Source organism: Pinus tabuliformis, chromosome 5_1 (assembly GCF_031772625.1).
Source record: "Pinus tabuliformis cultivar Carrire ecotype Pingquan chromosome 5_1, CPIR1, whole genome shotgun sequence".
NCBI classification, from domain to species: Eukaryota; Viridiplantae; Streptophyta; class Pinopsida; order Pinales; family Pinaceae; genus Pinus; species Pinus tabuliformis.
Window position 1 is genome coordinate 957639657 of NC_142305.1, and position 288358 is coordinate 957928014.

Genomic DNA, 288358 nt, shown 5'->3' on the forward strand with positions numbered 1-288358 from the left:
TAGCCAAAAGTGTACTTATGGACATAGTTGTTGTTGATATCCCTCCCAAATATGGCATGCTTCTTTCCCATTCATGGGGAGCCAAACTCCAAGGAACCTTACAGATGGATATGTCCTATGCAACAATCCTTGTCTTTGGTCAGAACATAAGACTCTATAGAGAGAAACTTATGAAATTCATGGTCACCACTCAGGATAGGCCTAACAATTATCCTATATATTCTGTTCATTTTGATTTGGACTCATTTATTTTGTACAATGATGTAAGTACACAAGAACAAGTTCCTAATCATAATATTTCTCTTTGTCTCAATGCCGATGGTCAAACATTAATCAGTGAGCAGGATAATTCAGATGAAGTTTTATGGAATTTGAGTTTTGATGGATCAATGAGTAAAGAAGGAGTTGGTGCTGGTGTATGGGTTTCTAATTCATATACTCATCACTCAGAAGGTCACTCCTACAAATTGAATTTCTAGTGTTCTAATAATGTTGCAGAGTACGAAGCCTTAATCTTAGGTTTACAACTTTTGAAGAAACTTGGTGCTAAACGGATTGCCATTCATGGAGATTCTGAGTTGGTGATAAAACAAATCAAAGGAGAATACTCTGCAAAACATCCTAGGATGAGAGCATATAGAAATGTTGTGTTAGACTTTCTAGATTCTTTTACTGAATATAGTTTTTCTATGGTTTCAAGAGATCAAAACATACTTCCTGATGGTCTTGCTACTTTGACAAGTACTTGTAAATTACCATTTCGTCCTACTCATCCATATACTGTCAAAGTGAAAAATAGACCTACTGTACCTGATAACATTAGATACTGGCAGGTTTTTGGAGATGATGCTTAGATTGAAAACTTTTTGCAGTCTAAAGATGAATTTGAAGATGCTAATATAGATATAGAATTTGATGTAGAAGATGCTTTACATACTAGTGTGAATAAATTAGAATTGCATGAAATAGATGAAGAAAAGCAAGAAACATATATTTTACAACTGAAAGACAATATCCTACCTAGAGGGCTTGTTCCATTAGAAGATTTATTTGATTTCAATGATGTAGCTAAGAAGCCCAAAATTGAACCCACTAGAGCTGGTGTTGAGGAACATAATATTGGGACTGAACTTCAACCCAAAATGATCAAACTATCCAAATCCTTACCCCCGACTGAAAAGTTGAAGTACATTAAATTGTTCAAAGAATTCATTGATGTTTTTGCCTGGAGTTATGAGGACCTAAAATCCTATGACACTAGTATCATACAACACAAAATTCCCTTGAAAGAAGATCATAAACCCTTTAAACAAAAATTAAGGAGGATTAATCCAATGCTTATGCCTCTGGTTGAAAAAGAGGTAAAAAGAATGTATGATGAAAAAATCATAGTACCTCTAAGATATTCCAAATGGGTATCCAATTTGGTTCCCACTTGGAAAAAGACTGGTGAAATTAGGCTCTGCATTGATTTCTGGAATTTAAATAAAGCCTCTCTAAAAGACAATTACCCTTTGCCCAAGATGGACCACATCCTACAAAAGGTGGTTGGATCCAGTAGGATTTCCTTGTTGGATGGATTTTCTGGTTATAACCAGGTCTTAGTACACCCAAATGATCAAGAGAAAACAACGTTTACTACAAATTGGGGCACTTTCTTGTATGTAAAAATTCCTTTTGGTCTAATGAATGCTGGGGCAACCTTTTAGAGAGCCATGGATTTTACTTTTTCTGATGAAATGGGTCATTTCATAGTTATATATCTGGATGACATCACTGTTTTTTCGAAAACAGATGAGGAACACTTAAATCACCTAAGAAGAGTTTTTGAAAAATGTTGGAAATTTGGCATTTCCCTCAACCCCAAGAAAACATTATTAGGTTTGCAAGAAGGAAAACTGTTTGGACACATAATTTCGAAATAAGGAATCAAGATGGATCTGAGCAAAATCGAAGCTATACTTGAAATTAATCCCCCAAGGAATATAAAAGAAGTTCAATCTTTTATTGGACAGATAAATTTTCTAAGGAGATTCATTTCGAATTTAGTTGAGATTTTAAAGAATATAACCAACATGCTAAAGAAAGATACTGAGGTGAAATGGAACATGGAAGCTAGACAATCATTTAATAATGTAAAGCAGGCTTTAACTCAGGCACCTGTGTTAATTAGTCCAGATTTTACTAAAGATTTCCTAATTTTTTCATTTGCTTCTGAGCACACCATTGCTACAGTTCTCCTACAAAAGAACAATGAGGGCCATGAACAACCTATTGCTTTCTTCAGCAAAGCTTTGAGAGATGCAGCATTGAAATATGACATTATGGAAAAACAAGATTTTGCCCTGGTAAAGGCCATAAAAGATTTTAGAGTGTATATTCTTCATTCACACATCATTTCTTTTGTTCCAAGTGCAGTAGTTAAATATATACTAACTCAAAATGATCCTGATGGGAAAAGGGGTAAGTGGATTATTGTTATACTAGAATATGATATCAAAATCCGACCCACTAAACTCATCAAAGGTAAATGGTAGCAAAATTAATGGCAAAATCTAACTTACATGCTTTAAATATAAAAATTTTGGCAATATTTAATGAACTAGATGAGCTGGAGAATCCATTGGTAATAGAAGATTTTTCTACCTCTCCCTGGTATGCAGACATTATTTATGTCCTACATAATTTTCAATATCCTCTTGGTTTAACTAAAACAAAGGCTAGATTTATCAAACTTAAAGTTGTTAAGTTTTGTATTTTGAATGAAAATTTGTATTGGAAAGATGCTAGTGGTGTTTTACTAAACTGTTTGTTGAAAAATGAAGCAGATAAAGTCATGCAAAAGTTCCATGAAGGGGATTGTGGTGGACACCTATATTGGAAGACAACTGTAAATAAGATTATGAGGGTAAGTTTTTATTGGCCCACCCTATTTTCTGATATCCAAAAGAAAGTTAATTCATGCCATAAATGCCAAATATTCAAAGGTAAGAAGAAACTCTTGCCTTTACCCTTGAGACCTATATCTGCTAAAACCCCTTTCCAACAATGAGGCCTTGACTTCATAGGAGAAATCCACCCGATCTCATCTGCCGAACACAAGTGGATTCTGACAACCACTGGTTACTTTACAAAATGGATAGAAGCCATACCTACTAGAAAAGCTTATGATGCAGTGATCATAAAATTCCTGGAGAAAAATATCCTTGCTAGATTTGGTTTCCCTAGGAAAATTATTACTAACAATGTTGTAGATTTTAGGTAAAAAAGGATGGTATATTTTTGCAACAAATATCAGATAACATTGGGACATTCTACAACCTATTACCCTCAGGGAAATGGACTGGAAGAATCTTCCAATAAAATCTTAGTTAACATTATTAAAAATTTGTTGCAGGATAATAAAAAATCATGGCACAACAAGCTGGTTAATGCATTGTGGGTAGACATGCTTACTACCAAAAAGTCAATAGGCATGTCTCCATATCAACTAGTTTATGGGATAGATGTTGTTTTTCCAACTTCATTGGGAATCCCTGTTTTAAAGATGATGCAAGAATTGGAGGTGGAACCAAATGATTTACAGAGGAGAATAAACCAGACCATTCATTTGCATTAGACAAGAGAAGCAGTTCATAATAGAACTCAGTTGATCCAAGATAGCATCAAGAAGACATTTGACTGAAGGACTAAAGCTGATGACTTTTAGATCGGCCATCATGTTCTGAAATGGGATTCTAGAAGGGAAGAAAAAGGAAATCATGGTAAGTTCGACAACTTGTGGATGGGACCTTACATTATTGATTCTTACTAAGGTAACAGTGCATTTTTTCTGAAGAACACAGATGGAACAAAATTACTTGGAGGACCTGTCAATGGTAGGATGCTAAAGCATTATGTTTTTCAGGACTAAGAAAGTGTTTTTATCACACCCATTATAGATACCATTTACCTTTGTACTATCATGAGTGGGTAGCTTATGTCTGAAAGTTGAAGCCCGTGGAGAAGGCCCTGAGCTTTGAGGCATTTTTCCACCATAACTACAAAAAACAGAAAAAATCAGATGCAGCCAATACTGAAGATGAGGATTCAAGGCTACTAGTCTACGATGTTCTTGACACTTCACCAGGAAGTGCCATCCCCAGCTGGAGCCACTGTTAGGGTCCTATAATTTATAGGATCAAATGATCATTGAATAATTGCTTTCAGTATTTCAGATTGTAAATAATATTGCTTTCTGCAAATGATTTCCAAAAAAGATAGAAAAATGAAAATAAAAAATGAAAAGAGGGTATAAATACAAAAAATAGAAAAATAGAAAAAAAGGAAAAAGAAAAGAAATGATAAATGAACCCCACAAAAAAATGAATAAATGTGAAAGTGATGCTAGCTTAAGTGCCACTACTAGCCTTTTGGATTTGTAAAGAATAAATTCATGAAATTGTGTGCAGCTTGTTTAAAATGCCACAATCCCTTTTTGCTTGAGACATACAATTTAATAATGTTCAAGCTGGTTTCAATTTATGTTAATTAGATTAGAGTGAATAAATTAGCCAAATAGTGTAATCTTGGCTAAGATTAGATAGGTAGAATAGGTGAATAAAGTTAATCCAACAGTTTAATCTAGATTACTGTAGTTGAGTAGATTAGTTTAGTGTTTGAAATAAATATTCTTAATCTCTTTAGAATGAAAAAATTGAAAGGGTTTTCACGTTTAAATGCACCCTCATTTTCTTTAAAAATGCATTAGAATAGGAAAATAAAGGTTTTGATGTAATAGTCTAAAGTGGTTCATTGACCAAAGTATTGGACTTTGGTATATTATGCATGCGCCTAAAATAATGTTGCGAGGCCCACCAGTGTTAAACCTCCCCCCATTTCGTGATCCCTGATCATCCCCTACACTAATCTGATGGCCCATGAACGTTTTCGGACCCCCCCCGCAGTGATAATGTTTAATGGCAGGGGGGGTCCAAAAAGCAGTTTCCCACCCCCCTACATGTCAACACCGTGGGATTTCAAATCCCCCCCTTCACTTACTAAATACCGCCTACCCCCCCCCCCCCCCCCCCCCCCCCACAAAAGTTGTATTGCCTCTTGCCACAATATTCCTTCTCGCCAACTGTTGCCTCCACGTCCTGTCTCTGCCACCATTCCTGTCACACCATGTGGCCCTACTCCCATCACTCATGTTAACGGTCCCATGCCATTTGTCCACCAATCCTCCACTGCCACATATGCGACTGTTGCACCAGTCACTAAATTTCTTTCCCTTCGCTCGCACCATTATAGAAATTAATGCTAGATTAAGACCGTTAAGCCAACGGTTAAGCCCAGTCCATGCCTTATAAAAATTGAATTTTCATTTGCGATTACACCTTTCCTTCCTCGCTTAATGAATATTGCTCCCGCCCTTGTCTACTCTGATTTCACAATAGCATTCCCATTGCTTGTCTCTGATCATTTTACAAAGGTACTACCACTGGATTCCCTTGAATTATTGAAACTTACTGCAAATTATTTTTGATACAACCATCCATTTTCATTCTTCTACTACAATGGCACCCAAAGTCGCCCCTGTAGTGAATCCTATGCTCACTCTCCCTGTCGAATTAGACCACATTCCACTCACTGACAAAGATTACAAAATTACCAAAACACAGTGTGAATTCAACCTCTTCGAATTATGTTGCTGGTTTCGGGATAATTTCCTTGATCAATCCAATGAAATAAACCTTTGGAAATCTAGACTTCCTCTGTTTGTTTTCCCCCAATCCTACCATTTTCCCGAATTCTTTTTAAAATTCCAAGCCTCTTACCTTTCAAGTAGGAGGGCTATTATTTCCCCAAATGGTGAAATTCTCTTCACCATTACAACTGATAGCATAAATCAAATGTTGCAGGTCCCCCACAATGATTCCCTCACCCCTTTTTCCCTTGAATCTCTCAGAGAAATTTATCAGAAATTAATCTTCCCTTAGAGAGCTACAATTTTTAAAATTTTCCTCCTCGAAGACTCTCAACTCCCTAAGAAAAACCCCACATATCCCTCTTCTATGTTACCTTAAAGGACCAGACATATTATCTCTGTGTTGTCGTCCATTCTTGGTTACTATTCAAATGAATGGGTAGATGAGCCTATTCCAGGCTTTCTATCCACCTTTTCTTCAAAAGAAGGACCATCAGTCACATTAGACTATGGCCACTTCTTAGCAAATGTAATTCATGAGAAATTCCTTTAGTTTCTAACTGAAGGAATGTTTAGATAAAGTTCAATTTTCATGTACCTATTTATGTTATTTCAAACAGATAATTTTCCATTCGTAGTGCAGAAGCTTGATCAACAAGGAGAGCTGCAGTTAGTTTTCTTCTGGACTTCCTTAATCATAAGACAATCACAGGAATTCAGCTTCTCATACTTCATAGATCAGTTTGTGTATCCAACAACATGTTTACTAAGTGGCCGCTAGGTTCCAAGGATTAGCGAAGACAATCATAAGATTTTACATCTCAGTGAACAACTGAAAACAGGGGACTGGTACCTTTACCAGTCATTCACAGAAATTAGAGTGTATGGTTCAGAGCTGCCACCATACAAACTGCCTAGGTATCTTCCCATGAGAATATTTTCCTTGGAGTACATTAGGCAAATAATTCATTCTGACAACATCCATTTCATGGCAACCAAGAAGAAATCTCAGTTCTGGATCAAAACACAGATAGGACCTTTCATATGCAACAATAGAGTAGCAGGAGAGGAAGCATACCTCTTGCTGAAACAAATGAATTTCCCTCTCAGTTTCACTTGGTCTTATGACCTCTTTGGGGTAATTTCCAAGTTAAGAGTGGAACAAAAAGCTACACCCTATGTGCATACACAGAGGCCAGGCATAGAGAAGTATATGAACCAGCACACTTGGGTGGAGAATGCATTACAGGAGGTCGAGGAGCAGTTACTTTCTAGGACAGCTTCAGAGACTCCCATACCCATATAAAAGACAGATAAGAGACGAAGAGAGGATTATTCTCCATAATTTACAAAAAGTATCAACCAAAGAATTCAAAATATACACAAAGAAGATTAAAATAGGCTCTAAAATAGACTTCCCATCACTGGAGGACACACCAGGCACTATTGTACTCTCAGGTTTGCAGACTTTTAAGTTGGATAGTGGTACCACAGAGTCCCCATCATCCTTGGCTACTAAAGAGATTCCAACTACTATACCTCAGACACCATAATCATCCACAAAGTAGAGGCAACTGGATATTTTTCAGAGATATAAGGAGATTAAGTAGAGGAATGAAGCCATTCATGATAATATATCTTCTCAATTCAGGAAGCAATCTTCCTCCATCCAACACAGGCTCATCTCAACATATGATACAGAGAAGGGAAGGATGCATATGGCATTCTTGTAGGCCCAGGTCCCTCAACCAAAGTCAGCAACAAATTTCAAACAAACTACTTTTGAATTTGAGGCAAAGGATGTCCATCCTTTAGATCAAATAGATATGCATAGGCAGGCTGGAGAAATGGTATACTCTACTTTCACATAGACTGCTATCACTACTTCTAAACTACATCTTACTTTGAATAATGTGCAGTCTCAGCTTAAATTGGAGAAAGTGTCCTCACTTGCCAAAGATACCAGAATCAAATACTTGGAGGAAATGGTGATCAAAGCAGGCTTTGATCCAGACAATTCAAAATCCATGGAGGAGATAATCAGAAAGAAAAATTCTGACATAGCATCCTTAAAGAATAAATTGAAGTTGCCAGCAACAAAATACCCCCAGGCCAAGGAACTTGGAGAGACAGAGCTACAAAAGGAAGAGATGCTGAAACTTCTAGTGGAACAAAGTGCACAGATCAAAGAAATGGAAGTAGAAATGGACAAGCTGATAAAAGAAAAGGAATAGAGTTCACAACTTGCAGTAGTTCCTCTTGATGCAGTTCCCATTGCATCTCTACTTCAAATAGGTGTCCCTATAGCAACCATGACAGTAGGAGAATCATCTTCTATCATGCTCCCCACATCAGTTGTAGATGACTCAGTTAAGTTCGTTGAATCAGGGTGAAGAGATAAAGAAGCTAAGGTAGGAGGTGAAGGTTTTACAGGAACAGAGTACAAGGTTTGAAAATTCCTTCATGACAGAAACACAGAAGTCCCAAACATTGTCCCAAAGATTGTAGAAGATGGAAAAAGACTGTGCCATGGGAAATACATTGGCATAGGTAAAGGAGAATATCTGGAAAAGGATCAATGAAGACATGGAGGACATTTGGCCTTCAATCCAAATTATTTTTGAGCAATAAGAGCTGATTGAATGGTCCAATGAAGCCATCGAGCAGGTTAGAAAGCAACTGGGAGATAAACCAAATGAAGCCACTGAGCTTATCAAATTTCTCAACTCCAAGAACAATCAGGAATTGGAAGAGTTGGAAATTGAAGACAAAACTGAAACGATTTTGGAAGTCAGGAAAGTGTTGACTAAAAGGAATCTTATGAGACAGCTTGAAGAGAAGGGTCAAATTATGAAACTTGTTAGTAATTAATGACAAGCTCAGCATGTGGTTGGATTACAGTGAGAAAATTATGACCAAGGCAAGAGACAGTTCAAAGGTTACAGCTGGAAGATTCAGTATGACAGGAAAGGAATTCCTAGAAGCATTTTCATACGATCTCGACATTCAATATGCAATTCCAAATCTATTCATCACTCAACCAATGTTTTCCAAATATATTGAAGTCTACAAAGTGTACAAAAATTTAATGAAGGTGAATACGCCAAGTGAAAAACTTTGGGATAAATTTTGTGAGTTACTCGAGTAAAAGGTAGTTTTGGGGGCACAACTCAGCGTTACAGCACATGCAGAATTTTAGCGCCAAATGTCCAGTTAGTCCACCAATTCAGTGCCACCAGCTTAGACAATTCGAATTTCCTTGATATCATTGTAATAAGTTAGATTGATTCAATTTTATTATTTTTAGATACATCCTAGTTATTATGATAGGAAATTTTTTGTAAATTAATTATAAATACTTCATCTTCAAAAGTATTAAGGGTTGGTTTTTGTATGAAGAACACTATTGTATATTGCTGAAGCATCAACAGATTTTCCAAGTAATACAAAAATCTCTTTCATAGGATTCTTGTGTCAAGTTGTTGGTGAAGTGCATCTATCGTCATCTGTGTTTATATTTCTCTGTTTATAGCACATAGTTTTTTTCAAATTTGAATTCTTCAATAGAAAAGTAAAGGGAAGAATTTTTTTAAATCTACACTCTGCACCTGGCTACAAATAGTTTCAATGTTTTATTTTGATCTTTAAATACAGAATTCAGGTAACAATGCTCTATATTTAAAGTGAACCTTAATCTGTTCTTCCTTCTCAATGTCATAAACTAAAAGAATCCATTCAGTTTGGCTACCCTGCCCTATGAGATCTATCTGTAAATACCTATTTTATGTAATAGAATCCATAGCCCAATGGTAATCTAGTTATCAACCAACCATTCAAATACAAATCAAACCTTAAACTTCATAACTAGCCTAATATTCAATCCAACAAAGTTAAATCTTATAGAGAGAGCCCTCTCTGAAGCTGGAAAGGCTAGATCCCAACTTCCAAAGTTGGTTTGTGGTTACCTTTGTGATTTTATTCTACAACCTCATAAAATTATAGAGTGCTAACAGGGTCTAAAACAAGTCATTACTACTCGTACCATAAAGGTTATATGCTTCTCCAATTCTAATGAGAAACATTCACATTGGAAATTTGAGGATGACATAATTCTCATGGGTGTTTCAACTACCCAAGAAGCATTATCCTTTTGAAAAGTCTTGGATGATTTCACAACATCCTTGGGAATGGACATAAATTCACAAAAGTTTGATATCTCCTTCTCTAATACCCCCCCTACTATTAAATTTCATCTCACTAATCTGTTGGTATTCAAGAAAGGCACCTTTCCCATTGGCTATATAGGAGCCCCTTTAGCTCCCAATTCTCTAAGTATCAAAATTTGGCCTATCCTCATTCAAACGTTTACCAACAAATTGGGTAGTTGTATTTTCAATTCAATTAAGATGTTTGGCAGAGCTATCCTCCTTAAATCTATCCTGGATTCCTTACCCATTTATCTTCGCTTTTCCCTTGCAACACCCCTGTTAACACCATAAAATTGTAGACATATTTGTACAATCCAAAAGACGCCAAAAATCATCTAGCAAAATGAAAAAGTGAAGGTTTTCTAGATGAAGACATTATAAATATCAAAAAATTTCATTTCTCCTAAGTTCCTAAGTTCTTTGATAGTCGCGCTACGTGCGGTATTTTCTTCGAAATTCCCGTGGTCTAATGAATGGATGACTCAACAATGTGGGACCACTTCCCACACTTGGAAGATGATTCCCTGATAGGATTTAAGTCAAGGAAAACCAAATTCGAGTCACCCTGAAGATATGTAGCCCTCAATGGAATCATCTTGTCCTAATCATAAGTCATTATCATGAGAGGGAAGATGGATTCAAAAAATTCTATATAAACAGGACATGGGAGAACCAAAACATGAGACAATGTTATGTTGGCAAAATTGTTATCAGAGAAAACATTTATTTCATTGTTGAAGTAGAAAAAGTAGAGCACCATTGTGTTGGGAGAATTGCTTCTTAACAATCCATCACTCTAGTGTGGCTAGGATTTCACCGTTGAGAGAGCCTTGATACTTCTTGTATAAAGAGGAGAATCTTGCAAAGAGAGTGAAGAAAAGAACCTCCTTACTGAGGATTTTTGAGCACCATTTCTCAAAGAATTCTCTTCAAGTGTTTAGCATTCTACTATTTGTATTCATTTCCTACCACCAACAATCAATAAAGGGAGCCATTTTCCATAATTATGTTGACTTGTTTGCTTCATTAAGCATTATTTGTGTGTTCATCTCTTTGTTTTAGTTTATGTTTGTGTATGTATTGTCTCCACCATTTGCAATACTTTGTTTCTTCATGCTTGTCCACTGACAACAACCAAACTGCTTGTTTTTCTTTGCAAGGAACAACCTACTGCTAAGAAGGTGTCTTTTGGTACACCATTGCTACAAAAACACTACAACAAGATTGACAACTCCACTAGTTTCTTTTCTTTAATCTAAATGGTTTTGTTTGTAGGATCTTCTCTCTGCATGATCAACATAAAAGGCGTTCAACATCTCTCTGGAAATTTTCTAGGACCTTTTGGACATGTTTTTTGCCGAGAATCTTGCTAGTTCACAGTTTCCTATCGACCGCATAGCTTTTTCATAGATAGACGCACAACTGCATCTATGCATAATTAATCCTGTGTGGTTTCCAAAAAGCTAATTGGCGACCTTTAGTGAATTGCTGACCTTTAGTGAATTGCCTTCACCTCTGTAATTTTTTTCCAATGAGTTTAGATTACTTAATTTCTCTACTAATCACAATTAGTTGGGTAATTAGATAATTTTATTTTTATTTCTATTTTCTATTTTTTTATTTTCAATTCTCATATAGCTTAATTAGGGGGAAAAGTAAGTGGCCAAATTCCGCACATATTTTTCAATCTATTTTTCTAGTTTTTGAAAATTACATAGCCTAATTAGTAAAGGAGTAAGTCGCCTATCATCCACAAATCTTGTTACTAGCCAAAGCATTTTTTCATTTAATTAGTTTGGGACCTATTAGTGCCTAAAACTACCTCAGGCTGAAGAAAGGCAGGTCTAGGGTAACATCAAACCACGCTTAACCTGGTAGCTAGCCCTACCAGGTCGGGAGAGGGTTCTCTCCTTGTCAATCTCAAAAGAATATAGCAAATTAGGCTTGAGATAGCTGAAAGTAAATGCTAATTTTAGGTTAGGTATATTTTCTCAGAGGATTTTGATTGATTTTAATGGTTGGTTGCTGGATCAAATGAGGAAGGCAGCTTTGGGTCCGGGAAATCAACTCAGATTTGTAGAGGATTTTGTGGGGCAAGGTAGGTAAGTGTTCTAGCACTTTGAAATGAATGTGATGGTGAATCTAAAGACTGGTGAGGAGTTGGAGAGGGCATGCAAGGTTCATGAGTCCTCTTCAAACAACAGAAAACATTAAAAACTAAATGTATCCTCTAGGCAGAGCACTGAATATCAATGGATTCTACCTAATTATCTTGATTCATTTAGTTATGAAGAAAGAAATAGATGCTGGAACATATACACATAAGAGAAACTAAATTACAGAAGAGAAAACAATGCCAAGACACATTACCACAAGAATCCCACAAAATGCTGCAAAACCCTAGTTCATTTCCTTGCCAAACTGTAGAAGTGATTTACAATAGTGCTCAGTCCAACCTTGACAAATGCCTAAGAAAGTACAAGATATAGGCATAAAACCACCTATGCTAGTCATCAGGGGTTGAATCCATGAGTCAAGGAACTATTTCAACAACATCTAAACTAGGAACTACAAAATAGGCAATGGAACAACTTGCCTCTAAAATTATGGCAATTGATTCATTCATCCTCTAAGCAATTCTAACTGATGTATCTACCCCCTCAAGTCATTTTTCATCATATTTACATTATAGTACATCATATCACATCATATTACATCATATCACATCATATCACATCATATTACACCATTAATTTACCAAAGAGAGAATAAAAAGTCAACTGACAGCTAAACTGGGTGAAATTCGGAACAAACAGGCAAAACTGGCAAAATTTCTCCTACGCACAGCGCCACTGATCCTATGCATAACACCTTTTCCAGACCACTTTTGGAAGGCGTCCCGAAGTCCAAATCAGGTTCAGAATATCTCGTTGGAAAGCTTGGTGAGTCTATTTTCTGTAACAACTTGAATTTTTGGATTTGGAGTTCATTTTCCCCTCAAAAAATGGAATCTCCCAAGACTTCTTCCTGTGTGGTAAAAAAGTGGCAGAGAGGGCACTTTTTGAGTGTTTTTTGCCCTTTTGGAGACCTAGAACTTGTCCAAAAATCTCAGCCATTCCTGAGCATGCATATTTTTTTATTTTGATTCCAAAAATGTAAACCTTTTGCAAATGGATGCCTCCAACAAAAGCGTAGTGGCACCTGTTGGAAAAGCCTGTGTTGAAAATTTCTATGCACAATGCTACTGATTCTATGCGCAAATCCATTTTCAAATCAAGTTTTGGAGGCCTTCCCAGTGTCCAAATTGGGTGTAGGATAGTGTGTTGGAAAGCGTATTGATTCTAATTTCTATAACATCTTGAAGTTTCCAATTTGGAGGTCATTTTTCATGTCAAAAGTCAAATCTCCCAAGACTGGTCAAAATGTGCAAAACGAGGCTGCCTAAATGCAGAGTGCTGTTGCAATCAACTTTTGAAGGTCTTACTCAACTCCAAATTGAGCTCATGATAGCTCATTGGAAATATCTGTGTGTCTAGTTATCATTTGACACATCAAGCAAGTCATTTGGCCAACCAAGATAGGAGAAATCTTGATTTTCCCAAGGCCACTCTAGAAGTACATCAATTCTCCTGAGGCAACTGTATTTTTGACATTTCTCTAAAACCATGACACCTGTGTAAAAATTGAAGGATTTTTTTATTCATTTGCCTATTTTGGACAAAAACCTCTCTCACTTTTTCCAAATTCATTTTTTCTTGCTCAAAAACATCATTTGAGTAAAACCTATCGCGATGTGTGGAACAGGGGATTTGTCGAAATGAAGTGAAATGAAGGGGATAAGGGGCTTCTAAATTCTTGAGAAAACTTTTGAAAGTAGGGAGGGATGTTAGGAAGTAAGGGAAAGTGGAATTTCAAATATTGAGACAGGGGAAGGGGTCCAAAAGGGAAAAACACAGGCTTATCCTAGAAAATTGTCAAATTGTAGCAAGAAACTAGGGTTTGTGGGAAGATGAGGAATTTGAGGGATATCAGTGATGGGAGGTGTTTAATAAGGTACATTAAGGATAGGGAAAGGTTTATGAGCATCAGGATGCAATATTTGTTGATGATTTGACCATACAAGAGAAATTACCTTCAAAACCCTAAGAGAGGGAAATGAGTCTTACCCAAGTACAACTGAAGCACAAACAAGGTGTAAAATGACCCATGGGAACCTAAAATGATGATGAAAACTCTCTGAATGATGGTACACTTAGCTGGATGGTGACATGGACCAACACTTGGACAACTTTGAAAGGAGTGAAAACAAATCCTAGACCTAATACCTGGTGAACAAATTTTATTTGAAGACTCACTAAAATGACAAAATTTGAGTTTGACACATTAAAATAATTTTGTAAGAGCATGTTTGATCACTGGAGGAAGGCTTCAAAGACTGACACTAACATTGGCTCCAATGGAGATGGTAGCTCCTTGGAGGTTCCAAGAACCACATATCTTTGGGAGAGTAGACCTGTGCCTTATCTATTGGGCAATAGAGTCAAAAGCTCAAATTGAAATTACATGACTGAATACTGATGACTCAAAAACACCAACTGGCTGAAACTGACTCAATACTAAACCACAATTAAAAAACTGGACAATATGCTCAAAATGGAGCTTATTCAATAAAGCCTAATCTAACTGTTCCACTCATCGCCTGATCAAGTGAAGTGAAACAACCAATGAAACCAAGTAAGCATTCTGGCTACTGTTTGCATTATCCACAAGTTCTTGCTTATGAACAACAAGAGAGAACTACTGAAAGGAAACTCCCATGAAAACTTGTAAACAGATCCGTTGAATGATATGGATTCTCTATCTGACTCCAAAAATACTACATAAGGATCGTGAAATTCATGCACACTAGGACTTAGCTCATTTAATGGATTACTTTTCTTCTCCTCATAACATGAATGCAAACTTTCATCTAAGCACTGTGATGAGACTCTTGCTGAAACTGACAAAGAAACTAGCTACTGGATCAAGTTTGTATCAATACTTGTTTCAATCTCACAATTAGCTAGTGGAGAAGGACTTTTACTATAGATATCATCCAAAACATTAGCTATTGGATCACGAAAAACTTGAAAAGACTGTTGCAACCCATTTTCTATTGGTTCTAATGAGATTGCATGATTTTCTACAGACTGCTCATTTGAAGACATACTATGCAATTTTCCCTTCAAAAACTGAAATGATTCAAAACAAAATGGTACGGAATCATCTTGCATCATTTGATCATATGGTCCAGCTTCCAAATCTTCATTTGCAACTTGAAAATCAATGACATTTGGGGGCTATAAATCTAGATATGAGAAGTCTTGAACAAGGATTTTATTGACCTCAAGATGGTCCAGATCAAAACTTATCGGCGGTTGATTTCTGATTGTACAAAAGTTGTCTCTGATGAACTGAAACAAAACAAAACAAAAAGGCAAAGATCCTTCACTTACTTCAAAATTTGTTGCACTTTCCTCCTCACTGCCATAGCTAATATGTATCGGCTGATCACTGTACTCGAACTGTTGAAAGTGAACTTCCTCCTTCCACAAACTAGCTGCTAGTGTGCCTATAAGACTAACTTCTCTTTGGAGAACATAATCATCATCATACTGATCAAACTGAGGAAAATCATCAGTATAAAACACATCATCAAGCATACATGTCAGATCAACAGATCTCTCTTCTCCAAGATGATCTATAAAGCAATCGTTATTAGGTCTATGACAACTGGGATAAGAAACAAAATGTTTTGGATTAGCAACTTGTTCTCTTCAATCAGCGAGCCATGATCTTGAAAATCATACTTATTCCTTATGGTGATCTTTTGCATCATCTCTTCCACTGCACTTACCAAAATGTCGAGATTTACCTCTAAAGATGTCGATTCCTCTCGGTCTATGTTCTTCATCTCGTCTTCCTTCAACTTTGCCCTTTTGATCAGCAAATTAGCCTCTACATCTACTGCATTGTTCTGCATCTCTTCAAGTGTTGCAAGGTTTCTTTCTCTCAGCTAAAACTCCATTTCTGGATCAAAGGCATCCGGGTAGTGTAAGAGAGCAGATCTAGGAGGAGGTATTATATTAACTGGCATCGAAAAATAGACTTGGTTAAACCTGAAAAAAAAGCTATTGTACTATCTCCCCTGGCAATCTTTTCAGCTGGTTATACTCTTCTATAATCAAGAAAGGGTTTTTTCTGACCACCCACTTGTCGAGGAAAACTTTGACGAACTGCTGGAAATCTAAGATGCTCGCATCAGGCAGGGTTTTGAACCAACTCTTGACTTTGCCTTGCAAAGAAATAACAAAAAGCCTAATACTGACATCCTCTTCATCAACTTCAAAAAGGTTGATAAAGGACTCAAAATTTAATACATGTCTCTCATCAGTGATGTTGTCGCATTCACCATCAAATCTTAGTAGATATAGGTAATAATTTTTAGGGAAAGCATGGAATATAGGAGGTAAAATCAAAGGCTTATATCGATTTGGAATTTTACAAGGTATAGGAATATGTACAGAAGGTGTAGAATCAGTCTTGGTCTACTCAAGCTCATCAGTTTGAACATGGTCATCACAAGCTTTAGAAAAAGGGTCTTGATCAAGCTCAGAGACATGCAAATCTTTGGTATTCACAATCTTCAAAGATAAGGAATCAAATGCAGGCCGAGGATCTCTTCTCAAATACAATATACTTTGAAAAGCCTTCTTGACATTCTCGGGAAAAGAGAAGAAATAATTTATAACAAAGAACATAATGTCTTGGATGAAATTCCAACTTGAATACCTGATCTTTCCATATTTTCCTTTCATGTTTCTACTAGTCGGGTTCATCCTCCAGTGGAGTCCTTGGATCTGATGTCGAAATTGATTTGGAGTCACCGGGTGAATGATTTCAGCATTGCTGTGTCTGATCGTTGTTCACCATCAACAATCAGATCTGAACTTGATTACATTTTGCAAAGGAACAAAAACTACATTCCCCACTATGGTCACCACTATGTTAGTGCCTAAAACTACCTCAAGCTGAAGAAAGGCAGGTCTAGGGTAACATCAAACCACGCTTAATCTGGTAGCTAGCCCTACCAGGTTGGGAGAGGGCTCTCTCCTTGTTAATCTCAAAAGAATATAGCAACTTAGGCTTGAGATGACTGAAAGTAAATGCTAATTTTAGGCTTGGTATATTTGCTCGGAGGATTTTGATTGATTTTAATGGTTGGTTGCTAGATCAAATGAGGAAGGTGGCTTTGGGTCCAGGAAATCAACTCAGTTTTGCAGAGGATTCTGTGGGGCGAGGTAGGAAAGTGTTTTATAACTTTGAAATGAATGTGATGGTGAATCTAAAGACTGGTGAGGAGTTGGAGAGGGCATGCAAGGTTCATGAGTCCTCTTCAAACAGCAAAAAACATTAAAAACTAAATGTATCCTTTAGGTAGAGCATTGAATATCAATGGATTCTACCTAATTCTCTTGATTCATTTAGTTATGAAGAAAGAAATAGATGTTGGAACATATACACATAAGAGAAACTAAATTACAAAAGAGAAAACAATGCCAAGACACATTACCACAAGAATCCCACAAAATGCTGCAAAACCCTGGTTCATTTCCTTGCCAAATTGCAGAAGTGATTTACAATAGTGCTCAATGCATCCACAAGAGTCCAACCTTGACAAATGACTAAGAAAGTACAAGATATAGGCATCAAACCACCTATGCTAGCCATCAGGGGTCGAATCCATGAGTCAAGGAGCTGTTTCAACAACATCTAAACTAGGAACTACAAAATAGGCAGTGGAACAACTTGCCTCTAAAATTATGGAAACTAATTCATTCATCCTCCAAGCAATTCTAACTGATGTATCTACCCCCTCAAGTCATTTTTCATCATATTTACATCATATTACATCATATCACATCATATTACATCATTAATTTACCAAAGAGAGAAGAAAAAGTCAACTGACAGCTAAACTAGGCGAAATTCTGAACAAACAGGCAAAACTGGCAAAATTTCTCCTATGCGTAGTACGACTGATCCTATGCATAATGATTTTTCAAGGCCACTTTTGGAAGGCTTCCCGAAGTCCAAATCAGGTGTAGGATAGCTTGTTGGAAATCTTAGTGAGTCTACTTTCTGGAACAACTTGAATTTTTGGATTTGGAGTTCATTTTCCTCTCCAAAAATGGAATCTCCCAAGACTGCTTCCTATGTGGAAAAAAAGTGGCAGAGAGGACACTTTTTGAGTGTTTTTTGCCCTTTTGGAGACCCAGAACATGTCCAAAAATCTCAGCCATTGTTGAGAATGCATATTTTTTGATGCTGATTCCAAAAATTCAAACCTTTTTGCAAATGGATGCGCCCAAAAAAAGCATAGTGCCTGTGGCACTACGCACCTGTTGGAAAATCCTGTAATGAAAATTTCTATGCTCAGCGCCACTGATTCTATGCGCAGCACCATCTTTAGATCATGTTTTGGAGGCCTTATCGGTGTCAAAATTGGGTTCAGGATAGCTCGTTGGAAATATTATTGAGTATACTTTCCAGAACATCTTTAATTTTCCAATTTGGAGGTCATTTTCCTTGTCAAAAGTCAAATCTCCCAAGACTGGTCAAAATGTAAAAAATGAGGCTTCTTAAATGCAGAGTGTTATTGCAGTCAACTTATGAAGGTCTTCCTCAACTCCAAATTGAGCTCATGATATCTCATTGGAAATATATTTGTGTCTAGGTATCATTTAATGTATCAATAAAGTCATTTGGCCAACCAAGCTAGGAGAAATCTTGATTTTCCCAAGGCCACGCCAGAAGTACATAAATTCTCCTGAGGCAACTGTATTTTTGACATTTCTCTAAAACCATGATACCTGTGTAAAAAGTGAAGGAGGTTTTTCTGCCTTGGCATGTTATGGACGAAAACCTCTCTCATGTTTTACAAATTCATTTTTTCTTGCTCATAAACATCATTTGAGTAAAACCTATCTCGATGTGTGGAACAGGGGATTTGTCGAAATGAAGTGAAATGAAGGGGATAAGGGGATTCTAAATTCTTGAGAAAATTTTTGAAAGTAGGGAGGGATGTTATGAAGTAAGGGAAAGTGGAATTTCAAATATTGAGTGAGGGGAAGGGGTCCAAAAGGGAAAAACACAAGCTTAGCCTAGAAAATTGTCAAATTGTAGCAAGAAACTAGGGTTTGTGGGAAAATGAGGAATTTGAGGGATATCAGTGATGGGAAGTGTTTAATAAGGTACATTAAGGATAGGAGAAGGTGTATGAGCATCAGGATGCAAGCTTTGTTGATGATTTGACCATACAAGAGAAATTACCTTCAAAACCCTAGGAGAGGGAAATGAGTAATACCCAAGTACAACTGAAGCATGAACAAGGTGTAAAATGACCCATGGGAACCTGAAATGTTGATAAAAACTCTATGAATGATGGTACACTTAGCTGAATGGTGACATGGACCGACGTTTGGACAACTTTGAAAGGAGTGAAAACAAATCCTAGACCTAATACCTAGTGACCAAATTTTATTTGAAGACTCACTGAAATGACAAAATTTGACTTTGACACCTTAAAATCATTTTGTAAGAGAATGTTTGATCACTGCAGGAAGGCTTCAAAGACTGGCACTAACAATACCAAGACCAAGTTTCATTATAGAAAGAAAGTAATATATGCTTCCCTTGCGTCGTTTAGACGAACCTGGGTTAGCATATGAAATCTTTCTTAACACACTTGTGTTTTCCATCTCCCTTTAGTCACACATAGTGTAATAGGAGAAAGAGTAAGTGACCCATTATCCGTAAATAATTTCTTTTTCATGCAAGGAATAATTGAAATCTAGTGTAATTAGGAGGATATTGTAACGGATCACCATATATTCACATATTCTCACACTTTTCATGCTCACTTGATCACTTGCATACAATTACACTTCACACACTAAGCTTCTATAAGAATTTTATTAGAGGGCATCCAGTTTTAGGGTATTTTGATACTTATTTTATTTTAGCTTACATATCACATCCTAAAGAAAAGCAAGACCCTTAAAAAACAACCATAACCTGAACCAACTAAATTCCCCACAAGGGCCACCAAAGAATTTATAGTTCAAGTTAGGACCATTGAGGGTAGGCATCCCATAAGACGCCATGGTCATGTTACACCTTTGAGACATAGCAGTTGACTTTTTAGGGATATTAAAATCCTTCAATCATGCCATGGAAAAGAAAATCAAATCATGGCAAAAACCCGATTCAGAGAGGGTTCGGATTAGGTCTAGTGCGTGTGGTACTATTTGGGGCTACCCGACCCGTCTAGTGCTCGGTACTGGTAACTGACTACCAAGAAGCTAAATACTTGAATTATCATGTGGGACGAAGGTACTTTAGTGGCCAAAATATATGGCATCCATCCCTATAGGTGGAGGTGGGGAAGCACCAAAACCTCATCCATAACTTGGTTGATTATTCGGTTGTTGGAAGGCATCTCTAGTTCTTTCGAGACATTTCCCCAGTACCCATTAGAGGATATGTTTGAAAGGCCCAATTACTTTGAGAGTGGAAAGGATGAATATGTCTTCATAGGATCTTTTATCATATGCAAAAATAAACGAAAACCATTTTTTGTTTGATTGATCACATAGTCTAAAGTTAAAGGGAAAGTAATCATTTTATTTTTACTTTGTTTTATGTATGTGATATATTTTCTTTGAGAATCATCTCCTTCCCTCAATCACAAAAAGTAGCACACACTCTACTCGACACCATAGGGGACCCCACAACTCCTCGTCGATCTAGACATTTTCTAAACCTTCCTCCATTACCAGGAGGAGTGTCAGGTCTCTCGCCATTTAGGCATAGAAGACACCAATCAGCTACCGTTATAGGATCTTCCTTTATCAGTGAAACTTTGCTTGGAACTCCTCCTCATCAAAGTACCCCATACACTACCCCTCAGGGGAGCCCCCACAAATCCCCTCCAGGGAGTCCATGCGGCACTCACCAAGGTAACCACCCTCATCAGGGAACCCCCATTCATATAGTTGTCCAAAATCATTTCGCAATGGCGAAAAACTCACAAGTCCCATTCTTAGCTTCTTTAAGCCTTCCAAATTTGAGTACTATAACAAATGACTCGATTGTGCATGACCATAATTGGACAACCCTGCCCACCAAGCTCCCTTCAGACATTCAAAATTAATTTGAAGGGAAGTAGGGATAAGACCCAGGAAACCATGTCATGACTTTTCACTTGTGGTGTTCATTTAATAGTATCACGGGTGATACCGTTCAATTATGACTGTTTCAACACATCTTGATTGGGCCAGAAATGAAATGGTATATTGACCAACCTTTTGCGTCACATGGAAGCTTTAGTTCCCTAGCTACAACATTCCTCACATTCTTCCATCTCTCAGTTTTTCATAACTCAAGCTGGGAACTTCTCACCCACTTCAAACAAACACCTGCTACACACATATCGGATCATATCCATGAATGGAAGAAACGTTGTAGCTTGTGTAAAGCATAGTTTGAAGACAAAGTCCTCCTCGACCTATTTTTGAGATCCCTCACATCGGAAATTTCAAAAGATGTGGAAAATTCATCCCCACATAATGAGGAAGAGGCCATTAACGAAGCTCAACAATTATAGCTTCTATACACTTGGTTTGGATATTCCTACCATGTGCTTCTCGCTGCCCCATGCTTGTATACTTATCAAGAGATGCTAGGCGCATCTAATGCTTCTGATGGGTTGATTGGGACCATAGCCTAAAATCACCCCGACAACAATTTCGAGTACCCTGGATATGGCTATAGTGGCCAACCATTTTCCACAACACCATATCACCACACATCATATTACCCTGGACAACCTATGCCTATGTAGAATCCTGCTATGCAAGTTAACCAATACCAACCCACGCAGGGTGGCCAATACCTTCCCACGCAAGGTGGCCCATACCCCCCTAGGAATGTGGAACCAATTCCTCCTTCCTAGAACTCATACGCTAGTCAGGGATAAGGGAACCAATATTTCTCTTTCCATGCATGTCAATATAATAACTCATCAACACAAGCTAATGCAGAGGTTAATCTAGCACAACATTCTCTCACTCAACATCATCAAGCAGAGGAACACTTGAACTCAGCTAACCCACCTAATGTTACTAAGAAAAAACCAAAGAGAAATCCAAATGAAGAACCTGACCAAGGGGACAATCAACAACAACCTCTGCTAGCACCAATTGGGGGAAACCCTTTTCGGAATCCAAACCAAGGATCGACCAATAACCAACCAAAAAGGAAAAACAAGAATATGAGTATACAAACTAATAACACTTGTGACATTTGTGGTGAGTATGGTCATTACACCCATCACTGTCCTCAACTCCTTGAGTTTAAAAGAATGAAAGACAGTGTAGGGAAAGGGGGAAAACAAATAAACTACAGTGATGTAGCATCTCTTCCCCCACTAGGGAGTGGTAAACACCCAATAATAACACCCCAAAAAACTTTCAGGAGGAAGTTCCCAAAGTGCCTCATACCACGACATCTACATGGTAGGACAATATGTTCTCCTGCAGACATGCAACCGAGAGTACGAAACTCCACCAGAAACCAATCCTTCCACCTCGACTACTGCAACACCTACAACACCTTTAAAAATCCTTCGATACGCCATGGAGCCCATCCAAAATATGGTTAAAGGTCCTTTATGATGAGCAGGATAGAACTAAAAGGTTGCTCACATCTACAGAGTAGTTGATGAATTAGCCCAAACACCTTCAGCTATGTCAACATTGGAAGTTTTGAAATCATGCCCAACCCAATAGAAATCCTTAATTTCTGCATTAGGAGCAATCAATCCTGTCAATTCTCACCTAATGGTCTTTGACTTAGATAAAGCTACCCCATGTCTACCATCAGTCGTCGCTTTTCAAATCTCAGTCTCAGTCCAGAATATCACCATCCATCATTTCATAGTCAACGAAGGGGCATCCACATGTATAATGTCCAAATCAATTTGGAAGAAACTTGGATCCCCCAAACTCAAACCTTCTGACATCACTCTCAGAGCATATGATGGGCTCCCTTGAGTTCCCGTAGGCCTATACCAAGGCATTCTAGTACAACTAGACAATAAAATTGTGCTAATAGACATTGAAGTATTGGATGCAAAGTTGGATTACAATATCATGTTGGGCCAAAGTTATATGTACGAAATGTTAGCAGTATCATATTCTGTATTTAGGATAATGATGTTCCCCCATGATGGGAGAATTATTACAATAGACCAACTCACATATTATGAGAAGAAGACATTAACTGCACCTGATGGTGTGCTACCTTTCGTCGCATCTTCTCCCAAATTGGTCACCACATACACTGAATTCAGCCCCAGCTAATTTAAGCCATCAACACTCCTAGGGACATTCCCAGGAGACCCACCTGTGATAGAGGATATTTCTCTAGCCACAAGAGCACTGGTGTGCATGATGAGTTCATCAAACACCCCTCAAGATCAAGAACTAGTTTCGGATACCAACAACAATGTTGTTCCTGATCCTACTTTCTTACCATATGCTATCACCCAAACACCCTTCTTATTCCCCCCACCTGGTTTTGTCTCACACCAAGTCAGAACAACACTCTTGTTTCCCAATATGGCTATGGAGATACCGGTCTAGTATCTATCCCCTCAAGCCATGTCATCGAGCTCAATTATCATTGCAACAAGCATCATATCTATACCTCCTCACGATAACACCCCCCAATAAGAAGTTCCTGCACTGACACCAATCAGTGCTAGAAAAAGTGATAAGCAAGAATGAAGGAAGGTGGAAGCTTCAAACACTCCCTCCTCTAGGGTATCTCCACCTTGTGCTTTGTGTGAAGTAGCTGGGAACCCTGCCAATATGTTCCTTGAGTTAGATGAGCTCAAAGCTCCTATGCATGCCCCAAAAGTGCCAGCGAACCCTCCTCTTCCTACTAGATAAAAGAGCACATCCATGCATTATAAGGCATTGTGCACCAACCATGCATGTGCCACATTCCTGGAATATGAGCAATACACTCATCATTGCCCCGAAATCCCTTGATATCGAGATGTATTAGGTGCACTCACCCAAATCAATATCCCATTACTACTAGTAGATGATGGGTCTAAAACCATTTTTTATGTCATGAGGGAAGAATCTTCTTGCTCCTATCCCTCTTCTGGTCCCTCAACCTCCCGCCATGCTTAGAGGAAACTAGAATCAGTGACACCCCAACATACCTCCACGTGTGCTTTATGCGATGAACCAGATCATTTGATAAACCAATGTCCCAAATTATGAGCATTCAACTGATTGTATCCAGTTACCCACATTGCCCAAAGAAACAGACCTAGGCACATATTTCATACTTGCCATATTTGTGCAAGAAATCATCATGTGTGACACTACCCCCATCTTCCTCAATTTCACTCTATGATGGGATTCATGCAGTGATTCATCATTGAGAATTCTGATTTAGTTAGATCAGATATAATGAATCATCAGATCACACCACACCATAAGGGAATGAAGCATCTAGGTCCATCTTATGTGTGTTTGAGGAAAAAATGTTGTCAACAGTTCAACCCGGCCCCCATTAGCAAATCTCCTCTCACTATCATCGGTCTAGATTGGGAAAAAATACCAAATGATCTCAAGCCACCTGGACAAAAATATCACCCCTCACATGTGCCCTATGCAATAGACCCAACCATGTAGTAAATAAATATCGAGAATTTGGAAAGATAAGAGACACATTTGTCTTATTAGTGCACATCCCACAAATCCATCTCTCAAACCAGGAGAGACTCACACGCTGTTATTTTCACATCTTCTCTCAAGCACATCATATGCAGAATTGTCAGTACCTTCCATGTTTTAGAGCAACAAGAGAAACATTAAGAACAACCCACACTAGGAAGTCGCCTCATGCTAATATTAAGATCCAAAGGTTGTCAGCTCCTAGGATCACCCCACCTCATTACATCAATCAAGCATCATTATCTCACACTATGGATGATATTTACACTCACACCATTTTTAGTGTTAGTACTAGTCCTGTGTGCAGTATTTGCACCAGTACCTCTCATAGTGTCGAGACATGTCATATGTTACAAACATTTTGACAGCTTAGGATTCAATGTCAAACTCCTCATGAGGAAGAAAATTTTTTCCCTTGGACACCACCTAGGGTAAAAGAACTTCCTCCCACTCATTGTCAACCCACCATTACGGAAATTCTACCACCACCTAATTTTGATGACACACAACATCACATATTATTTATTTCCTCATTCGTAGGAACCATGATTCATGTTGTCTTCTCATCATTTTTTGGTGTCAAGACTGCTAAACCCACCACACTGGTGGTACCTTCATCGATGGTGCAACCCCATCCTATCTGCACAATGTCAACTTCGCTAGGTTCTATGACATCAACCACTGAATCTTATTCTTGCTTGTCGACCAACACAGCTAGGTTTGAACCCAAACCTCAAGGCCGGACACAACCTAATTCAACACTAGATAATATTTTCATTTAGTTGAATATATTACAGAATCCATGAAGGAACTTGAATGTCTATTGGATGCCATGCACCATCGCTTGTACTTTCTACCTGGAAAAACATTTGTACCTATTGACACACCTGTTAGTACTCTATAATTCCTCCAGGCTGAGGAGAGAAACCTAGAGGTAACCAAAAACCTCTTTTGGTTGAATGACTGGTCTTCTTCAACCTGAGGGGCCCCCTCACTCGAAAATGTAAAATTTGAAGACTTTAAAGCACAATTCATACAGAGACCAGGTCTAGAAAAGGGAATTTGAATGTATTGGGTTGAAGTGCCAATGGTATACTAGGTGATAACACGTGATCAATTGTCCTTTTATTCATTTACTTATGCAAGTAAAACTGACATCTTCTACAAGGGATTTTAGGCATGACTTTGGACACAATGATAGGTTGTAGTATAGAGGAGAAAAACTGAAAAAACAAATTCTTTCTCTGCAATAAAACAATGTTGTTTATACATGAGAAAGAAAGGCTAGACAAAAGAGATAACATGCATGAGTATATAGCATTTCATTTGCAACTGAAACATGAAAACAGTTGAATAGAGCAGCTTAACTGAATTCTAAATCAACTGAGATCATAATACTCATAAAACACAAAGAGACAATAGAATAACTAAGCAATAAACAAAGATAATTCCAGATATCATACCATAAGAATCCTTGCAAAGTGTAATCGATAACCCTCAAGTCATAAGTATTGTACCATGAATTGATCACAATCACATAAATTCTGAAAAACTAAAACTAAAACAATGTTGAACAATCAACAACTTGTTCTGCCTTCATTAATCAAAATATATAATTCATACATAGGAGATCACTATGTCTAAATTCAATGCATTTTCAATTCAACAGGGTATCGATCACAAAACTAAAAAGAGGACATTGTTTTTTTCAAAATACTTTTCCTCAAATGCATAAAATATAAAAGTGTTTTTGTCTCCTAAAAACAATTTTTTTTCTAAATAATAAACCAAGATATCTTCAAACAATATCATCATGAAGTGAAATAGGAAAAAGAACAAAGTTTCTTTTTGAGTGTGCAAAAGGTTGCATAGCATCCAAAATTTTAGCTTTTTGAAATGGAACATGGTGATCTGCTGAGGAGATGATTTGACTACCACATATACTCCATGTCAGCCTCTTGAAAACCTGACAGGTGTCTTTGTTCCAGCATGTGTGTGATGGTGTGGGCATGGCATGCGTAGCAGTTGCACAATGGATTTTCTACAGGCCATATCTCCCAAACAGAAACATCTATGTAAAAAATGAAGGAGGTTATTTTAAATTATAGTTTTTTTAATAAAAAAACTCTATCTGTATCTCTGAATTCTTCCCCAGCTTCCCAGAAAACACTCTACAAAATCATGACTAAAACAAATTATTTGTGTAGTCTGAAAAATAGGCTTTGAAGATGCAATAAAATATCCTAATCCGTGACACCTATGAAAAAGATAGAAGAGTTTATTTCTATATGTCCTATCCTTGAGAAAAATATCTTTTAGTTTCCAAAAACCCTCTTTCATGTGGTCGCAAACCGTTCTAAAAAATGGTGACTAAAACAGAGTGTTTTTGTGCAGCCCGAAAAATAAGTTTTTAATATGCAATCACATCTCCCAATTTGTGAAACTTGTGCAAAATATGGAAGAGGTTATTTTTCTTTAGTTTGTTCTTGAGAAAAAAATCTTTCCTTTTGTCTAAATTCGGCTCCATTTGGTCATAAACCGTTTTGCAACAATTGTGACCAAAATAGTCAATTTCAAAAGAAATTACATTGAACAAAACTGAGAAGATGGGTGTGCTTGATATAATGGTGTACAATCCTTTCTCTATTTGAAAATATGCAAGGCTTTCACATACACTGAGAACAATGGACAACCAAAATCCATTAGGATGCATGCCTTCCCAATTCATTTGACGAAACAGTTTCAGTGCCTCCTCACCCGATTGTTTCTGTGTGTTATCTCCAAAAAACAATATTAAATCGTGTCCATGCTACGATTTGAAATGATGACCATTAGGGAATAGGGAGGATGGAGACTTAGGGTAAAATGTGATGTCTAAATAGGGAACAAATCAAAACTTTAATGACTATACTGCTTTTACATCACTCCTTTAACTGTAGACACCATGATCAAGTAGACATTCTATCAACACTCAATATCATGACTCAACAACTTGTTATAACAACTTTCAATGCTCAAACACCCCTTCCCATGGCTGACTTTAATGATCAAGGTGATGACCAAACTCATAATGACTCTCCAGATAGGACAAGGTCAAACTTATAATAGTGATAATGTTTATGAATTTGACCCCCTACAAGACAACAAAATAATAGTTCGAATACCTTCGACTAATAAATTAACCTAATCTAACATTGGCTCCATTGGGGATAGAAGCCTCCCTGTGAGTTGCCACGAATGAAACCACAGACCAAAAGACTATCCATTGGGCAACAGACATAATGTGTAAAACTGATATACAGACTACCAAACTGGAAAACTTTACTGACTGGACTGATTGAAAATAACTATTGACTGACAAACTGTTACACCAGACAATCCCTCTTGCAGACAAGAGCGATCTCCCTAGATCCTAAATGGAAACTAGAAACAATCATGACAAATGAACTGACTCTTTCCCTAAGTTGAATTTAATCGAATTACAAGTAGTCTAACTGATAGATAGACCTCTTACCGGTTTCATGAAATGCCTGATGAAGATCCCTAGTTGTGACTTGATGCAGCTCTTCAATGCTTAGTAGAACCTGCAAACATAAACCATAAAAAGGATCAAAAGCACATGTGATATAGTAATTCAAACAACTTAGCCTAATGATCAAGGAAATTAGGGATTGAACTTGCCTTAATGAACATAATAACCAATTGCAAACTATTCATCATTCATAAAAGACAAAATCAATGGGAGAAAGTGCTCATTTGTATTAATCAGAAGATAAGAGGAGCCTTACAACCTTCGCCTTGATGCCATGAGGTCCCTCCCAAATGCCTTCAATCTCCTCCTTAGATAACAAGCTCTCTAATCTCAAACTAGTAGCATAAGTTTGTATTCTCTGAATTCTGACCTCCTTCATCCCTCAACCCTCTAGTCCTTTTATAGATCAAAGAGGGGGAAGTTTCAAATCCCTAAGAAGAAGATGAACCTCCTTTAGTGAAGGATTAGGTTACCATGAGAAAAGGGATGGAGATGCATCTTATGAGGGTTATAGTTTGAATAGTCATCACCTAGAAGCTTTCAGTTGGGAAATATTCGACCAACTAGGTTTCTAGAATGTACTTTTTATTTTTACTTTCTAGAATTCACCTGTGCAGGTTTATAGTTACAGACAGAGCGCAACTCTGTGTTGTTCTCAGAGTAAATTTCAGTGCATGCGTGGGAAACACTAGAGAAATTGGTGCAGGTGGAACTTAACAAGGTGTGAGAGCTATTTGACCCAAATTTCTCATGGACTTTAACATATTTTGAGTTGTTGGACTTCTAAGGGAGATAGTTTCAACATGTTCACGGATGGTAATAATATCCATAAACTGATCAAGTGTCATGGCAACAAATTGATGTGTAACAGATTTCCCCCTAAAGTGTGAAGTCTGAAAAATAAGTTTAAAATATTGAAGCACTTTATCATTCCAAGGATCAGATCAGAGGCAATGGTCGGAAACCTGCAAGGAACATTCAAGGGAACATAATGCAAAATATATATCAAAAATCATCTTTGAGGTAGGCATTCCCATACTAAGTAAAACGAACTCAATGAAAAAGCATGGAAAAACTAAGATCATATAGATGGTAGACACAACATGGAAACAACCATCTGTCTACATAATCATGAATATAAAATCTCCTCGCAACCTGGATTGATGAAACTAGATCCAGGGTCTTGATCTCCATCTCTCGATCCATAGTACGATTCTAAGCATGCGAGTGAATGTATTAAAGTCGAACATGGCAAAAACCACTTGATTAGCAGTCAATGACGTGAACCATTAACAAGCACGAGAGAAACCACGAATAATGACAATGGTTCTCAAGGTACTCCCAGTAGAATCTATGAAGTGCACATATGTGATGTGAAATTGAACACTCATAGAATCATTCGGTCGAAGGCCAATGATGAGAACCTATCATCAAAATAAAAAAACCTACCATTAAGGCATGCAGGCTTCAAGGTACTGAAGGTTTCTAAATCAGCTTCCTAGATGATGAGTTGAAGTCGATAGGAAGTGATTTGTCATAGGAAAGCCTACGACACAAAACATGATATCAAGTTTTGAAAATAATTGCAAGGACTGACTCAAGGATGGCCGATGCAAATGAAGGCAAAGATTTTGCAAAAGGATTTGAACCAAGGTTGAACTTCTCTTGAACACATAATGACACTATAATGATTTGGCAGCATTTGACTCAATGATAATACCCAAAACCATGAAGACTTTCAATGAGGTTTGATTAACTATAAGGCAAATGGATTTCCCAACCCAGACATGAATGTGACAGAGTGTCGTGTTCAAGAGCAACATGCTACCTTTTAACTGATGATGTAAAATTGACACCTTCGCCAATTTCCCTCGCACCATTACTGGAAATTACCTCTTTGTTTTTTACAAGCTTGAGGAGGATAAAATATGCTTGGATTGTAAGCTCATACTTCAGATGAGTCCATAGAAGTATTTTTAACAAACCCTAAGAAGGAATGGTTCGATCTCGTCATGCTTAACGAGTCCTATATTGTTTAATTTTAACAAGTCTAGTAAAGGTATAACTCGATGTCATTTTATTTTAAGAGATTTGAAAAAGACACAAAAAATAAAACTCATTTAGCTCTTTAACCATAAAATTTTAACGAGCCCGGAGAAAGTAAAGCTCAACGTTTTTCATTTTTAGAGAGTTAGAAGAAAAACATAAGTAGACTCCATCAGGTTCTTTTTCATTAGTTTATTCTCTCATGTCCAAAAAAGGATAAAATAATAAAAGAGGGAACTTTATTTACCATGTTTGATCAACGTGTACCTTTTTCATAAACAGTTCTGGCTCAGTCCTTAAAAGGGGTAAAATTATACTGAGTGGACGGTTGTTCATTTACTTTTACAAGTTTGAACAAGAAAGTACTCGGAAATCTTTTCATTTTTTGAAAAAGTCTGAAAAGGGCTTAAAAGAATACTTCATGATTTTTCACTTTTTGTAATTTTTTATTGAGCATAAAAAGCGATAAAAGTATGTTGAAATGTCAAAAATGATTTTTCTTGACTCCGTAAACAATCTTGCACACTGAAACTCAATAACCCGCCATAACTGCTCAAACAAATGTTTTCCGTCTTAAAAAGATTCAAAATATGAAAATAATATTTTTTGAGCTTAAAAAACTTATAAAAGAGGGAAAAGGTAATTTATTTTTACCATTTGTATTTTCACTAGTTCAGAGTAGAGAGAGGGGTGTTTACCATAAAACTTCCAGGACTGATTCTGCGCCAACTGGTGGATGAAATTACGCTCTGTTTCCTTCAGGTAGAAGATATTTCCATAACTTAGTTTTCTATTCATTTATTTTTTCAATTTAGGCTTTCATTTGGTTTTTGGGACAAAATGTTTTCCAAAAATGCGCTCTCGGCTTTGCGCGGGTTTTTCTCAATCGGTCCCATGCAGGCTGATAAAATTTTCCATACGAAATTCTCAGCCTACACGGAATTCCACTGGAAATTTCCACGCAGCTACACTGTATCCATAAAAGGGTGATTGCAAAGGCATCATGGGATATTTTTAAAACAAGATTTGGGGCCTAAAAAACATGAAATGAGTTTCAAGAAAGACTCTAATTGCTTTAAAATGGTCATTTCAGGTCATTTTTCTTGCTCAAAAATGGAATGGAGGGAGAGAGAGCATGAAGCCAATGATGTGGCTGCTTTGGCAGATTCGACCACTTTGCAGGCTCTCAGGAATTGTGACCTCTTGAAATACTGGCTAATCCCTGGGATGAAAGCCTAGGTAGATTTGATGACATGGTTGGTGAGGACCTAGAATGTCTAGGAATAGTGTTTCATGATTGTTGATTATTGCCTCACCATTGATGCCAATGACATATTTTCTGACTGGGTTATCTCATTGGGGAGCTAATATTTCACTTTTTGGATCGAGAGTAGGGGGAGACACTACTGATGGATACTTATGGTGCTTTTGCAGGGGTGCACCACCCAAAGATGGACAGATTGACATTCAGTCCATCGAACTTTTACCCTTGAGGACCATTGCTTTCACTGTTTGCAAACTGTGTGGCAGTGCTGCCCTCCATCTAGCCACCCGGGCACAAATGTAGACTCCGTGGAAAGCTGGGAATCCACGGTATACAACTAGTGCGAGAAATTAGTGGTAAATATGAAGGGCCAACTGACTACGTGCAAGAATGGTAAACTGAAAAATTTATGTTATGGTGTCATTATAGCTGTTTTTTCCCTAGAAAGGGTTCCTATTCTTTGGCCACAATAGATTCATGTAGACGAGGGGGATTCAAGGGATCCATGCTTGATGAGGTGGTTTCCATTGATGGCACACCATGGTAGTCACAGTCCTGTAGTGAGGTATACGACATATTTTTTTGACTGGTTGAATGAGAATATTTTTCGGATTGAGGACTTTCCGTATATCGGGATAGATTACAGAGGTGACCCTAATATCCCACTTCCAATTGGGGCTCAGTGGGGTGATATAGGTAATATTTTCTCATTTTTGCATATTTTCGAAGTTATTGAATTTTTAAGTGTTTTTGTCTTCAAAGGCTAATTGTCTGAAATGTATGTGCAGATGTGGGTCTAACCCAACTAGCTAGGATGAGACGGTACGATAGACGGGACGAGCATCCTATAGTTGCTACGACAGTGAACTGAGAGGTGGATGACATCCTGACAAAGTTGGAGCACAAAATTGAGAGATTGGCTGCCAACATCCCAGAGACTAGAGTTGATGACATTCCACACACCTATCAGAGGCATGTAGTTGGGATTCCTGGGCCACTCATATGTTTGTAGTGTCAAGTTTCTCATGCTATCGCATGTTATCATGAGCATCACCATGCCTAGTTGTTCTAGTTTATAGGACCATTTTTGACCTTTTGAAGTTAGCACTATTCAGAAAATAAAAGGCCACGAGTCTTATTTCCTCAGATGACATGTTTGTAGACACACCCAAACTCCTCTTTTAATGAAAAATCTGTTACTTTTATCTATGTTTATCTCGATCAATGAATGAATGAATATTGTTTTTAATTTACAAATGTTGCAAATGTCTATTTAACACATGATTTGCCAATGCATCTATCAATGTGTTTAAATATCTCGGAATGTGTTGATATTCAATATAATCAAATCATCTTTCCAAGAGATGGACTCGTAAAAACATCCTTAACATGGTTGGACTCCTAACTGAATAGACACCATTTAAATGTAATACTACGAGCTGCGAATCTAACCTAATGATCAAATGTTGGATACCAAATGTGATGGCATCAGCCAATAGCTCAATGACTGCACTATATTCTACTATATTGTTCGTTGTTTGACCGAGACATATCCTGTGAATAGAAACTAGCTTGTTACTGGGTGAATAGATAACCCAGGCTGCGGAAGATAAATTCTGAGTACTATGACTAGCACCATCAGCAAAGCCAATGTAAGTCAGAGAAAATGTTGACATCTACAAATCAAGTGTAAAAATGAGATAAGCAAAAGAAGTAGTAAAAAACACTAATCTACCACACATACTTGAAAATGGTAAATAATGTACAAATCTTCACCAAAACTTTTATGCAAAATATTTATTTAGGTAAGGACCATTTCTGGGCTTTCCCAAAGGAAAACCATTGTAATCAATCATCTCATAGGCACCTTTAGCTAATACACATTTTATGATGTAAGGGCCATGCCACATGGGATCGAATTTCCCTGCACCTAGCTTGTCATGAGCTTGATCATATACCAAGACTAGGTCACCTTCTGAATATGTACAAGGATTAATGTTTTGATCGTATTGGGCTTTGACACATTTTTGGTGAGCTTTGCTAGCCAATACAACATTACGACGATTTTCATCTAGATGGGCTAAGTGTACAAAGCATTCTTCATCTGCAGAGGTAGTAGGTAATAATTCAATAGCTAATTTAAGAGATGGAATTTCACATTCAATAGGTAATATGACTTCCAAACCATAAACGAGTTGAAAATGGGTAAAACCTCTCGATCTTTTTACAGTAGTGCGGTAAACCCACAATGTTGAAAAGAGCATAGAGTTCTAGTTTCCTTTAAGGATACCAACTATCCATTTAATCATATCGGTTAAAGATTTATTGACAACTTTGACCTGACCATTAGCTTGTGGATAATACAGAGTAGAGCTATCATGGTAGAGGCCAAGTTGCACGAATAGTTTGACCATCATAATGTTGCAAAATGACTACCATGGTCTGTGACAATACATTGTAGTATGCCGAATTGAGCAATCACATGATTGAAAATGAAAATAGTTCTAGTTTCGTTGTCGTCTCTATATGTAGGCATCACCTTGGCCCATTTTGTAAAGTAATCGACTGCAAGGATGATATATCCATGCCCCCCCCCCCCCCCCCCCCCGACCGAGTGAGGGTTACAAGTGACGAAGTCAATGCCCATTTAGCAAAAGGACCGACAACTATGATTAGGTGAATAGGGGCGGGAGGTGCTCACATTTTGCGATCATAAATTTGGCAATTATGGCATTTTTGGACTATAGTGATGCAGTCTTTAAACATTGACGGCCAAAAATAGCCAGCACGTAATATATTTTTGGCAGTAGCATACCCAGACATGTGACCACCACATGCTCCAGAGTGGCAGTCATTCAAAGTTTTTTTCGCCTTCTTCAAGAGTTAAAGAACATCGGAATACAGGATTGACATCACGAAGATAAAGAGTGTCGCCAATAATGTTGTATTGTTGGGATTGGTATTAGATTCACCAACGATTAGTTTTGGATAACTCAGGCCTAAAAGTTTATGTTTGGAGATATATAATGATGTCTCCATACCACAGATCAAACACACTAATAAGAAAGAGAGATTCGTTAGCAAAAGAATCTTCTGCTACAGTTTCTATATTAGTATGGGGGAAGTCACACAATAATTTGGTGAAAACCAAGGATTTCTTTGATTTGGATTTTTCAAATTCCAGATCAAACTCTTGTAAAATGACTATCCAATTCGAGTATTTTCCCCCAAGAAGTTGCTTCATGAGAATATAACTCATAGGGTTGCAATTTGAGATGACAGTCATTTCTTGGAGAAGTATATAGTGACGGAATCATTGAACAACTACCAAGGCTAGCTTCTCCATATGTGCGTATTTAATATCAGTTTTAGTGAGGCTCCTACTCAAATAGTAAATCACATGTTCGCTGCTAGAATCATCCTCTTGGACGAAAACCATGCTAATGGTGGCATCAGATGCAACTGAGTACAAAAAGTAGTCTTGATGATAATCAGGTGGATGCAATAAAGGCACATTAGTTAGTGCATGCTTTAATGCATCAAAATATTTATCAGCAAGCTCATCCTAGAAAAATGGAATACCCTTTTTCAATAGTCGAGTAAAACCCTGTGTTAGTTCAACATAATTGTGGATGAATCTATGCAAAAATTTTTCTTTCCCTTGCAAACTTTGGAGTTGAGTTAGGCTAGAAGGAGCAGGAAAATTCAAAATTGCCTCTACCTTGAGAGGATCGACATGAATTCCTTCCTTTGAAACGATGAAACCTAGAAGGCGATTGGATTGCACACAAAAAACACATTTGTGTGGATTCAAGTGAATATTGTAATGCCTACACCTAATGAAAATCACTTTTAATTGAATTGGGTGATCCTGTCATTTCATGGAATGAGCGGGAGGTCATCTAAATACGATTGAACAATATACTTGACATCATGGAATGCATAAGACATTTATCGTTGAAAAGTGGCGCCAACATTTTTTAGGCCAAATGGGAGTTTCCAATAAGAAAAAGTCTACCATGGGCATATAAATGTGGTTTTATATTGATCGGCATGGAGTATGTTTATATGATTGTAGCTAGAAAATGTTTATATGATTGTAGCTAGAAAATCCATCGATAAAGGAAAAAATTTCATTTCTGGCACAGTTGTTGACAATTTGGTCGATATACGGAGTTGGATAATTGTCCTTGGGACAAGATTTATTGATATCTCAGTAATAAAGACAAAATCGAATGGTTCCTTTCTTTTTATTAACGAGCACAATATTTGATACCCAATTGATTAAAGGATTAGGGTAAATAAATCCCGCTTTCAGCAATTTCTCAACCTCAGTTTTCATATCAGCAGCTTTTCACGGATGTATAGGATGTAATCATTGTATAACTAGATTAGCATCCGAATAGGTTTTTATTTCATGTACAATAATGCTAGGGTCGATTCCTAGCATCTCTTTGTATGACTAGGCAAAAATTTTACAGAAATCCTAAAATAGGGTGTTGTAAGTTTCAATCTCTTCTAACGAACAAGAGGCTCCTATATGAGTATTTTTAATTATTCTAGTTTTCATTGAGATATCGATAGGTACTTTTGCTGATATGTTCCCTAAATTTTGTTTAGAACTGGAAGAAAGGGTATATATTATATTTTGAGGATCGCTAAGGATCCCACATGAAAATAATGATGAAAAATTATTCTCAATTTTATCAAAAGATGGTAAGAAAGTTGAATGATGATGAGTATCATCCCATGGAATTTCATCCAAGGTCATAACCTCCATAATCCCTTCATCAGTTAAAAAATATTTGCTAAAAGGATCATGCATAGAGATTGGTTCCAAGAGTGACAAATGAGAATATTCATTTGATCATCATCAGATGTTAATGGGTTTGAAAAATGGCCTCATAGGCTAACTCAAAAGGACTACGAGGAATTTCATCACCCTATAAGATCATTTCTGATTCTACAGAACTTTCCATGGATATCCCATTTCGAAAGTACTTGATGTAATCATGTTGATCTGTGCTTCATTATGAAGAAGAACGGGTGGAGGGAATGTGAAAGTTCCCATCAAAGATGAGTCTTTGAGCAAGCCAACACCAACTTCTTCATATGGAGTGGTGGATTTTCCAACAAATGTGATACTGTTGGTAGAATTGGGGTTAGAGGTATAATAGGATAATTGATCTACTTTCACAATTCTTCCTTTGTGAAGAAACATAATCATCCTAAAATATGACGAGACTGTTGCCGCCATGACATAAGTCTAGATCCAGCCAAGCAAAAGGTTGTAATCAAGTTTATCATCAATAACCTCAATGTCTATTGCAACTTTTTTTCCTTCTAACTCGACTAGAAAATCATTTAAAAGTCCATACAAATGAAAATCTCTTCCATCGAAGGCTTTCAAAGTCGTGGGAGATTGATTGATTGTTGGAGAACCTAAAGCTTTCCAACAGGAAATGGACATAAGACATGTCGATGCTCCTTTTTCAATCACTTTTCAAAACACTTGTTGAGTTTTGACATGAACTGGTATCTAAAAATTCAGATGGTGTGGGAGACGCGGGACATGATTCTCAAGATCAAAAACAATCAAATGGGAGTCTTGAGGATCTACAACTCCTATCACTGATAATAATAATTTCCTTTGCACTAGACAAGTTTGCAGCACTTCAAGGGAAAACATGGTTGAATGTGACATAGCCAGATCTTCAATGATGATATAATTTTGTGCAGACCTCGCATGAGGATTAAAGGTTGACTTACGAAGCATACCCTTAGGAGGCAGACAAATTACCATATCAGGATTTGTTTTTTCAATGTGTAATGGTTCATAAGAAGGAGGAGTAGATGCAGAAGATTCACCAGATGAACTGGAGTCATCTCTATTTTCAACAGGAATCTTTGATGCATAATTGTTGGATCTTGTTTCTGCCATAACTTTGGAAGACATCATCATGATATCTGTCGATCGGGATGAGGAGGATTGGTCCTGAGAGACCGCCTTACTGTCTTGAGGAAAGGATACTTCAAAACAATGATGTGGGAAAATTTTCAATGAATTTGGAAACTTCGGCCCGATGAGGGCACTCCTTAGAATAATGATCATCCTAAAAAATCAAGCAAGAATATTGAGGTTTCCTCTTTTCATCAGATGGTTTGTTCTTGGATGATTTCTCCGTAGAGCGGTTGTCTTGTTTAGTTTTTCCTTTCCCCTTTTTCTTATTTCCTTGATGACTTACCTTTTTCCATTAGATGAATCTACGGTGTTGATTTCAGAAGTAATTCTGGGAGAAGGATCTTCGTAAGGCGAATCAAATAGAGCTGAAACTTGAGCACTCTTATAATTTTTCTTTTTGTTCTTAGTCTTTTGGCTCAGAGAACCAATCATGCCATCTGCGGCATGTGATCTTGGAAGAGGTGGATTATTTGGAGTAGATCGAGGTAAATATGGTACCTTTTCATAGAAAGTACCAGACTGAGTATAAACAAGATCAAGATATTGAGTGCGAGAAATTACTCGCTCTTCAGTTACAACACCCCCTTTGGCCACATCTTCAGTTATTACTGGTAAAAGTGATTTTATAAACCATTCAGCCAGAATCTAGTTTGGAATGTAAACTTTAACTAGGCGACGTCTTCATCTCCATTCATGAATGTGATCTGAGATATGGGTAGACGTTGTTTGCTTTAAAGAAGCCAAAATTTCAATTCCATTGTCATAAAATGGGTAACTGAAAATGGGTCAAAAAGGTTGTAGCAAGGGCATTGAATGTGTTGAAAGAAGCGTGTGGTAATTCTACATACCATTTGGTTGCCGAACCGATTAGGGTTCGTTGGAAAAGTCTTAATCTAATAGAATCATCATTTAACGAGTTGGACGTGCACCAAAGATGGTAGGTCATGACATGGTTGGACAGACCTTCACTCGACTTACCTTCGAATTTAGGAATGTCATCAGGCAACTTAGTAGCAATAGCCAACCAATAGGGTAAATAAATAAGTGGATCATTAGTTAACCGAGAGAGGTCAGGAAAATCCAAAGTTGTAATGAAAGACAACTGGTAATTGGGGTCTTGTGATGGATATTGATAACCTTGAGGGGTGAGTCTCATACTAGGAGGAGGATATCCAAGATATCCTGGGATACCTGAGTAGTTGGAATCTGCATTCCTCCTGGGTATCAAGGATGAGCCATACCGTCTTGCGGTTGAATAGGTTGTTGAAGCGTATGACCTGGGTAGGGTTGATTCTGGAAGGTGAGATTTTGACCCTTTTAACCTTGAAAAAAATTCTCTTGAAAGGGTTGGCTTTGCAAGGGTTGACCTTGGAGAAATTGAGTTTGAAAAGGTGTAGCTTGAACAAACTTACTCTGGGGTATACTTTGGAAAGATAGGCCTCAAAAAGGTACTGGCATATATGGAACACTAGGATGAATGAGAGGTAATTGAAGTGCTGATGGATTCGTAGGAATGGATTGAACACCAGATGCCTAAGGTAAATATTGAACAAGAGGTTGCATAGTAACCTCTGACATAAGAAGGATAGTTATTTGCGATACTCGTGGAATTGGCATTCTAGGTGAACTTGAACCTGGGTTATGAACAAACGTTTCCATAGCGAAATTCCCTATAGTTTGATGGGTACTTTGGGTGGACTGCTGAAGCAATTGCTGGGTAGGTGTCGATGAGGTATCTGGATGGTTGGTTGAACTTGAGAAGACATACCTTCAAAAGGCAGTTGCTGCATAGGTTGTTCAAGAGGTTGGCCAGGTTGATACAAAGGCACTTGAGAAGCAATAGGAATTGACTATTGAGAAGGGTTCCAGATTGTATTCAATCCAGGGTAAGGCATTCCATAGGCGGATTGAGGCATAACAGGTTGACCAAAACTGGTTTGAGGCATTTGAGCATAGTTAAAGTAGTTTTCGGCGGGGGGTTGCCCCCCAGCTATAGGGTAAGGTCCACCAAAAGGCTGTCCTCCAGGTGGAGGATATGATGGTTTCCCCCTAGGCGGATAATAACCACCTATTGGGTTAGCTTGTGGATTACCAACATTACTAGAAATCATATTAATGGCTTGTTCAGATGCCAAACCTTCATTGGTAGGGTTAATTACACCAGTTGACATGTTTGAAGATGAGTTCGAGGAAGAATCTCTTGAATAAGCTCCTGCGAGAGAGTGATATCCAGGTGGTAAAAAACCACCATACAATGTGGACTCCAGAGAAGTGGAATACATGGATGTATTTGTCACGACACTTCTAGGAATCATTGTGGACCAGTCAAAACCGGGCACGGTAGAATAAGGAGTCATGTAACACGGAATCCATTGCCATAAAAAGTTCAAGGGTGTAAAATATCAAGGGTCAGGGTGAAGAAGTAAAAACAAAACTTCTGAGATATCTATAGGTTCACTGGTAGAAACTAGAGGAAGACTACCAGTAATGATAAATTTCACACATGGTGAAAGTGGAGGATTGAGAATATGTGTTGTAGCAGGTGTATGAATTTCAAGCTCAAAGATATCAGACTCAGGTTCATCAATATCTGGTTCGAAACAGGGTTTCTATCTGAAGATTCTCCGGTATTTGATTCAATTTGAATGATTTCAGTAATTTGTAAATTAGTTGCTGCTGAGTGTGATGTTAAATTCTGAGTTTTATTAAATTCACTTTCTATTACTTCAATGCTTGAAATAGTAGATGTTATAGGTTGATTAAATTCATTTCCTCTTACATCAGAATCTATAATAGTAGAAGTTTCAGTTTCTGCTGCAGTTCAAGTTTCAAATGATTTAGATTTTTCTGTTTTAATCTTCTCTAACTGACTCAATGTATACTTAGGGGGGTCCACGAGTATCCTATGTGATTGTCTTGGTAGTTCCACCACAATGATTTTTTTTTTTTATTAATCACACAATATCTAAATTACACCTAAAGTCTCTAAAAAGTAAAAAAACAACACAGAAAGTAACACGCGCTAAAAATCTAGGAGTTCAAACCACACAAACTTACTCTTCACAGAGATCAATATATACTAGTTGGTGATGAAATCCAACATCAAAGAGATCAAGGTGAAATTTTTATAGAAGATGAGTATTTGGACTAGTTACCCTGACAACCTACTTAATGAAACGGTTTGGTGTAAGTAACTCTGCTATAAACCATCCCGAGCAAAGATTACCCTCCAGAGAGTCCAAGTGAGTCTAGCCAACTATATTCCAGGTATAACAGGACCTTCCCTTTGCTGTCACCTTAGGTAGAGCCTAGGATCATAGTCACTATGTTCACCAAATACAATAATTTTACTTGGGGGGACAGTCGTAGATCAGGCATACATGCAAGGGCAGAGCAACAAGCTCAATCCCCTTGAACTCTCCTCCACATGATCAATTGGAGGTTTACTTTCAAGTGACCCCAAGTACCTTTTAGCACCATTGTAATACGTGTAAATCACTGTGTCTAAGCCAATGAAGTGGGTTGGATCACTTCACCAAATTCGACACAAACTCGTGCTTAACTCATGTATAAGAAGACAACTCCCTATTTGGTAAGGAGAGAGAAAGGGAAAAATAATGAAATAAGAACTGGAGCTAGGGTTGGAGTTGGAGCTAGGGTTTTGACTAAGGGTACCATGGCAGGGTGTACAGGGGGGAGTGCTGCTTCTTCCTACAGTCAGGCAGTCACAGAGGGAAGTAAGGACGCAGGAAAGAAGCATTTCAAAAAACCTCTGGAGAAGATTTCAGAAGCACAAAGCAAGGGGAAATTTGGAAAAAACGAACATCAGGATCAGGAAAGGAATCAACAGGAAACAAGTAAAGAGAAGGAGAATGGAGGTAGTAGTGAAAGACCGGCTTCCATAAGGACAAATGGGGTCTGCAAACCCAAGTCAAGCATTATTCCCTGGGTCATATTGAGCGATCCAGCGATACAAGCACATAGGGATCATATGACGGAACATGCAATCATATGCAAGTTCATGGGGTTATGGCCGATGGAGAGGGCGTTACACATCTGGATAAGGAGCCATTGGAAGCCAAAGGGAGAAATACATTTACATCTGGGTTCTAAGGGCTTCTTCACAGTAGTGTTCACAAGCCTAGAGGACAAAGACAGAGTGTTCGAAGGGGGGCCTTATTTCTATGCTGCGGCAGGACTCTACATGCGGCCATGGATGATGAACTTTGTCCCGGAACGTGAAACATTCACATCAGTACCGGTTTGGATCAGACTATACTCCCTTCCTCTGGATTATTGGCTACCAGAATCTTTGAAAACCATAGGCAACAAGCTGGGGCATTTTCTAAAGATCTCAGAGGCAACTCTAAAAGGAAAATATACCTCCTTTGCCCGAATATGTGTGGAAATGGATCTATCTGGAGCCCTTCTGGAAGCAATAATTTTAGAAGTATATGATGAAGAATGGGTGTAGACTGTGGACTATGAGCACATACCATTTAGGTGCCGCAAATGTCATGAACATGGGCATCTATTTAGAGACTGCCCCACAATCAATATGGAAGGTAACCAGAAAACTATTGTGGATAGAGATCACGAGGGTTTCACCAAGGTTGGGAGCAAAGGGAAAGGGGGGAAATTTCCACACAAGAAGATAAATTAGGATAGATATACAAGACACAACATCTTCAAGATCCTGGAGGAAGAAGAGGGGAACAAGGAAACAACCCAGGACTTGGATAACATAACAAAGGAGCAGGATAAGGTAGCTGACATGGAGGATATCACAGTAGACAACCAATAAAAGGATGATATACCAAGCTTGATGGAGATCAGTAGGGACCAGGACATGAACCCAAGTGAAGCGGGAACAGAGGACCATGAACTACAGGAGATTCTAGATAGGGAAAATCTAGACCTAGAGAAATTTCTGGAACAAGGAAAGAACATAGGAGTGGACTCCCTGCCAAAAGAGGAGTATGACAGAGTACAACAACTTTTTCTATGGAGGTCACAAGCAAAGAGAGCTGGAGTCAAAAGAAATCATGAAATCCAAGAGCCAAGTGGGGTTAAGATGATGGAGAATTCACAGGCACAATCCCCAAAGAACTCAGGTAGGAAAAGAGGAAGAAAAAGATAGAATGAGTTGTTGAACGAATGTGGAAAACTATTGATCAACTCAGGTAAGATGAAAGATCTTACCAGTTATTCCCTTACTAACCTTTCTTAATGAAGCTCACAACCTGGAAGAGTAGAGGAATAGGGAATAGAAGGAAAAAAAGAATCTAAGTAACAGAATGAAAGAAGAAAAAGTAGACATGGTTTTTATTTAGGAGACAAAATATTCGATGGATAAGATAAGAAATATTCATAATAAGTGGTTAATCAAGTATGAGTATTTAGAGGTTAAGGCAAATAACTCAGCGGGGGAGGATTCTCACATTGTGGGATCCATAGAAATTTGGAATCCTGGACGCTGAAGCATCCAGGAACTATCTTTCCTTGATATGTCAACCTGTAGGGGATAAGGAGATATACATGATTAAAAATGTTTATGGACCTCAAAAGAAAGCAGACAAACTCAAGCTTCTCACCTCCCTGGAGGATCTAAGAGCAAGACATCCCATTTTTCCCTAGATCGTTGCAGGAGATTTCAATATGATAAGATCTCTTTCAGAGAAAAAAGGAGGCACTAGACAGCTAGGCAGAGACTCCATGGCCTTCCAGAACTTCATTATGAACATGGGACTAGTGGACACTGAAACAATTAATGGAACCTTCACTTGGAACAACAAAAGGGGAGGGGCTTCTCAAGTTGCTTCCAAACTTGATAGATTTATTATTTCAGAGGACCTCCTTCTCACAGGACCCGCCATGACAGCCTCCATTCTGCCCTTTGGAGGATCGGATCACTGGCTTGTACAACTGGAAGCCACCTTTATGGGCACACCGAGAAACATACCTTTCAGGTTTGAAAATGCCTAGCTCTCACACCCTAAATTCACTAGTAACATTGATAAATGGTGGAGAGAGGAGTTGAACATTCAGGGCACAAAAATGTTCATGCTCCAGCAGAAACTTAAACATATCAAATCCCATCTTAAATCTTGGAACATAAAGGAATTTCGAGATATCTTCAAAGCCAAAAGAGAAACTAAGCAGAAGCTCCAAGAGATCAATCAGATTAATATTACAGATGGCTTCACCGAAGAGCGACAAAAACTAACTGACTCTTTGTAGGAAGAATGGGAGGATCGATGCTTACAAGAGGATTCTGGAGGCAAAAATCAAGGATATAATGGATTAGAGAGGGAGAAAGAAACACAAAATTCTTCCATAAATCCACTATGGCTCACAGGGCACACAACAGAATCATAAAGATCAAAGATTCTCAAGGTATTGAGCTTGTATCTCACAATGATATGGAATCGGTCCTTGTGCATCACTTCTGCAATATTGAAAAGGAGCCATTGGAGGACAGATCTAGGTTCATTGACCATTTCACTCAGTATATCCCTTAGCTGGTTACCAGAGAGGACAACCACAATCTGAACAGGCCAGTATCGGAAGAGGAGGTTAGTGAAGTGATTAATGAAATGCATAATGGAAAAGCATCAGACTCGGATGGATTCAATGTAGATTTCTTCAAAGCCTGTTGGGAAACTATTAAACATGATATCCTCGAGGTTGTGGAAGACTCAAGAAGATCCAAAAAGGTACTGAAGGCTCTGAATGCATCCTTCATAGCTCTTATCCCAAATCAGGAAAATGCCATCACTCCGGTTGGTTTTCGACCCACAACCTTATGTAATGTGGTGTATAAAATTATTTCCAAAGTAATAGCCAATAGATTGAAGCCCCTTCTACCCTCTCTCATCTTGGAGGAGCAAACAGGCTATGTGGAGGGAAGATAAATCCCTGAAAACATCATCCAAGCTCATGAGGTGGTACACTATCTCAAAAGAAACAAACAAGCTAGTATGATCATTCAGTTGGACCTAGCGAAAGCCTATTACAAACTAAGCTGGCCTTACATAAGAGCAATTCTAAAAGCCTACAACTTTGACCAAAATTGGATAAGCTGGGTTATGGCTTTAGTTACCACGACCAGCTTTTCCATACTGCTTAATGGAGCTACATCAAGGACCTTCACACCCTCCAGAGGGCTCAGACAAGGAGATTTGCTCTCACCATTCCTCTTCATCCTCATGATGGAAGGGCTAGGTAAAGCAATCAAAATTGCAAATGCTGAAGGACGAATACAGGCTATCACACTCACCGTGGATGGAGAGGTAAACACTCATCAACAATTTGTGGATGATATAATGTTGCAGGGCATACCCACAGTTAGGGAAGCCAGAGCAATCAAAAACATCTTAAATGACTTTGCTATGGCAGTAGGCACAGAGGTAAGCCTGAACAAGTCCAATTTTTTTTTCTTTAACACTAATATTGCTATTTAGAGAAACATTACCAGAATTCTTGGATTTCAAAGGGAACAACTACCTTCCAAGTATCTTGGCATTCCTCTTACTAGCAAACCTCTAAGCAAGAAAGTGTGGGAGCCAATATTAAATAAACTTCAAGACAAGGTCAAAAAATGGACTAGCAGGTCACTAAATTTGGTAGGGCGCCTCGTGCTCTCACAGGTGGTCTTGCAAGCCATTCCCGTTTACATGTTTTCAACTCTTCCTACTCCTCAAGGTATTAAGCAGCAGACAAGAAGCATACAAAGGGACTTTCTGTGGGGCAGAGGGGAAGAGAAAAAGAAGTGGGCTTTAGTAGCCTGGGACAAGCTCTGCAAGTCCAAGAGCCATGGTGGCTTGGAGCTTCATGATCCTGAGACCCTCAGTAGAGTTTCGGGAGCCAAGCTTTGGTGGAGATGGATTAAGGAACCGAATGCCCCCTGGGCTAAGCTTTGGAAACAAAATTATGCCAAGTATTGGTAGGAGAAGGATCACAATAGAATGTCAGGGCAAATCAAAGGCTCCCACATTTGGAACCTTGCCTGGGATAACAAAAGTATTGTTTAGCAACATTGTTTTTGGGAAATCTGAGTAGGGGACCTTGCTCAATTTTGGGAGGACAACTGGCAACAGAAACCCAACATTTATAGGGATGAACTTGCAGCTCTCAAAAGTGACACAGATAGCAAAGGTATGGTTTTGGTAAAAGATTTCTTGGATCAGGGAAGGAATAATGGAAAGTGGAGGAAGTGGAAGGATCTCGGATACAGTGTTGAAAGCCCACTGAAGACCAAGGTAGACGCTCTCTCCCAGGATATAGAGCATAGAAGGATTCTTGTTTCCTCCTCACCAGACCAATTAAGATGGGAAAGAACACTAAAGGTAACTTTAACCTCAAAGAGGATAAACAGGAAGTCATAGGTTTCAACTTTGTGAATCTTGATCAAGTCTGGAAGAAACTTTGGTAAAGCCCACATTGGATGAAAATAAATTTATTCATCTAGCTATTGCATCAAAGGAATATCTTAACTTGGGATAATCTCCTTAAGAAAGGGTTCATTGGTCCTTCCAAATGTTACCTATGTGGCGCACATGAGGAGATGATTGAACACCTTCTCAACCTATGTCCTTTCACTTCAAAGGTGTGGAACTGGGTGGCCTCTATTTTTAGACAAACTGATAGGGATAGTCTCAACATATCCAACACTCTAAAGAACTGGAGGAAGAACTTCTCAGGGAATGAGATTGTTAATAAAGCTTGGATTATGGTTCTAGGCTTTGTCATCTAGAATGTTTGGAAAGAGTGCAACAGTCGGATCTTCAAAAACAAAACAAGCATGCCCCAATACATAATTGATCAAATTCTAAGGCAGCTCAAAGACATAGTAAGAAGCTTGTTGAGGACCCTTCCAAAAGATCCTCCTTTGCCCCAAGAGGAGAGAATTATACTTCACTTGGGTTTCCAGTCCATCAGTCCTATGGGAATAATAAAGGAAGTGAGCCTAATAAATAAAGGTGTTAACATTTGGAATCCCCCTCCTTATGGTTTCTTAAAGGTTAATACTGATGGATCATCTAAGGGCAACCCAGGATTAGCGGGCTTTGGGGGTGCTATAAGAGATGATCAGGGGAAAATACAGAAAATATTTCATGGCCACTTGTGGAAGGCCACTAATAACATGGCGGAGCTCATGGCATTAGAACAATGCTTGGAAATCCTAGTGGATTCAAATTCAAACAATGTTATAATTGAAGTGGATTCGGAATTGATTATCAGAGCGGCTAAGAAAATATGCAATGGAACCTCTCCAGATAAAGTCTCAAAGCACTGGAAGCTTCTGCAGGTTTTTCACTGCATCCACTCTCACCTGCGAACCCTTAAAACTGTTAGATTTTTTCATGTGAAAAGCAAAGCTAACATATTAGTGGATCGGTTGGTGAACGAAGGAGTCACCAATAGGGACAAGGATTCTAGGTATGCCTAGGATTTGTTACCTCTAGGAAAATTGTGGGAGGACTATCTCTGTCAGGCAACCCAGGATATGGAACTATGGACTAACAGGACGGATCGAAGGGACTCAGAAGACCGGCGGGAGGATGGAGAACCCTATACAGTCTAACCCTCTTTGGTTTGGCAGTTTTCCAAAGTTTGGAGTACTTTTGATTGAATGATGAAAGGATTGACCCGGATAGCACCACAGGTTGGGGTGTCCATTTTCATATTGCTTAGTTGGTGTTTGACAGAGAATCTAGGTGGACTAGAGTGGCTCAAGAACTGCCCACTGGATGGAATTGAAGGACTTCACATGGCGAAAGGACGTGTTTGTCTTTTCCATGAAACAACCATTTAAAAACCACAAGTGGTATATCGAGCGGGGTTCGAATGGTTTCTGGTTTTTTAGAGATTGGCTCTGATTCCACTCTTCGTGCGACATGTTGCGGAGCGAGGTGAGAGAAAACCGCCCTCATCCGGTGGTTAACTCCTGCGCTTCTCATCCTCCCGATATTCATGAAGACCATTGGATCTCAGTCAGTTAATCAACGAAGGCGATTTGTTTGTGATAGTTGGTCAAACCCGAAAAAAATATTAGAGTGATATGCTTTTAATTTTCGTTGAGCCCGTTTGACATTTTTAAGTGTGGTTTGTGGTGGGACCTCTTGTGGACCCTCGGCGGGTCTTATGTGGCCTTTTGTGGCCCCCAGTTTGATGGACTCATCCTCCAAGGAATTCTAGGTTCATTTGGTGCACGACAACACTACTAGATGGCCTTGTGCCTTAATTGTTTGGCGGTTTCTCCCCAGTTTTCCTATTTAGGTTTCTCTTGGTTTTGGGTGAATGGTTCAGTTCTGCCTGCCCTGCTGACTGTTGAACTCTCACAGAGCGGGTGCGGCTTCATGTAAATTATGTATATTTGGCTAGCTTAATAGAAGGTCCTACTCTTACTTGATCAAAACTCATGTATAAGAAGAGCTTCCCAGAGAAAAACGAAAATACTTGGATTTTCTCTCCCTAACTAAATATTCTATTGTTTGTTTGTAGCTTTGGAAAGTTTACTTCCTTCCCTATTCCAAAGCCCTACACTTAAGCTAATGTAGGTGAAAAGAGCCCTAAAAAATATAAAATTCTAAGTGAATTTTAATTAGTGTTGTATTATTAAGTTGTTCTTTTACTCAATGGGTAATGGAGGTGAAACTTATGATGTTGTGACGACTTGAAATCTTAATGCACTCTAAAATGCAAAAGCAACTTTCAATTTTCGATGAAATTCTATTTAGAGAAAAGAAAGAGTTTTCTTTGATTTTTGAGAAATAAAATGCAACAACTCACAACTTTTCAACTTTTCTCAAAACAACCAATTTCACTATTTTGTAATGAAAAATGTAGCCAACAAACTAATTTCCAGATTTCCCTAATTATCAAAATAAACTAACAAACTCTTTTCTTCTAATCACTTGAAACTTTCAAGCACACAAAAATCAATCAAGAAGATGGAGACAAGACATATTCTCCTATGAATGTTTTGATTTGATGATAATAACAGTGCAATCATGAAAATTTTTCCAAGATGAAAGCAACAACTTCTTTTATCAAGAAAAAATAACTATGATTCTTTCACAAAAGCACAAGGTCTTTAGAAACCCTAACTTGTAATTCAAAGTAATTTTGACTACAAATAAACAATTTTTAAAGCTTAACTAGTGTATTTGATAGAACAAAATAAGAATATCAATGACAAAAAGACATTCAAACTTGTTTTGATCAATCAACAAATCAACCAATCAAAACCCTAAAATATTCTTCCAAAAAGACCTAATATTCAAAATATCATCAACAAAGCAATCAATTGAGTTTAGGAAAGACAACACACAGCAGAAAAAAATATAATAGCATTTTCAGAAAGACAAATTCAGGTTTGGGTTGAAGTTATAATGAAATTTTCAAAAATTTTCAAGGATTGCACGGGTTTCTAGTAGACAACAATGTGCATGTGCTTAGTTGCTACGGAAAAAATGATGCAGATCTGCGCTCTGTGTACAAATAGAAATGACGTAGGGAAGAAAACTTAAATAAAAAATAAAAAACTTGAAAATCAACCAATTAGATCTAAAAGGCCATTAATTTATGAAGACTCGGGACTAGATAAATCAGAAAAATCAGAAAGCGAGGCTAAGGAAAAAGACAAGAACAGAGATGTTCCCCAATATGGTCGCTAGTTTGTTACACTGAACAATCAATCTTGCAGACAAGAGTGATATCCTAGATCCTAAATGGAAACTAGAAACAATCATGACAAATGAACTGACCCTTTCCCTAAGTTGAATTTAATCGACTTACAAGTTGTTTAACTGATAGATAGACCTCTTACTAGTTTCACAAAATCCCTGATGAATATCCCTAGTTGTGACTTGATGTAGCTCTTCAATTATTAGTAGAACCTACAAACATAAACAATAAAAAGGACCAAAAGAACATGTGATATGGTAATTCAAACAAATTAGCCTACTTATCAAGGAAATTAGGGATTGAGCTTGCCTTAATGAACATAATAAACAGTTGCAAACTATTCATCATTCACAAAAGAAAAAATCAATGGGAGAAAGTGATCATTTGTATTAATGAGAAGATAAGAGGATCCTTACAACCTTCGCCTTGATGACGTGAGTCCCCTCCCAAATTCCTTCAATCCCCTCCTTCGATAACAAGCTCTCCAATCTCAAACTAGCAACATAAGTTTGTATTCTTTGAATTGTGACCTCCTTCATCCCTCAACCCTCTAGTCCTTTTATAGATCAAATAAGGGGAAGTTTCAAATCCCTAAGAAGAATATGAACCTCATTTAGTCAAGGATTAGGTTACCATGAGAAAAGGGATGGAGATGCATATTATGAGGGTTATAGTTCAAATAGTCATCACTCAAAAGCTTCCAGTTGGGAAATATTCGACCAACTAGGTTTCTAGAATGTACTTTTTATTTTTACTTTCTAGAATTCACCTGTGCGGGTTTAAACTACACACAGAGCATAGCCTTGTGCTGTTATCAGAGTAAATTTCAACGCATGTGTGGGAAACACTAGATAAATTGGTGCAGTTGGAACTTAACAAGGTGTGAGAGCTACTTGACCCAAATTTCTCATGGAGTTTAACATATTTTGAGTTGTTGGACTTCTAAGGGATATAGTTTCAACATGTTCATGGATGGTAATAATATCCATAAATTGATCAAGTGTCATGGAGAAAAATTGATGCATAACAAAACTCTTACTAGACAAACTAACTTATTTATGGAAATAGCAAGTCAAGATTTTATGGTCTTCACCTCAGGCTTTAAATCTCAACTCTGACTCCCCACACTTGAAATTATGAAAAATGGTACCAAACTGCAAAAAGAAAATGTTGGAACATGGCACACTACTGATAAAGATGCTCAAACCATTGAGCTTATTTACGTACATACTAATCTACCCTAACAAATAAGAACCAAATGCTTGATTCAAGCAATGTAAAACCTCCAATATAACCAATCAAAAATCTGATCCGATACTTGGGCTCCTTGATTGTGCTTAAGTGGACCATTTATTGGAAACTCAAAATAAAAATTGAATCCATGCTCCATAGAAAATACAAATATTTCTTTAACTGATAACTGCAACAAACTTACCATTGAATCTTGAAAATCATGAAAAATCACCTCCTTTGATGAATGCATCAAAACAACAAAAGGATCTTGGAGATCATGAAGTCCTTCATTTGGTTGATCCTTCTCAAATTGGAATGCAACAATTTGTTCTTTCTTCTCACCCAGATGAGAGACAAGGCTTGTATGTTATTTCAAATCTTCAGATGAGACAGTCGCATCAGCAATAATGTCCACATCCATGGGGTCTTCAATAACCTACTTTTCATGATTTTCTTCATTGGTTGTAAGCTGAGACAAGGAATGACATGAAGAATAATTTCTTCCTTCACCTGAACATTATAGCAACTATCCTCTACCATTTCCTCCTGTTGTTGGAAATGATTCTCATACTCTTGATCATGAGAAGACGGACAAGACTGCTGTAAATTATCATCAAACTCAGAGGATGGAACATGACTGTCATAATTAAAATCCTGCTGGGTTTCATTTTCATCCAAGAGAGAGGCTACCATTTCTTCTTGGTGATGAAAGGGATTGTCATGAAGGGCCTCTAAAATTTCCTCATCCATGAACTCATCATCTTCATAACAACTCTCCAAATATTCAATGAAACTCACAAAATTTTCACAACAGTTTTGAATCAACAATAAAGATGGATAAGATTCTTTAAAATTTTCAAAGAATACTGCATGAAAATCCATTAAACAATATAAACTAGCAGCTGGCAATTTTTCATACCATAACCTTGCTTTTCCTTCTACAGTGGCCATGAACATCTTTATGAGACAATCTTTAGGAAATTGAACCCTCAACTTGCGTACATGCATGCGAAATTTAATGAGATGTAGAGAAGCAAAACTCACAAAAATTTCACAACAGTTTTGAATCAACAATAAAGATGGATAAGATTCTTTAAAATTTTCAAAGAATACTGCATGAAAATCCTTTAAACAATATAAACTAGCAGCTGGAAATTTTTCATACCATAACCTTGCTTTTCCTTCTAGAGTGGCCATGAACATCTTCATGAGACAATCTTCAGGAAATTGAACCCTCAACTTGCGTACATGCATGTGAAATTTAATGATATGTAGAGAAGCATCCTCTCCATCCTCATCTTTGAATATTGGGAGATAACTTGACCAATAGACATGAGGCATTGGATTTGGAAAGCCAGGAATATGAGATCTATATATAGGATCATATCTAGCATTTTTTCTTGCAATTTAACCCATCTTGATTCTTAGATCCTGTTGCCAGTGGAGTCACCATGAAATTTCAATCTGCTAGATCCTTTGAACTCAGAGTCGGCAGGTGAATTATTCCACTTATCTGCGCCTATTTTTTGTTCACCGTCAACAACCAGATCTCGAACTTTGACAATATTTCTGGGAGAATATGAAATTGTTCGCTCCCTAGCAACGATGCCAATATGTTAGCATTCTGTAATTCCTCCAGGATAAGGAGAGGAATTCAGAGGTAACCACAAACCTATTTTGGTTGAATGACTGGTCTTCTTCAACCTGAGGAGGCTCCCTCACTCGAAATGTAAAATTTGAAGACTTTAAAACACAATTCATATAGAGACCAAGTTTGGAAGAGGGAATTTGAGCATATTGGGTTGAAGTGCCAATGGTATTGTCACGCGGAAAGAGTCGTTAGTGCGGACACAACCGACCTTCCTAGAAAGCCTAAGACTCTCTAATGACAAACAAGACAAATAAGAGCAATCCTTCCCTAAATATGCTTTTACAATATGAGAAATTAAGTGTTTAGATCCTACCTGTAATCCAACGTTGTTGTAGTAGTCCAGCTTCGTTGATCCAGATGAGCTCCTCCTTCCCTTCGAAACCTGCATTCACCAACAATCAAACGATTAAATAGCACCTGAATATCACATAAAATAAAACATATTTAACATATAGACCAAGGAGTATATGAAACAACTCATTAATAACAAATTGTTGAGAAGAATGGACTAATTTGTATTAAAAGGTAACAAAAGGAACCATTACAACCTGAGCCTTGGTGTTGTGCAAGCTCCTCCCAGGGTCCACAAGAGTTCTCCCTTACTCTGATCAGCTCACCCACCTCCCAATGGAAACAAGTAAAGATGGTAATCTCTCCTCACAAGCTTCTACAAGGACATCCTAATTCCAGCAGCATCTACCCTTAGGAATGTTCAGCTTTCAACCTCTCCTCCCTTTGGCCCAGTGCCTGTATTTATAGTGCTCTAGAGGAAGTTATTCAGGTCCACCATCAATGGGATAAGTCCCTCTTTGGATGGGATAGCTCCCCTATTGATGGGATAAGTTCCTCTTTGGTAGGGGTACATGAACCATCTGGAGGCGCTCCATACACGTCAAAAATACTTCTAGAAGACTCTAGAAATGATCACAAGTAACTTTTATGGAGTGAAACTTGCGCCTTTTGACCTTTACAGGAGTACGCACCCATCCCTTTACATACAGAGCGTACAAGTACGCAGGTATTGTGAACTTGGGTTGCGTACCCGCAGGTGAGGCTAAGAGAAACTGCGTACCAAAGATAATTGACTTTTAAATGACTTTTCTCTCTTTTTTGAAGTTTGACATGGAAAGCAGAGGCATGAGACTTGCCAAGGAGGATAGTATGACAGTGGATGGAGCCATACTAACTGCAAATAGTCATGGTGACATTTTTTAGTGTAACAGGTATACTAGGTGATAACACGTGATCATTTGTCCTTTTATTAATTTAAATATGCAAGTATAACCGACATCTTCTACAAGGGCTTTTAGGCATGACTTTGGATACAATGACAGGTTGTAGTATAGAGGAGAAAAACTGAAAAGAAAAAAAATAAGAAAAAAATAAAATTTCTTACTCTACAATAAAACAATGTTGTTTATACATGATAAAGAAAGGCTAGATAGAAAAGATAACATGCATGAGTATATAGCATTTCATTTGTAACTGAAACATGAAAACAGTTGAATAGAGAAACTTAACCGAATTCCAAATCAACTGAGATCATAATGCTCATAAAACACAAAGATACAATAGAATAACTGAGAAATAAACAAAGATAATTCCAGACATCATACCATAAGAATCCTTGAAAAGTGTAATCGATAACCATCAAGTCATAAGTATTGTTCCATGAATTGGTCACAATCACATAAAATCCGAAAAAATGAAACCAAAACAATGTTGAACCATAAAAAACCTATTCCGACTTCATTAATCAAAATATATAATTCATACATAGGAGATCATTGTGTCTAAATTCAATGCATATTCGATCCAACAGGGGATCGATCTCAAAACTGAAAAGAGGAAACTGTTGTTTTCAAAATACTTTTCCTCAAAAGCATAAAACATAAAAGTGTTTTTGTCTCCTAAAAACAAACTTTTTTCTAAATAATAAACCAAGATATCTCCGAACAAGATCATCATGAAGTGAAATAGGAAAAAGCACAAAGCTGCTTTCTGAGTGTGCGAAGGGTTCTTCTGTAACAAAGGATGACAAATTGGTTCATTCTTCTCTCTTTTCCCCCACCATTTCTGGCAAGTACCTCTTTATTTTTTACAAGCTTGAGGAGGATAACATATGCTTGATTATAAGCTCATCCTTCGGATGAGTCCAACTTAGTTTAGATTCGGACCCTAAGAAGGAGTGGTCTGTTCCTGTTTGTAATCGAACAGGTCCTTTGCTGTGAAATTTTAACGAGTCCAGTATAGGAGAAACTCGGCGTTTTTCATTTTTAGAGAGTCTGAAAAAACTAAAGAAGACTCCAAGGTGAACTTTTTCGTAAATTTGTGTCTCCCAAGCCCGAAAAAGTATAAAATAATACCTGAGAGAACCGCTTGATCTTGCGACCAAGGAGTACTTTCATGATTAGTGTCTCTGACCTGAAAAGTAAAAAGCGATCAAGGACACGTCGTTTTATTTCCGTATCGAGTTTGAAACGACAAAAACCCGGCAATCTTTTCCTGTTTTTACGGTCAGAAAAGAGCTATAAGGGGACCGTCTTTTAATTCCGTTTTAACGAGTGTAAAAGAAACGCTCGGCAATATTTTCATATTTTAGGAGTCAGAAAAGAGCTTAAAAGATGACTCTGATGTTTTGGTTCGTGAAAAATGATGATTTTACTCTAAAGTCCTTTTGTCCTGCACAAAAACGACACATTACTCATACCTGTTTAAGATGGGTAAAAATACATTGAAAAATGTCCTTTCATGGTGAAAAATAAACAAACTTAGCATTCATTCATCCAAAAAACCTATAAAAAGACTTTTTACCATGTCATTTTTACCATTTTACTGTTGAGGTTGAGAAAAGGGCTTTTGACAAGAAAACTTCCCGTGGACTTTGCGGAGAATCCGACCGTCAGAATCGAGCGCCGTCTCTTTCAGGTATTTCACAACATCCTCCTCTTCAATTTCATCCGTTTAGAATTTCATTTCAAGTTTTAGTTTGATTTTTTAGGGGGTTTAGGGTTTTAAAATATGTTTCTCGGGGTACGCAGGTGCCCTATGGGCGACCTGCGTACCCCGACTTTTTCGTATATAGGAAAAAGGTCGGGGTACGCAACCTGCCTTCAGGACAGCTGCGTACCACCGCTCTGTCTTCTGAACGCGGGGTGCGTACCCCATGAAACACAGATTTTGAAACCCCAAACTCCAATTTCAACCAACCAAATTTTATTTAATGAATTCTAACTATTGTTTTTTGGTGTGTAGGTCACTCACCATGCTGGATTGGCGTGAAAGAGAGCACGAAGATGTTGATTTGGCCGCAATAGGTCATCAACCTTCTATTGATGCATTAAAGGCGTGCGGTCTCTATAAATACTGGGCCATACCTGGCATGAGGGCCCAGGTGCCATTCTTAGAGTGGTTGGTTGAAAGGTGGAATATTCAGGATCAATGTTTTTACATCGGAGGAAACCAGCTCGAGATAGAGTCCTCCGACATATACTTTCTCACTGGCTTGCCTAACAGGGGCGAGCAACTCTCTCTATTCGGGACTAGGCCGGGTGGCCAATCCCTTGCTAGTCTCCGGCTAGAGTGGTGCAACAATCAAAACCAGGAGAAGGGGATAGAAATCAAATATATATCCCGACCTGAACTCATGGTAATTTCCTTTACAGTTACCAGACTTTGCGGCGCTACCGCTTTGCACATAGCCACTGGATCCCAAATGCGGATGGCTATAGATTGCTTCCAAGGCACCATTTTCAACTGGTGCGATGCTGTGTTGTCCAATATGAAGGGCCAACTAACCAGGGCAAAGAGAGGACAACTGAAGACCTTTGGATATGGGCCTTTAGTTGTGAGCTTTGCCCTAGAGAGAGTTCCAATGCTGATCCCCCAGCATCTTATAGTTCCAGTTGGGGCTCCTCGGGAGCCTAAGTTGACGAGATGGGTCGCGCTAATGGCCCGACATCCTGACGAGGGAGCAGCAGTTGTTCGATTTCCTGATGGTTACTTTCACTGGCTAGAGGGCCAGGTCTTTGCGATTCAGGATTTTCCGTATGCTGGAATGGATTTTCGCAATGATCCGGACATGGTTCTTCCACAGGGAGAACAATGGGACGACAGATGTATTTCATTCTTCACAAGTTTTTAAATTATGTATTTTTTTTGTTTTTTATATATCGCCTCAAAACTGACAGCACAAATTTTCAAAATGCAGATGTAGGTCCACGGCGTCCGGCCAACCTCCGGGCTTTTGAGAGGAGAGTACCAGCTGTACCAGCGCCAGCCCCACAGGATGCGGCCGCAGAGACCTTAGCCGAGCTGGAACAGGATCTAGAGCATCTGACGGCGGATATACCAGAGACCACTATAGATGACATTCCTATCCGACTTCAGCGTTACGTGGTCGCAGTCCCAGGACCTTTCAGGAGGTTCCTGTGTAGGGTAGCGCGGGCAGTGTGTTGTAGGGAAAAGTATCCGATTCGGATGACCCTATCCCACTCTAAGGGTGATAGTACCTCAGCAACAACTGTAAAGAAAACTACTTAAGGTTTACTTCTTTATGAAAGCAAGAGAGAATGAAGAGATGCACTAACCGTTGTCTTGCGCTTAATGTCGAATCCAAACTCTTCTCTTTGCTTGCTTGCTCCCAGCTCCTTGCTCTTTTGCTGGCCCAGCTACAATGAGATCCTGCAAAATAACAAAGAAGGAAACTACAAGAAGCATGCAATCATAACTGATTCAAGGATTAGCATAAATCAAATATACAATTATCACAATACATCATTGAAACAAGTGCATATAGAAGAACCTCAATAGCTTTTATTAATGGAAGAAGTAAAGTTCTGAGAGTGTTACAACCATTGAAGGCCCCAATCCAGCAACACCTCCCAGCAGAAAGAATTTCTCCTCTTCACCTCCTTCAAGCAATCACCCAATAGTTCTATAGTGAAACCAACAGCATATCATTACTTTGCACAAAATTCCAGCCTCCTGAGCTCATAGGAGAGAGCTCAATATATAGATGAATTGAGAAAGGATGAGTCAGCTTGCAACTGATGTGTAGCTGCCTTGTGTCCTCTCTCTCTTCAGTTGATCTTCAGTTCTTGAGTCCACTTGGAGAACCTTGCTTCCACTTGGAGAAACAGAGCCTCTGACTCATCACAAGGCGAAATCCCTGATCCAAGTGTCATTTTTGGAAGATTCCAGAGCAATGACTCAGTGTGCCACTTGTCCCATCTCGCTCAGCGCAGGTGGCCTTTGTTCTACCTGCTTTGCAACGCAGGTACACCATGGAGGAGTTGAGTTTCAGCGCAGAAGCCTAGTGGAGCACCTGCTTTGATTTCAGGATTGCTTGTTTTTGAGTGTTTTCAGGTGGAGAACTGATCTGAGAGCTTGTTGGTTTGCTGACCTTGTTCCTCTAGGGGTAGGAACATCATGTTTAGGGACTTTGGATCCCTTGGATTATTGACAATTCATGCCTGATGCTGCAAGGCACAAAATTGTCTATAACAGATGCCCCCTAAAGTATGAGGTCGTTTATCGGGTGAAATGCTTTATTAGGAGGATCCGAAGTTCATTCAATCTGTTGAGAAGTGTCCTGTAATAAGATACAATACAATACATTATTTTTTCATACTTTTTCATGATCTAGCTGAGGCGGGCATTCCCATGCTCAGCTTTATAAATTCATTTTGGTACATAGAACAGACGATCGTCTGATGGTAGACTGATAATTCTCTGCTGAAATTATCATCCTTTGAGAAGGATGATCATCTGCTGCAATGATGTACACATCAAATGTCTTTATATCCTGAATATATATCGCAGCCCGGATGGATGAAACTAGATCCGGGGTCTTCAATCTCTTCCGATCTTCACTCGATGTACAAGTCGATCTATGTGAGAATTTCTTGAAGTCGAACATGGAAAGACATCGCTTGATTACCGGTCAATGATGTAAACCGTTAACAAGCGCGAGAGGAATCACCGATAAGGATGATGACCCTCAAGGTACAACAGTACAATTCACATGGTGGGAATAAAGGACTTGGCGTCGACCACCATGCAAAATCCTCTGGTCGAAGGTCATTGATGTATACCTGTTGCCGGAAGTGAGAAACTTGCCATTGAGGCATGCAAGCTTCAAAGTACTGAAGGGGTTGTTCCTAGATCAACTCCTTGGATAATGAGCTGATGTCGACAAGGAGCGATCCGTCAAAGGAGGGCCTTAATGAATCCCACATCATTGACACGGAACGGAGCTAGTGATTGTGATGAGGTGAAAACAAACTGTGATGTATGATTCAGGGTGGCGGTCATGAAATGGATGAAGGACAATGTATGGCAGTGGATGGGACACGGTTGACTCTTTGCAGAACAACATCTCTTGAACATATAACGACACTGATGTGATGGATTGGTAGCATTACCCCAAATGTGGATGGTGTGGCGAGGACCATGGTGATGAGACTGGTGAATGAAACAACCCAACCCGATGTGATACGGAGGACAAAGTGTCATGTTCAAGAGCGACTTGCTACCATTAAAGCTGTGAGGTTCTCCCAATTTTTCCCCAGTCATTGCTGACCAGTACCTATTTATTTTTATCAAGCTTGAGGAGGATAACATATGCTTGTTCTATAACCTGCCCTTCGGGCAAGCCCATCGCTATGTTTTAACGAGCCTAGCAATAGGGAAACTCGTTCTTGTCTAAAGACAAGTTTGTCGCTATTTAATGAATTTAACGAGTCTAACGACAAGGATAACTCGGTCCTTTTCATTTTTAGAGAGTCTGAAAAGGTACATAAAGTCAACTCCTGAATTCCTTTTTCGTCACCTAATCCCTTAAGTCCGAAAAAGTATAAAACAATACAGAAGGGATGAATTTTCGATTGCTTTAACGAGCCGAACAAAACAAGTGCTCGATCTTTTTGTGCAATAATCCCTCAGGTCCAAAAAGATTAAAATCTAGAGGAGGGATAGCTCTTCCGGTCGTTTAACGAGCTGGAAGGCCAAAACTTGGCAAACTTTTCATATTTTACGAGTCAGGAGAAAAGAGCTCAAAGAAGACTCGTCTTTTGAGGAACGAGTGATAAACAGGGATAGCAGCAGATTCCAGGTACAGGTTGGAATATTCCAATCACGGCAGTGTCACAAGGATGGCTAAGTGAAATCACTCTTCGCAGCTGTTCCTCAAAATGGGTAAACAAACATATGGAGATGAACGATTGGCCAAATGAACGGATGGAGGTGAGACTGCAAGAACACGACCAAGGGTTTTTAATATGGCTGTCAAAGGTTACATTTACCAAGGTTATTTACCAGTTCATTTTTTCTGGGTGAGCTTGAACTCTAGGGGAAGATTGCTCACAACTTATGTTTATTTTTAAACGAGCATGAACTATGTGCGAAAACTGCTCGGATCTTGCGTTTATTTTTTAACGAGCATGAACTGTGTGCTAAAACTGCTCGAATCTTGCGTTTATTTTTTAACGAGCATGAACTGTGTGCTAAAACTGCTCGAATATACCAGTCATAATACAAGGAACACCTCAGGTGAGGTATTCTTATTTAAGGAGCTATACCTCACTAGCTACTCCAATTTGGCAAGTTTTAACTTTTGCCCCACATCCTTTCTTTATGCAAGCTGGAAACGGCTAATCCTACGAGTTTAACGGGTTAGACCTACAGGTTTAAAGGGAGGACCTAAAAATTTAAAAAAATAACTAGTCGTCCCATGCTTACATTCTAAAAGGTTCGCATGCCCCCAGGTATAAAGTATAATTTCGAGGCACTGCCTCTTTCTTATTATCCGAAAAATGGTTTTATTTGCTGCCGCAAACTGAACTCTCTTTTCGGCGATGTCTATCATTAGGTTGCTAAGGATGGTGACTACTTGTTGCAGCAATTTCATCTCTTTCTTTGGAGGCTGCCCCTACTTATCCTTCAAAACATATGTTTTAATGGGTGAGGCTTGCCTTCAAAGATGGTGGCTACTTGCTGCCACAAATGGATCTCCTTCCTCAGGAGAGCCTACTTACCTAGACAAGGGGAGCGAGAAGCTGATTATCTCACTCACATAACTTTGACAAAAGAATCTTATTCTAGAACAACCCTCTCTTCCTTCCTTCGGACGGGGTACGGACTAGTCATATTCTTCTGTGGAAATCAACTTTATACCCAAGGTTTCCTCTGCCCAAGGCAGGCCAGGGTGCATGCCCCCTGGGTCCCAGTTACATCTTTCCGAATCACTCGCATTCATCGGGAAGTAGAACCGGGGGTGGAGGCATTCCTTGAGTGAATAAACCGTTAAGGGATGGTATTTGACTATTTGCGATGCGTGATCCTGGAAATGAAAGTTGGTCTACGAGCTTGACCATCCTTCCTTCGTGCGGAAAACACATAACTCTGAAGAGTGAGGACACTATTGCCTCCATGCAATATATATAGTCTCGTCCAAGGAGTAAGTTATACACCAAGGGTCCTTGGATGACCATGACGTTCATATGAACTGTCTTCCCCTTCAATGTAACGGGAACATTGGGGAGAATCCCTAACGGGCGACTGGTTCCTTTATCAAAACCTGATAGATTTCTCATCTCAGGTAAAAGCGCCGGGGAACCCAGTGCTTTCCAAGAAATAGAGGAAAGGATACTCACAGAAGCCCCTTCATCAATGATAGTTCCAGCCATCACCATTCTATAGATTTGGACGATGATTCTGAATGGGATACTGGCTGGTAACCGGGGTCTGCCTAGTTGATTCCAATCAAAGGACACAACCAGGTTGCTTGGTGGTGGGACCGAATACATGGCCGGATACGACCCTGACGATGTTCCTTCCTGCGATAAAGGAATGGGCGTGTTGCCCTAATTCTCATCAGAGTCTGTGTTGATGAAAAGAATCTGGATGGTGTCATCCTTATTCTCTTCAGTGAGGGTGTCATTCGAAGATGAATCTTCAACGACGGTGTCATTTGAGGATGAAACCTCTGAAGGAAGAACCGGGTCAACTGCCGTTTCGACCTTTAGACTTTCGTCTGGTCTGGATTCAGTAGGTTCATTCTCAATGACGGACACTTCAGCTGAACACTTGAGCGGGCCCGCTGGATTTTCAACTATCGAGGGATTAGGCACGAGTTTTTGGTATCCAGGAGGAAGTCGTAACGGTGATACCGGACGATCTTTCAAAACTCTCTTCGCCTCATCTAAGAATGGACATCGGTGGATGGCGTGATCGCCTTCACACAACATACAGGGTGATCTTGGTCTCCCTTTTCGTCCTTCACTCTCGCTAGTTGATGGACTGCAATCAACATGACTACCAGAGGTTGATGCTACCGGATTGTGCAACCTGGGGGACCAGTCCCTTAGTATCCGGGGAATACAAGGACAATCCCGATGGAAGTGGGTCCCTTTGCAAATGACACATGGCGATTTAGGCCCGGTCGGTGCAGTGTGTGGATTTTTGTCAGATGTCTTTTGCTTGCCCCCAGTCGCCTTTGCCATAGGCCCCTTCTGCTTCTTTTCTCTCTTCTTCTTTTCCTTCTTCTCCATGGGAGGCTGACTTTTGCCAGCTCTACCCTGCGAAGATGAAGGATCAGAGGAAGAATTGTAAGAGGTGGAAGGCTGGTGGGTAGCTCGAGACTGGTCTGACTGTTGATTCGACTGCTCAGAATTAGTGGCGATTTGAACTACATTAGTTGAAAAGAGCCATACAGGTAGGCCAATTGTCAATCCTGGAAGTGACAATGTGGCCATATGAGGCGCACCAACATCTCCCCAAGAGGAGAAGGGATTGGGACTTCCACCAAGGTGACTTCCTTGGTTGGTGGGCTCCATACTTTTCAACTGAAAGATCAACGTGGGAATAACAGGTGATTATGTTCCGATTAAAATAGATTTTATTAACGACGCTTTAGACACAACTTTGCTTTTTCATGTTTTAAGAGTCGAGAAAAAGCTAAAGATGAATCTAGTCTCCTTCGATGTTTTAACGAGCCCGAAGTGACAAATGCTCGGATGGACTTTTTCAGTTATAGAGTTTGAAAAAGGCCAAAAGAAACTACTCTGGAGTTCTAGGCAGAGGGTATGCCAAACTTTTCGCGAAACCACAGAATACGTTTTACGGTACGGGTGGTCGATCTTCGTGAATGCTGTGTTCACTGCATCGCGATCAGTAGGGCGGCCGACACGGCTTCCTATGGATAAAGGCTTTGTTCATATAGGGGTCTCCCAATATATACGCGACGGTACGTGGGAGCACAAGTCCGTATTAGTGCCACCGACTCTCAGGAGGAATCACCCACCTTCGTAGAGATCGACAGTCACTACGTTTAACGACGCCGGAACACGTCTCTACCTAGACCTCTATGTGTTTGCGTTATGTTTCAAAGCGTTGTTATGTAAATTGGATTTATTTTAATGTTGATCTTGCTTAGCAGTTTGCCTTTAAGGATCACCACGAGATGTATATGACAAATTCCTGATGCAGTCTAAGATGAGAAGCAAACTTTTCAATCTTTCAACTTTGAAAATCTTAACTACTGAGGGAGAAGAAAGGCAAATCTTTTCACACAGATCATAGAGCACACACTAATGCAAAATTTCCTAAATCGTCATGCAAGCAGTCAAATGCAAAATGCACAATGCATGTATTTTCTTTTCCCTTTCTTAATGTTGATGTATTACAAAAAGAAAGTTGTTATATAACTTTGATTTCGATTTAAAGCGAAAACAAACAAGCTTGTCCAAAATCAAAAGACACCTTAAGATTTACTTGTTTAATCACTGGAAATACATGAAATCAAACCATAATGACGAAAGTAAAAAGACTAATCAGCTATGGACAGCAAACAAGCTAACTCTTTAGACCAGCAAAATGCCTAACACAGGTTCAGATCTAAGAGGCCAAAGCAAGACTAGTTTACTTTCGTTATGGGAAATTGTAAATGATGTAAGAAATACAAAAGAACAAGTACAATTTCGTTATATAACAGAGGCGGAATGATGGCAAGTAAGGTTGGTTTCAGAACAGGTACAAGACTGGTAACTGGCTGCAAAATCTATAGTGAAAACAGGCAAGAAAAAGGGAGGAAACCCCAAATGCACAAGGCAAATTTGGGCCAACGCAGGTGATGCACAGCCAGTCTGGCTCTCAGCGCAGGTAGCCCCTTCGGGACCTGCGTTGCAAAGCAGGTAGCCTGTGTACTACCTGCTTTGGAAAACGAAAGTTTCGTTTTCACAGTTTCCGGGTCACAATTTTCTCAAAAATTCACAGTTTTTGCTCAAATCAGAAGCTATCAGTCAAGCACACACTAAGGGATGACAAGGAAGATGAAAAGCTATCACTAAGAGCTTACAAGGATCCTTGTAGATCAGCTCTTCAAATCATGAACATGCTCAGAAATGAGCTAGAGTAGCTGCCCTCTACTTCGCTTTTGATATAGTCAAAAGCTTTTCGATTTGGTACTCTTTTGTTCAGGAAATGAATAGCAAAATACTACAAACAATCAAATAGATACGATCCCCAGCGGAGTCGCCAGTTTGTTGTAGGGAAAAGTATCCGATTCGGATGACCCTATCCCACTCTAAGGGTGATAGTACCTCAGCAACAACTGTAAAGAAAACTACTTAAGGTTTACTTCTTTATGAAAGCAAGAGAGAATGAAGAGATGCACTAACCGTTGTCTTGCGCTTAATGTCGAATCCAAACTCTTCTCTTTGCTTGCTTGCTCCCAGCTCCTTGCTCTTTTGCTGGCCCAGCTACAATGAGATCCTGCAAAATAACAAAGAAGGAAACTACAAGAAGCATGCAATCATAACTGATTCAAGGATTAGCATAAATCAAATATACAATTATCACAATACATCATTGAAACAAGTGCATATAGAAGAACCTCAATAGCTTTTATTAATGGAAGAAGTAAAGTTCTGAGAGTGTTACAACCATTGAAGGCCCCAATCCAGCAACACCTCCCAGCAGAAAGAATTTCTCCTCTTCACCTCCTTCAAGCAATCACCCAATAGTTCTATAGTGAAACCAACAGCATATCATTACTTTGCACAAAATTCCAGCCTCCTGAGCTCATAGGAGAGAGCTCAATATATAGATGAATTGAGAAAGGATGAGTCAGCTTGCAACTGATGTGTAGCTGCCTTGTGTCCTCTCTCTCTTCAGTTGATCTTCAGTTCTTGAGTCCACTTGGAGAACCTTGCTTCCACTTGGAGAAACAGAGCCTCTGACTCATCACAAGGCGAAATCCCTGATCCAAGTGTCATTTTTGGAAGATTCCAGAGCAATGACTCAGTGTGCCACTTGTCCCATCTCGCTCAGCGCAGGTGGCCTTTGTTCTACCTGCTTTGCAACGCAGGTACACCATGGAGGAGTTGAGTTTCAGCGCAGAAGCCTAGTGGAGCACCTGCTTTGATTTCAGGATTGCTTGTTTTTGAGTGTTTTCAGGTGGAGAACTGATCTAAGAGCTTGTTGGTTTGCTGACCTTGTTCCTCTAGGGGTAGGAACATCATGTTTAGGGACTTTGGATCCCTTGGATTATTGACAATTCATGCCTGATGCTGCAAGGCACAAAATTGTCTATAACACAGTGGTCTCGTATAGAGAGCACCACCAGTGATTGGCTAGTCACTTTTGTAGACACATATGATCATAAGGTGTTTTTCAACCTATGATCGAAGACGGTGTATATTTTTGACACACTCCTATCTATATATATCATTATTACCGGCTTATTTTGTTAAACATGTGTGATGAAATGTTTATAAATTTACATTTATGATTGTTACAAATGTCTATTTAACATTCGAGACGCCATTGCATCTGCTAATGTATTTAAAGACCTTGGAATATGCTGATATTCAATGTAATCAAATTCACGTTCCAAGAGACGCACCCTCAAAAATAATCTTAATAACACTGGATTTCTAATGGCATAGACTCTATTAAGCTGTAATACAACGAGTTCAGAATCTAACCTCACTATCAAACTCCGAATCCCAAATGAAATAGATTCAGATAATAACTCAATCACTGCACTGTATTCTGCAATGTTGTTTGTTGTTTGACCGAGGCTCACCCTATGCATAGAAACTAACTTGTCAGAGGGCGAATAGATAACCCAAGCTGCGAAAGAGATATTCCATGTACTACGACAAGCACCATCAACAAATCCAATGTACTTTTGGAGAGGCGTCGACATCTGCAATATCAAGAGTAAAACCAAGATAAGCCAGAATAACGACAAAAACACACTCTTTAAACTAAGCACACAGCCTAAACTAAGCAAACATACCAGTTAAAAAGAAAATTAAACTAACTAGGACCAACTAAATCTCCATACCCACCATTTAAGCATAATACCTCTTTAGGTAAAGTCCATTTCTGGGCTTACCCAAAGAGTCCCCATCAAAATCTACCAGCTCATAGGCCCCTTTTGCCAGCTTTCGCTTGACAATGTAGGGCCCATGCCACATGGGAACAAATTTTCCAGCACCTAATTTATCGTGAGCTTGATCATATAATAGCACTAGGTCTCCTTCCGAAAAATTACGAGGGGTCACGTTACAGTCATACTGAGCTTTCATCCTTTTTGCGTGAGTCTCGATTGCCAAAGCAGCGTCACGTCGAGTCTCATCTAATTTAGCTAAGTATAACAGATGCTTCTCCTCTTCGGAAGTAGCTGGGAGTAATTCGATAGCCATTTGAAGTGATGGGATTTCGCATTCAATGGGCAACACTGCTTCCAAACCATAAACTAGTTGGAAAGGAGTGAACCCTGTTGATGTTTTTACTGAGGTTCGATACGCCCAAAGCGCTGAGAATAACATGTTGTGCCAATTCGACCGATGAATACCAATGATTCGTCGGATCATGATAACGAGAACTTTGTTGATGGATTCAACGAAACCGTTTGCTTGAGGATAATAAGGAGTAGAACTATCATGGCGTAAACCAAGCTGGCTTGTAAGTTCTGTCATCATAATGTTTCGAAAATGGTGCCCATGGTCAGTGATTATCGCTTGTGGGACACCAAACCTAGCAATAATATGATTGAATACGAAAATCGCTGCTGTTTTGCCGCTTGCCTCGAATGTAGGCATCGCCTCGTCCCATTTAGTAAAATAATCAACCGCAAGGACGATATACGCATGCCCCCCAGCCGAGTGAGGGTTACAAGTAATAAAATCGATACCCCATTTAGCAAAAGGACCAACGGCAATTATAGGGTGGAGAGGAGCACCCTCAGGTAAAAACGAAGATCTATGATGAAGATCTTCCCATGGTAGATCATCTACACTTAGGATTTCGCGAAGTTGTTCGTCAGATGACACAACTTCGGGAAACGTTATCCGTTCTGAGGTTGATGTGAAAAATGATTCCTCATGGACCACATTCATTTGGTCGAATTGGGTTGAACTAGAGTCGGAAAAAGACTGCACGGCCTCATAAGCAATTTCATATGGACTCAAAGGCATTGCATTACCGAAGGAGTCTATTTCAGATTCAGATGGGACAATCCAAGGATCATCGTAAATAATAGTGTCTGAAGTAATCATATGAATGGATGCGAATGAAGAGTCTGCATTGATGGAAGGAAAGGGAAAAGTTCCCAGTAAACCAGAATCTTTAACCAATCCTACACCAACATCCCTGTAAGGGATAGTCTTTTTACCGACATGCTGGATACTCTCTGAAGAGGCTGGGTCGGATAAAAGTAAGCCAACTGGTCTATCGTCACGATCTTACCATTATGTGGAAATTTTATAACTCTGAAGACCGATGACACAACCGCTGTCATAGTGTAAGACCAACTGTGACCCAAAAGAAGGTTGTAGTCTAGAGGGGCATCAACCACCTCTACATCCAGACTAACGGTTTTTCCTTCAACCCCTATAGGCAAATCCTGTAGAATGCCAAACGGATGGAACCCACGGCCATCAAAGGCCTTAAGAATCGTCGGGGATTGGTTCAGTGAAGGAGAACCAAGCAATCTCCAACACTGAATCGACATAATACACGTAGAAGCTCCTTCATCAATTACAGTCCGATGAATAAGCCTGTTTTTGACTATCACTGGAATCTGGAAAGCCATTTGATGAGGGAGACGCGGTGTACTATTTTCTAGATCAAAGATTATCAGGTTCGGGTCCTGAATATCAACAACTCCTATAGCCGACAAGAGTAATTTTCGTTGTGCTGGGGATGATTGCAGCACTTCCAAAGCCGACATTGCTGAGGGTGAAACAGCTAAATCCTCAACAATGTTATAATTCTGAGCTGCTCTCGCATGTGGATTGAAAGCAGACTTTCGAAGTATACCCTTGGCAGGCGGTTTAATTATCAAGTCCGGGTTAGGTTTCTCGATCTGCAGTGGATCGGAACCGGGAGCTGAGGTTGATGGATTAGAATGAGAAGATTCTGCTTCTTTGCCATCAACAGGATTCTTACTACCATAATCTTGCGATCGAGTCGCAATCCGTACATGAGACATCATCAATATGGGCTCTTCACTGGCACTCGAGGAAGAACCTATCATTTTACTCTCCTGCTTTGGAAATGGATCTTTCAAAATAGCAGGAGTTGGGGAACCTTTAACGATTTTCACAACCTCTGCCCGATGAGGGCAATCTCTTGTGAAATGATCTTCTTCACAAATTAAACAAGGATAGCGAGGTTTGCGCTTTTCGTCGTTAGATTCCGACTTCTCTTTTTTCTCCTTTGGAGCCTTGTCTGCTTTATCCTTCTTCTTTCCTTTCTTCTTACCACCGTTTTTTTATTTAGCCGTAGATGACTCTACAGCATGAATATCGGCAGTAATTTCAGGAGAAGATTCTCCTGTCGGGGAGTCCGGTAAGGTTATTATCGGAGAAGAATTCTTTGAGGATTTCTTCTTACTTTTAGTATTCACCGTACTAATCATGCCATCAGCAGCATGAGACCCCGAAGGAGCAGCAACAATTTGATTTGACTTAGGAAGATCTGGGATCTTCTCGTGCAACATACCCGACTGAGTGTAAACTAAGTCAAGGTATTGGGCTTGAGCAATGACTTTCTCCTCAGTAACTACTCCGGCCTTAGCTACATCTTCAGTAATCTTCGGTAATAATGATTTTACAAACCATTCAGCTAAGATTTGGTCCGGAATAAAAACTTTCACTAAATGTCTTCGACGTCTCCATTCATGAATATGATCAGAAATATAAGTGGAGGTCGACTGTTTTAATGAAGTTAATAGCTTCGTGTCGTTATCGTATCTGACCGGCAACTGAAAATGAGTTAGGAACGAGGTAGCTAACTGGCTAAAATTGTAAAAAGAGGCCCGTGGTAACTCAATGTACCACTTGGCCGCGAGACCAATGAGCGTACGCTGGAAAAGACGTAAGCGGATCGAATCATCCGAGATAGAATTTGAAGCACACCAGAGGTGGTAAGTCATCACGTGATTGGACGGATCCTCTCCAGACTTACCTTCGAACTTGGGTATATCACTGGGCAACTTATTTGGCATTGGCGGCCAGAACGGAAGATATTGAATTGGATCGTTTGTTAGGCGCGTCAAGTCTGGTAAATCCAAAGTTGCGATAAACGGTAACTGCCGGTTAGGATCTCTAAAACTCTGGGTCACAAGACCAGTCCCAGGAGGAGGATATCCAGGATAACTAGGAACAGGAATCGCATTAGGGATATTATATCCTCCTGGAAAACCAGGATTAACCGGACCGTACTGGGGTTGTTGAGGTTGTTGATAAGTGTACCCAGGATACGGTTGATACTGGTAAACCGGTTGTTGGACAGCAGGACCGAATTGGTACAGTCCCTGGTACTGTTGGTGGGTAAATTGAGGTTGAGTTGTTACAACAGTACTTAAACCAGGCTGCCCTACAGGCATCTGGACCGTGGTTTGAATCGTAGATCCGGACAACGGTAAAGATGTCTGAGGAGTGGTTGCAGAGACAGTAGAAACCGAAGCTGTCGATACTCCAGAAGTAAGTGCGGTAGATGTTGCGGTAGTTGCAGCAGCCGTTTGAGATGGAGTACTAGGTGCAATTGGCGGCTGAGTAACTACCGAAGTTACAGAAGTTTGAACATTTGACTGGACAGGCTGCGGTTGCTGGGGTGGACCAGAAACTACGGGTTGTCTAGTTTGAGGTACCAACTGTATACTTGGCTGCAACACCTGTTGACCTTGTGATGGATCCCACACTATCATTCTGGGGTATTGACCCGTAACAGGTTGAGGATACTGAGATCCATAACCGGATTGAGGATAGGATTGATAACTGAAAGGCATAGTTCCCATACCTTGAACATATGACTGACTTTGAGGTGGTTGATAACTTTGACTCAAGTATTGACCTTGAGGTTGATAACCTTGGGGTAAATACTGATACTGGGGTTGACCTTGACCTTGAGGTTGATACCCTTGAGGTTGATACCCTTGGGGTTGATACCCTTGAGGTAAATATTGATACTGAGGTTGACCCTGGGGTACATATTGAGGCTGGGGTTGACCTTGAGGCATGTATTGTACCACGGGTACATACTGACCTTGAAGCTGCCCCCCAAACACAATTTGTGTACCTTGAGGTTTCCCCCCAGGCGGTAATTGACCACCTTGAGGTTGAGAAACGGGAACTGAACCTGACATCATGTAAATGTCCCCTACACCCAACGGTTTGTTACCATTGTTTCCAGCTAATAACCCATGATCAATGGGTTGAGGAGATGCCCCCACAAAGGTACCAGAAAGTGATTGATACCCAGTGGGAACAGAAGGACCGCCATGCAAGAAAGATTCAGGAGATTGAGTAAACACGGACGACTGACCAGACATATTTACAGGAGTATAAATACCTCCAGGTGGAAAAGGAGTACGAGGTGGAGAAAAACCTACCCCTGAGTTGTCTAAATAATTGGTTAACGAAAGGTACCAAGTAGTACTTCTAGGAGGACTGTAAAAGATAGATTCACGCTCCCTGAGATCAATAGTAGGTTGATCTTCAAGGGTAGATACGCCTAATTCTTCCTCTGGAGCAAGTTCTTCAATAGCTATCAAACCAGTAGGAAGATTTTCGGTGATGACTCTTTCTACCCTAGGTGAATCTGGTACACTAGAAGTTGGAGTAACAGGTTCAGATATTTCAGGTTCTTCGCCTATATCACTAGTAGATGAAAAACTACCAGCAAGCTCATAAACTTCAACTGCTTCAGGATTATAACCTGTCTCTAGACTTTGGTATTCTTGATGGACTACCAACGAAGACTCTCCTTCTTCTGGTGAACCTACTCTACTGCCGCTAGGAGGAGTTACAAGGACCTTTAAACCTTCATAATGACTTGGGACCTCTTGAGGAGATTCACCCCGAAGTCTACGGGATCTTCTCAACAATTCGGCCACAGAAACAACCTCAGGAGACTTGCCCTGAAGTCTACGGGACTGTCTCGATAATTCCGCCACAGTTAAAAACTTTTAACTACTACACACGCAAACAAAGTAAAATCTCAAAGCAAACCACCTAAAGTCTCTAAAGAACCAAACAAATTTGAATCATACGCCTAAAGAATCTAGGGCGTCAAACCAAGCACAAACAGTAGCCTTCCAGACCGAAAACGCTAGTTGGAGATGAAACCCAACATCGCTGGATTCAGTACAGAAGTGGCGGGTGGAACAGTTACCCCGGCAACCTGCTTAATGAATAGACCGGCACAAGTTCCTCCACTTTAACCGTCTCGAGTGAGGTGAACCCTCCGGAAAATCCAAGTGAGTCTAGCCGACGTCTGCTCCAGGTACAGTGGGATCTTCCCTCCACCGTCACCTCGGTAGAATCCTAAAGATAATGGTCACTAAGGTTACCAACTGCAACAAATTCACCTGGGGGAACAGTCTACACTCCGACAGCACGCAAGGGCAGAGTATCAAGCTCAATCCCCTTGCTGATTCCTTGACAATAATCCAAGGTTTACCGACAAGTGACCCCTGGCTCCTCGACAATGGTTAATCCGAGGTTTACCGTTTGTAATACGTGTGTGTCTGGCGTCGTTCCCAACGAGGGAGGATTGATCCCCTCACTGGTTCGGACACGAGCTCGTGCTTCTCCTTTAAGAGGAGCTTTCCCAGAGTACAAATGAGACAATTGGATTTATTCTATCACAAGATAAGCTACTTGTTTGGTTTTGTTGTCTTGGAGAGTTAATTACTCTCCTACTCCAAGACACTAGCCTGATCTAAATTGGTGTTTCAGAGCCCTATTAAATAAAAGTTACTACGTTGATTTTACTTTAAGCGTTAATTTTATGGTTTTTCTTAAAGACAAAAGGTAGTGGAGATGAAACTGGTGGTGTGTAGACTCGACTCGCAACCACTACAAAGATGCACCTAAGATGATTTACACTACTTTTCCTTTTCAATGAATCTCCTAACTAAGAGAGTTGGAAAATGCAAATTTTATAGAAAACAAATTTCTTAGTAAAGACAATCAAAGAAACAATTCTCTTTATCTTTTCAAAACACACAACTCATGACCACTAATTACTCTACAAAATTTCCTTTTTCTCCCAAAAGTCTACAAATGCTGCCAAAGCAAACTTTTTCCAAAAGAATTTTTGTGTTTTTTCTATGTTAATAAAGCATATAAAACTATTTTATCAAATCGAATTTAACAAATCTAATACAATCAAATCAAATTCATTCAAAAGAAAATCAAAAGCAAATTTACCTAAAAGTAAAAATAATGAGGACAAAAGCCTACAAGGATGATTCCCGGATGTTTTACTTAGTCAAAATACAACTAGGGATCAGTTCATGCAGAATCATAAACTAACCAAAAAACAAAATCGAAATCTTTTTGTTCTTTTTTCTCAAGAATGGAATTCAAGGCTTTAACAAACAAACTTTTCGAGATTCGCAAAGAGAAGACACAAAGGTAGGTCTCTCACTAGGGTGACTTCTATGACAGGCCCGACTCCTAAGAGGACTGATCAAAACTAGGGAGATCCAAAGTTTGACAACCCCTAACGCCAAAGTCACTACAGGACCAGTTAAAAATCAAACCCTAAGGCAAAATCCCTATGAATTCCACCAAAACCCTCGACACTAACGGGACAAGTTTAGGTGAAGATATTTGACAGTAAACTGATGGATCTGGGCAGTAAAACAAAGTAAAAGAAAAATCTAAAGAGCAAACAAACAAAAATTGAAATTTTCTCAAAATTGACAGGGGTACGCAGGTCATCTGTTTACACAGGCGCGGGTACGCACTGTGCACAAAGACGCAGTGCGTACAAGTACGCACTGTGTTAAACCCAGAGACTGCGTACTACTGGCAAGGCTAAGAAAAATAAAAAACTAAATTGACTCTAAGCTAACCCACCCAAATACACAGCTAGACAACCAAAAATCAAAAAAGAAGCAATTTTTCTCAGATCAAAATATCAAATCAAAAAGAACTCAAACACATTCATGGATTCCCCAGCGGAGTCGCCATTTTGTCACGCGGAAAGAGTCGTCAGTGCGGACACAACCGACCTTCCTAGAAAGCCTAAGACTCTCTAATGACAAACAAGACAAATAAGAGCAATCCTTCCCTAAATATGCTTTTACAATATGAGAAATCAAGTGTTTAGATCCTACCTGTAATCCAACGCTGTTGTAGTAGTCCAGCTTCGTTGATCCGGATGAGCTCCTCCTTCCCTTCGAAACCTGCATTCACCAACAATCAAACGATTAAATAGCACCTGAATATCACATAAAATAAAACACATTTAACATATAGACCAAGGAGTATATGAAACAACTCATTAATAACAAATTGTTGAGAAGAATGGACTAATTTGTATTAAAAGGTAACAAAAGGAACCATTACAAACTGAGCCTTGGTGTTGTGCAAGCTCCTCCCAGGGTCCACAAGAGTTCTCCCTTACTCGGATCAGCTCACCCACCTCCCAATGGAAACAAGTAAAGATGGTAATCTCTCCTCACAAGCTTCTACAAGGAAGTCCTAATTCCAGCAGCATCTACCCTTAAGAATGTTCAGCTTTCAACCTCTCCTCCCTTTGGCCCAATGCCTGTATTTATAGTGCTCTAGAGGAAGTTATTCATGTCCACCATCAATGGGATAAGTCCCTCTTTGGATGGGATAGCTCCCCTATTGATGGGATAAGTTCCTCTTTGGTAGGGGTACATGAACCATCTGGAGGCGCTTCATACACGTCAAACATACTTCTAGAAGACTCTAGAAATGACCACAAGTAACTTTTTTGGAGTGAAACTTGCGCCTTTTGACCTTTACAGGAGTACGCACCCATCCCTTTACATACAGAGCGTACAAGTACGCAGGTATTGTGAACTTGGGTTGCGTACCCGCAGGTGAGGCTAAGAGAAACTGCGTACCAGAGATAATTGACTTTTAAATGACTTTTCTCTCTTTTTTGAAGTTTGACATGGAAAGCAAAGGCATGAGACTTGCCAAGGAGGATAGTATGACAGTGGATGGAGCCATACTAACTGCAAATAGTCATGGTGACATTTTTTAGTGTAACAGGTATACTAGGTGATAACACGTGATAATTTGTCCTTTTATTAATTTAAATATGCAAGTATAACCGACATCTTCTACAAGGGCTTTTAGGCATGACTTTGGATACAATGACAGGTTGTAGTATAGAGGAGAAAAACTGAAAAGAAAAAAATAAGAAAAAAATAAAATTTCTTACTCTACAATAAAACAATGTTGTTTATACATGATAAAGAAAGGCTAGATAGAAAAGATAACATGCATGAGTGTATAGTATTTCATTTTTAACTGAAACATGAAAACAGTTGAATAGAGAAACTTAACCGAATTCCAAATCAACTGAGATCATAATACTCATAAAACACAAAGATACAATAGAATAACTGAGAAATAAACAAAGATAATTCCAGACATCATACCATAAGAATCCTTGAAAAGTGTAATCGATAACCATCAAGTCATAAGTATTGTTCCATGAATTGGTCACAATCACATAAATTCCGAAAAAATGAAACCAAAACAATGCTGAACCATAAAAAACCTATTCTGACTTCATTAATCAAAATATATAATTTATACGTAGGAGATCATTGTATCTAAATTCAATGCATATTCGATCCAACAGGGGATCGATCTCAAAATTGAAAAGAGGAAATTTTTGTTTTCAAAATACTTTTCCTTAAAATAATAAAACATAAAAGTGTTTTTGTCTCCTAAAAATAAACTTTTTTCTAAATAATAAACCAAGATATCTCCGAACAAGATCAACATGAAGAGAAATAGGAAAAAGCACAAAGATGCTTTCTGAGTGTGCAAAGGGTTGCACATCATCCAAAACTTTGAGATTTTGGAAATGGCATGTGGTGAGATACTGAGGAGATGAGTTGGCTGCCACATATACTCCATTTCCATCTCTTTAAGACTTGGCAGGTGTCTTCGTTCCTGTATGTGTGTGATGGTATGGGCATGGCCTGTGCAGCGGTTGCACAACGGATTTTCTATGGGCCATATCTACCAAAAAGAAACATATGTGTAAAAAATGAAGGAGTTTATTGTATATGATAGCTTTTTGAAGATAAACCTCTCATTTTCTATGAATTCTTCCCGTCTTCCCAAAAAACGCTCTGCAAAACCATGAATACAACAAAGTATTTGTGTAGTCCAAACAATAGGCTTTGAAGATGCAATAAAATCTCCTAATCAGTGACACCTATGTAAAATATGGATGAATTTAATGTTATTTTCCTTGTCCTTGAGAAAAACCTCTTTCAATTTCCAAAAAATCTCCTTCGTGTGGTCAGAAACAGTTCTGCAAAATGGTGACTAAAACATAGTGCTTTTGTGTACTCCGAAAAATAGGTTTTTAAGATGCAATAAAATCTCCTAGTCCGTGACACCTGTGAAAATTGTAGAAATTTTGAATAATATCACACTTATTCAATGAAGATTATCCCGATTATACACTATTGTGGAAAACATGCATAATACATAACCTCCTCTACGTTGATCATCAATTTACAGAAGCAGAAACAATAACATGTGCACATAGAAGCATCAATCACACATATCAACACAGTGTTTTCTCGGGGAAAGCATCTCGCTAAAAACCCCAACTATCTGTATATTATATTGATTGAGAACATGTAACAAACATAGTACAATACTCCTCACAAGTACTCAGTACTATCTCCACCTATTACACACAATACAGCTCAGATCTGATCTCCAAATCTCCTCCGCTGCTTGCCTGCCTCCACTGCACAATACCTACCGAGAATGAATCAGAATGGCTGATCCAAACTCCTATTTACCTTGTGAAAATCACCCACACTGTAAATCACGTGAGCACAAGCTATATTTCACTTGGTATTGGCCCACTCTTGAGGACCCGCTGCCTCATTCGGAGCTAGAATGGGACATGTCGTAGCCATTGCCATCACGAGGCACTGAAGAGTCGGTCATCATACCCTATCACGTGCCATCACTGTCTCCACCATAGCTTCTCCCAGTGCAACCCACCCCTCCTTGGGTATCCCCCTCATCAAAGTGTTTGCTTGATCCCAGGCATCCACATAATCCCTCACATGCTTGTCTAAAGTCGTTGATCGTGCCTCTACTACCTTGGAACACTCTTGTAGTCTCGTCATCTCCTCATAGGTGGAGGAGTTGGTCCCCTCTCCAGAGGGACCACCAATCTAGAGCTTACAACACTGATTGGTCTCTTAGATCTTGCTCGCTCCCTAGTGTCCCTCCATCGTTACGGTACAGAAAGCACGCCTGCCACACCCATGCATCACTGATCATTTCCTATTAGGTAGGCCAATAGTTGACCATGAGGCCCCACATATACAAGAAAACATACATGGTAGTAGGATCCCACAAAAATATGCATTATAAATATACAGTAAAGAAGCGCAAACATGAAGAAATCACAAATCATAAACCTGTTGGCCCCCAAGCATCACCGGGAGGAAGCCCCATATATGGATCATGCGTGAAGTGCACTCTGTGATATAGGTACTCAAGAAAAATTTGAGGGTTAGACATTAACAAACCCTCCACCTGGTTGTTCAAATAATTATCCACAACACTGCCACCAGCCTGTGGCATCACTAGTGCCCATCGTCGCACCCGCGAGTCCTTAGTAAGACCTGGTGGTGCCACTAGAAAAGGTCGTATCATCACGACCTGCCCATACATAAAATTTCATAGGATGCTGGCATAATAGAAGTTTTGAGCCCTTGTTAGCTAAACCTCAATCAACTAGGATACCATCCCCCAATATACGAAACCGACCTAGTCGAAAAATTTCAATACTACAATCTTGGGCCTCGATACCCGGTGAGGGGACACCGACCCTGCCAGACACACAATCATCACCAGTGCTACTTTCTAGGTGGGATACCTGATAGAAAGAACACGGATGCAACCCTCATAATAAGGTTTATGACCATAGTGGCCCTCTACCTCCACCCAACTATGAATATCCACATGCCCAACCAGCAAGGGATGTTGTAATGCCTCCCCACGAGGCACTACTCCGATCACAAAATAGATATCTACCGAAGCAGTAATCAGTAGATCAATCCATATGACGATGAATATCTTGTGATCCACATCCCAACATCAAACCAGGAAGCATAGGAACACATCATGTGGCCTCAAGATGGGGTTCTCAAGGAACTTCAACAACTCCTAATGGGCCAATGTCCTACTCACATCAACATCTACTATGAAAAGTACACGAAGTGACTTGAAATCCTACTCTTACCGTAGCATCCCCATCCTACCATCAAGGATGTCAAAATTCAAAAAATAAGCCTCATAGGCTGCGAAAATTAATTATAACTCAACCACGCATTTTTCCCATGACAGACGTGCAAGGCACACATCTGTTACTCAAACAAAAGTGCATCTCACGTGTCTGTGAGCTCAAAAATTGTGGCTTTTGGACTTCTAGTCGCACTGCTAGTTTTTTTTTTAGCCCATTACCCATGGACTCGATGTGTGTATCCATGAAATACACGTGGCTACTACACGATTTAAGCTTAGTCGCATGTGTGGTCGATTGTTTCCACCCTAAAAAAGGTCGGACAAGGCACCCATGTACGAACTACCTAACCTAGTCTACCAAAATGACAAAGGTAGGGTTATGAGTTCTAACCTGTCTCTCCCCACACACTTCCTAGGTGCACAAGCTAACCGCAACGACAAGAAACAAATCCAGGAACAACTCTGGCCTCCCAATATAGCAAGTATAAATGAGGTGGCATAGGGCCCACTTTTCCCTATATATCACCCTTTTTGACATTTTCCATAGCCCAATACAGGAGCTCATGACCTTCGTTTCCATAATCATGAGAGACATAAGGATTAGGACCACATCATCTTCATCATGGTACCCTCCATTCCATTTCAACCCCAAACTCATTTTTTGGGCCCACTGCACACTCAGAACTTTACTTCAGGTGCGCCTTCTCCTATTTTTTTATTCATCTTGCTTAACCCATTTTTAGCTTACATATGTTTTTATCAAGATGTTTTCACTTGGGGTATTGGTCATTGAAGTCACAGGTACGTCAACAACTTCTCACCAGAATCAGCACCCTAGTGGTCATCGACAGGGCATGTATCATTCATCACTCAACATGATATTATTCCAACCAGGATTTTCATATCCTAACATCATTTCTCTGAAATGAACCATAGGGTCCATCATCTCGACCACATCTACCACCAGCTTCCCTTGCACATGGAAAATGCCCATGTCGGTCGATAGAGACTCCCCACTCATGGACTACCTCATGTTATAGACCCCTACATTTTATTTGGAATCCATGACCATATACTCCGTTACGAGAGCAACCTCACTTGCATATCTTGAATATTAGCCTCATTCACCTTTTCTTCACTTGCTACTAACCCACCCTACTCCCAGGCCACCTCACTCATTTGTGACCAATAAAGACAAACACTCTTCCATGTTCTACATTGGTCCCATCATTCCTCCATACAGAATAAGCTATTTTACATCACTTCATCCACCTCATCAACCCAACACCAAGACCAACCAATGGGGCCCCTACCCTTCAAAAATACACCTCCATCATCATGGATGTCACTGTTTTCATGGGGCACCTGTCTCTATGTATGTACATCCCAAACCACCTTTACATTATTTTGGCAAGTGTAGAAAATTATTTTAGGAAAATTCTTCCCACCCATATTTTCATTCCTTGTACCAAGCGGCAGTCCCTAGCCGCCCTTGGTCAGAGATCGCATATGATCCACATTCATTCACCCTCTTCACGTTAGTTAGAACATAATCACACCTACCCGAAATGTCCTACTAACTCTAGGGCCACTAGCCTAAGAACATTTTTTTTCACTATCACCACTCACATTATAGCTCTGGCCTCGGGCAAGTTTTCCATATTCGTTCATATCATCATATTTCATTATCATGCATCATTGACCCACCCTATTACAATTTGTTTCACTACACATCTTGATTTCCCAAATCAACATGTTGGGCTATTGATGCCTCATTCCTGTTGATTTCAACACCCATCTTCCAAGACCGAGGTAGTACCTTGGATGCCCCCCACCTTTTAGGGACAACCTTGGGTGGCATAATGGGAATCTTGATTTCCCATTGATTTCATCAGTCCCCCTGACATTTGACACCAACATAAGCTTTGATGTCAGGGTGATATGATATTTCATAACCATTGCAGTTCTCTCACTTATTCAAAGATCCACGCATCACTTAGCACCTCATTTATAAGTTCTTACATCTTGATGCGTGGGAGGTACCCATATTCAAATACCCATGCATTCATAAGAACCTCACTCCAGTAGTGCTTCACCTTTTCTTGATGCATGGGGGCACCTAACTCCATCTATGTGTCAGAAACGCCCTTGAGGGCATTAGCAGTTATCATCATGATTTATCAACATGTAATCCATTTCAACGCTAAATTGATAGGAATATTTCATGTATGATTGTAATAAATTGTCATTGGTCATCATAACGAGCATGGGACATGCCCGCCTTGTATAAGCACTTTTTTCAAGAGAATGGTTATCTTTTATCCTTAGTTAAGGTTGTTTCTTTTCTCACCTCTGAAACAATTTATTCTCTCTATGTAGAAATTCATCAATATCTTAGTCACAAAAGAAAACATGATGTATTTTGGCTATATGCTTTCTCCTAACCTCACACATCAGGGGGAAACTGTTAACACCAGAAAATTGTACACATATTTGTACAATCCAAAAGATGCCCAAAATTGTCCAACAAAATGCACAAGTGAAGATTTTCCATCTAAAAACATTGTAAAGATCAAAAAAATTAATTTATCCTAAGGTCCAAAGTATATGGAATGTTAGAATTGATGTACGCACAAATTTTTCATCGATATCCACACTACGCCCGATATCTTCTTCGAAAGCAGTATGGTCGAAGGAATGGTTGACTCAGCAATTTGGGACCACTTCCCACACTTGGAAGATGATTCCCTAATGGGATTCCAGTCAAGGACAACCAAATTCAAGTCACCCTGAAGATATGCAGCCCTCAATGGAATCATATTGTCCTACTCATAAGCCATTATCATGAGAGGGAAGATGGATTCAAAATATTCTTTATAAACAAGCCATGGGAGAAAAAAAAACATGAGACAATGTTATGCTGGCCAAATTTCTATCAGAGAAAATCTTCATTTCATTGTTGAAGTAGAAAAAGTAGAGCACCATTGTGTTGGAAAAATTTCTTCTTAGCAATCCATCACTCTAGTGTGGACAAGATTTCACCATTGAGAGAGTCTTGATACTTCTTGGATAGAGAGGAGAAGCTTGCAAAGAGAGTGAAGAAAAGAACCTCCTTGCTAAGGATTTTTTAGCACCATTTCTCAAAGAATTCTCTTCAAGTGTTTAACATTCTACTATTTGTATTCATTTCCTACCACCAACAGTCAATAAAGGGAGCCATTTTCCATAATTGTGTTGACTTGTTTGCTTCATTAAGCATTAATAATGTGTTAATCACTTTGTTTTAGTTTATTTTTGTGTGTGTATTATCTCTACCATTTGCAATACTTTGTTTTTTCATGCTTGTCCACTAACAACAACCAAACTACTTGTTTTTCTTTTCAAGAAAAAACCTTCTTCTAAGAAGGTGTCTTTTGGTACACCATTGCTACAAAAACACCCCTAATCATCCTTCATTAAATATAATTCCATTAGAAAACTTTCTTATGGGGAGGAGCGAAAAAGAAAAGAAATGGGCACTAGCTTCTTTGGAGAAATTATGTCTCCCCAAAAGCTCAGAAGGATTATGCCTCTTGGATCCAAAAACTTTGAACACCATATTAAGAGCCAAACATTGGCAACGTTGGCTACAAGAATGTTAGGGCTTATGGAAGAAAAGATGGACTAGTAAATGCAACAACCACATTCCTAATAAAAAAAACATCCACACAACTATCTTTCCAATGGGCTCATCTATTTATAATTTGGCTTGTAAAAGAAAACATTTAGTATAAGAGCATTGTTTTTGGGAAGTGTTGTCGCGATGATAATGACCCTCCAAAAAATTTTCCTAAGTCAATTTTGGAGCCTACATGAACCGTCATTTCAAGCCCCTTAGTGTCGTCACATTTTTTGTTTTTTTATTCTTATGTTTTCTCCTAGTGTCGCATCCTCCTAATTCAATGTTTCCTAAGTGTTGTCACCTAACCCTTAGAAGTGCTTGTGTTATCTAGCCCATGGTTAGGTGGACTTATGACTTTTCTTGACTTAGAAACTAGCCTTTTTACCATGCACACACTCAAAAATCACTCAAAAATGCACAAAAGAAAACAAAATCAAGAAAAGTGCTCTTTAAGGAAAAAGCACACTTCTAGTTGACGAAGACATGCTCTTGTGTTGAGCGCACTCCTTCGGGTCGAAGAAGTGTGCCCTCCTTGAGTGCACTCCTTCATGCTAAGAAAGTGTGCCCTCCTTGAGCACATTCCTTCATTTCGAATACATGCTCCCTTCTTGAATGCATGCATGAGCCTTCTTGTTGCATGTGGGTGCACTCCTAGAAAATAGGAGCCCACATAACTTCCCTTAACTAACTCATTCACTACTTGAAAAGTGGAAATCATGCATGAAACTGATTTGCATGTAATTTCTTTTAAATCAACCTAGCTAATCATTCATTTTCATAATCATTCTCATCTAGGTTGGGTGCACAATTTTGGATCAAGAAACTCATGATTTCTATATCATTCTCACTTTCCTTGCTGGAGTTTATTTTTTTTCAGCTTATTTACTGGCATGTTTGTTCAATCTTATTTCTACAAGTGTTAATTTGTTGTTGCATGTTGAAACTATGTACATTCCTCAACTTTTCATATTCTCACCATGATTGTGACAACATCCATAAAATATTGTAGATCCTTCTTCTTCTCATTTTCATCATGAAACCTTGATGTTATATTTCTTCTTGAGCCATCCTTAAGCAGAGTGTACTTCTAGTACCTGAAGCCCGATCAGCTCTAAAAACTACACTTAGAATAAACTAGTCTTCCTTTTGAGTGCACTCCTTCACCATGAAGAATTGTGCCCTCGCTGAGCGCATGAGTGCACCTCAAAGGCTTGAGTAAGTTCCCTTCATTCCTGTGGCATGTGCCAGTGTTCCCTCTTTACCCTTGAGTGCATGAGCACACCCTAAATGCTTGAAGGCATGAACACTTGTCCCTTCATCCCTTTAGAGTGCACCAGTGTGCACTCTCTCTCTCCTTGAGCACATGAGCGTACCATGAAGGCCTAAAGGCTCAAAGACTCTTCCTTCATCCCTTCAGAGTGTGATAGTGTTCCCTTGATGGTTTTCCTTCCCTTGTTGGACTGCATGAGTGCATTGCAAAACCCTGAATGACCCTATACCTTCTTTTGTGCTTTGAAAGTGCACCCTCCTTGTTTGCATACCTATTTTCTTATGCATGAAAGTGATTATGTGTTGTCGTTCATAGATTTACATTCTCAATTACATTTAATGGCTCTTTGAATGTGATTTTTTGAAGATATTGTTGCATAGTTTGTTTCATAAAGCTAATATTTTCATCATGAGTGTGTTGCCACAAACAACTGTTCGCGCTACAAGTATTTTCACCCTTCCATCATTTGTTGGAGCCATGCCTCCTTCTACTAGTAAATTGGCCTCCAAATAAGTCTCAGAAGCAATCACCGAGGAAGAAGTTGAAGTTACAAAGCCAACCATTCCCATTTATGAAGACACATAATGCTTCATCAATAAGTCTATAAAGGTCACATGAAGTGACATAAATACACATTCATGCATAAAAGTTTTCCTAACAACTTGGAGGACTTGGAAGTTTACATCAATATTAAGTGGTCCATGATGTATATGATCGCATGCAGATTCCCGGTCATCCCATGTGTGGAAGTGATTTTGTGGATCATTACACATATGGATGACTATCATCTCATGCTTCGTAGTGAAAGCAGAGGTCAAATCACCACCTATTACAGAGAAGACATGCTTTGCGGATTCCCCCTTCTTATTCCAAAACTTTTCAGGGTCCACCTCATGGTATCCAAGTTGAAAGAGATAAATTGAAAAAATATGGTCGTCCTTTATTGGGATGTACTATCAAACCAAAATTGGGTCTATCAGCCAAAAACTATGGTAGAGCAGTTTACGAATGTCTCCGTGGTGGACTCGATTTTACTAAGGATGATGAGAACGTAAATTCCCAACCATTCATGTGACTTACTACAATATGCTTATGCCCACAGAATATGCAAATGATTACTGTTACATTAGACGGGCCAACCTAGACACAAGTGACATCATCAAATCTTCGTGTCGAGATCCTGCTAAGTTTTATCACTGCCCATCTACACTTTATCTGAAAAAAATTCTCAAAGATGTGTATCAGTATCTCAATGCCATGTTCTATCAGTTGCATGGGTGGAAGAAAGTTGAGGTGTTTAAGTAAAACTAGATATATGTGCTCAATATGGTGGTAACCCATGGTAAAGCTTTAAATTAGGCATGTATATTGTCATTTGAGTTGCAGCGTCATGTGGGGTAGGAAAAAGCATCTTTGAGGGCGAATTAGGGCCTTGAATTCTATATGTCTACGTTTCTATTGGATGGAATCTATGCACATTATGCATTCCTAGGAATGTATTGGAACAAGACCCCACAAGACAAGTTCCTAGTTTACTTTCACTGCAAAGTGTTGTCAGAATCAAGCTTCAAAGGCACATATGACAAATTGGATGAGCAATTCTTTGTAGTTATTTTTCATATGATATTTGAGATCGATCCTCCTTGCATGACTGATTAGGTGAACAAATCACTACAGGATATCACAAACTAGTTTGCAGCACCTGAGGGTACATACATCAGATGTTTTGGTTGTCATATATCCCCTCATCTCATGTCATGATATGTGACCAATAAGGTGGTCATGCAAGAAGTAGAAAATTAGTTGGACAAGGGATTATCAGGAGTTCTTCATAGGAGGAAGAAATCCCCTTGGCCCACCTTCCCTTTGAGGATCGGACTATATGAGTTGAAGAGCCACAAGATAGTAGTGGAAGAAATACAAGAGTTGGATCACTTTCACTTCGTAACTAAATACTTTCATGGATATGATCCCAAGAGAGTGTGTAGGAAACATTGTGAAAGGATTAATTTCAATTTGGGGTATTCATCAATGTCCACAACAGAATACGAGGAGGTGAAGAACTAATATAATGTAGTTATAAAGACACATCCATCAATGGAGACCTGTTCACCCCAATATCCACAAACTCAAGACATGTAGGTGTAGGAGGTAGAATAGATAACCCCTCAAGCAAGGAAAGTAGCTCCTAAAAAGAGGACTAGGTATGATTCGACAAGTGAGAGTAGCAGGAAATGGAAATTTGTTCCTTTCAACACTGGAGCTATCCAATAATAACAAGAGAGGGGAGAAGCATAAGAAGAGGAGAATAGGAATCACAACGAATTGCTTAAGAAGTGGTGAGAAGAAGAAGAATAAAGGAGAAGAATATAAGAGTAACAACAAATGTAATCCTAGGAGGAAGTAGAAACACAAAGACTGGAAGAAGAACACTTGAATCAAGATATAGAAGAGGAAGAATTAGAGGTGAAAGATACCATCCAACCCATGGATGATGAACCATGTTCTCTAGAAGAACCTCCTCTCATCAATGGTCATCTCCCATTTGGAGAAATAGGAATCACACCACCACTGATAAACAGAATCATGGACATGTGCAGTATCAAGTTTGATCAAATTAAGAAGAGGATCGTGTAGCAGAGGCATAGATACTTCCCTAATGATCCTCATAATCCAGTCTTGTTTTCTATAGAAAAGGTGATAACTGCTGATACTAGAAGGAATCCCAGGGAAATCATGGTGGAAAATGTTACTTTTGCCTTTGCAACATGGGAAAACTCTGAATATTGTTTGAATGAGAATGGTAGATTAAGGAAAGAACTTGTTGTAGTGAAGCAATAGGCGGAACATCTTGCGGTGGTGAATAAACGGTTATATTCACAGAGCTTTAACACCGCAGAATGGCAATCAACCATGCAAGAAGAATTGGGGCCAATGGAAGACACCATGTAACTGTTATATGATGAGATGATACTTCTAAAACAAGTGGTGGCTACTCTTGTTGGAATTTAGAAGAAAACACAAGAAGGGGTAAAACTCCCGAAAGTAGCAAACATAACAGTTGATTATCTTTAAGATTGGGTTGCCAAGTATCTGGATGCCAACATTTGGAAAGAAAAGACAATATTTTCATAGAGATAGACAAAGTTCAGTTGCGACTCCACCATCATAACTATATGTGTCTTGGGGAATATTCGATTAGTACTATTTCAACTTATAATCGACTACATAATGGTTTCGAGTCTCTAGCACATAAACATGGGATGCCTTCAATAGGAATAGTTGAAGAAATCAGAGCCAGAGAAATCAACTTCCAAGAGATCATGCAATACATTGAAAAAATCAAGCGAGCAACAGAACATGAAGGCTTGGAGATCACCAAAGACGTTATTCTATTATACCCCATCACACCAGTTAAGGCTCATATGAAACTTTCATGGAAATGGAATAATGTACAATCAAGCTCCAATTCCATATTGATGGAGGAAATGCAGGTGAAGATGCATTATGTAGGGGACTTGCCAGTTCAGGTCAAAGCCATCTCAACATAGTTCAGAGCATAGAACACATATATTACAAATGAGATCCAGGAGGATGTGAATGATTTTTCAATTTAATGAGACTTTGTCCGATTATCAATTTTGTTTTACATAGCCACCATATCATATGTAATTTGTCTTTTGTAATAAATGGTATGCAATGAATTCCAAGAGACACGTGTGGAATGTGAATAGCCACATATGGAATGTAATAAGTCATGTATAGAATATGAAAAGTCACAAGAGTTGAAGAGTCATGAGGAAGCTCAAAGGTTATTTTCATTTGTTATAAATATCTCCTCATAACTCAAGCTAAAGGCTTGGATTCTGGGATTCTTGCCTTGGCTTCCCTTGTAGTGCATAGGAGATAGATCATTCTTTAGATAAGAAAGTTGTGGCTTCATGTTCCGCTACTGGATATAGTGTTTCATTTATGTAACAGTGTAATTGGGACCTTTCACTCTTAATCAAAATCTCTACGAGTCGATATTTAGTCATACATGTATCGTAAATATAGCAAGACTATTCTTGTTATGTTTATGATATATGTTTCTTTAGGTACATACTAAGTTAATGAACTAATATGTTACTTAGCTATGGTTATTATTGCATAGGTGTTGTTATGCTTTCATGATTTTTTTTTTTTTATAATGTGGACTAATCTGCAGGTAATCAACAAGCCTTTCTCTTCCTCCCCAGGTCCCCCTTTAGGATAGTACTACTACTTTTCTAGCTGGAGGATCATTTTCCTTTTACCAGTTGTGGATGTTCCCTCATGCATCATACATTGGGTGCCTCACAAAGCTTACATACTTTCTACCCCAAAGAGGTGTTTCATTCACTTGTGTGTGTTTGTAACCAAGTCATATCTTTGAAACCTTTCCAACGGTGGTCAAACCGTATAGTCGAATGGACGCTTACACCAAATGGTGTGAGGTCTCATTGGGACTTCAAATTGGGGAGATCCCCTTACATGTTGGCTGCATCCAAAAACATCAACAGAAAAAGAAGGATGGAAATTTTTTTCTCTTTTGGGATGATTCTTGGCTTCAATTTCCCAATATCTTCCCAAAAACATCTTCAGTATATACACTATTCTATGCAATCTTAGGTGAAAATTATTGTGTCTGAATACTAGGAAAATGTCTCCCCAGAGACCAATTATCATCGATGGAAATATCCCTCCTCCTCGAACATCCCCTTATCATCCCAATTGGTCATCCTTAGATTGGAAAGTTTAAGACTTTGAGGTGCCTGATGAGCCCCAGAAATGGGTAATTATATGGGCTCATTCAACCTCGTAATTCGACTTAATACACCATTCTCATTAGTTTATTTCATGTTTTTGATTATATTTATGCTAATAGATTGAATTGGATTAGTCATTATGCCAACAAGTCTAATGTGTGCTTTATGCAGTCTTTTTGGTCAATTTGGAGACAAAATCAAAGGTTTAAATGAGCACTTGGCAGCCAAATTCGTGGAAGAACAAGGGAGAGGATTTTTAGGAAGGTGTCCCCTTCATTTATGAGACCTTGCCTTGAATTCTCCATTAAAAAACTCGGAGCACAAGGGGCAGCCAAGCAAGTCAAGTAGGACTGCTGTTAACTGCAAGTTTTGGAAACTGAGTCCCTAAAGTTTAGGAGGATTGTTGGGGTCCTCAATTTGTATAAATAAGAAGGCTTAGGGCCCCATTTCAGTTATCCAGTTTGTAGTTTGATTTTGGGAGGAGTTATTCAGATGTTAGTTAGATTTTAGTCAGTAGGTTAGCTCTGCATTTCAGCACATTTTCAAGCTTTTTCTTGTGGACAGTTTTTGGGATGTAACTATTCTTTTGATCAATAAAGATGAATCCAGCTTTGCACCAGCTCTAATCTTCCTTAGGAGGCTATAGCTCTTGGGGTTGGGCCCAACTCAAGTGCCCGATACCTCCTTTGTGTACTTTGATGTGTCTTTGTTGCATTCTTAGAATAAAATCTGTTATTTAGGTTAAAATCTTGTTTTGTTATTTAGGTTGCTTTTGATGATTGAAATTGCTTGTTATGTTCACGTTGATTTGATAGGTTGGTAGCAGAAAAGATCTTCGAAAAAGGCCATCAAGCAACCCTTTATCTCACCTCTCCCTCCTCGGGACCATGAGCTGAGACCAAGGTGTCCTTGCTCCCATAAAAACACCGTTCTTGCTTCTTCATGCAATTGCTAGTGTTAGATTTTTAGTTAGAAAAGTTGATACCAGTTGTACTTACATGTTTAGAGCCTTTTATTGCTTAGCTTTCATAGTTATCTTACATGATTTGCTACCAATAAACCTCTGTTCATCATGCTTATGGTTTCTAGGTCAAATTATGTCAAAATAGCTAGATCTTTGGTTTTCTTAATCTTTGTTGATTAGTTTTGGAAAATAATGTGCAGAACACCTGTGATGCCTTCCTACCTACCTTCCCCCCATTAGACAACCTGATCCAACCCCCTAACTCAGATTCTTCCCTTTCATTTGCCACCCATTTTCCAATTTGACCTAATTCCCATATATTTGTGCAACCTTGCTCCCTCCATCCTTGAACCAAATCCGATCACCTTAACCACTCCTCATCCTCATTCACCAAGTCCTAGACCTCCTCACACCCTTATCTCACCTCCATACCCACTTCTTCACCTTTTTTCCTTCATCATCCCTTCAAAATTCCCTTTCGGAACATCCTGTAGAAGCTACAATACATCTTGTAGAACCCCTGCAGACTTCCTGTAGAAGATCACGAAAGTGGTTTCTTGATATCCAAACACTGTGAAACTCTTTGGAAAGGTGCTAGGGACCCCTTAGGCCCTCTTTTCACCTTCCCAACCTCCTGCAAGCACCTACTCCATTTCCTTTCGCCAATCAACCTCTACAGTCAAAAACAGTTAAAGCACATGCATAATAATTCTAACAACTTACTCAAAAATGCAGAAAGATGTTTTTTTCTAGATTTTATTGTAGAAGTAGCTTAGTCACATGCATTTTACCTTTCTAAAAGTTAATGACATCCATTTCCACCGCTTTCATCTCTTTTCTTGCACCAGTAGGGTTAGTCAGTAAAACTAGGGTTTGCTAGGGTTTGCATTTCCTTTCAGCGTTCTGTTGCTTTTTGAAAGTAGATTAGCCTCATTCGAGTTAGCTTTCATCCATCATATTTAAAAGCTTCTTCTAAGAGCTCATAGAAGTTGGCTTAAGCTCCTAGCGGACTTGTGCCAGCTGATCCAGTGACAGCCTGCGACAAGAGCTAGTACTTGTGCATATAGCACCATCGCTTCCAATTTTGTTACGAACAACTGGGTTGATAGAATTAAATAAGGGAGCCCCAGGAGTTGCAACATTATTAATGGAATACTAGAGCTTACCATATTTTTGGCGCTATTGCCGGGGAAGCGTCAGAGTACTGGTGATTGCTGCTTTTCTTCTATTTTCTACTACAACCTTCTACTAAGTAGTTTATTTCAGCAAGCGTAAAGTAGATTGTTTCATTCCCATTCTGCAATTTCATTTCCACAAAAGTAGATTAGCATTTCCTGCTTTCATAGATTAGCATTTCGATTCCGCAATTTCAATTCTGCAAGCGTAGCCTAGCATTTTATTCTTGCAATTTCATTTCAGCAAAATAGATTAGTCCTTTCCTGCTTTCATTTCAATTCCACATTTTCATTTCAGCAAGATAGTTATTTGCAGTCCAATCTATTTTAGTTTTGCAAGTACAAGCAGAGAAAAAAAAAAAAATTAACGAAAAAGATTTCATTTCATGCCTTGTAGGAGTAGAAATAAGTTAGAAAAATGTTTGCACAACACCCCCCACTGCTTCACACAACCAACCTTCTCTCTTCTTCTATGGCTGTGATTAAGAAGAACCCTTAGGTGGATAGCAAGACATATTTGAAGAACCTCTAGGGGAGAAGAAGAGGAAAACATTCCTCTAGAGCAAATGGCTAAAAATAGAAATGTTGGGAGCAGTACTTTTTCTTCCAACTCATCCATTGAAGGTGAAATTGGAAACATGTGGGAAGATTGCAAGAGCGAGATAAGGCAGATGGTTGCATTGCATATCAAAAGAAGACATGAGGAAGCAGAGAGGGCTTTGGCCATCTTTTGTTCTAGGTGCACTAGAAAGCATCCTAGGAATGAATGTCCATTGCAGTCTATAGAAGTGTGTTTTGTCTGTGAAGAAGACCATCCTACGAATCAATGCCCCTCCTTGCCCGAAATTAAAGCTGCATATCAGAGGCAAAAGGAGCCACTGGACCACTCTATTATATGAACCAAAGGAGGCCACATGGACCCATACCTTACCGGCAAGGAATGCAAGGGACATCCCAGACCTATTACAACCACTATCAAGCCACTTCCATACCTTCTTGGGGTCCCCCTGCTCATCCTTCCTGGTCCACACCCCCTCCTTGGTCGTATCCATCTCAATACCATGCTCCTCCAGTTGCTCATTCATTTCACTCTTATGTTCAGCCACAGCCTCAGTGGAATGCACCTCATCAGGGGTGGAGGCCCCAATACAACTCTCCTCCCGCTCCTTTGCCTCCACCACCTACCCAACCACAACCCCATCCACATCCATCTCAAATATACACCCCCACTCAACTACCCGTACCACCATTTCCAAACCCGCACATTGGAGTAGCTCAACCCAATTACAATGCTGAGGCACAACATTTCCAAACAACTCCTTTTGAGCTCAATGATATTCACCATAGCTCAGGAAGAGTATTGCAAGAAAAAGATTATATTGAGAGCATTGAAGAACCACATCTAGTAGAAGAATATGCAAAAGAGAAGATCAAAGAACCATGGGCTACACTTGATGAAGAGAAGGCATCAAAATCTAAGATCGAGAGAGTTCCCTCATGGTTACCATCAAATCCTCCATGTAGTCAAGAGAAAAATCAACAAAAAGAGGAAGATGTGAAGGTCATGATCGAAGGTGACATGAAGCATGATCCAGATCAGCAAAAGGACCAAGGATATCAGAGCTATATTGAGATATGGTTCCAGATGGTCACTAAATTGCAGTAGTACTCTCTTCCTCAACTATGTTTGATCCCTTCAAAGTCAGATCATTTGGTCTGTGAAAACTGGATACCTGTCAAAGAATGCATTTCAAGCCTCCACATCATTTTGTCTCTAATCTCGATGTGCACATGGCTCCATTGGAAGTATTCTTATACTTGAAAATTATTTTGTTTTTTCAAGTAGGGTAGGGTAGAAAAAAGAAAAAAGAAAAAAATGAAAAATAAGAGGAAAATAAAAATCTAAGGTGAAAAACTCCTCTGAGGTGCCTCAAATTGGCTCATTGATTGAAAACCTCCATGAGGCGGTCAATGGGTTGGGAAAAAAGAGAAAAGAAAAAATAATAAGATCCCTGGGTGAAAACCTCCCTTGGAGGGGCCCAGGGTAGGCAATTAGGGTGAAAACCTCCATGAGGCACCCTAGTTGTTTTCAAAAAAAAAGAGAAAAAGAAAGAAGAAAAGAGAAAAATAAAAATAAACCTAATTTCCATTGAATAATTGCAGGTTGCAGCAAGGACATTGCAGGTTAGGAGGATCGCTCAAAACAAAGACAGAGGAAGTTCTGTGCCTTCTACAAGAAGTTCTGTGTCTTCTACAGGAAGTTTTGTGTCTTCTACAGGAAGCCTACAAACAAGCCAAAATTGATCTCCGAAGAGGACCCGAAGGCTGGGAATATGTCCATGAGGCCTGCACACATCCATGTTTCCATCCCTCACCCTTCTCCATTATTTTTTCCATCTCATTGTGCTTCTTTCCTAAAAACTATGTGTTCTACAAGAAGTTCCTGTAGAAATTACAGGAAGCTAGAAATGGATTTTAAAAGGCAGTTTGGCGAACATGATAGCTTCATAAAGGGTTCATAAATCCTCCTGTAATCTTCAAACTCCTCCTCCATCATTTCCATGCCTGCATCACAGCCCAAGCTCATTTTTTCTTACTATGCAAACCGCCTGCAGAATGCTTTGAAGCAAAAATACATAGAACATAAATTTGTTTTTTCCCTCACATGAAAACCGTGCATCCATTTACAAAACCGTTTTACGGGGAGTTGTATAGGGATGATGGAAACATGCCCGAGCAATTTCAGCCAATTCTGGTGCACGGTTTCCAAGAAATCAGCCTCCATCACCTTCAGCCATTTTTGCATTTTCTCCATATCCGTGCATCCGTTTCAAAACTTGTTTCATGGGGAGATGCATATAGGTGATAGTAACCTACCCAAGCAGTTTCAACTGATTCCGATGCCTGGTTTTCGAGAAATTGACCCCTGTAATCTTCAGCCATTTTCAGTTTTTCTCGATATCCGTGCATCCATTGACCACAATTTTGCTATGGGAGGTGCATAAAAATGATAGAAGCATGCTCGGAAAGTTTTAGGTCAATCCAATCTATCGTTTGGGAGCAATGGAGAAAACAAGTTGTTGTCTTGTAAAAATTCAGCGTCAACAGCATGAGGGTGCAAATGTGAACGTTGAAGTAGGCTCCTGCAGCGTAGGTCCAGCCAGAGGATACCTACACCAGGAAATGAGCCATATATCAGCAAACAGACTAGCATGCATCCATAGAATATGAGCATGCAGCAGCAAAAAGGACTAGGCCATTCGACTTCCAGGTACGTGACTAAACCCATTCCTCTGTTGCATGAATGTAATTTAAGAACTACGTGAACAATGAGATGGTTGGGATTAAACAAGATCGGTGGCCAGCTAACTGGCCACCCTCGTCCAGTTCAGATAGTGCCTTGTCCAGTTCTCTAGCGCTCAGCCAGAAATCATGCAGCATACGTGTATAGTCAACTCACGTGAAATTTAAAAAAATAGGTAGTGTTGGCTGTTTGAACTCCAGTGCAACTGATGACAAGTGATTAACAAGAAGAGAACATACAGTTCATAACAGCACTGCAGTCTGCATGGGGCCAATGCACATCCGGCCACCTCATCTTCTCACACGAATCACGTTGCAGTTAAATGATGCTTAGCTGAAACTCTCACCACTCTTTGTTCACTGCACCTTCACTACATTCACAACTAAAGCACGCGTCCACCACTTCTAGATTAGCTAACCAGTGGTCCTTTGCAAGATTCCTGCCTAATTTTTCGAAGATTTCCGCTGTTTTTTAAAGATCTCCCACCTATCGGCCTCTACAGGAAGCGCAATTTCGTTCTATAGGAAACAATAGCCTTCTACAGGAAGGCTTCTACAGGAAAGGCAGAAACATCCGTGCAGAAAGGAAACCCAGGATTTTCAGCGAATTTCAAGCTCAAAATGAGGTAGACTTAGGAAAACTTCTTTGTGCATGATTCGTTTGTGCAAGGTGGTGAATTAAACATGGCATGAGATTGGAAAATCAGTGAAAAATCTACCTGTGAATTGGAAATAAAACGTTTACCTATGTGTTGCATTGAGTTTCTCAGTTGTGTCTGCATCAAGATTCTCCTCCGCATTTCTTGTCTTTAAAATTCTCCTGTAGAGAAGATATGCAACTGTGGGGGCCAACCTATGTATGGAAAAGTTTGAACTTGCATGTCTGTATGTGTCCTAAGAAGAAAAATTGAGCTCTATACTCTGTCCGTAGAAACACAATTCTTCCTTTCATAAATGGACAACCGAATTATGGGCAGAGAGGGCTAAAAAAGTCCACCTGAAGGATTTCACAGCCAAAGCAGACACACAGAAACAAAAGGGAAAGAAACAACCTAAAATAGCAGCACCACAGACAGAAATAGTTGACACAGGGATTTCTACAGGAAGCATGGAAACAGAATAGCAAGAAGAGAAATCACTTGAGATATTGGCCAGGGAGGAAGCAGCTACACTTGCTGCCTTAAGCACACCTCCAAAACAAAAAGGGAAGCAAAAGAGGCAAACCTCCATGTAATTTAAAGCAAGGAGGAGCACACGGATCAAAGTGGGCAGACCCCAGCCACAGTCAAAGGAGCCAATTATCATTGAGGACACCACAGCTAAACAAAAGGAGTCTCCTTCAAAGATAACCATCACCTATGAACGAGGAAGCCAAAAAATTTCACTAGAGAGAGAGAATTAAGATGATGGACTCAAAGATAGTTCTATAGGAAGCTGAGAATTCTCTACAGGAAACTCAAAAGGGTAGACATAACATAGATTTCTGAAGATCAGCAACTACAGGAAGGTTCCCTCATAGGTTAGGAAATAATAGAGGAACAACAACCAACGGAAGATACACAACCTGATGTTGAAATGAGGATAAAGTTGCAGCAAGAGAGGGAGTCTCAGGTAGTAGTTGAATTACTATTGCTGAAACAACAATTGCAGGAGAGAGAAGCCCAGATGGCTTGCATGGCCAGCTAGGCAATAGAAGCCCTGAAATGAAGACAACCAGCTCAATCCTATGCATTGTATCTTAAATACCAAGAAGCCCTCCATACATTCACACTCCCTAGTTGGGAAGTCGTCGGGGACATGACAACAGAAAGTGACATAAAAGCCCTCACCTATGATATCAGTCCTTCTGACAGTGAGGAAGAAAAGCAAAAAGGGGGAGAAGATGAAGCAACTAATGACTCAGCAAGACAAGAAAAGGAAAGGGAGAAACTAAAATAGAAGAGGAAAATGATGAAGAGACAGAACAGGAAAAGCACAAGAATTCAAACAAGCAGACTAGGAGGAACAGTGGAAGGACATGGACAAGAAGGTAGGATTTTATGGCACACATGAGTAGACCACATCAGAAGCTTGGGATGATAAGGAGGCCACCAGGGCCATCAAAGATAAAGAGATAGATTAGTTTCTCAGAGGATGAGCAACACTTTCAGTAGGGGGGTGATGATGAGCCCCAGAAATGGGTAATTATATGGGCTCATTTAGCCTCGTAATTCGACTTAATCCACCATTCTCATTAGTTTATTGCATGTTTTTTATTATATTTATGCTAATAGAGTGAATTGGGTTAGTCATTATGCCAACAAGTCTAATGTGTGCTTTATGCAGTCTTTTTGGTCAATTTGGAGACAAAATCAAAGGTTTAAATGAGCACTTGGCAGCCAAATTCGTGGAAGAACAAGGGAGAGGATTTGTAGGAAGGTGTCCCCTTCATTTACGAGTCCTTACCTAGAATTCTCCATCAAAAAACTCGGAGCATAAGGGGCAGCCAAGCAAGTCAAGTAGGACTCCCATTAACTGCAAGTTTGGGCAGCCGAGTCCCTAAAGTTTAGGAGGGTTGTTGGCGTCGTCAATTTGTATAAATAAGAAGTCTTAGGGCCTCATTTCAGTTAGCCAGTTTGCAGTTCGATTTTAGGAGGAGTTAGTCAGATGTTACTTAGAGTTTAGTCAGTAGGTTAGCTCTGCATTTCAACACATTTTCAAGCTTTTTCTTGTGGACAGCTTTTGGGATGTAACTATTCTTTTGATCAATAAAGATGAATCTAGCTTTGCACCAACTCTAATCTTCCTTAGGAGGCTGTAGCTCTTGGGGTTGGGCCCAACTCAAGTGCCCAGTACCTCCTTTGTGTACTTTGATGTGTCTTTGCTGCATTCTTAGAATAAAATCTGTTATTTAGGTTAAAATCTTGTTTTGTTATTTAGGTTGCTTTTGATGATTGAAATAGCTTTTCATGTTCAGGTTGATTTGATAGGTTGGTAGCAGAAAAGATCTTCGAAAAAGGCCATCAAGCAACCCTTGATCTCACCTCTCCCTCCTCGGGACCATGAGCTGAGACCAAGGTGTCCTTGCTGCCATAAAAACACTGTTCTTGCTTCTTCATGCAATTGCTAGTGTTAGATTTTTAGTTAGGAAAGTTGATACCAGTTGTACTTGCATGTTTAGAATCTGTTCTTGCTTAGCTTTCATAGTTATCTTACATGATTTGCTGCCAATAAACTTCTGTTCATCATGCTTATGGTTTCTAGGTCAAATTAGGTCAAAATAGCTAGATCTTTGGTTTTCTTAATCTTTGTTGATTAGTTTTGGAAAATAATGTGCAGAACACCTGTGATGCCTTCCTGCCTACCTTCCCCCCATCAGAAAACCTACTCCAACCCCCTAACTCAGATTCCTCCCTTTCATTTGCCACCCCTTTTCCAATTTGACCTAATTCCCATATCTTTGTGCAACCTTGCTCCCTCCATCCTTGAACCAAATCCAATCGCCTTAACCACTCCTCATCCTCATTCACCAAGTCCTAGACCTCCTCACACCCTTATCTCACCTCCATACCCACTTCTTCACCTTTTTTCCTCCATCAGCCCTTCAAAATTCCCTTTTGGAACATCCTGTAGAAACTACAGTACATCCTGTAAAACCCCTGCAGACTTCTTGTAGAAGATCACGAAAGCAGTTTTTTGACATCCAAACACTGTGAAACTCTCTGGAAGGGTGCTAGGGGCCCCTTAGGCCCTCTTTTCACCTTCCCAGCCTCCTGTAAGCACCTACTCCATTTCCTTTTGCCAATCAACCTTTGCACAGTAAAAAAAAGTTAAAGCACATGCATAATAATTCTGACAACTTACTCAAAAATGTAGAAAGATATTTTTTTCCAGATTTTATTGTAGAAGTAGCTTAGTCACATGCATTTTACCTTTCTAAAATTCAATGGCATCCATTTCCACCGCTTTCATCTCTTTTCTTGCACCAGTAGGGTTAGTCAGTAAAACTAGGGTTTGCTAGGGTTTGCATTTCCTTTCAACTTTCCATTGCTTTTTGCAAGTAGATCAGCCTCCTTCGAGTTAGCTTTCATCCATCATATTTAAAAGCTTCTTCTAAGAGCTCATAGAAGTTGGCTTAAGCTCCTAGCGGACTTGTGCCAGTTGATCCAGTGACAGCCTGCGGCAAGAGCTAGTACTTGTGCATATAACACCGTCGCTTGCAAGTTTGTTACGAATAACCGGGTTGATAAAATTAAAGAAGGGAGCCCCAGGAGTTGCAGCATTATTGCTGCAATAATGGAGCTCACCAGTGCCTATTATTGTTGCTCTCAATCTTCCCTCACCCCTTGCCCAACTCTTGTCCCATTATCCATTATCCAAGAGACATTATCCATTTTTATTTTGGTTACATTGGGCATAATAGTAATGATGTAGTGGAACTCAAATATCTTGAAATAAGGCTGAGAATTTCCCTAACCCTTAATTTCTCTCAGCTAATCCTGGAAGGTGACTCTCATATTGTTATTTACCTAATTACTAATCTCTTTTATGGATCATCCTCTCTCCAAAGTTCCAAAAGCTAGAGACTTGAAAGCTCCTTGAATCTCATCAAACAACTCCTTCCTTGAATCTCTGTTGCCATTTCCTTACATATCTGTAGATTGGCTAATCGATTCATAGATCGATTAGCCAATGAAATTTTTGCTTCACTCTCTATGTTCAACCATTCTTCTTGGTATTCTTTCCCCACTTCCTCATTAAAATATGAATGCCAGGAAGTGTTAGCTCAAGATATCACTAGCCTAATGCAAGTGGCAAGCAATGAAATAAATGGAGCTAAGCTATAGTTATGTTTTCCTTTACTCCCATGCTTAGTTTAATTTTATTTTTAGCACATACTTTTCCGCTCAACAAGGTTGTTATTTTTTTCCTCTTGTTGTTGGTCTTTCCCTGAGTTGGAAAAAAATGGTTTTGGCCTCTATTTTTCTTGGATTCTCCTCTAATTTTGGAAGTTCTTGACTCTCTACTTTACTCGCTCTAGTTTGGTTTCCATGGTGGCGTGCCATAGATAATATTTTTTCTAAATTTGTCTAAGTATTCTATACTACAATAAAAGGACAACTTACAGAAAAAAACAAGATTACAAACAAATATTATATAAAGATCCTATTTTTAGGGATTAGTTTGATCACTGAGAAGGAGAGGGGAAAAGGTGTAAAGGAAAAATGGAGAGAGTGAGAATTTCCAGGGTTTTCTTGGCCTCTCTTTAGGAAGCCACCTGTGCTTATGATCAATAGACCATGGTCACTCCCACCAACAAGGAGCTAAGGCCTAGGGAGGGTGATTCTGTGAGGGAAACGTGGAGGGATGGATTTCTTTTTCTATGAAGGGTTGAGAAAATGGTTTATAAACCTAAGGTTGAACTCAAATTTGTAGATAAAAAAAATATGGTGCCCTTCATGCATGGGTATGGTGGGACTCGAAGCTTTCCCATAGAATAAATACCACCTCTTCAACATGTTCCAATCCTAGATCTGCTTACCCTCATTAGATCTAGGGAGATCCAGGTAGCAAATTTGTGTATTACCCTCTCTGACCTCTGGTTCTTCCTCGTAGGTGTCAAGATGGGGGCATGTTTTACTTTGTGGGGGCTACCGGAATGGTTTTCTTCTTGCTTCCAATTTTTTAACCACATTCTAACAACAATGGTTCATATCTAGACACTACCATCGCTCTTGACATTGTGAATTATATCAAGGACATTCATTTTGACCTTTCTTAGACAAAATATCTTAGAATGTAAAATCGGATCTGGAGGAGGTTTATCAGATTTTGTTAAAACCTAAACAATAAATCAACCATATTTGAGGTATGGGGCTCGTATCTTGTGGAAAACTTGAAGAATACCATACATATTAACATGTATATACCAGTTTATTTACAAAGTATGATTTTTGAGGGGAAATTGTTGTAAGATTCCATCCAACTAAAAGTTTATGGCATTAAAAGGAGCTCCACCATAATATTAAATATGAGGTTGAGGGTTGGATCTTCAGGAATCAAAAACCCCAATGGACCATCCTCATTCAAGGAAGTAATGAAAGGTAAGGTTTCAATTCCCACTAATCAAATTCAAAATATGACAAGGCCTTACGTAGTCAAACAACTAGAAAAGGAACTAGCAATGGGTGTTAACCCTCCACAGGTAAAATAAATTATTGTTGGTCTATAATCTATAACATTAATATGTAGATTTAATGGCCTTTGGCTAAGAATTGAAGATTTACATCAATAGGTATATTATTCTTGGACACCAAATTACGAACATTTTTATGTTCCAAGAACTTCTTCATAGTTAAATTTAATACACAAAAAGACAAGGAACAAGTTCTAAATGATGGACCATGGTTTTGGGGTAGATCCAGGCTCTTTATTGCCCCATGGTTCCTAGAATTTTATGCCACTAAAATGGTGGTCACTACAAGTTCGATATGGGTGAGGTTACCAAATATCCTTCTCCCTTTTTGGCACCATCAAGTCCTAGAGTATATTAGGAATACTACACCAGAATCATATCACTTCATTATAGGAATGGATGAGGGCGATGCTTGGTATTTCCCCTCTTCCCTGCCTAGCGCCAAAATAGTGCCAACATGGTCATTATAGTGGCAGCCACTTCGTTGTTGGAACTAGGGGATGGCGATGTCTAGCATCACTCCTTTGCATTGTTGGGTGCAAAAAAGGCACTAGAATGAACATTGTAATGATAGTGTCACACCCCAAAATGGTTTCCACAAGTTAATGCATGTCGTGACCTCTGCGCATGTGACACCAATGTGCTTTCTCAATAGTGGCACAACCAACTTGTGAGTACAAACTTGGACTATGCCTACACTTTTTACTTATTATGTGTTTAGTTAATTCTTGTAGCAGAATTACAAGTAACCAAATTCAAAAGTACCATATGACATTAACATATAGTCATATAAAGTTCATCTTAAATCATTACCCCCATAAACTATGCATCAACACATTCATGTAAACAACATATCGGGGGTGGAGGGTCGCAACCTCCAGTGCTTATATTTATCTTCAAACTATAAATTCAATATGCATATATTTGTTACATCAACATAAGGGAGGGCTCTGGTCATATCTTGGGTGAAGCTGACCTGACATACCCACTAGTCAGGTGGAAAATTTGACCCACGGACCTGCAATCGAACCTGCAACTTCTTAGACTTGTACCTTTGGACCTATACTAAGATTTGCACCTCATACCTACTCCCAAGTCACTCAGACTAGTGGCACTTCTTCTCGGTTTTGCAATGAATCTTGTCCCCCTTAAAGTTTCCTCATTCAACCTTATGCTACACGGGTACGAAGGACTCCCCTTTATGTGACCTTGGTTCTTCACCCTTGGTCGAGTGATTCCCTTTCCCTCTCATTCTTTGTTATTTTTCTCATCTTGTTCTTTATCATTTCTCATCGTTGTTATTCTCTCTCATCCAACTTATCATCTATATATACACTAGCTAGGTGAAGGGTCACAAAAGGTCGCAATGCTTTAGCTACTCAATCAAACCTTCAGATATCATGAATTGTCATATACTTGATTTATGCAGTCCCGTTATGCCTATGGCCATTCACTCTTCGCCTCAACCAACTTGTTCTCTGGTTGCTCTTGGCTCTATCGTCATTCATGTAGTCCCATTTTTCTGTGTTATGTCATGTGGGCACATCCACTCTTGGGTGTGATTGTTCATCTTGTCTCAACTTTCTTCAGTCCACCATGAGGCGCACTTGACCTATTGATACTCAAACTCATCATGTTGATTCCTAACTCCTCTTTATGGTGCCCAACTCGCATAATGTGTGAGTTGCTTCAACTATGGTGGAAACCCAAAAATGTCCCTTAAATGTTGCATATCATCACATTTCATGTGATGGGTGATCCACTGTGCTCTCCATCTCGATGTCATTCGAGGTGTGCATGGAAACTCATCCTTGAGGGCCTACAAAGTGGGGTCAATTCCTCATTGGAATAGGGGGAGGGTGATGCCTCGCATCAGGGAAAATTTTAAGAACCACCATAAATTGATATGTATAATAAATGGGCTAATCCCCATGATACATAGGAAAAATGGGAGGCGATTTTATCAATAATATAATATGTATATATAATTTTTTTGGCGAATCTCTCACCATATTATATTATCTTGTAAGATCTTGGCAAATCTTTTACTGAATAATAAAACATTGTGAAGTCTTGGCAAATGTTTTGTTAAAGTATGAAACCATATATGATAATAAGAAAAAATATTCATTAAACTGTAATATATTAACATACATGTTTGGAAAAAAGAAACATAATTTTCTCTTCCTAGAAACAATGTTCCAAGTTTCAGTGGCCATGTTTGTCAAGGTTCTTACAATACACTCTCTCATATCCTTCTATTAGTTTTGATAATATTCCACAACAAATTTCTTGTAGGTGTTGATATTGACAAGGAGTTCTGTCAAGGTAGGAGAGATTAATCTTTTCTCTACAATTTTTGTCAAGCTACTACTTTTTTCAAGTTATCAAATTTATTTCTTATTCCATAGACTCCAACTACGAGATAAAAAAAAAACACATCAAGTTTGTTTAGCCCAACATGCCAACAAGTAGCAAGCCCCAACTATATTATATAAGAAAGTATTAGGTATCTCAAAGGCTTGAAGGGGATCTAATAAAAAGAAGTGACCATTGTGAGAATCCTTCCAATCAATATATGAATATATAAATGTAGATTTATTATTATTTTAATTGGAAATCTTCAATTAAATAATAAAATTTAATTACGTCTCTCCCAATCTAAATTTCTTATTAGCATAATTCACTACCCTCATAGGTCTCGCATTTTTTAACAACGTTGTAACATGTAGATTAATTTCCTTTTTGGTGAACAATCTCCACCTTTTAGGAAAATATGGTGCAGTGGCTCCAACCCCTACAGATCATTAGGACAAACTAAGAATAGCACAAAAGATGAAAGGTTGTACAAACCAACTTATTTTTCAAACAACTAATCCAACATCAGTACGCAAACTTTTTCATGAAGATATCATATTGAGAATGTTTGAAAAATGGTGAGAAATCTTCTGTGAGGGTGATGCGGAAAGAGTGATAAGGTTTCATTTTTTTGAATTTTTTTTGTTAAATCAGAAAAAGTTAAAAACCAATGTTAATAGAGATATTGGTATTTTTTACTAAATTTTGTGAAGTGACTAAATTTAGCTTTAACCATTCACCTTAATATGTTTTTACAATATAATTTCCTAAGTCTATTTAATATCTTCATTATCATAAAAACCAACCTATATCCATCTTAACTCCACATCTACCACTCTTAAGGGGATGAAATCTATTTATCCCTCTAAGCACTTGGTAGACCCAGAATTAAGATGGATCTAAGATGATAGAATTTCCCCTTTAAATAGTCTATGCTCACATGAATACCATGGTATTACCATGGGTCAATACCATGGGTTATCATAAACGTGGAGCTTAAAAATTACTATTAGTAATTTATAAAAATTAATAAAATTAATAATTGATTTTTATTTTAAACAAATTAAAATGTTTAACATACATTAAATTACAACATCCATTTTTACTCTTGATCCACCAAGCCCCGAGAGGGATCAAATATTTTTTCACTCTATGCTAGTTTGCATATCACGATATTTGATCCCTCTCGACGGTTAGTAGATCCAGAGTAAAGATGGATCTATCCTGGTTTAATTCCCCCATTTAAATAGACTACATTCCACGTGAATACCATGGGTCAATACCATGTGCCATTGGCTAATAATGTTTTTTTGCATGGTATTAATAATAATCTAGCCCATGGTATTTGGCCCATAGTATTTTGCCCATAGGTTTCACCTAAATACAACGCACTTTTTGAGTCCATACCTCTCGTTTATTTATATTTTTATTAATTTACCATACCTATTTTACAAATATGGTATTTGGCCCATAGGATTCACTTAAATAAAACCTCTTTTTTGAGCCTTCATAAATAGAAAGAGGGTTATGGACTAAATATAAAAAGTGGTTTTATTTATTTACTATACATCTAGTTTATTTATGTTTTTATTTATTTACCATACCTCCACTTTATTTATATTTTTATTTGTTTGCACCCTTGCGTGTATATAAGGTGACTTATGGAGTAAATATAAAAAATGTTTAATTTATTTACCACACCTCTCATTTATTTATATTTTTATTAATTTACCATACCTCTTTTATAAATATGGTATTTGGCCCATAAGATTCACTTAAATAAAACCTAATCTTGAAAATTAGGGCGAATGAAAGGCTATAACTCCTAATTTCAAGGGCTAAATTTACCTTTTTTACCCTCTCCCTTAAAATAAGGTGGGCTATTTGAGGCGATTTGTAAAAATGTACTATGATACAAAATATTCGCCCACTAAAAATTTAAAACCCCTTAATTTCGCCTAAGGGCGAAAATTCGCCCCTAAAATTTTCCATGCCTGACATCACCCCTCCACCTTGTCAGTGCTATATATATATATATATATATATATATATATATATATATATATAGATATAGATATATATATATATATATATAGATATATATATATATATATATATATATATATATATATATATATATATATATATATATATATTTATTTATTTATTTATTATTATCGATTTTTTTAGCATATTTATTTTTTACATTTCAGAAGAAAAATAATAATAATAATAATAATAATAATAATAATAAACAAATCTATTATTATTATTATTGTGTAAGTTAATGATCCTTCTATTAATAAAAAATAGCAAATTACAAGATGATAATTTCCTCTAACGTCATTTTCTTCCATTGGGGAAAAAAAACCAATGGAAAAATTTGAGGATTTTAGTAAACAAAATAGATGAAGTTTAAATAATTACATATACAGTTTTCTATACTTGTTCAAATACTAAGCATTTCTAGCTCATAAGATAGTTTATAAAATAGCTAAAATGTTAGATAAAACTAGAAAACACTAACACAATTGGAAGTGTTGGTTTCATTGTAGAGAGTGAGACAACCATGTATCTAGAAACTTCTAATCATCAGGAACATGTTAAGAAGAACTAAACACTTCAATTGGATCCATTGGAGTTCCTAGTGATGTTGGGCCTTTCCGACAAGTGGTGATGACTTCTATGCAGGCTAGAAAAATTATCATGTCCTAATGTTCTGCTTGGAGATCAACTAACTTGAAAAGAATCTTTCGTTTTCCCGCATTCCTCTCAACAAGTAATTTACCCATAATATATTTCTTATACAAATACAACTTAATGGTGTATAAGTGTTGATTCTCTTGACTCCTAGTATGTATGGTGTTTGAAAACCAATCAACCACAGAATCCACAACTTTAGCACTAGTGAATTCGACTTTATCAATACAGACTTTAGTTGTTTCTTGCTATATTTCCTCCCGGACTTCATGAGGGATATGAAATTGAAAATGATGAGCAACAAAGTAGGTGTGAAGGTGAGTTCTAGTGTTACCTTCCACCCTAATCAGGGAGAATCTTCGGCTTCAATCTCAATGTATCAACATTGTGGAGGGTGTCAGCACTCTATAATTTTTGTGCCATTTATGATTAAATTCAATAATTTGTAGAATTCTGGCATTTTTTTTTGTTTGAAGTGCATTAGCCTATATCAATCACATCATCTTTATTTTTGGGAAATTCTTTGTAAAAGAGGCAAGTGACACAGTAACACAACAAAGTTGTTGCGCTACTGTCAAAGCATTAAAATGTGTGGAGGATCATGGTTTTTGTGATATTTCTTATGTAGCAAGGCTCAAGGAGGTTTTTAAAGCTATCAACATCATCTATCAATTGTTTTTCTTGGTCATAGACCCCAACATCTAGTCAAACATATGAAGGTGGAAATTTGTTGCGCTTTTGTTGTAGGTGGTGGTTTTCAAGGATGCTGATGGACATATGTTATCCTATAGGTATTTGATGTTTTAAAAGTTGTATTTCACATTTTTCACACATTCAGAAGTCTGGTAGGTGATCATAAGCATGCAAATTAGGAACTCGTTGCATATTTGCTGAAGAAGGAAGAAGCGCAATGAATGCATTGTGCTTCCACATAATCAACAATTTGATCTTTCACTTTGACTCCCCACCCCTTGAAATCAGTTTATATGATTATGAAAAGTGTCCTTAAGTTTCTTGCAGGTTGATAATTCAAGAACTTATCATATAATATGAAAAGGAATCTCACTGTGTTTTCGCTGTAAGGGATTCGCTGCGTTTTTTAATGTCTTAGCAGTTAACTTCAAAATTGGTTTCTCACCAATTGGAGATGAATATTGAAAAACAAAAAGAGGTTTTTGTCAAAAAAATTATAAATAAAAAAAAACTTCCTTCAGTTTTGTAACAACTGTCATATATTGGGAGATTCAAATAAATATTTACAACCTATTTTGCATATTTCATCATTTCTTGTTTTAGTCATGATCCTTGCGCGCAGATTCTAAGGAGCTGGAGAAGAATTTTTGAAAACTAAGAGAGGTTTCTCTCAAGAAAAATCACATCTACAAAATCTCCCTTTAGATTTTTAATAGTTATCATGATTTGAGATATATGATCTAATCTTTGACCCCTATTTTCCAAAAATTCGATCCCTATTTCTTAGCAAGAAGTTTCTAAATCTAGTGTAACTGAATCGTTTTGGGGATATTAGTTCGTAAAGGAAGGAACTAACTATTTTTTATCTATATATGATGTATTTTTTACTAAGCAAATGATTTGTCAGGGTTTGATAGAGAATACATTGAGCATTGTACATTGTCATTAAATGTTTTAGTGAATGATGAAGGATGAAGTCTATTTTTTCAGGGATTCATGCATCAATTTCTGATGGTGATGTTTCCTCGTGTATGTGAGTTTTTCTATTGTTACAATCATGCTTCAAATGTTATGCCTTCATGTTTAATTAAGCAAAATTTGTTTCAGAATTCACTTTTTAAGTGCTCTGTTACGACTTATTGAACAATTTAGTGTTTTTCTTCCATTGAAATATCTAGAATTCATCCTCAACTAGATGCTTTAAATGTTGTCAAGTCCACTATTCCTTTGCTTAACTATCTACAACAAAATTTTCCAAAGACACCATAATAATTTCCTACCTTTCCCTTGTCTAACGATTCCTCCTTTTCTCATCATACCACTGAAAATCATTATCTCAATATGACTCCATGCCCAATGGATTTTCCCTCTTCCCTACCATAAAACTGTTAAAACGTATTCCTCTTTGATTTTAATACCTAGCCTAGGACCTAAGATAACTAGTCATCTAAGTCACTGAAGATTCATATAGAAATATCCCTCTCTGAAGCTGGAAGGGATAGATACCAATTTTAAAGTGGTTTGTGGTTACCTTTGGGCTCCTCTCCTCAACCTGAAGGAATTACGAAGTGCTAACATAGTGGTGTCGTTGTTGGGGAGCGAAAGTTTCCATCTTCCCTGTGAATTAACCGTCAAGTTTCAAATCTGATTACTGATGGTTAACATTGATCATACACAAGAAGGTTGTTCATTATTCACCAAGAAACTCCATTGACAATGAGCTCTAGAATTCCAAGTACCCCTCGCAACTCCACTAGTTAAATATGAATTCTCAATCCAGAAGGTATGCTCCCATGAATTGAGATCACATTATAGGTTTTCCAAATCACATGCCTCATGTAGATGGGAAAACCTATCTGCCTAGATTTGAATATGGAAAATAAGATAATGTTGCTCTTGATTTGGTAAAATTTCACATGCATGTATGTTGGGTATCGGATCCCGTCATAGCGGATTTTTGGGGCTTGTAGCCCGAATTTTGGTCAAATGTAATGTAAGACCTTGCAAAATGTGGGCACGGAGCGTGAGAGTCTACGGTTGTCTACCCTAAAATATTGTAATTTAAGATAGAGTGTGTCGGCCTACCTATGGTCCACGGACCATGGGAATGTATAAATAGAGCGAGGCTCTAAGGGTAGAAGTTGGTTGAGTCTTGTTCTGAGGTGATATGGTTTTGAGATAAGGAGTTTGTTCTGAGTCTGTAAGTCTAAGTCTTGGGTTGTAGGAATAGGAAGAGGCTCTGCAGCTATGTGCGTAGAGTCCTAGTAAGAGTTCACAACTGTGTGCGCAGGGCAGAGTTGGGATTGTAACGGAACAGAAGTTAATAAAAGCTAAGTTGATTCTAAAATATTGTGCATCTATTCGCAGATCTGTATGTTTATGCTTATGTTATATGTGTATGCATCTCTTTATAGTTTATGATTACGTGCACTTGTTATGAATATTGAATGATTGATAAGAATATTGGACCCACAAAACTAAGTTAAGATCTATAATAATAACCCAGTAAGGATAAAGGATCTATAGCATGCCTCTTCGCGTTCTTTATAGAGCTACGCGAAGGTCAGACATCTGCGCGAAGTAGTGCAGGATCGGTTTGTGAACTCCCCAGACTTCATTAAGACATTCCTAGGGTGTGGAAACCTGGTTCCAGCACCTTCCCATACTACCTCAGGTGATACCTCAGTCTGCGCACCGCAGACTGTTTCCAAAAGGGTTGGTAGTTTCAGGATTTGTTTGGTTAAAACACTATTGAACCTGGTTCAGGCCCCAACAAACCAACAAATGGTTCCGTTGCCCAGACTGGGATTTGCCTAAGGGATGTTTGATGTCAGAACACTGGAACCCTATGAAGAAGGAAATTGAAGATTGGTTGGATCAGAAGCTTCACGAGTTCGTAACACAGGAAAACAGAACTCCAAATATATTCGAAAAGAGTTAGTTGGATCGCTACGTATATATGGAAATCCATGAGATCTTCTTCACGTCCTTCTCTTTAGAACTGTATGATTGGATTTTGAGGTTAGCCAACAGCTAGGGAAGGTATAAGCTCGATCAACCGATAGTGTGGACTCCAGAGTTAGTACGCAGACTAGAGGCATTAGAAGATAAGATTGCATGGAACATGGACCATTGGCTTGACCGGATAATGGGGGGGTTATCACTCAGTTCGCGATAGACACAACTGTGAGCTATAACGAAGCAGAATGACATTTTCTCAAGGGACCACGAGGTAGGTACATCAAATCCCTGAATACCTGGATTAAGATGTTGTTATGTGAAAAGCGGGTTATGTGAATACATTAATGATTGGAACGACGTGGAGTGGAAAGATCTACAAAGGGATTGAAGGGTTAGGAAACAATCCTTTAATTTCACCTCTGCGAGCAAGCGAGGAAGAGTGTGCTCAAGTTTCTCCGAGAAGTGTGGTCAGTTTGATAAGGCAGCGCATTCCGCAGTTATCACCTCCACTTATGCCTTCACCCACTTCACCTACTTCACCTGCATCTTCACCCACCCTGCCCCCACATTTTATCATGGCCAGTGTGATCAAGCTACCCATATTCAGAGGAGTAGGGACTGAGGATCCGAATCAGTTCTGGTTCGTGGTAAGAGTAGTGTGGGAAGCACAAGGGGTCACGGATGACAACATTAAGAAGGCCACATTAGTGAGCGCGCTGCAGGATCACATGCTAACATGGTATATCAAGCACTCGAATGATCACCCAAATGCAGGAATAGCAGAGATCCAGAATGTGCTAAACAGAGAATTTAGCCACCCGAAATCAGAGACACAGTTAATCATCGGATTTAAAGAGATTGCGATGCTTCCAGGTGAGACCCCCTAAGATCTGGATCAGAGACTGAAGAGTACGATCCGTGAGGCTAATATGATGCTAACATATGCGCAATACCACACGTGGTTTGTGGCATCTTTGACACCACACCTGAGGACGACGTTGTCATAGCAGAAGATTTCAACCTAGGCTGAAGCACAAGAAATGGCAATGAGGTTGCATGAAACACCGAGATAGGATCCTAGATTGGGAGTCCAATAGATACATGCGCAACTGCAAAACCTATGCTTAGAGATGCAAAGTTTGAAGTAGGATAGGGCGCCATGACCAGAGGCGCACGAAGAAGTGTGGTGCATAAAATGTAAAGGCCAGGGCCACGATAAGGATCACTATCCAATATTCGCGAACTATTTGGCAGGAGGGGGACCAATGTCGTTGAGACCAGAGGCACAAGCAGGGCCAAGTGCGGCACCTGTGCTCTGGTGTGCGATCTGTCAAGTGGGAGGAAATCACACGATGAACAACTGTCATTTGCTGCAGAAGTATATGCAAACTCCCCAACAGTTGTTTTGCAATTTTTGTAGATCGGTGGGCCACAACGAGTGTACTTGTCGTAGCTACGAGTTAATGATGGAGCAGACCCCAGCATATAGAATGCAGATAGAAATGCGAGGCCTTGACCCAGCCGCAGGGATGGCGCGCGTTGGATTTCAAGGGCAAGGTCGAGGATGAGGAGGAATGGGGCCAGGAAGGGGCCGCGGATAGTTAATCTGTTACATTTTCGGAGGAATAGGGCACTACACTCACGATTGTACCAACCCAATGAGAATATCTTGTTCGTACTGTGAGCAATTTGATCATGAAATGGTAGATTGTCCTACGCTGATCACACAGATGTGTGAGAAAGGGGTACTACAGCCTACTCCGATACAAAATATCCAAATGATGAGGTTTGAACCATGTGAAGAAGACCCCAACGTAAACATGGTACTCAAAAGTGGCGCGAACATGGGGGAAGACAAGGGGAAGCAGCCCGAGGAAGATACATGGGTTCACAAGGCTCCTACAACGAAACCTGAGTTTGACATGGAACGCGCAAAGGAGACATTTATGGAAGCTAAGAAAAGCTTTGTGAAGGCCTCTACTCCAGGTAGTAAGGATCAACTAGAGACAGGGATGGATCCTTCTATGCTAACTACCTTTTTAGAGACATGCATCAAGCTACTGCACGACAATAAGGTAGTTAAAGGACTAGAAGAGTTGATAACTAGGTGTGCAAGGTCAAGGGAACCACGCGTAGTTCGAAAACTAGGAAATCATGCATCACGCGCGGGGAGGGAAATGAGATTGACGACACAGATTGGTGAATATGAAATGGATCAGGTAATTCTAGACCTGGGTTTGGACGCAAATGTGTGACCAAAGAAGACATGGGAATGCATGGGTAGGCCCATATTGCAGTGGTCCCCTATTCAATTACAGATGGTGAACCAACAAAAGATCTTGCCCATGGGCAGGTTCTAAGGGATAACAGTTGATATCAAAGGCGTGAGCACACAAACGAACTTTGAAGTGATAGAGATTGTTGATGACAGCAATCCTTGTCCCGCGTTGCTAGGAATATACTGGGCCACTGATATGAATGGAGTGTTGAAAAGTGGGCAACAAGAAATGCTAAATTTAGAATGTGTTAAAAATAGAATGTCTAAAAATAGCATGTCTAAAAATAGCAGTTTGGCCAATGAGGTCATTGGCCACCTTGGGTGAGAGGTGAAACTGCTAAAAATAGAAAGTTCTAAAAATAGCATTTCTGGGTCCCTTCCTATTTATAGTAGTCCCTGGTCTATCTATAGGAAGTAAAATCGAATTTGGTCTTAATAGCAGTTTAAAATATTGACTGATTAATCTCCATGAATTAATTAGTTGGAAAAATTAAACTTGAAATCTTTGTGAGAACATGCAAATTAGTTGTCCCACTGATTGAGGAATTTATCCTTTATTCTCTCCACTGATTGAGGAATTAAGTATGAGTTCTATAATGAGAGAATCAGTTGACTTAGTTATAACTAGTTAAGTCCAGTTAGATTATTTTAACAAGTTGTTAAAATAATGAAATATAGTTTGTTAATGCTTACATGCATGTGACAACTATTATTTTAGATAGCCGAGGATTCATTCATGGATAACTGTTGCATGTCAGTTCTGTCAGAGACCTAGTTGAGATCAGATGAGGGCCAGTGTACTATCATATGCTTGGATCTTCCCATGGAATATTCCTTGCATGCAGGAGGAACTAGTGTCCTCAAGGATTGCGTAGTTGGACCTATGGTTGACGGCAGGTATGATTGGGACCAATTCACATATGTTTTGTAATTGGACCCCAATCAAAATTGCGCAAGGAAATAGGGGATTGGTGGACTTGAAGCCTACATATTGAGGCATAGTGAGTCTATGATTATCATATTTTGATTGCAGAGAGTACAGGATAGTGCTTGAGCTAATATTTTTTGTAACAAGAAGAGGATTTCCACTTGATTGATAATATAGTGTTGGGGGTTTTATGCTAGTGCTTTGCCCAATGATATATCTGTGTTATGTGTGATTATTTCTCTTGATCAGTTATATGTGTTTATGGTTGATGTTTCTCATGAAATTGATTTTGCTTCTGCTTAATGTTTTGTAGAAGTAGATCATGTGTTTTGCTTTAGTACATTGCATTACCAGTTTGATCTACAGGTGAAATTTCTACATGGTATCAGAGCTAACTGATTTGTAGAAAAAATTCTACATGTTATCAGAGCATAGTTAATAAAGCAAGGAACAATATACAAGAAAGAGAAATAAAGTTGAAGTTTATTATTCGGGATATAGATATCTAGTTCTCATCACAGTTCAGATTTCATCCAGATAGCCTTCATTGGGTTGTGGCTTGAGTATGCCCTTGATGGCAACTCAAACTACATAGCTTGGAAGGATCGCATGGAGGTAGTATCGGAAGATAATGGCATTAAGGACTTCATTGATCAAGATGTCCCTAAGCCTACTGATGCTACTCAGGTTGTAGACTAGAAGAAGAACGTGGCTAGAGCTAGGAGAATCATCCTAGAGGGAGTTCGAGATCACATAGTCTCGAGCCTCCATGCGAAGGAGACTCTATTTGTAATGTGGAAAACATTGAAAGATTTATATTAGAATAGTAGTGATCAGAGGAAGCTGGCATTGAAGGACAAGCTTCAAAGATCAAGTGTGAGAAGGACGATACGATCACTACATTCCTGAACAAGCTCACCAACTGTAGATATGAGCTTGAAAGCGTAGGGGTCACTACTGTGGATGATGATATGGTGATTCTAGCATTCCTTGGCCTTCCTAAGAGCTAGCATAGCTACTAGGACTCAGTGAATGGAAGGGACAAACTGGCAGATTGGGAATGACTGTGTTCGGATTTGATGCAGGAGGAGATTAGACAGATCATCAGAGATGGAGCTTCTTCATCAAAGAATGATGATGAAGAGAACTTGGCTTTAGCATCTAAAGCTAAGAAAGGGAAAGGGAAGGCATCCCAATCCAAGTCTTCTCAAGGAGGGAAGAAGTTTGACAAGTCGAAGGTGAGATGCTTTCATTGTCATGAGTTGGGTCACTATGCTACTAGTTGCCCAAAGAGGAAGAAGTCCAAGAAAGGTTCCTCCAAGGAATCTGATGGTGATGCTCTAGCTTCACAATTTGAGATGGATTTCTCACTTATTACATGCATGGTTTCATCCAGCATGGGATGTGTTTGGTACTTGGATAGTGGAGCTTCTTTCCACATGTCAGGTGACAAGACTATTTTCAGCACTTTGGAGGAGAAGGATCTCTAGATACGGATCGAGATGGGTGATGACAGAAAGTACCATGTCTCAGGTGAAGGTACGGTTGTGTTTCAGAGGGAGCATGGTTCTCCCCTCTCTCTTTCTAATGTTATGTATGTACCAAGGCTGAAAAAGAATCTTGTGTCCATTGCTTTGCTTGAGGATAAAGGCTATGATGTAGTATTTATTTTGGGAAAGGTTTTCCTAAGGCATATAGGCACTGGACAGACCAAATAGATAGGGATTCGAGTGAACAATCTTTATAAGTTACAGGTAGAAGACTGTGCTACTTTGCATTCCAAAGCAGAGTTGATGCATGGCCAAGATATTGACGAGCTATGGCATAGGAGACTGGGCCATTTGCATCATGGGGCCTTGAAGATCATGCATAAAATTTCTACCAGATTACCCAAGTGCAAGCTGGAGCAAGTGAGCACATGCAAAGGTTGCACTTTGGGTAAGTATGAAAAATCTTCTTTTCATGATCAGGATGGTAGAACAGGAGTAGTTCTAGAGTGAGTTCATTTAGATGTATGCAGGCGCTTCTCTATAGCCTCCATTGGAAAGCAAAGGTATTATGTTATTTTTGTTGATGATTTTTCTTGTAGATGTTGGATCTACTTCATGCAAAAGAAGGATCAAACCTTCTTGAAGTTTTGTGAGTTCAAATCTTTGGCAGAGAAAGAATCAAGGATGAAAGTAAAAGACTTGTGAAGTGATAACAGTGGAGAGTATATTTCCCAATAGCTTAAGGACTTATGTGCTTCAGAAGGAATTAAATGGGAACTCACAGCACCTCATAACCCACAACAGAATGGGGTAGCTGAAAGGAAGAACAGATCTATTGTGGGTGTAACTCAATCAATGTTGCATGACCAAGGCCTACCACTTCATCTATGGGTTGAGGCATGCAATACAGTAGTATATCTTCAGAACAGAAGTCCTCATTCTATTTTGGGGATGAAGACACCTATGGAGGCTTTTTTGGGGAAGAGACCAGATGTGAGTCACTTCCGCATATTTGGATCACCAGTCTTTTGTCATGTGACCAAAGATGCTCAGAAGAAGCTAGACCCAACAGCTAAGTTGGGAATACTTGTGGGGTACATGGATACACCTCACAACTATTGTGTGTTTCTGCCTGCCAGTCAGAGGACCGTAGTGCGCAGGGATCTGAAGTTCGATGAGCAGCGATCCATGTGAGTATCACTTGAGAGGGAGCTCAAGTTACATGGTGATGGTGAGGAACTATTAGCTCCTAAGGAGGAGGAGCCTCCTGATGATGTGGAGCAGCCACATGCAGAGATTCCAGTTGTGGAGATCACCACTACTAGAGAGTCTTCCAGAGAGGGGTGGAAACACTCTCGGGAAGCTGACAGATTGATGTAGGATGTGAGAGAGAATGTGGGGCAGCCATCCTCTCAGCGCAAACAGAGGAGATCTCCTGATAGATACACTAGCTACATGGCCCTGGTTGGAGAATTTGTAGCGATCGAGACTTCTTCTTTTGAGGAGGCAGTGCAGAAGCCAGTTTGGGTTGATGCGATGGTAGAGGAGTATGATTCTATCATGCGGAACAATGTATGGGATGTTGTTCCTAGACCGAGGGACAAGTCAGTGGTTACTTCCCGATGGCTTTACAAAGTAAAGCAGGCAGCTGCTAGTAGTATTGAGAAACACAAGGTAAGGTTTGTTGCCCGTGGTTTCTCACAAGTTGATGGGATTGACTATGATGAGACCTTTGCTCCTGTTGTAAGGTACTCATTGATTAGATCGTTTCTAGCACTATTAGCACAGATGGGTTGGAAGATCCATCAGATGGATGTGAAGACAACATTCCTCAATGGGGAGATTGAGGAAGAGGTATACATAGAGCAGCCAGAGGGATTTGAGACCTTCGATCATGAGTCACATGTGTGTCGGCTCAAGCGAGCATTGTATGGGCTGAAGCAAGCACCCCGTGCTTGGTATACTTGGATAGAAAGTTATTTCACCGCATTGGGCTTCACCAAGAGTGAAGCAGATGCGAACCTCTACCACATCATTGTAGATGGTAAGCTATTGATTATTGTACTTTATGTCGATGATCTAATTTTGACAGGTGATGATCAGTTGATCAAGTCTTGCAAGAAGGATCTTGCAAGAGAGTTCGAGATGAAGGACATGGGCCTCATGCACTACTTTCTGGGCATGGAGGTGTGGCAGAGAGCTGGGGAAGTATTTGTGTCTCAAGGAAAGTATGCCAATGAGATACTCAGGTGCTTCCACATGGAGATGTGCAAGCCCATGGAGACTTCTCTAGCAGGTAACTGGAGGAAGGAGGATGCTACTTCTGGTGAGGTAGTAGCTGCTACTGTTAGATGATGGATCCTACAGTGATATATTGTGATAATTAGAGTTGCATTAAACTCTTTGAGAAACTAGTGTTTCATGACAGTTCCAAGAATATAGATATCTTCTATCATCATCTACAGGATTGTGTGGTCAAGAGGATCATGATGTTGCAGTACATTTCGGCTGAGGAATAGGATGCAGATATTTTGACGAAGGCATTGTCAAAAGGCAAGTTTGAGTTCCACAGAGATAGGATCGAGGTTGTTGATAATCCCTTTCTTGTTGAGAGGGAGTGTTGATAAGTGGGCAACAAGAAATGCTAAATTTAGAATGTGCTAAAAATAGAATGTCTAAAAATAGCATGTATAAAAATAGTAGTTTGGCCAGTGAGGTCATTGGCCACCTTGGGTGAGAGGTGAAACTGCTAAAATTAGAAATTTCTAAAATAGCATTTCTGGGTCCCTTCCTATTTATAACTGTCCCTGGTCTATCTATAGAAAGTAAAACTGAATTTGGTCTTAATAGTAGTTTAAATTATTAACTAATTAATATCCATGAGTTAATTAGTTGGAAAAATTAAACTTGAAGTCTTTGTGAGAACATGCAAATTAGTTGTCCCACTGATTGAGGAATTTATCCTTTATTCTCTCCACTGATTGAGGAATTAAGTATGAGTTCTATAATGAGAGAATTAGTTGACTTAGTTCTAACTAGTTAAGTCCAGTTAGATTATTTTAACAAGTTGTTAAAATAATAAAATATAGTTTGTTAATGCTTGCATGCATGTGAAAACTATTATTTTAGATAACTGAAGATTCACTCATGGATAACTGTTGCATGTCAGTTTTGTCAGAGACCCAGTTGAGATCAGATGAGGGACAATGTACTATCAGATGCTTGGATCTTCCCATGGAATATTCCTTGCATGCATGAGGAACTAATGTCTTCAAGGATTGCGTAGTTGGACCTATGGTTGACAACAGGTATGATTGGGACCAATTCACATATGTTTTGTAATTGGACCCCAATCAAAATTGCGCAAGGAAATAGGGGATTGGTGGACTTGAGGCCTACATATTGAGGCATAGTGAGTTTATGATTATTATCTTTTGATTTCAGAGAGTACAGGATAGCTCTTGAGCTAATATTTTTTGTAACCAAAAGAGGATTTCCACATGATTGATAATATAGTGTTGGGGGCTTTATGCTGGTGCTTTCCCCAGTGATATATCTGTGTTATGTGTGATTATTTCTCTTGATCAGTTATATGTGTTTATGGTTGATGTTGCTCATGAAATCGATTTTGCTTCTGCTTAATTTTTTGTAGAAGTGGATCATGTGTTTTGCTTTAGTACATTGCATTACTAGTTTGATCTATAGGTGAAATTTCTACATGGTATCAGAGCTAGCTTATTTGTAGAAAAAATTCTACATGGAGTCATCAATCTAAAGAAGTAGAAGATGATATTCGAGAAAAAGTCCCTACCCGTAGTAGTTCCGCTAGATCCGGTCGAAGGTGCACGCTACACCAAACCTTTGCGCGACGATGACAATGACGACGAGCTGGATTACATTTACCAGATAACAACGCAAGACCAAGATTGGGTGAACCCGACTGTAGATGGGAGAATCTCATGGGAGTGTGACAGTTCTTGTACTTCAGAATCAGATGAAGAGATAGAACACTAGTAAAACTGGTTGCATGAAGTGACAACGGTCAATTGCAACATGATGATTAAATCACTGTGATGTGTGATGACCAAGGCAAGGGAACTACCAACATATGATGGGGTAACAAGAGTAGAGGAATTCTTAGACAAATTTGAAAGTACAGTACTGAACCAGTAATAGTACGGTGCGCTAGGATGGGCGTTGCGTGCAAAACCCGCATGGTGGTGGAATATACACTAGAAGATTATTGGAACATGGCACAGATGTAGAAGATAGATGCGCTTACAATTTAGAAGTGCCCAGCAATGAACGCGAGCCAGGCAGCCAGAATGAAGCAGTTTGCGCGCCCATGCTATGCAAACACCTCCCAGACTAAGGATCAGAAATTAGAACCCGATGCGGTAGCAGGAAAGGCGACACACTCCACAAATATTTCGCGACAAAGCATTCAAAAACCTATGCAAGGTCATGAATAGAGTCTACCAAGCGAGACGAGTTGAGTGGGACTTGCACGTGCCAACGGTCCGATGGGCCTATGGGGCAATGTGCAGGAAACTAAGTGCGAAAATGGTTCCGAAGATGATGAGCAGAGTTAAGGAGATAGCTTTGGGAAAGAATCCTCATGCAACCACTCCTACAATTGCGACAGCTCGCAGGGACCAGGGCGAAGAAATTATGTAGCCGCGCGAGGATGAACATATGCAGATTCAAGAAGCCATTCAACGAGGGAACCTTGAGCTTCACGAACTCGAAGAAGATCGAGTACGACTGAAGTAGGAGAGCATATTAATGGACGAGGATCTCAGAAAGTTGGAAACAAAAATCTCGTAAGCATTATGCATTGATAGAAGGGCAAGGCCATGTATGGGCAACCCTACCACCACACTAGAAGATTGTCACCAAGAGTTTTTGGCTACACTACCATGGCTGCGACCACACCTTATCAGACAAAGTCACTAAGGAAGTGCACCATATAAGGAAGAATGTGAGGCATTGACGGGTACGAGGGTAACTAAGGGAGGCCCGTGGACCGGATTGAAAGGTGACTTGAAGCCTCGCACCAGTAGTGCGACCACCTGACTATCCATAGGAAGCATAATCTCAACACTCCAAGCAGTTGAAAGAGAGCATGGGACTATAAAAGAGTCTGTAGGAGAGTTGTGCGGCACAAAAGTTGCTCGTAGAATTAGTATGATGCACAGGTCGCATTCATGCACAAGGGACTGCGCTGTCACGCAGACAGGCTGGAAAGTGACCATTGGTGTTGATGTTCATGACAATATGGCCAATTTAAGACAATGAGGAGTGGATGGCGGGCAATTAAGACACAAATTCAAAACTAGATTTGGGACTATTTGCCACCAACCTTGCATTAATGAGCTGAATCTGGGGGGGATGGTCAAATTTGAATTCAGAAGGGCCTATAAATCACAGGTGGCCCTCCACTGAAAAACCCTTGGCATTTTGCGAAGTCAGTTGTTCCGTTATCAAGCGGGCATGAACCTGATGAGTTTGGATGTTGTAAGAGCAAGTTCGTGGTTTGAAACATTATCAAAAGACACACAGGATTCCCTGATCAGAATAATGTCAACAACCAAGGAAGCTGCACAGAGTTCCACACCACCCGTAGGGGATGCACCAGAAAACCCTAAATCACCTCGGATGCCAAGGCCCAAGAAGAACCCATAGGTAGCAGGATTGGTCTGTATGTCTCCACGAAACCCGCAGTTCGGAAAACTATCGATGGAAGAAAAGGGAAAAACGGTTAATATTGAGAGCAATGATGAGGAGGAGGATCCTCAGACCTTTGTAGAAGAGATGGAACTAGAGGAAGAGATGGAATAAGACATCCAGCCAGCACACGCCACAACTAAGCTGCCAAAGTATGTCCCTCCATGGAAAAGGAGGGTAAAGGTACCTAAGAATTTGGATGCTGTTAAAAGCACACTCAAAACCCCGTTCCTCCCCGAGGGGGTTCTGTTTGAAGGTTTGACTGTGGGCCGCATACCCACTATGAAGTTTGAAGACTAGGACCTCGCGGATAGCGAGAATTTCCCTCATTTGGAAACTAGCTAGCTAATGGAACAGAGCATGAAGGGGGCAGTTACAACACTGCAACCACGGACATGGCTGTGCGGGGTGGAGGAGGTCGGGCTACACCACCTCCTACCGATTCCACACTTTCATCGGGCCCCAATCACGATATTTGTCATCAGGAAACTACTTTGTGTGGTGCACGATGGGTACTTGTGGCTAGAGGAGCCCATTCCCATCATGGCAGAGCTCATTCATAGGATTTATCGGCTTCCCTGTATGGGAAGGGACCCCACGGAAATAGCTGGCACAAGTGGAGACTTGGCGATTGTAGAGGCCATGAAAAAGAAATATAAGTTGGAGAAAAAGTAGAGGGGGTACGTTATTACTAGTATTCAGAACAAAGGGGTCCGCATCACTACCCAGTTGTTGGCAGGAAAGGTGATGAGAAAATGTTGGGGCAATGAGGTACCAACAACGGTCATCGCACTGGCCGAGCAATGCGTAGAAGGGGTACGGTTCAATTGGGTGCAATTCCTCTGCGACGAGTTCCTAACAAACTGTAGGGAGGCCCAAGAGCAGGGTAAGACCTTCCACTACACGTGGTTGCTCTTATCCATCCTGTTGGTTACAGGTGAATTTCCTAAGGATAGTCAGTTTCCTCCCCTTGACCAGGACTAGCCAGAGGCAGAAAAATACGTGTCGCTATGGGTGATGAAGGATGCCACACGAATCTGAGCAACCAAGATCTTCTGGGTACTTATGGAGGCAAGCATACGACTGTGAATCAACAAACGGCTGCTCCTATTCGCCTCGATATACAACAGTGTGAAGAGCTTTGCAGACTTTAAAGAGGATATGCACCATGTGTATATCAGGATACGAAAGGATCCATGGCAGAAGTGGACCACACTCCCCTTCATTGCAATATATGACGTTTTCATGGTGCTTGACACATGCCACGAGAATGGCATGCACCAGATTTGGTGGTGTGCGATGAGACAAAGATTCAAAGACAAAAGGCTACCACTAAGCTGCTAGCACAACAGAAGTGGAATGAATAGCTAGCTGAAGAAGTACAGGCATCCCGGGAGGCAACGAAGGCCATTGCAGAAAAGGTAGCAGTAGGAGGGGCCACTACGACATAGGAAGAAAAAGGTCCGAACTTGACCACAGGGTAGGGGACAGATGATACGCTGGAAGGTGCAGACCCAAGCATCACCTCTACACAATTAAAATGGCCGAGCGGAATGGAACGAACACGACCCAGGAAGAAGACCAGGGCTTCCAAGTTGGATGGGGAGCCTATTACACTGACTAAGGGTGACCTATACGACATCGGTGACATAGTTCACGAAGTCACTAGGGAGGCTCTCCAGGAAGCAATGATGGAGCAGCAGAATGTGTTGGGGGCACTCAGAGAGCAGCTTCAAGAACTTCAGGTGAGGCCTCCACAACAGGGAACTATAGCCACCTACGGGGCTATGGGTACTTCAACAATTGAGCAATTGCTGTAGGCCAAGATGGAAAATACCATCACGCTGCCGGAAGGAGCACTAACAACGAATAACATGGAGGAAAGAGCCACGGTAGGTCGACTCAAGGGACTTGGCCTAAACATGGCTACCCTTCTGCGAGAGATATTATACCAGCTGCACGATGGAGCGATGACAGAGCTCCATGCTAGGGAGGGACATGCAATACAAATGCTCAGTGAATAGTGAATCAACATCGAGTAGCTAAGCCTCCAACGCGATGAAGCTGTAGCACAGACTCAGCAATTGGAGCAAATCATTGAGGAAGAATGTTGCCACGTCCCAAGCTAGAGATTGTAGTAGACTTACCAGTAGGTATACGGATCCTCAAATTGGCTAGTGGATTTCGTGAGGAAAAGGAGGAAACAACGAGGATCCAATTGGACCTCAACTTGTAGATCACGGAGCTGAGGCTGAAAGCACAACCATCTACACCACTGGAGATCAAAGAGCAGTGGCATCACACCATTCAATCAGGGTTGGAAGCAATAGAGTGTGCCATACAGGATTGCATAGGCTTGTTATATCAGTCACTTGTCACCCTCACTTCACTGCAGGAAGACCCAACGTTACAGTGGTTAGAGATAGAAGCGAGGGAGTTGCAGCAGGCGGTCGCATAGACGGTCACCCTTACTCAACGATTGGCCAAGTTGAGGGAGGCCTAGGCTCTCAAGGCACAGGTGGATGTCGCGCGTCAGAAAGAAGTAGTGCTGAAAGAACGCATCCAGCCTTGGCTTGAGGAAGCATTCATGGTGACCGGCAAGATCAAGGGAAAGCTAGTACAGATGCAGGGCGTATATGCACTCAGGCAAGGAATTGCACCTGACAGTGAAGCATCAGTGATACGTGCACAACAGGTACAGTGGACAGGGGAAGAATGTGCGATGAACATAAGTGAAGTGCAGAGGTTGCTGGATGAACTTCGCATGAAGATCATCGCACTAGCTGAGTGACTCGGGACAAGTCATGATGATTGTGTTGGTTGCTTGTTGGGCAGTGGATCCCCCCATAGTAGATTTTTGGGGTTTGTAGCCCGAATTTTGGTCAAATGTAATGTAAGACCCAAAAAAATGTGGGTGCGGAGTGCGAGAGTCTAGGGTTATCCGACCTAAAATATTGTAATTTAATATAGAGTGTGTCGACCTACCCATGGTCTACGGACCATGGGAATGTATAAATAGAGCGAGGCTCTAAGGGTAGAAGTCAGTTTTTGGTTGAGTCTTGTTATGAGGTGATATAGTTTTGGGATATGGAGTTCGCTCTGAGTCTATAAGTCCGAGTCTTGGGTTGTAGGAATAGGAAGAGGCTCTGCAATTGTGTGCGTAGAAGCCTGGTAAGAGTCCGCAGCTGTGTGTGCAAACCCCTGTAGCTGAGTGCGCAAGGAAGAGTTGGGATTGTAATAGAATAGAAGTTAATAAAAGCTAAGTTGACTCTGAAATATTGTGCATCTATTTGTAGATTTGTAAGTTTATACTTATGTTATATGTGTATGCATATATTTACAGTTTATGATTATGCACACTTGTTATGAATATTGAATGATTGATAAGAATATTGGACCCACAAAATTAAGTTAATATCTATAATAATAACCCAGTAAGGATAAAGGATCTATACCGCTCCTCTTCGCACTCTTTACAAAGCTATGCGAAGGTCAGACATCTGTGCGGAGCAGTGCAGGATCGGTTTGCAAACTCCCCAGACTTTATCAAGACATCCCTAGCGTGCGGAAACCTGGTTCCAGCACCCTCCCATACTACCTTGGGTGAGACCTCAATCTGCGCACTGTGGACTGTTGCCGAAAGGGCTGGTAGTTTCGAGATTTGTTTGGCTAAAACACTGCTGAACCTGGTTTAGGCCCCAACAAGCCAAAAATGTACACAAGCTAAGGGTTCAATTTCATGAGGACTGCTTGATGAAGATGTTTATGGTATCCTTGGAGGGAAATGCACAATCATGGTATGAAAGCTTGCCAAATGGTTGCTTGTATTCTCTTAGAGATTTTCATATTGTATTTTATGAGAGATATAAAGAATGTCATCCTTCCTTGTTGTTGGTCAAAGACTGTTGCACACATTTTGAAAAATTTATTGAGCATTTGGAAAGTTTTTATGAATATGATCAATTTATGGATGATGAGATTATAGAAGCCTTTCATGAGAATCATTTTCAACATCAGGAGGAAATAGTAAAGGACAATTTCCATGATATTCAGGTGGATTTCCAAAAGGCAATAGTTTCTCCAAGGGCTGAAAATGAAGTAGATCAACATCCTAATGAAGACAATCATGATTCATTCACTAAGTTCAATAATAATGTACAACAGGTTTGTTCTCTTGAGCTTGATGAACATATTCAACAGTTTTCAAATGACCAAGAAAGGGAGGAGGATAGTAGATCAATTTGTTCTTCATGCCATTCATTTTCTCAATTTTTGTCTCATGAAGAAACTTATGAAAATCATATTTATGAAATTTCATGCATAAAAAATTTAGGAAGTGAAATCATTCATGGTGATAACTACCTAGAGTTGCAAGAAAATAATGAAGAGAATGTTGCTTTATACCCTTGGATGGTGTAGAATATATTCATGATTTTACATCTCTTGAATTGACATATCCAAAAAAAATTAAATCCAAGATGACACTCTTGTTGATATACATGAATGGTCATTTGTAGACATTTTTGTTATTCAAGATGTGGTTTCCTCAATTGAATATTTGCAAGAACACACAAACCTTGTCTCTAATCTAGATGATAGGAAAGAACAAATTGTTGCATTTCCATTTGAGAAGGATTGACCGAATGAAAGACTTCATGATACAAAACAATCAAAAATTATAAAGTCTGGATGTTCTTTTCTTTTTACTGACCAAAGAAAGGTAGTCATTCATGATCTCCAAGACCCTTTTGCCAATTTGTTGCAGTCATCAAGGAAGATGGATTTTCTTGTATTTATGAATTATGGTTATCAATTTCAGTTGAATTTTGAGTTGTCAATTGTAAAAATATTATTTCTACTTGAAAAAAATGAAAGCAAAGTCCATTCATCAAGCCATTTTATTTCATGGTTACACTGGTTTTTTGACTTCACTTGATAAAGTAGCTTGTGGATTAGTTAGAGTGAGTAGGTGTGTGAATAATCTCAACACTTTGAGCATCTTTTTTAGCAGTGTACCAGTTTCCAGCAGTTTGTTTTGGTAGATTGGTATTACTTTTCAACATTCATTTTCAATTTGAAGTGTGAGTTGTGATTTTTAGTTTGTATGGTGGTTTTGGTTTTAGAGTAGGAATTAGGTTGTAGAATGTAGTCTCTAGGTTGGGAACAACCTAATGATTCAACATTGGTCTTTGGGCTCGTTGTTGCCTCGCAAGGAGTACGCCATCCCTAGTAGGAGCCAATGTTAGAACTCTATAATTTTCATGCCATTTATGATTGAATTCAGCCATTTTGTAGAATTTTGACATTTATTTTTGTTTGAAGTGCATTAGCCTATATCAATCACATCCTCTTGATTTTTGGGAATTTTTTTGTAAAAGAGGCAAGTGACACAGTAACGCAACAAAGTTGTTGCGCTGCTATCAAAACATTAAAATTTGATGGAGGAGCATGGTTTTGGTGCTATTTCTTATGTATAGAGGCTCGAGGATGTTTTTAAGGATATCGACATCATCTATCAACTATTTTCTTGGTCAAATACCTGAACATCCAGTCAAACATATGCAGGTTGAAATTCATTGCACTTTTGCTATAGGTGGTGTTTTTCAAGGATGATGATGAAGAAATGTTATATATATGATATTTTACAAGTTTTCTTTCACATGTGTGACACATTAAGAAGTCTGATAGGTGATCAGAAGCATGAAAATCATGAACTCGCTACATTTTTGCTGAAGAAGGAAGAAGCGTGGTGAATATGATGCGCTTCTACATAGTCAATAGTTTGACCTTTCTATTCGACTCCCCACTTATTGAAATTAGTTTATATGATTATAAAAATTTTCCTTAAGTGTCTTGTAGGTTCATCATTCAAGCATTGATCATATAATATGAAAAGGAAGCTCGTTGCATTTTGGTTGCAGGGGATTTGCTGTGTTTTTTTACTGTTTTAGCAGTTAACTTCAAAATCGGTTTCTCACCAAATGGAGATCAATCTTGAAAAAAAATACAATTTTTGAAAAATGAGGTAAATAACAAAATCCTCCTTCATTTTTGTAACAAGTGTCATATGTTGGGAGATTCAAATGAATCTTTACAGCCTACTTTTCATATTTTGACATTTCTTATTTTAGTCATGATCCTTATGCACAGATTCTGAGGAGATGGAGAAGAATTTTTGAAAAATAAGTGTTGTTTCTCTCAAGAACAAGCTCATCTACAAAAATTTCCTTCAGTTTTGTAACATATGTCTTGATTTGAGAGATATGATCTAATCTTTGACCCCTATTTTCCAAAAATTTGGTCCTTATTTCCTAGCAGGCAATTTCTAAATCTAACATAACTGAATCTTTTTGGGGAATTCAGTTACTAAAGGAGGGAACTAATTTTTATTTATTTTTAACTATATATGATATATTTTTTACTAATAAAATGGTTGGTCAGGGTTTTATATAGAACACATTGAGCATTGTACATTTTCATTAAAAAGTTTTAGAGAATGATGAAGTATGAAGTCTACTTGTTCAGGGATTCATGTGTTAATTTATGATGGTGATGTTTTCTCTTATGTATGTGATTTTTTGTCTTGATACAATCATGTTTGAAATGTTATGTCTCCATGTTTACTTAACCATAATTTGTTTCAGAATTCACTTTTTAAGTGCTCTGTTATGGCTTATTGAACAATTTAACATTTTTCTTCCATTGAGATATCTAGAATGCATCCTCAACTAGATGCTTTAGATGTTGTCAATTCCACTATTCCTCTACTCACCTCTCTACAATGAAATTTTCCAAATACACCATAAGGATTTCCTACCTTTCACCTTTCTAAGGATTCCTCATTTTCTCATCATATCATTGAAAATCATTAGCTCAATATGACTCCATGCTCAATGGATTTTCCCTCTTCCCTACCATCAAATTGTTAAAACATATTCCTCTTTGATCTTAATACCTAGCCCAAAAAATAAGAAAACCAGAGAGAGAGAGACCCCTATCTGAATCTTCATATAGAGAGAGACCTCTCTGAATATTCATCTAATTGATAAGATTCATATAGAGAGAGAGCCCTCTCTGAAGCTGGAAGGGATATATTCCAGTTTTAAAGTGGTTTATGGTTACCTTTGGGTTCCTCTCATCAGCCTGGAGGAATTAGGAAGTGATAAGAGAGGGAATAAAGAGACACATATCAAAGAAAGAAAAGAGTGAGGGTGTAGCGAATACCCAAGGGGGAGAGTGACTAAACAAGTAGGTAGCGCAGAGACCAATCGATGAGGAGAGACTTTGAGGGGAGAGAAAGACCTAGAGGAGGAAGAAAATCTTAAAGACAACCACAAAAACTTGAGTCACAAAATATGAATTAGATAATTATAATTTCTTTCATCCATCTTGATTCTTTTAGCCTAGAAAAACTGGAGGAATTAGCTCATGGGACCATTTTTACCAACGAAACCCAATATGGAAAACTGGGGTTTGAAACCTTTTGGGAGTAGTTTAAGTAATTAAAAAATAATTTTTTGGGAGATAAAACATATCTATGTAGATGATACAACTTTTTTATTCTATTATACACACAAAGACCTTTCCAATGACACAAAATTACCTCAATCAAAGTATGTATGCAAAATTTATGCCAATCAGAAGTTGACCTTCCTATTTTTACCACCATAATTTGAGAAGATACCACATCAAACCTTATTATTCATGGAAATTGGGTTATCCATGTGATAATGATGAATAAGACTCTAGAAAATTCCATATTATAACTCTAGTTAAGGATTGAAGGATTCAAAATTAACCACTAATAGGTTACTGTGTTGTGTTATAATACACCCACTAGGAGGAAAAGGGGTTTCATTCAATTCAAGTGCATTTTGTTCCATAGATGAGTAGAGTAGCCATAAGTCGATATGGGGGAGAGAAAACATAGAGGATTTTTGCATTGTAGTATCCCATGGGCCACATAAGACACTTATTTGTAATTGTGTCCATTTTTCATTTAGAGAAAGAGAGCATAGTGGCCTCACCTTCTAGCTGGGTTTTCTCTCGAAAGGGTTTCCATACTTATATCTTGTGTTAATTTGTGGTTTAAGAGTTTTATTTCATTTTTCTTTATTTTTTGCATAATGATAATTTTTGTGCATACAAAATAAACAATACAAAAAATATAAGGAGAAATTAACCCTCATAATGCAAATTTTAGATTTTATAATATATTTTATCAAATTTGTTATGAGAAATTGTCCAGTGGTATATCAATAGTAGTTTATAGATCATATTTGTATGGGAGGAGATTTCTCTAGGTATATTGAGGGGAGTTTCAAGGGATCAAAATCAATTATGCCAGAATTCACAAAACCCCAAGCATGTCCGACGAATTTGTGAATAACTCTCATGATGCCATAAAGTAGAGGTTTGTGTGGCTCAAAGCTTAGGTGACATAATATAAAATGAAATGTAAGCCTCCTCATGGTGGCCCTGACTAATAAGCTTAGGATATTTGAAGAATATGGAGGCTCTAATGTAAATGTAATATCAAAGGGGAAATCAATAGACTGGGAAGAACCAAAGAAATCTAAGAAATAACATGAAAAGGATCAACCTAGTTTGAGTGTCGTGAACCATCCACAATGACTTTCAAAATGGGTGCAAAGGTATAAATTAGTACATATCAAACTAATATTAATGATCTAAAGATAAATCACTAGGTTGCAGCAATTATAAGTTTATTTTAGTGTTCATCATATAGAGGAAGAACAAAATACATTGTTTAATCAGCTAAAATTAGAGGGCCATGCCCTAGCCTAGTGGGAAAGCCACACAAATACCTTGAGGTTGGAGGGAGATCCTCCAGTGACTCAATGGGGCGATTTAAAACCCACATAAAGTCACAATTTTACCCTATCGAGTATGTAGAGGACTATTGGATTCGATGGCATTACTTTAGGGAGAAGTAGGAGAAAAGTGTGCAAGGGTACACCATTGAATTTAGAAACATGGTCATAATGTTGTTATCTCACCAAAGAAACCAAATGTACCCTTCAACTATCTACGAGGTCTATATATCCATCTACAAAATAAATTTATGTTGTTCAAGCTAGATCAGTGGACGAGGCTTTTGTATAGGAACAATACCTTAAGAACATATGCCAAAAGAAAGGGAAATCAAGTGGATCAAAGTTGAAGGAGCACTGGGATGTTTTTAAGGAGAGGAAGAAAAAGTGGAAAGAGGGAAAGGATAAAAATACATAAACCACAACACACCAATGCAAAAATCCTATCAACCACTGAAACCATTGTAAAATTGACGGTCATACAGAGGAGAAGTGTTGGAAGTTGCATCTAGAGCTTAACCCGAAGAACAAAAAGAAAGATGCAAAAAAGAAGAACCTCATGGCCAATGATTCGAGCAAATAGGTTGAAATAATATTGGATGTGGATGAGCAGATAATATATACATTAGTGGAGGTGAATCTGTGTATCCTTCAACAATAGGAAGAGAACAAAAACACCAGACTCTTCCATATAAATATATAGGCCAGCCCAACAAACATTGAAGTTCTGTTCGACTCGGGATCATAGAAAAATCTCATTGTAGAAGATTTGGTCAACAAATTGGGATTGGAAGTTCATTATCATCCAAGGACATATCCATTGGGATGGATAAATAAGGATGAAATAATAAAGATAACTAAACAATGTAAAATGAGATTTGCTATCAGTGTTGGTTTTTATTGATAAAGTAGAACTAGATGTGGTTCCCCTTAATGCATGTGGAGTGTTGTTTGGAGGTCTATGTATGTACATGTGGGATGCACTATTCATGCAAAGATCCACCTGGTACCACCTCATCAAGGATGGAGATCATTCATCATCAATATGCACAAGGAAAATCCAAAATTTCACTAATAAGGACCAACCAATCCAATAAACTAATTAGTTCTAGGAGGAAGTATGTTTTATTGTTTTTAAGAGAAAACCAATTTGTAGGAGAGTCAATGAGAGTGAATTTACCCCTAGAGGGGTGTATTAAGAAATAGAAACAACCATAATATTTCTGCAGACGTATGAGAATGTGTTCTAGGAGCCTAAAGGGATAGTGCCCAAGAGGAAAGTGGAGCACAAGATCTAGCTATTTCCACTCTCCCCATTACCAAACATTAGGTTGTATGGGAAATATATTATAGAAGCAAGTGAGATGAAGAAAAAATTAAAATATCTATTGGAACAAGGTATCATTCGACCAAGTACCTTTCCATGTAGATCTTCCATCATCATTTTGGCAAGGAAATATGGGACTTGGTGGATGTGTATGGATTATAGAACGTTAAACAAAATTATGGTCAAGAACAAGCTCCCCCTACCCATGATAAATAATCTATTGGATTAGTTGCAATAAGACAAATATGTCACCAAGATAGACTTAAAGTCTAGATATAACCAAGTTTGAGTCGGAGAAGAAGATACCTAGAATATCACCTTCAAAACCATACAAGGTTTGTATGAGTGGTTAGTCATGTTGCTTATCTTATGCAATGCACTAGCTATATGTATGAGGTTAATGAATGATATAGTGCACCCTTTTCCTGATTCATTGTTATTGTCAATTTGTATTATACGTGGGTATATATAGTGCTACCTAGGAGGAGAAGGTCTCACATTTGATGTAGGTGCTAGAGACATTAAAGAATCACCAAATCATGGAAAATATCAAAACGTGTGAGTTTACATAGTAGTATTTGGTGTATCAGGGGTATCTGATAGGTGGAGGAATGTCAAAGATAAATCCTACTAAGATTGAGGTCATCATGAAGTGGTCAGTGCCTACTATTTTTTCTAAGGTTAGAAGATTTTTTGGGGTAGAATAGTATCTAAGGAAATTAATAGCCTCATTTTCAATAGTATAAGCACTACTCCATGCCAAAATAGTGAGTGGAAAGAGTCCCTAGTGGGGAAAGAGTTACCAAAGGGCTTTTGAGGAGTAAACAAAGAAGACCATTTAAGCATTATTTCTTTCATTACCAAACTTGCAGCAACCCTTCGAAGTGGAGAAATATGTGAGTGGGTATGTTATGCAAGCAGTCTTGATGCAAGGAGGAAGGCGTGTATGCTACCATTCTGAACTATTCCATGGGGAAATTATTAAATAGCCTACCTATGACAAGTATATCTATGCCTTAGTTCAGGTTGTGAAGAAGTTTAAACACTAATTGTTAGTGATATGGGATATTTCCTTTGGTGATTTTAAACATAATTTATTAAATATGATGAAAACATCATAAATGAAACATCCATGAACAAGCAGCACCAAAATAAGGCAATATAGACAATGCACCAAGACTTGATAACTATGTTCACTCACAATGAGTGAGTTGTCTCTGGGCCCATCTTCAACGTGGAGAGGCCTATTTATTATCTCAGGAAAATAATGAAAAAATACATGGAAATACCTCACTTCTATGGATGACCCAAAAATATGTTGCTCAAATCCAAATTCTCACTGCACCAATGGATTTCTTGCAAAATTTCGACAAAAATTAGTATAAAATTCATAAGGTTTTGGAAATGTCACCGCATCCTCAAATTTTGTGCCATAATAGATCAAAATGTACTTAAAATATTCCTATAAATATGCTCCAAAATATTCCTAGAATCAACCTCGAGATCTATGCCCTCCTATGCATGGGTCCCCTCTCAACCTACGCATTGAGTTTTTTGGCTCTCCGTTCTTTTGTTTCGCTCCTATGAATGCAAAGGTATGGTTTATATACATATGGGAGGTGGATATTACAAAGGATCCACTTGGGGCATGCTATTTGGTGTATTTTTTTGAGTCAATTGTTGGTTGGCGAGGTCCTGGGGTCAAACCAAGCAGGACATCAACATATTATTTTAATTGGATTTTTTGTTAAATGGTTCATTGGATGGTTAAAACTATATGAAAATGGTGGCCTGCCAACCCATTTAACCCATTCCTCCAAAATGAAATTTCCTTGTGGGTTGGATAGACCTTTTTAGCTGCTAGATTGGTGCCACATCGTGCCATTTGATTAGGCCACGTAGCCCCATCCCATTGGCCCATTTATGTGATTAGTCATCCCCTATCCTACCATGTCAACCGCCATTAGGATGCCACATGGAATGTTTGTGGGTGACATTTGGCACCTTCTAGTTGGTGCCACATGGAACTCATTGGTGGTTCCAGGTGTCACCTTCTAGTATTTCCATGTGGCACTGTTAGTGCCCAAATATTTTTTTTTTCCAAAACCTTCATATTATCATAACTTTGTCGTATGGACTTGGTTTGAGGTGTCATTTGCACCGTTGGAATCATCTTGATGAGATATAAGATTTGGTTTAAGTTTTATTGATATTCAAGGACTTCAAATTTTGATCCTTTTTTGATGCTCCTAGATAAATACTCCCCATTGAGAATATTTTGGGCCACCAAAACCCTTATCAATCAACAAGTAGGTGAGGAAATTTCTCCCTCACTTTCTCCTCTTCAATCCATTGTGCCTTGCTGGGATACATTTCATTGAAACCCACTCAAAGGTACTTCACATATCCCAGTCGTGAAGTCTTTGTCCTTTTATCTAGTATGATGTCTTCTGAAAACTTATCCAAGTACTCTATAGAGAAATATACCACTGAAGGAACTTGAAAATTCTCCTCTGAATCCATGATAATGGGAGGTTCATAAAGTTTCAAGCTCTCTGCATTGACTATGGAATACATTTGCATATAAGACAGTAGATCAAGGCAGTAAGCATTTGTCCCAATCTTTTCTAATATGGTGAATGGACCATATATGATTGGTTTCAATTTTTTTTCTTCTCCTTTAAACCTATCCTTGTTGATGTGAATCCAAAATTGGTATCCAACCTAGAATTGATGATCAATCTTGTGCTTGTCGTGTTAGGATTTATATTGTGCCTGACTCTTCTCCAAATGTTCTTGCACTGCCTGATGTATCATCTGGATCCTCTAAATGAACTTGAGAGCTTTGTCTTCATCACTTCGTTCATTGGAATCCTCATCTTTCCCAAAGACCAAATATAAGGGTGACTTTGGAAGGTACCCAAAGCATGTCTCAAATGGTGAAATTTGGGTGGAAGAGTGCAAAGTTAGGTTCTATGTATTAGTTTTTGTAGAATTAGATGTGTTCTAGCCACAAAATTTTGTGGAGAGGCTAGAATACACGAGATCTCCAAAACTCAGAATTCTTTTTTGGAAATTCCACCTAGAAGTGACTTAATTAGATTATTAGTCAATTTTTAAATATTTCCTAAGTCTAAACATAAGAAATATGATTAATTAATCAGAATTAATTAATTCATGGTGAGAATGTTCTAGAAAAGTACATGGATCAATTTCTAGTAAATCCTAGCCATCAATTAAGATTTAATCATGGTCGTTGAAGTCTCAACGAAGGATTATAAGAAGAAGACAGTGGGGCTTGGAGAAGACACATCAATTAGTTGAGCAGTATGATTTCTTAGAAGATCAATTTCCAGAGTAGCAGCAATTAGTTTCCAGAGAGAGAGATAGTGAGATTGAAGCAATAAGAGAGGTGCAGAGACAGTGAGGCTAGAGGAGACATTCCAGATCCAACAAGTGCAGTTGCAGAGAAAAGAATATATTTCTCTAGGAAACAGTGCAGAGGCAATGCAAAAGCTGCAGTGAGCAAGTTCAATTTTGCTGGGGTGAATCTGGATTTTAGTTTTAGAGGCTGGAAATCATTTCCAGAGTGTCGAAGGACTAGTTTCCCAGTCAGCAAAATGCTGGATGGCTTGATCTTGAGTTGTTCCGAGTAGAGCATGTAGCAAATTGTGTTGGTGTTACACAGTAGCTGCGTAGAACTAAGAGGATGACTTCATTTTCAGAGAGTTGTTGAGTGTTAGGATTGCTCGGAGTGAGAGTAATTTCCCTCAAGATATTTTTTTCCATTATTTTATCTACATGATTTCCAGGATTTGGAATCTAGATTATTATACTCAGATTTCATTGCTGCTTAATATTAAAACCCTTAGCTTCTACATTGGTCTTCCTGAGTTGGGTTTTTCTGGGTACATTGGTCCAAAAATAAATGTGTCATTTTATGTGTATGTGTTATTATTTCCTCTAGTGTTTATTTCTTCCGCAGTTTATTTGTGTAGGTTGCAGTGTTATTGATTCAGTATTTGTTGTAGCTCACAATAAATAAATTGTTAAATTTAATTAAGAATTAGGAGAATTATTTCTAGTTGTTACAATAGGATTCAGGACACTGAATTTTCACATGGTATCAAAGTGCAGATTGTAAGTCAGAGAGCTTACTAGAAGAAGGGAAGAGGAATTCCATAGCTCTACATAAGCAACAATTTGAAACTCTCAGAGGCAGCGTAGTTTCCTGGCCATGAGGGTCAATTTATTGAGGAAAAATCGATTTCTCTAAGAGAGCAACAAAGAAATCAGATTTATCTAGTTCAAGGATTACCAGAGGCAGAGGGAGAAACCAATATTTTCCTTGGAGTAGATATCCATCTGGACACATCATTTCTCATCAATTTCTAGTGAAAAATAGCATCAAGAGGAAGAAAGAGCACAAATTGAGGGAAATTTTCCTCATGGGACTTCTAGCTTTAGAAGTTCGATTTTATCTTGAGGATCAATAGTCGTTGTGAGAAGATTTATTCACTCTAGCAAGGAGTGTGTAGAGCCTAGCAGCAGTTGAGTAGAAGAGAAGAGGAGGATTTTTGACTTATTTTTCTAAGATGGCCACTATCGGACAATGAGATCAGGACAGGTTGGATGGTGCTTCCAACTATGTCATTTGGAAGGCAGGGGTGTCCTTTCTTTTGGATGAATATGGCATGAATCCATTAATAGATGTAGTGGTAGCTATCCCCGCAGATGTATAGCTGAAGGAATATTGAAAGGAGATGGTGAGGGCAAAGAGGTTGATTCTTGACAATGTTCGAGATCACATTGCATCACACAAGCGAGCTAGGGTACGACCAAGGAGATGTGGGATACACTTTCCACGCTATACCAAGGCACTTCTGAGAAGCAGAAGATGTACCTGGAGGAAACGCTGAGCTTATGTTGTCTAGGTAAATCCTCTCTAGGGACAAAGACAATCCCTCTAGCCCAATGAGTGTGACTAGAAACCTACGTGACCATATACTGGACACTTTCCTAAGTTAAAGTTGAAATGAGAGACGAAGAAGATGGCCTACCTCGTTCTGATGCTATCTCATTTTCCTTTATTTAAGACCTTGAATCACTTGCGTCACAGGCTCGTTCCTACTACTCACAACGTTTATACACCTACACAATAGGTCAAGACACAACGAGGCATTCAAATACAAATAGAATATTCAAAAGCAACCTACTTAATAGATCAAGGAGTGTTAAGTTAAATGGTACATGAACATACACATTTAGGGAAAATGAACCAACAGTTATATATTGATAGAATAAAGGAGGAATCATACAACCAAGCCTTGATGTAAATATGCTATCCTTGAATGAATGTCCAAGTCCAAGCTAGGCTCTCCAAGCACTCCTTCTCCAAGCTAAATGAGTAGCATATAGGCACAATCTTAGCATAAGGGTGAAAATAAACAAAGTCCAACCATTTTGGAATGGGAAAAGATGAATATATAGGTAGGGAAAGGGAGTTAGGATCTCTCCAATGATAGGAGTAGGCCCTCATCTCAAGGAGGTAGCTCATAAGGATAAGACCAAGAGGCCAAGTTGGGAGAACTCGACTTCATCTACACCGAAAAACCTCCAGCTCGTCGTTCTGGAAGCTTCTAGATCACGAAACTTATCTTCCTCTTTGGGAAAATTGCCTTTTTGGGATCATCATGGGTATACAATTAGACAGAGCGATGTCATCATGGGTCAAGTATAATGCAACAGGCAAAAATCATGGTTTTATTCTCATAAGAGTGATGATTCTCAAATTAGGGTTTTAGAGCTATTTCCTTCAGGGGAAGCTCAAGGCATTTTCCAATCAATGACTTAGGGAGGACCTGAGATGCATATATGAATGAGTACACTACATTAAGGTCATGTTTTAGGAACTTTAGGGTATGTCATAGGGAAGTGCAGGATGTGTGACAAAATACTGTAAAACAAATTCCCCCTAAAGCATGAAGAAAAAATCGGGAGTGATGGCTGATATGCCTTACGAGCTTTTGCAAGGATGAGAACAAACATTGTCAGGAGACTTGCAAATCAAGGATGCATATACATATACATATCTGATATCAAAACATGAATCTACAGTATCGACGTAGCCATTCGATTAATAAGGATCATCATAAATGTAAAGTCCCATGGTATGGTCACAACCATATGTATAGCAGAGGTGTACAATCATGAATAACACATAACTCCATGCAACCTGATTCATATCAAACAAGACTCAGGGTCTTTCACTCCATCCCAACCCGATCAAAGTATGAATTCTAACATGTGAATGAATGTGTCGAAGTCAAACATGCTCTCAAGGTACGAAAATACAATCCATGAATTTGAGATGGAAGTTGAATTCGAACACTCATGGAATCATCCGATGGAAGGCCAATGATAAAAACCTATTTTTGGATGTGAATAACTTTCCATTAAGGCATGCAAGCTCTAAGGTACTGAAAGGGAGTCTCTAAGTCATCTTCTTGGATAATGAGCTGAAGTTGATAGGAAGTGACCCGTTGAAGGAGGGTAATAATGATGCCCTCATAATTGACACGAAACAAGGAATAAAGTGGAATAAATGAGTATGATCCAAGACTGTGAAAAAAGGTCAGACAATGTATAGGTAGTAAATTGTAGATAGGAATTCTCTTGAACATATTGATGACATGACTCCAGAGTGTGGTAGCATTTGACTCAACATAGGACCAAGGGTCATAATGATGAAATGGAATAGTCAGATGAGAGGACAAATGGATCACCCAAACTTGGAAAGACAAGTGACTGAGTGAGGATATCCCAAACCTGACATGATATGCAGTTGAGTGACATGTTCAAGAGCGACATGCTACCTATATAAGAGATGTTTCACTTTCATTCCCCCCCCACTATTTATAGTGAGTACCTCTTTATTTTTACACAAGCTTGAAGAGGATACCATGTGCTTGTCATGTAATTTCATTCTTCGAATGAATCCATCCTAGTAAGTTTTACGAGTCCTAGGAAGGAGAAACTCGAGCTTGTCATGATGACAAGTCTTTTGTCATTTTATTTTTATGAGTCCGACGAAAGAGAAACTTGGTGTCTTTTTCATATTTAGAGATTTTGAAAAAGAGACAAAAAAGAAAAGTCCATGAGGTCCCTTTTCGTAATTTGTCTCTCGAATCCGAAAAGGTAGAAAAACATATTCGAGAGGACCTCTTGACCATGTCGACCAAGGTGTACCTCTTTTGTAAATAGTCAATATCAACCCGAAAAAGGGGTAAATGTATACTGATATGGCGACAATTCATTTAATTTAATGAGTTTGAAAAGACAATTACTCGACAATCATTTCATTTTTAAAGAGTCAAAAATATCTTAAAGATGATTCCTCCAGGAGGAACGAGTGGTATAAAAGGATAGCAACTGGTTCCAATGATGATGGAACTGCTCAAAATATGTAAGGGTCAAGAAGTTGGCTAATAAGACCACTCATCGCAGATGTTCCTTAGGCAAGGGTAAAACAACCAAGTGAAAGCATATGATCAACCAAAGAGATGGTGACGTTGGAATGAAAAAACCAAGGCTCATTTGGAAAAAATCGGCTGATGAAAACTAAAGTCACGAGATGTAAAATGGGAATGGTTTCATTTTTACACAAGCTTGAAATGGAAGCAAACTATTATTGGATTTGGTTTCATTTTTACACAAGATTGAAATGGAAACAAACTATGCTTGGATTTAGTTTCATTTTTACATAAGCTTGAAAAGGAAACAAATTGTGCTTGAAATGGTTTCATTTTTACAAAAGCTTGAAACAAGGATAAACTATGCTTGAGATGAGTTTGCATGCCCCCATCATAATGAATCAACCCAATGTTACATTGTACCTTGAATTGAGTCATTATGCTGGGGGCATGCAAACTCATCTCAAGCATAGTTTATCTTTGTTTCAAGCTTGTGTAAAAATGAAACCAAATCTCAAGCATAGTTTATCTTTGTTTCAATCTTGTGTAAAAAAGAAAATAAATCCAAGCATTGTTTGTTTCCGTTTCAATATTGTGTAAAAATGAAAACATTCCCACTTTACATCTCGTGATTGTTGTTTTTATCAATTGATGTTTGCCAGATGAGCCTTGGTTTTTTCATTCCAAAATCACCATCTCTTTGGCTGATCATATGTTTTCACTTGGTTGTTTTACCATTGCCTGAGGAACATCTACGATGAGTGATCTTATTAGCCAACCTCTTGACCCTTACATGTTTTGAGCATTTCCATCATCACCAGAACTAGTTGCTATCCTTTTATACCACTCGTTCCTCCAGGAGGAGTCATGTTTAAGCTATTTTCTGACTATTGAAAAATGAAAAGATCATCGAGTACTTGTCTTTTCAAACTCGTTAAATTAGATGAATTGTTGTCATATCAGTATACGTTTACCCCTTTTCAAGACGGGATTGACTATTTATGAAAAAGGTACACCTTGGTCAACATGGTCAAGAGGTTCTTTTGAATATTGTTTTCTACCTTTTCGGGTTTGAGGGACAAATTATGAAAAGGGACATGATGGATTTTTCTTTTCCATCTCTTTTTCAAACTCTCTAAATATGAAAAAGATACCTATTTATTCTTCCGTCAAACTCGTTAAAATTTTTATGACAAAAGACTCGTCACCATGATGAGTCTGAGTTTCTCCTTCCTAGGGCTTGTAAAACTTACTAGGATGGATTCATTCCAAGAATGAACTTATATGAAAAGCATATGATATCCCCTTCAAACTTGTGATAAAAAATAATTTGGGTACTCGCTAGAAATAGTGGGGGAAAAGTGAAAGTTAAACATCTCTTGTATAGGCAGTATGTTGCTCTTGAACATGACACTCATCTATTTCTCATGTCGGGTTTGGGATATCCTCACTTAGTCACTTGTCCTTCTAGGTTTGGGTAATCCATTTCACCTCTCATTTGATTATTCCACTTCATCATTATGACCCTTGGTCCTATGTTGAGTCAAATGCTGCCACACTCCAGAGTCGTGTCGCCAATATGTTCAAGAGAAGTCCTATCTGCAGTATATTACCTATATAGTGTCTCACTCTTTGCTACAGTATTGGATCCTACTCATTTCTTTCCACTTTATTCCTTACTTCATGTCGATGATGGAGGACTCATTATGACCCTCCTTCGACGGGTCACTTCCTGTTAACTTTAGTTCATTATCCAAGAATATTACTTAGAAACTCTTGTTCAGTACCTTAGAGCTTGCACGCCCTAATGGCAAGTTCTTTGCATCCGACGATAGGTTTTCATCATTGGCCTTTAATCAGATGATTCCATGAGTGTTTTAATTTAGCTTCATTTTCACATTCATGGATTGTATTTTTGTACCTTGAGAGGCATTTCCAATATTAGTGGTTTCTCTCGTGCTTGTTAATAGTCTACATCATTGGCCGGTAATCAGGTGGTTTTCTAGCATGTTCGACTTCAACACATTCATTTTAATCTTAGAATTTGTACTTAAATCAGGTTGGGATGGAGCGCAAGACCCTGAGTCTTGTCTGATATGACTCAAGCTGCTTGGGGTTATGTGTTATTCATGATTGTACACATGTTTCTGCTATACGGATGGTTGTGACCATACCGCGGGACTTCACATTTATGATGATCCTTATATATCGAATGGTTGTATCTATACCTCAGATCTTAGATTTACAGATGATCCTTCTCATTTGGATGGTTGTGCCCATACCATGGATCCTTTCATATAGTCCTTATTATCTGGATGTTTGTGTCCATATCATGGATTCATGTTTGATATCAGGTTTGTATGTGTATATGCGTCCTTGATTTGCAGGTCTCCTGAAAATGTTCGTTATCATCCTTGCAAAAGCTTGTAAAGAATCTTAGCCATCACTCCCTATTCTACCTTCATACTTTAGGGGGCATCTATTACACAGTATTTTTTCACACCTTTGACAATTCCCTGTGACTGTTGAGTCTCAAAATTGTCTTCCATATTCATCCATATTTCCATCCTTTAATAAACCATTTAGCCCTCATTTCATAACTATCTAGCCTAAAACCCTACATCAGGTAAACATCTTCATGATTATATGGGTTAGGATCCTTGTTTTCCAAAGTTATTTATTTTATGTATTTAAAGTGAATTCATGATTAAAAACTAGGAAATTAACATGGTTTCATTTATATATATATCCGTGTTATGAGTTTTGTGACATGTGTAGATCATATGGAAGCTTCCAAGGCACCCTTATGTGGCCTCCCAAGATCAAATTCGAATATCAACTCAAGAGGTGGACCATATTCCAGGGACAAATATCATGGATATCTTTATGAGTCATGGGATTTGTATCTAGTATTTAGGGATAAGTTGAGACAATTATGGATCTAGTAGATACTTAAGGGATCTAGAGTTATTGAGTAGATATCTGTTGGAAATACTAAGGGGGGGGGGGGTGAATCAATATTTCTTTTCAATCATTATTTTACCAGTTAAAACATTTATATTCAGAACACAAGATGAACAACAAGAATAAATTCTTTTATTAATATAATCTTTGCAATAAAATAGATGCAATATATATATGGTTCCAATTTGTTGCCAAGCACCAACTTGGACTTTTGTGAGGCTCCAACCTCTAGAGCACCAACTCTGTTTTATCAAGGCACAAACCTTGGACATAGGAGCACCAACTCCCAAGACACCAATCCTTCCAGTTCTGAGGCACCAACCTCAAGGGCTCCAACCCTCTGCTGTCAAGGCACCAACCTTGGATATAGGAGCACCAACTCCAAGGACACGAATCCTTCCAACTTCTGAGGCACCAACCCCAAGGGCACCGACCCAATCTTGTCAAGACATGTTTGATAGTAATGTTTTGCTCCCAAAAATCTTCTTTACTTAATTCTGTCTGTTTATAGCTTCAATGTAGTCTCCATGCTACAACATCAATGGCAACCAGTATTGATATGAAGAAATCTTTACAACTCTTCATACTTTCCACACAGAGTCTGCAAAAGTTATCTCATGATGATATCAAATAGCCATCATGATCTCTGATAATGTCTCCACACAACTTTGGTGAGTCTACTATTAGCCGCACTAACCTCTGCACAAGAACCAACTCTCTGTTTCAAGCTTCTTTCCTCACTATCACGATGAATGCTTCCATCGTGACTACTGTGCACTGTTCTTGTTATTGCAATCTCTTGCTTCCCATAAATACATTAAAATACTGGTGCTGGCTATTGTTCCCTTCAAGCGATATCAAATAAAAATTTATTTATCCTTTCACAAAATTTTTCTTCAGGTTGTGTTATGTATCTGATTAATTCATCGCTGGTCTGAGCCTTTCACAGGTTAGCCCGATCAACAGAGTAGCTCGTCCATAGGCTTCCTCCTATCCTGTTGGACCTTCTGCTTCCTCCTATCCTGCCGAACCTTCAACCCTTTTCTGTCTTGCTGGACCTATGACTTGCTCCTTTCTTCTAGTTTGACAATAACCAACCACCTTTTTTTTTCCTATTATATAAGCCTGATATGCTGACCTTTGGCTTCCTCCTTTCTTGCTTGAGCTTCGGCTTCCTCAACGCTCGCTTGACCTTCTAGCTTCCCTCCTCTGGTCACTTTAGCTTCCTCTGCGCTTGCTTGATTCTTTGGCTTCTCTATCTATGGCTTCCTCTATCTATTCAAGTGTTCCAATACTCACAGGACATGTTAATTTGGAAGAGGGGCCAAATTACAATAGTGTTTCATATTAAAAAATATCAGAGAGGCCCTTTTTAATATTCATACAATATACATTAATTGTTCACAGACATCGCATTCCTTTAATCGCAATTGCGGCTTCCGGAGGTCTTTTATAAGTCATGCCCATACCATAGGTGATGGGCGATTGCCCCTACCAAATGCAATATTATATTAAACTGCTTTTAATAAGTCCGTCGAGTCCACAACCTTATCGCAATTGGTGGTTTGACATCCCTTAGAGACTAGCAATACAACGCGGATGTGATATTACATTTAGTCATGTTAAATGGTGCATTTGGGTCCACATTATTATCGCAATCAACACTTTCAATGTGGCAAGGCTTTACAAGAGGCTTGTGATATGGCGGATGCGATATTTCAATAGGTGGTTTACAATGGAGCCGTGGCTTCGCATGTAGTATTGCAATCAGAGGTTTTGGGGGTGACAGTCCTTCATAACTGTGATTAGTAATTAAATCACGACTGTTGATTTGGCACTTGATCCAATGGTTGTCACTTAGCCTAATCACCAACCAGTCCGCTCAATCTCCACCATTGATCTCCTTCCATCAGATCAACGGCTGATTCCTTTTCCTAATCAATCAAATTGCACGACACTTTGTGACCATTGATCTGGATCCGCTTGATCTGATGATCCAAAAAAAATTCGGGTGAGACACAAGCACTAAGAAGACCCACCTGATAAAGCAGTTTTTCCCTCTCCTCGACTCTTACGTGTCGAATGGTTAATGGAATCAGGTGACTACCCTTCAATACAACTTATAGCTTTTTGTTTGCCCGAAATACCACTTATGGTTTTGAGAAACCACCTCTTCGCTGATTACCTTCTGTGCTCTTCCACTTTGCGATGAACATTGATTTATGAGATCCAATAGATCTTGTGCACTCTCTGTCTGTTTCCTCCTTAACTTAATCTCACTTGCTTTTGATGGACTCTGTGTTAAAACCACAGTTTCTTCCACACTCTGTTTAACACACGACATTCATATATCGATTCATTCACTTAATATTGGATCGCCATCGATCCATTTAGTGGGAATACAAAGAAATACCTGGTTAACTGTTGAACGCGGATACACAGAGTAACGAGAGTCCACACCAGGCACGAGTCTTTCCCTCTTAGCTCAATTACAACAATAAATTGACCTCTGTCTCAAATCCCTTCTAACACTCAATTGTATGCATCATCTCTTTTGGTAGAATCTTCCTATCAAATGCTCAGATTATCGAAGATCAGGTCAACAACATGTGTTGTTGGCTGGAGAGTTCAAGGGACTTTCAGATTGTATTTTCCTCCTTCTCCATACTTACGTAACTTTCTTCTTTTGCATGGTTCTAGCTTGTGTAAGAGCCCAAGTTAAGTTACAATCATGTGCCATATGACCAACGTTATGAAACTTGAAGCATTCTACATTGTTCATGAATAAGAATTCATGATTTCTTCCAGCAAAATTCTTCCTCGAATATTGTTGGGGACCATAATATCTATCTTTATGGTATGCTCTACAATCCTTTTCCATGTGTCCAAAGATTTTACAAGAATAACAATAACCAAGAAATAAACTTTGGTACCTGGGAGATGGAGATTTCATTGATGTGCTTCTGAAGTCTTTCTGCCTTGAGATCCTGTAAGCATCCTTGAAATTATCTACATTTCTTCTTGGAGCAGGATTTCTTCCATTGTTGCCTTGATTTTCTCCTTTCCTTTGCTGGAATTGGGAGCATCAACATTTCTTTCTAGCTTCCTCACATGCATTTTGCTTGAAACATTACCATTCTTGTTTGAGGATTCACCTGCATACCCAAGACCTGATTTATCAAATGGACATATTTGATGGCTGAGCATGTCATCCAAAGCTTGAGAGCTCTTCAAGGTTTTGTTTATTCCTTCAACCTTTCTCCTGACGAAGACAATCTCTTCTTCCAATCTTTCACACTCATTATTGTTCTTAGTAAGTTGTTTCTCAGTTTCTTCCTTGATATGAGTGGCTTCATTTGCTTCTATTTTAAGGGAGATGATATCTGACTTCATTTTGAAGATTTATTCATTTTCCTTTGCTAGATTGCTCTCCATTTCTTCCTTGATCCTTGTAGCTTTACATGTTTCGGCCTTGAGAAGTTTGATGTTAGATTTTAATTTGAAGATTTCTTCATATTTTTCTTTTAGTTGACATATCATGGTGTTTCTCTCATTTTCTTCTTCATCAACCTCTTCTTCTATGATTGCCAATGCTTCCATTGTCTTCTCAGCTCCTTATGCTAACTTTCTTGCTTCTTGTAGTTGTGATTTGAGAGAGGAGACCTCTACCTTGTATTGACCAATCTCTTCTTCAAGTTTGTTCAAGCCCCTGTGCTTTTGTTCAAGTTGACTTGACAAAGTATCTTCCTGTTTCTTTGCTTTATCCAATTGATTTGTCATGTATATGACTTCTTCATGCTGCTTTCTTTTGCTTTGATGAAATTCCTTCTTAAGCTTGGCAAGCTCTTCATCCCTTTCTTGTACTTGAAGCTTGACAAGGTCAACTTTCTTCCTTGTTTGGTCTTGGTCACCAGCTAGTGCTTTCTTCTTAAGTTCCTCGTTTTCCTTTTTCAAATTGATAATATCTTCCATGGCAGCCATAAGTTGAGCAAGGATGTAATGTATGGGCTTAAGGCCTTGGTTGGAACTTGGGCATTTATTCGTAGGTTGATTATTTCTGGTGGATTGCATATGGTCGAGCCGGAAAAACTTAGATTGAAAGCCACTAATCGCCATCGCATCACCGATTTCTTTCATTGTTTACAACCCTCGGCTCTCATTTTATTATATGTTTTGCATTGGTTGGTTTTTATTTTTATATGGTTTGTTGTTTTTTTTTATGCATGCGTTTTAGTTTTTTTTGTTTGTTTGTTGTGTTTTATTCATTATTTTATGTTTATTGTTTCTCCCTTCTTCTTCTTTGTTTTTTTAATTGCTGTGTTTTGTTTTTTTTAATTATTTTCTGTTTTGTTTTTTTATATGATTTTTTTTTGTTATATATATATATAGATATATAATTTTTCTTTAAAATATATTCATATAAATTTAAAAAGAAACACTTTCTTGAATTTTTTTTTTTTTTTAACATGTGTTCCATTTTAATATATATATAAACAATTTATTTAAAATAGAGCTCTTTTTTTTTTTCAGTTTTTTTTTTTCTAAAGATATACTAACATGAAAATTCCTTTTTTAATCCTCCAAGTCACACAAAGCGTAGGAGGAGAGCATACTTGAGATTTCATTAATCGATTTTTTTAAATTTGGATGTAGAAAATAAAATGAAAAGAATCAATCTCATACCTGAAATTATCACTCCTGGTCTTCATTTGTGCTCCTTATTGACGATTGTTTGTTATATTGCAATTTCCCTGCCAAGGGTTAATAAATTGGTGGCTCTTACTGCACCACAAAATTGCAAATTTATCCTAAAAATCACAAAAACGTGTTTTTATTTGTTAGTCCTATTCTATTCAAAAAGAAATGGAACATTCTCTTAATTATAAGAGAATTTCCAATGCATCCATTTGCATAACAAAATCATCAGTAAACTCATATTCATGTTTAAAATATACTCTTTGATATGTACTGGTATATGAGAGACCAACTGCCTTGATTTGACTAATGTCAAAAGCTACTAAAAAATGGAATGCTAAGATCTGATAACTGTCTTAAATCAAGATTCAATGTAATCTTGTCTTCCTTGGTTTTCTGATATCATGACATGAAAGTCTTCAGAGATGTGATCTTTATTCATAGAATTGGGTGATAGACCTACCTAACACTCAGGTTTCAACAACTTCTCTTCTTTAACATGCATCCATGATTCTTGGAAGTTACCTAAATATTTTTCCTCTTCTGATTGTTGTTTTCAATGGAAATTGGTGCTTTATTTTGCAGTACCTCAACTTATGAGTGGATTGAGGTGTTTTATTGTTTGGTATTCCAAATGTTTGTGCAGGTATTGGAGTGGAAATGGATCTTTGGGGTACTTGTGCAAATGTTAATTGAGCGTGAAATGGATGTTGTGGTGGAGGTGAATAGTATGAATAACATTTCGCTTGGCATTGAAGATAGTGAGGAAAAGATTGAGGATAAGGTGGATTTCTTATATAAGGCCCTTTCTAACCTTGTTTCCAAGATTGGTTTTGAGGTTGGGATTGAGATGGCAAAGGTTGCTAAGGCAAGGGTGTTTTCCAAATACTTTGAGATTGTTGTGCACAACCTTGAAATTGAGAAGTAAGATCTTGCATCATACTAGGTTGATGCGGTTTCCATGATCTTTTTGGAGCCCTATAACAAGATTATTCCAACATTAGATTTGCTCCTTGGTAAATTTCTTTTAACCCTGGTAATGATGGACAATATTTAGTAGTATGTGATCCTGCACAAATTTCATACATTTTAATGTTATCAAGTGGACATTCATGCAAAGCATGTTTCTTTTTTCATTTAGGGCAAAACATAAATGAAGAAACATTCTCAACTATTTGCTTGTTTTCCATTCTTAGCATATCAATTTGTTCTTTTAAATTACCAAAAATGTCTAGCAAATTATTAAGTTCAATTTGACTTACCAATACTAATGTTGACTTACTTAATTTTTCAATAACAAAATCCTGAGGGGATCTTGCATACTTTGCTTTTCCTCTTGATATGTTCTTACACAACTCACAAATCTCTTGAAATGACAATTGATAAACATCTCCTTTTCCCACTAGGTTAAGAAGATCAATCCATTCATCCTTTATAGCATTTAGTAGGAGAGTTTTTAATATGTCTAATCCTAAATTATGCATTTTATCTCTTTTGACATGATATGTAAATCTCTCCACTAAATCTTCTAAGCTTTCATCCTCTTTTTGGTTCATCCTAAAGGCTTGATTTCTAAGGTCATGGTTTATACAATAATCTTTGTATTTTTCCAAAAGTACTCTTTTCATATCATCCCATGTCCTTATAGAATTTTTTCCTAAAGTCATGAACCATTTAAGAGCTTTATCCTTCAATGTTGCCAGAAACAAATTCAACTTTTGAATGTGTAATAAGTAGCCATAAGATCTACAAATTATTTCAAATTCAAATAGAAAATTTTCTGGGTCTTCTGATCTCATACCATTGAAGATAGGAAGTACAGATGGAGATATGTTCTTCATATGAACATTGATATTAGTTTCTTGAATGGGAAATCCAAAAGGATCTTCCTCATCTTCACCATCTCCATCCATTTCTTCTACCTGCAAAACTAGGAATTTATGATATGGATGGGTTTTTTATGTTTTTTTTTAGTGAATGGGGGTTTTTTTTTATGAATGTTTTATCTTTTCTAATTTCTATCTAAATGCAAATAACCCTAATGAAAATTCTTTCTAAACAATCTTCCTAACTAGTTACATCTAAGTATGCTTCCCCAACAATGATGCCAAAAATGTAGGGTGATTTAATGGTATGCTAAACCCCTTGTCGTTTTAATATGTCAACCTGGGGGTTTCGTAAACTTAGAAACGAACCAAAATTTATGGGACCTCAGATGAAACTGTTGTAGAAAGTTTGTTTAGGATGGAAAGAGAGAAAGGAATTGCATATTACAAATATAACTAAAGAAAACTACAAAAGAAATCTCATGCAAGAAAACTAAATTAAATTCTAAAGCTCAAATGAATGAATTAACGGCATGGCGTTTGTAAAATATTCAAAAGAAAACTAATCTATGAACAACTATAGGAAGCAAACTATGATAATCTAGAAAGAAGTAAGTTAATCAGAAAGCAGTAAATATAAACAAGTGATTTAGTTGTCAAGCAAGCAAACTAAGATAGCTAGTAAGCAAGCAGTTTAATGAAAATCAAATCAAATGTAAGAAAGTAAATCAAACTTGCAGAAAGCAAATCACACTTATAAAAAGTAAAGCACACTTGCATGAAAGGAAATAACAGAAATTAAACTATGTTACAGTTGTATGTAGATTATGGTTGATGGGGATCCTTCCATTCCTCAATGAGCACACAAGAACAAATATCACATCTTAAGAATTAAACAACACTCATAGCTCATGATTTGGAGAAAATGATATTATTCATGTTGAATGAACAATCATAAATCTAATGCTAATGAATAACTGACAATTTGTATCTTCCTTTGAGGGATGCTCCTATTTATACATGAATTAGGGATATTGCTAATCTAGGTTGTCATTGATGTCAATATGGCAATATTTTGGACAGTAAACAATGATGTGAAGCCAAGTAGAGAAGATCCATGAAGCAACAAGAGTATGTCAATATGGCAATATTCTAGGATACTAAATGATGATATGAAGCCAAGGAGTAGTAGAGCAGATTCGTGAAGAAACAGGAACAAGAAGCTAAGGAGCAAAGCCATGAGGAGAAGCCAGAGGAAAGCCAAGCCAACCAAGCCATGAGTATTGCAGAGTATCAGAGGAGTTAACAGAGGAGCCATATCAGACCAGAGAAGAGTGGAAAGTCAAGGGAGCTGAGATGATTAGGTTTTGAGTGAGAAGCGAGAGGTTGAGTGTTAGAGGGGGTTTGAGACAAAGGTCAATTTATTGATGTAATTGAGCTGAGAGAGCAAGATTCGTGCATGGTGTGGACTCTTGTTACTCTATGTATTCACATTCAACAGTTAACCGGGTATTTCTTTGTATTCCCACTGAATGGATCGATGGAGATCCAATATTAAGTGAATGACTCGACATATAAATGTCATGTGTTAAACAAAGTGTGGTAGAAACTGCGGTTTTACCACAGAGTCCATCAAAACCAAGAAAGATTAAGTTAAGGAGGAAATAGATGGAGAGTGAATAGGATCCGTTGGATCTCATATATCAACAGTCATCGCATGGTGAGAGCGCGGAAGATAATCAGTGAAGAGGTCGTTTCTCAAAACCATAAGTGGTATTTTGAGTGAACAAAAAGCTATAAGTTGTATTCAAGGGTAGTCACCTGATTCCATTAACCGTTCGACACGTAGTAGTCGAGGAGAGAGAAAAACCGCTTTATCGGGTGGGTATTCTCTATGCTTGTGTCTTACTAGAAATCGTTTTGGATCGTCAGATCAAGCGGATCCAGATCAATGGCCACAAAGTGTTGTGCAAGTTGATTGATCGGGAAAAGGCATCAGTCGTTGATCTGATGGAAGGAGATCAATGGTGGAGATCAAGCGGACTGGTTGGTGATTAGGGTAAGTGACAACTATCGGATCGAGTGCCAGATCGACGGTCATGATTTAATTGCTAATCATAGTTATGAAGGATTGTCACCCCCGAAACCTCTGATTGCGATAATACATGCGAACCCGTGGCTCCATTGTAAACCGCCTATTGAAATATCACATCTGCCATATCGCAAGCCTCTTGTAAAGCCTTGCAAAAATTAAAGTGCCAATTACAATAATAACCTAGACCCAAATGCACCATTTAACATGACTAAATGTAATATCGCATCCGCGTTGTATCTCTAGTCTCTAAGGGATGTCAAACCACTGATTGTGATAAGGCTGTGGACCCGATGAACTTATTAAAAGTAGTTTAATATAATATCAAATCCAAGGTATCCAGAATTTTTGTCCAACCAAAGCTCTAGGACTAGTAATTCAACCCACCAATAGCTCTAGAGCGTTTATCGAACCAAGGCTCCAGGACTAGTAACTCAACCCAAGCTATTACAAGGATCCAGAGCATTTGTCCAAACAAGGCTCCAAGAACTAATAACTCAACCCAAGCTAAGGAAACATGAGAACCAACCAAAACAAAAAAATGAAAATAAACCCCCAATCACCATGGATATCTAGGAAATAGCAAGGCTATGCAATTCACTGTCAATCCAAGGAATCCTCCATGCTAATGACAGATCTAACCAAGAATTCACATGCATATTCCATGCATGTCTAAACTAGTGAAGAAATCATACATGCAACTTGGTACTTGCAAGAAATTTTTATGCAGTTGTTGATGTCGATGACTTCTTGCGTCTTCTTGCTCTTCCTTTGCCTTCTTTCCCCAAGAATCCAAGTATGCCACACCCTCCAAAAGTGATCCAATAAAACTCTAAGTATCCAAGAGTATGAGAAAGAGAGAGAGAAAAAATGAGAGAGCTCCAACATTGAACTGAAAAAAGGTTAACAATTAATCCTCAAAATCCCTTTTATGAATGAGGCCTCTATTTTCTTCATTTTCCATTATTTTCCTTCTTTTTCGTCCTCACATGCAACTTGTGACCTTTCACCTCCTTTTTCTCCTACTTACCATTATTTTCATAAATAAATGTGCCAAAATGAATTTTAATGCCTTAGCCATTGCCTTTGCCAATTTCCTTAGTCATAAACAACCAAAAGAACACCCCCTAGGATTTATTGCCCAACATTCAGCTTGGAATAAGTGTCCTAGTCATCCGTGGTTATTTTTTTTAACATTTATTACATGGAATTTTCATCAGGGCTGTTACAAAAGCCTCCCCCTTGGGGGACACCATCCTCGGTGTTCAATCACACCTATACTTCAGCAAAATGTTTAAAGAAGACATCTTATGGAGCTTTATAACACAACTTGATGCAATATTTACAATAAAAGATCTACTCAAGAAATAACATCATGACACCAGGACAACACACCGCATAGTGGAGCTTTATAACACAGCTTGTTACAATATTTGCAATGAAAGTCCTGCTCAGGACAAACTCGTATGACATCATAACATCATCATAACATAACAACATGATAACATAATAACATAACACACATATCACATAATGGAGCTTTATAACACAACTCGTTATGGTATTTACATCCATACATGGGTGTACATATAGCAACATCATCAAAATTATATATAACAAACACATATGCCAAATCATATACCAAAACATATATCAAACATATACCAACATCATATATAGGCATATATCAAAAACATCATATAGCATATATAAACCATCATAAAGAATATATCGATCACCATAAATACTATACTAAACCAACATAAAGAAAATACTAAATCACCATGAAGCATATATCAATCAATCATAAGCAAATACTAAACTACCATAAAGCAACTACCAAACCACCATAAGCAATCACCAAACCACCATATCAAGCATCTTTGCCTCTACTGGAAAACAAGGAAGGATACATAGCCCACATTTGATCCGCCATCTCCCATGTAGCTTCATCGGGCCCAAAGTTCTCCTATTGCACTTTAACTTTCTCTATTGCTTGGTTCTGAAGCACGAGCACATTTTTTTGCAATATATACTAAGGCTCCAGCTGGAATTATCCATATGGTTCCACTTGCAATATAGATCAGTCAATCACATCATTAAAATCTCTAACATACTTCTTAAGAAATGAGACATGGAAAACATCATGGACTTTCACTATCGGAGACAGTGCAAGTATATCGGCTACTGACCCAATCCTCTCGGTGATATTGAAGGGTCCACAAAACCATGGTGCCAGCTTGGCACATGAGGCAATCCGCAAGGAGATCTTCTTCAGTTTGATGTGCAAGTACTTTTCCCCAGCCTTGAACTCCTTGAACAACCTGTTCCTATCTGCATAACTCTTCTCCCTATTCTTTGTTGCCTTGAGATTCTTCTTGATCACCTTCATCTCATGTTCCATGTCTACCAACATATTTTATCCAATCAATACTCTGCTAACCAGATCACTTCAACTGATGGGACTATTACAACTCCACCCATACAATGCCTCAAAAGGACTCATCCTCAATTACTCCTGATTACCATTGTTGTATGCAAACACGAAAAAAGGGAGATACTCTTCGCATTTCCACTGTTGATGCATCACATGCATCCTTAAAATGTCCTCTAAAATCATGTTGACCCTCTTTGTCTGTCCATCCATCTGCAGATGATAAGCTATGTTGAAGGCCAACTTTGTGCCCAAACCTGCAAATAACTCCTTCCAAAACTTGGAATTGAACTTCACATCCTTGTCTAACACAATCTTCTTCAGGACACCATGTAGTCCAACCACATCTCTGATAAATACTTGTGCCACATCACTAGATGAGAATGTATACTTCAATAGAATGAAGTGTGCAACATTTGTTAACCTATCCATAATGACCATGATCGAGTCATGTTGCTTCACTGTCTTCGGCAACCATGTGATGAAATCCATGGAAATGACCTCCCGTTTCCACTCTGGGATAATGATTGGTTGTAGCAATCCACCTAGATGTTTGCACTCTTCCTTCACTCGCTGACAATCGAAACATCTAGCCTACATCCCTCTTCATATTTGGCTAATATTAATATCTCTTCACCATCGTGAGTGTCTTCTGATAACCTTGGTGACTTGAATATGGTTTCGCATGAAACTCCCTCAAGATCACCTTCTTGAGCTCACTGCTATTCAACACATATATCATGTCTTGAAACCTGACCAATCCATTTATCATAAGACAATAATCAAAGTACTGTGCACCTACACCTGTACCTATACATGTACCTGTACATGTACCTATAATGCCACCTGTACCTATACCACTACATTTATCTGTACCTACACTTGTACCTATACCATGACCTGTACCTATACTATCACCCTGTTGCAACTTGTGCACAATCTCCATATATCTGACATCCTATTGTCCTGCCTACAAGATCCTATCCTGCAAATTTTTCCCATAAGATCTCATAACTGCCAAGTGATTCACTTGTACCCACCTGCTAAGAGCATTTGCCACTCGGTTCTCCTTGCCTTTGATGTATTTGATCTTGAAGTCAAACTCACTGATCGTGGCCAACAATATAGCCTTCCTGGAATTCAGATTCGGTTGGTTAAACAAATAATTCAACCTAATGTGATCACTGATAAGCACAAACCGCATGTCAAGAAGGTAGTGTCTCCACATCTTTAATGCATGTATAATCACTGCCAACTCGAGATCATGTGTGGGATAGTTATGCTCTTGCTCATTTAGTTTCTGGGATTCATAATAGACCACCTGTCCATCCTTCATAAGGACACAACCAATCCCTCTCTTGCAAGCATATATACATACTACAAACTCTTTTTCTGGATATTCAATCTATAGTACTAGTGCATGTGTCAGCAACTGCTTAAACTTCTCAAAGCTAGCCTCACACTCCTTAGTCCATTTGAACTTCTTACCTTTCCTATACAATGATGTGATAGGATAAGAAATATGCAAGAAGTTCCTAATGAAACTCCTATAGTTTCTTGCCAGACCAATCAAATATCTCACCTCATCCACACTCTTAGGAGTTTCCCACTCCATGATGGCCCTTATATTTTCTAGATCCACTGCAATTCTCTCCTTGGAGACAACATGCCCCACATAGTGTACCTCGGTCTAAAAGAAACTACATTTGTTGAGCTCACCATACAATTGATTCTCTCTCAACAACCTCAACACTGCTACTAAGTGCTCAACATGCTATTCCTCATTTTTAGAATATACCAATATATCATGAATGAACACAATAACAAACTTATCCAAATATGGATGCAACACACTATTCATCAAATACATAAATTTAGTTGGAGCATTCGTCAAGCCAAATGGAACCAAAATAAACTCATAATTACCATACCTATTCCTAAACGCAGTCTTGTATATGTTGTCCTCTTTGATGTGTATCTGATGGTATTTGGATCTAAAGTCAATCTTTCAGAACACCGCTACTCCCTTCAACTGATCGAACAAGTCATCAATCCTCGACAAAGGGTACCTGCTCTTGATAGTCACTTTATTCAACTGCCTGTAACCAATGCATAATATGAGGGTACCATCTTTCTTCCTCACAAACAAGACCGATGCACCCCAAGGTGATACTCTTGGCCTAATGTATCCTGTGTCCAACATCTCCTTTAGCTACAATTTTAACTCAACTAGCTCAGGTGTGCTCATCCTGTAAGGTTCTTTCGATGTTGGAGTTGCCCCTAGCATTAACTCAATAGAAAATTCTACCTCCCTATGTGGTGGCAACTCTGTAATGTCCTCAGGAAATACATCCTTGAGCTACTATAAAATTGGGTATTTGTTCAACACATCTACATTCTCAACCTCCTTACCCTTATCACTAGAAATATGTACTTCAAATAGCTTGAACCCTTTCCTGCGACTAAACTTTTCTTGAATAGTTGTCACCATCCTAACTAATGTGGCTTTCTTCTTACCTTGCAAGACTCTTGGTTCTCCATTGTCATCAACACTCTCAATAGCTTTGTCATAGCAGTCAACATTGTTTCTATGTAATTACAACCAATCCATGCCTAATAACATACTGTATGAACCCAATGGTAATATATTCAAATGTGTTTCAGTAGGAATACCATTCAAATCAAATGCACAAGCTCTTACCCATTGATGAACTCGCTTCTTCGTACCTTTAGCCAACTACACTAACTAAGACTCTGCATGCAACTCCTTATTCAAACCACACTTATCCACTAAGTCAAGACTAACATAGCTATAATTAGATCCAGGGTCACTTGATCATAGAGCTTGCCATCCATCTCAATGATAGATACCTGATGCTCGGCCTGCCTGTTGTCCACGGCTGCATAGATATGAGGAATACTCTGGCCTACATGTCCAATAGTCTACGCTTCCTATGCACTGTATATCTGAGGTCTACCGCTCTTATGTTGCGGACAATATCTCCTAAGGTGGTCTTTGCCACAAGTCCAACAACGAACGAGATCCTTACTTTTCTCCTGAGGACGAAGTCCCTATCCTCTATCTAATGCATTGAACTTCTTAAGCAGTGCAACATTCCCATTGCTATCTTTACTCCGTGTCCTTGCTCACTTTTTATCCCATTTGTCTTTTTTCTTTACATCACCTCTCTAGTTTGACTTAGTCTCAGTTCTGTGCCTCGATGGTTCATAGCAATGTCTTAGCTTTTGAATGGCCTCCTCCAATTGTCTAAGTTCATTGAACTCGATCATGTCTTTGAACAAAACCGGTAATCCACTAATGAACCTCTGAATCTTGGCCTTTTTCTCAGTAAGATAAGGCACATACCTCAACAACTCCAAGAATTTGCTAGTGTACTCATCATCTGTCATGGAACCCATCTTTAGTTCATAAAATTCTTTTCCCCTATCATGAAAGTACCTTTTTTACAAGTACCTATTCTTAAATAGCCGCTCAAACTCACTCCAAGACAAATATTCTCATGAATACACCTAAAATTGTTCACATCTTCCCAAAAAATGTCCGCTTTACCTTTGAGACTGAAGGTAGCTACTTTAGCATTCATGTTCTCTAAGTATTCATGCAACCTAAAGAAATTCCTCATGCCAACCAACCATGCTTCTGCATTCTATGGTTTCTTCATTTCCCCATCAAAAGTAGGTGGCTTTGATTTCTTAAATTCATTTGAAAAATACCCCCTATCACTCCTCCTGTAAGGATGATACCGATGACGATCATCATGCCTAACAAAACTAGAATCATACTTGTGTTTATCCCTTCTCCTCTCCAGAGTGTCCAACAATATTCCATCTTGGTGTTAGGTGTGTGTTATATTCTTTCCATGACTACCCCACATACGAGGGGGTAGTAGCGTCGTGTTCGGGGCAATGCCCTGGGAAGTTTTTTTTTGGACCCTATATTAGGTGGGCAGACCTACCTATGGTTTTGTGCATGGATTTCGCACATGGTTTTGGGCATGCTAGTTTTCTATCCATGGTATTTTTTAGATCCGATCAAGGGAACTATGGTTATGTTCTAATCCAAGGTTAATCGATTGGGGTTTATGGATGATTCAACATGTATAAATATGCATTGTAACATTGAAACAAATATAATGAAAAATCAATCTAGTAGTCCTGGTTTTGGGATCCATGGGGAAAATCTTTGTGTATCTTTGTTTTATGTTTTATGCTCTCGCCATTATTTATTTTCTGTTTTTAGAATTTGTATGTAGGTAATTTTTGTGCGAGGTTAAAACCTACATTTGGTATTATATTTGTTTCGGCTTCAAGGGGACACCTTTTCTACTGAGGGGTTTTTCTCGGGCCTTGTTGGGACAGGGTCCCCTACGGTCAATTTTGGGGAAAAAGCCCAAGTTTTGGAGCAAAAAGCCCATGTTTTGTTATGTAAAGTGTAAAGTCTCCACAAGTTTTGGTCGCAAAACGCGTAGATAGTAAGTGTCACAAAGGGATTTTCCCTTCTTTTATGTAAGTTGTGTTGGCTTGTATAGACCTACCCATGGTCTGTGGACCATGGGATTGTATAAAAAGGAGAGTCTTAGAGAGTCTAAGGTAGTTCATAGTTGATAATAATGAATGTAATGGGTCATTAGAAGTGAAGAGTGAAGAGTCTTAGAGTAGAAGAGAGGCTCTGCAGCTGTGTGCACAGAGGCCTAGAGTAGAGTCCGCAGCTGAGTGCACGAACCCCTGCAGCTAAGTGCACAGGGTAGTCTTGAGTCTGTAAGCAAATATGAAGTATCAATAAAGAGATTATTCTAGAAATATCTATGTTTTGTCCATTTACTTTTGTTATGAATGAATGCGTTTATGTTATGATGAATTATGGGCTTATGATTTAATATTGTATTGATGCGCAATTCTGCATGGTTTACATTGTTATATGAATGCAAGTGATAATATCTGTTTACGCAAAGAATATATTAATACCTGTTAAAGATATTAGATACTTAGGCCTATTTAGGGTCCACAAAAGATAGTCGTAGACCTTCGTGAACGTCTAGAGGCTGGTAAGGGGAAGTTATATCAATAAGTCTCAAGGGCTTATCGATCTGTGTGAAGGCAGGTTTAAGGAATAAAATGACATCACAATCATCTCTGGGTGTGGAAAATTGATTCCAACATCCCCCCATACTACTTTAGGTGAGACTTCAGTCCTGCTCCATGGATTGATGCCGAAAGGGCCAGTAGAGTAGGGATTTGTTTGGCAAACTTAACTCTAAACCTAGGTCAAGACCCACTAAGCCAACAAATGGTTCCATTGCTAGGACCAAGATCTGCATAAAGAGATGTGTGATGTTGCATCATTGGAATCCAAAAAAGAAATAAATTGAAGATTTGTTAGATAGGAATATCCACGAATTCGCAGCACAAGAAAATATAAATTCGTGACTAAAGAAAGAATAGTGGTTGGACAGGTATTTGTACATAGAAATACACCAACTTTTCCTTATGTTCCTTCCCGGTCAAATTATATGAGTGGATGGCTTGATGGTCCAATAGTGTGGACCCTAGAGTTAGTGCGAATATTGGAAGCCTCTGAAGATAAGATCATGCACACTATCGATTACTAGCTTGATCGTATCCTCGGAGGGTTTGTGACAGAGTTCATGGTCAATACCTTGGTTAGCTACAATGATGTAGAGCAATGCTTCTTTAAGGGATGGTGAGGTAAGTATTTAAGATCTTTGAGTACTTGGATTAAAATGCTCTTGTGTGAAACGCAGGTTATGAAACTACCTTGATATTTGGATCTACGTGAAGTGGAAAGTTATTCAGGGATAGAAGGGGAACAGGCCCTGAATATAGCCCGCTAATTGAGTCTCCTCTAAGTGACGATGAAGAAGCAGCACAGGCTTCTTTGTAGAGCATTGTCCATTAATAAGTCAAGGGTTCCCGCGAATACCCCATCCACCCACACCACCTCCATCTTCACCTCCACCGCATACACCTTCGCCCACACCACCACCACCTCCACCACCATTCAATATGGTGAATACAGTGAAGTTTCCCATTTTCAAGGGCTTGGGAAATGAGGACCTGGACCAGTTTTGGTTCATTATGAAGGCTGTGTGGCAAGCCTAGAACATTATAGACGATCAAATGAAGAAAGCGACATTGGTTACTGCTTTGCAGGAATGCACACTAACGTGGTACATTAAGTACTACACTGATAACCCGATGTCTATGTTGGAAGACATTCAAACTGTGTTGAATAAGGAATTCAGTAGGCCCAAATCTGAAGCGCAATCAATCATTGGATTCAAGGAGATCATGATGAAGCCTAGCGAGACACCCTGGGAGCTGGATCAGAGATTGAAGTGCAAGATCACGAAGCTAACATGAATCTTACGAATGGGAAGCACCGCGAATGGTTTGTGGCTTTGTTGTTTCCTCATCTAAAGGTTGCTTTATCATAGCAAAAGATTGGTACCAAGGCGGAGGCCCTAGAGATTTCAATGAGATTGCACAAGATACCAATTCAAGATGTTGCTTTGGGAGTTCAGCAGATTCACGCGGAGTTGCAGAACCTTTGCCTAGAATTCCAAATTTTGAAGAAGGATAAAGCGGCTCGGCCAGAGGTGCAGGAAGAAGTTTGGTGTTTGAAATGTAAGAGTCAGGTGCATGATAAATATCATTGCCATGTATTCGTGAATTATGTTGCAGGAGGAGGGTCGATACCTCTGAGGCCAGAATCTCAATTAGGGCAAAGTACAGGGCTCGTGTTGTGGTTTTCTATCTGTCAGGTAGCTTCAAAACATGCGATAGATAATTGCCACTTGTTGCAGAAATTTGTATAGACACCGCAACAACTCTTCTACAACTTCTGCAAATTAGTAGGTCATGAGGAGTGCAATTTCTGTAGTTACGAGTTAATGATGGAGAGGACACTCACGTATCGAATGCATACAAAAACTTAGCCTCCAGATCAAGGCGCTAGGGGAGCGCAAGGAGGATATCAGGGGCGTGGGCGAGGCCAAGGTAGAGGAGGACATGTACGAGGTCGAGGACAAGTTATTTGCTACAATTAGGGAGGGCTAGGACACTACACATGAGAATGTACGAACCCAGCGTGCCTTTCATGCCAATATTGTACTCAGTTTGACCACACGACAGAAGATTGCCCTGTATTAATAGCTAAGATGCGTGAAAAAGGGACACAACTTTAGTAGCCTACCTAAAACCTGAAGATGATGCAGGCTGAACCCAGTGAAGAGGATCCTAATGTGAATATTGTGCTACGAAGTGGAATGATGATTGGCGAAGATAAGGCAAAGCAGCATGAAGAAGGTGAATGGGTCCGCAAAGCTCCAGAGAAGGATTTTGGCTTTGACGTGAACGCGCAAAAGAGACCATCATGGAAGTGAAGAAAATCTTCGTTGAGGCTTCTACCTCAGGAAGTTAGGATAAGCAACCTGAAGAAATGGACCCATCCATTTTTACTACCTTTTTGGAGACTGTTGAGGGCCCTGAAATCGGGTCAACAACAAGGGGGATACCCACCCGGTTGGGAACCTGGTTGGCGGCTTCGTGCCTGTTTGGTGTAGCGGGTCCGACTGGGGATAACGGGACCAGCTTCCCGTTCTAAGGGGGTGTGTGTGTGTAGAGTTTGGTGATGTGTGTGTGTGTAGAATATGATAATGAAAATATGGAATTATTTCTAAGCTAATCTAGTTCTAAACTCTGAGACTGAATTTTATACTACTTTAATCTATCAAGAACAACACATCTAATATATGCTAACCCAAGATAGAACTTTTTCCATTATGCGATCTAGAAAGATTTCACACAATAACTGGTAATGAAGATTATTCAGCTATTATGAGAATATAAATCAATTAAGATGAACCATCCTGCATAAAAAGTTAAGCAAAACGGTTGTGAACAGCATATCGCATAATCAGTTATTCATGTATTAAGCACAAATCAATGACTCCACCGTACAAAAGTGCCAAATGGTAGTCCATTCATTCATACGTTAACATATAAACAACATCAGCTGTATATTACTCTAAGAATGCAAGCAGAAACTCGTCAAGAGATAAAAGTACCATTTATGACTGACTTTATACTCACAGACCTGAAGCAATAATGATCTATTTCTACTTACTTCTAATGCCTACTAAGAGTACAGAAGTGCAACATCAATAGCAGGTATTAAAATTCAAACATAAATAAATCTTGATCCGTCCATTCATCAAAAACCCCCTCCGAGGGTGCAAAAGTGCATGTTCTGAGGACAAGTTTTTTGACAAATTTCCGGACCCTTCTCCAATGCAACGAGAAGGGTTAAATACTACTAACCGGCTAATTTTAATTACACAAATTTAGGGAACGGCTTCAAATGACCGCCCTTTTACTAAAACAAATTTACTTCTAAAAACTGAATCTAATTTCTAACCATTTCTGTATCTGCTCCTTAGTGTTGTAAGCGATGCGCTGTTCGCTGTGAAAGAGTCGGCTGCTTGTCCTTTCCTTTTGTTCAAGCTTGAAAATTAGAAATAACAAGAGCTGGCACCTCTTTCTGACAAACTAGAAGATATTTTTGAAAGTGTTCTTCTGGAGGAGTGTCTTCACGGCGTGTATACTTAGTACAACTCAGATTTCTTTCAAACTGATTGTGCTATTGCTATTTCGGTTTCCGGCCGTGCGAATGACTCAATGAGCTGGGGGTTTTGTTGCCTGAACAATTTTCTCAATTGAAACTTGTTTCCATTCTTTGTTCCAGGCTTTTCTGAGACGTCTTTCCCCTTAAGCGTTTTTCTTTTTGCTTTACCCAATTTGGGATTCAGGTTCTTTCATAAACTCTTTGCTTTTGTGCGCCTTTGACTCTGAGTCCTAGATAGCCTATTTCCATCAGCATTTGTTGAGTGATACTCTGGGATCCGCGGTCCTGCTGTATGTGGTATCCATCTGCGAAGCCATCTCCTCTCTGTTCTTCTAGTTCTGGCGCTTTTCCTTAGATGTTTCCTGCATATAGATTTATATCAGTTGCTGACTTATAGTTCACGTAAATGAAAAGAGACAGAAGAAAAGATTGACATGAACGCAATTAAGTTCTAATGAATGCATAATCATGTCACCCATTATGACTTGACTCTTCGAAAAATGCAACATAATCATCTTTGGATACACAGGCGTACAATCATTAATTTCCCGTAAGGTGTGCGCCTAATTTTAGGCTCACAGATCATGCCGAGGAATGCCTGCGACGAATGGCTTCTGCGATTTGCATCGCAGCATCGAAGATTGCGATGTAAATAAGTGGTATCGCAACAATTGATGGTCTCATTTGTCGCACACCATAGATCGCAGGTCGCAGCTTTGCATGGTCGCAGATCGCATATCGCAATATCGCAAGGTCGCAAGGTTTTTCGCTTTGTCACTTTGTGCTGCTTATGCGACATTGCGACGTGCGATGTCGCATATCGGCCGTCGGCAGTTCTTTAGGTTTTCCCCTTTTGAGCGCTTTTAATGCACGTGATGCGATGAGTTCTCGCGTCGCTCCTCCTCAGTGTGTTTATGCGCTTTGGGAAAGCGCTCCTTTTTCCTTTGCGACACGATATAGCTCTTAGAGAGTTAATACAAAAGATTTTTCAAACAAAAATATTTTTTGGATTTTTTGGTTAAGGGTCCCCCTTTGCTTGATGTTATTACTAATATCAAACAAAGAGGGGGGTTGTTGGTGACCACAACAATGGCGATTCATTGTGAAGAACCAGTTATCTCTGCATTTCTATTGACCGTTCATTTCCGAAACAACAAAAATTTTATATGTCTAAATTTTGTTATGGACAGATAGAGTAGATTGCCCCTCACCTTGTCGACGATATTTTTTCTCAACCCTTTTTATATCCCAATTTCTTGCTTCCTCAGGTTTTTTTTCTTGCATTCGCATCAGACATTACTTGGTCTTGATAAAAAGATAAAATAAGGTCTTCTCTGCGTACTGGCTTAAAATTATGCTCATTTGTCGTAGGTAGAGCCTCTGCTACCCGCAAGCATCCATAGCCTCGACAGGGTTACCATGTTATCCAGCAATGATCCTTTTACTCGCAATATTCCAGAGAAAAATCCTTTTTGACACACTTTTCCTTTTTTAATTCTCTAAAGAACAATGTCTTGGTTTGGTGGCCAAATTATGACACTGTCATTCACCTGATTTACACTTTTGCTGAACAAGCCGGCTCGTGATGAGACCTCTTGTCTTTTGATTGCAACAATCTTAAGTCGTTGCCCTGTTTTGATAGACAGTATTGGCAAAGTCAGCAAGCTATAATATCTGTGATCATGATAAGCCGGCTCGTGATGAGACCTCTTATTCTTTGAGATATAGTGTTTTGTTTGGATTGTTTCTCTGAATGCTGTAATTTCCTTTTAGCAGGGAGGAAGTCATTGTTTTTCCTTAAGAAAGCTCTGGACGACAATAATAGAGTTTTTGAAAACAACAGTTTTGCAGAGAATGCTTATTTTATTATTGATGATACCTTTCATGGTGCTGATACAAAACAATTCTTTTACCAGAGGTTGCTTTTGTCAAAGTTTTTTTTTTTAGAGGTCGAAACGAGTATCGTAATCAAAGTGAAGTTAACTCTATTTGTCAATAATAAAATTCAGATTTTCAAAAATTTTGCTATTTGTACAAGCGAAATCAAAATCTGATAGAGAATTGGTGTGCTCTTTCATGAATCCTTTTTAAATGATCATTTACAACGGGTTTTATTCATAAAAAGAGAAAAACAAAACAAAATAAAAACTAAAAACTAAATCTATCCTACAAAAATTAGAAGAATTCTCTTCTATGGAAAATATAATTTAAGAATCAGTCCATTGACAGGTAAAGAATCTCTCCTTCCTGCCAGATCCTGCAACACGAATGTAGATGGGCCTACGACTTCTACAATCTGAAAAGGGCCAAGCCACAGCTTCTGAAATTTCGTATGTTTGCCCTTTTCTTCATGAGCCTTATCCCATTTCAAAACTAAATCACCCATCTAAAAGTTTTTTCTGGTTATGATGCTTGAGTCAAAAGAAGATTTTATTAGCGCTTGGTGATGAGCATGGGTTTTCCTAGCTTGTTCTCTTTGTTCTTCTAGTTTGATTATTTCCATTTGTCTTAATTGTAAAGAGGAAGTAGATACTTCATCGATATATTGCACTAAAGACAAAGAGGGAATGACTAGGTGAGTCGGAAGAACCACTTCTCTCCCATAAACTAAATTAAAGGGAGAAGTGCCGATTGAAGCTTTCTTTGTGATTCTATCAGCCCATAAAGCATTTACCAGCGCTTTGTGCCAATTCCTTTGGTTTTGGTCGACTGTTCTTTTGATAATTCTGATTAGGTTCTTGTTTGTTGATTCAGCCAATCCATTACCTTGCAGATAGTAGTTGGCAGAATATTTCAGTTTGAAACCTCTTTTAAGCGCAAACTCAGTCATAGTATTTCCAGAAAAATATGAAGCGTTATCAAACATTAATGTTGTTGGCAATCCAAACCTAGTGATGATAAATTGATCTATGAATTCAATAATATTTTCAGAATGAACTGTCTTGAGAGGAACTGCTTCTATCCATTTGGTAAAATAATCAGTTGCCGTAAGGATATACTTATGCTGCTTAGAAGAGTGAGGAACGATCTCACCTATTATGTCCAAGCCCCATTGACTGAATGGTTGGTCGATGATGACTGGTTGTAGCGGCATGGACGGTTTCCTTTGTTTTCCTGCAGCAGTCTGGCAGACTTGGCATTTCCTTACGTGATTGTATGAGTCTTTGAATAGCGTGGGCCAATAATATCCTGCACGCAAGATTTTACGTGCAGTCGCATCTCCGGCATAGTGTCCGCCCGCTGGTCCATCTTGGAGTTCCTGCAAAACCTTTTCGGCTTCAGTTTTCTCAAGACACCTAAGAAGCACAGAATCGTAATTCCTTTTAAACAAGACATCATTTATGAGCTGGTATTGTTTAGCTTTTAATCTCAGAGCTCTTTTCTTGGTATGATCCAGACGTGATGGAGCATACCCGTTCTTAAGAAAATAAATGGTGTTAGCATATGATGATTCTGCATCGTTTAGGCTTACCTCATACGTTTGTACCTCTTCAGATGAGTTCTTCGGGATTTGTGATGCTCCGGCTAACATCTTGCAGAAGCCTTGACCTCTTACGATGTTTGCTGGTTTGATCTCGAGATCATATTCTTGTAAAGCGGTAATCCAATTAGCTCTCTTTTCGCCCACGTCTTTCTGCATTAAAAGGTTTCTTACTGCCGGAAACAGTACTACGACTTTAGTGTGGGCTTTAAGCAAGAAAGGTCTGAAATATTTGATTGCTTTGAAAATAGCATATGCTTGTTTCTCTACGTCTGAGTAATTAATTTCAGCACCTTGTAAGTTCGAGCTAAAGAATGCGATTGGAACCTCCGCTTTCTCTTGATTTGCTTGGGTCAAAATCGCGGCATAGGATTTCTCTGAGGAAAAAGTGTATAAGGTAAAAGATTCCGAAAAATTTGGGGTGGCCAAAGATGGAGCATTGATGATAGCTTGTTTGATTAAGTTGAACGCTTCGTGCTCATCTAGACCCCATTTGAAATTTGAATTCTTTTTTATCATATTTTGTAAGGGAGAAATAATACGTGAAAAATCCGGGACAAATCTTTTGACAAAATTGATCTGTCCAAGGAAGGATTGCATGGCTTTCTTGTTATGGGGTATGGATATTTCGGAAATTTCCTTGATTCTATCGAGTTCTATATGAATACCAGATTTCGACACTATGAATCCGAGCAATTTCCCTTCGCTTAACGCAAAGAAAGATTTCTTTGGGTTGAGCAAAATCCCATACCTCAAGCATCTTTGAAAGATTTGCTTCAAATCTTTGAGGTGGTTGTTTCGTTTTTTGGAGTACACTGTTATATCATCCAAGTAAATCACCACTGATTTATTGACTAACCCTTTTAATGCGATGTCCATGGCTCTCTGAAAGGTAGCTCCGGCATTGATCAGACCAAATGGCATCTTCCGATATGCATAAGTGCCCCATTTGGTTCGGAACGTAGTCTTTAACTGATCATCGGGATGCACCAGTACTTGATTGTATCCTGAAAATCCATCCAGGAATGACATTAATTTTGAGCCTGCTACTGCCTGTAATATTTGCTCCATAGGTGGGAGGGGAAAGTTATCTTTCTGACAGGCTTTGTTGAGATTTCGGAAATCGATACAGATTCTAATGTCTCCGTTTTTCTTCCTAACGGGCACCATATTGGATACCCATTTAGAATGCCTGACGGGGAAGATTATTCTGGCTCTCAACAACTTATTAAGCTCAGTTTTTATCTGATTTTCTAGGTTAGGGTGTATTTTTCTGAGCTTCTGCTGGACAGGTTTTTCATTGTCAATCATAGAGATAACATGTTGAATGATAGAAGTGTTGTATGTTTTTAGTTCATCGTAATTCCAGGAAAAAACGTTTTTGTATTGTCTCAGAAGACGGATATATGTTGATTTCTCTTCAGGGGCTAGGCCGTGACCTAGGTTAACGTTTTGTGGCTTCTGATCGGTCCCTAGGTTTACTAATTCATAGTTCAGGGTAGAACTGCAAAGTTTAGCATTGGCAGACCTTTTAAACCGACTTTTCAAATCATATAAATCTTCTAACTTGACCACCGATTTCGGTATAGCATTGTCAGAGCCATTTTGTTGTATTTGATGATCATGATGGTCTTCGTCGATTATCTGATTTGAGTTGGATCCTTCAGAAGTAAGGAAATTTACGATGTCAGGATCGTCGTTGAACACTCTCCAATTGGTGATATTGTCAGGGATGGATGGTCTAAAGATTAATTCTATTGAAAACCTATCAGGACTAAAATCTTCAGAAGGGATAAGTCTAGAGGCTACGTTAGCTAACAGGTCTGCGCTCGCGTTTTGAATTCTTGGAATTGACGAGATGTTGAATGCTACGAAATGTGCAGTGAGATCTTGAACTAATGATTGATAATGTTTTAAATGGCTTGACAGGCAATGTATGGTGTTACGTACCTGTTTTACGACGATCTCCGAATCTCCAAAGACTTGAAGATACTTAACGTTTAATCCGATTGCTTTGTATAGGCCTTGAACCAAGGCTTCGTACTCCACTGTGTTTTTCGTGCAATCGAACTCAAGTCTGCATGTGAGCATAATCTTATTCCCGTCTGGGTTAATCAGAACGCATCCTGCTCCTGCCCCCTCATTTGATTTAGATCCGTCAAAATATAATTTCCAAAATAAAGATGTATTTACAAAATTATCTAAAAAACTAAAACATTTTGAGTCATCAGTTTGGGAGAAATTTTCAACTTGGGATAAAACTGAATTCTCTAAGTATGGTGAAATATGAGCATTGAAATTACCTAGGAAAGAATATATTGCGTAATTGCCTACAATGCTGCTATTGTACGTTATGGCCTCATTTTCTCCTTCCAGTTCTGTCACTATGTATTTTTGGTGCAATTCTCGTTCAACCTTTATCTGATTTGGTTCACCATTGGATGGTAACCACATGTGCGACCAATCGGTTGAAAAATATCTGTGGAGTTTTTCCGACCAATCCCTGCTAAGAATCAAACCATAGAACTCAGGGATATCAACTACTAGAATGTCGATAACCTGACACACTTTTGGGTTAGACGACAATCTTATGGTCACCTGATTGAGTTCACCAATCACTTCGACTTGGGATCGATCAAGTTGAACTATACGTACTGCGGATTTTTGAGGTTGCACATTCAATTTGGCACATATTGACCTGGGTAAAATATTCGTTGAAGCACCAGAATCGACCAAGCAATTGTGCACGTTTTTGTTGAAGATTTCATATGTGAGAAGAAAAGGAGGAGTATGAGATCTTGATCTTCCTCCAATCAAGGCGATGTCATTTGGATCAATTTTATTGATCGTGTTGGTTGGAGGCCTTCCCAGATTGTGAGAAGCTATAGCTGTAGGTAAAGATGTAGTAGGCACAGCATGTAATTCTTTCATCATTATTTTCTGCTGGTGTTTCAATTTACTCAATTCGTACAGAGTGATATTAGCCCTAGTCTTCTTCATATCATCAATGATGTTATATTCCATTTCATTCGACACTATTAGTGTTCTTGATGGAGGCGTTTGATCAGATTAGACTGGGCTAATTTGGGTCGCTTTAGCAATTGTCTTTTTTGTTGCGACCTTTTCTTTTTTTGCAGGGCTTGCGCCCTTTTGTTTTGGGGTAGTTAGGGGAGGATCAAGTTGATTTTTGCTTCTCGTGCTAACAGGAAATGCTTCTTGATCCTCTTCTTGTGGGAGGATGAAGTCCCACATTCCTTGTAGTTCTACGACCTCTTCCTCATCGTTCTGCCCTTCAGTTGTATTCTCTTCTTCTTCGTCTTCTTCAGATTCAACGTTTGAGACAACACTAGGTGGTCTTACCTCCATGGGAGGATTTCTTTTAAAAGTCCTAAAGGGATTTTTTGAAGAAGTCTCTACTACTTGTTTCTTAATATCAATCATCTCATTTGACATGGCTTTCAACACTTTTTGTAATCCTTCCAAATCGAAATGATCTTTCGTTTGCTTCTTCATGGTGTCTTCTTTGAAAGAGATCTTCTTAGATTTGCGTTCTTCTATAGCAGATCTCTTTTCTAGGGCTACCACGCGTTTTTCCACTGCTAACGCTTCTGTCAAGTTGTCGACTAAGGTGGTCTTGTTTGCCCTATCTACGAAGATAGCCAAGTTTGGAGGTAAAGCCATGATGTACCATTCACATCTTACTTCCTCGCTGGGTTGTGAGACAGCGGGGATTTTGTTGAGGATCTTATTGAACTGTAAGTTAAAATCTTTAATGGGTTCTCTAGCCTCAGCCTTAAGATTAGATAGGTCATTGATCAATGTCGCCGTGGATCTATCATCACCAAACTTGGTGAGGAACTGACTTTGAAAAATGTCCCAGCTTGTGATGGATCCGGAAGGTAACGAAAAGTACCATGACCCGGTTGTTCCTTGCATCGTATAAGGGAAAAGCCGGACAACATCGTCTTCGTTAGTGACTCCGTTGAGATTAACAGAAAGCATGAAATTATTGATATGTTCCTTGGCTAGCATGCCTGCTTCCGGGTTGAATTTAGGCAGCCATTTCTCAGGATGGGCCGGTATAGGGCTCAGGGGTGGAGGCATTAAAACCGCCCCAGGATTATTCCATGGAGACTGGGCCATCGTTGAGCTGCTAGTTAATGGAAGTGCAGAAGACAATCCCTGATGCTGAGAAGATGAAGATATTAAGATCTTTGATGTTTGAAGAGGAAGGTTTGTAGAAGATGGGTGAGTGAGTTGGAATGAAAGAGTGGGTGGTTGACTTCGCGGTGAGGGAGTTAATATGGACGAAGTGGATGAAGGAGTCTGACTGTCAGAATCTGGTGGTGTTTTCCTTGCTCTTTTCCTGGTAGGGAGAGGGAGTTCACTTGGTTGTATGCCAAATTTTTCACTCTTTGATCTGGTAAGGGGATGAGCAGGGTTGTACTGCGAAGTCACGCTACTTTTAGATTTATCAAACTTCTGGTTAAAAATAGAGAATCCCTGGAGTTTACGAATCAAAGTTCGAATTTCAGGGGGTTCAAAGATAGATTGGTCTGATATATTCGAATATGTAGCAGCGGTAGATACTCGAGCGACTTCAAATTCCGGGTTTAACCGTGTTGGAGAAGTCGAGGGAGTTGATGAGGGTGTATTACTCTCAGAATGGTATTTAGATGTTGCTTTAGGTGCCATTCATAGTTCGTTCCCTCCTTCTAGCGCCAAATATGTTGAGGGCCCTGAAATCGGGTCAACAACAAGGGGGATACCCACCTGGTCGGGAACCTGGTTGGCGGCTCCGTGCCCGTTTGGTGTAGCGGGTCCGACTGGGGATAACGGGACCAGCTTCCCATTCTAAGGGGGTGTGTGTGTGTAGAGTTTGGTGATGTGTGTGTGTGTAGAATATGATAATGAAAATATGGAATTATTTCTAAGCTAATCTAGTTCTAAACTCTGAGACTGAATTTTATACTACTTTAATCTATCAAGAACAACACATCTAATCTACGCTAACCCGGGATAGAACTTTTTCCATTATGCGATCTAGAAAGATTTCACACAATAACTGGTAATGAAGATTATTCAACTATTATGAGAATATAAATCAATTAAGATGAACCATCCTGCATAAAAAGTTAAGCAAAACGGTTGTGAACAGCATATCGCATAATCAGTTATTCATGTATTAAGCACAAATCAATGACTCCACCGTACAAAAGTGCCAAATGGTAGTCCATTCATTCATACGTTAACATATAAACAACATCAGCTGTATATTACTCTAAGAATGCAAGAAGAAACTCGTCAAGAGATAAAAGTACCATTTATGACTGACTTTATACTCATAGACCTGAAGCAATAATGATCTATTTCTACTTACTTCTAATGCCTACTAAGAGTACAGAAGTGTAACACCAGTAGCAGGTATTAAAATGCAAACATAAATAAATCTTGATCCGTCCATTCATCAAAAACCCCCTCCGAGGGTGCAAAAGTGCATGTTCTGAGGACAAGTTTTTTGACAAATTTCCGGACCCTTCTCCAATGCAACGAGAAGGGTTAAATACTACTAAACGACTAATTTTAATTACACAAATTTAGGGAACGGCGTCAAATGACCGCCCTTTTACTAAAACAAATTTATTTCTAAAAACTGAATCTAATTTCTAACCATTTCTGTATCTGCTCCTTAGTGTTGTAAGCGATGCGCTGTTCGCTGTGAAAGAGTCGACTGCTTGTCCTTTCCTTTTGTTCAAGCTTGAAAATTAGAAATAACAAGCGCTGCACCTCTTTCTGACAAACTAGAAGATATTTTTGAAAGTGTTCTTCTGGAGGAGTGTCTTCACGGCGTGTATACTTAGTACAACTCAGATTTCTTTCAAACTGATTGTGTTGTTGCTATTTCGGTTTCCTGCCGTGCGAATGACTCAATGAGCTGGGGGTTTTGTTGCCTGAATGATTTTCTCAATTGAAACTTGTTTCCATTCTTTGTTCCAGGCTTTTCTGAGACGTCTTTCCCCTTAAGCGTTTTTCTTTTTGCTTTACCCAATTTGGGATTCAGGTTCTTTCATAAACGCTTTGCTTTTGTGCGCCTTTGACTCTGAGTCCTAGATAGCCTATTTCCATCAGCATTTGTTGAGTGATACTCTGGGATCCGCGGTCCTGCTGTATGTGGTATCCATCTGCGAAGTCATCTCCTCTCTGTTCTTCTAGTTCTGGCGCTTTTCCTTAGATGTTTCCTGCATATAGATTTATATCAGTTGCTGACTTATAGTTCACGTAAATGAAAAGAGACAGAAGAAAAGATTGACATGAAAGCAATTAAGTTCTAATGAATGCATAATCATGTCACCCATTATGACTTGACTCTTCGAAAAACGCAACATAATCATCTTTGGATACACAGGCGTACAATCATTAATTTCCCGTAAGGTGTGCGCCTAATTTTAGGCTCACAGATCATGCCGAGGAATGCCTGCGACGAATGGCTTCTGCGATTTGCATCACAGCATCGAAGATTGCGATGTAAATAAGTGGTATCGCAACAATTGATGGTCTCATTTGTCGCACACCATAGATCGCAGGTCACATCTTTGCATGGTCGCAGATCGCATATCGCAATATCGCAAGGTCGCAAGGTTTTTCGCTTTGTCACTTTGTGCTGCTTATGCGACATTGCGACGTGCGACGTCGCATATCGGCTGTCGGCGGTTCTTTAGGTTTTCCCCTTTTGAGTGCTTTTAAAGCACGCGATGCGATGAGTTCTCCCGTCGCTCCTCCTCAGTGTGTTTATGTGCTTTGGGAAAACACTCCTTTTTCCTTTGCGACGCGATATAGCTCTTAGAGAGTTAATACAAAAGATTTTTCAAACAAAAATATTTTTTGGATTTTTTGGTTAAGGGTCCCCCTTTGCTTGATGTTATTACTAATATCAAACAAAGAGGGGGGTTGTTGGTGACCACAACAGAGACCCGTATGAATCTTCTACGTGATAGCAAGGATGTGAAAGGATTATAGGAAGTGATCAATAAATGCGTTGGTAAAGAAAATACTCCAGATGGATAGCACATGGTCAGGAAAATTGGTGAGCATAAGTCAAGAACAAGGCATGAGATGAGGCTCACTGAGAAAATAGACGAATATGAAATGGACCAAGTTATTCTGGATATTGGGTTAGATGAGAATGTTTTTCCTAAACAAACATGGGAGAGAATGGGGAGACCTGCGCTGCAGTGGTCTCTAATTAAATTATGGATGGTGAATCAGCAAACGATTATCCCCATGGGAATATTACAGGTAGTGACAGTAGATATTGAAGGCGTGAGAGCATTGGCAGATTTTGAAGTAATAGAGATTGCTGATGACATTAATCCCTACCCTGTGCTCCTTGGGATTGACTAGGCTATTGACATGAAATGGGTGATCAATTTGAAGAATAAAACGATGTCATTTGAAGGAAAATTGCTTCACGTAGTAGTGCCTTTGGACCTTGCAAAAGGATCGTGCTATACTGAACTAGTCCGCGACTATGAAAGTGATTATGATTTGGACCAGATTTATAAGATAACGGCACGAGATGAATATTGGGTGAATCTGACAGCTAATGGGTGTATTGCATGGGACTGCGAATGCTCCTACACATCAGATTCAGATGAGAAATTGGAACACTACCAGAATCGATGGCACGAAGTGTCTACGCTACAATGTAACATGATGACCAAATCGCTTCATTGTGTATCGTCGGAGGTAAGAAGTTTTACTTATTATGATGGTTTATCTGATGTTGATAAATTTTTGGATGCATTTGAAAGGGAAGTGCCTGAGAAGCATCAATTCCAAGCACTGGATTTGACCCTATGCACTACACCTGCAAGATGGTGGGGTACGCATAAATATCATTTTGATGGATGGCGCGAGTACAAAAGAATGATGAGGGTGCAGTTTGGTTTCCCAAAGGTGTGCTTGATAGAGAAATATGATGGGAGGAGTGATCCACATGATCACTTAGAAAAATGGACTAATGCTTATGGAACGGAACCACAACCGGAGTGGGTGCATCTGTTCTGTCACACTTTGGACATAATACCAATGAATTGGTACCTGGAGACAGAGCTCCGCCATGGCACGAATGAATGGGATATTTTGAGACAAGGATTATTAATGACATTCAACTTCGAAGATAGATTCGAGTGTATTGATGAAGTGTTGCAGGAGGTCAAAGCAATGATCTTCAGAATCTTGCAAGATCCCTTGGATTTGATTCCACCTGATTGGACTACCCAGTTGTGCCATGCGCTGGAGTGTTACAATGTGACTACTGAAGAAGAAGAGGAGGATCCAAGGAACCTTAATATCCCAAAGACAGAAGGTCACCGTGAAGTTGAGGGGCTACAGATAGAGAATCTAGATATCACGCACCGCTGAAAACTAGACAAGTGAACATTGGAACAGAGGTGGAGCCGAAGTTCACAAAGATAGGGGACTATTGGGATGATGCTATGATGGAAAAGGTGTTGAGTTACTTCACGAATACCGGGATTTGTTCCCTACAAAGTTTTAATATTTGAAGGGGATAATAGGCGATTTAGGAGTGATGAAGATAACGCATTGAAGCCAGACGCAAAGCCTGTGAAACAGAGGCCATATCACCTTAATCTAAAGTATAATAAAATGTCCACTTAGAGTTGGAAAAAATGTTGGCAGCAGGTATTATTGAATTAATGGAGGAGTCTGACTGGGTAAGTCCTATGGTTGTTTAGGAAAAGAATCAGAAGGATGAGATAAGGATTTGCATAGATCTCAGGAAGTTGAATGATGCTTGTGTGAAAGATCCTTTTCCAACTTCGTTCACTGATGAAGTGCTAGATAATGTAGGAGGACAGGAAGCATATTCATTCACTGATGGTTTCTCAGGGAAACATCAGATCAAGATCACGTGAGAAGATAGGAGTAAGACAACCTTCACAACTGAGTGGGGATGTTTTCAATATACTGTAATGCCTTTTGGACTTAAGAATGTGCCAACAATATTTTCGCGTGTAGTCATTGCGGTGTTCAAAGAGTTCATTCACAAGTTTTTGGAGGTATACTTTGACGATTGGACGGTGTTTGGGCTGGTAAAACACCATGTAGCTAGTCTACGCTTGATGTTGGATACATGTCGTAGGTATTAGATCATGCTAAACTTGAAGAAGTGTCTATTTTGTGTCCATTTCAGAATCTTGCTGGGTCATGTAGTGTGTAGACAAGGATTAATGGTGGATTCAACTAAGATCACAGTTATTATCAATTTGGAGGCACTAAGAAGTGTTAAACAGTTGCGCGCAACACTGGGTCATACTGGTTATTACCGAAATTTCATCAAGAGTTATGCTCAGATTACTGCACCGATGGAAAAAACATTGAAGAAGGACACTATATTCTGTTGGAATGAGGAATCTCAGTGGAACCTAGATGTGTTAAAAGAAAAGATGGTCACCGCATCCATCCTAGTCTTTGTTACAAGGAAAAGTGTCTATTTAGAACTGCTCTATCCCACTAAGGTGTGACAGCTGCCTTAGAAACAAACAGAGAAAAGATACTTTTGTTTTTCCTTTATGAATTATAGATAGAGAGGAATAGAAAGACCAACCTCTGTCTTGCGCTAATCTCTTGATTTGATCCCTCTCTTCTTTGATAGTCCACAGCTACTTGCTCCCTTGCACGCCCAGCTTCACAAAGTACTTGTAAGATCACAGAAGCATAGCACTATACAAAGACATGGATCTATAATCATAAACAATACAGGGTCAGATGTAAATTGACCATACAAATGTAACAAGCATCAATAACACAAAAGCATGGAGGAAAACTCAAATAGCTTTTATTGATAAACAAGAAAAGAGCCAAGAGGAGTTACAACCAGTTGTTCCGACCCAGCATCAACCTCCCAGCAAAGAAGCCCCTCTTCACCTCAAACAAATCTTAGATCACCCAACAATCTGATGTTTGTCTTAGGAAACCAACAACAATTCCCTACAATATGCAAAATTCCAGCCTCTGGATATCTGGGATGAGGGATCCATATATAGATATCTGTAAGGGGGATGAGTCATCTTGTGATTTGATTAGTGTCTTCTCTCTGATAGTTCTTGCTTCCACTTGGAGACTGATGGCCTCTTACTCATCCTTGGTTAAATTCAGTGAGGCAAGTGTCACAGGAGAAGATTCTGGGAGCTTCCATTGCCTCTCCACCTCGCGGAATGACACTGCCATTTTTCATTTCTCGCCCATCGCACCCCACAGAAGGGACTTTTGAAATGCAACACACCCTCACAGTGTATTTGGGTGAGATGCAACGCACTTAGCTAGTGGAGCAGCTGCAATGATCATGTTTTGACCAATTCTGAGCAGTTTCTCATGGAGAACTTCTAGGAGAAGATGTAATCTGTTGACCTTGTTCCTTTAGGGGTTAGAACAACACTTTTAGGGACTTAGGAGCCCTTGGTTTATGGACATTTCATGCTTGGGGTTGTAGGGCCCAAAAATGTCTATAACAGTTTCCCCCTAAAGTATGAGGCCGTTAACCTTTTGGTGTCGGGTGAAATGCTTTATTATGAGGATCCGAAGTTCTTTCAATGCTGAGAGGAGACCTGTAATAAGATACAATACAATACATTGTCTTCATACTATTTTCATGATCTAGTTGAGGCGGGCATTCCCATGCTCAGCTATAAATTCATTTTCATGTACATAGGACAGACAATCGTCTGAGTGTAGACTGATGATTTTGATAGAACCATCATCCTTTTGAGTGGATGATTATCTGTGCAGCAATGATGTACATTTAATGTCTTTATTTCCCTAAATATATATCGCAGCCTGAATGGATGAAACTAGATCCGGGGTCTTCAATCTCGTCCGATATTCACTCGAAGTACAAGTCGATCCATGTGAGAAATGTTCTGAAGTCAAACATGGAAAGACATCGCTTGATTACCATTCAATGATGTAAACTGTTAACAAGCGCGAGAGGAATCACCGATAATTATAATGACCCTCAAGGTACTGTAGTACAATTCACGTGGTGTGAATAAAGGACTTGGCGTCGAACACCACACAAAATCTTTCGGTCGAAGGCCATTGATGTAAACCTGTCGCTGGAAGTGAGAAACTTGCCATTGAGGCATGCAAGCTTCAAAGTACTGAATGGGGTGTTCCTAGATCAACTTCTTGGATAATGAGCTGATGTCGACAAGAAGTGATCCATCACAGGAGGGCTTTAATGAATCCCACATCAATGACACGGAACGGAGCAAATGATTTTAATGGAGGTGAAAATGATCTGGTGATATAAGGTTCAGGGTGGAAGTCATGAAAGAATGGAGTATAATGTATGGTAGTGTGTGAGACACAGGTGAATTCTCTGAATGAATTCTCTTGAACATATTGGCGACACTGATGTGATGGATTGGTAGCATTAACCCCAAATGTGGATGGTATGGCATGACCATGGTGATGTGACCAGTGAATGAAACAACCCAACCCGACTCGGACACGGAGTGGAAGCGTCATGTTCAAGAGCGACATGCTACCAACAAAGTTTCTTTAAGTGTTCTTCCCAATTTTTCCCCAGTCATTGCTGACCAGTACCTCTTTATTTTTGTCAAGCTTGAGGAGGATAACATATGCTTGTTCTATAATTTGCCCTTCGGTCAAACCCATCGCTATGTTTTAACAAGCCTAGCGATAGTGAAACTCGTTCTCGTCTATAGACAAGTTTTTCTCTATTCATGTTTTTAACGAGTTTAACGACAAAGATAACTCAGTCCTTTTCAATTTTAGAGAGTCTAAAAAGGCACGTAAAGGTAACTCCAAAATTCCTTTTTCGTCATCTAATCCCTTAATTCCGAAAAAGTATAAAACAATACAGAAGGGATGGATTTTCGATACTTTTAACGAGCCGAACAAAACAAGTGCTCGATCTTTTTGTGTAATAATCCCTCAAGTCCAAAAAGATTAAAATCTAGAGGAGGGATAGCACTTCCTATCCCTTTAACGAGCTGGAGAGGCCAATGGCTCGGAAATCTTTTCATATTTTACGAGTCAGTTGAAAAGAGCTTAAAGGAGACTCGTCTTTTGAGGAACGAGTGATAAAACGGGTAGCAGCTGATTCTAGGTAAGGTTTGGAATTTTCCAATCACGGCAGTGTCACAAGGATGGCTAGTGAAATCACTCTTCGCAACTGTTCCTAAAAATGGGTAAACAATCAAATGAAGGTGAATGATCGGCCAATGAAAAAGTGGAGGTGACGGTGCAAACACGACCAAGGCTTTAACAGCTGAAGTACTACATTCACGATGGTTATTTACCAGGGAATAGTTCATTTTTTAACGAGCTTAAACGCGGGGGGAAACATTTGCTCATGTCTTATGTTTATTTTTTAACAAGCTTGAACTATGTGCTAAAACTGCTCGATTAATCCAGTCGTGTGATAAGAATGTCTCATATAAAACGGAAACTTTTAGAGTTTTGCCCCACATCCTTTCTTTATGCAAGTTAGGAAACGACCAATCCTACGAGTTTAAAGGGTTAGAGGTCCTACAAATTTAAAAAAAAAAATAGTCGCTCTTCGCTTGCACGCCAAAAGGCTTGCATGCCCCCAGGTATAAAACAGAGTTTCAAGGTCACCTTCTATTCGAGCTGACAAAACATTTGTTTTATCAGGAAAGGTATACCTCTTTCAGGCTACCCAAAGATTGTTCTATTTAGCGCATAAACAAAACACTTCTCTGGCGATGTCTACCGAAATAAACAAAGGTGAGCGGTGATGCCCGCCAACCCACATAACTTTGACAAGAGGATCTTATTCCAGTCCAACTCCCTCTTCTAATCACGTATGGGAGTATGGAGGTCATATTCTCTCGTGGAAACCTACCCTATACCCAAAGTTTTCCTGCCGAAGAAGACCAAGGTGCATGCCCCCTGGGTTTCAGTCATGTCCCCCCAAATCACTCGTGCTCATCGGGTGGACGGACTGGAGATTGAGACATTTCTTGCGTGAAAAGACCATTTAGGGATGGTATTTGACTATTTGCTCTGTATGATCTGGGAAATGAAAGCTGTTCCATGAGCTTGACCACTCTTCCTTCGTGCGGAAAACACATTACTCTAAAGAGTGAGGAGACAATTGCTCCCATGCAATAAATATAGCCTCGTCCAAGGAGTAGATTGTAATCCAGGGGTCCTTGAACTACCATCACGTTCATGTGAACGGTTTTCCCTCTCAATGTTATGGGCACATTGGGAAGGATCCCTAACGGTCGACTGATTCCTTTATCAAAGCGTGTCAGATTTCTCATCTCAGGCAAAAGCGATGGCGAACCAAGCGCTTCCCAAGAAGTTGAGGAAAGGATACTCACAGAAGCCCCCTCATCTATGATGGTACCAGCCATAACCATTCTATATATTTGAACAATAATTCAGAATGGTATACTAGCTGGTAAACGGGGTCTGCCTAGTTGATTCCAGTCGAAGGAGACAACTAGGTTGCTTGGAGTTGGGACCGAATAGACGGCCGGGTACGACTCTGACGAACTTCCTTCTTGCGGTAAAGGAACGGGTAAATTTCCCCCATGTTCGTTGGAGTCTGTGCTTATGAAAAGAATTTGGACGGTGTCATCCTTGTTCTCTTCAGTGACTGTATCATCTGAAGGTGGAACCTCTGAAGGCAAGACCGGGTCAACTTCCACCTCGACCTTTTGACTTTCATCTGGTATGGATTCAGATGGTTTATCTTCAATGATAGATGCTTCGGCCGACCACTTGAGTGGGCCAGCCGAATTTTCAACTAGTGACGGACTCGGCAAGATTTTTTTATATCCAGGAGGAAGTTGTAACGGTGAAACCGGACGATCGTCCAAAACTCTTTTAGCTTCGTCTAAGAAGGGACAACGGTGGACGGAATGATCGCCTTCGCACAGTTTACAAGGAAATCTATATTTTCCTTTTTGTCCTGGGGCTTCACTTTCACTAATTGACAGTGTGTTTTCAACATGATCATCAGAGGTTGACGACACCGGGTTGTGCAAACGAGGAGACCAGTCCCTTAAGATCCGAGGGATGCAAGGACAATCTCTGTGATAGTGGTCTCCTTTGCAAATGACACATGGTGATTTAGGCCTGGTCGGTGCAGTGTGTGGATTTTCGCTAGACGACACTTGTTTGCCCCCATTCGCTTTTGGCTCCTTCTTCTTCTTCTCTTTCTTCTTCTTTTCCTTCTTCTCCTTAGGTACTTGACTTTTGGCTTTACCAGCCCCATCAAGCGAAGAGGAAGGAGGAGAGGAAGAATTAGAGGAAGTAGAAGGTTGGTGGGTAACTCTGGACTCGTCTAGTTGCTGATTTGATTGTTTAGGAATTGTGGTGTTCTGAACGACAGAGGTTGAGAAGAGCCATACAGGCAAACCAATTGTCAGTCCTGGAAGTGACAATGTGGCCATATGGGGTGCACCAACATCTCCCCAAGAGGAGAAGGGACTAGGATTTCCTCCAAGGGGCATTCCTTGGTTGGTGGATTCCATTTTCTCAGCCCAAGATCAACATAGGAAAGGGTAATGAATATTTAGTTTAAAATAAATTTTAGACGCTTTGACACAACTTGTTTTTTCAGTTTTTAAGAGTCAAGAAAAAACAAAAGATGACTCTAGTCTCCTTCGATTTTTAATGAGCCTGAAGTGACAAGTGCTCAGATGGACCTTTTCCGTTAAGGAGTCTGAAAAGGAACGAAAGGGACTGCTCTGGAAATCTAGGTAGAGGAATTACCAAACCAATCGCAAAACTGCAGAATACTTTTTACGGTATGGCAGTCAATCTTCCCGAATGCTATGTTCAGTGCATTGCGATCGATAGGGCGACAGACACGGCTTCCTATGGATAAAAGGATTAAGCCTATTGGGGTCTCCCAAAATATACTCGACGGTACGTGGGAGCACAAGTCTGTACTAGCACTTACCGTCTCAAAGTGGAGGAATCACCCAACCATCAGTGAGAACAACAGTTACCAGGCTTTACGACGCCAGAATACGTCTCTAGCCTAGACTTCTAAATGTTGTGTGTTAAGTTCCAAAGCGTTGTTAGATTCATTGAATTTATTTTAAGTTGATCTTGTTTATGAAGTTTGCCTTTCGGGTTCACCACGAGATGTAGATGTAATTCCTAAAATGCAATCTAAGATGATAAACAAACTTTTTATCTCCTTTATGCAATGAAAATCCTAGCTACCAGGGAAAAGAAAGACATAATCTTTTCACAAAGGGCAAAGAGAACACTCTAAATGCACTTTCCTAAATCAGGCCAATCAGACTGTCTATATGCAAATGCACATGCATGTATTTGTTTTCGACTTTCTTAGTATATGGATGCTAAAATAAATTTGATGCACAAATCTGAATTTCTTTTCAAGTGACAAATATCAACAAGCTTCTTTTCGAAATCAAAAAATGGAGACGATCACAACACTTTATGATTTTGAACTGAATACTTGTTTTCAACACTAGAAAGTTACAAATTCAGGCCAAAAGTAATAGTAACAGGATAATCGACCATCAACAGCAATCAAACTCTTTCCTACGAATGAAATCGACACTTGTGATAGTTTCAAATCAAAGGACGACAGTACGATTATGCTACTTTTGCAAAGGAGAACTGTAAATGACTCAACAAACACACAAAAACATCTACAGTTCTTTTGTACAAAGGAGGCGGAATAACAGTAAGGAAAAGGGGTTTCAAACAGACATATACTGATCACAGGCAGCAAAATTCAAGAATAGAACTGGAAAGAATGAACCACAGAAGCCACAACTGCACAGAGCTAGTCTGATTAGCGCACCTGTAACATAGAGAATCTGAAATCCAGCGCAGGTTGTCCACTCGGGAAGTGTGCTGAAATTCAGAATCTCTGAACAGTACCTGCGCTGGGCTAGAAACGAGACTCTGTTCGGGTTCCGGGTCATGGTTTGTAGTTCAGTTCTTGGGTTTTGGCCGAGCAAAAAGCAATCAGTAATGCAACAATCAGGGGTAGATCTAAGGAGGATCTAAGAGCTATCACAAGGCAATCAGATAGTTTTTGAATCGGTTGTTTAAATCATAAACAGATCCAGTATATGGATTGAAGTAGCAGTTGTCTACTTTGCATTTGTTATGGCAAATGCAGTTCGAATGCTACTTGTAAGTTTATGAAACAGACAACAAAGAATGATAAACAAACAAACTAATTATGTCCCCAGCGGAGTTGCCATTTTGTTACAGGGAAAAGTGTCTATTTAGAACTGCTCTATCCCACTAAGGTGTGACAGCTGCCTTAGAACAAACAAAGAAAAGCTACTTTTGTTTTTCCTTTATGAATTATAGATAGAGAGGAACAGAAAGACCAACCTCTGTCTTGCGCTAATCTCTTGATTTGATCCCTTTCTTCTTTGATAGTCCACAGCTACTTGCTCCCTTGCACGCCCAGCTTCACAAAGTACCTGTAAGATCACAGAAGCATAGCACTATACAAAGACATGGATCTATAATCATAAACAATCTAGGGTCAGATGTAAATTGACCATACAAATGTAACAAGCATCAATAACACAAAAGCATGGAGGAAAACTCAAATAGCTTTTATTGATAAACAAGAAAAGAGCCAAGAGGAGTTACAACCAGTTGTTCCGACCCAGCATCAACCTCCCAGCAAAGAAGCCCCTCTTCACCTCAAACAAAGCTTAGATCACCCAACAATCTGATGTTTGTCTCAGGAAACCAATAGCAATTCCCTACAATATGCAAAATTCCAGCCTCTAGATCTCTGGGATGAGGGATCCATATATAGATATCTGTAAGGGGGATGAGTCAGCTTGTGATTTGATTAGTGTCTTCTCTCTGATAGTTCTTGCTTCCACTTGGAGACTGATGGCCTCTTACTCATCCTTGGTCGAATTTAGTGAGGCAAGTGTCACAGGAGAAGATTCTGGAAGCTTCCATTGCCTCTCCACCTCGCGGAATGACACTGCCATTTATCATTTCTTGCCCATCGCACCCCACAGAAGGGACTTTTGAAATGAAACGCACCCTCACAGTGTATTTGGGTGAGATGCAACACACTTAGCCAGTGGAGTAGCTGCAATGATCCTGTTTTGACCAATTCTGAGCAGTTTCTCATGGAGAACTTCTGGGAGAAGTTGTAATCTGTTGACCTTGTTCCTTTAGGGGTTAGAAAAACACTTTTAGGGACTTAGGAGCCCTTGGTTCATGGAAATTTCATGCTTGGGGTTGTAGGGCCCAAAAATGTCTATAACAGTCTTCCTAGATTGGAAGAAGGAATTTCATGTGCATGCGGATGCATCATGCATAGTGCTGGGAACAGTACTGGCATAGGTTGGTGAAGGAGAACTCAATCACCCGATAGCATCTGCGAGAAAGAAGTTGTCTAAGGCTAAAAAGAACTATTCGATGATGGAGAACAAAGAGTCGACTATGGTGTACACACTCCAGAAGTTTAGGCATTACTTGCTAGGAAGACACTTTAAGATGTATACAGACCACTCTACATTAAAGTACCTAGTCAACAAGCCTATGTTGGCGGGTGGGGGGATATGCAGATGGCTACTATTATTTCAGGAGTACGATTTCGAAGTAATTTTGAAGCCAGGATGCTTGAGTGTCGAACTAGATCAACTATCGTGCATTGAAATAGGAGAAGAGCCTACTAACTTGGAGGAAGGACTGTCTGACGTGTAGATCTTTGCAGTGTGCATGGTAGAAAATCACTTTGCATATATCATCCACTTCCTAACTACGGGAATGGCTCCAGAAGGATACACAAGTCAACAAAAGAAGGAATTGGTGGTGCGTGCGATAGATTTTACTGTTATTGAAATTCACTTGTATAAAATGGGATCGGATGAGATATTATGATGATATGTGCCTAATTATGAATGTATCAATGTCCTAGTTGAAGCTCATGGAAGATTTGCGGGAGGCCACTTCGCAGGAAAAGCGATAGCACAAAAGATTTTATGCGTTGGGTTGTGGTGGAAGACATTGCATAAGGATTCCAAAGAATATTGTAGGGTGTGTGATGCATGTCAGAGGATGGGTAGGCCATCACGTAGGGATGAGCTGCCTCTGAACCTGCAAGTGTCATTGCAGCCATTTGAGAAATGGGCAATTGATTTTGTAGGACTGATTCAGCCTCTAGGAAAGAATATGGGTGCATGGTATATCATCACCGCGACTAAGTATTTGACCATATGGGCAGAGGCACAGCCTGTAAAGGATTGTACAGGGGCTACAATAATGAATTTAATATTTAAATATGTGCTGCAAAGTTTGATTGCCCGAAGATTTTGATGAGTGATTACAGTACACACTTCCTTAATGAAATTATTAGCACGCTGACAAAATAATTATAAATGTATCATCAAAAGAGCACACCACATCATCCTCGGGCTAATGGGACAATGGAAGCGTTGTTATAGACATATTTGGGCACTGCAACCCCAATCACATATGTCAATAAACCAAGGGCTCTCAAACCCCTAAAAGTGTTGTTTCATACCCTAAAGGATCAAGGTCAACTGATTACATCATTTCCCAGAAGTTCTCCTTGAACAATTACTCAAAACTAGTAAAAAATAGACCATATAGACTGCTCCATGCTAAGGGTGCGATGCATCTCACCTGCTACACACAAAGGGTGTGATGCATACTAAAAAGCCCTTCTGTAGGGTGTGATGAGTGAGAGCAAACAAATGGCAGAAGCCGTTTGCTAGGTGGAAATTCAAAGAATCTTCTAGAAACTGCTCATATGACACTTGCCTCTCTGAATTGCCTAGGGATGAGTAAGAGATCATGAAATCTCCAAGTGGAACCAAGAACTATCAGTGAAATGACACTAATCAAAACACCAGAAGCTAACTCACACTCCTGCAAACATCTATATATGGATCCCTCATCCTAGAGATCCAGAGGCTGGAATTTTGTAATTTGTAAGGAAGTGTTGTTGGTTTCTCTTTGAGACATTGTATTGTTGGGTGATCTTGCTTTTTATGAGGTGAAGAGGGCTTTCATGATGGGAGGATGATGTTGGATCACACAGCTAGGTTGTAATCCTCTCTTCTACTACTTCTATCAATAAATCTATTTGAGTTTTCCTCCATATACTTGTGTATCTCTGAATCTTGTATTTACATATGCATTTGTATGGTTAATGTACATCTGATCCTATATTGTTTATGGTTATAGATATCTATGTTTTGATGGTATTTTGTTGCTTTGACTCTACAGGTATTCTTTGAAGCAGGACAAGTGAGAAAGGAGTGGCGAAAGCTCTATCAAGGGAGAGAGGAAACAAGCAAAGAGACTAGCGAAAGACTGAGGTTGGTACTCTCTGCTTCTCTCTCATCTATCTCTCATAAAGGAAAGCACAAGTAACTATGGTTTGTTTGTTTCTAAGATATCTACCCATCTTAGTGGGACTAGCAACTCTGAATGGACACTAGTTTTCCCGATAACAAAATGGCGACTCTGCTGGGGAGCGAATAGTTTGTTTGTTTTGTTACTGTTGTTTGCTTTATAAACTACAGACGGAGCCTGAAGTTAAGCCAGCTAGCCTTCGAACTGCTTTTTCTATGCAACTGCAAAGTAGATCAATGTTGCTTCAGTCAATCTCTGGGTGGTTTATGAACTGAACATCTGACTTGCAAACATCCTAAGTGCCTTGGTGGTATCTCAAATAACCTCATTAGATTAACCCCTATACTTTGTGCTTACTGTCTATCATTAGCTCAACCTAAATCCCTGAAATTAGCTGCAAACTGTGAGTGAAAACCAAGCTCAGTCTCGTCCCTGGACCATCTCACTATCTCTCATTGGAAATCTAGATGCATCTCACCTCCCATGTGTTGCAAGTGATATGCATCCCTGTTTCCCTGTGTTATAGGTGCGATGATTAAGTGAGACTGTCTCTGCATCCAGATTTTGGTTTTTTCTTCATTGTCTTCAGCTTTATTCAATATTTTTGCTGTCTATGATCAGTATATCATTGTTGAAACCTTCTTCCTTTACATTTTTCAGCCTCCATTGATAAAGAATTGTGAATGTTTTTTTTTGTATTTTTCATCATCTACAGTTCTCCTTTGCAAAAAGTAGCTTAATCAAACTGTCGTCTTTTGATTTGAAAGTGTCACAACTGTCGTTTTTAGTCAAGAAAGAGAGTGTCGTAAAGTCTTCGTCTTTTAGATAGTCGATTACACTTTTTCCATTGTACTTGATTTTGAAAAATATTAGTATTTCAAGTGTCGAAATCAATTTTAAATTCGAAATCAAAAAGTGCCGTCTTAGTCTTCCTTTCGTTTCGAAAAGAAAAAATTGTTAGTATTGTTGCTTTGAAAGAAAATAGTTCAGATCTGTAATTAGTTTTCTTTTTGTCATTCTCACATTAAGGGAACTGAAAAACAAATACATGCATGTGCATTTGCATTTAGACTGCATGCAGAAATTGATTTAGGAAAATTGCATCTAGTGTGTGCTCTCTGCTCTATGTTGAAAGAATTTTATTTCTCTTTCCTTAGTAGCTAGGATTTTCATTGCTAAAAGAAAGTAAACGATTGTTTATCATCTTAGATTTCATGTTTAGGAATTGTATATCGACATCACGTGGTGAACCTTAGAGGAAAACTTCTTACGAAAGATCAACTGTAAAATAAACCTCAATGAACATAGAAACACTTTGGAACCTAATGCACAACATTTAGAAGTCTAGGCTAGAGACATATTCCAGCTTCGTAAAGCCTGGTAACTATTGTTTTCATCATAGGTTGGGTGATTCCTCCTCTTTGATACGACAAGTGCCAGTACGGACTTGTGCTCCCACATACCGTCAAGTATATATTAGGAGACCACAATAGGCTGATATCCTTTATCCTTAGGAAGCTGTGTCTTCCACCCTATCAATCGCAATGCACTGAACACATCATTCGGGAAGATTGACTGCTATACCTTAAAAAGTATTATGTAGTTTTGTGATTGGTTTGGTAATCCCTCTGTTTATATTTCCAGAGTAGTCACTTTTGTTCCTTTTCAGACACCTTAAAAGAAAAGGTCCATTTGAGCACTTGTCACTTCAGGCTCATTAAAAATCGAAGGCGACTAGAGTCATCTTTAGCTTTTTCTCGACTCTTAAAAATTGAAAAAGCAAGTTGTGTCAAAGCGTCATAAAATTTATTTTAATTGGAATAACATCATTGTTCCCTCGTTGGTCTTAAGTTGAGAAAATGGAGTCCACCAATCAAGGATTTCCCCTTGGGGGGAATCCTAGTCCTTTCTCTTCTTGGGGAGATGTTGGCGCTCCACACATGGCCACATTGTCCCTTCCAAGACTCACAATTGGCTGGCCAGTATGGCTTTTCTTGACCTCTGTCCTTCAAAACACCGTAAATCCTCAACAATCAAATAAGTAACCAAATGATACTGAAGTTACTCCCCCGCCTTCTACTTCATTTGTTTCTCCCTCTCCTTCTTCCTCTTTGCTTGGTGAAGCCAGTAATGCTAAAAGCCAAGTAACTGAGAAGAAGAAGAAAGGGAAGGAGAAGAAGAAGAAGAAGCCAACGGTGAAAGGGGGCAACCACGCATTTCCTTGCGAAAATCCACACGCTGCACCATCCAAATCTAAATCTCCATGTGTCAGTGGCAAAGGAGACCATTATCATCAATATTGTCCTTGCATCCCGCGGATATTAAGAGACTGGTCTCCCCGCTTGCACAATCCAGTGTCTTCAACCTCTGACGATCATGTTGAGAGCACAACATTAGCTAGTGGAAACAAAGCCAATGGATAGAAAGGAAGATATAAATTTCCTTGTAGACTGTGTGAAGGCGATCATGCCCTCCACCATTTTCCTTTTCTAGATGAATCTAAAAGAGTCTTGGATAACCATCCTACTTCACCGCAGTGACTTCCTCCTGGATACAATAAACTCTTGCTGAGTCCATCGCTAGTTGAAAATCTGACTGACACACCTTTGTTGTCGGTCGAAGCACCTATCATCAAAGATAAACCCTCTGAATCCACAATGGACCAAAGTCAATAGGTCGAGATGATAGTCGACCTAGTCTTGTCTTTAGAAGGCCCACCTTCATATGATATAATCAACAAAGAGAATGAGAATGACACCGTTCAAATTCTTTTTGTTAACACAGAATCCGATGAACATGGTGGAAATCTACCCATTCCTTTACCGCAGGAAGGAATCTTGTCAGAGATTCATCTGGCCGTTTATTCGGTCCCTCCTCCAAGCAATCTAGTCATTTCCTTCGATTGGAATCTACTAGGGAGACCCCGCCTACCATCTGATGTACCATTCCGAATCATAGTGCAAGCTTACGAAATGATCATGGTTGGTACTATCATAGATGAAGGGGCTTTTGTGAGTATCCTTTCCTCAACTGCTTGGAAAGCACTTGGTTTTCCATCGCTTCTACCTGAGATTCAAAATTTGTCAGGCTTCAACAAAGGAACCAGTCGACCATTAGGGATCCTTCCAAATTTGCCTATAACTTTGAGAAGGAAAACCGTTCATCTAAACATGATGGTAGTCCAAGGACCACTAGATTACAATCTACTCCTTGGGTGTGACTACATTTATAGCATGGGAGCTATTGTTTCCTCACTCTTTCAAGTGATGTGTTTCCTGTATGAAGGTAGAATGGTCCAGCTAGTTGACCAGCTTTCATTCCCTGGTTCAAACACAACTACTAGTAAAATGCCACCCCTAAATGGTATTTTTGCACAAGGAATGTCTAATCAACCTCCAGTCTGTCCACCTAATGATCACAAGTGATTCAGTGAATGCGACTAAACCCAGGGGGCATGCACCCCGGCCTACTTCGGTAGGAAAACCCCAGATATAAGATGTGTTTCCACGTAGGATATATGACTAGTTTGACGCACCCGTCCATTTAGGAAAATGGGATTAGACTGGAAAAGGATTCCTCCGTCAAAAGTTATGTGATTGGAAATTCCCACCATTCACCTTTTTCTATTTCTGATAGAGCCAAGGAAGTGTTTTGTATGGAAATGCGGACGAAACAATCTTGCTAATGCAAGAAATTTTGTATGGTAACCTGGAAACTTTACTCTTCTTTATACCTAGGGGCATGCAAACCTTTTTGTACGCAAGTGAAAAGTGACCAACATAACTCTAATCCCATAGTTTTTACTAACTTCAACTACTTAAGTTAGGTGATTGGTCTGATCAACCATTCACCTTTGCAAGGACCAAATGGCACCGACAAAGTAAAGGAGATTGTTTCCCACTAAGAGACTATCCTACCTAACCTTAGTAGTTCTTTAACTCCTAGGACAGTAGTTGGTCATTCCTGGCTTGCATACAAAAGGCCCCAGAGCAAAGTTTCGCATGGGGCAAGCTCCTTAAAAAATGAACCTACTAATGAGAGACATCCTTATTATACGACTGGCACGAGCAGGTTTACGTGAAGTTCAATCTCATTAAAAAATAAACCTAGTAATGAACATATGTTCCCCCAGAGTTCAAGCTCATTAAAAAATGAACCCACCTTTGGTAAATAATCTTTGCGATAGCATAACTATCAGCGTTTGAACCTTGGTTGTGTTCTTACCATCACCTCCACTCTTTTTTAGCTGATCATACGCCTCCATTTGATTGTTTACCCTTTTTAGGAACATCTGCGACGAGTGATTCTATTAGCCACCTTCTTTACACTGCCATGACTGAAAAGTTCCAAACCTTACCTAGAACCAGTTTCTATCCAAAAACATCACTCGTTCCTAAAAAAACGAGTCTCCTTTAAGCTCTTTTTAGACTCATAAAATATGAAAATATTTCCAAGCAATTGGCCTCTCCAGCTCGTTAAAGTGATTGGAAGTGCCATCCCTCCTTTTATTTTAATCTTTTTGGACCTAAGGGATGATTACACAAAAATATCGAGCGCTTGCCTTGTTCGGCTCGTTAAAACTATCAAAAAGTCATCCCTTTCGTATTATTTTATACTTATTCGGACTTAAGGGATTATATTACGAAAAAGGACTTCTGGAGTTTCCTTTTCGTCTCTTTTTAGACTCTCTAAAATTGAAAAAGACCGAGTTATCTTTGTCATTAAACTCGTTAAAACAATAGCGACAAACTTGTCCATGCAGACAAGAGCGAGTTTCACTGTCGCTAGGCTCGTTAAAACATAGCGACAGGTTTTCCCAAAGGGAAAATTATAGAACAAGCATATGTTATCATCCTCGAGATTGACAAAAATAAAGAGGTACTGGTTAGCAATGACTGGGGAAAAAGGGAAGAAAACTTGAATAACTTCATTGGTAGCAGGTCGCTCTTGAACATGACACTTTCCCTCCATCACCATGATTGAGTCAGGTTGGGTTATTCCATTCACCGGTCATATCACCATTGGTCATCTGTACCATCCATTTTGGGGTTAACGCTACCAATCCATTCCAGTGTCACTGATATGTTCAAGAGAAGTTGCTCAGAGAATTCACCAACCCAGCTAACGTCTCATCCACTGCAATACCTTCACTCTTTGTTTTTCATGACCGCCAACCTGAACCTTGTATCATCAAATTGCTTGCACCTCCACAAAATCATTTGCTCCATTCCGTGTCATAGATGTGGGATTCATTAAGGCCCTCCTACAACGGGTCACTTCTTGTCGACATCAGCTCATTATCCAAGAAGTTGACTTAGGAACAACTTTGAAGCTTGCATGCCTCAATGGAAAGTTTCTCACTTCCGGCAACAGGTTTACATCAATGGCTTTTGACTGAAAGATTTTGCGTGGTGTTCGACATCGACTCATGTATTCCAACCACGTGAATTGTACTACAGTACCTTGAGGGTCATCATCATTAACGGTGATTCCTCTCACGCCTATTAACAGCTTACATCATTGGCTGGTAATCAGGTGATTTCTTTCCATGTTCAACATCAGAACATCTTTTCACATGGATCGACTTGTAATTCAGGCAAAGATTGAATGAGTTTGAATACCAAGGATCTAGTTTCATCCATCGGGGCTGCGATATATTCAGGAAAAATAAAGACATCATAACTACATAGATAATCATCCAAGCTAAGGGATGATGGCTCTACCAGAATCATCAGTCTGCCACACAGGCAATTGTCTGTCCTATGTACATGAAAATGAATTTATAAAGCTGAGCATGGGAATGCCTGCCTCAGCTAGATCATGAAAATATTATGAAGATAATGTATTGTATTGTATCTTATTACAGGTCACCTTCCAGTTCGAAAAACCTCGGATCCTCATGATAAAGCATTTCACCCGACATCAGAAGATTTACGACCTCATGCTTTAGGGGGCAACTATTATAGACATATTTGGGAACTACAACCCCAATCACGTATGTCAATAAACCAAGGGCTCTCAAACCCCTAAAAGTTTTGTTTCATACCCTAAAGGATCAAGGTCAACTGATTACATCATTTCCCAGAAGTTCTCCCTGAAAAACTGCTCAGAACTGGTCAAAACTGGACCATACAGACTGCTCCATGCTGAGGGTGCGATGCATACTGAAAATCCCTTCTGTAGGGTGCAATGAGCGAGAGCAGATAAATGGCAGAAGAATTTTTCTAGATGGAAACTCAAAGAATATTCTAGAAACTGCTCATATGACACTTGCCTCTCTGAATTCGCCTAGGGATGAGTAAGAGATCATGAAATCTCCAAGTGGAACCAAGAACTATCAGTGAAATGAAACTAATCAAAATCCTAGAAGCTAACTCACTCTCTTGCAAACATCTATATATGGATCCCTCATCCTAGAGATCTAGAGGTTGGAATTTTGTAATTTGTAAGGAAGTTCTATTGGTTTCTTTTTGAGACATTGTATTGTTGGGTGATCTTGCTTTTTATGAGGTGAATAGGGCTTTCATGCTGGGAGGATGGTGCTGGATCAGACAGCTTAGTTGTAATCCTCTCTTCTACTACTTCTATCAATAAAGCTATTTGAGTTTTCCTCCATATACTTGTGTATCTCTGAATCTTGTATTTACATATGCATTTGTATGGTTAATGTACATCTGATCCTATATTGTTTATGGTTATAGATATCTATGCTTTGATGGTATTTTTTTGCTTTGACTCTACAGGTGTTCTTTGAAGTGGGACAAGTAAGAAAGGAGTGGTGAAAGCTCTATCAAGGGAGAGAGGAAACAAGCAAGGAGACTAGCAAAATACTGAGGTTGGTACTCTCTGCTTCTCTCTCATCTATCTCTCATAAAGGAAAACACAAGTAACTTTGGTTTGTTTGTTTCTAAGATAGCTACCCATCTTAGTGGGACTAACATCTCTGAATGAACACTAGTTTTCCGATAACAAGCATTTAATAAGATATCATAGAATGTGTTGACAAAGGTTTGCAATGCACATAGGAATGACTGGGACATGCATGTACCAATGGTGATATGGGCTTATAGAACTACTTGTAAAAGGCTGACTGGACATACACCATTTAGGCTTGTCTATGGCATAGAGGTTGTGATGCCTATGGAGTATATTGTGCCTACCCTATGCATAGTGGAGTTCACAGGAATGGTGGACCGCAAAGCCTTAGAAGAATGGCTCATGCAGCTAACAGAGCTGTAGGAAGATATATTCTTGGTTGGATTCCATCAACAAGTTCAAAGGAGTGCGAAAAGGCATGGCATGATCGGCACATCAAACTGCGCACCTTCAAGGTAAACGATTTAGTTTTATTATATGATAGCAAGTTTGATAAATTTCCAGGAAAATTTCAGATGCATTGGCTGGGGCCATATGTGATCAAGGAGATTACCGATGGTGGAGCAGTTCAGCTTGTGAAATTGAATGGAGATCCATTTCCAAGAAAGGTAAATGGCAGTCGATTGAAGCCATACAATGGGGATCTGGCTAGATGACTATATGATAGTAGCATAGTCTTAACGCTCCAGGAAGCTGCAAGGAGGCATGGGACTATAAACTATACTACCCGGGTTGTAGAGCTACGCGATGAGGGGTCTACGAATAGAAGGGTGTCACAGTATCAGTAGACGTGCAAAGGGAGTTGCGCTACAAGATGAGAGACCACACATCGTAGCCAAAAAGTGACCGTTACTGTCATTGTTCATGATTTGACTACCAGAAGACGGTTGGGAGGAGTGGGCGGCTAGTATTTAAGGCATTTAAGGCTAAAATCAAGTGTGAAATCTTTGGAAATTTGCCGCCAATCTCACATTTATGAATGGATTTTGGGGGGAACATTCAAATTTGAATTCAAAATTTCCTATAAATTACATATGGTCATCCAGTGAGAAACACTTTGCGTTCTGAGAATTTTTGAGTTTTGAGTGTTGTTGTCTGTTGTGTGAGCTCCTTATGAATCTTCTTGCAAGCCTTATGTCTGAGTCTAATCAAAATTTCATTAACAACATCATGTTTGCATCAGCTGAGACCACTAGTACTAGGGGTGTTGTTGCCTCTAAGGGAGATGCCCCTGAGGTTGTGAGTATGGAGGTTCCTGCAGTAGTGCCTAAGGCATGGAGGTCACCTAGGCTGAAGCCTACGCCGCTAAGAGAGGTTCCCAAGCCAAAGAAGGATAAACATAAGAAGAAGTTGTTAGTGCACAAGTCACCGAGGAAACATGCAGCCACATAGGTGCAGCGGAAAGAAAAGCCAACCACGCAGGAGAAAGGAAACATGGTAGACCTGGAGGCCGACAAGGGTGCGGAAGACATAGATGTTGATGGGGTAGACCCCATTTCAAAACTACCGAAGTACATCCCTCCATGCCAAGGCAAGGTGAAGGTCCCGAAGGACCTAGATGAGGAGTAGTTCCTCATGAAAACACCGCTGCTGCCAGAAAAAATCACTTTTGAAGGTCTGTGCTTGGCACGCATCCCACATCTGAAACTTGAAGATTGGGATTTGGGAGACATTGAGCGGTTTCCCCACCTGGCTACCAATACCTTCATGAAGCGAGTATTATACAAGGAGTCTGGTGTCACCATGCTAGAGCTGGTGGAATGGATTCGTGGGGTAAATAAGGCAGGGTTGTTGAACCTGCTATGGGTGCCTCACTACCACCGTGCCCCTATAAATTCATTAAGCAGTTATTGTGCCTTGTGCATGACGAGTGCTTGTGGCTTACTGAGCCTATACCGATCACTAAGATGATGATCCATAAGATCACATTGTTACCTCACTCTGGGCTAAATCCTGCAAAGGAATTTGGAGGAAAGACAGGCGAGCGCGACCTCACCGAGAAGATGAAGGACAAGTTCAAACTTGTCAAGAAAGTGTGTGGGTATTCCATCTCTAGTATTACTAACCCTGCAGTGAAGGTGGCCACCCAAATTTTGGCTGGAAAAGTGATGAGAAAGTGTCACGCAGACGAGGTGCTGGCACCAGTAGTTTCATTAGTGGCTCAGTGCATGAAGGGCATACAGTTCAACTAGGTGCGCTACCTGTGCAGTGAGCTCCTTACAAACTGCAAAGAGGCATAGGACTAGAGTAAAACTTTCCATTAGTCATGGCTATTGCTGCCAATTGTGTTGGTTGCATGGGAGTTGCCAGAGGATAGCTAGTTTCCTCTAATTCATATAGATTTACCAGAAGCAGCAAAGTTTGCTTCGGTATTGGCCACAAAGTACGTTGCACAGGTTCGAGAAACTAAAGTATTTTGGGTATTGATGGAGATGAGCATTCATATGGCCAACAATAGAAAGCCTTGGTTGTCACCTACTGTCTTTGAGAAGTTGTCTGGGTACACAAAGTTCAAAGTGGACTTCCACCATGTTTATATCCGGGCTTTGAAGGATCTAGACCAGAAGTGGTATGACCTCCACTACTTGGCTACAGATGATGCCATTGCCAAAGTCCTTAAGAGATAGCCAGCAAATTGGAACACACCATCAGATTTGGCCAATGGGACTAGTAAGACTGTGGAGAAGCAAAAAAGGAAGTGACTCAACTAAAGGTGCAACAGTTGGCAAAAAAGAGGAAGAAGGAGACTTAGGAGAAGGCCCACATAGAAGCGGAGCACACCACAAAGGAACAAGTAGATCAGGAAGAGCGTGGCTCTGACAGAAGTCAGAAATATCCTTCACCCCAAATTGAGGGAGACGAATAGTCAGAACAGGGCGGTGAGGATGTGGAGAGCACTCCATTTCACGTAAAGTGAGATAGGGAATAAGAATAGGAAGGGTAGTGAAAGAAGACCAAAGCCTCCAAATCGTCACTTGATCTAATCACCTTGATGGAGGGCGACTTAGACGATATTGGAGATAAGGTAAGGGATACAAAAATGGAACTACTGCAACAGTTTGAGTAGTAGTAGAAGCAAGCACTAAGTGCCATATAGACGGGTCTGCATGAGCTGCAAGTCCAAACAACTAAACTGTAGGCAGGTGTAGGGCAGTGTAGCATGGCTAATGTCAGTGCATTGAGGAATGTTGGCCTCAACTTGGCTGGGCTCCCTAGTGAATTCCTCCACACACTACTAGCAGGTGCAATTAAAGAGCTTAAGGACTGAGAGTAGTGCGCGCTGAGCATGAACAACGAGCAGAAAGTCAACAATGAACATATATTCATTGAGAGTATAGCCGTGCTAGAAGCATGGAAGAAGGTTCAAGAGAAGAATGAGTGAATCGCAGCCGTGGTAGCCGAAGCATGTAGAACCATTCTAGAACTGCATATCCCAAAAGAAGCACCGGTGGAGGCCAAGATTAGGAAGTTGGTTGCAGGTGTGTGCGATGCAAGGACAGAGATGGCCAAGGTTCAGTTTGAACTGAACCTTAAAATCATAGAGCTTGAGTTGAAGTCACAACCTTCAACTCCCCCAAAGGTCAGAGCACAGCGCAAAGCCACTGTGAAGGATGTAGTTGCAACAGTAGATGTCGTAGTGGCAGATTGCACCATGCTCTTTGAATAGTCGATGGAGGTCATTACGATTCTGCAGGAGGATCCTAACCTGCATAGGTTAAACACAGAGGCCCAGGAATTGCAACAACAATATGACGAAGAAAGAGTGATGACACGCACTATCGCTATATCACAACGACTGGCTAAGCTACATGAGGTAAAGCAGTTTCTCGAATAGGTGGAGGCAGCGAAATTAAAAGAGGTGGTCCTCAAGGCTAGATTGGGGCCTTGGCTAGACGAGGCCTATGTTATCTCTGCCACCATTGAGGAGAAGTTGTTGAGCCTATAGAGGACACAACAAAAGGTAAAGGAAGACAGTGTAGGACCAACAACCAAGCATCTGGTGGAGCAGATCAAGTAGGTAGCCATGCAGAGAGCGACTGAGGTAGTAGTAGCACAAGTTGAGATGGGAGGTATCTGTAGTAAGATCTTCATGCTAGAAGAGTGACTCAGGGGCAAGTCACGATATTTGTGTTGGGGGCCTACTAGGACAAGGTCCCCTGTGATCAATTTTGGGGCAAATGCCCAAGTTTTGTTATGTAAAGTGTAAAGTCTCCACAAGTTGTGGTCGCAGAGCGCGTAGATAGTAAGTGTCATAAAGGGATTTCCCCTTCTTTTATGTAAGCTGTGTCGGTTTGTATAGACATACCCATGGTCCGCGGACCATGGGATTATATAAAAAGGAGAGTCTTAGAGAGTCTAAGGTAGTTAATAGTTGATAATAATGAATGTAATGTGTCATTAGAAGTGAAGAGTGAAGAGTGTTAGAGTATAAGAGAGGCTATGCAGTTGTGTGCGCAGAGGCATAGAGTAGAGTCTACAGCTGAGTGCGTGGACCCCTACAACTAAGTGCACAGGGTAGTCTTGAGCTTGTAAGCAAATTTGAAGTATCAATAAACAAATTATTCTAGAAATATCTGTGTTTTGTCCATTTACTTCTGTTATGAATGAATGCATTTATGTTATGATGAATTACAGGCTTATGATTTAATATTGTATTAATGCACGATTCTGCATGGTTTACATTGTTATATGAATGCAAGTAATAATATCTATTTACGTGAAGAATATCTTAATACATGTTAAATATATCAGATACTTAGGTCGATTCGGGTAAATACAGAACTAAGTGTAATTACAGAGGCGCGTAAGCGGTCGATTCATCTGTTTAGGGTCTGTGAAAGATAGCTGTAGACCTTCACAAAGGTCTAGAGGCTAGTAAGGGGAAGTTATATCGCTAAGCCTCAAGGCCTTATCGATCTGCGTGAAGGTAGGCTTAGGGCATAAAATGACATCAAAATCATCTCTGGGTGTGGAAACTTGGTTCGAGAATCCCCCCATAATGCTTCGAGTGAGACTTTAGTCCATGTTCCACGATTTGATGCTGAAAGAGCCAGTAGCGTAGGGATTTGTTTGGAAAAATTAACTCTGAACCTGGGTAAGGATCCACTAAGCCAACAGGCTTGTGGTAGACCATGTTCAGTGGGAGATCTATGGGATCAATTCATGTGGTGAAAGAAGATGGCAAGCAATGGAAAGATAAAGAACAAGGAATTTAATGGCCAGAGTTTTGAGTTGTGTAAACTCAATATGGAGGATTAGTTGGTGGATAAAGATCAGTGGATTATGGTAGATCTCAGTACTAAACCGACAACAATGGCAGCTGAAGACTGGGTGAAGTTGGATTGGAAGGCAAAGAGCACAATTCAATTGTGTCTCAGATTCAGTATTGCTTAATGTATCAGGGGAAGCTTAAGTGAAGGCTTTGTGGTACAAGTTAGGGACTTTGTACCAATCTAAGTCTTTGGTAAATAAATTGTTCCTACGGAAAAAGTTATATAACCTGAGGATGAAAGATGGAAACTCGGTGATGGAGCATCTGAATGCCTTTGATATTGTGGTAAGCGAGTTATTATCTATTCATATTAAAATTTCAAATGAAGATAAGTGCATCAGTTTGTTTTGTTCTCTACCAGATTCGTGGGATAGTTTGGTTGTTGCAATAGGTAGCAATGCAACTACCTTACAATTTGATGAAATAGTCTCACCCTTGCTGTCGAAGGGGATGAGACGGAAAGATATGGAGGGCTAGAATGGTGATGCAATGTCTATACGAGGACAATCCTAAAACATAAACAAAAATAATTCCTCGAGTGGGAGATCTAAATCTAGAGGGAGACCTAAATCTCCAGGAAAACCTGTAAAGGTGTGCTAGAAATGTGGAAATGAAGGGCACTTTAAAAGGGATTGTAAATCTAAAGCTCCTAATAAAGGAAAGCGATCTGATAATGCTCCTTCTACAGAGGTGAAGACCACCTTAGATGAAGGTGGGTATGTGTACTTGGATTCTTCTTCAAGTACACATGTAGATCATGAGGCATGGTTGATTGACTCAGGTGCATTGTTTCACTTCACTCCCCATCGAGAGTGGTTATGCGAGTATGAGAAATACGATGGTTGTGGTGCCTTCTTAGGGGATGACAGGAAGACTAGATTGTTGGTCATGGAAAAGTCAAGTTGAAGTTGCAAGGTGGAAAGATTAGAACACTTCTGGGTGTTCTGTATATTCTTGCATTGGCTATAAAACTTATTTTTGTAGGCAAGCTAGATGATGCAGGTGTAAAAATAGTGTTCAAGAAAGATACGTACAAGATGGTTCAAGGAGCACTGGTATTGATGCGGGGATTTCATATTGGAACATTGTACAAGCTTCATGGTAGCACTAGTATTGATGGGTGCAACAGTTCTGTGGTTCCTGAAAGTGGAGCAGAAAAGACCATGCTATGGCATCAAAGGCTTGGAAATATTGGAGAGAAAGGCCTTCGAATACTTCATGGTACTGGTATGGTAGAAGGTATGTCTAATTGTTCTCTAGATTTTGATTCCTATGAAAATTGTGTATTTGGGAAAAAAAATTGGGTGAGTTTCCCCTATGGTTCTAGAGGGCGAAATAGATATTAGAGCTTGTGCATAGTGATGTGCTTGGACATGTGTCAGTTCCATCACTAGGTAAGTCTGTGTACTATGTATCATTTATAGATGACTTCTCAAGGAATACATGGATATATTTCCCCAGGAAGAAATCTGAAGTCTTTGATAGGTTTAAAGAATTTAAGGCTCTCGTGGAAAACCAAACAAAGAAGAAGATAAAGGTGTTGAGGACATATAACGGTGGAGAGTTTTGAAAGAATGAATTTGAAGAGTTATGTAAGAAGTGTGGTATAGCACGAAAAAACACTACTCCATACACACCTCAACAAAATGGAGTTGTAGAAAGAATGAACAGGATGTTGATGAAAAAGGAAAGAAGCATGCTCAATGTTGTCTGGTTAGGACAAGAATTCTAGGCAGAGGTGGTGGAGACTGCATGTTACCTACTCCACAGGTCACGTTCATTAGTGTTGGAGGATAAGACTCCATAAGAGGTATGGACTGGTAAGAAAACTTCTCTTTCACATCTAAGGGTATTTGGATTTGATGCATATGTACATGTTCCAAAGCAGAAAAGAACAAAGCTGGATAGTAAATCTGAAAGGTACATATTTATTGTGTATAAGTATGGTTTAAAAGGTTATAAGCTTTGGAACCTAGAAACAAGGAAGGTTGTGTACAACTGACATGTGGTGTTTAGAGAGGTGAAAGATGTTATTAAACATGAACTCCTACCAAAGGAACCTAAGAAGATAAAGTTTGAGCTAAAGGAGGAAGAATCAGACTCTATAGCAGAAGAGGAATCAGAAGATGAAGAGCCACAAACTCCAGTTGTGAGATTATCAGTTCGAGAAAGAAGGAAGCCAAAAAGGTATAGTCCATCTTATTTTTGTTCAATTTTTTCTTTATCTGTTACTAATGATGATCCCGGAACTATGAGGGAAGTAGTAGATTCAGAGGATGACAAACTATGGAAAGAGCCCATGGTTGATGAAATGGCATCTTTACACAAAAATGAGGCTTGGGATATGGTGGAGTTGTCAGCTGGAGGGAAACCCATTGGCAGAAAATGGGTGTTTAAGAAGAATATGAATGTATAAGTTAAGGTGGAGAAATGCGAAGCTCAGTTGGTAGAAAAAGGTTATTCCCAGGTGTTGGGAATTGATTTTGGTGATATTTTTTCTTTTTTTGCCAAGGTAGCTTCTATTAGCTTATTTTTATCTATTTTTGTTGCTTTTGATTTTGACGTAGAACAAATGGATGTGAAGACAACATTTCTTCATGGGGATCTGGAATAAGGGATTTACACGAAGCAACTTAGAGGCTTTGCATTGAAGGGTAAGGAATAACTAGTGTGCAAGTTAAAAACGTATTTGTATAGGTTAAAACAGTTAGCAAGGATGTGGTATCAAAAATTTAATACATTTATACAGGAACTTGGCTTCAATGGAAGAAAAGTAGACCACTGTGTATATTTTAAATTAATTGGTGACCGTGTTATTTATATGGTCTTGTATGTGGATGATATGCTGCTAAATGGAAATGAGAAAGAAATTATCCAATCTTTAAAGACCTAGTTGTCCTCCAAATTTGACATGAAAGATCATGGTGCTTCAAAATATATCTTGGGCAGATCGGGCAAAGAGGAAGCTCTGGTTAAACCAAAGGAAGTATGTCGAGACAATACTACAAAGGTTTAATATGCATGATATTAAAAAGTGAAGGTTCCTATTCCTGTAGGTGTAAATTTATCTGCTGAACAATGTCCCAAGGCACAAGAAGAGGAAGAGGGCATGTCCCTTGTTCCATATGAAAGTGCAGTCGGTAGCTTGATGTATGCAATGGTCTATACTAGACCAGACATTGCACATGCAATGGAAGTATTGAGTAGGTTTATGTCAAAACTAGGGAAGCAGCATTGGATAACAGTGAAGCAAATTTTCAAGTATTTGCGTGGCAATAGTGATTATGGTTTATGATACCAAGGAACACGAAGATTGGACAGAGTTTTGGAAATCCATGGCTTTGTTGATGCAGACTGGGTTGGAGATCTGGATCAGAGAATATCTACAAGTGGGTATGTATTTAACCTATTTGGAGGTGCATTTAGTTGGATGAGTAAGAGACAGTCTGTAGTGGCACTTTCAACTATAGAGGCAGAATACATGGCAACCACTCATGCAAGAAAGGAAGTAGTTTGGTTGCAAAGATTATGTTCAAGTATGGGGTTAGTATAGCGATAGCCAAAGTGAAGTTTTCTTGGCAAAGAACCTTGCTTATCATTCAAAGACAAAGCACATTGATGTTCAGCATCACTTTGTGAGGGATATGGTTGAGGATAAAAAGGTTTTGTTGGTAAAGGTGGACACTTTGAAGAATACTGCAGATGCATTGATGAATTCTATTAGCACTAAGAAGTTCTCTTGATGTAGAGAAACAATGGGCATTGTAGGTCTAGACCAATGACTGAGCTCTCTTGTGGCCCCTTGTGGAAAGAAAACAACAACTGGGAGAATGTTGGGTGTTTGTTATATTCTTTCCACAACTACACCATGCACGGGGTGGTGGTAGCCCCCCCTGTACGTTGCATCGGGCAAAGCACCCCGAGATATTTTTTTTTAACCCTATATTAGGTGGGTAGACCTACCTATGGTTTTGTGCATGGATTTCGCAAATGGTTTTGAGCATTATGGTTTTCTGTCCATGGTATTTTGTAGATCTAGTCAAAGGAACTATGATTATGTTCTAATCCAGGGTTTATGGATTCAGTTTTAAGGATGCTTCAACATGTATATATATGTATTGTAACATTGAAAGGAATATAATGAAAAATCACTCTGGTAGTCCCTGTTTTTGGATCCAGGGGAAAAATCTCTATGCATATATGTTTTATGTTTTGTGCTCTTGCCATTGTTTATTTTCTTTTTTTTAGAATTTGTATGCAGGTAATTTTTGTGTGGGGTTAAGACCTACACTAGGATGGTATCATATCTATTCGACCTATGTCTATTACAAGACCTGTTTTTGTATGCCCCATTAGTTTTTTACTCCTGCTCATGATTGATTCGGAGCGTTCCTTGTCGTGGAAAATCTGACAAGCTCTGAAGTATGACTGCATTTACCTCTTCTAACGTTTCGTGTGACTACATGATTATGTCATTACCTGCCTTACAACACTCGATCTCTTCCTTTAAACTTCTCATTGTCACTTCCAAGTCGGAAGAGTTCCCAACACCATACTGCTCTTCTGATTCATAGGGAGAGTCTTTGTAGTCAACCATATTGCTAGTCATTTGATATTTCTTCCTGCAAGGCATAGTATGTCAGATAAACCAATCACAATAAATCATGTACCTTAGCATAACTTGGGAAGGATACCTTGTCTGCAAGATTACCAAATCAACGTGATACATGTATAACATATCATAACAACATATAGGCATACGCAAGTAAATTTATAAAATCATAAACATTAATCTAACTAGGGTCCAGTCATCAATGCAATGCCATATCAATAATGCATGCTATGACCTCAGGCATGACAACAACCATTATTCCATTATACACATTGCCACATGCAACCAACAATATGCATAAGCAAATTCCAAACCAACTACAAATACGCATAATCGCATGTATTCAAACATACTCTATCAGTTCTTGTAATCAACCTACAAGACTAATGCATGTAATCAAAATATTCAAAATGTAACCTAACATACAAGGATGTAAGTAGGTACCATGAAATGGACATGTAAGTGACATGTAATCCATACAAAGTTAGTCGCATACTCATTTCAAATACATTTCATGAAATCAATAGTAAATTCTCCATGATAACGATACTACAACCCTAATCAATCATCAAGCAAATGTAACAAGTATATAAGTGTAAGAGACACACATGCAACTCACATGAATCCATGAAAAACGCATAGCCCATCTAGGCTGAGGGGTGAACCATGCTCTGATACCACTCTATAACACCCTCCTCCCACATCTACCAAAGCAACCGACTAGACAGGGTAAACATGCGACGAGAGGCCACTATGATATGATTCGACCTCCTAAGTCACATTAAAGAAGTGGAACTGATAGAAACACACCATACACACATCCAACATCATAAAAAGAACCCTCAGAAGACAAGTCAGCCACTCAGATAGCCCCCTGGGTCCCACTATTGTTTTAGGTCTCTTGGGCCATAGTCGCTCTCATGCTATGGGAAGGGGAGTGACCAACAACCTAAAGTCACTTTCACAGGCTTGCCTGCTAGTGACTGTGGACCAAAATTATCAATTTTGTGCTAGTGACCCCAGATTTAAGCCACTTTCTCAAGCTCAGAGCCCAAGACACTTCTCAGAAATAATTCTCTTCAAATCATTAAAGTAACATGGAAATTAAACTACTAAATAAAATACTTGTTCAAGACCTTGTTGGATCCTGTTGAGCATTGGAAAAGGTATTTACCATTTATTTCTTTATCTTTTCCTTTGAATCATAACTCCTTTACATTCTAAGATGGTAATATGTTAAAGAATTATGATAGAATTAAGGAGATTTGCGATTGATATGAAATGACTAATTATTGTCTTTTTCTATGCAGAAAGTGAAGGAAATAGAAAATCGCTATTCGGCAGGAAAGGACAAAGTAGAAGAAACTACTATCCCTTTGATAGGAAGCTGTATCTAGACAAGGAGATCAAGATCGGAGCACATGGACCAGGAAAAGGAAGAAAAAACGCAGCATCAGCGCAAGAAGACAAAATGATAAGTTGGAGATCAAAGATATGGCGAATCCCTCAGGATCCTTTGATCCTGAGGGATCGCTGCTTCAAGACTTATCTGTGTTTTTGATACTTCTGCCTGGATATTATAAAAAGGGACAACATTGGTAGCCCAGGGAGCAGATATTATTGTCAATTTGTAGAACTTATTGTTGTAATCTTAGCTTTGATCATCGACTCTCTTTGAAGAGTGATAGTTGTAACTCTACCATTTATGATTAATATATAACTCAGTTGTTGTTCCGTTATCTGATCCTAGAGTAAACGCAGCAGTGCTTCCTTGGTGGCTAAGGGCCTGATCCTAGTGGATCACTTGCTTCTTGTATCATTATTTTACGATTACAGTCGTGTATGGTTTGATTTCCTTTTCATTCCTTTAATTCGCATTACTCAGTAATCTTTTGTTTCTAAACATTTCACTGAATTGCTCTGTTATATCGAAATCGTAATTGGATAGCAAGATTGTTATTTACAACTGAGATGTTATGTTGTTCATTCTAAAATAATATTGCACTGCCTAATTCAGATTTTGTTGTTCATTTACAGATTGATATTTTTGTTCATTTACAGTTGCGATTGATGTTCATTTAGCTACGATTCACTTACAATTGTGATTGTTGTTCATTTGATTACTATTCTATTATAACTGCAATTGTCGTTCCTTTATAACTATGGTTAATGTCCATTATGCTAGAATAAGATTGTTGATTCTATATTTGCTATGTGATTACACTTGATTAAGTTTGTTGTTCCTTTCTTGGTTAAAGATTGTTGTTCGATTCCTTTCGGTTAAGATTGCTGCTTAATTCATTTCTGTAGATTAAGCTTTGCTGTTCGATCTTTTCAATAGATTAGTTGTTGTTCCTTTTCTGCTAATCGAATTGTTATTTCCAGTATTTTCTTTAGTGTGAATAGAAAGATCCACAACTGTAACGAACATTGACTACTGCTGTCTAAGTTCTCATATTGGAGGTCTTTTCTATGATTGATTTACATTTACATCAGTTTACAGGGGAAAGAGTTATCGTTATTGCATCCTTAACTGATGGTTGTTGTAGTTTCTAGAGTGAATGATTTAGTTACAAAGCATTTAAGTTTCTTGCCATTACAATTATATTTTATTTCCAGCATTCATTTACTTTTGCAAAGCACTATACTGCAAGCATTACTCTTGAACAAGTGACCGCCTCAAACTGAGTACACTCTTGAGATAAAAAATCATACCTGGATTGATAATTAATGTAGGGTAAATAGGAGTTAAAAGAGACCTTTTTATCGCTCAAAATTTTGGCGTCGTTGCCAGGGAGAGTGTAGCCATTTGTTTCTTTTGAAAAGAGAGTAGTGTAAGTACCTACTAGGAGAGAGTTGGGTTTTAAAAACAGACGGTAAGAACCTGTGTACAGAGCATGTAACGGCCCTGCTCCCCCGCCCACTTTCCTACAGACTTGTTGTTATTTTGGGTAGAAATAAGTATTTGATTTGTGTGCATGACTAAGCAAAAAAAGCTCGAAAAGAATCCTAAACCACTACCCAAACCTGATAAAGCTAAGGGACCAGTGACCCTTGGTTGATCAACCTTTATAGATGAAATCCTTAAAAAAGCAGAATCTCAGCCATCAGTAGGACCTAGAAAAGAATCTTCTAGAAACTCCTCATATGACACTTGCCTCTCTGAATTCGCCTAGGGATGAGTAAGAGATCATGAAATCTCCAAGTGGAACCAAGAACTATCAGTGAAATGAAACTAATCAAAATCCTAGAAGCTAACTCACTCTCCTGCAAACATCTATATATGGATCCCTCATCCTAGAGATCTAGAGGTTGGAATTTTGTAATTTGTAAGGAAGTTCTATTGGTTTCTTTTTGAGACATTGTATTGTTGGGTGATCTTGCTTTTTATGAGGTGAATAGGGCTTTCATGCTGGGAGGATGGTGCTGGATCAGACAGCTTGGTTGTAATCCTCTCTTCTACTACTTCTATCAATAAAGCTATTTGAGTTTTCCTCCATATACTTGTGTATCTCTGAATCTTGTATTTACATATGCATTTGTATAGTTAATGTACATCTGATCCTATATTGTTTATGGTTATAGATATCTATGCTTTGATGGTATTTTTTTGCTTTGACTCTACAGGTGTTCTTTGAAGTGGGACAAGTAAGAAAGGAGTGGTGAAAGCTCTATCAAGGGAGAGAGGAAACAAGCAAGGAGACTAGCAAAATACTGAGGTTGGTACTCTCTGCTTCTCTCTCATCTATCTCTCATAAAGGAAAACACAAGTAACTTTGGTTTGTTTGTTTCTAAGATAGCTACCCATCTTAGTGGGACTAACATCTCTGAATGAACACTAGTTTTCCGCTAACAAGCATTTAATAAGATATCATAGAATTTGCTGACAAAGGTTTGCAATGCACATAGGAATGACTGGGACATGCACGTACCAATGGTGATATGGGCTTATAGAACTACTTGTAAAAGGCTGACTGGACATACACCATTTAGGCTGGTCTATGGCATAGAGGTTGTGATGCCTATGGAGTATATTGTTCCTAGCCTATGTATAGTGGAGTTCACAGGAATGGTGGACCGCAGAGCCTTAGAAGAATGGCTCATGCAGCTAACAGAGCTGGAGGAAGATATATTCTTGGTTGGATTCCATCAACAAGTTCAGAAGGAGTGCGAAAAGGCATGGCATGATCGGCACATCAAACTACGCACCTTCAAGGTAAACAATTTAGTTTTATTATATGATAGCAAGTTTGATAAATTTCCAGGAAAATTTCAGATGCATTGGCTGGGGCCATATGTGATCAAGGAGATTACCGATGGTGGAGCAGTTCAGCTTGTGAAATTGAATGGAGATCCATTTCCAAGAAAGGTAAATGGCAGTCGATTGAAGCCATACAATGGGGATATGGCTAGATGACTATATGATAGTAGCATAGTCTTAACGCTCCAGGAAGCTGCAAGGAGGCATGGGACTATAAACTACACTACCCGGGTTGTAGAGCTACGCGATGAGGGGTCTACGAATAGAAGGGTGTCACAGTATCAGCAGACGTGCAAAGGGAGTTGCGCTACAAGATGAGAGACCACACATCGTAGCCAAAAAGTGACCGTTACTGTCATTGTTCATGATTTGACTACCAGAAGACGGTTGGGAGGAGTGGGCGGCTAGTATTTAAGGCATTTATGGCTGAAATCAAGTGTGAAATCTTTGGAAATCTGCCGCCAATCTCACATTTATGAACGGATTTTGGGGGGAACGTTCAAATTTGAATTCAAAATTGCCTATAAATTACATATGGTCATCCAGTGAGAAACACTTTGCATTCTGAGAATTTTTGAGTGTTGTTGTCTGTTGTGTGAGCTCCTTATGAATCTTCTTGCAAGCCTTATGTCTGAGTTTGATCAAAATTTCATTAACAACATCATGTTTGCATCAGCTGAGACCACTAGTACTAGGGGTGCTGTTGCCTCTAAGGGAGATGCCCCTGAGGTTGTGAGTATGGAGGTTCCTGCAGTAGTGCCTAAGGCATGGAGGTCACCTAGGCTGAAGCCTACGCCACTAAGAGAGGTTCCCAAGCCAAAGAAGGATAAACAGAAGAAGAAGTTGTTAGTGCACGAGTCACCGAGGAAACATGCAGCCACATAGGTGCAGCGGAAAGAAAAGCCAACCACGTAGGAGAAAGGAAACATGGTAGACCTAGAGGCCGACAAGGGTGCGGAAGACATAGATGTTGATGGGGTAGACCCCATTTCAAAACTACCGAAGTACATCCCTCCATGCCAAGGCAAGGTGAAGGTCCCGAAGGACCTAGATGAAGAGTAGTTCCTCCTGAAAACACCGCTGCTGCCAGAAAAAATCACTTTTGAAGGTCTGTGCTTGGCACACATCCCACATCTGAAACTTGAAGATTGGGATTTGGGAGACATTGAGCGGTTTCCCCACCTGGCTACCAATACCTTCATGAAGCGAGTATTATACAAGGAGTCTGGTGTCACCATGCTAGAGTTGGTGGAATGGATTCGTGGGGTAAATAAGGCAGGGTTGTTGAACCTGCTATGGGTGCCTCACCACCACCGTGCCCCTATAAATTCATTAAGCAGTTATTGTGCCTTGTGCATGACGAGTGCTTGTGGCTTACTGAGCCTATACCGATCACTGATATGATGATCCATAAGATCACATTGTTACCTCACTCTGGGCTAAATCCTGCAAAGGCATTTGGAGGAAAGACAGGCGAGCGCGACCTCACCGAGAAGATGAAGGAAAAGTTCAAACTTGTCAAGAAAGCGTGCGGGTATTCCATCTCTAGTATTACTAACCCTGCAGTGAAGGTGGCCACCCAAATTTCGGCTGGAAAAGTGATGAGAAAGTGTCACGCAGACGAGGTGCTGGTACCAGTAGTTTCATTAGTGGCTCAGTGCATGAAGGGCATACAGTTCAACTAGGTGCGCTACCTGTGCAGTGAGCTCCTTACAAACTGCAAAGAGGCATAGGACTAGAGTAAAACTTTCCATTACTCATGGCTATTGCTGCCAATTGTGTTGGTTGCATGGGAGTTGCCAGAGGATAGCCAGTTTCCTCTGATTCATATAGATTTACCAGAAGCAGCAAAGTTTGCTTCGGTATGGGCCACAAAGTATGTCGTGCAGGTTCGAGAAACTAAAGTATTTTGGGTATTGATGGAGATGAGCATTCATATGACCAACAATAGAAAGCCTTGGTTGTCACCAACTGTCTTTGAGAAGTTGTCTGGGTTCACAAAGTTCAAAGTGGACTTCCACTGTGTTTATATCCGGGCTTTGAAGGATCTAGACCAGAAGTGGTATGACCTCCACTACTTGGCTACAGATGATGCCATTGCCAAAGTCCTTAAGAGATAGCCAGCAAATTGGAACACACCATCAGACTTGGCCAATGGGACTAGTAAGACTGTGGAGAAGCAAAAAAGGAAGTGACTCAACTAAAGGTGCAACAGTTGGCAAAAAAGAGGAAGAAGGAGACTTAGGAGAAGGCCCACACAAAAGCGGAGCACACCACAAAGGAACAAGTAGATCAGGAAGAGTGCGGCTCTGACAGAAGTCAGAAATATCCTTCACCCCAAATTGAGGGAGACGAACAGTCATAACAGGGCGGTGAGGATGTGGAGAGCACTCCATTTCACGTAAAGTGACATAGGGAATAAGAATAGGAAGGGCAGCGAAAGAAGACCAAAGCCTCCAAATCGTCACTTGATCTAATCACCTTGATGGAGGGTGACTTAGACGATATTGGAGATAAGGTAAGGGATACAACAACGGAACTACTGCAACAGTTTGAGCAGTAGTAGAAGCGAGCACTAAGTGCCATATAGACGGGTCTGCATGAGCTGCAAGTCCAAACAACTAAACTGTAGGCAGGTGTAGGGCAGTGTAGCATGGCTAATGTCAGTGCATTGAGGAATGTTGGCCTCAACTTGGCTGGGCTCCCCAGTGAATTCCTCCACACACTACTAGCAGGTGCAATTGAAGAGCTTAAGGCCTGAGAGCAGTGCGCACTGAGCATGAACAATGAGCAGAAAGTCAACAATGAACATATATTCATTGAGAATATAGCCGCGCTAGAAGCATGGAAGAAGGTTCAAGAGAAGAATGAGTGAATCGCAGCCGTGGTAGCCGAAGCATGTAGAACCATTCTAGAACAGCATATCCCAAAAGAAGCGCCGGTGGAGGCCAAGATTAGGAAGTTGGTTGCAAGTGTGTGCGATGCAAGGACAGCGATGGCCAAGGTTCAGTTTGAACTGGACCTTGAAATCATAGAGCTTGAGTTGAAGTCACAACCTTCAACTCCCCCAAAGGTCAGAGCACACCGCAAAGCCACTGTGAAGGATGCAGTTGCAACAGTAGATGTCGCAGTGGCAGATTGCACCATGCTCTTTGAATAGTCGATGGAGGTCATTACGATTCTGCAAGAGGATCCTAACCTCCATAGGTTAAACACAGAGGTCCAGGAATTGCAACAACAATATGACGAAGCAAGAGTGATGACAGGCACTATCGCTATATCACAACGACTGGCTAAGCTACATGAAGTAAAGCAGTTTCTCGAATAGGTGTACGCAGCGAAATTAAAAGAGGTGGTCCTCAAGGCTAGATTGGGGCCTTGGCTAGACGAGGCCTATGTTATCTCTGCCACCATTAAGGATAAGTTGGTGAGCCTATAGAGGACACAACAAAAGGTAAAGGAAGACAGTGTAGGACCAACAACCAAGCATCTGGTGGAGCAGATCAAGTAGGTAGCCATGCAGACAGCGACTGAGGTAGTAGCAGCACAAGTTGAGATGGGAGGTATCCGCAGTAAGATCTTCATGCTAGAAGAGTGACTCAGGGGCAAGTCACGATATTTGCGTTGGGGGCTTGCTAGGACAAGGTCCACTGTGATCAATTTTGGGGCAAATGCCCAAGTTTTGTTATGTAAAGTGTAAAGTCTCCACAAGTTGTGGTCGCAGAGCGCGTAGATAGTAAGTGTCATAAAGGGATTTCCCCTTCTTTTATGTAAGCTGTGTCGGTTTGTATAGACATACCCATGGTCTGCAGACCATGGGATTGTATAAAAAGGAGAGTCTTAGAGAGTCTAAGGTAGTTAATAGTTGATAATAATGAATGTAATGTGTCATTAGAAGTGGAGAGTGAAGAGTGTTAGAGTATAAGAGAGGCTATGCAGTTGTGTGCGCAGAGGCATAGAGTAGAGTCTACAGCTGAGTGCGTGGACCCCTACAACTGAGTGCACAGGGTAGTATTGAGCTTGTAAGCAAATTTGAAGTATCAATAAAGAGATTATTCTAGAAATATCTGTGTTTTGTCCATTTACTTCTGTTATGAATGAGTGCATTTATGTTATGATGAATTACGGGCTTATGATTTAATATTGTATTAATGCACGATTCTGCATGGTTTACATTGTTATATGAATGCAAGTAATAATATCTATTTACGTGAAGAATATCTTAATACATGTTAAATATATCAGATACTTAGGTCGATTCGGGTAAATACAGAACTAAGTGTAATTACAGAGGCGCGTAAGCGGTCGATTCATCTGTTTAGGGTCTGTGAAAGATAGCTGTAGACCTTCACAAAGGTCTAGAGGCTAGTAAGGGGAATTTATATCGCTAAGCCTCAAGGCCTTATCGATCTGCGTGAAGGTAGGCTTAGGGCATAAAATGAAATCAAAATCATCTCTGGGTGTGAAAACTTGGTTCGAGCATCCCCCCATAATGCTTCGAGTGAGACTTTAGTCCATGTTCCACGATTTGATGCTGAAAGAGCCAGTAGCGTAGGGATTTGTTTGGAAAAATTAACTCTGAACCTGGGTAAGGATCCACTAAGCCAACAGGCTTGTGGTAAACCATGTTCAGTGGGAGATCTATGGGATCAATTCGTGTGGTGAAAGAAGATGGCAAGCAATGGAAAGATAAAGAACAAGGAATTTAATGGCCAGAGTTTTGAGTTCTGTAAACTCAATATGGAGGATTAGTTGGTGGATAAAGATCAGTGGATTATGGTAGATCTCGATACTAAACCGACAACAATGGCAGCTAAAGACTGGGTGAAGTTGGATTGGAAGGCAAAGAGCACAATTCAAATGTGTCTCAGATTCAGTATTGCTTAATGTATCAGGGGAAGCTTAAGTGAAGGCTTTGTGGTACAAGTTAGGGACTTTGTACCAATCTAAGTCTTTGGTAAATAAATTGTTCCTACGGAAAAAGTTGTATAACCTGAGGATGAAAGATGGAAACTCGGTGATGGAGCATCTGAATGCCTTTAATATTGTGGTAAGCGAGTTATTATCTATTCATATTAAAATTTCAAATGAAGATAAGTGCATCAGTTTGTTTTGTTCTCTACCAGATTCGTGGGATAGTTTGGTTGTTGTAATAGGTAGCAATGCAACTACCTTACAATTTGATGAAATAGTCTCACCCTTGCTGTCGAAGGGGATGAGACGGAAAGATATGGAGGGATAGAATGGTGATGCATTGTCTATACAAGGACAATCCTAAAACATAAACAAAAATAATTCCTCGAGTGGGAGATCTAAATCTAGAGGGAGACCTAAATCTCCAGGAAAACCTGTAAAGGTGTGCTAGAAATATGGAAATGAAGGGCACTTTAAAAGGGATTGTAAATCTAAAGCTCCTGATAAAGGAAAGGGATCTGATAATGCTCCTTCTACAGAGGTGAAGACCACCTTAGATGAAGGTGGGTATGTGTACTTGGATTCTTCTTCAAGTACACATGTAGATCATGAGGCATGGTTGATTGACTCAGGTGCATTGTTTCACTTCACTCCCCATCGAGAGTGGTTATGCGAGTATGAGAAATATGATGGTGGTGGTGCCTTCTTAGGGGATGACAGGAAGACTAGAATTGTTGGTCATCGAAAAGTCAAGTTGAAGTTTTTGGATTGCAGGTTTCTGTGGAGAGGTTTTTGAGAGATTGTATTTGGATAATCCACAGTATTCATCATTTTCTTTTTGTCGACGTTTCGAGTCTAGAGCAAGACTCATCATCAGGACTTTGATATACAGAGAAGAGAAAAAGATTTGGGATAAATAAGGATAAGGTTGACCGTTTAGGGTTTTTTTATTAAGCCGACCTAGAGATTATATTAATAAACTAATATTTTATTTATTATTTTTAATAATTCAATTAACCCTAAAAACCTAGCCTAAAATTTTTACCGAGAGCAAAGGATTTAAATAGTTTTTTAAAGATTATTTTAATTTTAAAATAGCTATTGATTCTTTTTAATAATAATGTATTATTTTTATGTATTAATTTTAATTGTATTATTTTTATTTTTAATTGTATTATTTTTTATTCTTTATAAAATAATGTATTAGTTTTATTTAGATTTAGATTGTTAAATTCTTTTTAGAATTAAATGTATTAGTTTTATTTAGATTTAGATTTAAATTCTTTTTAATAATAATGTATTATTTTTAATGTATTAATATTAAATGTATTATTTTTAAATGTATTATTTATTTATTTATTTATTTTTTAAAATAATGTATTAGTTTTATGTGGATTTAAATTGTTAAATTGATTAATTAATGTATTAGTTTTATGTAGATTTAAATTGTTAAATTGATTAATTAATGTATTAGTTTTATGTAGATTTAAATTGTTAAATTGATTAATTAATTAATTAATTAATTAATTATTTATTTATTTTATAAAATAATGTATTAGTTTTATTTAGATTTAGATTGTTAAATTCTTTTTAGAATTAAATGTATTAGTTTTATTTAGATTTAGATTTAAATTCTTTTTAATAATAATGTATTATTTTTAATGTATTAATATTAAATGTATTATTTTTAAATGTATTATTTATTTATTTATTTATTTTTTTAAAATAATGTATTAGTTTTATGTAGATTTAAATTGTTAAATTGATTAATTATATTTCTCTTTAAATTTTTTTTTGATAAGAATTAGGTTTATTTATGAGCTCAATATTTTTTATTTTATATATACCCAAATTCATGTATTGTTAATTTTAACTTAGATTTATATGCTTTATTAATTAATAAGATTTCTTTTAAAGCTTTATTGTTGAGAATTAGATTTATTTTTAAGCAGGTAGTTCCAGTTTTTACTAATGTCCCATCCCCCATCCCTATTAAGGTTATCAGGATGTTTTATGATTTCAACTGCTTCACGAATTTTACGCTTGAAATGGTGTTCTTCTCTGGCAATGATTCTGGTTTCTTCAAGGCATATGTGATGGTTTGTTTTACCTACATGCTCAGCAAGAGCTGAAGAGCGAGTTCTTTCTTTGCGGATATCAGCGCTATGCTCTTTGAGTCTAATCCTTACAGACCTGCCAGTTTCCCCTATATATTGTTTTCCACAAGAGCAGTTTATGATATAAACTCCTTTCTGCTGAAGTTGATCCTGGCTGTCTTTAACAGACTTCATTCCTTGCTTGATAGTTGACAAGGGTTTGAATGAAGTTTTGATGTCTTTTTTCCTGAGAATTTTGGCAATTTTGTTAGTGACGCCTTGAATGTATGGAAGGTATGCATTAGAAGTTGTGGGGTCTTTTGTTTTGTTGATATTGTTTCCAGATTTTGCCTTTTTAATGGCCTTGAGGATGCTTTTACTATTGTATCCTAAGCTGGCAAAAGTTCTTTTCAGGTAAGCAATTTCTTCATCAGCGTGGTTGTCATCTGAGATTCTACAAGCTCTAGTGAAGAGTGTCTGCAGCACCCCGGTCTTTTGCGCTGGGTGGTGATGGTGCAAGTTGAAGTTGCAAGGTGGAAAGATTAGAACACTTCTGGGTGTTCTGTATATTCTTGCATTGGCTATAAAACTTATTTTTGTAGGCAAGCTAGATGATGCAGGTGTAGAAATAGTGTTCAAGAAAGATACGTACAAGATGGTTCAGGGAGCACTGGTATTGATGCGGGGATTTCAGATTGGAACATTGTACAAGCTTCATGGTAGCACTAGTATTGATGGGTGCAACAGTTCTGTGGTTCCTGAAAGTGGAGCAGAAAAGACCATGCTATGGCATCAAAGGCTTGGAAATATTGGAGAGAAAGGCCTTCGAATACTTCATGGTACTGGTATGGTAGAAGGTATGTCTAATTGGTCTCTAGATTTTGATTCCTATGAAAATTGTGTATTTGGGAAAAAAAATTGGGTGAGTTTCCCCTATGGTTCTAGAGGGCGAAATAGATATTAGAGCTTGTGCATAGTGATGTGCTTGGACCTGTGTCAGTTCCATCACTAGGTAAGTCTGTGTACTATGTATCATTTATAGATGACTTCTCAAGGAATACATGGATATATTTCCCCAGGAAGAAATCTGAAGTCTTTGATAGGTTTAAAGAATTTAAGGCTCTCGTGGAAAACCAAACAAAGAAGAAGATAAAGGTGTTGAGGACATATAACGGTGGAGAGTTTTGAAAGAATGAATTTGAAGAGTTATGTAAGAAGTGTGGTATAGCACGAAAAAACACTACTCCATACACACCTCAACAAAATGGAGTTGTAGAAAGAATGAACGGGACGTTGATGAAAAAGGAAAGAAGCATGCTCAATGTTGTTCGGTTAGGACAAGAATTCTAGGCAGAGGTGGTGGAGACTGCATGTTACCTGCTCAACAGATCACGTTCATTAGTGTTGGAGGATAAGACTCCATAAGAGGTATGGACTGGTAAGAAAACTTCTCTTTCACATCTAAGGGTATTTGGAGTTGATGCATATGTACATGTTCCAAAGCAGAAAAGAACAACGCTGGATAGTAAATCTGAAAGGTACATATTTATTGTGTATAAGTATGGTTTAAAAGGTTATAAGCTTTGGAACCTAGAAACAAGGAAGGTTGTGACCGACATGTGGTGTTTAGAGAGGTGAAAGATGTTATTAAACATGAACTCCTACCAAAGGAACCTAAGAAGATAAAGTTTGAGCTAAAGGAGGAAGAATCAGACTCTATAGCAGAAGAGGAATCAGAAGATGAAGAGCCACAAACTCCAGTTGTGAGATGATCAGTTCGAGAAAGAAGGAAGCCAAAAAGGTATAGTCCATCTTATTTTTGTTCAATTTTTTCTTTATCTGTTACTAATGATGATCCCGGAACTGTGAGGGAAGTAGTAGATTCAGAGGATGACAAACTATGGAAAGAGCCCATGGTTGATGAAATGGCATCTTTACACAAAAATGAGGCTTGGGATATGGTGGAGTTGTCAGCTGGAGGGAAACCCATTGGCAGAAAATGGGTGTTTAAGAAGAATATGAATGCATAAGTTAAGGTGGAGAAATGCAAAGCTCGGTTGGTAGCAAAAGGTTATTCCCAAGTGTTGGGAATTGATTTTGGTGATATTTTTTCTTTTTTTGCCAAGGTAGCTTCTATTAGCTTATTTTTATCTATTTTTGTTGCTTTTGATTTTGACGTAGAACAAATGGATGTGAAGACAACATTTCTTCATGGGGATCTGGAATAAGGGATTTACACGAAGCAACCTAGAGGCTTTGCGGTGAAGGGTAAGGAAGAACTAGTGTGCAAGTTAAAAAAGTATTTGTATAGGTTAAAACAGTTAGCAAGGATGTGGTATCAAAAATTTAATACATTTATACGGGGACTTGGCTTCAATGGAAGAAAAGTAGACCACTGTGTATATTTTAAATTAATTGGTGACCGTGTTATTTATATGGTCTTGTATGTGGATGATATGCTGCTAAATGGAAATGAGAAAGAAATTATCCAATCTTTAAAGACCTAGTTGTCCTCCAAATTTGACATTAAAGATCATGGTGCTTCAAAATATATCTTGGGCATGAAAATTAATTGAGATCGGGCAAAGAGGAAGCTCTGGTTAAACCAAAGGAAGTATGTCGAGACAATACTACAAAGGTTTAATATGCATGATAGTAAACCAGTGAAGGTTCCTACTCCTGTAGGTGTAAATTTATCTGTTGAACAATGTCCCAAGGCACAAGAAGAGGAAGAGGGCATGTCCCTTGTTCCATATGCAAGTGCAGTCGGTAGCTTGATGTATGCAATGGTTTATACTAGACCAGAAATTGCACATGCAATGGAAGTATTGAGTAGGTTTATGTCAAAACTAGGGAAGTAGCATTGGATAACAGTGAAGCGAGTTTTCAAGTATTTGCGTGGCAATAGTGATTATGGTTTATGATACCAAGGAACACGAAGATTGGACAGAGTTTTGGAAATCCATGGCTTTGTTGATGCAGACTGGGTTGGAGATCTGGATCAGAGAATATCTACAAGTGGGTATGTATTTAACCTATTTGGAGGTGCATTTAGTTGGATGAGTAAGAGACAGTATGTAGTGGCACTTTCAACTATAGAGGCAGAATACATGGCAACCACTCATGCAAGCAAGGAAGCAGTTTGGTTGCAAAGATTATGTTCAAGTATGGGGTTAGTATAGCGATAGCCAAAGTGAAGTTTTCTTGGCAAAGAACCTTGCTTATCATTCAAAGACAAAGCAAATTGATGTTCAGCATCACTTTGTGAGGGATATGGTTGAGGATAAAAAGGTTTTGTTGGTAAAGGTGGACACTTTGAAGAATACTGCAGATGCATTGATGAATTCTATTAGCACTAAGAAGTTCTCTTGATGTAGAGAAACAATGGGCATTGTAGGTCTAGATCAATGACTGAGCTCTCTTGTGGCCCCTTGTGGAAAGAAAACAACAAGTGGGAGAATGTTGGGTGTTTGTTATATTCTTTCCACAACTACACCATGCACGGGGTGGCGGTAGCCCCCCCTGTACATTGCATCGGGCAAAGCACCCCGAGATATTTTTTTTTAACCCTATATTAGGTGGGTAGACCTACTTATGGTTTTGTGCATGGATTTCGCAAATGGTTTTGAGCATTATGGTTTTATGTCCATGGTATTTTGTAGATCTAGTCAAAGGAACTATGATTATGTTCTAATCCAGGGTTTATGGATTCAGTTTTATGGATGCTTCAGCATGTATATATATGTCTTGTAACATTGAAAGGAATATAATGAAAAATCACTCTGGTAGTCCCTGTTTTTGGATCCAGGGGAAAAATCTCTATGCATATATGTTTTATGTTTTGTGCTCTTGCCATTGTTTATTTTCTTTTTTTTAGAATTTGTATGCAGGTAATTTTTGTGTGGGGTTAAGACCTACACTAGGATGGTATCATATCTATTCGACCTATGTCTGTTACAAGACCTGTTTTCGTATGCCCCATTAGTTTTTCACTCCTGCTCATGATTGATTCGGAGCGTTCCTTGTCGTGGCAAATCTGACAAGCTCTGAAGTATGACTTCATTTACCTCTTCTAACGTTTCGTGTGACTACATGATTATGTCATTACCTGCCTTACAACTCCCGATCTCTTCCTTTAAACTTCTCATTGTCACTGCCAAGTCGGAAGAGTTCCCAACACCATACTGCTCTTCTAATTCATAGGGAGAGTCTTTGTAGTCAACCATATTGCTAGCCATTTGATATTTCTTCCTGCAAGGCATAGTATGTCAGATAAACCAATCACAATAAATCATGTACCTTAGCATAACTTGGGAAGGATACCTTTTCTGCAAGATTACCAAATCAATGTGATACATGTATAACATATCATAACAACATATAGGCATACACAAGTAAATTTATAAAATCATAAACATTAATCTAACTAGGGTCCAGTCATCAATGCAATGCCATATCAACAATGCATGCTATGACCTCATGCATGACAACAACCATTATTCCATTATACACATTGCCACATGCAACCAGCAATATGCATAAGCAATTCCAAACCAACTACAAATACGCATAATCGCATGTATTCAAACATACTCTATCAGTTCTTGTAATCAACCTACAAGACTAATGCATGTAATCAAAATATTCAAAATGTAACCTAACATACAAGGATGTAAGTAGGTACCATGAAATGGACATGTAAGTGACATGTAATCCATACAAAGTTAGTCGCATACTCATTTCAAATACATTTCATGAAATCAATAATAAATTCTCCATGATAACGATACTACAACCCTAATCAATCGTCAAGCAAATGTAACAAGTATATAAGTGTAAGAGACACACATGCAACTCACATGAATGCATGAAAAACGCATAGCCCATCTAGGCTGAGGGGTGAACCATGCTCTGATACCACTCTATAACACCCTCCTCCCACATCTACCAAAGCAACCGACTAGACAGGGTAAACATGCGACGAGAGGCCACTATGATATGATTCGACCTCCTAAGTCACATTAAAGAAGTGGAAATGATAGAAACACACCATACACACATCCAACATCATAGAAAGAACCCTCAGAAGACAAGTCAGCCACTCAAATAGCCCCCTGGGTCCCACTATTGTTTTAGGTCTCTTGGGCCATAGTCGCTCTCATGCTATGGGAAGGGGAGTGACCAACAACCTAAAGTCACTTTCACAGGCTTGCCTGCTAGTGACTGTGGACCAAAATTATCAATTTTGTGCTAGTGACCCCAGATTTAAGCCACTTTCTCAAGCTCAGAGCCCAAGACACTTCTCAGAAATAATCCATCTCTTCAAATCAGTAAAGTAACATGGAAATTAAACTACTAAATAAAATACTTGTTCAAGACCTTGTTGGATCCTGTTGAGCATTGGAAAAGGTATTTACCATTTATTTCTTTATCTTTTCCTTTGAATCATAACTCCTTTACATTCTAAGATGGTAATATGTTAAAGAATTATGATAGAATTAAGGAGATTTGTGATTGATATGAAATGACTAATTATTGTCTTTTTCTATGCAGAAAGTGAAGGAAATAGAAAATCGCTATTCGGGAGGAAAAGACAAAGCAGAAGAAACTACTATCCCTTTGATAGGAAGCCGTATCTAGACAAGGAGATCAAGATCGGAGCGCATGGACCAGGAAAAGGAAGAAAAAACGCAACATCAGCGCAAGAAGACAAAATGATAAGTTGGAGATCAAAGATATGGCGAATCCCTCAGGATCCTTTGATCCTGAGGGATCGCTGCTTCAAGACTTATCTGTGTTTTTGATACTTCTGCCTGGATATTATAAAAAGGGACAGCATTGGTAGCCCAGGGGGCGGATATTATTGTGAATTTGTAGAACTTATTGTTGTAATCTTAACTTTGATCATCGACTCTCTTTGAAGAGTGATAGTTGTAACTCTGCCATTTATGATTAATATATAACTCAGTTGTTGTTCCGTTATCTGATCCTAGAGTAAACGCAGCAGTGCTTCCTTGGTGGCTAAGGGCCCGACCCTAGTGGATCACTTGCTTCTTGTATCATTATTTTACGATTACAGTCGTGTGTGGTTTGATTTCCTTTGCATTCCTTTAATTCGCATTACTCAGTAATCTTTTGTTTCTAAACATTTCACTGAATTGCTCTGTTATATCGAAATCGTAATTGGATAGCAAGATTGTTATTTACAACTGAGATGTTATGCTGTTCATTCTAAAATAATATTGCACTGCCTAATTCAGATTCTGTTGTTCATTTACAGATTGATATTGTTGTTCATTTACAGTTGCGATTGTTGTTCATTTAGCTACGGTTCACTTACAATTGTGATTGTTGTTCATTTGATTACTATTCTATTATAACTGCAATTGTCGTTCCTTTATAACTATGGTTAATGTCCATTATGCTAGAATAAGATTGTTGATTCAATTACTCTATATTTGCTATGTGATTACACTTGATTAAGTTTGTTGTTCCTTTCTTGGTTAAAGATTGTTGTTCGATTCCTTTCGGTTAAGGTTGCTGCTTAATTCATTTCTGTAGATTAAGCTTTGATGTTCGATCTTTTCAATACATTAGTTGTTGTTCCTTTTCTGCTAATCGAATTGTTATTTCCAGTATTTTCTTTAGTGTGAATAGAAACATCCACAACTGTAACGAACATTGGCTACTGCTGTCTAAGTTCTCATATTGGAGGTCTTGTCTATGATTGATTTACATTTACATCAGTTTACGGGAAAGAGTTATCGTTATTGAATCCTTAACTGATGGTTGTTGTAGTTTCTAGAGTGAATGATTTAGTTACAAAGCATTTAAGTTTCTTGCCATTACAATTGTATTTTATTTCCAGCATTCATTTACTTTTGCAAAGCACTATACTGCAAGCATTACTCTTGAACAAGTGACCGCCTCAAACTGAGTACACTCTTGAGATAAAAAATCATACCTGGATTGATAATTAATGTAGGGTAAATAGGAGTTAAAAGAGACCTTTTTATCGCTCAAAATTTTGGCGCCGTTGCCAGGGAGAGTGTAGCCATTTGTTTCTTTTGAAAAGAGAGTAGTGTAAGTACCTACTAGGAGAGAGTTGGGTTTTAAAAACAGATGGTAATAACCTGTGTACAGAGCATGTAACAGCCCTGCTCCCCTGCCCACTTTCCTACATACTTGTTGTTATTTTGGGTAGAAATAAGTATTTGATTTTTGTGCATGACTAAGCAAAAAAAGCTCGAAAAGAATCCTAAAACACTACCCAAACCTGATAAAGCTAAGGGACCAGTGACCCTTGGCTGATCAACCTTTATAGATGAAATCCTTAAAAAAGCAGAATCTCAGCCATTAGTAGGACCTAGAAAAGCTGCTTCTAAACAACCTACTTGCTCCCTTCAGGCCAGAGAATCACCTTCTGAAGGCTTTGCTGAGGTGCATTGCTAAACAGAGGAGCAAGATTTTTAAGAAATTGAGAATTCTAGCCCAAAATCGTTACAAGAAGGGAACCTTAGTAATCTCTGTGAAGGAAGAGGAGAAATAAGGGATACCGAAGAACCAATATCTCCTCTTGGAATAGTTCAGCCATTAAGCAGCCTAGATAAGGGAAGTGCTGTCAAAATCATCCAGAATAAAGCTGAAGAACCTAAAGAGCTAAGATCCCCCCAGACATTAGTTCAGCAAGGAACTCTCATCATCCTAGACAAGGGAAGTGTTGTTAAGATCGTTCCTGCTGTTGGGTCATTAATATGCCATTATTATTATCACTTTTGAACACTTATCCCACCCATTTCCACTATTCTTCATCATATCATTTGTTATAATTTATCATTTAAATCCATTTTATAAATGATTTATGCTCTCATGAATGAATATTATCTATTCTCCTTTATTTCTAATAAATTCATGATTATGAATTATTTTATCAATGATAGTTTTAATAAGTTGGTTATAACATTATTTACCATTTTTAGCCTCCAAGATAATTTTCAGATTGAAGATTTGATTTTTAAAAGCACCAACTCAGAAATGCGCTGGAATAAGAAGTGATGTTTTTGCGGTTGAGATTCTGAAAAAATGGAGCAGAATCTAGAAAATCCAGAACATGGGTTTTGTCCAGAACGGGCCCAGTTAACTTTAACAAAGAACGATTTGCCCAAATTCGGCTTGTACTGAAAGAAACGCAGGGTTCTTTGAGCACGATTTTCTCAGATTTGTTGTTGCGGCCATCCTCCAAATCTCAGCTGCAAAGCCAAATTCGTCTTGATTTTGTTGAGAGATGAAAGGAAATATATTTTCTTGTTGATCAACTGGTTAGAATCAATCCAATTTTGTAAAAGAAATCATCTTGTACTTATCTTTATTGTAACTTCTCTCTGATCTCTCTATTTAAATGAAAACAGAGATCAGAGATAGGAGGAATTCGAATAATGGAAGAATGATAGAAAAATGATGAAGAATGATGGTGGATTATCCATGATAGGATAGGGATTGTTGCATGCTGTAATTCTCAAGCATTTGCTGTTGTAATGATTCCACAATTTGCTGATTAATACATGATTTAGGAGTTGCTGTTCATTCTTTTCCTTCTGAAGTAACCCAGCAGCGTCCGCTGGCGGCTAAGGGCCCAGCCTCTGGTGGAGTATGCTACTGCTACTTTATATTATATTCTTTTGATTTCTGCGTGGTTTGCTTATCTTTATTGCTCGGTAATTTGACATGCTTTTTCATATGCTATTCCATGCTCTGCTACGGTTAATTCATTAATGGTTTCTTCAGGAAATTTATGTAGTGACTCTATATTGTATGAGTGAATCTTTTCAGAGTTGATTGCATGTTTTTGTTACAGAGCATTTGTACTGAATATTACTGTTGTTGGATTCATTTGAAATCCTGATTATTGGAATCTGAAAAGTGATATTATTATATTTGGAAACATAGTCGTATTCACCTTAATTGTCAGATTACCATATTAGCGTGTCGTGTGTATGTATGGTTGATTCTTGCTAATTCATCAATGAGTGCTATTCCATAAAGTACATTCCATCCAATTTGCCTTAAGAAAGAAGATTGTTATTTTATTGCAGAATGTGAGTTTAGTTCTGACTCGCGAGACTTAGTTTATTTGATTGCTGTTCCATTTACTGCTTGCTGTTCCATTTCCTGTTTGCTATTCCATTTTACTTTCTGTCGTTCCATTTACTTGCATTTGCTGCTTTGGTGTGAGAGAAGGTCTAAGGCTGTAGTGAGCCAGCAAGTCGCTTCTTAGCTCCCAGACCTATGGTCCATGCTCTAATTTCCTTTCCATCAGTTTCTAGAGGGATGGGTTATCGCTTCTGCACCCTTGACTGATAAGCTGCCTTGTCCTTTTAAAGTAATTTAGTCATAGCTTTCTCAGTGAATAGTTGGTGTATCCTCAATTGATGTTTGTTGAGTGAATAGTTGGATTTCAGAGCATTTGAGTTTATGTTATTGTTAGATTTCTTTTTCAAGCATTCATTTACTCTTGGGTTTTAAGCACTATACTGCAAAACATTACTCTTAAGTAAATAGCCGCCTCAGACTGAGTACACTCTTGAAATAAAAAGTCGTCCCTGGGTTGATAATTAATGTGAAGGTAATTATGAGTTTAAAAGACACCTTTTTATCGCTCCACACCTGCTCCTTCTAGCCAGCCTAGGAATACACCCCTAGAAATCCTAGAAGGATATTAACACATATTTGACCAAATGGCCCAGAACCAGCAAACACCTCAAACCTCCACACTACAATATCCCATTGTAGATACTACAGTTAATGCACCTACGAAGGCCATTCCTCTCCAGCATATCCCTACATTCCATGGCATAACATCAGAAGATCCAGATGCCTTTTTGTTTGAATTCAATGTACTATGTCGGGGGTATGACTATACCACCGATCCCCAAAAGCTGAAATTATTTCCCTCCACATTAAAAGGAGCAACTTTACGATGGTTTATGGGGTTAGGTGGAGGTGTCATAAACGACTGGGATCAGATGAAAGGTGCTTTTCTAAAGAAATATCAGGATTATTGTAGGTCTAGAGAATTGAAGGATGAAATATTTCAGATGGTAGCTAGACCTAATGAGACACTAGAAGAATATGTTGAACATTTTCAGTACAATCTTCAGAGATCTCCTTATGCATCATTACCCTTACTTGACAATGTATTAAAAACAACATTAATTAAAGGGATGAAGGAACAATGGGTTGAAACACTAAATATTATGGGAAAAGGTGACATCTATCAAGAAAATTTTGCTGACATTATTGATTTGTGCATCAGGAGTTCACGAGGCAGTACAAGGCTAAAACCAGTGGAACGTGACATGCTCACAAGGGACAACAAGATCTCCGGTGGAGGAGTAACCCGCGCAAAAATCGGGAATTTACTAGAGAATTTCAAAACTGATATATTGGGGACTCTAACAATGCAGCTCAATATTATGCAAGCTAAATAGAAACAAGTAGAAGCAGAGAAAAACCTGGAAATATTCTGCCCTAGATGCAGAAAGAAACACAACCATAAGGAGTGCCCACTAGATGCAATTCAAGTCTACACTATTTGTACAAAAGATCACTCCACAGAGAACTGCCCCTCACTCCCGGGTTTGAAAGCAGTGTACAAGGAAGCGGAGGAAGAATCAGAACTATTGTACCTACTCAATCAGCATCATCAATGTCAGCCTCGAAAACCGTATGTCATCTGATCCATCTTCTTCTTTCCAACCTCTACAATATCTTGGTCAGCAATATAATACAATGTGGCAAAATCAGCCACCCTTTTCAAACTAGTCACAACAACCATTTCCTTCATCACCATGGCCAAATCAAACAAGCCAATCTAATTGGCCAAATTTTCCCTACTCTCCACCATATTGGCAAAACAATGCATATCCAACACAATGGTCTCCTCCCACTTCACAGAGTCAAGCCTGTCATACAAACTGGCAGAGACTGATGAATCAACCAGCTGGAACCATCCCACTCCCTCAACCCACACTACCAGCGCCGTATACACTACAACAAAATCCCCACTCCAACTAAGACTTCAACTCCCATCCCAACCCAACCCGAACCCAAATCTGTTTCAATCTATTCAAATAGTTGAAACACCAGAACTAGAAATCGATTTAAGGGAGTGCAACGACCTTCAATTAAGGTCTGGGTGCATTATAGAAACTAAGGGAGATAAAAATGTTCAAGTTGAAAATCAGTTACCCACAAAACAACCACTACAAGAAGAAGATGTGGTTAGACAACAAACTCATGATAAAGCAACCACGTCTTCTCCCCTATTCCTAGAATGATTAATCATACCTCGCCCTATAGAACATCCTGACTTTGATATTCTGGGAGAACTTAGAAATTTGTGTATAAAAATCCCACTCCTCCAAGCTGTCCAAGATATCCCAATATATGCAAAAGCCATCAAAGAGTTATGTATAATAAAGCCAAAGAGGAGAATAATAACTAACCCAACTATCCAAGTAGTTGGCACCCTATCTGATCTATTATCAGGAAGAGAAGCACCTGTCAAATATGAAGACCCAGGGAATCCTATAGTGATGGTAAAAATCAATGGAAAAACCTTTTCAAATGCCTTAGTTGATTTAGGGGCTGCAATTAATATTTTAACAACCATCACTTGTCAAAAACTGGGCATTACATTAGTGAAACCAACCTCCACCTTATTAGAACTGGTTGACCGATCAGTAGTTAGGCTAGAAGGTACACTACACGATGTAATGGTATCCATAGATTCCTGGGAATACCCTGCCGACTTCCTAATAACCAACCCCAAAAACCAACTCTATAGACACCTGTTAATCTTAGGTATACCTTGGCTTGTGATTGCTAATGCTTACATTGGCTGCCAACAAGGCAGTATGACTATAACTAGAGGGAGTAATACCAATAATCTAACTCTATACCCTCCAACCCATCCAAGCATAACAATAATAAAAACTAACAAACAACCTGTATCATACCTCATAGAAAAAATTAGGTCCCCATTAACCATAGAAGATGCCCTCAATTTTAAAGATCAAATAGAGGATGACGTTATTAACAACTTCATTAACCAATCCGAATCCAAATCCCACATACAATGTCACATGATAGAGGCAGCATTTGACAATGAAGTAGAAGAAGATCCCCTCAAAGACACTCACGATCAAACAATACCCACTACCTCTATTTCAAATAGAAAAACTATAGAGATTGAGCCAGGAAAAACCTTGAACATTAACAATAACCTGACTCCTGAACAAGAAGAAAATCTAGTCCAACTACTGAGAAAATATAAGGAAGCTTTTGCATGGGATTATCCGAACATGAAGGGAATTGATCCCCAGCTGTGTACGCATCACATTTATATAGAAAAGGATGTTAGACCCATTCGCCAACCCCAACAGAGACTCAACCCTCACCTGAAAGATATTGTGAAAGATGAATTACAAAAACTTTTGGATGTAAACTTTATTTATCCAATCTCTGATAGCAAGTGGGTCTCTCCACTAATAGTGGTGCCAAAGAAGAATGGAAAGTGGAGGATTTGTGTGGATTACAGAGAATTAAACAAAGCAACCCAGAAAGACCACTTTCCCCTTCAATTCATTGATTAGGTATTAGACACATTTGCAGGAAAGAAATTATTTTCTTTCTTGGATGGCTTCAGTGGATACAATCAGATTCAGATTACCCCTAAAGACCATGATAAAACTACTTTTACCTATCCTTGGGGAACATTTGATTACAGAGTCCTACACTTTGGCCTATGCAATGCCCCTGCCACATTTCAGAGAGCCATCCTCAGTGTCTTTTCAGATTTAATAAATGAAGGGCTCGAAGTATATATGGATGGTTTCACACCATATGGAGATGATTTTGAGCCAGCACTAGACACATTAGAAAAGGTGTTGCAACGATGTATTGCCACCAGGCTCTGCTTGAGCCATGAAAAGTGCTATATGATGATGATCGAAGGGCTCATCCTAGGTCATTATATCTCAGAAGCTGGAATACAGGTAGATCTGGCCAAAATTCAAATAATTTTGTTAATACCTACTCCTACCACACAGACAGAGGTATGTAGTTTTCTAGGATTTTCTGGTTATTATAGGAGATTCATAGAACATTTTTCGTAAATAGTTTCACCTCTATACACACTGACAGGGAATGTTTATTTTGTTTGGACAGATAAATGCAACCGTGCTTTTGAGGATCTAAAAAAGCTTGTGTCAACAGTGCCAGTGGTCAGAGGCCCAAATTGGGACCTGCCATTTCAAATTTCATCAGATGCTTCAAACACAATGATTGGAGCAGTCCTTGGGCGGGAAGAAGACAAAAAACCATATGCAATCTATTATATTAGCAAGAATTTGTCCCTCGTTGTGCTAAACTATACTGTAACTGAAAACGAGTTTTTAGCTATAGTACATGCTGTAAATAAATTTAGGCATTATATCACTGGATATCCTGTTGTTTTATATACAGATCACTCTGCCATAAAATATTTAGAAAATAAACCTATTACAAACAGTAGAGTAATAAGATGGTTGTTCTTATTGCAGGAATTTGACATCACAATAAAATATCGACCTGGGAAATAAAATCCTGTAGCTGATTTTCTCTCACGAATGCCAAAGCCAGCAAATGCAGCAGCAGTTGAAGATCAATTCCTAGATGAACATTTGTTTGTTGTCACTGTCAAGACACCCTGGTATGCTGATGTTGCAAATTATTTAGCAGTAGGCAAATTACCAAAGCATCTAACCCCCAATGAACAAAAACAGATTATGCAATGTAGTACTCGATTTTCTTGGATTGGGGGCTACCTATTTCATAGAGGGGCAGATATGAACATCAGAAGATGCGTCCATGAAGATGAAATATTTGATATTCTGAAAGCTTGTCATGACAGACCGTGTGGCAGACATTTCACAAATCAAAGGACTGGTCACAAGGTTTTGCAAACAAGTTATTACTGGCCCACAATCTTTAAAGACACTAAGAAATTTGTTCAAGCCTGTGACAGTTGCTAAAGTGCAAGATGCCCTAGATAATCCGACAAAATGCCTTTAAACCCATAATTAGTAATCGAACCATTTGAGCTTTGGGCACTTGATTTTTTTTTGTCCAATCAACCCAGCATCAAATCAGAAAACATATATTCTAGTAGCAACAGAGTATGTTACCAAATGGGTTGAAGCAGAGGAACTTCCAAGAGCTATAGAGGACTCTATGATTCATTTCTTGTTCCAAATATTTGTACGATATGGCCTTCAGAGGGGCATAATCATGGACGAAGGACTACAGTTTGTAGGTAATAAAATCGCTGCAACATTAAAAAATTATCACATTCAGCACAAAATTACCACTCCGTATCACCCACGGGAAAATGGCCAAGTAGAGAGCATGAATAAAGTGATCGAGGAAATATTGGCAAAAAATGTTGCATCACACAGGCGTGATTGGGCTTCAAGATTTCCGAAGGCCTTGTGGGCATACCGAACAATGTGGAGAAACACCACTGGTTATTCACCATATCAGCTAGTATTTGGAAAGGAACCCATCTTTCCAATAGAGTTTGAAAGACAAAAATTAAGAACAACACAAGAGGTCAGTATGAATTTAAATGAGGCCCAGACTAACAGATTACAGCAAATTAACAAGCTAGATGAAATTAGGCTCTCGGATCTTCAACACACTGCATTAATCCAACAGCAGAGAGAAAAATGGCATGACACCTTGATCAAAAAGAAAATCATCCACGAAGGAGATTAGGCACTCCTATATGACTCCAAGTCTCAGGATTTTCCAGGAAAACTTCAGTTCGATGACTTGGACCATATGAAATCCAGAAAGTGCATCACAATGGCACCATTACTTTGACTACTATTGATAGATCTGGACATACCTTTAAATCAAATGGCCACCGAGTGCGACTGTACCATAAACTGCTTACCCGAGAATCCTTTTACCAGTAGCTCCGAGAAGATTCAAATATGCAGATTCTTGCTGAGGAAAATAATCCTTCCTCGGCATTGGTTCACTAAGTAATTTCATTGTTCTTAAATTTTGTACATAATTTTTTCTTTTCTACTTGTATAAACTACTTTATGTATAGATTTTTGCATTTTTGCATTTTTTTTGCATTTTGTTGTTCCTTTCCGAAGGAACAACATTTCCACCTTTTTGTTGTTCCTTTTTGAAGGAACAACACTTTTGCATTTTGCTCTTCCTTTTCGAAGGAACAAAATTCCCGTCGTTTTGCTGTTCCTTTCTGAAGGAACAACACTTTTTCATTTTGTTGTTCCTTTCCGAAGGAACAACATTTCCGCCTTTTTGCTGTTCCTTTCCGAAGGAACAACATCTTCGCATTTTTTTATTCCTTTCCAAAGGAACAACATCTCCGCATTTTTGTTGTTCCTTTCTGAAGGAACAACACTTTCATTTTTTTGCTGTTCCTTTTCGAAGGAACAACACTTTCACATTTTGTTGTTCCTTTCCGAAGGAACAACATCCCCGCATTTTTGTTGTTCCTTTCTGAAGGAACAACACTTTCGTTTTTCTGCTATTCCTTTCTGAAGGAACAACACTTTCGCATTTTGCTGTTCCTTTCCGAAGGAACAACATTTCCGCATTTTTTTTGTTCCTTTCTGAAGGAATGACACTTTCATTTTTTTGTTGTCCCTTTAGTTTTTTGTTGTTCCTTTTCAAAGGAACAACACTTTCATTTTTTTGCTATTCCTTTCTGAAGGAACAACATTTCCACATTTTTGTCATTCCTTTCCGAAGGAACAACACTTCCGCCATATTGTTTTGTTGTTCATTTTAAAGGAACAACCCTCCTTCACATTTTTTTCCTTTCTGTCATTCCTTCCGAAGGAACAATAGTTTCTATTTTGAATGATCTTAGGCTGTTCCACCAAAGGAGCGGTATTTTATTTCGCGCTTGCTTTATTTGCTATTTTGTTTAAGGAACAACTGATGTTCCTCTTTGAGGAACAGTTGTTGTTCCTCTTTGAGGAACAAAAGTTTTGAGTGTATTTTTTCCTTTTGCTTGCTGTTCCTCTTAAAGGAACCATTGTTTTTGTGTGCAGATGTTCTTTTGTTGTCCCTCTTAAGGAACAACAGTTAATCCATCTAAGGAACAACACTTTTTGAGTGCATTTTTTTGTTTTTTGTGTATGTGTGTGTTTTCATCATTTAGAGAATTTTTTTGAATGATGATTCATTTAAGACACAGCTATACATTTATGCAAGAACACAAAAACTAGAGGATGCTGAAATAAGCAAACCAAAAAAAAATCGTTATCTTTAGAGAAATTGCTTTGAATCGATAAGAAAAAAAGGAAAGGACACAACTATTTATATCACTTTGTTGTCTTTATTTTTACTGAAACCAATTTTATTGATTATTTTTATCATGTTGGTTCTTTCTTAAATTTTCATAATTCTCTTTGATCATTATTATTGAATAATAATAAGGGTATATTTTCCTCTGTTGAGATGTTCAGACTTCTTCCACCATCCCTACTCTTAAGGAGTGTTGAGCCTTCCTCTGTATATAAATAGGAAAGTGCTATATAAAAGAAAAGAAAATAAAAAATGAAAAATATATATTTATATAATTACTAACATGATTTGTCAGATGAAGGATAGGGGGTGTCATCAAAATCCAGCCTACCATGATCATAAGGAAGCAAGTGAAGTGGCAATCCCTCTATGGCCACCACACCAGGGAGATGATCCAAGAGGCATATCGGAAAAATAAAAAAGTCCTTGGAACATGAGGTCTCATCATGAGTCGGCCTGCCCACCTTTCACTCCTTCCTAGTGAATGGCATTGTGATTCACCTGGTTACCAAGCCAGCACAATGGCCTCCATTTTGACATCACACAACACTTTCCTAGGCATATACAAAGGATTATGGTTCCAAGGGTGAAACAAGCAACTCTGTCAAGGTTATGGACACCTATGGGCAACAGAGCTCTGCTAATGGTATTGAAGTCGTATTTTTCATACACCAATAGTCATTATAAACCCTTTTTCTTATATCTTTACATTGATTTCAAATGATATTATGTTATATAACCCTTTCGAACCTTTTATACATGAAAAATAATTTATAAATCAATCATAATGGTTAAAGTGGATAATGACCGCATAAGAACATTTACTTACGTCAGCTATGCTATCCTCTATTTTTTGCATCATTTCATGGCATTTCCATATCTATTTGTGATTTCCATCATAAGCCTCAATTTCAGTAATGCACTTATTTTTGTAATCATGTCATGGGTATATACGTCGTTCCATTACTTTACTATACGACTACAATCCAGCATGCTACTCCTTTATTTGTCGGCCGAGGATAGCCTATCACATTTCAGGGGGACGCGCGTGACCTCTATAATACACTGCCATATGTGTCAACTCCTTATTTGGAGGTACTATGACTCCATCAAAACTCGGGAATAACAAGTTTAACGGTATTGATATTTCCCAATATGCACAGCTTCTTGTTCCATCATCATTTTTGTGTTTTTGTTATGTAAAAATTAACAGTGAGCTAAAGCTTGAACAACTTGTTGTTCCATCGTCATCTCTGTGTTTTTTCTTTGTAAAAAGTAACAGTGTGCTAAGCTTGAATAAAATGGGAGGTAGATCAATACGCAATGAACCGCAGGTGTTAATGATCTCTGACGCTGCACGTGAAATTTTAATGAGAGCAAGATGGATTGCCTACCTTAACCAACTACAACAGTCTAATGAGATGGTGGCCATTGAATTTCTGCAGAATTTGCAGGAGGATCGTTCCATGGTGAGGGGGAGGAAAATAACAATAACAGATGCGATAATTGCTAAAGTATCAGGACTGCCAGCTGTTGGACCAGTATGGACCCAGAAAAAAGTGAGACTTCAAGACGCTATAACCATCTTCTGGGATGAAGGATAGAGCCTTACTGTCAAAGGAAAAGGAGTCATGCCTGCAACCCTGGGAGAACCTTGGGCAGAATTAGCCAGAATTGTGCAAAGCTACATCACTTGCGATGGCAAAAAAGACGTGGTAAGACCACGCCATCTCAAACTGTTAGTTGTATTAAAACAAAAATGTGTTGTGAATTTGCCCGCATACTTAAATTTTTTATTACATGATGCCGCTCAGAGTATAAGAAAATCTCGTCATGTAGAAACAGTAGTAAGTCATCACGGCTTAATTCGGCTAATAGTCAGTTATAGTCTTGCTCAACAACAGAGTAGTTGGGAAGAATTGGTTTTCTCAATAGATGGGGGATTGGCCTTACCAGCCCCAAAATGAAAAAGCACTGCTAGCACATCAATTAGACTGCAGAAACGAAGATAGTCCGCCAGATTGGGGAGAAGTAGAGGAATGTTGGGAAATCCCCAAGAAAACAGTAGCCATCCATTAGAGATATATGACTCAGAGGACGAGCAACCCCCACGACTTGAAGGAGGGGAAAACGAAGAAGAAGAAGAATTAGAAGAAAATGAAGAAGAGGAACTGGAAGAGGAAACTGAACACTCCAGCGAGGAAGAAGGGGAGGAAGCAGAGCAACCCAGCGAAAGCCCATTAAAAAACTCTCTGCAAGAAGACGAATTGGCTCAAATTTTGGCCAACATGGGTGAGTACATCCAGCCCCACGGCCCACTCAACCTCGATATTGAGGTAGGAAAATTACAAGAACACTATGCTCACTGTAAGAGTGCATCCAAAGAAATGAATGACAAAGAAGAAGTAGAACCAGAAGCCGCCCCAGAAATAACAGATCAACCCAAGGTTTCCTCCCCTGAGAGACCTAATTAGGAGGAAGAAAACCCTGAAGAAGTGTTCCAAGAAGAAAACATGGAAATAAGCCAGGGCGAGGGTACAATCCCTGAAGAACAAAGCCTAGGCCCAAGAAAAGAAACAACTGTTCCTTCGAAGAAAACAAATGAAATCAAAAGGCTGCAAAAGGAACAACAAAGACTACTAAATGTAGTGAAACAGTTCAGACAACAAATACGGATTCTAAAAATGGGGAGAATCTCAAAAAGAAACCCTGGAGCAAAGGATGCGGCCACCTAGATGAAACCCCATAAAATGAAGACCAAAAGGACTCAAACCGAACCCATTATCATTCAGGACCACAAGGAACAACATGCAGCTATTACAAATGCAGAGGCCCAAACAGAAGACACACTAGTCTGTAATAAGGATGTCCAGATAGAGGCATTGTCCTCTAGCGTCACAACCAATCGGACAGTTCATGAGAAGGAAACACAGACTATAGGAACCAGATGTCGCAATAAGGAGATCCAGGTAGATCTCTAGCCCAAAAATGTTTTGATGGACAATGATCCAAGGATAGTGAGACTTCAAAAGGATCTAGCACATGCCCAACAAACGATAGAAAATCTCATAGAGGAAACTGTTCCTCAGGAGAAATATCAGAAGTTACAGCAGCAAGTAAAGAACATCAATGCATCGGAGAGCGAGGCCTTCGATAGATGGCGAAGGGCAGAGGAAAAAGTTAAAAAGGTAACCAATAGACTAGACATAGTTATGAGTCAAATGGATACCCTATGTTCTCTATATACTGATGTTCTAGCATGTAGGGCACTTGCCAAAAATTATGCTTTGTTTTTTATGGAAAGGTACTTACAATTAAAAATTAAGGTTGTCAAGGCAGGGGTGCCTATAGAGTTAAAAACTATTGATGATTTTATAAATTGCTATAAACATTATGGGGTAAAAGTCCAACGATTTCTATGTGAGCTTTATTTGCATAATCTTGTGTTGGATGGTGAAACAGAAGAGAACCCTAGTCCTTTTGTGGGTGATATTCAACTTTAGGCATCCATCTCTTCTGCTATTAACCAGATAAAGTGGCTTAAATCCCGTAATACCTTTTAGAGACAGGAGAACGGGTTAGATCTGTGGTTAAGGGGTGAACCAAGAAGCCCATTGCAACTGTGGAATAAGCATAGAAGCTTAATGAGAAAGAAGGGTGTGATCCAGACATTAGGACCCATTCACACAACAGTTTTCCAGCAAGGGGTAGACTACTTCCTATCCATCAAAGACCTTGCCATAGCAGCAGCCAAACTCCGATGGAAGACTTCCAATCGGAATGTTCATGACAGAGAGCCATTCAATTATGAAAATTTTAAGTTAGTTGTTGATCGCCTAGTTACCTATAGTAACCTTATCATGAGAGAAGCCCTGTATTGGCTAGGTTGTAGCTTTTGAAGTCCAATTATCTGGTATCCTGCAGCAGGGTATAAGGCCCTATATGAATTACTTGAAGGCCAGACAGGGTATATTTTTGAAGTTTTAGCTACACATCATGGTTTTAGACCACTGCATGAAAATCCTTCTCTAGCCTATTCCCTAACTGCCTTGCATGTAAATTACAATGTTTTCATGAGGGCATGAAAAGGGTAAGTAGGGGGTTGTGTTGAGCATTGGAAAAGGTATGTATTTACCATTTATTTCTTTATCTTTTCTTTTGAATCATAACTCCTTTACATTCTAAGATGGTAATATGTTAAAGAATTATGATAGAATTAATGAGATTTGTGATTGACATGAAATGACTAATTATTGTCTTTTTCTATTCAGAAAGTGAAGGAAATAGAAAATCGCTATTCGGTAGGAAAATAAAAAGCAGAAGAAACTGTTGTCCCTTTGACAGGAAGCCGCATCCAGACGAGGAGATCAAGATCAAAGCGCATGGAACAGGAAAAGGAAGAGAAAACACGGCATCAGCGCAAGAAGACAAAATGATAAGTTGGAGATCAAAGATATGGAAAATCCCTCAAGATCCTTTGATCCTCAGGGATCGCTGCTTCAAGACTTATCTGTGTTTTTGATACTTCTGCCTGGACATTATAAAAAGGGACAGCACTGGTAGCCTAGGGGGTGGATATTATTGTCAATTTGTAGAACTTATTGTTGTAATCTTAAATTTGATCATCGACTCTCTTTGAAGAGTGATAGCTGTAGCTCTGCCATTTACGATTAATATATAACTTAGTTGTTTTTTTGTTATCTGATCCTGGAGTAAACACAACAGTGCTTCCCTAATGGCTAAGGGCCCAACCCTAGTGGATCACTTGATTCTTGTATCATATTTTACAATTACAGTCGTGTGTGGTTTGATTTCCTTTTCATTCCTTTAATTCGCATTACTCAGTAATCTTTTGTTTCTAAACATTTCACTGAATTGCTCTGTTATATCGAAATCGTAATTGGATAGCAAGTTTGTTATTACAACTGAGATGTTATGCTGTTCATTCTGAAATAATATTGCATTGCCTAATTCGGATTCTATTGTTCATTTATAGATTGATATTGCTGTTCATTTACAGTTGCGATTGTTGTTCATTTAGCTACGGTTCACTTACAATTGTGATTGCTTTTCATTTGATTACTGTTATATTATAACTGCAATTTTCATTCCTTCATAACTGTGGTTAATGTCCATTATGCTAGAATAAGATTGTTGATTCAATTACTCTATATTCACTGTGTGATTATACTTGATTAAGTTTGTTGTTCCTTTCTTGGTTAAAGATTGTTGTTTGATTCCTTTTGGTTAAGATTGCTACTTAATTCTTTTCTGTAGATTAAGCTTTGATGTTCGATATTTTCAATAGATTAGTTTTTGTTCCTTTTCTACTAATCGAATTGTTATTTCCAGTATTTGCTTTAGTGTGAATAGAAAGATCCACAACTGTAACGAACATTGACTATTGTTGTCTAAGTTCTCAGATTGGAGGTCTTGTCTGTGATTGATTTACATTTACATCAGTTTATAGGGGAAAGAGTTATCATTACTGCATCCTTGACTGATGGTTGTTGTAGTTTCTTGAGTGAATGATTTAGTTACAAAGCATTTAAGTTTCTTGCCATTACAATTAGATTTTATTTCCAGCATTCATTTACTTTTTCAAAGCACTATACTGCAAGCATTACTCTTGAACAAGTGACCACCTCAGACTGAGTACACTCTTGAGATAAAAAATCGTACCTGGATTGATAATTAATGTAGGGTAAATATGGGTTAAAAGACACCTTTTTATCACTCAACAGATCCCTACTAGCCATGAAAAGCATTTTGTCAAACATATCATCAACATGTAATCTATAGGTGTAAACAATAGAATTAAGCGTAGGGATCTCATACTTATCTAAGAATCACTATGAACCGTTGTTCCCTCATGTCATTCACTACATTATCATATATTAGGTCATAGGCACATTTTCCATTCACATACAACTAAAAACATGTTGAGATCCATACATAGCTACTGTCATACAATGTGCATATAACCAACATAAAAGGAACAAAAATACAATAAACATATCATCCATCAAATCCATAAAAAAATCAGTACCTTTATACATGAAAATCAAGGGAATGGATTTCTCATTAATGAATGCAATGAACCAACTAGAGATGGGACTACCACGTTCCACTCGACTGTAGAATGGTTGAGCCAAATCTGTCTTCAGCCATTCACCCCCGTGCCATATTCCAAGCATGAATGTGGGATCTGATAGAACACATCAATCAAAACTCATCCAAGGCTTCTAGAGTCATCCACCTCAACCCATCAAACAGTGATTCCACCTCATGGCCAAACATCACCAAAACCATCACCAGATCGGTATGCATCCTAGCCATCCAAGGTTCCAGAGCGTCTATTCCAACCAAGGCTCCAGGACTAGTAACTCAACCCACAACTTCATCCGGGCTCCAGAGCGTTTGTCCAACCAAGGTTCTAGGACTAGTAACTCAACCCAAGATGTTATAGCACTCCAGAGCATTTGTCCAACCAAGGCTCTAGGAACTAGTAACTAAACCCAAGCTAAGGAAACATGAGAACCAACCAAAACAAAACAATGAAAATAAACCCCCAATCACCATGGCTATCCCAGAAATGGCAAGGCTAGGAAATCCACTATCAATCTAGGCAATCCTCCATGCCAATGAGAGATCATGACGAGGAATCCAGATGCATATTCCATCCATGTCCAAACTAGTGAAGAAATCATACATGCAACTCAGTACCTACAAGAAATTTTGATGTAGTTGCTAATGTTGATGCCTTCTTGTGCCTTCCTGCTCTTCCTTTGCATTCTTTTCTCCAAGAGTCCAAGTATGACACACCCTCCAAGAGAAGGGAGAATTTTAAGGATGGAAATTTATCTTGAATTTTAGAAACCTTGGCAAATCACATAGTCCATCACATGCAATCTATAAAATGTTTGGCAATATTTTCGTAAAAATATTCAAATTTCTAGTAAATTTATACATTCTCTACATAACATTTTGGCGAGTTTTAACGTGAAATAATTTTATATTATAAAATTTGGGCAAATCATTTTTAGAAAAAAATGAAAATTAGCAAATATTTTTTTTGGAAAAAAAATGGAAAATAGCCCACGTGTGAATATTAGCCCCTAAAATTTTCTTTGTCCAAGAGTGCTCCAAGAAAACTCTAAGTATCTAAGTGTATGAGAGAGAGAGAGAGAAAATGAGAGAGCTCCAACACTGAACTAACAAAATATTACCAACTAATCCTCATAAGCCTTTTTATGAACAAGGCCTCTATTTTCTTCATTTTCCATTATTTTCCTTCATTTTCCTCCTCACATGCAACATGTGACCTTTCACCTCCTTTTTCTCCTAATTTCCATTATTTTCATAAATAAATGTGCCAAAATTCCTTTTAATGCCTTAGCCATTTCCTTTTCCAATTTCCTTAGCCATAAAAAACCAAATGAACACCCCCTAGGATGTCTTGCCCAACATTCAGCTTGGAATAAGTGTCCCAGTCATCCATGGTTATTGTTTTTAACATTTATTACATGGAATTTTCACTAGGGCTATTACAACAACATTGAGTGGTTTTTTTCTCTGGAGGGGAATTTCCACCATAACACTTGTGTCCTCTTATTTTCATGTTTTGGTACTGTTCATAGTGCTTTTACATGTTGATTTTATGTATGTTTCATATGTTATATGATGGGTTACTGATTCTTGGTTGTTTTAATAAAAAGTTTTAAAAAGCTAATAAACCCTTTCACTACTGATTCAATCCCCCAGTAGTGAGCTCATTTCCAATAGTGGAAAAAAAGTAGTGGGAGGAATTATAGGGGAAAATACCCTTATTCAACACAAGAAAGTAGGACTACCGCAGTTAGTTAGAACAACCACAGGAAGTGGAGGCCAAGAGAGGTCAGTGGTAGAGAAGTTCTCAATTGTTTTTTGCATTACTGGAATAAAGGAATTTCTTAGGGAGAGAAGAGAAGACACCACATAAAGAGCCCATGACAAGAAAAAAAGGCACAAACTTTTCATGAGGGGATTCATGAGGAAAGAACAAGAGAGACTATGAATGGTTTGGGTGCAGGGCAGAGGGAAGGACCTCAAGTGTAATGAGAACAAACTGTTGAAGAAGTAGATACAAAATATATTTATCTAAGAGTATATATCAACAACGTCTCAGTTCCTTCAGGGTGCCTGATTTTTGGTGGAGGCACTAGGGTGTTAAATCACCTGGTTGTTGGGTGGAGATAATAGGATCTTAGCTCGTCTAAGGTTGGGTATAGAGTTGAAGTCCCCATCTCATTTTCCAAGATTATAAACATAATATGAGTTTCCTTTATGTATTCTTATGTATTTTATTACAATGGAAATGTGCATGAGTGCTTGATGTTGTTAAAAATGGGCGTGTTTATGATAAGGAATGCCTACCTTGATGGGGAATATTTATGCCTCCTTGACGTGATGAAGGATTATTGCTCCTGTGTATATTGTTATGTTGAAGCCTGCAAAGAGATTTGTTGTAATAATTCTATGGACTCTTTGTTTTGTTGGTTGATACTTGGCACGTGAAATGGCTACAATCTTTAGATTAGGCCGCCAATTCATTCCAAATCAAGTCATGCCTTTATATATATAAATGTTGTAGGATATGGAATGCTAACTTTAATGTAAATGTGTAAGCCTAAAATTTGTGCAACTCATGAGGAATGGTTAACTCATGTGCAGTTTGAAAGCATTGTTTAGTTTGATTGTCAACCTAGATAGAGGCTTTGAATAATTAGTCTAGTCAAGGTTAGCCAACTAGTTTGGGTCATTTCGACTAATCTTATCTAGTTGAGGTAAGTTAATTGGTTTGAACCATCTTGACTTGTCTTATATATTCAAGGTAAGTTGAATAGTTTTAACCATCTTCACTAGTCTTATCTAGTTCGGGTAAGTTGAATGATTTAGGTTGTCTCGACTGGTCATACCTAGTCGAGGTAAGTTGACTAGTTGGGTCTTCTTCGAATGAACCTACCTAGCCATGCTATGTCAAGAGATAAGTATATGGACTGAATATAATTCTATCTCTATTGTTGTTGGGACCTTTGCAACTTAATGACCTTTAATAATAGCCTTCATTTTGTTGATCAAAATTATCTTCGAGTCTTGAACTTAAGTATAAAGCTCATAAGAGATAGAGTTACACACACACACACATATTAGTATTTGGTTGAGTATGTGAAAGTTTAGGCCTCGACAAAAGTTAAAAGAAATATTGAACAAATTTTAAGTGTAAAAGTCCCACAAAATAGGTTGAAGACTTATCGTGAGGACCCACAAGTTGGGGTTCAGCAAGTCGACCAAGTGGGAAGATTCATAAATGTTTTTTTGGCCAGGTGGGAAGATTTTCAAATGTTTTACGAATGAGTCTCGAGTATTCTAAATACTGGTAACTTCCCAGTTACAATTCAGGTGGTTGGGTCCAAGGTACTAGTCATCTGGTCTATAGTCAAGAGATCAGGGCATTGGTACCTCGGTGGTTCCTTAAAAAGAGGCCAACTCTAACCCTCTCACTGGTGGGGCCCTTGCCCCTAGTGGCATGCTAAGCCATAATGGCATAGTAGAGAGAATAATCTAAGTGGGGTGCATGTGATCTGGTAAAAGGGCTAGAGGCTAGTCTAAATAGGATGTTTAAACAAATGATTTATTATAATTATATGTTCATATACATATGCTTCAACACGGGAAGCTAAAAAATCAAAAGCTCCATGGAAAAAAGGGCTATATGGCCAAGAGTCAAGACCATGATCTAGGACCCCAAGCATTGACATAGATCGATGGTTGTGATGGGACATTTATTGGATGACGCATATGAAAATAGAACCCCGCTAATGTAATTGGGGAAGAGTGGGGGTCTACACTAGACCTTTTTCGACAGAGTGGTCAAGGTGATGTCATGAGGATGGAGATCTTCAAATGAATACGACAGAACCATGCTCTAGAACCAGGAACACAGACCCCCCCCTTGGAATGACAAAGAGTGATGGGGGTCTGCATTGCATCCCCACCATTAATTTGTGGTGTACACATCTACTGTTGGATTGAGTGGGGGTGGGAACTGTGTTAAAATAAATATGTGAACCATATTATATTATGGTTGGTGTGGGAATAATGGAACCCTATTAATACTATATACATGCACCCACACATCGAGTTGTGGCATAATCCATGTGGGTAGAGGGAGATATGGCATGCCATATTGGAATGATATTGAATGCCATGTGTGTTCCATGTGGGTGCCATGTGGTAGGGTAAGGTGAGGTGGTATAATTTTCTAATAAAATCTTTGAGAAGCCATAAATTTTGATTCTAAAGATTGATTAGGGTAAATGTTTATATTACTGGAAAGGTCATGATGACATGAATGCAACAAAATTTATTATTCTGGGTGTTGAGAAGTTTGAAAATGATCAAAATTTTATGACCCCATTTCCATTACATAACATTCGGAATCAGGTCAAGATAGTAACCACCTCCTTTGGGTAAGGGTGGTAAGGGGGTGTGTTATAGAGTGGTATCATAGCTTCGAGGGTCAACACCTGGACTAGATGGGTTCTATCACAGAATAAATGTAGACAAATATTCGACCCTAAACCTTTAGACATATGGTGCATTTTTACACTCTTGGGATGAATGAGCATGTGAATGCATATATCATATGGGGGATTATGAGGAAATCCGTATGTTTCTTTTGTTGCATAGTATAGTTTGTTTCTATTTCTTATATATATATATATATAGAGAGAGAGAGAGAGAGAGAGAGAGAGAGAGAATATATATATATATATATATATATATAGAGAGAGAGAGAGAGAGAGAGAATATATATATATATATATATATAGAGAGAGAGAGAGAGAGATAGAGAGAGAGATAGAGAGAGAGAGAGAGAGAGAGAGAATATATATATATATATATATATATATAGAGAGAGAGAGAGAGAGAGAGAATATATATATATATATATATATAGAGAGAGAGAGAGAGAGATAGAGAGAGAGATAGAGAGAGAGAGAGATAATCCCATGGTATGTATGTTATATAACAGAGAGCCTTGATGGATTAGAGGTATAATTCTTGTGAGTCTATTATAAGTCAAGTGGTTCAATTAATGCTTGTGGTAGGTGTTGGTTATAAGATTATGATCATGGACTATATGTTGATTGTTTGCATGTGCAAGTGAATGTTGGGTGTAACATTGTAATGGAATGGTTATGTGTTAACTTAAGATTGCATGTAGGTCCTATGATGCATTTTGTAAATGTGAAAATTATAAGGATGGTAGATGCTAATGTGACATATGTTTTCCTAACTGACCCCCTTGAACTTGCAAATGTCATGACTGGTGGTCTTGGCAAAGAGGTTGATTTTAATTATGTTGTTGATTTGGATTAAATATTGAATTCTAAAATCTATGATGGCATGATGGTAAAATGATACTATGTGTATATGTATTCTAAATTTTGAAACCAAGTTAATGTATATGATTAAAATTATATCTTGGTTTGAGACATGTGATTGATAACAATTTTAAGGGTATGTGAACATCTATAGGGTAACGTGCTTGGATTAGCATGGAAAGATGACAATTGGTATAACTATTATATTTCATTAATACACTAACAACTGAGTGTATGTGGCAACACATAACAAGACTTGGTGGTAGTAAAAGGAAGCATGTATCGTGGCATGGTATGTTAGGATATGGAGCAAGTCAATCTGGAACAAGAAAGAGGGAAATCCATCCAAATAAAAATAACCTTCAGGAATTTGGAGGCTGAGCTCAAGGACTTGAGAGTTGAACTTAGGTATTTGAAGGCTGAGCTTAAAACCAAAAGGAAGAGATTCAAAGGCTTGTTAAGAGCCAAAAGGATGATGAAACGTTGAATTCCATACTAAGGCATAACTTGTCCTGCCTTCAAGGGATACTACAATACAATTCCACTCTCCGAGATGTTGACAAAATCCTATTGGCAAGGCCAAGAAGAGCCCCCCTTAAGATCTATTAGTATCAGCGTTTCCACACTGCCATCAGTGATCAAAAATCACTCTTTTTCATTTCATACTAGGGGTCCCATTCTGATGAGTTTCATTCCATTAGGTCATGGATCAACTAATGGTAGGGTACATTTCAGTTTTCTCCCTCATGACACATATCTGCTGACCTCTTTTCATACTGTTCAGTCAATGGTTCATGTTTATTTTTAGTTCATTTCATCAATTTGGTCTTAGGTCTTAGGGTTTCAGTCTCATTAGGTATTAGGGTTTTACCATGGTCAAATTTTTAGTAACTATTGATTAATAATGGTTAGCAGACACATGAGGATGACAATAATCATCAAAAAAGTTTTAATCTCTTAATTTGTAAGCTTAATAAATTTTTCACCTCAAAACTAGTTTTGAGGTTAAAACAAAGCATTGGTATATTATTTGTAAATTTCATGTAATTTTATTATTTCTCATATGTAATTAATAGTTTCATGCTACTCCTGGTCACCTATTGATATTTCCAAGAACATGCCACTACAAAAGTCAAAGAAATCAAAGCATCAGTTTTCCTATTCAAGCAAAAGATCAAGCATCCAAAAAACAGAGTATTTGAAAAGCAAATAGACATTATAAAGTGGGTTTTGAAAATTAAAAAATCAAAAGTTGCCAAGCCATATAAAGGTCATCCCTCTCTTAAGTCATTTCATTTTTTGAGTTGAAGTCCATGAGCTGAGCTAAAAATGCAATTTTGAAGTGTTATTGAGCAAAGGGGGTGAAATCACTGTGTTTGTGGAAAAATCTGCCTGGCGCTACGCACCAAAGTCCGGCACTACGCATAGATTTGGCACTATGCACTTGGGTTTTATCTGCAATGTAAAATTGAACTGGCGCTACGCACCTGTTAGTGAAGTTCCAGATCATTCCAAATTGCATCAAATCACTTCAAAACCTCTCCATTGCCTTTTGCAAGTAAGTAACACCATCATTCTTGTTGAAAAGAAGTTGTTGCATCAGTCTTGGGTGGTTTTGACTCTCAAAAACTCAAACCCTAATTGTCACTAAATTGTCTCATATATTTTTGAAAAAGCTCATTCATTACTGCTATCCTATATCATCTATTTGTGGTTCCCTAAACTCCATCCCCTCATATATAATTCCCTAGACATCATTCCTTAAACTTTTCCCCAATCCCCAAACCCTATACATATACCCTAAACCCTACACTATTCCCAAACCCTACACTATTCCCAAAACCCTACTCCCTATTCCCAAACCCTACTCACTCCCTAAATCCCATTCCCACTCCTGTTCACCCTCACCTATTTACCTATAAAATCTCTTCATACTCATCTTATATCCCTTCACCCTATCTCTTCATTCACCACACTTCATTCACCACAAGAGAAACAACTATACAACAATGGAGAAGGACAGTGAGTATGAATTGGAAGATGAAACCCTTCGTGATAGTTCTAGGGAGAGAGGCACACGGGGTAGGAAGCCTCATAAGGGAGAAAACATATTAGAGAGGAGCCCACCAATTTGAGGGAGCTACAAGCCTGCGCTTTTGCCATTTCTTGTTTTAGACATCAGTCATGTTTCCGTTTCTATGAAATGGTCGAAAGGGTTAAATCTCATCATGAATTAGCAAGGTTGTTTGTGTTACATTTGGACAACAATGAAGTAAATCTTGTTGGAGTTACATTCACTTTGTCACCAACTATTTTTTCAGAGGCTGCAGGTATTCCAAATGTGGGTGAAAAGTGGAACAAAGGTCAGGACATTGACAGGGAGTACTATGAGCCTTACATCAAGGCTAAATACCATAACAAACTCAAGAGAGTATTTCCATTTAAATTCTTAGAGGACATATTTGCTCCACTAATGAATATCATCATCAAGTACTTTACTTATGAAGGTAGGTTCTCCTGACTGTATGCCTACCACATTAGACTGCTGATGCATTTCACTAGGGTGAGAATGATGAATATCCACTACTTCATATTCAAAAATATTGATAAGATGGCACTCATTGTAAAGAAGAAATCATACCCCCAACAGTTAACTAGTTAGTATTTACCACTTCTCTTTGATTAAAATCATTGTTTTACATCAGCTAAACCTTCTTAATGTGCCATGGGAGACTTTCATTTCTCATGAAATGTTCAAAGGCCCTCAAGTCTTTTCATCAGTGCCACATGAAGAAGGTGGACCTTCAGGACATGAAAAGGTCCAAGAGACTGAAACTGTTGGAGTGCGAGTATTTGTGACATATGAGAGGGGCACTAGGAAACGTTTTACAGCTGCCAGGCGAGTATTATCTCCAAGAGGTGTGGAAGGGGTCTCACTTTCATCTTCAGGCCACAGGAAAATGTTATCTCCATAAAGAGTGGAAGGGGCTTTGCCTTCTTCTTCAGATAAACAGGTATAGATTGGGCAGCAACACAAGGGCGGAGGTAAAGGTAAGAGAAAGATGCATGAGAAGGATCCTAGTGATGGGCAAGAGAGATATTTTGTCCTTGTTGATAATGAGGAGGCACAAGGAGTTGATGTCATTGACTTGGATGCTCAAGATCCAAAGACTATCAAAAACATGATTATTAAGGAACAAGAGGCTCATATACAAGCCTTGTCAGACAATTTAGAGAGAGCTAAATGGGTCATCAAATATCTAGAGCAAGAAAACAAACAATTGAGTGACAAGAAAGTCCTCATGGAGTTGCAAATGATCAAGGAGAAAAGGTAGAAGGCTAAGAAGGCAAAGGTCAAGATGATTTCTATTGAACAAGAGATCGAGAATGACCAGGAAACTTGGCTTAAGAGGGTTAATATACACCTTGAGGGGCTAATTGAGAAGGCCAACAGAGACAAGAAGATGCTTCACCACATGGCCTACCACTACATGACCCAGAACAAAATCTGCAACATAAGAATGAGGAAGCTTAAGGCTAGGTTGAGGAAGGCCTTAAGGAGCAAAAAGGAGCAAGACAAATTGAAAATCTTGGCTGAAGCCTCACCAGCCCATCAAAACAATTAATGATAATGCCTTGTACCAAACCTGGGCAAGTTTTGACAAATTTTGGTCATTTTCAATTTTTGAAATTTTGTAACACAGAAATTTGTACTAAGTGCATAGTGCCACCGGCACTATGCTTTTCACTGGAGGAAGTTTTGGAGAATGGCTTGTATATTTGGATTCAGCATGATGAGAACAACAAACCCAGAAAATCTCATCAATTTTGGAGCAAACTTGGTCACCAAAAGGTCAAAAAACCATCAAAAAATGACCTCTTTGCCTCTTTTTGGACACACAGAAGAATCCTTTGGAGAGTCCACATTTGATGGGGCAAATGACCTCCAAATGCAAAAATTCAAGATGTTCCAAAAAATCGACAGGGAGAACTTTCCATGAGCTAAATTTGGCTCAATTTGGCTAAGGGGAAGGCCTCCAAAATCAACTGTGAAGTAGCACTACGCACCTGGCCAGTGGCACTATGCATAGAGCCAGTTTGCTCAAAAATCCAAATTTTGCCTAGTTTTTCTACAAGTTGACTTTTTTCTCTCATCTCAGATGAATTTATGATTGTAAATAATGATATTCTATGTAAATGTAATTGTAAAATTACTTTAGAGGGTAGATTCACCATTTTGAGGTGGTTTGGGGGTAAATGAATCAGTTTCCATGGTTTTAGAGGCAAGCTGTTCCATTGCCTATATTCTTATTCCTTGTGTTATCACAAAATCAAGCACTGAAGGCTACCGATCAGCAAGATTCTGTGTAACTATTTCAAACCAGGCTTTGGACTAAGGCTTAGCCTCCTTAGTCTGAGAGGGCTCTCTCACAGATTATGAATATTGACTAATGACAAGAAAAGATGGCTAACTCTTATAAGACACATGAAAAATAAGCTAGCTGGACAACATTGAATTGATTCCCATTGGGCTTATGGAGTCTCTCATATCTCAGCAAACAAAAACACTATCTTTTCATAGAAATCAGGGCACTTTACATCTATATGTTCAAACATAACTTTGAAACCACAGTTTGCCAAGGCATACAGGAAGTCAGAGCATGATTCATGAGTTCTGAGTGATTATGCATTAACAAAACTGTAAAAGAACCTTAAAGAAAGAATACCATCACACATTTGAACAAGAAGATCCATTGTGAATCCTGAGAAGAAAACACAGTCATTTGCATTACTGAAATTTGTTTATACATAAACCAAAAACAGTCTTCTCCAAAACATCCAACCCCCACTACATCAAAGTCTGATCTATATATAGAGATACAATCTTAACCACTATGAGCTTCCTCCTCCAGCATGAGGGGAGCTCGAAGACTATTACTAATTACCCTTATCTACCAATTAACTAATTCATTAAATACATTAAGCACTGACTGTAATTACAAACAGTGCTAATTAAACTACATATCTAATTCTATCTTCCTCGTATCATTATCTTTCTTTGCTCTTGGACACCTGTCTCCTTTCAGTTTGGCCAAGATAACTGAGAAGTGGATGCAATGAACAAGGTTAGCATTGCATACTGAATGCGCTGATGGTTCATTGATCATAAGAACAAACCCCTGTTTTTCCGGTCCTTGTCTCCCACCATCCTTCGAAAGTTAAGCAACATGTTCCCAGCTCTTTAATACCCCAAAATTTATGAGCATCACCATGTTTCTTGATGTGTTGGATGCTTCGTTGATGGACAGGTGTGCAGACCAAAACTCCTTGTACGCAATTCCTTCCAAACCCTAATGATCGGTCATAGAGTACCTTTATCAAAGCTTTAACTTAAAACAAAACATTTCACCTTTACAAAAAGGTACACTTGTCATTATCTGAATGGCTATGCTAGCCTCATGTTGTCTCCTAAATGTCCCTTAGACATTTCCTTTGAAAATTTTCTGATCATCATATCAAACTGTATGTCTGCATTCAAAAACAAAACCTACAGCAGTTTCGTAGCGCGCTACGAAACTGCTGTGTAATTTCAAAAACATAACTTCAACCCAAAATCTTTATCAACTGAATATTGCCAGTGGAATTTGCAGTCACCATTATTTTTGATTTCCTTCTCCAGCATACACTTGAAACAAACTAACCACTATCATCTTCCATTTCTTGACTAGATATAGGGTCTTCAAATCCAAATCTATGTGATCCCATAGGCATAGGCAGAGATTTGTAGTAGGCAAAAACAGAATTGATCTTTGAACCACATGCAATATATCCATCCATGACAGAAAACCCCACAACAATCTTCTCATTGGTATGACCAGTATAGGTCAGAGTATAAGCATTATTGGATAACCCAGAAGGATTGGCTTTTGTAAAATCCCACAACTTGAGTGTGTTATCTGTAGATGCAGAAATTTCACTCTCTCTATTGCTAAATTCCAGCGTTCCTCTGTTTCTCATCTTTAGCTTCTCCATTTCAAACTCCATTTTGATCAGTTTCATCTCAAACAACATGGAATCCACTGCTGCTTCAGCATCACTCCACAGACTCTTGTAGAGACAAATCCTTTCATCCCTTTCCTACAGTTCAGACCTAAAATCTTGTTTCAAATTCTCCAAGAAGTTTTGCAGCTTATTGTGCATCATCTCAGAACACTTTACCTGTTAAGATTGAGAAAATCTCATGGATGTCAAACCTTTTGAGTGCTCCTTAAATTGCCAGAAATAGAGGACATCTCAGGCTTTGATGCATCTCCAATATTTGATATAGGAAACTCCATCTTTTTTACAAGATACTCGTTTGTTATTATTGTACTTTCTGAAGGGGGACCATCATCAGTCGCAGAAAAACCTTGAGAACATTCAACTGCTGCAGTTTCATTGAAATAGAGAGTTGGTAACTGACAAACCTCTAACTTCTGATATTCTGACGAATCTTTTAAAAACTCTGGCTCAGAAACTGTAAAATCCATTAAAGAGGGATGAAGCAGTGAGTTTAATCCTAAATTAATAGGTCTTGTTGATCTTTTTACAAGCTGTGCATTTGAAACAATAGGCGTATTCTCCCTTGAAGACAAAGGAAATAGTCTTTTAGGCGTAGGCGGGTGGTAGTCCGAGGATAAAATATCCAAAACTGGAATAAATTGGCTATGATTGGCTGCAGTATCTCAATAAACGCCGGTGGAGACAAAACTGTTGGGTTTCTTGATTCATGAAAATCATTAATAAAAGTTGGTGAATGATAACTTAGGAGAGAATCAATGCCTAGACTTATTGGATTGGCAGTGGAAATATACGCTTGTGAATTAGCTGGACAAGATGCCGTTTGTCCAGATTTTGGATCCGCTAATTCAACTGATTGTTGCAGTTGGCTAGAAGGAGGCCCATATACTTTTGACTTCAAGTCTTTTTGAAAAGAGAGAGTTGAGATATCTTGTGTCGATTTGCCTGCTGTCTATTGCCCAGAATCTGGATGTCCATGTTCAGAAAGGGCGATATTGACCTTGTCTTCAAACGGCTTCTCCTGTGTGTGCTCGCTTTGACACCATGTATAGAAATTGGAACTGTCACTCTGAATTGGACAATCAAGGCTACTTGTGTTATCGGTATTTGGAGAATGGGAAGTTGAAGCCAAGGACCAATCCTCCTGAGAAGTAATACAAGTGTTTGAAGATACTGGATCTTGCACATATGGAGATAAATAACAATAAGGACTGAGATCACTAGTAACAGGCGGGTAATATGAGCTTGACGGAGCTTCAATCCCCAAGTACCACGGTTGATTATGAGATGGCAGAGGATTACGATACCAATCACCACTGTAATCAGAAGTATTTACATGAGAAGATGAAACAGAATGCTCAGGTAAGTAAGGGACATAGTAACAAGAAGGATCATAGTAATATTCATTTGGACCCATTGAATCGTATTGTTCAGAGCCACTTTCTGGATATGTATATGGCAGGACAGAGGCTCGGAGCTCTGAATTAGTTGAGGATGGCATGGGGTATAACATACAAGAATAAAAGCTGCTTACGTATTCGTTGCTTTGCCTCTAGCAGATACAGTCACAATACCGTTTGCATCAATGTGCTGGTGGAATGACCTTGACTAATACGACCCCTTTTCCGGCAAAGAAAAACAAATGTCAACCAGGTGTCTATGTCCTCTGTCGGTGGAAGAACTAATGCACGAACAACTAGTAATGTTTGCCAAACCTCAACATCTCGTTTGGTTCCTTGTATCCGATCAAAACACAAAGATTAGAACATGAGGCACATACTTAAATGCAAACACATTTCGTTTGTCAAAAACTCATCACTGACACGTACACGATCCCCCAACCATGTATTCCCAATGTACTTGGAGATGATATATACACTACCACTTAGTCGATAACCAGCTTCATATATATTTGCTGCTTTTCCAACATAATTAACCTGAGTTGGGATCAGAAGGGCTTCATTGACTTGAGAAAGGCGATTGTCCCAGGAAAGGATCTTCAAGGTATTCGTCTCAGGGAGAGCACTGAGCAAATCTGTGTTGCTACAAACGAGCTTAATGCACTGCTTCCTTGAAAACACTGTCGCTGCTCTCATCTGCATTTCTGGAGGGAAACAGAACTCTGTACAATAGGCATGCTAGGATTTTGGCCTCCACTGAAAACTCGAACAAATCCCAAATTTCGTAGCACACTACGAAACCACCTAAACATGTAGCGCTGCAAAACTGCTAAAGGATTTATGCGCTGCGAAAACACTTTGTCCTTAAGCTAGTCTGAGCAATTTTTGGAAACAGAATTTTCAGTGATAACACCTTGTTGGGAAATGGTTGTAACAGTCCCTTATCTATTGGATTCGACCCCTGATGGCTAGCATAGGTGGTTTTGATGTCTATATTATGTATTTTTTTAGTCATTAGCAAAGGTTGGACTCTCTTGGATGCTCTGAGCTATATTGTACATCTTTACAGCAGTTTGGCAAGGAAATAAACCAGGATTTGCAGCTATTTTTGTGGGATTCTTGTGGTAATGTGTTTTTGCATAGTTTCTTCTTTTGTCATTAGTTTTTTCTCCTATGTTATGTGTGCCAAAATCTAATTCATTCTTCTAAACTAAATGAAATCAAGATAGATAGGTAGAATACATTGGTTACAGTGCTCTGCCTTGGGAATCCATTTAGTTTTTGATGTTTTCTATAGTTTGAAGAGGATACATAATCTCTTCTTGCCCTTCTCAGCTCCTCATCAGTCTTAGACCTACCATCTCACTTGATTACAAGTGCCAAAACACTTACCTACCTCGCCCCATAGAGAATCCTGCATTCCTGACTTGATTTCCTGGACCCAAAGTTGCCTGCTCCATTTGATCGAGCAAAAACCCAAACAAAATCAACCAAAAAACCCTAGAGCTACTATACCTAGCCTAAAATCTTTATTTGCAATCATCTCGACTGAGATTGACAAGGAGAGAGCCCTCTCCTGACTTGGTAGGGCTAGCTACCAGGCTAAGCTTGGTTTGTGCTTACCCTAGAGTTGCCTCCCTTCACCCTGAGGTCAATCTAGGCTCTAATAGGATCAAAAGGAAAATAAAATATTTCCCTATTGGAATTGTATAGGGGGACACTTAAGAAAGGACTATCCCTATAGGAAGAAAAAGAAGGAGGACAATTCTTGTGAGCCACAAGGACATGAACCAGTAATGCAAGGTGTCGAGCAGGAAGAGGGAGCATCCCTTCCATCCCAGTGATACATGCTTATGCATTGAAAGGAAATTAAATTTCCATGTGTAATACTGATAGGGAAATCAAGGCCTCAAGGTTACTGTACACCTTGGGGAGAGTCTCATAATGGTTTTTTTTGCATGCATACATACATATACATATACATATACATACATACATACATACATATCTATATCTATATATATATATATATATATATATATATATATATATATATATATATAGATATATGTGTGTGTGTGTGTGTGTGTGTGTGTGTGTGTATGTATGTATGTATATATATGCATTTGTATGATGGTCAAGAGTGCCATGAAAGCTGGAATTCGGGCCATTGGGCCAATTTTTGCAAACTATGTTATTCTAATGATGACATGTTATGCTTTTAAATTTTAACTATATGATTTTCCATCATTTGATTGCCGACTGTGCATGGCCATGTTGTTTTGTCTGCGATTTTCCTTATGATTGTTGTTATGGATTTCATTTTTGCAATATTGCCCCTTTATTTTCCTCTTAAAATTTCCTTTTGATTTTCATGCTTAGGGGCCTTGGGAAAAATCGATTGAATGTGGCAGGGTGGCCACAAAGCTCTAGAAGAGAGTTGAAGAGGATAAAACAAATAACATTATTTGAGAGAGGTCCTACACATGAATAAAGAGCATGAATGAAAAACACAGAAGGTTGGAAAAGAGGCAGCATGAATTTGGCATGAATAATTCCATGCTAAATGAGTTCCAGACAACAAGGAACTCCAATTTAGGTGATGGGTTAGAAAATACCATCGCTGGTGTATGCAGGAGCAATGCTCCAAAACATGACAACAGGCATAAATGAGGAAATGTAGGTGGCTGGAAATTTCCTGTGCAATCAATGTTAAGAGAAACAACTGAAAGTGTTGGTACTTACAACAAAGTAAAAAGGTAAAAGGAGGAATTGGACATAGAATTCCCTTGGAAAATGATATTGAAATTTCATGCATGATTGCATATATATACATGGGTTATCTAAACCCTAATTTTATTTGACATGAGTCTGATGGACAACAATATGATAACCAAGTGGGTTGGTTGGGTCCATGGAATAATGGATAGTGACATGGCACAAAGGAAGTATTATTGACCTTGACCTTATTGTATATATGATTATGTACTCATGATCATGCTGACGAATGCCATTGTGACTAACAAGGTTTCTCAAGAGTCATTCTTGTGAAGGAATGATTATTTTAATTTATTTAATGCAGAAATGAATATGTGTTATATTCATGAACATAATTAACTAACTGATGTATGTCAAGCAATTGAGACTGACAAGTTTTGGTTAGAGATCATTCTTGGGGAAGAATGATGGTTTAAATCTATGTAATGTATGTGGATGGCTTGATTGGGATAACATAATGAAGTTATCCAAATAAAGGCTCCCAGTTGTGGGAGGAAGGTTATTGGGTAAGAAGTAGCCCTGGCTGATTTATGATTTAATATCATGTGATTACAACTCTCATATTTGTGCCTATGTTTACATCATGAGCAGGAAATGTTGAAGACCATGAAAATAGGTCTATTAGCTCTAAATTGGATCCTTGGTTAAAGGATGGGGCACAATACATACAGGTAGGCAACCTAGGACTGGGGGTTACTTGAACCTAGAAGTTGTGATGATGTGGAAATCATGTGATGTGTAAAGTGTTCCATGTGTAATTGCGTTTACATATTATTTGTATCATATATATGTATGTGTGTTGTGTTGTACACTGTGTATACATGCATGGTGTAATGTGTTGGGAAAGGTAGGTATAAGGCTGTCTAGACCCATGTATTGTGTAATGTGGAAGTTATGATGATAACAAATTTGTGATGGTAGGTGTGATGGTAAATATTATGTGTGTCAACAAAAACTACCGAGATTGGTAGTGGCCACACTTGTAGGGAAGCGAGTTGAGAGAGGGGGCCTTGATTATATATCTATATATCTATATATATATATATATATATATATATATATATATATAGATATATAATCAAGGCCCCCTCTCTCAACTCGCTTCCCTACTAGTGTGGCCACTACCAATCTCGGTAGTTTTTGTGGACAAACATAATATTTACCATCACGCCCACCATCACAAATTTGTTATCATCATAACTTCCACATTACACAATACATGGGTCTAGACAGCCTTATACCTACCTACACACACACACACATACATACACCATTGGGTGTTTTCTAGTTTTGGCAATCTATCCAGTGTGTGGAAGTCGAAGAGAAGAGAGGGCACTGGCTGCTTGCTTGGTTTGGGAACCTATCCAATGTGTGTATGATCTCAAAGCTAAGAGAAGGCATTGGGTACTTTCTAGGGTTTGGGAAATGATCCAATGTGTGTACAAGAAGAAAAAAAGGGCCATTGGATTCTTTTCAGGTTGATAACCAAATTAATGTGTGTAAAGAAAGAAACAAAACTAAAGAGCCACTTAAATATAAGTATTGGAATTTCATTTGGTTTCATGAATTCTAAATTATGAACGTGATTTGATACTTTGATTTATGATGATGTGGACTATGAAATAATTTGGCTTGATGTGATAGGAAGAAAAATGAAAAATTTGTAAAAGTTCACTTCATGGATAAGTTGTTAATGAGGTATGATTTAAATTATTGCAATTTCTTTATGATGAAACTCATGGAGATTTATGTGCTATGATGTAGGAAAACATGGAAGTTCCCAATTTGGGTGGATGGAGTTCGCTCCAAGTTTGATAACAGTATAAACGAAGGAATCAAAGCATACAATAGTACACTGGTAAGATATTTCAAGAACATGGCCATTGTGGGACACTAGCACCCAATGGTGCCCACTAATTTCCATGAAGCATGCTATGACCAGTATGAAAGTGTTGAGGCAGGGACTTGCCTTGGTTATGAAATCCTTCCTATGTGAGGAAGCCTTACTAAGGAATGGATTGCTTGAGGGACTAAGAAGCAAAGAAGGGGATGCCTAAACTTGGAAGGTGAGTGACTACATGGAAGGGGGGACAGATCAACTAAGGCATTGAAAAGTAGAGAAGGGGATGTTGGAAAATAAATTGGTTTAAATGGGTCATGAGCATGATTGATTGGAGTCAAAAGCACATTGGGAGTATTCCAGGAAGAAATGGGCTCAGAACTGTTCACTAAAGGAACACAAAGTGCAAAGGAAAGAAACACTAGAAGATGGAGTCGATTTGAAATCCAGGAAAAGACAAGATAACAAGCTAAATTAGGTGCGGAAAAAGCACCAGGAAAATGCCAAAATGGAGCCATAAAAAGTGGTTGATCCAATGGAAATTTTCATGTCTATTAAATTTTGGGCGAGAAACTGTAACCACCCTCCTCCCATATCTATCCAAGTAACTAACCAACTGGGTAAACATGTGACGAGAGGCTGATATGATATGATTCAACTTACTAGGTATCCTTAAGGAAGTGGAATCGATGGAAACACATTAAACATACCTTCCACATTAGCAAAAACACTCTCAGGAGCCATCCCAACCATAATCATGCCCCTAGGTCCCACTGAGTTTCTAAGCTGTTAAACCTCTAGATGCTCCCATGCTATGGGCATTCCAACGTCTAGAGAGCTATGGATGCTCCCACAAGCTTGCATGCTTGTGTCCAGGGACTATTTCCAGCAGAACTGTGCGAGAGTCTGAGATATTTAAGGAACTATTCAAGCCCATAATTCTAGCCACTACCTAGAACTTGTTGTAACTTCTAGAATCCATTAAACACATGATGACAAGACTAATAAACCAAAAAATAATTCCAAGACTAGGCCAGACCATCTCCAACCGAGACTGACATTCTATCAAACACTTGGCATTAATGCAATTTACAGGTCTAGGATACAAGACAAAGCATGAATGATTGAAAACTCATATTATACACGAAAATAAAGATCACCACTTTCTTCCTTGAACTGTTATGACATCAATTAGGTCTTGCATCCATCATTTTAACAATTACAAGTAAATACATGAAATAACCATGACATGAACCAGTCACTTACCCATGCTTATAACCAACATAAAACCATGAAAATAAAAGTGAGATAAAGATTAAATCCACATATTAATAAGTAAAAAATAAAGAGAACTTAGCTTTTATTAACCATAGGAAAATCTGACCAGGTTCGGGACTTCCATGTACCACCCAATCGTAGACATGGCTGAACCAAATATTTCTTTTAGCCAGTGACCCTTGTGCCATATTCCAAGTATGAAGGTGGGATCGCATGGATAAACCAATCCAAAAACAAACAAGGGAATCCAAATCTTAAACCACTTCCACCCTTACCAAACCATGATTACACCAAAACCAGTGCTTTGATAACAAAACTGAACCAAACTTGGAATTCCATCCGAAATCCATCACTATCCTTGAGGAATTTTTCATCTCCTTGTCTCTCAAGCTTTACCGAAATCCAATACCGAATCACTAGGCCCTAAATCAAGACACTAGCCTCTCAAGCTTTATCGCAATCCACACCAGATCACTAGGCCCTAAACCGAGACTCCTCCCTAAGGCTTTACCATGTATCCTACCAAAATCGGTCAAGGGATTCCTAGACCTTTGGGAATGAACCTTGAGAATCCTCTGCCTTGGATTCCAAAATCCATCCAGCAATTTCAAAGCTCAAAACTTAGATAAACATGCCAACACACCATGCATCCAGAAAAGGAAAGGCTAGGCTGAAAACCGCTGTCATAACCTGGAAAAACCATGCTACTGACAATAAGAGAACTATATACTGACATGCAAAGCCATGCATGTCAAAACTATTGTAGTGTTTTCTTCTCAAATATGTACGAAAAGAACCCACTTAAGATTGTGGATGAAAAACAATCTCAACAATACAAATGGCTACTAAAAATTATAGATTTGTTGCAACTGATAAAAACAAAACCTGCCAAAGTCTTGATCTATGCCACAATCAGAATTAAACAGAAAAAAGAAAGAGTAATAACTCCAATCATCCAATGGAAACCAAATATACAAAGAATAGTTTTATTATAACACCTATGAAGGGAACAAAACCAATCCCCCTCTATGGGACGGGTTCTTGGCTATCCTCAAGCATCTTCAACTTGTGTAGGGTCTCTCTCCTCTATAATGTGTAAACCCAGCAAAAATATGGTGCACGACAATGAAAATAATGAGATTTACAATAGTGAGTGCAACAATGAAAATAATCAAAAGTGAATAAGGAATGGAAAACCCTTCTATTTATAACAAAATATTGATTTATCCTTGAATAATGAGAAATAATAAAATATTATTGATCCCATTCTTGGAAAAACAACTAGGAATATTTTATTATATTTGGCTAGGAGAGAAAAAATATTTCAACTTTTATTCAGAAATAATAAATAAATAAATAATTTATTTATTATCTCAAGGAATTAGTTAAGGAATAATAAATAAATAAATAAGGATTTATTTAATTATTTTGAAGGGATTTATTCAAATTTAACAAAGAAAAATAATTAATTAGTGATTAATTGATTATTCTTAGAGAAAAATAAGATAATTAATGATTTATCTGTTTATTTTTCATGATTGAGTCAAATATGATAAGGAATAATAATTGAAAAAAGGTTTAATTAATTATTCCTAGAAGAAAATCAAATAAATAATGATTTATCTAATTATTCTTCATGGGTTTAACTATAAATTACTTAACAAAGGTGGTTTATTAAGTAATTTCTCACAATGAAAGAAATTTTACTATGGTAAAATTGGCTTTACATGGTGTACTTCGATCCATCTAGTAAATTAGGCTAGATGATCAATTTTTTGGTGATAGCAAATTGGCCCCCAATGTACGAGTGTTAGGAGAAAAATGTATGACCGAAGTACATTGTAAAGACAAAATCACTAGACAACACAGGGGATATATATATATATATATATATATATATATATATATATATATATATATATATACAGAGAGAGAGAGAGAGAGAGAGAGAGAGAGAGAGAGAGAGAGCAATAAAGTTGAAGCGAAAGAGGATAGGGATAGAGGGGGCGAGACTAATGCAAGTATCCTTTTATGTTGTGGTACCGACCTCAATGAGGCGAGGGAGGCATACCCATACCCGTTGAGATAACTTAGTACAAAAATAATGGTTCGCACAGAAACATAAAACTGAGCAATGAAGTACATGTTGAATGGTACATGACATGCTGGCATAACAGAGCCAGAAAATAATACAATGTGTCCCATATACATAATGCACCTGGAAAAACATGAGCCAGGACTGAATACAATAATATCTTAGTACATGAGATACAAAGGCCCTTCCCTCAAAAAATGGGTGGGAGGGAGGGTAAAACAACCGAATAAGCCCTGTTGAATAGGGAAGGGCTCTGCAACCTAAATGGATCATCTGAAGAAGACATGCATGCTATGAACATTGTGATCAGTAGGAACCAAAACCATCAAATCTACAGAACTTCCTCTGAGGCTGTAGCATAATAGGAATGCATCCAACCAAGTGGGGGGCTACCTGAACGGCCACCCCCTCATGAGGTTTGAAACATCTCACAGACACCTGGGTATCACTGGTACAATCCGCTGCGTCACTGGACCATCAAGTGTATGAATCACAAACATGAAACAACCAAGTCAAAGGGTAATGATGAGTCCCTTTGCTTGATCTAAGTCATTGAAAAAGAATGGAACATGGAACCAAGATACACCGCCCTCTAGGCTGTTCTTTTGGAATAAATGAGTTGATGTTGATAGAATAGGGCTCGCAATAGATGAGGCAATGAGGATCCTCAACTAAGGAATGAGGGAAAACAATAATGTGACTGATGGACTGACACCAGGGATAATGGAAAATGTGGGACTGAGGGACAAACAGACGACTTCCCTTGTCACAACAGCATGGTTGACCTAGCAGTGACTGACTTAACTCCGAAGGGGATGGGGACAATATGACTGGAGGAAAAAATGGGCAACACAAGATGGACAATATGCAAGTATGGATGGAATACTGTGACATGATAGAATTGGAAGTGAAACAGACTCCATGGATTTAAGGGTGACTCATCGCAGATGCTCTGAACAAGGGTGACTCGAGGATGCTACCACAAAGAATAGGCCTGGTGGGGACCATCAAAAACATGTGTAAACGATGGTTACTCATGACGAAAATAAACACATGGTACGACAAGTATTAAGAGGAGGTGGACCTCAAAATACAAGTGTCGCTTTATGATGAAATTCAATTTTTAGAGGTGACGAAATGACCCTTCTTGGAAAAATGACTTCCTAGTGAAGTGTCAAATCATAAAAAACTAAGAAAGGCCTATTATAAAACTTGTTGAGATCTTTCCAATGGTGCTGACAATTCATCAAAGGGAGCCATAGTCTAGTTTCAATGTGCGATAGAACAATTGTGGGTTTTCTTATAAAAGGGTGTTTTCCCTCCAATTTGAGAAAATTAAAAGGCCCTAAATCTTGTGGATATTGTAGTAGAAAAACCAACCATCAAAATCAAGGTTTGTGACTTTCAAGAAAGTGGCCTTACTTGTCTAAAGATGGCCTTAATGCTTCTTGGAATGATGGTTCCTAATGAAGAATTAAGGAAAGAGGAAAATGAGAATGAACTACTAGAGGAGGTCTAGAATCATCCTCACCCACGAAGTTGTTAGCCCCCTAATTTGCTCTCTTTTTGCCATTTTCCTCTTCCTAAATCATAACCATTTATCGTTGTTTTACCTCTTTCATACACTCTCATCTTGCACCAGTCCAAGCACGATGATATATTTGGTATAAACTTTATTTTTCATATTTTTAACTTAACTTAGCATTAATTAATCATTTATTACATGATTTCTTACTTTTAATCACTCTATGTAACTTATTGATATCTCCAATGTTTATTTGGTAGTTATAGTACTTACTATGACTGTTGATCTTAGTGCATGATCAGATCTTGCATTGTTGCTAGCATAGCAAATCCTTGCAGCAGATCTGAATCTCCTTGATCATCGGCTCATTTTGAGCAGCTTCAACCATGACAGCAAGATCGATCCAAAGGCAGCCGAGATCGAATCGCTCTGTTTTGAGCAGCTTCAACCACGATAGTAGGATCGATCCAAAGGCAGCCAAGATCAAATCTGTGAAGAACGAAAGCTGGAGATTCGCTATGGCTAGTTTTACTAACTATTTAAGTTTAAAGGTCGAAAATCTAAATTATGTGGTTGGTTATGTAATTGGTTGAATGATCTATTTTGGCCCTTGGCCAAAGATCTATATAAGGTAGAATGTAAATAGGACTAAGGGTTTTTTTGGATAAAATAGAGACACAACTAGAGAGGCAGTAATAGGTTGTTGTATTTTGTTATCACTCGAATCTAGGCTAGATGATGTATTAATGTATGTACTTGCCACAATGAATTAATAAAAAGGGAGCTCTGCCTCATGTTTCAAAAATCGTATTTCTTTATTTGTGTTGATGAATTGATTAAAGTACTGAGCAGTGTTTTTATTTAAAAGGGAAACATGCTGGTTAGCTAGGGCCCAGCCAACCCAACACGTTTACCCTATTTCCTGTTTCTTGTAGTTTGTGTTTACATTGTCAAGTGTGATTTATTTTTTAAGCACATGCGTTCCTGTTTGAGTGAAATCGAATCCGTTGTGTGAAGTAGATAAGTTTCATTTCCTGCACTTGACTTCAGATTGGTTTTCCCTGCCTGGTCCAAGCAGGAGAAATAAACTTGCACCAGTGCACGTTGGTGTGATATTTCCTTTTCTGCAGTTCTGTTTGGTTGGTTTTCCCCGCCTGGTCCAAGTAGGAGAAATGAACCTGCACCACTACACGTTGGTGTGCTACAACAAGCCCTTTTAGTCTACTTCCCATAATCTTATTTCTTTCGTTAAATGCTTATGATAGGATAAATGTATATGGATTGTTTCTTTATTCCTGCACTCTGTCAAGATCAAAAACATTCATTTTTATGTTTGCAATTTGATTTAACAGTATAATAGAACTTGCAATAACTAAGCACTCATTTTAAGAATTAAATGCTAAGTGAAAGAAGCTCTGATCTGGTGCAAGAACTAGTTTCTTTCCACGGGATCTGAGTGCTTTGAACCTGGAAAAGTTCAAGCCCCTACAGGAAGTAAAAAGCCTTTAGTAAAGACACCATTTATACCTTCTGCATAAATCTTTGTTCCTGCACTAGTGCAAGTAGACTGTGATAGTATAGGACGGATTAGTGCGAGAAGGAAATCTCTAAAGGAGCAAGTTTAAGGGCCCATCTAATGAGACTCCTAAGTGTCTCTGCTAAGGAAAAACACATACTTATTAGTTAAACAATAATTAGCTAGAGTGATTTCCTTTTATCTTTAATTCCCTCTTGCAAATGCATTCTTCTTTATTCCAGTCTTAGATTATTTTTATGGTTCAAGTTGCCTTTTTCTCTTTTTAGTTGATTCTACAATCTTTCCTTTAAAGAAAGTAGGGATTTATATTAGAAAGATTCATACCATCTCTAGCATTGCCTGTGCTTCGTCTCTAAGTTTAAGGATCCCTCGGGTTTACAAATTAAGTGTTGAGGAGTTTGCTTAAGTATAATTCCTGCACCCAACATTTTGGTGTCGTTGTCAGGGAGGCGATTTGATTTAGTAAGAATTTTCTAATTCTACTATAGAGGTAATTTTTCCTTCATTTTGGCAATATTGTTTGGAAAAGATTTTTTGAAGGAATTTTACTAGTGTTAATTGATTTCTGATAGTGTTTTCTATTAGAAGTTGTTTGTTATTTTTCTTTCGTTTTTTGAAATGAATGCATAGAAAAGGTAAGGGTTCGAAGCCCACTAAGGGCTGAAAGAATTCTGAAAACAATTCTCATATTGGGTCTCCTTCTGTGACTAGGAAGCCCAATCCAATTCAAACCCATTACATAGGAACAGTCCACCTAGATTCTGGTGACAATAGCTCAAGTGTCGTTCAGCTTGTTGGGAGCAGAAGGGAAACAATGGCAGACCATGAAGATCATGTGGAAGGGACTAGTGAAAACCAAGTAAGTGGAGAACGATCCACTTTTGTGTTTCCAATTGTGGACCCTGATACTGTGGCACAAATGAAGAATATTCCACCATCAGCTCTCCCTCACTTCCGTGGTAAAGTTCATGAAGATCCTGACTCTTTTCTATTCGAGTTTGATATTATGTGTAGAAGTTATGATTATTAAATTGATGCTCAGAAGTTAATATTATTTCCTATTACTCTCAAGGACTCAACTCTACACTGGTTTATGGGGTTAGGAGGAAACACTATAACCTCTTGGGATCAGATGAAGAGAGTGTTTTTGTCTAAATATCAAGAATATTGCAAAACTCGGGACATGCAGGATGAGATTTTTACAATCATACAGGATGATGATGAAACTCTTGAAGACTACCTAGAAAGATTTCTATGTATTTTACAAAGGTCAAAACTTAAGCTTGATTCCAGTACTATTAGAACCTTGTTCTTAAGAGGACTTACTGATAATGCTAGAAATAATTTAAATCTGTTAGGACAAGGTGATATTTCTCAGCAAACTTTTGAACAAATTTTTGAATTATGCAGGAAATTTTCAAGAAATCAGTATAGATCCGGTAGAGGAACTCGAAACAGAAATAGAAAAACCAAATCCACTGATGATTGGACTAGAAAATAAAATGGAAAACATGAAAATTGATATAATTTATACTGTTACCAAACAGTTGGACTCCTTAAAATTTAAGCAAAAACTCATGAAGGAACAAGAGTCATTATGTATTTTCTGTCCTAAATATAGAGACAAGCATCCTCCTAAAGAGTGTCCTCTTAATTTGAAAGAAACTAATAAGTGTGTTATTTTTGCAAAAGACCATGTCACAGAAAAATGTCCCTCTATACGAGGACTTAAAGTTGTATTTACAGGGGGACAACCTGAAGCTGAATACATGTATGCTATGCGAGCAAGAAGGAATTGGCCTCAGGTAGGTGTAGGTATGGCTCCTGAATTTTCTCCACACTATTTTGGTTATAATTCACATGAATATTCTTATCCTAACACTAATCAACAGTGGTAGTATGGGAATCAATATCAGCATGGGCAACCTTCTCAACCATGGCAACACGGTTGGAGAGGGCCAGCTCATTCTCCATATTCCTACCAGCCACCTATGCAGTCATATCCATCTACGCATACACCTTATCCAATGCCTCAACTTCCAAGTCAGTCTACTACACCGTTGCCTTTACTCCACCTTTTCGACCTCCTCAGTTTCCTACTCAACCTATTCCCAATCCTAACAATAATAAAGCAATGCAAATGACCTATGTAACAAACCCACCTTTACCATTCGAGTACTAGTCTATTCAAGTTGGGGTTCATGATATTCAATTGAGATTGGGAAGGATTGTAACATCAGAAAATCAGAAACAACCAAGAGTGGTTGTTGAAGAGAAAGGAGAAGAGGAAACTCTTAACCATTCTTCGAAAGCTATCACTAAGCAGCCCTTACCCTCTGAATACTTGCCATCTTCTTCCAACCTACCTCCCTTCCCAAAGAGGTTAGTAATGGAAAGAAGTGAGCCTATTTCTGAGACTAGCTTGGCATCAGAGCTTCGGAATCTTTTCATTAAGATACCTTTGCTTCAAGCCATCAAAGAGATCCCCATTTGTACCAAGATTATTAAGGAACTCTATCTCAAGAAACCCGGGAGGAAGAGATTGGAACCCCAAACCATTCAATTTGTTGGTAGGGCAGCAGAGTTGATGACAAGATGTGTGTCTATGGAAAAATATACTAATCCCAGAAACCTTGTTGTCTCAGTTCAGATTGGTAATGTCCTTGTCTCTAATGTTCTTATAGACCCGGGGGCAATCATTAATTTCATGACTAAGCAAACCATGGATCAACTTCGGTTATCTCATCTTCGCCCTACCCCCACTATGCTTGAATTAGCAGATAGATATAAAATTAAGCCCAAAGGAGTATTAGATGATGTGATCATCTCATTAGATTCTTGGGAATATCTTGTTGATTTCATTGTGCTTCAGCCAAAGAACCCAGTAGGAGGACATCCCTTGATCTTGGGTCGACCATGGCTTGCTACAGCGAATGCATATATTGGATGTCGTTCCAATGATATGTATATTTCACATGGAGATTCTAGGAATAAAGTTACCTTATACCCCCCTGCCAGATCCATTCAGGACCTTCGAGATACTTTATGGTTAGATCAAAGTAGTGATGAGGAGACTCAACCCATTTCCCTTATCCATCATTATACTAGGTCTTCACAAGAAGATAAGATTCAAGATTTTTTGAATAAGCTAGACACTATGCCTAATTTTGAGCTACTGAGCCAGATTTTCAGCCTAGATTATCAAGATAATCATGATTCTCATTCTTCTATACCGCTACATTTGACCACTCCCTTGAGTACTCCTGAGCCTAATACTACTCTTGTTGAGATTAGCCCTGGTAAATCCTTGCATATTAGTTCAAATTTGGACTCATCTCAACAGAAGCAACTTGTGAATTTGTTGCAAAACCATCTTAGTGCCTTTGCATGGGGCTATGAAGATATGAAGGGTACTCCTCCTGAAACTTGTACACATCATATCTATATTCAGGAAGGAACCTGACCTGTCCGACAACCCCAAAGCTGAATGAATCCATATCTAAGAGATATTGTGAAGGAAGAAGTACAGAAACTCTTGGATACCAGTTTTATCTATCCTATTTCCGACAGTCAGTGGGTCTCTCCATTAGTGCTAGTAGCTAAAAAGGATGGAAGGTGGCGTATTTGTATTTATTATCAAGAATTAAACAAAGCCACTCTCAAAGATTATTTCCCTCTCCCTTTCATTGACTAGGTGCTTGATAACCTTGCAGGAAAGAAATAATTTTCCTTTTTGGATGGCTTCAGTGGTTATAACTAGATACTGATTGCACCTGAAGATTTCCTCTGATGCTTTAGATTTGGCTATTGGCGTAGCTTTAGGACAAGATGAAAATAAGCAATCCTATGATATTTATTATATTAGTAAGAATTTGTCTTCTGCTGAATTAAGTTATACAATTACAGAGAAAGAGTTTTTAGTTGTAATTTTTGCAATTAATAAGTTCAGGCACTATATTACAGGATATAAAGTATTTGTACATACTGATCATTCCACGAATAAATATTTGATGAACAAGCCATTGACTAGTGGTAGAGTGACTAGATGGTTAATATTGTTGCAAGAATTTAATATTACTATTGTTGATAGACCAGGAAAATCTAGTGTTGTAGCAGATTTTCTTTCTAGATTAGATAATCCTAGTGAAGCAACTCCTGTTAATGATGATTTTCCAGATGAACATATTTTTTCTATGTCAACATATTCTCTGTGGTTTGCTGACATTTCTAATTACTTGGTTACTGGGAAAACACTACCCCACTTGTCCACTCGTGAAAAGCGGAATATTATTCAGAAAAGTGCTGCATAGTCCTGGATTCAAGAAGATCTCTTTTACACTCGTCCAGATCTAATTATCCATAGGTGTGTAAGAGAGGAGGAAGTTTTTGACATATTGAAATCTGCTCATGATGAACCTTGCGGAGGACACTTCGCTGATAAGCAGACTGCATATAAAGTATTGCATGCTGGTTACTTTTGTCCTTCCTTGTTTAAGGATGCCAAATAGTATGTCAGGCAATGTGATAGCCACTAGCGAATGGGCCAGCCTAATCAAACCAATGAAATGCCTTTATGCCCCAAGTTATGATTGAGCCACTTGAAAAATGGGCTATTGATTTTATAGGGCCAATAAATCCAACGTCATTAAGTAAAAATCATATCTTGGTTTGTACAGATTTTGTTACGAAATGGGTAGAAGCTAAAGATGTTTCCTTTGCTACAGAAAAAGTTGTTGATTTTCTTTTTACTTAAATATGTACTAGATTTGGTGTGCTTATAGAAATTGTTTCTGACAATGGTCCGCAGTTTATTTCTAATCTAGTACAGGGTGTGATGGACAAATACAAGATCCGGCACAGGAAATCCACGCCATATCACCCACAAGAAAATGGCCAGGTGGAATCCACAAACAAAGTGATCGAGTTCATTCTTAAAAAGACAATAAATATGCACTGGAAAGACTGGGCTGAAAGATTACCAGAAGCTTTGTGGGCATACAAAACCACTTGGAGAAATGGCATGGGACATACACCATATGAGCTGGTATACACCATATCACTTTTGTTTATTCCCTCTTGTGGTACTATTCCCGGAATCCCTGTAACAGAATTCCTTCCCGTTCTGAAATTTCCCTTTTCCGACTTCTTTGTTCCCTCATGAATTCAGTGCAGGATCTCGCGCACAAAGAACAAAAGGATATGCTCTGAAGCACCAAGAAAGGGCAAAGCAAATTTCCAGTATAAATTGAGGAAGCCATGTTGGAAGTCCAACCCATATTTTATTTAAATTCCCTGTTCTTTTTTCAGATATTATGCTCGCACTAGTGAAAGCATGTCGTCCTATATAATAATATAAGCACAATGGTACCAGCAGAATAGCATAGTTTAAAGCAATGCAAGCAGACTGGTGCAAGCATGCACCGTGTCAGAAACATAGTACAATTTATTCTTTTCATAGTATACGTCATAGGAAAATGGTCATCATGAAAATTTAAAGGAAGTCCTTTCACTTAGTCGATGAGTACTTATGTTATCATATTAACTAGGGGAAAATTATTTAAAGTACAAGGTGTTTTAAGTTAAGAATCATGATCATTTTTAATGAATGCTAAGTTCTTTTTTTTGAATTATGAAGGAATGCGGAAGTTTTTAACCATTGCTTGGATATAATTTCCCCTTTCTGCCATAATCCTAGATGTCCTTCATTCATAATGATTACCTCACTTGCCGTTAAAACGCTGCCGCAAGTACCAATCCGGCATGATCTCAAAGATGTCGTGCATCCACGGCTATTTCAGTGGAATGAATGGGTGATAAGATGGAAAGGATGGTGGAAAATTGGATCCCTATCTATAAGAACCAATTTCCCCAGTGCTACATGTAAATTCTCGTCTGTTCATATCCATTAAGCAGCGATGTCACTTGTTCGAAGTGAACCCTTGTCTCTCAGTAGGGTAGAACAGACTGTTGAGTATCACAATAGTCTTACACTATTGCGAGACTTGGGCTTGCTTCAGTTCTTACAAAAGTTTGACAGGCACAACAGATAAGTGGCCTTACAGTTTGCCAGAAGTTTCAAAAACAACCGAGTAAAAATTGGGCCTCTAAAATTTGAAGTTACGGAAGAATTTGTAGCAACAGTGACAGGCTTGGAAAATACTGGTGAGCAGTGGTTTAAAAATCAGAAACTAGAAAGAAAGTGATGGCAGTGTTTTGTAATTGACAGGAAGATGAAGGTAGATTGGAAGGAAGGAGTTCCACGTAGTGCCCTGTTGGGACAGTGGCAGGACCTCCTTTTCATCCTACAGAAATTTGTAACCTGTGAGGGAAGGTACTCCCACACCTTTGTATACCATTTTAGGATGATGGACATTTCGAAGACATCAGGCACATTCCTCGAATGCTTTAGATTTGGCTATTGGTGCAGCTTTAGGACAAGAGGAAAATAAGCAATCCTATGATATTTATTATATTAGTAAGAATTTGCCTTCTGCTGAATTAAATTATACAATTACAGAGAAAGAGTTTTTAGTTGTAATTTTTGCAATTAATAAGTTCAGGCACTATATTACAGGATATAAAGTATTTGTACATACTGATCATTCCACGATTAAATATTTGATGAACAAGCCATTGACTAGCGGTAGAGTGACTAGATGGTTAATATTGTTGCAAGAATTTAATATTGCTATTGTTGATAGACCAGGAAAATCTAATGTTGTAGCAGATTTTCTTTCTAGATTAGATAATCCTAGTGAAGCAACTCCTGTTAATGATGATTTTCCAGATGAACATATTTTTTCTATGTCAACATATTCTCTGTGGTTTGCTAACATTTCTAATTACTTGGTTACTGGGAAAACACCACCCCACTTGTCCACTCGTGAAAAGCGGAATATTATTCAGAAAAGTGAGCATAGTCCTGGATTCAAGAAGATCTCTTTTACACTGGTCCAGATCTGATTATCCATAGGTGTGTAAGAGAGGAGGAAGTTTTTGACATATTGAAATCTGCTCATGATGAACCTTGCGGAGGCCACTTTGTTGATAAGCGGACTACATATAAAGTATTGTGTGCTGGTTACTTTTGCCCTTCCTTGTTTAAGGATGCCAAACAGTATGTCAGGCGATGTGATAGCCACTAGCGAATGGGCCAGCCTAATCAAACCAATGAAATGCCTTTATGCCCCCAAGTTATGATTGAGCCACTTGAAAAATGGGCTATTGATTTTATAGGGCCAATAAATCCAACGTCATTAAGTAAAAATCATATCTTGGTTTGTACAGATTTTGTTACAAAATGGGTAGAAGCTAAAGATGTTTCCTTTGCTACAGAAAAAGTTGTTGTTGATTTTCTTTTTACTGAAATATTTACTAGATTTGGTGTGCCTATAGAAACTATTTCTCATAATGGTCCATAGTTTATTTCTAATCTGGTACAGGGTGTGATGGACAAATACAAGATCCGGCACAGGAAATCCACGCCGTATCACCCGCAAGCAAATGGCCAGGTGGAATCCACAAACAAAGTGATTGAGTTCATTCTTACAAAGACAATAAATATGCACTCGAAAGACTGGGCTGAAAGATTACCAGAAGCTTTGTGGGCATACAAAACCACTTGGAGAAATAGCATGGGACATACACCATATGAGCTGGTATACACCATATCACTTCTGTTTATTCCCTCTTATGGTACTATTCCTGGAATCCCTATAACAGAATTCCTTCCCATTCTAAAATTTCCCTTTTCCCACTTCTTTGTTCCCTCATGAATTCATTGCAGGATCTCGCACACAAAGAACAAAAGGATATGCTCTGAAGCATCAAGAAAGGGAAAAGAAAATTTCCAGTATAAATTGAGGAAGCCATGTTGGAAGTCAAACCTATATTTTATTTAAATTCCCTGTTCTTTTTTCAGATATTATGCTCGCACTAGTGCAAGCATGTCGTCCTATATAATAAAGTAAGCAGAATGGTACGAGTAGAATAGCATAGTTTAAAGCAGTGCAAGCAAACCGGTGCAAGCATGCACCATGTCAGAAACATAGTACAATTTATTCTTTTCATAGTATACGTCATAGGAAAATGGTCATCATGAAAACTTATAGGAAGTCCTTTCACTTAGTTGATGAGTACTTGTGCTATCATATTAACTAGGAGAAAATTATTTAAAGTACAAGGTGTTTTAAGTTAAGAATCATGATCATTTTTAATGAATGCTAAGTTCTTTTTTTTGAATTATGAAAGAATGCGGAAGTTTTTAACCGTTGCTTGTATATAATTTCCCCTTTCTGCCATAATCCTAGATGTCCTTCATTCATAATGATTACCTCACTAGTCGTTAAAACGCTGCCACAAGTGCCAATCCGGCCTAATCTCAAAGATGTCGTGCATCCACGACTATTTTAGTGGAATGAATGGGTGATAAGATGGAAAGGATGGTGGATAGTTGGATTCCTATCTATAAGAACCAATTTTCCTGGTGCTACATGTAAATTCTCGTCTGTTCATATCCATTAAGCAGCGATGTCACTTGTTCGAAGTGAACCCTTGTCTCTCAGTAGGGTAGAACAGATTGTTGAGTATCGAAATAGTCTTGCACTATTGCGAGACTTGGGCTTGCTTTAGTTATTACAAAAGTTTGACAAGCACAATAGAGAAGTGGCCTTATAGTTTGCCAGAAGTTTCAAAAACAGCCGAGTAAAAATTGAGCCTCTAAAATTTGAAGTTACGGAAGAATTTGTAGTAGCAGCGATGGGCTTGGAAAATACTGGTGAGCAGTGGTTTAAAAATCAGAAACTAGAAAGCAAGTGATGGCAGTGTTTTGTCATCGACAGGAAGATGAAGGTAGATTGAAAGGAAGGAGTTCCACGTAGTGCCCTACTGGGACAGTGGCAGGACCTCCTTTTCATCCTACAAAAATTTGTAACCTGTGAGGGAAGGTACTCCCGCACCTTTGTATACCATTTTAGGATGATGCACATTTCGAAGCCATCAGGCACATTCCTCTTATGCTTTAGATTTGGATATTGGCACAGGTTTAGTACAAGAGAAAAATAAGCAATCCTATGATATTTATTATATTAGTAAGAATTTGTCTTCTGCTGAATTAAATTATACAATTACATAGAAAGACTTTTTAGTTGTATTTTTTGCAATTAATAAGTTCAGGCACTATATTACAGGATATAAAGTATTTGTACATATTGATCATTCCACGATTAAATATTTGATGAACAAGCCATTGAATAGCGGTAGAGTGACTAGATGGTTAATATTGTTGCAAGAATTTAATATTGCTATTGTTGATAGACCAGGAAAATCTAATTTTGTAGCGGATTTTCTTTCTAGATTAGATAATCCTAGTGAAGCAACTCCTGTTAATGATGATTTTCCAGATGAACATATTTTTGCTATGTCAACATATTCTCTATGGTTTGCTGACATTTCTAATTACTTGGTTACTGGGAAAACACCACCCCACTTGTCCACTCGTGAAAAGCGGAATATTATTCAGAAAAGTGTTGCATAGTCCTGGATTCAAGAAGATCTCTTTTACACTGGTCCAGATCTGATTATCCATAGGTGTGTAAGAGAGGAGGAATTTTTTGATATATTGAAATCTGCTAATGATGAACCTTGAAGAGGCCACTTCACTGATAAGCGGACTGCATATAAAGTATTGTGTGCTGGTTACTTTTGTCCTTCCTTGTTTAAGGATGCCAAACAGTATGTCAGGCGATGTGATAGCCACTAGCGAATGGGCCAGCCTAATCAAACCAATGAAATGCCTTTATGCCCCCAAGTTATGATTGAGCCACTTGAAAAATGGGCTATTGATTTTATAGGGCCAATAAATCCAACGTCATTAAGTAAAAATCATATCTTGGTTTGTACAGATTTTTTTACGAAATGGGTAGAAGCTAAAGATGTTTCCTTTACTACAGAAAAAGTTGTTGTTGATTTTCTTTTTACTTAAATATTTACTAGATTTGGTGTGCCTATAGAAATTGTTTCTGACAATGGTCCGCAGTTTATTTCTAATCTGATACAGGGTATGATGGACAAATACAAGATCTGGCACAGGAAATCCACGCCGTATCACCCGCAAGCAAATGGCCAAGTGGAATCCACAAACAAAGTGATCGATTTCATTCTTACAAAGACAATAAATATGCACTCGAAAGACTGGGCTGAAAGATTACCAGAAGCTTTGTGGGCATATAGAACCACTTGGAGAAATAGCATGGGACATACACCATATGAGTTGGTATAGGGAAAATAGGTTCGGTTACCAATTGAATTCCAGATCAATACTTTCAAAACTACAGTTCAATTAGGAAAAGATCTCTCTGAGGCACAACAACAACGTCTTATCCAATTAAATGAGTTAGATGAATTTCTTAGGGATGTTGTTCAGCAAAACATACTAATTCAGCATCAACGCAAAAGGTGGCATGACAAGTCTATTCAAAAAAGGAAATTCCAACTAGGTGATTGGGTGCTCCTTTATGATTCTAGATTTAAAATTTTTAAAGGGAAATTCCATAAATGTTGGATGGGACCTTATGAAGTGATCCGAGTATTTGAGAATGGAGCAGTAGAAGTCAAAACTATTGATGGACAAAATTTAGTTTTCTTCGTAAATGGACATAGATTAAAGAAGTATTTTCAGCCACTTGCCAAGAAAGATTTTACACAACAAGTCCAACAACAATTCAGGATGGTAGTGGTGAATGGTAATACCAACCTTTTGAAAACATGAATTCTTCATCTTCTTCTTAAAAAAAAAAAGAGAATAATATAAAAACAAATTAAAAAAAAAAAGTAAAGAAAAAAAATACATTAATTATGAAAATCAGTTCACTAACATGATTGCAGAAGGATCAACCTGAAAACCATCTTGCTGGAAGGAAGATCAAAAATTTCTAATAAAAAGAAAATGTTGTTTGATCTTTAGATATGCTAGCGACCACCAAGTAAAAGCAGGTTCAACAGAACCAACCTTTATACAATTGGGGTAATTAGCATGGATATTTTTATTCAAGTAATGCTTAATTTTTGCTGCAGTTATTTTGTTTGCACCAGTGCAGGTAGACCTTCTAGAAAATTTTCTTCCTTTCTTCATATTACACTTTCGTAATATTCCCTCAGTTTTCTTCTTCAATCCTAGAATGATTAACCTTCCCATATTCCTCTGAATTTACCCTGACCGTTTCGTATAAAACCCACTTTACCCTTGAATGTTTTCCCTATATAACTTCTGTTTATTCCCTCTTGTGGTACTATTCCTGGAATCCCTGTAACAGAATTCCTTCCCATTCTGAAATTTCCCTTTTCCCACTTCTTTGCTCCCTCATGAATTCATTGCAGGATCTCGCGCACAAAGAACAAAAGGATATGCTCTGAAGCATCAAGAACGAGCAAAGCAAATTTCCAGTATAAATTGAGGAAGCCATGTTGGAAGTCCAACCTATATTTTATTTAAATTCCTTGTTCTTTTTTCAGATATTATGCTCACACTAGTGCAAGCATGTCATCCTATATAATAATGTAAGCAAAATGGTACCAGCAGAATAGCATAGTTTAAAGCAGTGTAAGCAGACCGGTGCAAGCATGCACCGTGTCAGAAACATAGTACAATTTATTCTTTTCATAGTATACGTCATAGGAAAATGGTCATCATGAAAATTTATAGGAAGTCCTTTCACTTAGTTGATGAGTACTTGTGCTATCATATTAACTAGGAGAAAATTGTTTAAAGTACAAGGTGTTTTAAGTTAAGAATCATGATCATTTTTAATGAATGCTAAGTTCTTTTTTTTTAATTATGAAGGAATGTGGAAGTTTTTAACCATTACTTGGATACAATTTCGCCTTTCTTCCATAATCCTAGATGTCCTTCATTCATAATGATTACCTCACTAGTCGTTAAAACGCTGCCGCAAGTACCAATCCGGCCTGATCTCAAAGAGTTCATGCATCCACGACTATTTCAGTGGAATGAATGGGTGATAAGATGGAAAGGATGGTGGACAGTTGGATCCATATCTATAAGAACCATTTTTCCCGGTGGTACATGTAAATTCTCGTCTATTCATATCCATTAAGCAGTGATGTCACTTGTTCGAAGTGAACCCTTGTCTCTCAATAGGGTAGAACATACTATTGAGTATTGCAATAGTCTTGCACTATTGCGAGACTTGGGCTTGGTTCAGTTCTTACAAAAGTTTGACAGACACAACAGAGAAGTGGCCTTACAGTTTGCCAGAAGTTTCAAAAACAACCGAGTAAAAATTGGGCCTCTAAAATTTGAAGTTACGGAAGAATTTGTAGCAGCAGTGACAGGCTTGGAAAATACTAGTGAGCAGTGGTTTAAAAATCAGAAACTAGAAAGCAAGTGATGGCAGTGTTTTGTTGTCGACAGGAAGATGAAGGTAGATTGGAAGGAAGGAGTTCCACGTAGTGCCCTGCTGGGACAGTGGCAGGACCTCCTTTTCATCCTACAGAAATTTGTAACCTGTGAGGGAAGGTACTCCCACACCTTTGTATACCATTTTAGGATGTTGCATCATTTCGAAGCCATCCGGCACATCCGGTGGAGGATGAATTTCCCCTATTTTTTGCTTAAGAGCTTGGAAAAAATGGCCAAAGGTGTGCGGGACGGATGGGCAGACCAAGCCGACAAGAAGTTATATCACCACGGCCTGATAAATATTTTGGTCCAGAAACAATTAGAAGTTAAAGGCATGACCTGGGAGGCGCTGTTAAAAGATCTACATAAAGAGACAGTTGCTGGAAAGGAGATAGAGGACCCTGCCAGCACAAGCAAGAGTCTGAGTAAGAATGTTAAGGAGAGTCCTTCTTGCACCAGTGAAAAAATGAAATGACATGAAAAATCAAAAGAAGAAAGGGCCCCATCTCCAAATAAGAATACAGCTAGTGCACTTGTTGAAGAGACTCCTTCTACACCACTAGTATAGGCACAGACCCCCGAAGAAGACAACCTGTCAGTCCTTACGGACGCAGAAAAATTTGCAGAGGTAGAAGATGACACTCTGTTGGCATATTTCATTAAAAAACCTTGGAAAAAGAATAAAAAATCTAGTGCAGGCAAAGAACCACAATCCCAAGAGGATGTTGAATCCCCTTCTGCACCAGTGCAAGAAGAAGAACCAGAACCAGAAGAAGAAGAAGCAAAAGAAGAAGAATCAAAAGAATAAGAAGAAGCAGGAGAAGAAGAACCAGAAGAAGAAGAACCAGAGGAAGAAGAATTTCCTGATGTAACCATGAGGGATATTGAGGTCCCTGAGGAATACACAGCCCCTGTCAAGACAGAGAAATAAAAAGATTTGTTAACTCCTGCTACTCGAGTAGTTGAACTGGAGCTTCAAGTGCAGAACTTAGAACAACTCATAGCTAAATTGCAAGAGGATAAAGAATAGAGTAAAGAAGAATTATCTGCGGAGATCCAGAAAAAGAAAAGAGAAGTTAAAGTTTGGAAGTACCGAGCTGCGCAATGTTTCAAGTGACTTAAAAAGGTTACAAAGAAACTAAAGAACATCAGAAAGAAGAAGTCTGAAACAATGCAGGTTGATGTCAGTATGCCAAAGCAGGATTGAGCTGGAATGCTCAAAATTTTGAAGGTTTTTTGCAAAGGTAAAGAGTTGTGTGAGGACAAATAACAGCTTAGGGATGGGAGGATGTTAATGCCCTAATTTTCTCTCTTTTTTCCATTTTACCCTTCCTAAATCATAACCATTTACCGTTGTTTTACCTCTTTCATACACTCTCATCTTGCACCAGTCCATGCACGGTGACATATTTTGTATAAACTTTATTTTTCATATTTTTAACTTAACTTAACATTAATTAATCATTTATTACATGATTTCTTACGTTTAATCACTCTTTGTAACTTATCGATATCTCCAATGTTTATTTGGTAGTTATAGTACTTACCGTGACCGCTGATCCTAGTGTAGGATCGGATCTTACACCGTTGCTAGCACAACAAATCCTTGCAGCAAATCCGAACCTCCTTGATCACCACCTCATTTTGAGCAGCTTCAACCACGATAGCAAGCGATCTAAAGGCAGCCATGATCGAATTTCCCCATTTTGAGCAGATTCAACCACAACAGCAGGATCGATCCAAAGGTAGCCGAGATCAAATCTGTGAAGAATGAAAGCTGGAGATTAGCTACGACCAGTTTTACTAACTGTCTAAGTTTAAAGGACGAAAAGCTAAATTTTGTGGTTGGTTATGTAATCAGTTGAATGATCTATTTTGGCCCTTAGCCAAAGATCTATATAACGTAGAATGTAAATAGGACTAAGGGTTTTTCTAGATAGAATAGAGACACAACTAGAGAGGTGGTAATAGGTTGCTGTATTTTGTTATCGCCCGAATCTAGGTTGGACGATGTATTAATGTATGTACTTGCCTTAGTGAATTAATAAAAATGGAGCTCCACCTCATGTTTCAAAAATCACATTTCTGTATTTGAGTTGATGAATTGATTAAAGTACTAAGCAATTTTTTTATTTAAAAGGGAAACACACTAGTTGGCTAGGGCCCAGCCAACCCAGCACGTTTACCCTATTTCCTGTTTCTTGTAATTTGTGTTTACATTGTCAAGTGTGATTTAATTTTTAAGCACATGCATTCCTGTTTGAGTGAAAGCGGATCTGTTGTGTGAAGTAGATAAATTTCCTTTCTTGCACTTGATTTCAGATTGGTTTTCCCCGCCTAGTCCAAGCAGGAGAAATAAACTTGCACCAGTGCACGTTGGTGTGATATTTCCTTTTTTGCAGTTTTGTTTGGTTGGTTTTCCCTGCCTGGTCCAAGCAGGAGAAATGAACCTGCACTAGTGCACATTGGTGTGATGCAACAAGCCTTTTTAGTCTACTTCCCGCAATCTTCTTTCTTTCATTAAATGCTTATGACGGGATAAATGTATATGGATTGTTTCTTTATTCCTGCACTCTGTCAAGATTAGAAACATTCATTTTTATGTGTGCAATTTGATTTAAAAATATAATATCAGTTGAAATAACTAAGCACTCATTTTAAGAATTAAATGCTAAGTGCAAGAAGCTCTGATCCGGTGCAAGAACTAGTTTCTTGCCACGGGATCTAAGTGCTTTAAACCTGGAAAAGTTCAAGCCTTTGTAGGAAGTAAAAGCCTTTAGTAAAGACACCATTTATACCTTCTGCATAAATCTTTGTTCCTGCACTAGTGCAAGCAGACTGTGATAGTACAGGATGGATTAGTGAGAGAAGGGAATCTCTAAAGGAGCAGGTTTAAGGGCCCATCTGATGAGACTGCTAAGTGTCTTTGCTAAGGAAAAACACATAATCAGTAGTTAAACAATAATTAGCTAGAGTGATTGCCATTTATATTTAATTCCCTCTTACAAATGCATTCTTCTTTGTTCCAGTCTTAGATTATTTTGATGGTTCAAGTTTCCTTTTTCTCTTTTTAGTTTGATTCTGCAATCTTTCCTTTAAAGAAAGTAGGGATTTATATTAGAAAGATTCATACCATCTCTGGCATTTCATGTGGTTCGTCTCTAAGTTTACGGATCCCCTGGGTTGATAAATTAAGTGCTAAGGAGTTTGCTTAAGTATAATTCCTGCACCCAACAGAAGTCAAACATGGGGACTATGTGGAAATAGAGTAGAATATTTAAATATATGATATCAAACGTATACGATATGAAATGTGCATATGGCTTGCCGGAGAGGCTGGTAGGACAAAATATCGAAGGAATGGGAGGACAATCGACCATACCTAGATTCGATGGGATCTAGGTCGAGACTTAATTGAGAAGATGGCTAGGGGAAAACCATCATGCCCCCTAGCAAGAGGAGTTTGTGGAGCACCATTGTGTTCTGAGTGCTCGAAAAAAGGATTCAAGCATCTCAGCCGAACTTGGAACGAGATCTTCCAAATGATGATAAGGAGATGTAGGGGCCTATGTGCCCCCCCAGTATGCTATGGGCGTACTAGATGTATTTAGAGTGGTGGAATCCAAATACTTATATGATACATTATATGATTATGCATTTTATATGAAAATGATGGTTCACCATGTGTTGTGTTTATGGTTGTCTTTTGTGATATACATGTGATAAATGCCAATCTAAAATGTTATTTGTAATGGTATCTGCATATTTATTTTGGGCTCTAGGAACATGAATGAAAGTAATGGTTTCAAATTCACATACAAATAGCTTAACTCATAGATATTTTCTAAATAAGACTTAGTTATGCACATGATACACACCATTCAATTACATGACAAGTAGCAAGGAATCTAAATGAACATGAACATGAAGGATGAGATGAGCGAGGGAATCAACTAACAAACCTATTACTGCATCATATTCAACCTGATTATTGGTGGCACATATAATGCACACGTCATTGAAAGGACTAACGTATGCAAGGGGGTAAAAATGGCTCAGGCTACCAAGGCTAGATTCTGGGAGAAGTGACTCGCATTGTCTGCATGACCAATATACGGTGTGGATGATGGATCCATCTTAAAGGTGCGAAAGACAATGGATGAGATGATGCAGTCTACCTAACTTCATGGAAGAAATAAAGACATGCAAATCAAAGGGATATGCTATGAGAAAAATTTATTGAGGTAGAGTGCACTTTGAGAATGTTGGCTTAAGGGGTCCCGACCCAGGTTCAGAGTTAGTTGTGCCAAAAAAATCCATACATTGTTGGCCCTTTCGGCATCAATCCATAGTGCACGAACTGAAGTCTCATCGGAAGTAGTATGGGGGGATGCTTGAACCAAGTTTTTGCACCCAGAGATCAGTGTGATATCCTTTTGGTGACCTAGATCTACCTTCATACAGACCTCTATGCTCATGTGGCCTAGTGTTGTAACTTCCCTTAATCGGCCTCTAGACCTCCGCGAAGGTCTATGGCTAACTTTTGTGGACCTTGAATAGGCCAATTAGCTATGTACGCGCATCTTAGATTACCCTTAGATCAGTAATTGCTCGAAATTACCTAATTGTTCGATAACTTTAACAGAAATTGTTATGATCTTGGCATAATCAATTAACATTAATTTCTTTTAGATAACAATACAGATCAAGTAAAGTCACGCATCAATACATCATTATTCTATAAAACCATCATTCAACACAACATATAACGCATTCATACATAACAGAAGTAAAGGGACTAGACACGGGAATTTCTAGAATAATCTTCTTTATTGATATTCAGCAAAGGTTTACAGACTCAAAACTTCCCTGTGCACTCAGCTACAGGGGTCTGCGCACTCAATTGCAGACACTACTCTAGGCCTCTACACACTTGGATGCAAAGATTTTCCCCTCTAATAATTCCTTCTCTACACTAGACTTATTCCTTCGTACCCATCGAAAAAGCCATATATATTCCCTAGACTCTCTAAGAAACACATATTTATACAATCCAATGGTCTGCGGACCATGGGTAGATATCAAAATCAGACTCAACTTTACATAAAGGAGGGTAAAAACCCTTTTTGACTTTTAACTAGATATGTGTTCCGCGACCACAATTTGCAGAGAATTTTCATCTTTTTACATCAAAACTTGGGATTTTTCCCAAAAACTGACCCCAGGGACCCCATCCCAATAGGCCCCCAACACAAAGGTCGTGACTCGCCCTCGAGTCACTCATCTGGCGCAGTGATCTTGCTGCAAATATCCCCCAATTCTACCTACACAACTGTGACTTCAGCCGCGCTCTGCGTGGCTGCCTACTTCACTTGCTCTACCAACTACTTCTATGGTTGGTCCTTTACCGGCTCGCTTGATATTCTGTTGTGTAGTCTGCAAGTTTGCTAATTTTTCCTGTATGTTGGCTGAAACTAGGTAAGCTTCATCCAACGAAGGCCCCAACCTAGCCTTAAGGACTGCTTCCTTTTTCTGCACTACTTCCACCTGTGTAAGGAGCTGCTTAGCCTCCTGCAGCTTGGCAAGGCATTGTGCTATAGCAATGGAGTGCATCATCACTCTTACTTCATCATAATGTTGCTACAGCTCATGGATCTTTGTACTTAAGATCTGCAGGGTGGGATCTTCCTGCAGGGTCGTCACCACTTCCATGGCCTATTCAAACAGAGATGTGCAGTCAACAACCGTGGCATCCACAGTAGCAATTCCTTCCTTAACAATAGCTTCGCGTTGTTCCCGAACTTCTAGTGGAGTCAAAGCCTATGACTTGAGCTCCAGTTTTGTGATTTTCATATTCAATTCAAACTAAACTCTAGCCACCTCTACCTTAGCATTGTGGACGCTCATAGCTAGCTTTCGGATCTTAGCTTCAAGTGGTGCCTCCTCAGGTATGTGCAACTCTGGCACTATCCTGCATGCCTCTACAACCGTGGCTGCCAGCTGGGCACTCTGCGCCTGGATCGTTTCCTTCGCCTTCAAGGCCTCCATCTTCTCAATGAAAATTTTCTCATTATTCACCCAATATTCACTTATTAAGCTAAGAGCACGCTGCTCCCATGCTCTTAATTCTATCGTCACACATTTTTGCAGCATACGAAGATATTCATTGGGGAGTGTTGCGAGGTTGAGGCCAATGTTTTTCAGATTACTTACGATGACCTTGTCATCATCTGATTCGCACTCAAGGATCCTTCTGGTAGGGCAACTACCTAGAGATCCACTGACCTGACCAATGGAGCCATTTGTTGGCTTAGGGGGTCCTGACCCAAGTTCAGAGTTAGTTGTGCCAAACAAATCCCTACACTACTGGCTGTTTCAGCATCAATTCGTGGTACATGGACTGAAGTCTCACTCGAAGCAGTATGGGGGGGATGCTCGAACCAAGTTTTCACACCCAGAGATCAATGTGATGTCCTTTTGGTGACCTAGATCTGCCTTCGCTTAGACCTCTATGCTCCTATGGCCTAGTTCTATAACTTCCCTTAATCGGCCTCTAGACCTTCACGAAGGTCTATGGCTGACTTTTATTGACCTTGAATAGACCAATTAGCTACTTACATGCATCTTAGATTACCCTTAGATCAATAATTACTCGAAATTACCTAAGTGGTCAATAACTTTAATAGAAAGTGGTATGATCTTCACATAATCACTTAACTTTAATTGCATTCATATAACAATACAGATCAAGTAAAGTCGTGCATCAATAGATCATTATTTTATAAACCATCATTCATCATAGCATATAATGCATTCATACATAATAGAAGTAAAGGGACTAAACACAGGAATTTCTAGAACAATCTTCTTTATTGATATTCAGCAAAGGTTTACAGACTCAAAACTTCCCTATGCACTCAGCTGCAGGGGTCTACGTACTCAGTTGCGGACACTACTCTAGGCCTCTGTGCACTCAGCTGCAAAGCCTTTCCCCTCTAAGACTTCCTTCTCTATGCTAGACTTCTTCCTTCGTACCCATCGACAAAAGCATCTCTATCCCCTAGACTCTCTAAGACACACCTATTTATACAATCCCATGGTCTACGAATCATGGGTAGATCTCAAAAGCCGACTCAACTTTACATAAAGGAGGGTAAAAGCCCTTTTTGAATTTTAACTAGCTACGCACTCTGCGACCACAATTTGTGGAGACTTTTCATCTTTTTACATCAAAACTTGGGCTTTTTCCCCAAAAATGACCCGAGGGGACCCCATCCCAACAGAGAATTGAGAAGTAAATGGCCTTCAGAATCCTTAAAAAATATGCCCCCTTGCCTAAGTGCGAGGGTAATCAACGGTAGACATAGCTTCCATGAAGTCCTCATCAGATTGGAAGATGGGCGAATGGGAGAAAGACTGACTACATGATGTGACTGCGTTACTGGGTGCATCAACCTAAGAAATAAGGTTCACATATGCATCATTTTGAATGGTAGATGATGAGCTGGTAGACAGAGGATCTACGAATGTTGAGACCTGGGATTTTGTCAAAAGAGGTTTGATAGAAGCGCACGCAGAAACCTTAGAAAGGTTTGTTGGCAAGGAACTCAAGGATGAAGACAGGTAAAGGAAATGGTCTATGGTGTCTGTCATCTCGACGTCGGCGGGAGGGATCACGATAGTGGGACCAAATTCCCCCTGTTCTGGTTCACTAGGGGTACTAGAATCCACAAGTAGAGGAGTAGATGATCCACTACAAGTGGCCTCGTATTCGCGAAGCACCCCAAGGCAATTGTGAAATTCATCGAGACAAGGGCAATAATGGGAATAGTGACCATGATGATCACACAGGGCACATGGGTGATTTGTGCACAACATTTTGAGTTTCTTGGGTGGACCCATCAAGTTAACATGGACTTTAGGGATATTTGACTCAGTGAACGCTTCATGAACCAAAGGTTTAAGTTAAGGAAGTTGAAGACAATTATTGGTGGCGTGCCCAACAAGTTTACGCAAAGCACACGAGGGTGACACCTTTGGGACCTTAGGGGATGGAAGGAGCTTGGGGAGCCTTATCCTTAGGTTCTTTCCTCTTGGCTTTCCCCCCTATCCAGATGCTTTCACAATAGGAGTGGGTTCCTGTTGAGGTTGTGATGGAATTGAAGCAGCGGCAGGGGCCGTAGGGACCAATTGAACCAGGGTCAAAGCATGATAAGGTCTTAGTTGACCAGACGGAGTTCTTGTTGGGGGATCGATGTACCATATTAGGATTCCCAAGGTCATGTTAGGAAGGAACAATGAAGCCATGACAGGGACAGAAAATACTCCCAGAGGGGGAAATAGGAAAGGTATCTGGCCTGCAGGGTAATGTCCAGGAGGAATAGCTCCTAGATGTTTGAGACTGGGAGGAATAGTTCCTAGTGGAAACATAGGAGAGGCACCCAAAAACGGAGGAGGTCCTGGGGGGGTGGATCTAGAGGGCTCGGTTGGGATTGTAACTATAGGGTGCTGAGGAGCTGGTTGTGGATCAAATGTACCAGATTGCTTAAGAGTAGCCTGTGACGCTTGTAACATGCAAACACTCATAGAGTTGGGCTCTAAGATGGGAGGAGGAGTACCATGGAAATCACCCAACAATTATGAATCTTTATAGACTCCGGGTGAGACACCGGTGAGGGGAGGTGAAGATTTCTTATCTGACATTGACGAGATAATGGACTCATGGGAGGTCACAGATACCAGCACGTAGTAAGTGTTTAGTCAATTTAGTGTTTCTAAATTGATGTCATTAATTTTCAACCCGGGGCTCGTAAACTGATGAAGTGTGGTGCACTATATGTGCTTAGTTAACCTTTCTCTTACTTTGTTGTTTTATAGTTTATGTTCAACTCTTCCTAACCCTCTGCTTTCAACATATAGTACTATGTTAAGCACGATTAAGAAGTAGTCAGAAATAAGTCCAAAAAATAATCAAGCTCTAAGGTGACAAGTAAGAAAAACCACTTTAAAGACCAGTTATAATGTTCAACTCTTCCTAACTCCCTGCTTCAACATATAGTACTATGTTAAACACGATTAAGAAGTAGTTAGAAATAAGTCTAGAAAGTAATCAAACTTTAAACTTGCAAAGAAAGAGCTTGAAAGAAATAACTTGAAATGAAACTGAAAGCAAAGAACTTGAAATGACTTGAAAGTAAATGACCACATTCTAATGGCATTAGTCACTACTCATATTGCTGCAAATAAAAGAAATAAGAAAATCACTTCAAGGACTGATGATAATGGTTATCTCTTCCTAACTCCCTGCTTCTATCACATAGTACTGTGTAAAACACGATTAGGAAGTAGCTAAAGACAAATCCAAGAAATAATAAAAAATCTAAATGACAAATTATAACACTACTATGCCTTTTCCATCATACTGCTTCCTACATACATGATTATGTGTAACAAGTGGAAAAAGAATTAGTGCTACAAGCCAAGACTACTTCAAAACAAGCTGCAATTCATTAGTATTCGGTTCTCTTAAAAATAAATAATTCATGATAAAGAGACCATAAATTAGTTAGCATACAACTTGTAAAACTAAACTAAAAGCTAATCTAGAAAACAGAGTAAAAATGGCAGCACTATGAATAAGACAACTGCAACTACCATTAGATATTAAAGCAAATACAACACACACAATCCCGGGAGAAAATAAAATGCAGTAATTCAAACTGTACAAGGCAGGGGCCCCCTACTACCTATGAAATCAAAGCAAAATTAAACACACTTGCATAAATTAAAATTGCATGAATGAAAATCTAATCTACCTTACATTCTACAAAGCAATATTTACAAAATGAAATCTAATCTACTTACATCCTAATATGCTCCATGACATCTACTTCACATCTCCTTCCATGTTGAGAACATCAAAGCTTTATTCAATTTCTTCAAAAGTGCAAAGTACAACAAAGCTCTCCAAAGCTTTCAAAAGCCATGGGGCTAACAAACTAAAAGGACTAAGAAAAGACTAAAGGAAAGACTAAAGAGAGACTAACTAATGAAGGAGAGAGATCTCCTATTTATACAAAAAGATGAGAGCCATCTCATTAATGATAATCCATGAATCTTTCCCTCTACCTCTAGAGTCCTAATCAAAATAGGGACTGATAAGACACATGTCTTTTAGAGTTACAATACAATTAGGAGATGTGACACATATCCTCATGATCCCATGATTCTTTCCAACCAAATTCGAATTTGGCCTTAGAGTGCCACATAAGGGTCTTCTAGAAGTCTCCTTTCAACCTACACATGTCAACAAACTCAACACATTTGTTAGGTATAAGCATATGCACATTATTTTCTAATGTTTAACCACAAATTCACTTAAAAGACTTAGAAATAATAAATATTGGAAAAACATAAAGGTAGCCCAATGATAATGAAAGTGGGATGAATGTGGTGACATAGTAGTGAAATGGAGGTGAAATGGAGGTGATATAATGGACATAATAGTGAAAGTGTAATGGAAATGAATGACATTTTCAAGACTCAACATACCCCCCAACTGAAGCTATTGCATGTCCTCATGTAACATATATTACATTGACTCTTTTGATCCTTGAGCTTTGGCTTAACTTTGCATGATATCATTTGATAACTTCATATTTCTGCAAAGTGTTTTACTTGAATTGCAACATGGTTGGTTCTTGTGTTACAACCATTTTTTTTTGTTGCCTTCTATTTTGATCTTTGAACTTTGCATAATGATATTTTGATTATTGTTGCAAAGTATATCTTTATTGGATTGCATGATGGTTGGTTCTTGTGTGACAACCATGATTTTGTTTGTATCCAATTTATCCTTTAAGCACTTTTTTTAAAAGCCATTGTATGCTCATAATAACAATGTAATAATTAATATATGTTGGAAGTAGGTGAGCTCTTGAATATGATATGGACATGGCAATATATGAATATGAATGTATTTCCCCCCCCCAACTGATGGTATTGGCAATTTTATGCAATGAGGAAGAGAAATGTTTTTCCAACAATTATCATTCTAGCTTTTTATGGAATTCTATGGTTAAAAGTTAGAAAATGCCATACCTTCACTTACCCTTTGGAATGGATGAGTTGTATGTGTGGTGGCTGAAAACTTCTGATCATATTCTTCTTCAAGTGGCTGATCAAGAGGAGTCATGGATAGAGAGATAAGATGGCTTTTTATTGCTTCTACTAAAACTTGCTGAATCTGCTCCAAAATGCTGAAAATAATAGTCTTCATGTCTTCAAAACTCATTGGCACAATTCCTACTATGTGAAAAGATGTTCTGATGTCGAACATAGTAGGAAATTGTTGGCTTAGTGGCCATTAATGGATGCCACTAGTCAACACGAGAACTCTCACCATTGATGACAATGAGAGTCAAGATGCCCAAACACATCTTGCTAGGTACGAATGAATTTGCTGATGTCGAGTCACCTAGAAGATCTAACGAACAAGGGACATTAATGTATTCCCATTGTTTGTCAGCATGAGGACTTGCCATTAAGGCATGCAAGTCTCAAGGTGTTTTTACAAAGAACTTAGACTCAAAGGACTATGGACTCAATAATTTGCATTGAAGCAGGGCTTATTTGCGGAATGAAAATGACAAGGAATGGAAAGTGAAAATGGAAAATGGCAATGGAGAACAGAAATGACAATGGGCAATAAGCATGTGAATGAGCCTTTTGCTTTTATTGGTGGGTTATGAATGGACAAAAAGAGATGGAAAGTGTATGTGAATGAAAATGGAAAATATGGAGTGGAATGAGGTGAATGGTTTATTATGAAGTATGGATGTGATGGATGGATGTGATGGAGACAATAGTATCTGAAAGTTTTTCAAGTGTTTGGATCTGATTTTGCATCAGCATATTTCCTCTTTGTTGCTGATCATCCTCTTATGAAACAAATTGGTCTCTTAGAGAGACATCATTCCCTTGTAGTCATTTGTCCTTCCTCCTGGAACCTGCAAAAAAACTAATACTTCTTCTGCAATGGAATGTAAGATTATCAAAGGAGAGAGGTGGCCAATCTCTCTAGTTATGATGTTTACACACAAAACTAAGAATTTGTATTAATGAAACAAGTTCTCAAAGGAAAAATCAAAGGAATTTACACCTGCTTTGGAATTAGTGCCTCAATTTGATGTTGCTTCTTTTCAGCAATTTATTTCATTATTTGCCATTTCAAACTCTAATGATATATTTCTCATTGTATAGATCTTGTTGAGATCTTTCCAATGGTACTTAAATCATCAAAATCTGAATCTGTATGAGAAAGATAGGCTGATTTGAACAATGAGGTTTTTCTGGCTGCGGAATTGAGGAACAACCCTGTAGCTAAAAAAATCTTGAATAAAAAGTTAGCCATTCAATTTTCATTATCAGTCCAAAATTAATCAATACCTTTAGAAAAGTGAGAAAATAACTTGTTCATTTCATTGATTCAAAATTATTATTTTTTTTTTAACATGCAGCGACTTAGTGTGGCGACTCCGTGTGGCGACTTTGTGATAACACCCAATTTGACTTCCCTTTGACCGGGGTCTTTTTCAGCAAATTTGACCGAATGAATAGGACACCATCCATGTACTGACATTTCCCTAGCTACCCATGTGACCTGTTTTGCCTGATGACACCTACAACCTAGAGTTTAACAAAACAGCTGCGGAATCACCAGATGGCTGCGGAATCACTGAATGGCTGCGGAATTGCCAGACAGCTGCGGAATGTGCAGAGAGTGCTGTGAAATGGAGTGGTTGTGTGCGTGGAAGAGAAAACTAAGTAGTTTCTCCATCTCAAACTTTGGCTGAAAAATGGAACCGTGGAGTTTGAAACAGAGCTGCGGGGTTTAAAACATTATGGTCATCAAAGGGGAAGCAAGCAACTATCATATCCTTTGTCCTCGGATGCTTCTTTGTTGAAAAGAGAACTCCATTATGATCAGATACTGTAATAGATGGTCGAACCCAGTAAGGGCATTTATGAAGACGGAATCCCCGAAGTATACATCTCCTACCAGGTTGAACTTCACCATTGAAATATGTGAGAACCCGTTCAAAATATTTTACATAGCGAATTTGGCTTGGAAGAACAAGACCCTTGCCATCTATACACCGTTTCTGGTTGTAATAAGCAATGGATTCTTCAGCAGTGGGGTAGAATTTGAGGTAAAGAAGACTCGATATCATGAGCCCTGTTCTAACCATGCCAGCTTTACAATGAACAACTACTACATTCTCAATATCTTCCTTCAGCCATGAGTACGCACTTTGACAAAATGATACTATAAGTTGAATTGGAGGGCAAGAGATGTGAAGCAAAACGAGAACGGAAATGGGGTGAAGGTGAAAGAGTGAAAGAGTTTTTGGCTGCGGAGATCTTGGTGAAGAAGAGCCGTAGTATGATAGGTCTCTTCTTAACGTACAGCCGTAGTATGATAGGTCTCTTCTTAATGTACAGCCGTAGTATGATAGGTCTCTTCTTAATGTACAGCCGTAGTATGATTATGAGACCGTTATGAGGATCTGAGGTACTGTGAAACAGCACATAGATGACTCTTATTTGTATTTCTCCTCCTCAGGCACGCACATTAAATTACTGCTGTTTATTTAATTAAAACTCTGTTTTTTTTTCTCACGCGGCACTCAAAAATACACTCCAAAGAACCGTGAATTTCTCCCAGACCGCCACAAATTTCTTCAAACAGTTTCTGGGTTATCTAATTGACCCACCTGGAAAAAAAACCCATGTTTTAGTTTTTTGAAATTCGCCTCCATTTGGGCAAATCGAGCGTTTTAAATTTGACATTTTTTTTTCAGGTTTACGTTTTTCTGAGTTTTACTGTTCTTACTGTTCTGAATTTGCATTCGGCCTTAAGATAAATCTCAGAGGGGGAAAAATTGTTTTCAGATGCAACAAATGGATTAGCCAGGGAAGGAGATGCTAAAAATTCTTCACTAGATTCATCGTCACTTCCAAAGAGAGCGGGACCACGCAAAGTGCTTCTTCTGCCATCCGTTTCAATCCAAATTCTGATGGATAAACTGCTACTGTCATGATCTGACCACCTTTAGGAAGAAATCAATTCATATTAGCAAATCAACAGCCTTAATTTGGTTCCAGTCCATGTTGACAACTGCTGGTCTTCGAGTCTCATGATCCAGAGTTGGTACTTCTTCCTTTCCTATGCAACAGCCAACATTACTCTCTTATGCACAAGACACCTCGTCTGCAGATTTGATTATGGATTAGAAAGGGTGCTTTGCTGAAGAGAGACAGGGGATGGAACTTAGCTTTAGAGACTTGGAGTGTTATCTCCAAAAATGCATGATTTGATCTTAAAACAAGGAGCTCAACACCTGAAATAAATTTCAGCCTCTAAAAAGAAATGCCGAGGCCCCATGGATTCTACAAGTTTGCATTCACCTCCTCATTGTTACCTAATCATTTTAACATTCGATTCCCTTTTTTTTCTCACATATACAGTGCATTTTTTTTTTTTTTTTTTATTATGTTGCAGGCTTATTTCAGGTTAAAGCTTGATCAAGGAGGCAGATTTTTTATTGAAGCCACAATGAAAACTAGGAATGGAGATAGCCATAGATTGTTTTTCTCTCTTTTTTCTTCTCTGAAATTGTAAAATTTTTATAAAAAGGATTAATGATTTTCAATTTCAGGCAGCAAATACTTCAAGAAAAACATGTTAAAAACAAGACTTTGACTGAGGTCCTAGGCTGGTTTTTCATCGATCTGAGCTGGGTGACTAGGACAGGATCCATGTCGGGACAATTCTGGAGATGCCCATGTGGTCGGTTTTTCATTAGATGCCTGTAACCTGTTAAACCTTGAAACAGCTGCGGAATTGTCAGTTAGCTACGGAATTGTCAGCTAGCTGCGGAATCAGGGCAGTTTCTGCAGCTAAGTTGCAAAACCTTATTTGAACAAGATACAGTGTTTTGAAGACCATTACAAAGCATAACCAGACAATTTTGGACAATTTGAACTTATCAAAGCACTTGAGTTTCATTTTTTCATTTTTTTTTTTTTTATTGAATCAATTGAAGTGATGAAGTTTATTTTGTCTCCTATTTTTTTTTTTTTTTTTTTTTTAACAATTCTTTTTTCTGATCCTCCAGATCACACAAAGTGCAGGAGGAGAGCATACTCAAGAATTATTATTTTGTCTTTTTTTTTACGTAACAATCCTTTTTCTGATCCTCCAGATCACACAAAGTGCAGGAGGAGAGCATATTCAAGGATTATTAATTTTTTTTAGATGTAAGAAATAAGGTCTCCTAATTACACTTCCCCGGCAACGGCGCCAAAATGTTTAGTCAATTTAGTGTTTCTAAATTGATGTCATTAATTGTCAACCCGGGGCTCGTAAACTGATGAAGTGTGGTGCACTATATGTGCTTAGTTAACCTTTCTCTTACTTCGTTGTTTTATAGTTTATGTTCAACTCTTCCTAACCCTCTGCTTTCAACATATAGTACTATGTTAAGCACGATTAAGAAGTAGTCAGAAATAAGTCCAAAAAATAATCAAGCTCTAAGGTGACAAGTAAGAAAAACCACTTTAAAGACCAGTTATAATGTTCAACTCTTCCTAACTCCCTGCTTCAACATATAGTACTATGTTAAACACGATTAAGAAGTAGTTAGAAATAAGTCTAGAAAGTAATCAAACTTTAAACTTGCAAAGAAAGAGCTTGAAAGAAATAACTTGAAATGAAACTGAAAGCAAAGAACTTGAAATGACTTGAAAGTAAATGACCACATTCTAATGGCATTAGTCACTACTCATATTGCTGCAAATAAAAGAAATAAGAAAATCACTTCAAGGACTGATGATAATGGTTATCTCTTCCTAACTCCCTGCTTCTATCACATAGTACTATGTAAAACACGATTAGGAAGTAGCTAAAGACAAATCCAAGAAATGATAAAAAATCTAAATGACAAATTATAACACTACTATGCCTTTTCCATCATACTGCTTCCTACATACATGATTATGTGTAACAAGTGGAAAAAGAATTAGTGCTACAAGCCAAGACTATTTCAAAACAAGCTGCAATTCATTAGTATTCGGTTCTCTTAAAGATAAATAATTCATGATAAAGAGACCATAAATTAGTTAGCATACAACTTGTAAAACTAAACTAAAAGCTAATCTAGAAAACAGAGTAAAAAGGGCAGCACTATGAATAAGACAACTGCAACTACCATTAGATATTAAAGCAAATACAACACACACAATCCCGGGAGAAAATAAAATGCAGTAATTCAAACTGTACAAGGCAGGGCCCCCCTACTACCTATGAAATCAAAGCAAAATTAAACACACTTGCATAAATTAAAATTGCATGAATGAAAATCTAATCTACCTTACATTCTACAAAGCAATATTTACAAAATGAAATCTAATCTACTTACATCCTAATATGCTCCATGACATCTACTTCACATCTCCTTCCATGTTGAGAACATCAAAGCTTTATTCAATTTCTTCAAAAGTGCAAAGTACAACAAAGCTCTCCAAAGCTTTCAAAAGCCATGGGGCTAACAAACTAAAAGGACTAAGAAAAGACTAAAGAGAGACTAACTAATGAAGGAGAGAGATCTCCTATTTATACAAAAAGATGAGAGCCATCTCATTAATGATAATCCATGAATCTCTCCCTCTACCTCTAGAGTCCTAATCAAAATAGGGACTGATAAGACACATGTCTTTTAGAGTTACAATACAATTAGGAGATGTGACACATATCCTCATGATCCCATGATTCTTTCCAACCAAATTCGAATTTGGCCTTAGAGTGCCACATAAGGATCTTCTAGAAGTCTCCTTTCAACCTACACATGTCAACAAACTCAACCCATTTGTTAGGTATAAGCATATGCACATTATTTTCTAATGTTTAACCACAAATTCACTTAAAAGGCTTAGAAATAATAAATATTGGAAAAACATAAAGGTAGCCCAATGATAATGAAAGTGGGATGAATGTGGTGACATAGTAGTTAAATGGAGGTGAAATGGAGGTGATATAATGGACATAATAGTGAAAGTGTAATGGAAATGAATGACATTTTCAAGACTCAACAGTAAGTCAACTGATCGATGGTAATGATCTTCCCTTCATGGGGGAAGCACATCTTGTGGAAAACCATAGATGTGACAACTGACATGGCATATGTGTAACTAGGACCTAACAGAATGTTGTAATTCAAAGGGGAATCAATGACTTCAATGTTGATGTGGATAGTCTTTCCTGCAAGAGTCACTAGATAGTTGTGGTACATGCCAAGAGGCTGGGAGGAGTGTTCGTCCCAAGCATGTAAAGTGATGGTGGAGGGGGACATATCAGGTGACTTAAGTTGTTTCCAAACAGCACAGGTGGATGCACCTTCGTCAATAATGCATCGGGACATGACGGCATTACGGACTCTAACTGGTATCTGGAAAGAAATAGATGAAGGCAATGGGGGATGTTCTGATGTATCAACTGGGAAGACAATCAAATGATTTCTAGAAGGATCTACTACACCCAATCCAGTTAGTAAATCTTTCTTCTGAGATGGGCATGACTAGAGGACTTCCAGTGTTGACATGGCAGTAGGTGATTGCACCAAGTCGTCTACTATATTGTATGTATGGGAAGCTCAGTTAGAAGTCGCATTATGGTGTAACAGTCCCTTTGGGATCTTGGGGATGGCCTCAACTTTTGGTTGAGGGATCTGTAACGGACCATTTGGTGTCATAAGAGGCTCAAAATATGCTTTGGTTTTGGACTTAGTGGCGGACGAAGTCAATGGTTTTCCATACTGACACGACCGTGTTTGTAGGTCTATATTGGAGAGATTAACCTCATCAGAATTCATCATAAGAATCTAGTAGTCACCAGGACCAAAAGGTTGGGGAGGATGGGCTACTTGACCTAGTTAATTTTGAGTAGCAAAAAATCCTTGATGAGGGAAAGGATTTTTGAGCACTGTTAGTTGAGATGGCGCAAGATTCTGAGGTGATTGTCGACCTCTATAAGTTGTTTGAGCTTCCCACATTTGGTGCATCTGGGGTAAAAGAGGACACTCATGTGTATAATGACCATGTACACCACAACATGGATAAGGTTGGTTGTTGGTGTTAGGCTGGTTCCCCTAGGATTCACTAGGTTGATTACCTTGATTACCCTGGTTACCCTTGTTGCCCTTCCTCTTATCCTTTTTATTCGAATATTATGGATTTTTCGTACTCTGCTGCACAAACACCTAACCCTAAGGAGGTGGTGGCTTCTAGGGCTAAGGATGCATGGGAGGCTGAGGTGCTAATGCTTGAGGTGATGGAGCGCTCGACTGTGCATAAGGAGGAGCAACAGTTTGGTAGACAGGTTGGGGCCCTGAAAACATGTTGCTAGCAGGAGGGGCATAAGTGTTGGAGGAATTGGTGCCCCCTGTAGATAGCCATAACTTTGTTGAGTATATGGTGAAGGGTGTGAAAGGGTTCCAACGATACCGTCAATGGCATGATATTCCCCTGGTGCATTAGCAATTCCAGGACGATGGAGGTTTGGAATGACGGTATAGACATAACTAGATTGCAGATAAATTAGGTCATATCGCAGAGTGGTTTGGAGAGCTTCTTCCTCGGTCTGAGGAAAATGGGACATGACATCTTTTCCAATGGGTGATAAAAGTCTCCTAATAAACCAATCTATATAGACACAGCCTTCGAAAGGCAGGGCACAACATGTGCCCCTCTTTCAATGCCACTCTTGAACATGGTTGAAAAGGCGAGTGGCGGAGCACTGACGGAATGAGGTTAATAACTCCGTACCAGTGTCATACCGAAGAGGTAACAAAAAATATGAAAGGAATGCTTTAGCAAGCGTCACGAAAATGAAATGATATGCGGTGGGCTGGTCTACATACCATTTTGCCGCGTCTCCATTGAGCGTGCATTGGAATAGTCGAAGACGAATGGAGTCATCAATAATGGAGTTGGACAAACACCACATGTGGAAGGATTGAACATGGTCGATAGGATCCTCTCCAGCATTACCATCAAACTTTAGGATGTATGAGGGCATCTTAGTCGGCATAGAAGGCCAACCAGCATCGTGGTGTATGGGGTCATTTATCAACTAGTTAAAATCTGGGAGACTTAACCCAACCATAAAGGGGAGAATGGGGACTGCTGGAATGGTTCCTGAGACTATTCCACTTAATGTGACCATCAGGATAGAACCATAGCCAACACCAGGTTGGGTTCCTACACCAACTATGGGTCCATACATGGTGACGATATGCAGTGAAGGAGGCTCATAATTAGATGAGGAATTAGAAGAACCAGGAGAAGAGTCGGTATGGGGACTTGGAGGGCTATGAGCTCGAACTCGATGGGGAGAGGTAATATGCCCAAGAGGAAATTGGGGGTGAAGGCCTAATAGTCTCTGTGAAAAATGCCCTGGTGGCGCAATGGTGGTAAGACACACATGACACAAAATGGTGAAGGGAGATAAACAATATGCTTTTTCTCAATGAGGGGAGATAAATTTATTATGTTAAATCTTGGCTTGGCGATGTAAACCAAGTGCCCTTCACTTAAGGTGTGCTTGTGTGTGCGAGTTTATTTATTGATTAAGCCCAGATTGTGTTTGTAAAAAAGAAAAAATCTTGTTGAAAATAAACTAAAATTAACAACAGAAAATGAACAACAAAACAATTAACTAAACCCCACCCAAATGGGGTTTGCAAACACTGTGTTGGTTGGTGGCTAAATCTACAAAAAATACACTAAACTGATCAATAGATCTAAATTTCAGTGTGACTAGAATCAAGTGACACTAAGCTGCTGGAAAGTGGTGCAGCAACAGCAAAAAACCAGAGAGGAAGATCACTGCAAAAATATAGGGAGATGGGTGAAACACCTAGGGAAACCGATGGGACCCTAAGGCCAATGACCAAACAAGTTGTAATATGGATGAAATCGTTGTAGAAACTCAGACTACTCACTCATCTAAACTCCTCCTATAAAGGTGGAAGCATACTAGAAGCCCTACGAGGGGCTAAATTCGACTTCGACAAGTAAATCAGAGTAGATAAAGGCCTAAGCGGGATGAGACAGAGGTTAGACAACCCAGCAGATAGCTCTCTACAAAACCTAGAAACATATTTGAGAAAAACCCTAAAACCCATAAATCGCAGGTACTGACTTGTTTTCCAGGTGGGATCGCACTTTTTGGGGTGATAATGCGCTTTAGCCTCCAGATCGCACTTTTTGGGCCAAAAAGTGTGATTTTTGCTTTGTCGATGCTGCTTGGAAAATCTCGAAAAAAATTGTCGCCTTTGTCGCCGCTGGTTCCTGTGACCTACAGAAACGACCAGAAAGCTTTTGGAAGTCAGAATTTTAATAGATATAGGGTTAAAAAACTAGGAAACATTAAGCGAATTGAAAAAATAAGAAACCCTAAGCTGAAAACCAAAGGTCACCCCCGTTTTTGTATCTGAAGTATGAAACCCAATGGAGTCGCCAATTTTGTTGTAGTGTTTTCTTATCAAAGATGTTTGAAAATAACCCACTTAAGATTTTGTATGACAAACAATCCCAAAAATATAAATGGTTGCTAAACATTGTAGATCTGCAGCAACTGATAGAAACAAAACCTGCCAAAGTTATGATCTATGCCACAATCATAGTTAAACAACAAAAAGAAAGTGTAATAACTCCGATCATCCAATGGAAACTAGATATACAAAGAATAGTTTTATTATAACATCTGTGAAGGGAACAAATAAATGTTACCAGTCCCCCTCTATGGAATAGGTTCTTGGCTATCCTCAAATGTCTTCAGCTTGTGTAGAGTCTCTTGCCTCTATAATGTGTAAATCCCACAAAAATATGGTGT